This window comes from Alternaria hordeiaustralica (assembly GCF_023758085.1).
Source record: "Alternaria hordeiaustralica strain BMP 2776 chromosome Unknown scaffold_10, whole genome shotgun sequence".
NCBI lineage: Eukaryota > Fungi > Ascomycota > Dothideomycetes > Pleosporales > Pleosporaceae > Alternaria > Alternaria hordeiaustralica.
Window position 1 is genome coordinate 3749 of NW_026056782.1, and position 267568 is coordinate 271316.

General features: G+C 52.2%; 95 protein-coding genes and 2 non-coding genes across 97 annotated transcripts; 44 read left to right on the forward strand and 53 right to left on the reverse strand.

The window, feature by feature from the left end:
• Nucleotides 1–3180: 3180 nt before the first annotated feature.
• On the reverse strand, nucleotides 3181–4244 carry J4E84_005621 (uncharacterized protein; the record flags this gene model as incomplete). The annotated part of the gene is made up of 3 exons (XM_049388217.1): nucleotides 3181–3621; nucleotides 3687–3885; nucleotides 3952–4244. The coding sequence occupies 3 exons, from the start codon at nucleotides 4242–4244 to the stop codon at nucleotides 3181–3183; spliced, it is 933 nt and encodes a 310-aa protein (XP_049243762.1).
• Nucleotides 4245–4988: 744 nt separating this feature from the next.
• Nucleotides 4989–6582, forward strand: J4E84_005622 (uncharacterized protein; the record flags this gene model as incomplete). Its single annotated transcript, XM_049388218.1, has 4 exons — nucleotides 4989–5013; nucleotides 5064–5382; nucleotides 5432–6299; nucleotides 6349–6582. The coding sequence occupies 4 exons, from the start codon at nucleotides 4989–4991 to the stop codon at nucleotides 6580–6582; spliced, it is 1446 nt and encodes a 481-aa protein (XP_049243763.1).
• A 141-nt stretch (nucleotides 6583–6723) lies between these two features.
• J4E84_005623 (uncharacterized protein) lies at nucleotides 6724–8442 on the reverse strand (the record flags this gene model as incomplete). Its single annotated transcript, XM_049388219.1, has 2 exons — nucleotides 6724–7064; nucleotides 7116–8442. 2 exons carry the CDS (start codon nucleotides 8440–8442, stop codon nucleotides 6724–6726), a joined length of 1668 nt encoding a protein of 555 aa, XP_049243764.1.
• A 2133-nt stretch (nucleotides 8443–10575) lies between these two features.
• J4E84_005624 (uncharacterized protein) lies at nucleotides 10576–11537 on the reverse strand (the record flags this gene model as incomplete). Its single annotated transcript, XM_049388220.1, has 2 exons — nucleotides 10576–11448; nucleotides 11502–11537. 2 exons carry the CDS (start codon nucleotides 11535–11537, stop codon nucleotides 10576–10578), a joined length of 909 nt encoding a protein of 302 aa, XP_049243765.1.
• Nucleotides 11538–12262: 725 nt separating this feature from the next.
• J4E84_005625 (uncharacterized protein) lies at nucleotides 12263–14022 on the forward strand (the record flags this gene model as incomplete). The annotated part of the gene is made up of 2 exons (XM_049388221.1): nucleotides 12263–12267; nucleotides 12315–14022. The coding sequence occupies 2 exons, from the start codon at nucleotides 12263–12265 to the stop codon at nucleotides 14020–14022; spliced, it is 1713 nt and encodes a 570-aa protein (XP_049243766.1).
• A 274-nt stretch (nucleotides 14023–14296) lies between these two features.
• Nucleotides 14297–15101, reverse strand: J4E84_005626 (uncharacterized protein; the record flags this gene model as incomplete). Its single annotated transcript, XM_049388222.1, has 2 exons — nucleotides 14297–14879; nucleotides 14938–15101. 2 exons carry the CDS (start codon nucleotides 15099–15101, stop codon nucleotides 14297–14299), a joined length of 747 nt encoding a protein of 248 aa, XP_049243767.1.
• An 816-nt stretch (nucleotides 15102–15917) lies between these two features.
• On the forward strand, nucleotides 15918–17722 carry J4E84_005627 (uncharacterized protein; the record flags this gene model as incomplete). Its single annotated transcript, XM_049388223.1, has 5 exons — nucleotides 15918–16236; nucleotides 16290–16433; nucleotides 16481–17223; nucleotides 17286–17416; nucleotides 17467–17722. The coding sequence occupies 5 exons, from the start codon at nucleotides 15918–15920 to the stop codon at nucleotides 17720–17722; spliced, it is 1593 nt and encodes a 530-aa protein (XP_049243768.1).
• A 538-nt stretch (nucleotides 17723–18260) lies between these two features.
• Nucleotides 18261–19850, reverse strand: J4E84_005628 (uncharacterized protein; the record flags this gene model as incomplete). Its single annotated transcript, XM_049388224.1, has 5 exons — nucleotides 18261–18368; nucleotides 18418–19157; nucleotides 19204–19699; nucleotides 19747–19760; nucleotides 19814–19850. The coding sequence occupies 5 exons, from the start codon at nucleotides 19848–19850 to the stop codon at nucleotides 18261–18263; spliced, it is 1395 nt and encodes a 464-aa protein (XP_049243769.1).
• A 1562-nt stretch (nucleotides 19851–21412) lies between these two features.
• Nucleotides 21413–23374, reverse strand: J4E84_005629 (uncharacterized protein; the record flags this gene model as incomplete). Its single annotated transcript, XM_049388225.1, has 2 exons — nucleotides 21413–23172; nucleotides 23236–23374. 2 exons carry the CDS (start codon nucleotides 23372–23374, stop codon nucleotides 21413–21415), a joined length of 1899 nt encoding a protein of 632 aa, XP_049243770.1.
• A 577-nt stretch (nucleotides 23375–23951) lies between these two features.
• Nucleotides 23952–25403, reverse strand: J4E84_005630 (uncharacterized protein; the record flags this gene model as incomplete). Its single annotated transcript, XM_049388226.1, has 3 exons — nucleotides 23952–24136; nucleotides 24186–25269; nucleotides 25320–25403. 3 exons carry the CDS (start codon nucleotides 25401–25403, stop codon nucleotides 23952–23954), a joined length of 1353 nt encoding a protein of 450 aa, XP_049243771.1.
• A 615-nt stretch (nucleotides 25404–26018) lies between these two features.
• J4E84_005631 (uncharacterized protein) lies at nucleotides 26019–26698 on the forward strand (the record flags this gene model as incomplete). The annotated part of the gene is made up of 3 exons (XM_049388227.1): nucleotides 26019–26120; nucleotides 26170–26275; nucleotides 26322–26698. 3 exons carry the CDS (start codon nucleotides 26019–26021, stop codon nucleotides 26696–26698), a joined length of 585 nt encoding a protein of 194 aa, XP_049243772.1.
• A 126-nt stretch (nucleotides 26699–26824) lies between these two features.
• Nucleotides 26825–27248, reverse strand: J4E84_005632 (uncharacterized protein; the record flags this gene model as incomplete). The annotated part of the gene is made up of 3 exons (XM_049388228.1): nucleotides 26825–26853; nucleotides 26907–27159; nucleotides 27210–27248. The coding sequence occupies 3 exons, from the start codon at nucleotides 27246–27248 to the stop codon at nucleotides 26825–26827; spliced, it is 321 nt and encodes a 106-aa protein (XP_049243773.1).
• A 157-nt stretch (nucleotides 27249–27405) lies between these two features.
• On the forward strand, nucleotides 27406–28740 carry J4E84_005633 (uncharacterized protein; the record flags this gene model as incomplete). Its single annotated transcript, XM_049388229.1, has 1 exon — nucleotides 27406–28740. The coding sequence occupies one exon, from the start codon at nucleotides 27406–27408 to the stop codon at nucleotides 28738–28740; it is 1335 nt and encodes a 444-aa protein (XP_049243774.1).
• A 511-nt stretch (nucleotides 28741–29251) lies between these two features.
• J4E84_005634 (uncharacterized protein) lies at nucleotides 29252–30603 on the reverse strand (the record flags this gene model as incomplete). Its single annotated transcript, XM_049388230.1, has 2 exons — nucleotides 29252–29448; nucleotides 29505–30603. The coding sequence occupies 2 exons, from the start codon at nucleotides 30601–30603 to the stop codon at nucleotides 29252–29254; spliced, it is 1296 nt and encodes a 431-aa protein (XP_049243775.1).
• An 894-nt stretch (nucleotides 30604–31497) lies between these two features.
• On the reverse strand, nucleotides 31498–32280 carry J4E84_005635 (uncharacterized protein; the record flags this gene model as incomplete). The annotated part of the gene is made up of 1 exon (XM_049388231.1): nucleotides 31498–32280. One exon carries the CDS (start codon nucleotides 32278–32280, stop codon nucleotides 31498–31500), a length of 783 nt encoding a protein of 260 aa, XP_049243776.1.
• Nucleotides 32281–32596: 316 nt separating this feature from the next.
• Nucleotides 32597–35614, forward strand: J4E84_005636 (uncharacterized protein; the record flags this gene model as incomplete). The annotated part of the gene is made up of 1 exon (XM_049388232.1): nucleotides 32597–35614. One exon carries the CDS (start codon nucleotides 32597–32599, stop codon nucleotides 35612–35614), a length of 3018 nt encoding a protein of 1005 aa, XP_049243777.1.
• Nucleotides 35615–35937: 323 nt separating this feature from the next.
• J4E84_005637 (uncharacterized protein) lies at nucleotides 35938–37353 on the forward strand (the record flags this gene model as incomplete). The annotated part of the gene is made up of 2 exons (XM_049388233.1): nucleotides 35938–36306; nucleotides 36802–37353. 2 exons carry the CDS (start codon nucleotides 35938–35940, stop codon nucleotides 37351–37353), a joined length of 921 nt encoding a protein of 306 aa, XP_049243778.1.
• A 6813-nt stretch (nucleotides 37354–44166) lies between these two features.
• Nucleotides 44167–45990, forward strand: J4E84_005638 (uncharacterized protein; the record flags this gene model as incomplete). Its single annotated transcript, XM_049388234.1, has 3 exons — nucleotides 44167–44611; nucleotides 44662–45586; nucleotides 45636–45990. The coding sequence occupies 3 exons, from the start codon at nucleotides 44167–44169 to the stop codon at nucleotides 45988–45990; spliced, it is 1725 nt and encodes a 574-aa protein (XP_049243779.1).
• Nucleotides 45991–47384: 1394 nt separating this feature from the next.
• On the reverse strand, nucleotides 47385–49997 carry J4E84_005639 (uncharacterized protein; the record flags this gene model as incomplete). The annotated part of the gene is made up of 3 exons (XM_049388235.1): nucleotides 47385–47797; nucleotides 47848–47947; nucleotides 47997–49997. 3 exons carry the CDS (start codon nucleotides 49995–49997, stop codon nucleotides 47385–47387), a joined length of 2514 nt encoding a protein of 837 aa, XP_049243780.1.
• A 1442-nt stretch (nucleotides 49998–51439) lies between these two features.
• On the reverse strand, nucleotides 51440–53247 carry J4E84_005640 (uncharacterized protein; the record flags this gene model as incomplete). The annotated part of the gene is made up of 2 exons (XM_049388236.1): nucleotides 51440–52923; nucleotides 52986–53247. 2 exons carry the CDS (start codon nucleotides 53245–53247, stop codon nucleotides 51440–51442), a joined length of 1746 nt encoding a protein of 581 aa, XP_049243781.1.
• A 426-nt stretch (nucleotides 53248–53673) lies between these two features.
• Nucleotides 53674–55830, forward strand: J4E84_005641 (uncharacterized protein; the record flags this gene model as incomplete). The annotated part of the gene is made up of 5 exons (XM_049388237.1): nucleotides 53674–53729; nucleotides 53788–53854; nucleotides 53917–54269; nucleotides 54316–55555; nucleotides 55621–55830. The coding sequence occupies 5 exons, from the start codon at nucleotides 53674–53676 to the stop codon at nucleotides 55828–55830; spliced, it is 1926 nt and encodes a 641-aa protein (XP_049243782.1).
• Nucleotides 55831–57658: 1828 nt separating this feature from the next.
• Nucleotides 57659–58948, forward strand: J4E84_005642 (uncharacterized protein; the record flags this gene model as incomplete). Its single annotated transcript, XM_049388238.1, has 1 exon — nucleotides 57659–58948. One exon carries the CDS (start codon nucleotides 57659–57661, stop codon nucleotides 58946–58948), a length of 1290 nt encoding a protein of 429 aa, XP_049243783.1.
• Nucleotides 58949–59814: 866 nt separating this feature from the next.
• On the forward strand, nucleotides 59815–61590 carry J4E84_005643 (uncharacterized protein; the record flags this gene model as incomplete). The annotated part of the gene is made up of 4 exons (XM_049388239.1): nucleotides 59815–59912; nucleotides 59968–60686; nucleotides 60736–61047; nucleotides 61214–61590. The coding sequence occupies 4 exons, from the start codon at nucleotides 59815–59817 to the stop codon at nucleotides 61588–61590; spliced, it is 1506 nt and encodes a 501-aa protein (XP_049243784.1).
• Nucleotides 61591–62669: 1079 nt separating this feature from the next.
• On the forward strand, nucleotides 62670–64048 carry J4E84_005644 (uncharacterized protein; the record flags this gene model as incomplete). Its single annotated transcript, XM_049388240.1, has 4 exons — nucleotides 62670–62784; nucleotides 62872–63582; nucleotides 63633–63946; nucleotides 63998–64048. 4 exons carry the CDS (start codon nucleotides 62670–62672, stop codon nucleotides 64046–64048), a joined length of 1191 nt encoding a protein of 396 aa, XP_049243785.1.
• A 972-nt stretch (nucleotides 64049–65020) lies between these two features.
• Nucleotides 65021–65625, forward strand: J4E84_005645 (uncharacterized protein; the record flags this gene model as incomplete). The annotated part of the gene is made up of 2 exons (XM_049388241.1): nucleotides 65021–65206; nucleotides 65278–65625. The coding sequence occupies 2 exons, from the start codon at nucleotides 65021–65023 to the stop codon at nucleotides 65623–65625; spliced, it is 534 nt and encodes a 177-aa protein (XP_049243786.1).
• Nucleotides 65626–65809: 184 nt separating this feature from the next.
• J4E84_005646 (uncharacterized protein) lies at nucleotides 65810–66622 on the reverse strand (the record flags this gene model as incomplete). Its single annotated transcript, XM_049388242.1, has 4 exons — nucleotides 65810–65946; nucleotides 66029–66210; nucleotides 66306–66379; nucleotides 66440–66622. 4 exons carry the CDS (start codon nucleotides 66620–66622, stop codon nucleotides 65810–65812), a joined length of 576 nt encoding a protein of 191 aa, XP_049243787.1.
• Nucleotides 66623–67622: 1000 nt separating this feature from the next.
• On the forward strand, nucleotides 67623–69382 carry J4E84_005647 (uncharacterized protein; the record flags this gene model as incomplete). The annotated part of the gene is made up of 3 exons (XM_049388243.1): nucleotides 67623–67636; nucleotides 67684–67722; nucleotides 67768–69382. The coding sequence occupies 3 exons, from the start codon at nucleotides 67623–67625 to the stop codon at nucleotides 69380–69382; spliced, it is 1668 nt and encodes a 555-aa protein (XP_049243788.1).
• Nucleotides 69383–70457: 1075 nt separating this feature from the next.
• J4E84_005648 lies at nucleotides 70458–70578 on the forward strand. Its single transcript has one exon. It is a non-coding gene; the product is annotated as a tRNA-Thr (tRNA).
• Nucleotides 70579–71544: 966 nt separating this feature from the next.
• RPS1 (ribosomal 40S subunit protein S1B) lies at nucleotides 71545–72417 on the reverse strand (the record flags this gene model as incomplete). The annotated part of the gene is made up of 3 exons (XM_049388244.1): nucleotides 71545–71688; nucleotides 71737–72238; nucleotides 72296–72417. 3 exons carry the CDS (start codon nucleotides 72415–72417, stop codon nucleotides 71545–71547), a joined length of 768 nt encoding a protein of 255 aa, XP_049243789.1.
• A 1048-nt stretch (nucleotides 72418–73465) lies between these two features.
• On the reverse strand, nucleotides 73466–73967 carry J4E84_005650 (uncharacterized protein; the record flags this gene model as incomplete). Its single annotated transcript, XM_049388245.1, has 2 exons — nucleotides 73466–73554; nucleotides 73607–73967. 2 exons carry the CDS (start codon nucleotides 73965–73967, stop codon nucleotides 73466–73468), a joined length of 450 nt encoding a protein of 149 aa, XP_049243790.1.
• A 3669-nt stretch (nucleotides 73968–77636) lies between these two features.
• URG1 (Uracil-regulated protein 1) lies at nucleotides 77637–79312 on the reverse strand (the record flags this gene model as incomplete). The annotated part of the gene is made up of 3 exons (XM_049388246.1): nucleotides 77637–78361; nucleotides 78413–78823; nucleotides 78871–79312. 3 exons carry the CDS (start codon nucleotides 79310–79312, stop codon nucleotides 77637–77639), a joined length of 1578 nt encoding a protein of 525 aa, XP_049243791.1.
• Nucleotides 79313–79891: 579 nt separating this feature from the next.
• Nucleotides 79892–80388, forward strand: J4E84_005652 (uncharacterized protein; the record flags this gene model as incomplete). The annotated part of the gene is made up of 3 exons (XM_049388247.1): nucleotides 79892–79894; nucleotides 79949–79990; nucleotides 80041–80388. The coding sequence occupies 3 exons, from the start codon at nucleotides 79892–79894 to the stop codon at nucleotides 80386–80388; spliced, it is 393 nt and encodes a 130-aa protein (XP_049243792.1).
• Nucleotides 80389–80748: 360 nt separating this feature from the next.
• FUR1 (Uracil phosphoribosyltransferase, synthesizes UMP from uracil) lies at nucleotides 80749–81643 on the reverse strand (the record flags this gene model as incomplete). The annotated part of the gene is made up of 4 exons (XM_049388248.1): nucleotides 80749–80800; nucleotides 80850–81021; nucleotides 81068–81426; nucleotides 81495–81643. The coding sequence occupies 4 exons, from the start codon at nucleotides 81641–81643 to the stop codon at nucleotides 80749–80751; spliced, it is 732 nt and encodes a 243-aa protein (XP_049243793.1).
• A 652-nt stretch (nucleotides 81644–82295) lies between these two features.
• Nucleotides 82296–85640, forward strand: J4E84_005654 (uncharacterized protein; the record flags this gene model as incomplete). The annotated part of the gene is made up of 2 exons (XM_049388249.1): nucleotides 82296–85304; nucleotides 85356–85640. 2 exons carry the CDS (start codon nucleotides 82296–82298, stop codon nucleotides 85638–85640), a joined length of 3294 nt encoding a protein of 1097 aa, XP_049243794.1.
• Nucleotides 85641–86995: 1355 nt separating this feature from the next.
• RHB1 (GTP-binding protein) lies at nucleotides 86996–88003 on the forward strand (the record flags this gene model as incomplete). Its single annotated transcript, XM_049388250.1, has 5 exons — nucleotides 86996–87050; nucleotides 87127–87266; nucleotides 87418–87546; nucleotides 87602–87827; nucleotides 87879–88003. The coding sequence occupies 5 exons, from the start codon at nucleotides 86996–86998 to the stop codon at nucleotides 88001–88003; spliced, it is 675 nt and encodes a 224-aa protein (XP_049243795.1).
• An 871-nt stretch (nucleotides 88004–88874) lies between these two features.
• On the forward strand, nucleotides 88875–90665 carry J4E84_005656 (uncharacterized protein; the record flags this gene model as incomplete). Its single annotated transcript, XM_049388251.1, has 6 exons — nucleotides 88875–88885; nucleotides 89058–89094; nucleotides 89155–89227; nucleotides 89286–89740; nucleotides 89799–90426; nucleotides 90496–90665. The coding sequence occupies 6 exons, from the start codon at nucleotides 88875–88877 to the stop codon at nucleotides 90663–90665; spliced, it is 1374 nt and encodes a 457-aa protein (XP_049243796.1).
• Nucleotides 90666–90931: 266 nt separating this feature from the next.
• J4E84_005657 (uncharacterized protein) lies at nucleotides 90932–92237 on the reverse strand (the record flags this gene model as incomplete). Its single annotated transcript, XM_049388252.1, has 2 exons — nucleotides 90932–91942; nucleotides 92175–92237. 2 exons carry the CDS (start codon nucleotides 92235–92237, stop codon nucleotides 90932–90934), a joined length of 1074 nt encoding a protein of 357 aa, XP_049243797.1.
• A 729-nt stretch (nucleotides 92238–92966) lies between these two features.
• Nucleotides 92967–94431, reverse strand: SU2 (Eukaryotic peptide chain release factor subunit 1; the record flags this gene model as incomplete). Its single annotated transcript, XM_049388253.1, has 4 exons — nucleotides 92967–93759; nucleotides 93811–94154; nucleotides 94201–94250; nucleotides 94302–94431. The coding sequence occupies 4 exons, from the start codon at nucleotides 94429–94431 to the stop codon at nucleotides 92967–92969; spliced, it is 1317 nt and encodes a 438-aa protein (XP_049243798.1).
• A 699-nt stretch (nucleotides 94432–95130) lies between these two features.
• Nucleotides 95131–97200, forward strand: J4E84_005659 (uncharacterized protein; the record flags this gene model as incomplete). Its single annotated transcript, XM_049388254.1, has 3 exons — nucleotides 95131–95303; nucleotides 95352–96379; nucleotides 96428–97200. The coding sequence occupies 3 exons, from the start codon at nucleotides 95131–95133 to the stop codon at nucleotides 97198–97200; spliced, it is 1974 nt and encodes a 657-aa protein (XP_049243799.1).
• A 360-nt stretch (nucleotides 97201–97560) lies between these two features.
• On the forward strand, nucleotides 97561–99547 carry J4E84_005660 (uncharacterized protein; the record flags this gene model as incomplete). The annotated part of the gene is made up of 3 exons (XM_049388255.1): nucleotides 97561–98674; nucleotides 98975–99211; nucleotides 99381–99547. 3 exons carry the CDS (start codon nucleotides 97561–97563, stop codon nucleotides 99545–99547), a joined length of 1518 nt encoding a protein of 505 aa, XP_049243800.1.
• Nucleotides 99548–100002: 455 nt separating this feature from the next.
• Nucleotides 100003–100763, reverse strand: 60S (60s acidic ribosomal protein P2; the record flags this gene model as incomplete). The annotated part of the gene is made up of 4 exons (XM_049388256.1): nucleotides 100003–100333; nucleotides 100383–100432; nucleotides 100526–100581; nucleotides 100739–100763. 4 exons carry the CDS (start codon nucleotides 100761–100763, stop codon nucleotides 100003–100005), a joined length of 462 nt encoding a protein of 153 aa, XP_049243801.1.
• Nucleotides 100764–100956: 193 nt separating this feature from the next.
• J4E84_005662 (uncharacterized protein) lies at nucleotides 100957–101829 on the forward strand (the record flags this gene model as incomplete). Its single annotated transcript, XM_049388257.1, has 1 exon — nucleotides 100957–101829. One exon carries the CDS (start codon nucleotides 100957–100959, stop codon nucleotides 101827–101829), a length of 873 nt encoding a protein of 290 aa, XP_049243802.1.
• A 1459-nt stretch (nucleotides 101830–103288) lies between these two features.
• Nucleotides 103289–104534, forward strand: J4E84_005663 (uncharacterized protein; the record flags this gene model as incomplete). Its single annotated transcript, XM_049388258.1, has 2 exons — nucleotides 103289–104085; nucleotides 104141–104534. The coding sequence occupies 2 exons, from the start codon at nucleotides 103289–103291 to the stop codon at nucleotides 104532–104534; spliced, it is 1191 nt and encodes a 396-aa protein (XP_049243803.1).
• Nucleotides 104535–105304: 770 nt separating this feature from the next.
• J4E84_005664 (uncharacterized protein) lies at nucleotides 105305–108207 on the reverse strand (the record flags this gene model as incomplete). The annotated part of the gene is made up of 3 exons (XM_049388259.1): nucleotides 105305–105354; nucleotides 105407–108096; nucleotides 108185–108207. The coding sequence occupies 3 exons, from the start codon at nucleotides 108205–108207 to the stop codon at nucleotides 105305–105307; spliced, it is 2763 nt and encodes a 920-aa protein (XP_049243804.1).
• A 1343-nt stretch (nucleotides 108208–109550) lies between these two features.
• Nucleotides 109551–110048, reverse strand: J4E84_005665 (uncharacterized protein; the record flags this gene model as incomplete). The annotated part of the gene is made up of 1 exon (XM_049388260.1): nucleotides 109551–110048. One exon carries the CDS (start codon nucleotides 110046–110048, stop codon nucleotides 109551–109553), a length of 498 nt encoding a protein of 165 aa, XP_049243805.1.
• A 1176-nt stretch (nucleotides 110049–111224) lies between these two features.
• J4E84_005666 (uncharacterized protein) lies at nucleotides 111225–111902 on the reverse strand (the record flags this gene model as incomplete). The annotated part of the gene is made up of 1 exon (XM_049388261.1): nucleotides 111225–111902. One exon carries the CDS (start codon nucleotides 111900–111902, stop codon nucleotides 111225–111227), a length of 678 nt encoding a protein of 225 aa, XP_049243806.1.
• Nucleotides 111903–112510: 608 nt separating this feature from the next.
• On the reverse strand, nucleotides 112511–113236 carry J4E84_005667 (uncharacterized protein; the record flags this gene model as incomplete). The annotated part of the gene is made up of 1 exon (XM_049388262.1): nucleotides 112511–113236. The coding sequence occupies one exon, from the start codon at nucleotides 113234–113236 to the stop codon at nucleotides 112511–112513; it is 726 nt and encodes a 241-aa protein (XP_049243807.1).
• A 1700-nt stretch (nucleotides 113237–114936) lies between these two features.
• On the forward strand, nucleotides 114937–116020 carry SDH2 (succinate dehydrogenase complex, subunit B; the record flags this gene model as incomplete). The annotated part of the gene is made up of 4 exons (XM_049388263.1): nucleotides 114937–114982; nucleotides 115041–115439; nucleotides 115493–115644; nucleotides 115697–116020. The coding sequence occupies 4 exons, from the start codon at nucleotides 114937–114939 to the stop codon at nucleotides 116018–116020; spliced, it is 921 nt and encodes a 306-aa protein (XP_049243808.1).
• Nucleotides 116021–116421: 401 nt separating this feature from the next.
• On the reverse strand, nucleotides 116422–117618 carry J4E84_005669 (uncharacterized protein; the record flags this gene model as incomplete). The annotated part of the gene is made up of 1 exon (XM_049388264.1): nucleotides 116422–117618. One exon carries the CDS (start codon nucleotides 117616–117618, stop codon nucleotides 116422–116424), a length of 1197 nt encoding a protein of 398 aa, XP_049243809.1.
• A 3455-nt stretch (nucleotides 117619–121073) lies between these two features.
• J4E84_005670 (uncharacterized protein) lies at nucleotides 121074–121333 on the reverse strand (the record flags this gene model as incomplete). The annotated part of the gene is made up of 2 exons (XM_049388265.1): nucleotides 121074–121100; nucleotides 121169–121333. 2 exons carry the CDS (start codon nucleotides 121331–121333, stop codon nucleotides 121074–121076), a joined length of 192 nt encoding a protein of 63 aa, XP_049243810.1.
• Nucleotides 121334–123068: 1735 nt separating this feature from the next.
• On the reverse strand, nucleotides 123069–124131 carry ATG5 (autophagy protein 5; the record flags this gene model as incomplete). The annotated part of the gene is made up of 3 exons (XM_049388266.1): nucleotides 123069–123262; nucleotides 123310–123946; nucleotides 124012–124131. 3 exons carry the CDS (start codon nucleotides 124129–124131, stop codon nucleotides 123069–123071), a joined length of 951 nt encoding a protein of 316 aa, XP_049243811.1.
• A 316-nt stretch (nucleotides 124132–124447) lies between these two features.
• Nucleotides 124448–125180, forward strand: J4E84_005672 (uncharacterized protein; the record flags this gene model as incomplete). The annotated part of the gene is made up of 2 exons (XM_049388267.1): nucleotides 124448–124782; nucleotides 124829–125180. 2 exons carry the CDS (start codon nucleotides 124448–124450, stop codon nucleotides 125178–125180), a joined length of 687 nt encoding a protein of 228 aa, XP_049243812.1.
• A 175-nt stretch (nucleotides 125181–125355) lies between these two features.
• J4E84_005673 (uncharacterized protein) lies at nucleotides 125356–125957 on the reverse strand (the record flags this gene model as incomplete). The annotated part of the gene is made up of 2 exons (XM_049388268.1): nucleotides 125356–125871; nucleotides 125922–125957. 2 exons carry the CDS (start codon nucleotides 125955–125957, stop codon nucleotides 125356–125358), a joined length of 552 nt encoding a protein of 183 aa, XP_049243813.1.
• A 718-nt stretch (nucleotides 125958–126675) lies between these two features.
• On the reverse strand, nucleotides 126676–128664 carry J4E84_005674 (uncharacterized protein; the record flags this gene model as incomplete). The annotated part of the gene is made up of 3 exons (XM_049388269.1): nucleotides 126676–128211; nucleotides 128303–128432; nucleotides 128483–128664. 3 exons carry the CDS (start codon nucleotides 128662–128664, stop codon nucleotides 126676–126678), a joined length of 1848 nt encoding a protein of 615 aa, XP_049243814.1.
• A 620-nt stretch (nucleotides 128665–129284) lies between these two features.
• Nucleotides 129285–130671, forward strand: J4E84_005675 (uncharacterized protein; the record flags this gene model as incomplete). Its single annotated transcript, XM_049388270.1, has 2 exons — nucleotides 129285–129614; nucleotides 129994–130671. The coding sequence occupies 2 exons, from the start codon at nucleotides 129285–129287 to the stop codon at nucleotides 130669–130671; spliced, it is 1008 nt and encodes a 335-aa protein (XP_049243815.1).
• A 776-nt stretch (nucleotides 130672–131447) lies between these two features.
• Nucleotides 131448–132426, forward strand: J4E84_005676 (uncharacterized protein; the record flags this gene model as incomplete). The annotated part of the gene is made up of 2 exons (XM_049388271.1): nucleotides 131448–131776; nucleotides 132048–132426. The coding sequence occupies 2 exons, from the start codon at nucleotides 131448–131450 to the stop codon at nucleotides 132424–132426; spliced, it is 708 nt and encodes a 235-aa protein (XP_049243816.1).
• Nucleotides 132427–134439: 2013 nt separating this feature from the next.
• On the reverse strand, nucleotides 134440–136385 carry J4E84_005677 (uncharacterized protein; the record flags this gene model as incomplete). Its single annotated transcript, XM_049388272.1, has 5 exons — nucleotides 134440–134820; nucleotides 134870–135266; nucleotides 135317–135538; nucleotides 135591–136037; nucleotides 136201–136385. The coding sequence occupies 5 exons, from the start codon at nucleotides 136383–136385 to the stop codon at nucleotides 134440–134442; spliced, it is 1632 nt and encodes a 543-aa protein (XP_049243817.1).
• A 765-nt stretch (nucleotides 136386–137150) lies between these two features.
• Nucleotides 137151–138091, reverse strand: J4E84_005678 (uncharacterized protein; the record flags this gene model as incomplete). Its single annotated transcript, XM_049388273.1, has 2 exons — nucleotides 137151–137742; nucleotides 137862–138091. 2 exons carry the CDS (start codon nucleotides 138089–138091, stop codon nucleotides 137151–137153), a joined length of 822 nt encoding a protein of 273 aa, XP_049243818.1.
• A 2745-nt stretch (nucleotides 138092–140836) lies between these two features.
• J4E84_005679 lies at nucleotides 140837–140923 on the reverse strand. The gene has a single exon. It is a non-coding gene; the product is annotated as a tRNA-Asp (tRNA).
• Nucleotides 140924–141845: 922 nt separating this feature from the next.
• On the reverse strand, nucleotides 141846–142564 carry J4E84_005680 (uncharacterized protein; the record flags this gene model as incomplete). Its single annotated transcript, XM_049388274.1, has 5 exons — nucleotides 141846–142017; nucleotides 142100–142224; nucleotides 142305–142328; nucleotides 142378–142466; nucleotides 142522–142564. 5 exons carry the CDS (start codon nucleotides 142562–142564, stop codon nucleotides 141846–141848), a joined length of 453 nt encoding a protein of 150 aa, XP_049243819.1.
• A 441-nt stretch (nucleotides 142565–143005) lies between these two features.
• Nucleotides 143006–143425, forward strand: J4E84_005681 (uncharacterized protein; the record flags this gene model as incomplete). The annotated part of the gene is made up of 2 exons (XM_049388275.1): nucleotides 143006–143057; nucleotides 143106–143425. The coding sequence occupies 2 exons, from the start codon at nucleotides 143006–143008 to the stop codon at nucleotides 143423–143425; spliced, it is 372 nt and encodes a 123-aa protein (XP_049243820.1).
• Nucleotides 143426–143921: 496 nt separating this feature from the next.
• J4E84_005682 (uncharacterized protein) lies at nucleotides 143922–144988 on the reverse strand (the record flags this gene model as incomplete). The annotated part of the gene is made up of 2 exons (XM_049388276.1): nucleotides 143922–144903; nucleotides 144963–144988. The coding sequence occupies 2 exons, from the start codon at nucleotides 144986–144988 to the stop codon at nucleotides 143922–143924; spliced, it is 1008 nt and encodes a 335-aa protein (XP_049243821.1).
• Nucleotides 144989–146636: 1648 nt separating this feature from the next.
• Nucleotides 146637–149013, forward strand: J4E84_005683 (uncharacterized protein; the record flags this gene model as incomplete). Its single annotated transcript, XM_049388277.1, has 5 exons — nucleotides 146637–147055; nucleotides 147154–147260; nucleotides 147701–147748; nucleotides 148054–148419; nucleotides 148475–149013. The coding sequence occupies 5 exons, from the start codon at nucleotides 146637–146639 to the stop codon at nucleotides 149011–149013; spliced, it is 1479 nt and encodes a 492-aa protein (XP_049243822.1).
• A 187-nt stretch (nucleotides 149014–149200) lies between these two features.
• Nucleotides 149201–150124, reverse strand: J4E84_005684 (uncharacterized protein; the record flags this gene model as incomplete). Its single annotated transcript, XM_049388278.1, has 1 exon — nucleotides 149201–150124. The coding sequence occupies one exon, from the start codon at nucleotides 150122–150124 to the stop codon at nucleotides 149201–149203; it is 924 nt and encodes a 307-aa protein (XP_049243823.1).
• Nucleotides 150125–150624: 500 nt separating this feature from the next.
• J4E84_005685 (uncharacterized protein) lies at nucleotides 150625–152202 on the reverse strand (the record flags this gene model as incomplete). Its single annotated transcript, XM_049388279.1, has 2 exons — nucleotides 150625–151920; nucleotides 151993–152202. 2 exons carry the CDS (start codon nucleotides 152200–152202, stop codon nucleotides 150625–150627), a joined length of 1506 nt encoding a protein of 501 aa, XP_049243824.1.
• Nucleotides 152203–153698: 1496 nt separating this feature from the next.
• On the reverse strand, nucleotides 153699–158725 carry J4E84_005686 (uncharacterized protein; the record flags this gene model as incomplete). The annotated part of the gene is made up of 5 exons (XM_049388280.1): nucleotides 153699–153901; nucleotides 153962–158091; nucleotides 158151–158340; nucleotides 158393–158525; nucleotides 158591–158725. The coding sequence occupies 5 exons, from the start codon at nucleotides 158723–158725 to the stop codon at nucleotides 153699–153701; spliced, it is 4791 nt and encodes a 1596-aa protein (XP_049243825.1).
• Nucleotides 158726–163387: 4662 nt separating this feature from the next.
• On the reverse strand, nucleotides 163388–164904 carry SER33 (D-3-phosphoglycerate dehydrogenase 2; the record flags this gene model as incomplete). The annotated part of the gene is made up of 2 exons (XM_049388281.1): nucleotides 163388–163416; nucleotides 163485–164904. The coding sequence occupies 2 exons, from the start codon at nucleotides 164902–164904 to the stop codon at nucleotides 163388–163390; spliced, it is 1449 nt and encodes a 482-aa protein (XP_049243826.1).
• Nucleotides 164905–165547: 643 nt separating this feature from the next.
• Nucleotides 165548–167574, reverse strand: J4E84_005688 (uncharacterized protein; the record flags this gene model as incomplete). The annotated part of the gene is made up of 8 exons (XM_049388282.1): nucleotides 165548–165582; nucleotides 165635–165703; nucleotides 165752–166408; nucleotides 166456–166738; nucleotides 166794–167138; nucleotides 167190–167210; nucleotides 167262–167334; nucleotides 167528–167574. The coding sequence occupies 8 exons, from the start codon at nucleotides 167572–167574 to the stop codon at nucleotides 165548–165550; spliced, it is 1530 nt and encodes a 509-aa protein (XP_049243827.1).
• Nucleotides 167575–169192: 1618 nt separating this feature from the next.
• On the forward strand, nucleotides 169193–169714 carry RPL33B (60S ribosomal protein L33B; the record flags this gene model as incomplete). Its single annotated transcript, XM_049388283.1, has 4 exons — nucleotides 169193–169261; nucleotides 169318–169387; nucleotides 169455–169528; nucleotides 169595–169714. 4 exons carry the CDS (start codon nucleotides 169193–169195, stop codon nucleotides 169712–169714), a joined length of 333 nt encoding a protein of 110 aa, XP_049243828.1.
• Nucleotides 169715–170526: 812 nt separating this feature from the next.
• On the reverse strand, nucleotides 170527–174459 carry J4E84_005690 (uncharacterized protein; the record flags this gene model as incomplete). The annotated part of the gene is made up of 1 exon (XM_049388284.1): nucleotides 170527–174459. One exon carries the CDS (start codon nucleotides 174457–174459, stop codon nucleotides 170527–170529), a length of 3933 nt encoding a protein of 1310 aa, XP_049243829.1.
• Nucleotides 174460–175154: 695 nt separating this feature from the next.
• On the reverse strand, nucleotides 175155–180725 carry J4E84_005691 (uncharacterized protein; the record flags this gene model as incomplete). The annotated part of the gene is made up of 5 exons (XM_049388285.1): nucleotides 175155–177362; nucleotides 178088–178332; nucleotides 178380–180227; nucleotides 180282–180566; nucleotides 180632–180725. The coding sequence occupies 5 exons, from the start codon at nucleotides 180723–180725 to the stop codon at nucleotides 175155–175157; spliced, it is 4680 nt and encodes a 1559-aa protein (XP_049243830.1).
• A 1496-nt stretch (nucleotides 180726–182221) lies between these two features.
• On the forward strand, nucleotides 182222–182811 carry HTZ1 (histone H2A.Z; the record flags this gene model as incomplete). The annotated part of the gene is made up of 3 exons (XM_049388286.1): nucleotides 182222–182240; nucleotides 182299–182381; nucleotides 182482–182811. 3 exons carry the CDS (start codon nucleotides 182222–182224, stop codon nucleotides 182809–182811), a joined length of 432 nt encoding a protein of 143 aa, XP_049243831.1.
• A 1912-nt stretch (nucleotides 182812–184723) lies between these two features.
• VRG4 (GDP-mannose transporter into the lumen of the Golgi) lies at nucleotides 184724–186027 on the reverse strand (the record flags this gene model as incomplete). Its single annotated transcript, XM_049388287.1, has 4 exons — nucleotides 184724–185163; nucleotides 185216–185599; nucleotides 185649–185736; nucleotides 185785–186027. The coding sequence occupies 4 exons, from the start codon at nucleotides 186025–186027 to the stop codon at nucleotides 184724–184726; spliced, it is 1155 nt and encodes a 384-aa protein (XP_049243832.1).
• Nucleotides 186028–186571: 544 nt separating this feature from the next.
• Nucleotides 186572–187245, forward strand: J4E84_005694 (uncharacterized protein; the record flags this gene model as incomplete). The annotated part of the gene is made up of 2 exons (XM_049388288.1): nucleotides 186572–186883; nucleotides 186931–187245. 2 exons carry the CDS (start codon nucleotides 186572–186574, stop codon nucleotides 187243–187245), a joined length of 627 nt encoding a protein of 208 aa, XP_049243833.1.
• Nucleotides 187246–201535: 14290 nt separating this feature from the next.
• Nucleotides 201536–202185, forward strand: ADI1 (1,2-dihydroxy-3-keto-5-methylthiopentene dioxygenase; the record flags this gene model as incomplete). The annotated part of the gene is made up of 3 exons (XM_049388289.1): nucleotides 201536–201565; nucleotides 201616–201987; nucleotides 202048–202185. 3 exons carry the CDS (start codon nucleotides 201536–201538, stop codon nucleotides 202183–202185), a joined length of 540 nt encoding a protein of 179 aa, XP_049243834.1.
• A 659-nt stretch (nucleotides 202186–202844) lies between these two features.
• On the forward strand, nucleotides 202845–204464 carry J4E84_005696 (uncharacterized protein; the record flags this gene model as incomplete). The annotated part of the gene is made up of 1 exon (XM_049388290.1): nucleotides 202845–204464. One exon carries the CDS (start codon nucleotides 202845–202847, stop codon nucleotides 204462–204464), a length of 1620 nt encoding a protein of 539 aa, XP_049243835.1.
• Nucleotides 204465–204960: 496 nt separating this feature from the next.
• On the reverse strand, nucleotides 204961–207376 carry J4E84_005697 (uncharacterized protein; the record flags this gene model as incomplete). Its single annotated transcript, XM_049388291.1, has 3 exons — nucleotides 204961–206370; nucleotides 206427–206842; nucleotides 206947–207376. The coding sequence occupies 3 exons, from the start codon at nucleotides 207374–207376 to the stop codon at nucleotides 204961–204963; spliced, it is 2256 nt and encodes a 751-aa protein (XP_049243836.1).
• A 2543-nt stretch (nucleotides 207377–209919) lies between these two features.
• Nucleotides 209920–211090, reverse strand: J4E84_005698 (uncharacterized protein; the record flags this gene model as incomplete). The annotated part of the gene is made up of 3 exons (XM_049388292.1): nucleotides 209920–210742; nucleotides 210793–210988; nucleotides 211087–211090. 3 exons carry the CDS (start codon nucleotides 211088–211090, stop codon nucleotides 209920–209922), a joined length of 1023 nt encoding a protein of 340 aa, XP_049243837.1.
• A 1333-nt stretch (nucleotides 211091–212423) lies between these two features.
• Nucleotides 212424–217024, reverse strand: INO80 (putative DNA helicase ino80; the record flags this gene model as incomplete). Its single annotated transcript, XM_049388293.1, has 3 exons — nucleotides 212424–212581; nucleotides 212631–216864; nucleotides 216914–217024. The coding sequence occupies 3 exons, from the start codon at nucleotides 217022–217024 to the stop codon at nucleotides 212424–212426; spliced, it is 4503 nt and encodes a 1500-aa protein (XP_049243838.1).
• A 1714-nt stretch (nucleotides 217025–218738) lies between these two features.
• Nucleotides 218739–219764, forward strand: J4E84_005700 (uncharacterized protein; the record flags this gene model as incomplete). Its single annotated transcript, XM_049388294.1, has 3 exons — nucleotides 218739–218828; nucleotides 218879–218937; nucleotides 218987–219764. The coding sequence occupies 3 exons, from the start codon at nucleotides 218739–218741 to the stop codon at nucleotides 219762–219764; spliced, it is 927 nt and encodes a 308-aa protein (XP_049243839.1).
• Nucleotides 219765–221428: 1664 nt separating this feature from the next.
• J4E84_005701 (uncharacterized protein) lies at nucleotides 221429–222499 on the forward strand (the record flags this gene model as incomplete). Its single annotated transcript, XM_049388295.1, has 1 exon — nucleotides 221429–222499. One exon carries the CDS (start codon nucleotides 221429–221431, stop codon nucleotides 222497–222499), a length of 1071 nt encoding a protein of 356 aa, XP_049243840.1.
• Nucleotides 222500–222698: 199 nt separating this feature from the next.
• On the reverse strand, nucleotides 222699–230543 carry J4E84_005702 (uncharacterized protein; the record flags this gene model as incomplete). Its single annotated transcript, XM_049388296.1, has 3 exons — nucleotides 222699–228778; nucleotides 228851–230402; nucleotides 230469–230543. The coding sequence occupies 3 exons, from the start codon at nucleotides 230541–230543 to the stop codon at nucleotides 222699–222701; spliced, it is 7707 nt and encodes a 2568-aa protein (XP_049243841.1).
• A 72-nt stretch (nucleotides 230544–230615) lies between these two features.
• On the reverse strand, nucleotides 230616–231344 carry J4E84_005703 (uncharacterized protein; the record flags this gene model as incomplete). The annotated part of the gene is made up of 1 exon (XM_049388297.1): nucleotides 230616–231344. The coding sequence occupies one exon, from the start codon at nucleotides 231342–231344 to the stop codon at nucleotides 230616–230618; it is 729 nt and encodes a 242-aa protein (XP_049243842.1).
• A 526-nt stretch (nucleotides 231345–231870) lies between these two features.
• Nucleotides 231871–233656, forward strand: J4E84_005704 (uncharacterized protein; the record flags this gene model as incomplete). The annotated part of the gene is made up of 2 exons (XM_049388298.1): nucleotides 231871–231928; nucleotides 231987–233656. 2 exons carry the CDS (start codon nucleotides 231871–231873, stop codon nucleotides 233654–233656), a joined length of 1728 nt encoding a protein of 575 aa, XP_049243843.1.
• Nucleotides 233657–235582: 1926 nt separating this feature from the next.
• Nucleotides 235583–237298, forward strand: J4E84_005705 (uncharacterized protein; the record flags this gene model as incomplete). Its single annotated transcript, XM_049388299.1, has 2 exons — nucleotides 235583–235593; nucleotides 235666–237298. The coding sequence occupies 2 exons, from the start codon at nucleotides 235583–235585 to the stop codon at nucleotides 237296–237298; spliced, it is 1644 nt and encodes a 547-aa protein (XP_049243844.1).
• A 3140-nt stretch (nucleotides 237299–240438) lies between these two features.
• J4E84_005706 (uncharacterized protein) lies at nucleotides 240439–241189 on the reverse strand (the record flags this gene model as incomplete). The annotated part of the gene is made up of 2 exons (XM_049388300.1): nucleotides 240439–240789; nucleotides 240848–241189. 2 exons carry the CDS (start codon nucleotides 241187–241189, stop codon nucleotides 240439–240441), a joined length of 693 nt encoding a protein of 230 aa, XP_049243845.1.
• An 829-nt stretch (nucleotides 241190–242018) lies between these two features.
• On the forward strand, nucleotides 242019–242999 carry J4E84_005707 (uncharacterized protein; the record flags this gene model as incomplete). The annotated part of the gene is made up of 2 exons (XM_049388301.1): nucleotides 242019–242748; nucleotides 242797–242999. 2 exons carry the CDS (start codon nucleotides 242019–242021, stop codon nucleotides 242997–242999), a joined length of 933 nt encoding a protein of 310 aa, XP_049243846.1.
• Nucleotides 243000–243568: 569 nt separating this feature from the next.
• J4E84_005708 (uncharacterized protein) lies at nucleotides 243569–244048 on the reverse strand (the record flags this gene model as incomplete). The annotated part of the gene is made up of 1 exon (XM_049388302.1): nucleotides 243569–244048. The coding sequence occupies one exon, from the start codon at nucleotides 244046–244048 to the stop codon at nucleotides 243569–243571; it is 480 nt and encodes a 159-aa protein (XP_049243847.1).
• Nucleotides 244049–244755: 707 nt separating this feature from the next.
• On the reverse strand, nucleotides 244756–246466 carry J4E84_005709 (uncharacterized protein; the record flags this gene model as incomplete). The annotated part of the gene is made up of 3 exons (XM_049388303.1): nucleotides 244756–246006; nucleotides 246058–246135; nucleotides 246353–246466. 3 exons carry the CDS (start codon nucleotides 246464–246466, stop codon nucleotides 244756–244758), a joined length of 1443 nt encoding a protein of 480 aa, XP_049243848.1.
• A 1094-nt stretch (nucleotides 246467–247560) lies between these two features.
• On the forward strand, nucleotides 247561–247980 carry J4E84_005710 (uncharacterized protein; the record flags this gene model as incomplete). The annotated part of the gene is made up of 1 exon (XM_049388304.1): nucleotides 247561–247980. One exon carries the CDS (start codon nucleotides 247561–247563, stop codon nucleotides 247978–247980), a length of 420 nt encoding a protein of 139 aa, XP_049243849.1.
• Nucleotides 247981–248114: 134 nt separating this feature from the next.
• On the reverse strand, nucleotides 248115–250093 carry J4E84_005711 (uncharacterized protein; the record flags this gene model as incomplete). Its single annotated transcript, XM_049388305.1, has 2 exons — nucleotides 248115–249995; nucleotides 250043–250093. The coding sequence occupies 2 exons, from the start codon at nucleotides 250091–250093 to the stop codon at nucleotides 248115–248117; spliced, it is 1932 nt and encodes a 643-aa protein (XP_049243850.1).
• A 1408-nt stretch (nucleotides 250094–251501) lies between these two features.
• Nucleotides 251502–253229, forward strand: J4E84_005712 (uncharacterized protein; the record flags this gene model as incomplete). Its single annotated transcript, XM_049388306.1, has 1 exon — nucleotides 251502–253229. The coding sequence occupies one exon, from the start codon at nucleotides 251502–251504 to the stop codon at nucleotides 253227–253229; it is 1728 nt and encodes a 575-aa protein (XP_049243851.1).
• A 3173-nt stretch (nucleotides 253230–256402) lies between these two features.
• J4E84_005713 (uncharacterized protein) lies at nucleotides 256403–257762 on the reverse strand (the record flags this gene model as incomplete). The annotated part of the gene is made up of 4 exons (XM_049388307.1): nucleotides 256403–256573; nucleotides 256623–256840; nucleotides 257123–257302; nucleotides 257597–257762. 4 exons carry the CDS (start codon nucleotides 257760–257762, stop codon nucleotides 256403–256405), a joined length of 735 nt encoding a protein of 244 aa, XP_049243852.1.
• Nucleotides 257763–259308: 1546 nt separating this feature from the next.
• J4E84_005714 (uncharacterized protein) lies at nucleotides 259309–260636 on the reverse strand (the record flags this gene model as incomplete). Its single annotated transcript, XM_049388308.1, has 2 exons — nucleotides 259309–260370; nucleotides 260631–260636. The coding sequence occupies 2 exons, from the start codon at nucleotides 260634–260636 to the stop codon at nucleotides 259309–259311; spliced, it is 1068 nt and encodes a 355-aa protein (XP_049243853.1).
• A 1964-nt stretch (nucleotides 260637–262600) lies between these two features.
• On the forward strand, nucleotides 262601–263365 carry J4E84_005715 (uncharacterized protein; the record flags this gene model as incomplete). Its single annotated transcript, XM_049388309.1, has 4 exons — nucleotides 262601–262606; nucleotides 262685–262730; nucleotides 262787–263061; nucleotides 263120–263365. 4 exons carry the CDS (start codon nucleotides 262601–262603, stop codon nucleotides 263363–263365), a joined length of 573 nt encoding a protein of 190 aa, XP_049243854.1.
• A 467-nt stretch (nucleotides 263366–263832) lies between these two features.
• J4E84_005716 (uncharacterized protein) lies at nucleotides 263833–264686 on the forward strand (the record flags this gene model as incomplete). The annotated part of the gene is made up of 3 exons (XM_049388310.1): nucleotides 263833–263839; nucleotides 263898–264020; nucleotides 264100–264686. 3 exons carry the CDS (start codon nucleotides 263833–263835, stop codon nucleotides 264684–264686), a joined length of 717 nt encoding a protein of 238 aa, XP_049243855.1.
• A 595-nt stretch (nucleotides 264687–265281) lies between these two features.
• On the forward strand, nucleotides 265282–266012 carry J4E84_005717 (uncharacterized protein; the record flags this gene model as incomplete). The annotated part of the gene is made up of 3 exons (XM_049388311.1): nucleotides 265282–265317; nucleotides 265384–265474; nucleotides 265594–266012. The coding sequence occupies 3 exons, from the start codon at nucleotides 265282–265284 to the stop codon at nucleotides 266010–266012; spliced, it is 546 nt and encodes a 181-aa protein (XP_049243856.1).
• Nucleotides 266013–267568: the final 1556 nt, after the last annotated feature.

The window sequence follows — 267568 nt, forward strand, 5'->3', positions numbered from 1 at the left end:
AGAAGTCATCTTGCTGCAAACCACCTGAGACACATATAGCCGTCGATTCTCGAGTAACAGAAAGCTCAATGACTGATCAAAGCGTAGCCTCGTCCCGCAGCGTCGCAGACGATGATGATTGTCCTAACACTGCGAGTTGTTTTTGTCCACCCACATCTGCGCCTCAAGCGAAGTCGCTCGACAATGGTTTGCTGATATCATGCGAGACCGCTGCCACCATTATATCAGAGATGCGTGGCGACGGTGATAGACATCGGATACGGGCGAGTCTGGGCTGTCAGGGAGACCAGGAGTGTAGTGTCAAGAATACGCTTGTTCTAGAGCTCATGGATGAGAGATAGCTTGAAACGATACCAAAAATCGTAGTCTTGGTCCTCCTCTTGTGTAACGTCTGCTCATACGCGCAAGCAACTTCCTTTTGAGGCTGACAAATGACGTCACGCCGCGTGGCAGCCCGTCTCAACATCGTTACCCCATAATCTTTCAACACTCGCAGCCTCGACAGCCTCCACTTACTGAAACTCTTGACAATGGCGCACAAGAATGTCAATGCGAAAGTGCTTTACTCCTATCCCGTCGCGTCATCAGGTGCTGACAGCCCTCCAAGTCTACAAACGCCGAGCGGGTGCGCAACAATCAGCGTCGCAGTCGCGCTCGGCGCAAAGCATACGTTGCCGAACTTGAAACGAAGCTCCGCGAATCTGAAAACGGATGTAGTCAAGACCCTACGACAGCAGAGCTCGCGAGAGCTACCCAGGAGGTTCAATCGCTCAAAAAGCTGTTGTATACGTTAGGGCTTGACGAAGCATTCCTCGAGGCTTTCTCGAGAGCCCAGCATCTCGCGGCACAGTTCTCAAGCAACCTAGAAAGCATCACCCACATCGGAAGTACGCCTGAAACATCTTTTCAACATATTAAATCTCTATCGATCAGCGAGGTAGGCTCATACATCGCAAATGTCACCATAATTTGACGAGGCTAGTTGGACACAAGCTCTATTGTCCCCTGCCAAAAGCAAGCACATGAGCTTTATTCACCATTCGGCGCGGAGATAGACATACAGAATGCGAATATGCAACTGAACCTAGTAGATTCGTATGCGATCGACGCGTCGCCACCATGGGGATCGCATGATATGCCTGCTATCATGACTCCTCTAGCACACACCAATGGAGGTCTAAGTTTATTGAGCCCGATTCAGGAAAACTCGACTGACTTTTCGCCAGCATCGAACGGACTACCAGCGCAACTTTCAGGTTCGACGACGCTTTGTACAACCGCTTTCTCCCTCGTGCTTGCACAAAATCCCAACGGCCACAGCCCAGAATATCTGGACAAGAAGCTAAGAGCGGGTTACCGACTCAGCACGTCTCCCTTGGAAGGTTGTTGCATTCAGAATCATATCTTGTTGGAGGTTCTTGCAGAAATTGCGTGATCGTTATCCAAGCATGCATGCTATCCGTTGAGGGCATTTTGGCGACGTTTCACCCTCCGTAGCTGAAACATGAATCCACTAGCCACTACATATGAAAGACCTGCAAAGACCTGAGTATAAAGATACTCACGCGAAGATGAAGGCCGTCTGAGCTTGAGTGCGAGTCCCTCGGAAACTGCTTTAGTTAGCTAATGCTCCTCTCGACCTTAAGAACGAGGCGTATACCTGTTGCTGGAATAATGACTGCCGCCCAGGATAAAGAGAGCAACGACTGCAAGTTCTTGATGCCCGCGACTTCGACGCACAGCGGGCCAATGGTCTGGTTGATGTAACTGGTCAGTGGAGCTGTCTGGAGTCCATCTCGGTTGCGAGCTTCACTTACCATCCAGAATACACCAACGATCGCGCCGCAGAGGATAGCAAAGAATACCGTTAGTGCGTAGGATGTAGCAGGCAGCCAGAACGCAAAGCATGAAACACCGCACAGCAAGGTCAACGCTCCTGCCGTATCTATCCTGCTCCATCGATCACTCAGGATACCGATGATTGGACGCCCGATCGCTGTCCCGACGTTCAAGAGGCCGATGATATCTGTAGCTTGGGATCGCGAGAGGCCTATCGATAGTGCAAAATCGGAGAGTGAAAAGAGGAGGACGATGTATCCCAGCATGCTGATGAAGACCCATGCAAGCAGCAATACCACTTCGTAGCGCCGCAGAAGTTTGGTATCGAAGCCTAGTTGGGATGGCCGAATGGCCTTGTTCCTGTCGCGTATGAAGACCGTTGCAGTAAGATTGGCCACGAAAGCGATGATGCCCGTGATGCGCAACGCCCAACCAATGCTGAATCTTTGGATGATGGCCTCGGTGCCCCAAGTGAAAGCTGCGCCGCCGACCCCAGACCCTGCTGCACTAATCCCGTTGGCCAGGCTTCTTTTTCGATCAAACCATTGCGACAGGACTGGAAGGCAGGGGATGTATAAGAAGCCAATCCCGCTGCCGATTAAGACTCCCTGCGAGAGGTGAAGCTGCCAGATTTGAGTTGCAAATGAGGCAGCAATGAAGCCACCGAGCTGCAAGACCAGGCCGCAGCACATGACAACATGGGTTCCGAATCTGCGACAGAAGACTGTCACGAAGGGTGCCACGAGCATAGCAATGGCAAAGTTGAAGCCACCGGTGAACGCATAGTCCCAGGTAGAGGCTTCGGGGAAGATGTCGTCGGCTAGGTAGTGCGATAGATAAATGCCATAGGCCTGAAGGTTGTCAATATGATGCACAGTGGAAAGAATGTCTCTTCCAATAAGCGACCTTGACTCACAGATACGGTACCCCATGTGAAGCAGTTTATCGTAAAGCACGCTGCTACACAAACCCAGCCGTAGCCGCCATCGGGGGGCGTATGCTCTGCATTGGTAGTGTGCTCTCCTACGATTACCTCATCGAGCGTCAGTGGCGGTGACACCTCGCTGTGCTGTCGGGGAATGCTGTCTTGTTTCGTCATCTTTGCGGCATGCATCCAGAAGCATGGTGCCTTCTGCTCCAGCCGGCGCCACTATATATGCGCGTAGGAGATATGTCACTTGCATTTGCGGGGTGTCACCACTCACGGATGATCGACAGCACTAGTCCAGAACCGGTCGAGGGCTGTTGATACATTCAGAACCTGCGCTTTACTACCACACTGTATGCCAGACTCCTACTTTTTTGAGGCAATGCTGTTCTTGCATTCAAATGAGGTTCGGATCAATTCGAAGGCCCCGCGTTGGTGGACAAAGCCGCATGCTGCGTGTCTGGGGCAGGCTTATTAGCTTCCTTTGCTTGTTTCGCCCGCTTCTCTTCCCTCTCACTGAACCTGTCGCCGAAGAGATCGAAATGAGGGCGCATCACAATGGTGTATTTGACGAACTCCTCCATGCAGTCGACAAGTCGGTCTCTATTACCGCTGGGCATTAGCCTGCTGCCAGCGTCCTCCTCGGTGAACTGCTTGTATGCCATGGGTATCGAGCTTTGGTTCGGTATGACGAACATGCGCATCCATCGACCGAGTATTCGCAGGGCATTGACTGTATTGAAGGACTGTGATCCGCCGTTTACTTGTGCGATTCCGAGGGTGCGGCCCTGGGTCGGACGAACAGAGCCGGTGGACAGTGGTATCCAGTCGATCTGGTTCTTGAACACGGCCGTCTATAAGAGGACAGCCATTAGCATGACGTTCAGAAAGTATACTGAGTTTTAGGGCACCAGCTTACGAGAGTCCCATGCTGCTCAGGACATATCCATATATGCCCATCGCTCCATTTACTCAGTTCGCGTAACTCTTGCACTTTGGGGTGTGTGTGTTGTACATCGTCCTTGACTGGTAGGCCAGTGGGGTCGTACATGCGAACGTCGCAGCCAAGGCGGAAAAGTATTCGGCTCGCCTCGTACGATAGCAAGCGCGAGTAAGATCTGCCTGGAGTCAGTATATGCCATTGAACGCACCCATGGGGGCACTTGGCTGGAAGTAGTCTGTACCTTGATCGCATGCTTCCGTGCAAGACCACCACCCTGAGCCTGTCGTCTCCACGCTGGAGCAACTGTGTATCGACCATCTTCAGTGCAGTGCTGAGTTCTAATTCAGCCACCCAATCGTCCTCAGCATCTTTCCCCTCAAGTATGAATGGCCGGTAAGCCTTTCGAACTTCCACATCGTCTTCAGAAGGTGGTATCGCCAATGAGCGACCTTGATACGCGGGATCAATGTCGAGTTCAGTTCGTGCACGTTCGGCCGAGGTATTGTTCAGATCTCCGTTCGGTATCGTTGCCATTGTACGTGCGAATTGAAAGGAGGTGCGCAGAGGTCTGGAGGTGATGGTGCTGCGAACACCGATACTGAGGATTGAGCGGTAGATTTTCATGAGCTAGCGCATGTGGATGCGTACGAAGTGCGTCGAGATCTGAAAGTGAAATTGTATCGAGCTGCTAGCAAACTGGCATTACGTTCCTACAAAGGTGACTTCGGAATACCGTTTATAGACGCGCAGGTAGCGGCGACACGAGAGTGCCTGGGAAAACACGTCATGGTTAACAGGCATGTCACTCCACATGTCCGATTCGTCGAGATTTCACGGACCCTGCGTCCCGACCCCGGAGCCTCACTTGGAATGCGATGGCTTCCAAATACTGTCCAAACTTCATAGCTAGGGCTGGGACATGTACCTTAGCCAAGCCATGGTTTAGGTCCGCCCTGCCTGCTCGCATCAGCGTCCATACTCTCCACTTGGCCGTCAGGAGTCTTAGTATGTGAGGTACTCGGTGTCAGTAGATGCGGGATGTGAAGCATCGCATGCAGTATGTGATGACCTTTGCGAATAAAATTATAGAACACGAGGCATTTGGTAGTGTCGTACTTGCACTTGGTGGAAGGTGCTGTAGTGGGGATAACGGTCGAGCACGTGGAGGGGTAGCTGGAATGCTTGGCGACGTTTTCGCTCCTAGACCCCTGCAAACGTCGTCATGCTGAAAGTTGTAACTGAGAGTATCTTACCCCCACACCACAACTGAGCAGCAACATGGAGTACGACACTTTCACAGCACGTGAGTATACGCGCGCCTATACCAGCGGATCCATGACTAATCAGCACCAGCGCAGTACAGCACCAACGACGCGACGTCGTTTGCCCACACTTCGGCGCGCTCGCGATGGCCCATCATCATCACCCAAGGCATTGACGACGTGCACCGCTCCCTGCACGACACCAAAGACGAGACGGCCATCACAGAAGGCAAACAGGTCGTCGCAGAAATCGCCAAGCTGAAGTACGAGCTCCAGCACGACCGCGAGCTGACTCCGATCCCCGATGATGGCGAGCGCGATATCGAAGCATACAACAAGGAGCTGGCAGCAAGAGGCAACCCCAAGTGGCACAACGTGTCTTGGCTTTACGCCGAGTGCTATCTGTACAGGTATGTAGACCTGAGTCGCTCAATGGCGCGTGCTAATGGCCATAGGCAGACGCATCGCAAGCATCTTTAAGCAGACCACCAAATGGCGCTCGTACGACATCTTCGCTCGCCAGAAGATGGAAACCTTCAAATCCTCCCGCCCCGCCGTCGTCGAACTCGCCGCGCGCTACAAAGACATTGTCACCGAGCTGGAGCAGAAGAAGACGATCAAGGGAGCAGAGTCGCAGGAGCAGCTCGAGGCCGCCGAGAAGGTCCTGTTCACCGAGATGTGCGAGATCTGTCTCTGGGGCAATGCGACGGATCTGTCCTTGTTGACAAACCTGTCATACGAAGACATCCAGAAGTTGCAGGGCTCTGAGGCGCGCAAGAACTCCGAGAAGAACATCCTGGTCAACGACCTAGACAAGGCGTTCGAGGTCCTCACGCGGGCTCAGAAGGAGGGCAAGAAGGAACGTCGCGTTGACATTGTGCTTGACAATGCTGGCTTCGAGCTCTTCGTCGACCTGATTCTCGCTGGATATCTCATCGCATCCGGTCTGGCGACAAACGTGGTGTTCCACCCCAAGAACATTCCATGGTTCGTTTCAGACGTTCTGCCAGCCGATTTCGGTGCACTCCTCATGGCACTAGCCGACCCACAGAGCTTCTACAGCGCGCTATCGGAAGACGAGAAGCACGCTGGCAAGCAGTCCGTACCGCTCTCTGAGACAGAGAGCGCGAATCTGCAATTCCTCTTCCAGCATTGGAGTGGTCTCCACGCAGAAGGCCAATTGATGATGCGACCAAACGACTTCTGGACTGCAGGCGGCAGCTACTGGCGACTTCCCAAGAGCGAGCCGGACTTGTACGAGGATCTCAAGGAGAGCGAACTCGTCATCTTCAAGGGCGATCTCAACTATCGCAAGTTGACCGCTGATGTAAGTGCCCTCTTCTACATTCGTCCCTCGCATTACTGACCATCACTAGGCTGCTTGGTCTCCTACCACACCATTCACCGAAGCCATTGGACCAATGGGCCCTGGCTCAGGTCTACGAGTCCTCGCGCTCCGCACGTGCAAAGCCGACGTCGTCGTCGGATTAAAGGACGGAGAAGACGAGCGCATAAAAGCATCAGAGGGGGGCGGCGGAGACAGTGGGGCGAGAAAGTGGGCTTGGAGTGGCAAGTGGGCTGTTGTCCAATTTTCGGACGGAAAGGCCTAGTCGACCAAGGACATCTGAAGTTATGGACATGTTTGAGTGTGGATAGACTATAGACATTAAACTTAGATATGACAGAAGAAAAGTAAGTACATGACATGATTGAGCGCCAGGCTCTGTCAGCCCCAGGCCGCGATGGAATTTTTAGTAGACGCCTCTCCTGATGTCTGAGGCGATCTGTTGAAGCTCCTCAACCGTCGGTGGTTGCTTGTTGCCCTTCAACAGTTTGATCTTGGAAAGGCTCTCCATCTCTTTGATCTTCCTTGCGACGAGGCCATTTTTAGCAGGCCGTGTTTTCGGAATACCTCGTTGCTGAAGGTGCCCCTCTAAGCTGGGTCTGCCGCTGGTTGGTTGCTGGGCAGGGCGTGCCCTATCTCTATGGAGTACATCTGCACGTGCAGTAGGCTGGTCGTGCGTCTGTCTGAGCTGTCCACGAGGTTGCGAGACTTCTGCTTTCGCCGCTGAATGTCCTAGAGCCCTCAGATCTGTTACAAGTCAGTGTTGGGTCGAGGTGATGGGAGTAGACTGCGACATACCATGCAGGAGTTTGTGACCATCTGGCTCACTTCCTCGCCATTGTCCATTGTCACGCTTAGCCCACAGCCTCCTCATCGCGTCAAGCTCAAGATGATACTCTAGAGCTCCGGAGACTGGAATGCTACTGCATATTGCTACCATGTCCAGCGTTTGGCTGTGCACTTCGGCGTCTGCATTAGCCTTCACGAGTACAACCTCTAGCGTGCTTAGAGGTTCTCTCGGTTGGGGTGGAGGGGAGTCTCCGCGGCATACAAACTCCAATGAGTCAGGACGCTTTGCAGATCGGAAGCTGAGCTTGCGACGGAGGATCTTCGGCCCCGCTGGACTTGCTGAGCGACTCCGTTCTGCTGGTTGGGCTGGGGCACTGTCCTGACCGGTGATGAGGGTGGTCACTGTGCGTAGAGACTCGATCACGATGGAAGTGTCTTCCTGTGCATCCTTCTTCCTCTTAGTTGCGCTGCGTACAACTGTAGCTTCTGCGCTAGGAACTGGGAGCTGGATACGGATGTTCGCAGCACGGGAGAGTGCCGACTTGACCATGTGAGGTGGCGTACTGCTCGTCCAGCATCCCCAGTACTTGCCAATGTCCTTCTCGGCACCGACGTTGGCACCACCGATGTCAGACAGATCAATGAGAAAGAGGCTGTCCCGATAGAGGATGTCTAGTCCGAGCTCGCGGGCCTGCTTAGACACCATCAGTGCCGGATGCATCATGAAAGATCGGATGTCGATGGTGCTCGGGCCATGGCGGTGCCGGCGTCGTGGCTGGGGTGTGATACGCGACTGGTATGGTGTGATGGAGACCGCGCGTTCTTCAGCGAAAACGTATGACAATATGTGATTGACTATTGCCTGGGGAAGTTGAAGAAAGGAACGCGTCGACTCTGGGGGACCGCTGATAGCTTTTGTTGTAGGCGCTGTGCTACTCAAAGCGCTGGCGGAAGTAACGTTGGTGGCGTAAGACTCTGCTGTCGATTTCGACGAGGCTGAAGATCGATCCGATTCGTCGACGAGTGATTCGTCAAGCATTATCATACACTCTATGGTGTGCGCATCCCACTTGTCGTCAAGACTTTGTGATGCCGCTGAGGAAGGTATCGGCTCTTTTGCCATGACGCGTCGAGGCTTTGGGTTCACATTGCCATGACGCGATGATGCAGCCTTTGGTGGTGGTAACGGCTTGTTCTGACCGGGGAACAAGTCCTGCATGTACTTTTTGGTTGTAGCATATGCTTTGGGGTCGAGTGCGTAGTTCGCAAAGTCAACGCTGAATCGAGGGTCTGGAAGCTGAAGTGCGAGTATCGAGCGGGGCGTAACCTGCGCCATAATGGTGAAAGCCTCCTGCCTGTTGTCGTTGGGGGGCTGTCAATTGCGAAATGAGTGACGATAATGGTGAGAACTAGAGAAGGACAAGAAGAACAACGACGAGTGGACGAAAGCCTGCGCCACTAGATATGAAGGTAACGACAGAGTCAGAGTCCGGCTCTCAATGGTGAACGATCGACGTGATCATCAACGAAGCTGGAGAAGACGATAACTCCATTCTTAACCCACATTAGATGACGATCACACCTTCTACCCTGTCTGCTTCCCATGTACAGACAGACCCATGGCTAGCAGATTCAAAAGCCGTTACGAAAACGGGCCGGGCACAGATGTGATGTAACCGTATGTCCTTAATCTTTGGAGGCGACGTGAGGCTTGATCGTTTACCTTGATCCCATTCGCTCGATGTCAATTCTACCCACAAACATTTCTAATGGCGCTACTAGGGTATCTTGATCAATTGATAATTGCCGTTGATAAGGCTCCGTCGCGTGGTCGAGATCAAGGTACATTACTCAATTACGAGCAGAGGTAAAGGAGCGGGAAGGGCCTGAGGCTTCATCCGAGACTCAGAACGTTCGAGCGTCAATGCAGAACGAAAACCTGAAACCTGACGTGCCCGATTCGGCAGATCGACATGGCTGGGAACTCATCGCGAAGTGGAGACGATGCGCGAACGCGACCGTGTGCAGGCAAGCGTTTGCTGCCTCAGTGGGTGGGGATGAGGCTGTCCAGAACGCACAAGCGACGTGCAATGTTTCATGCCTTGGGCATTGACGAGACCCATGGCGATGGGCGGCTGAAGAGGTAGCCGAGATGTACCGACCACATATAGAGATGAGATATACTGGAATTGCCGAAGCCTACTATGAAGCTAGTCGCGTAAAAGAGCTCGCCCGCGCTCCTCTGCTGCAGGTACTGTTAAGATCGTGCAGGATGAAGGAAACTTGGAAGCTGCCCATGGCGAGTTGAGCTAGCGCCTGGCACGCCAAGCCCCCGTTGTTTTCGAGGCCTGAGGCCTTCCGTCCGGCCCCACATGCGCGTCACGGCCATGCACCTCGCCTCGTCGGATTTGCCTTCGAAGTCGCGTCTTCTCCTTGACACATCACTACAACATGCGCCCGATGCCAGGGCATGCTCGAGAGGGATTCGCCATCGTGTGGGCTGCCTTTACATCCGTGTCTGCGGCGAATTGAGGATCTGCACCAGGGCGATTGGCCCCTACCCATTGCATAGTTTCTTAATGTCCCATCCAGTATTGGAAACAGTCGACAAAACCCCCAGCCACTGTCCGGATAAGCCCGGGAAGGCTTTCGCATATCAAGCCAAATCAGCACGCATCGCACGACCATACGCATCGACAAAACATCGTCGAATCCGAGGCCCTGGTCCACGTCCAAGAAGGCCACCCTACGGCGCCAGCGTCATCAATATTATAGCCACTCAACATGTGTAAAGGTGTTTGTATATCTCAATGGGTCACTCGATGGGCTTACAAGTCAGTGCCCCAGCCTCCCCGTTCATGCAAAGCGTTGTAATGGGCCATGATTGCCATGGTCAAATCAAAACACATTACATGCAGGACCATCAAGCTTCTATAGATCACTACTTGTTAAGACACCGATGTCCATATAACGACTCCATCAGGATACATGATCCGGATTTCCGAATCATGAAGACTTTTGCGCTCTTTCCAGCGCTTGAGCAACCCGCATGCACGAGGAGTCCTGTCAGGAAACGCGGTAATCGCCGTGAACCCGCTCATCCAGGCTAATGATGGTCAGTTTCACGTACCAGTGACTCTGAGGAATCACCCGATATCGGATGGGTTCTTGACTTCGCGAGATTGTGATTATGCATTTGCTGTCAAAACAGAGCATGATTGTCTTAGGCGTGCGAAACGATCCTGTTCGAGTTCGTCTTCAATGGGATGATCGTCATTGGCGATACCTTGGTCATGGCATCTGCGCTCGGCGCTGGGATGCATGTTACTTATCATCAAAGTTCTGCACACATACTGCAGCGCGAACTTTATCAGAAATGTACGTATGAAGCGTTCGCTCGTGATCATGCATTTTACAAGTCTACAGGTCGATCACTAATCTCCATATTCCCCGGCACCGGCTTAGACGACTACTGACTTTCCGAGGCGATGTCTCGAATGAGCCTGCGTACTTGATCGTCGTCCATTCGTTCCACTCCTAACAGCTTGTTGTCATCCAACCGCTCCCAGCGTAGCGCAGGGACTGTTCCTGCAGACCATCGAATCATATCACCGATGACCTCCATGTCGATCTTTCCCGCCATCATGGCCTCAGTCGCGGCCTTGAGCTTTTGATCCATGTCTTGGCTCGACTCCTCCCAGCCATCGCTGCCCAGGGTCTCCTTCGCCAATGCCACCATCTGCTTCTGGCTCTTGATTACGCTCGAGATGTAAAAGGAGCGGTTCTCAGTTTGTTCAGCCTTCTTTAGCACGTTGGCGACGGCTGTACTGATCGAAGAAAGCATCGTCCAAGCCATCGGAATCATTCCATCGTTCATGTATTGAACCTTTTTGCTGCGAATGTCGATGTTGATGAATCCAGTCCGCAGGTTCCAATCAAGGAAAGCTCCATTGGATATGGTGGTGTACGTGATCTTGCCTTTCGCGGCCAGATCCTTGATGTGCTGGTAAGCCTGATTCTTCCCGTGGTGGAAGAGCGGCGATCTCGCTACGGGGTCCTCAGGGTCAACGCTGAACTCGCCCATCACTATACGATACACTCCCGCGGAAACAGCAGCTTCGATGATTCGTCCCTGGAGAGTCGGATCGGGACCAGATGTCGTATCCACGATAGCATCGTGGCCGCGAAGGGCTTCGGCAATTGCCGCGACTGAGTCAGTGTCAACGACCTTGACTGACGCGCCAGCAGGAAACTTCTGCCCTTCCTTCCGAGCAATAACGGTAACAGTTAATTTGGCTTCAAGAAGACCCTTCAAGACTTCAGATCCAAGACTGCCGGTCGCCTGTCTCATGTCAGTAGACCATCTTCTCCTCGTGCTCGTAGCTATGAACTTACGCCTGCAATTGCGACATTCGTGATCTTGCTGGACATGACTGGTGTGCTTTGTGTCGATCTCATGGAGGGTATGGTTTGATAGCGTGGTGGTGGTGTAGGCGATTCTGTTATCCTGGTGGCTCGATGAGGTCTTTTCTGGTTCTGAGAAGCAGGTTGTGGCGATACCTATATACATCATCTCGACATCGGAAACTAAGTGAAGTCAACCAAACGTGCGCAGATACCTAATCATCCTAGATTCGTCCGGATTGCAAAGCATGGCATCAGCAGCTTCGCGTTTTCGGTCGTAACTCAGTCAGCCTCAAGTTAAGAGTGCCACAATAAGTCCGGTACGCTAGTCGTGCGACGGGACGGCAGGTGCCATACTTCCGTTCCGTCGCATCTCTCGCGGTCCCGTCTGGATGACACCTGGAAATCGCCTACGTCATTAATTCCAGCCACGAAATCAAGGTGCTATCTCGGGCGGAAGACGTACCGCAGTAGGGCGGGGTTTGAGTCCCCGAGATGTCCACGGGCCTGTTAGGTAAACGCCGACTAAAGCAAGCTAGACCTCGGCACAAGCGCCAACATCGGCGAAGGCCAACGATGATACAGTTTATATCAAGGTGTGGTTTTTCTTTTGCGCGACAGACACAAAACGCTAACCAGAGCTGACTCGCACCAAGAAAGTGATAGCTATCGACCGGCAACTGATCAAAAGCGACATCAATCCCAGACTTTCGGATACGACCCTACTACAACTTCTACTACTACATCAAGCAATGAAGTAAGCCTCTCTTTTCCATATTTAGCTGCCATTGCTAACCAGAACAGGAATAACCATGCCTCAAACGGTGGAGCCCCATATTACGACCTAGGGGAATACAGACGAGATGCTCAAACGACATCTCACGAAGCGCAAGCTTGGTTCGCCCGTGGTCTTGTATGGTGCTACTCATTCAACCATGAAGCAGCCATGCAGTGTTTTGAGGCGGCGACAGTCCATGATGCGAGTTGCGCATTAGCCTACTGGGGTATTGCTTACGCTGTTGGCCCGAACTACAACAAGTCATGGCGCATGTTCACACCGGAAGATCGCACAAAGTCCATCGAAAAGATACTGCGCGCCTTGTCGCAAGCCAACAACGCCGCGGCCACTGCCTCGCCTGTGGAGAAAGCACTCATCATGGCCCTCAACGCTCGCTTCCCAGGGAGTATCACAGATGTTCCAGACGACCTATCGGCGTTCAATTATGCCTATGCAAAAGCTATGCGCTCGATCTACGAAGAGTACGGGGAAGATCTCGACGTGGTCGCACTATTCGCCGATGCCGTCATGTGCACCCGTCCGCGTCAGCTCTGGGACCTCAACACCGGAAAGACTACAGGCACAGATGTGGATGAGGCAAGAGCCGCACTAGAGAGGGGCCTGGCACGTTCTGATGGTCTCAAACACCCAGGTCTGTGTCATCTGTACATCCACATGATGGAGATGTCGCCTTTCCCCGAAGTGGCTTTGCCTGCGGCTGACAGTCTGCGACGACTTGTACCTGATGGCTCTCACATGCAACATATGGCCACCCACATCGACACAGCCTGTGGCGACTACCGTCGCTCTGTCGATTCGAACTTTGACGCCATACGTGCGGATGACAAATACTTCGGGAGTGGGGCCAAAGCAGCTCTCATCTACAACGCATATCGATCGCATAACATCCACGCTATGGCCTACTCTGCCATGATGACTGGTCGGTCTCGGGACGCTCTCTATGCTGCGACACGGATGTCTGAAGTATTGACTCTGGAGTTCATGTCGATCAAAACGCCACGAATGGTAGACTGGACCGAGTGGCAACTTGTAACGCTGCCTCACGTGTTGATTAGATTTGGTCGCTGGGAGGAGATTCTCGAGCTCCCGGAGCCGGTAGATCCGGTTTTACTCTGCGTCTACAAAGCGACAATCCATTATGCCAAAGGGATTGCTTTCGCAGTACTTGGGAGGATCGAAGAGGCACACCAGGCAAGAGACGCTTTCGAAAAGACCCGTCAGTCCGTACCGCAGGACCGTATGTACAGTCCCTCCTCCGCAGCGGAACCAATTCTAGCTGTAGCGTCGGCCATGCTGGAGGGCGAGTTGGAGTATCGCAAGGGCAATCACTCTCAGGCATTCTCCATTTTGCGACACGGCATTGAGTTGGAGGATAACCTTGCCTACGCTGACCCGCCACTTTGGATGCAGCCCGTTCGCCACGCTCTCAGTGCACTCCTTCTCGAGCAAGGCCAGTCTGAGGAAGCCGAACTGCTCTATCTGGAAGACTTGGGATATAGTGATAGCCAGCCTCGTCGGAAAGCGCGCATCAACAACGTTTGGGGACTACATGGTCTTTATGAATGTTTCATGCAGAATGGGAAGCAAGAAAAAGCCAAGAGCATACGCCTCCAGCGTGACGTTGCCGTGGCCTCCGCTGATGTTTCCATCAAGTCCTCATGTTTCTGTCGGCTGTCAGCGTCAAGCAGTAAGCAAAACTGTCATTCTACCTAGATAGCAACTTGCCGGATCCGATGAGTAGAACGCTGATGCTTTCACTGTACCTTTTGTCGATAAGTCCATGGCGGGACGCTGTCAACATCAAAGTTCGGTTCTCAATTACTTGGCTGGCATGGAACAAATGTCAATAATGCTCTATCACGTTTATCATCACGACGTGAGACTTCATGCATAATTGATGGCACAGATGAACAACACATGGTAGCATTCCAATGAACTTTCTTTACAGGGATTGATTGAATCCAACACCGTCGTCTGTCTTCGAAAATCACTTTCCATCCAAGAACTGCAGCTCCTCGGATGTAGAAGTGCGACCCAACACCTCGTTCCGCTGCGGGAAGCGCCCAAACCGACGAAGTGCGTCCAGCTTGCTTTCACAGATGCTAGTAATAACACCCTTCAGCTTCCCAAAATCGCTCCTTCGTTTGAGAAGCACGTCGCGGTACTGGGCGAATTTACCGTCCCATCCCTCGACATCCCTCTCTAGCAGCCTCTCATAGTCACGGAACATGTCAAAGTGTGCTTTGTGTAACGATTCTGCTACTGCCAGGCTCTCGCAATGTTCCATCGGCATGTAAAACCAGAATCTGTATGCCAGTCGGAAGCGAACTTCTGAATCCATGGGGGCACCGGAGTCAATCGCTTTGGAAGCCACTTCCAAAGCCAGACTATCGAAAATGGTGAAGGCTACACGAGCTTGAGCACCTCGGAAGCAGTTTCTTGGGAGTTGGTCAAGCAATATGATCAGACTGATCCAGTGCATAGGCTTGCATGGCTTTGCTGCTGCTATGATTTCCGCTCCGTTTGGTTCTACGACCTGGATGAGTTCGAGCAATGCGCCAAATCTATCCCTGTGGTTAAGTAAGCTTTTGTTCGCGGGAAAGTATCTAGGATAAGCTGAGTACTTACATGCATTCCTGGTCGTAAGCATCATTCTGTGAGAACCATGGCGCCGAGTCCTCGATGCTAGGGCTGATGATGTGGTCGTGGTCTTGGAGATGACGAAACCAAAAGGCTGAGATCTCATCCAGTTTAGCGTGCGACAGGTCGTTTTCGAGAGATAGCTGCGACATGGTTTCAGGGTGATGGCTGCAAGAGTTGTGAAGTAGCTTGGTCGTATGAAGATGTGTGGGGTGGGAAGGCAATCCGGGTATTCTCAACACAGACACGTACTTTACTCAGTCCATGACCTATTGCACGACGCGTGATGCCAAGCTGATATGTCAACACAGTTCGACTACATTCGTCCGCTGCCGTAGAACTCGTCCGAAATTGCAAGAGGTCGTCTTGGCTTCTATCGGTGTTCGCTGCGGACTTAACCATCTTTCAAAGTCATGTTTAGATCTAGTCGGCCCGTTTACCGGCACCGCTAAGACGAACGTACTTCCGTTCCGTACTGCTAATTGGGTACGCTACATTACCGTTTCTGGAGTCTGTCGACAGATTTGGTAACACTAGACTTGCGACTACGGGTGTTGCCGTCCCCGACTTCGTAAGCAGACTGTCCCAAAGTCGACTTGTTGACTTTCAAACTCTACTCCACGACCAGAGACCCCGGATTTACCACCAGAGTACGAAATACTACATCACGCGCGGTTCATCGAATGAGCCACGCTCGTATCATAAGTAATCGCGATCCACTGCGTTTGCTGGGCATTAGTCAAGGCCTGCGCGAACGAGGAGAAGGTTCGTCCGCTTCATCGACGCGAGACGCGAGACGAAGAGTAGCATAAAAGTCTGTTAGAGAAATGAACTATGCGTAGGAGCGCAGGCTCAGTATATAGATCGTTGCAATGACATCCTTTGTGTCCATCACATCTCTTCTCAATCTTCTGCTTGTACTACGTACCAACCTCGATCGGCTTTCTCTTTCAATCAGCTCGAACAAAATGCTATCAACCCGAGCATTCTCAGCTCTGGTGGTGGGCTTCCTGTCATCCAGCTCGTTGGCTTTACGAACACGTCAGTCCGAGGTACCTACAGACCTTGTACAGCGTGGTCTCGCAGCCATTGGCATCAACTCCAACACGTCCGATGTACGCAATGTGAGGATCAGTGGCTCTCAATTCCGCACCAAGTCTATAGTCACAACGATAGCCCTAGATGGTATGGACCAAACAGTCGTCCCATATGGTAGCCAGACGATCACGTATTCGTACGAGACAGGCAGTCTGAAGCAGCGCATTGACAAGGTTTCTGGCTTAGGGAGTAGGTCTTCTCTCTTGATACCGTTTGATGGGAAGCTGACTTTGAGATCCTAGCTCTTTGGATGTTTGCCCGACCTGAACTCGAACCTATGGACTACTCTGTAGTAGTACAAGGTGGTGATGACTCGTTTGCTGCTGTGGTCAGGGGAAGCTATGCGCTTTTTGACCCGACGGCTGCTCCAGAAGGCTACTTGGATGGTACTACGTCCACTGAGATATTTGTATCAAAGTCTGACGATCAACAGGATATCTCGCGGCGTATATGATCTCCGATGGTCAAAAGTGGGATCCGTTGCTGCTCAGCAAGATATCTGCAAATGATTCCACCCTCCGTTTCGAGCCGGTGGAAGGAGACTTACTACTTCCAGCAGGTTGGTCATCACCTACTTTGCTTTTCACAACCTTTCTAACTCGGCCGTTAGTGTTTGACCAAGCACTGAACATGTCAATCATCTTCAACCCCGACACTTACCTACCCTTCGCTATCCGCACATACGAAGACCATCCCTTTTTCGGTCCTTCGACGAACGATCTCCGAGTATACGACTTTATCTCGGTTAACGGCCTCATGATACCCCGTCATTACAAGACCATATACAACAACCAGCGCTTATGCATCGACTTCCTTGCAGACGACATATCGGTCAACACTGAAGTCGAGCCATCGCTCTTCGATGTCCCAGCCGAACGCGGCGAACTGAGCATTCCCGTCGTTGACCCCGCCCTGACTGCTGAGATCGGTGAGAAGTACACGAATTACATCTGGTTCGGTCGGAACAACTTCACAGTCGAGTCGCTCAGTGGATCGCAACCGTACGCAGATCTACCCGGCGTTTGGGTCGTCCGACCACCTGGTGTATCCGCGTACCGCCAGATCCTGCTTGAAACTGACACCTATGTTGCTGTTCTGGATGCTCCTGCTGAGATCGTGGCGGTCTTGCTCGAATGGGTCAGGATCAACATTGGAAAGCCAGTGTCGCAGGTGTGGGTAAGTCAGCGATCTTAATCCGCCTAATTACTACTCTGATGAGCTTTGCTAACATTGCATAGCCTACGCATCATCATCACGACCACGCTTTCGGTGTCAAGGGCTACGTCCAGAACGGAGCGGAAATCGTCTGTCCTAAGATGGCTGAGTCGTACTACGCCGATATCCCCGGCGCCAAGTTCGAAACCTTTGAGTACGTTATCGTCTATGCCCACCACCAGGCCAAGCGCTAATTTGCTCTAGACGCGGAGCGCCGCACATCATGGAGACCAACGGTTTCAGGGCCACGTTCATCCACATTGAAGGCAGCATTCATGCCCAAGACCATAGTGTCGCCGTTATTATGCCTGCTTGTCCTACCGAGGACAGCACAGTCGTTGTCTTTGATGCCGATCATGTCACCCAAGCGCAGTTGATGGCAACACACAACGACCATAACGAGATTGCTCAACTGGTCAACGCTATGGTGAAGCACCGGGTAGCGAAGTCAGCGGTGTAAGTTACCAAAATACGCTCCCGAAACGTGGTCACTAATTCTCGGTACGCAGTCTAGTCTCTGTTCACGGTGACTTGGCCAACATGACTGATGTCTATGACGGGATTGGTTACTTGTTTCCCGACTATACGCCATTTGACTTTGAGTACCGCGGCGACAATTGTACCGTTTGATGAGGAAAGCGAGGAAGGCGACTGCGACTACCTTGCAACGTCGCCTTCTTTGCCTGTGCAATCAGCTGTGCGAGTAGCTACGTCGTCCAATGCAGCAATGGAAGGTCATGTCGAGAAGGTGTCGCCTTTGAGCAGACAGGGTGGTTGTATTGATTGAATCTGGGCCATTACTACCGAGAGGGATAGGCTCTGAGACTAAGTGAGAGGACGCCTTGATACTTAGAATCTGTCGCGGTGAGGTATCCGCATGGAAGCATGAGCGATGGAGGAATGACATGCCAGGTGTTCGGTCGCTACTCAAGCAAGCTTTTAAACTCCACTGCGTGGCACTTCGCATGTAGTTCGGTGCTCTCGTGATATGTCTTATCTCAATCTTCCAGTCTTGGATCCTTTCTATTCCTCTCGCTCATTCTTTCACTCATCTGTGTGATCTCCTCGGACGCGTTACTCTCAATCTTCTGAGATCTTTGATCCAACTACAGATATGTCAGTAAATGACTGCGATAGGATTACCGTAATACTCACCCAATGAACAGCCGCAGTCACGCCAAAGAACGCAAAGACGACCACGATCATCGCGATATACCCTTTCTTCCAGTACGGCGCATCGCTTGCTGGATAGAGTGCAATACCCCAGAAAGTGTACAATATCGACTGCACCATACTCATGATGTACAGCGTGACCGATCGAGAAGCGTCATCACCACTGCGTTGAGAGATCACGCTAGCCCATCCGTAGAGAATGGGGTTGACGATGTACGAGGTACCGGCCAAGTAGAATGCGAAGAAAGTTCCAGCGGTCGGAAGATTGGGTATCAACAACAGGATTGAGACTAGAAGCTGCAGAGCGCCAGCTAGTATAACCATCGGTATGCGGCGATTAGTCATGTCGATAACGTAGCCGGCCCCAACGTTGGAGACAATAGAAACGGCCTGTATGCCTAACGGGTAGGTCGTAGTCGCATACGAGGAGAATTTCTCGCTGTTTGCTTTCATCCAGAGCAAGAATAGACCTTGCAGAACGATGGCTTCCAATGCGCAGGCTACTACTGAGTAGAGAGTAAAGATGTAAATATCCGGTTTGGCTAACAGTCTCTTAACAAGGGATTTGAGACTGATGTCATGGCTCCAATCTTTCTTCGGTGGCAGGCGACCTATTGCTAGCTGAATTTCCTCTTTGCTGAGATAGGGGGCATCTGTAGACTCCGGCAAGTTGGGGAAGAACATGAGTCCGAAGATGCCGAAGGGGATTCCCATTGCACCGTCTGAAAGCGATTAGTGGCGATGGTCTACCTCAAGAGGTGGACGTACTGATAATAAACACCCATTGCCATCCTTGAAGCGAAGTCTGTCCATGTAGACTCTCGTTCATCGCGGTCATCATCACACCAGCGAACATATTGCCAATTTGCCCGATGGCCGTGAAGATGGCTGTTCGCTTGGCAATTTCCAAGGGCTTATACCAGCTACCAAGGATATAGATAGTGCCGCTATAAAGACTTGATTCGAAGAAGCCCTGGAAGAACCGAACTACGCATAGCTGGGCGTAGGTCTTGCATGCCGCAGAGCACATCGTTAGGCCGGACCACACTAGCAGTGTGAAGGGCAGCCAGAACCGGGGCGCGACTTTCTGAAGGATGAGGGCATGGGGTATTTGACCAACACAGCTGCCCGCAGTAAACATAGCAAGGAGAATGCTGTATTGGTCGCCCTCGAGTCCGAGAGACTCCTTCAATCCGGACACGTAGGCATTGGCAAAAGCGCTGCGATCAAGGTAGTTGAAAAAGTATGCAGCGCAGCAATACACCTAGAACACCATTAACTGCCGTCATGTCAAAGGCATTTTCTCCCCACCAGTATAAAGCAATCTGCGGTTGGTTAGATGCGCAACGTTGGGAACTGACGGGTGGTTCCGACGTACCGAGCTTGCGAACCAGTCGCCTTTCGAGATCTACCATGTTGTCTAAGCGTGTGTAACCAGACCGATCATGATGAAAGCGAAGCATAGCTATTGCATTCATCTGAACTCATGCAGGGACGGCGCGATGTGGAGGTCATGGTGACGGTACCTTGCTGGCCACAAACGAGCCAATCACATGCCCGATTTTGCTAAGCATGAGCAAGTTTCCGTTATCGTAAAAAAGGGTCCTACGGCAGCCAAGTCGCAAAATCTCGGGGGCGACTATCGTGACCCGTCGACCACGCTTGCCTGGAATAGACACAGAGTCACTAGCTTGGGTGTGGCGCCGCTACGGGGGGATCTCACGATGGCTGCCTTCACGTGCGCGATAATCAGGCACCACAACCACGACAATGCGCACAGACTCCACGGCCCGATATGAGGCTACGGGAGAATCGCACTCACCAGATCTCACTAGATCTCACTGAGCGACCAAGATCTCTATCAACTCTCCGCATCACCAGCCCAAACCATAACCAAGCCTCAGTCTGAGTCAAGGACGTGCTTTACTCTACGTCGATACAACCCACCACCCAGGTAGCTACATACCACCTTCAATATGGCCTTCAAGATGGCGACCACTCCACACATCGTCGCCCCCACAGCCCCCCACACCCACACCATCATCTTCCTCCACGGCCGCGGCAGCGACGCCGCGACCTTCTGCTCGGAGCTCTTCGAAAGCGAAGACACTTCCGTGCGCAAGTTCACCGACATCTTCCCCAGTATAAAATGGGTCTTCCCCAACGCCCCATCATCCTGCGCAGTTACCGAGCGAGAAGTAATACCGCAATGGTTCGACATGACATCCGTACAACGGCCCGATCAAGACGCCGAGTCGCAGAAAGAAGAGCTATGGCAGAGTGTCGCGCAGATTCTAGAAGTCCTTGAAGAAGAGATGAAGCCTGTGGGATTGCGCAATGTGATTATAGCGGGGATGAGTCAGGGGTGCGCTACTGGTATTTTTACTTTGGTCACTTCTGGTATCCGTGTTGGAGGGTTCATGGGGCTGTGTGGGTGGTTGCCGTTGGCGGAGGAGCTATCGACTCTCATGGGGGTGCCTGGACGAGAGCGGGGTGTGTTTGAGATGCCGTTGCTTTTGCAGCATTGCAAGGACGACGAGGTTGTACCTGTTCGGAATGGGGAGAAGCTTAGGAAGAAACTTGAAGCGTGGGGCGGGGTTGTGGATTGGAAGTGCTTTGAAGAGGGTGGACATTGGCTTAATGAGCCGGAAGGTATGGATGGGTTGGTGAGGTTCATTCAGGCGGTTATGAGGGCTTCGCCTTTCCCTATACCTGTTAAAGAGGAAAAGAAAACAGAGAAACCGAAGAGCAGAGATTGGTAGAGCGGTGTAGACTTCTAGGAGGCAAGTGTTTGGATGTTTCCCTCTGTGGGGTGCACGGCTAAGGGAGGATTTCCGTGTTAATATTGTTTGATATCCATATATGGCTTGAATAGACCTTGGAATGGAGATTGCGCTCCTACAACCTCTCCTCGGGGCCTTGCCCTCCATCGTATTCGTCATCATGCATCTCCCCTCCACACACCCAGAAAATCTGTCTACAACAAAGTCTTCCCACTTCTCAAAGCCTCCAAATCACCCATAGTAAACCTGACATACCGATCCTCACCCGGCTTCATCCACATAACCACATCATCACCGCCACCCACAACCTTAGTGCCAAACTTATCAATCTCCATGCCCTCCGCCCGCAGCGGCGCCTTGTTCTGTTTCTGGTTATCCGTATTACTCGCTTCCTTGACCAAGCGCAAGAAGACCGGTACTGCGTATCTCGGTAGTTTACTCCTCGAGTACTCCAACAACGCTTTCCAGTCGAACGTCTCGGCGCTGACGCCATCGGCAAGTCGAAGAGCTACGCAGCCCGCGCGACCATCGTGCCCAGGCACAAGTGTACCGTATACAATGGCCTCACCCACACCGGGGTACTGTCCGAGGACCTCTGCTACCTCAGCTGTAGACACGTTCTCGCTCTTCCAACGGAAAGTGTCGCCTAGTCGGTCCAGGAAGAACCAGCGCCCATCATCATCCCGTCTGAGCGCATCACCAGATCGGTAGAACAGATCGCCCTTCTTGAACACGTTCCTCTCGAACTTCTTTGCCGTAGCCTTGGGATTGTTGTGATACCCAGCGAATGCTTCTTCACTCGGTACAGCGACCAAGATCTCGCCACCCTCGTTATACGAATTGCGCCTCACGAACCCAGTCTTGGGGTCCCGGAGTAGCTCTCCAGTTTCCGGGTCGATGGGAACAGGTATGTATACGTCGTGAAGAAGTCGTCTGATAATAGCACCGTGCTGCGCTACTGTCGTCGCTGTAAAGGGCCCTTTGCTGTGAACCACCATACCCAGAACGCCTTCTGTCGAGTTGAAGAATTCTATTACTTCAGGGACGTTGAAGCGCTCTTTGAACCGGTTCCAGACATCAGGTCGCATGCCGTTGCCGTACATGGCGCGTAATCGGTGGTCTCGCTCCCGTGGATGTGGTGGTGCCATAAGCAGATATCGCGCTGCTTCGCCGACGTAAACGAAAAGGGTAGACTGAGAGTCGTGGATATCGTCCCAGAATGTGCTGACGGAGAACTTTCGTCCTATCGCCACGCTCACTCCACCCGAAAGCGCTGATAGCACAGATAAGCCACCTGTACCGTGGAACAGCGGCATGCAGCAATACCATCGATCTCCATTTGGCCCGGCTTTCTGGTCAAAAGCAAGGGTTTGCGGATTTCCTCGTTCGTGGAAACGGTTTACCATGAACTTTCCTCCTTTTGGTAGACCCGTCGTTCCTGATGTGTACAAGAGACATGTCGGATCGGAACCCTTAACGTTCTCTCTGTACTGATCGCCGGGTACTTGAGTGCTGTGCTGCTGAACCTTGCTTATTAGGTCTTGATCGACCCTGAAAGCTGTGACACCCATCTCTTCCACGGTCGTCCTCACACCCTCAAACCGTTCTTGACATCCCTCTTCGTCGTCAACAAGTACGACTTTCACATCCGCGACTTTAAGACAATGCACCAGTCCTTCTCCTTTGAGATTGTAGTTGAGGTGGGCAGGCGCGGCACCGATGGAAAATAGACCCAACCAGATAACCATGAAGTCTGCGCTGTTCATCATGTAAGTAGCGACCATATCGCCCGGCTTTACGCCTTGAGCGAGAAAGAAGTGTCCCCATTGGACGGCGCCATCGTGAACTTGTTGCCATGTGTACGTTTTCTCCCGCGACCAGATGGCTAGGTTGTTGCTGTAAAGTGGAACGTGAGTCGCGAAAGCGTACCAAGGGGATAGCCTCTTGGTTTTCTCTATGTTGACTTAGCTCCGAACTGCGTCTCGAAGTGAATAAAGGTATCGCTGAGGCTACATACCGAGTTGCTCATAGTAGCTAGCTGCGTTCTTCTTGAACCTCAGTCCCCTCAGGTCTTGTGCAATGTGGTATTTCGCGTTGACGTAGGCTGCTAGCCCGGAAATAGCTGCTACAGATGCAGCAGCCGCTGTTGCATCCATCTTGACTGATCTCGGTCTCTGATTCCTCTTTCGGGTAAATGTTGGACGTGGGTGTGAGAGAGGCACTGGGAGTGAAAAGCTTCAATTCAAGGAGGAAACGCAATGGCCCGGTGTGATCGTCTTCCACAGTTGCCGTTTGTCGGTCCTACTGCTAGCTGAGTCGGAGCTAATAAGATACCGAGGTCGAGTCAGTTTAGTGGGTCTTGCGAGACGCGTAGTGAGTGCGGGGGTGACCTAGCGCGTCGGACATTTGTACAGCGATTGCTTGTCTTTCGGGGAAAGCTTTGCGAGGCGTGGAGCGAGGTTTGACTTATGACGGTGTGTTTGCTGTGGCAGAAGCTTGTGGCTGAGATGGCTACAGATTACGGTAAATGTACCGACGATAACCACGACTATATCAGAATGCGGCCACCCTTGCATACGGATGACAGCTATATTTCCTTTCTTATCTGAGAAATGTATATGCTGACCTATGGGTGTCATTCGACGCAGCTATACAACGGCTCGAAATCTCTCGATCGCAAAACGCGTCTTCCCAATGTCTTGAACATAAACTTGGCACAACACGGCCATTGTCTTATTTGACTGCCTTCTTCTCCTTCTTGCCAATGTTCTCCGTGCCCGGTGGCACCTTGAGTCCTCCAAACACCAATGCGCCGACTCCGACCATGCCGGCAGCTCCGGTCGCATATGCCGTCTCGCGGCCCGCCCACCAGTAGAGGGTGCAGAAGATGAGGGGTCCGAGGGAACGTCCGATTTGACCTGATATACGTTAGTAGATGTTCCGATGGAGATGGGAGTCTTGGCTTACCGAAGCTCCGATGGTTGCCCAGCTTGTTGCCTCGCTCATCAGCGCTCGCCTCGAACGACGAGAGACTGTTGAGGCCGGTAACGACCGTCGCGCTTGTTACGGCAAGAAGGGCAGCGGCCCCGTATAGTGCGCCCTGCGTCTGGACCCTTCCGAGCATGAGGAAGGCGATGGTGCAGCTTACCACTCCCATTTGGACCACCTTGAGAGGGTGCATCCGCCGCACCACAGATCCTTGGAGGAGGGACGCGACCAGTCCAATGAAACCGAGCAGTCGGCCAGAGTCCTTAGCCTGGTAAGAGAAGAGGTCGTATGTCATGAAGGGAAGCGAGAACTCCATGCCGCTGAAGAATAGGATGAAAGTGAAGTGCGTAGCGTTGAGTAGGAAGTGCGAGTTCGTTCGGCCGCGAGGTTTCGGTGCTTCGCTGCCTTTCGCATGCCCGTTCGTGGTGCCGTTCCCAGCCTTGCTCGCCGAGGGCAGCGTCTCTGGGAGGCTGATGTAGAGGTAGATGGTCTCCGAGACGATCAGGAACAGAGAGAAGCCCGCTGCCATAGCGAACGGGTTCTTGTCCATGACCTGTAGTGTGGACAGGTATGCGCCCAGCGCCGGCCCGAAGGTGAAAGCGATGCTGAAGCACACGCCCACAAGCGCCATTGTCGAGCCTCTCTGGCTGTCGTCGCTGATGTCGGTCGCGATGGCCATAGCAAGCTGCACGTTGCCCTCGCTCAGCCCACCCACCACGCGACTGGCAAGGAAGGTGCGGAAGTCGGTCGCTGCGACCCAGAGCGCAACGCTGAAGATGTTGCCCACCATGGACCACAGAAGAGCTGTGCGCCTGCCATATTTGTCTGAAAGTGTTCCGATAAAAGGAGACGCAACTGCCTGGCACAGCGAGAAGAGCGATCCGAGTGCGCCGCCGAGCAGGACTATGTCGTAGCGGGAGTTGATGGGTTTCGCGAACGAGTTCTTGTACGCATTGAGGCCGGCGAGAATCTTGGAGAGGATCGTGTTCGGGTCTCCAGTTTCATGGTTGCGGTAGAACTCGATGAGTTTGGGGAACAGCGGGAGGATGAATGTAAAGGATATCTGTCAGGGTCAGCCCACGCGAGCGGTTACACGCGACGGGGATGACGTACCAAGTCTAGCAGCAGCGAGATGAACAGCACCTTCAACACCCTTTTCCGCAGTGCCGGCGGTACCGGAGTCGTTTCTGAGCCCATGTCGAAGATGTGCGATGGTTATCCAGCCCAGTCGCAAGAACCCCGAAGCAGCGAATGGAGATGTGGACACAAGTAATCGGCGGCAGCTGTCTGGTTAAAAGCAGCGCAGCGAACGAATAGAGGGGAAGGGTCTAGTTCAGCTTGGACTGCAGACCCTCATCTAATGATACACTAGAAATAGAACAAGTCGCGAATTGTGGTCATTGGTGGCAAGCGCCGAAGTGTATTCGGGTCATGACGAAGTTTGGCCGTACGCGGGTGGCTCTGTTCGTGAAACAGGTGGAACAGGTGGGCACGAACCACGTACTTGAAACACCACAAGAAAGTATCTGAGGCAGCCACGGCACCGACGCCCACATGGGCAGAGTCATTGTACTGGCATGCTGCGAAAAGGAGATGTGGCTTCTGTGAGCGCGCCATGGCTTGAGCAAGTATCGCAGGCGCGGATGCGACGCTCGAGCAGAGAAGCCGAGGCAATGTGGAGCTCCACGCCGATCATCCATCCCCAGCATCACCCGACTAAGCCGATAGCGTACGTGTAGACGGCGAGCATGCCGACATTCCAAATGGTCTACCAAAGATACTCGTAACATTCTACATTGTTCCAGGCTCACGATGGGCAATCCGGAGGCAGATCGGCTAAAGGCAATGGCAGCCGTACAGGCCATGTTCGAGAAGTACAAGCTACTTGCAGCTCGTAGGCCAAAGCACCACGTGGTATGGAAACATCAACACCATTCAAGAAGCTACTATTAACCATGGCCAGGACTTTGACCGCGAAGTCATGCTGAATCTGGAGCTTGTGGATGCCACTCTCGATGGCACCGTTACCTACGAGTTCTTCATTGCGCCCAACCTATCCAACTTGAACAGTATGTAACTAGGTGTTGATCACTATCTGTAGCTGATATGCGGCAGACGTCATGCATGGAGGTGCTGCTGGAGTCATATTCGACATGTCAACAACGACAGCACTTTGTCCCCTAGCTCGGCCTGGCTTCTGGGAATTCATGGGCGGTGTTACACGAACCCTCAACATCTCCTATCTCAAAGCTGTGCCAATCAACACCAGAGTGCGGCTCAACAGCAAGGTAGTGAGTATCGGAAAGCAGATGGCCATGATCCGAGGCGACATGACCAGTCTGGACGGAAAGATCACATATTGTACCGTGGAGCACCACAAAGTGAACGCGCCCGTGATCAAAGAGCATCTAGACGTAAAGACAGCATGGGATGAGGAGTTTGCCAGGGAGTGGAAAGCGAAGGGACTAGAAGACGTGAAGAGTAAAATATGATGAACTTGCTCAGGCCAAACGCCGAGACATGGATTTTGTACACTTGCTTCGTAGCATGCTGTGACATCATTAAGAGTCTTTGCTCCATCGTGAATGTCGGCAAAACTGGTATCATATGACCTCCGTCTATTTCCTCTTGTTGAACTTCTTGGATTCTGTAATGGGTCAGTATCGTCCATACAGCCCGTCTTAGATGCATGGTGCTTACCAGCAGCAGTCCTCTTCTTCTTGGGCGCGCCCTTTCCTCTTGACTTTGCAACATTGAGGTGCTCTAGCCAGTCTTCCTCTTCTTCATCGATGATCTGGTGTTCGGGGTAGAGGCTTCGCAATTGACTAATTGTTCCTATCCGCGGCGGGTAGTAGGAAGCGACGGCGGGACCCTTGAGGCGCTGGTGCAGGATGCGCGATCCGAGACGGATGCGTTCGGGGTTGTACGTGGTGTTGAAGACTTTGCATTGGACCTGCACGTGTCAGTGAGATGAACGAAGACTTTGTCAGTAATCATACACACCCTCATCAGGTCCAAGACCCTCTGCCGTGGGACCGCCATTGTGCCTGCGATGCGGGTCTGCGGCGTTGCGGCGATATCTGAAATGTCACGGAGGTGCCCTTGGCGCTCCCGACTAGCGCGACTGAGCCTCTCACCAACTTGCGAGGCACCAAGCCGTCACCAAGCACTCCCCGAAGACTAACCACAGTTCCTAGCTATGGCGTCGCAAAAACGTGGCGGAGGCTTCAATCACTATGGCCGCGACCAACAGCACAAGAGGCATCAGCCTCAGCCTCAGCATCGCAATGGCGCGAATCACAATTCCCATCCACCCCAGCCTGAGCTCTCGTCCATGGACATGCAGACTGGACTAACAGCTCTGCTGGACAGATTTGTCGCAGAAGAGGCGACTGTCGGGGCAGACAAGGATATCCTCCATCACGCGCACGAGCTCCGTCGCCTACTTTGCGCCCGGAACAACCCAATCTCTGCCAGAGCGAGGCGCGAGCTCGACGAGAAACGGCCTGACAAAGCAGTCAAAGTCGCCATACCCGATTACGTCGAGCGCAAAGTACGCGCCGCCCAAGATCTACCTCCCCTGCCGCCTATCAAAGAACCCCACCTCCACGAAGCCGTCTTTACGCATCGATCCGCCATCTTCGACCCTAGTATCCCTGGTTCCACGCTGGGCGGTGACCTCAGTCTAGACTACGAGCGACTCGAACTCCTCGGCGACGCCTACATCGAACTCATTGCCTCCCGCGCCCTCTACAACCGCTTCCCACATGTCGATGTCCCAGACCTCTGCACCTGGCGCGAACGACTAGTTGAGAACTCGGCTCTGAGCAAGTTCTCCAACGCCTATGGGTTCCCAGACCGACTGAAGCATCGCTCTCAGTGGGACAAGAACTCCAAGCAATACCAGAAAGTCGTCGCCGACATCGTCGAAGCCTATGTCGCAGCAATCGTGCTATCCGACCCAGAGAACGGATTCGAGACGGCAGAGACATGGCTGACTGAGCTCTGGGCACCACAACTTCTTGGCTTCAAGGAGAAGATCATTGAGAACCCTCAAGCCAGAGACCAGCTCAACAAGCTTGTTCTCGGCAAAGGCGTCAAGCTCAGCGCCAAAGAGGAGAAACCCATGACCTACGACTCGAACAGCGTACAGTGCTACCACATTGGCATCTACCTCACCGGCTGGGGCTACGAGAACGAATGGCTCGGCAGCGGCGATGGACAGAACAAGGTACAGGCGGGTGTCGCCGCGGCCGCAGACGCCCTTAAGCGGAATAGCCCAGTACTGCAAGACGCTGTACGGCAGAAAGACGAGCTGCGAGCGGCGCGCTTGAAGGAACAAGAAGAGAAGACTGTAGGAGGTACTGAACCGCAGAACACCCTCAACACTGAAGCGTCGAATGGTAAAGTGTCAGACGATCAGGACGCTACGCAGAAGAAGCGGAAAAAGGAAGATGACGATGCATCGCATGAAAAGAAGAAGCACAAGAAAGAGAAGAAACACAAGGCTACGGCTGACAATGGCAGCTCCTGACCGCGTCGTGTCACGACGACTGTCAACACCCCTTGCTCTCTGAGTGTGACTTAATGAGGGCCACCAATTCTCGTAGCTAATACACGATCTTATCATGCAGGCGATGGCTAGGTAGGTAGGTAGGTAGGTAGCCATCAAGACGTATTCTCTTCGCTCGATGCTCTCATTGTAGTCTCGGGCATCCCAGGCCTGTCCTCCATCACAATGGTTGAAAACTCGACGCAAATAAGTAATTTGACCTGCTAAACTCCCGTCCCGTCACAATAATCTATACGGAAGAACACAGCACATCAGCGCAATGCATGCCTGATTCCTCTATAGCAAATCCAGACTATGCATAAGTGGACGAAGAGATTTGGATGTTCAGTAGCACACATCGAATGCAAACATCCAGTTCCTAACACTCATGATATCCAAGTCTGATGTAACGCATTTCGCGCCTCCAGCTTTTACTTCCTACGAAGTCTTTGGTATGCCTGCCCTTAACGCCATGTTTTCCCAAAATCCTCCTCTACTTCTTCAGCGCTCGCCCAGCGATGTCCTTGCGATACTGCATCCCCTCAAAGTGTATGCACTCGACGCCCTTGTAAGCCTTCGCAACAGCTTCTTCCAGCGTAGGCGCCGTAGCCGTAGAAGCGATGACCCGGCCACCAGCAGTCTTGAGCGTGTTATCAGCGAAAGAGGTTCCGGCGTGGAAGAGGACAACATCTATGTCACATTAGCACCATCGCAACCTCCACAGATAAGAAAAAAAAAAGACTCACCCTCAGGAACAGCATCCAGCCTCATAACCGTCCCCTTCTCATAACCCCCCGGATACCCCCCCGCAGCCACAACAACCGTCGCCGCACTCCTACCCGAAACCTTAACATCCACCCCCTCCAGTCTCCCCTCCGCACACGCCGCCATAACCTCCGCTAAATCCCCCTCCATAAGCGCCAACAGACTCTGCGTCTCTGGGTCTCCAAACCGGACGTTGTATTCCAGCACCTTCGCCCCGTTCTTCGTCATCATCAGCCCCGTGAAGAGCACGCCTTTGAACTCGAAGCCCTCGGCGCGCATGCCGTCGACGGTGGGTTGCAGGATCTCTTTGTCGACTTGCGAGAGCACGTCTTTCGGTGCGATAAGTGTGGGCGCGTATGTGCCCATGCCGCCTGTGTTGGGGCCTTGGTCGTTATCGTAGATACGCTTGTGGTCCTGTGCGGGCGGGAGGGATTTGATTGTGCGGCCGTCGCTGAAGGTTAGGATGGATAACTCGTCGCCTTCGAGGAACTCTTCGATTACGACTTCATCGCCTGCGGTGCCGAATTCGCGGGTTAGCATTATGTCTTTGAGCGCGGCGTGGGCTTCTCCTTTGGTTTGGGGGATTATGACGCCTTTGCCTGCTGCGAGACCCGAGGCTTTGATTACGACGTTGTGGGAGATGGAGTCGAGATACGCTTTCGCGTCGTCGTATTTGCTGAAGTTTTCGTAGGCGGCGGTGGGGATGTTGTGCCGTTTCATGAAGTCTTTGCTGAAGGTCTTGCTGCCTTCCATGCGCGCGGCAGCTGCGCTGGGGCCAAAGGCTTTGATGCTCGAGAGGCCATTGTCGCGGAAGTAGTCGACGATGCCGGCGACGAGGGGGGCTTCGGGGCCGGGTATTAAGAGGTTGATGTTTTTTTCTTTGGAGAAGGTGACGAGGCCGGCGAAGTCGCTGTCTTTTACGGTGGTTACGTTGGTGACTTTGTCGGAGAGGGTTGCGGTGCCGCCGTTACCGGGGCAGACGTAGATGTGCTCGATCGAGGGCGATTGGAGCAGTTTCCAGGCGATGGCGTGTTCGCGGCCGCCGTTGCCGACTAGGAGAACGCGGAGAGATTCAGACATGATGTGCGGGATGTGTACAATGGCTTGTTACGTCGTGAGGGTGTCTGCGCCTGGAAATTTTTGGGAGCGCATGCCCCGCCGTGGGGTAGCATGCAGGGATCTGCGGGAGTGAGGTCACTCAGCCCTACCAGGACCCTGAGCTGTCCCGTGTCTTCCAGTCGTGACACTGGACTAGATTTATATTCAGAGCAATAACATAGTAGACACCCCAGTTCACATTTTACTGTCGCATGGTCCAAGTGCTGAAGTATCAGAGTCTTCAAAGATGTTGAGCAGGGAAAGGTCACGACCGATGGTCAGATAAAGCTGGCATTGAGTCGAATGATCTAAACCATATTATTATGGATGAAGACTTGAAATAGGGTATCGATGTAGTAAGAGTGTACATACGTTGAAACGTGCACTGAAAAGCAAGCTGACCCCAGTTTACACGACAATAGACCTGCCCTCATATCGTCGTCCACAAGACTGCCGACACCTGCAATTGCACCTGCAACCTTTCTTGAGAGATCCATACCAATAGTCCTTCAAGCTTGCATCAAGCTGCAGTATCTGGATGGAGACAAGAATGTAGATGATCTGCCGATCTTTGCGTTCTTCGTGCGTAGCAAGCCAATAGAGTATGAAGATGGAGATGGATCTCATCAACATCCACATGATGTCGTAGAGGAGGTGCCCAATGATAAATGACTATCCATCATTCTCGCGCTCAATGCTGCGCTCGTGTTCTATGACGGAATGACTTGAAGCGCTCATGGGTGGCTCCGGAGCTGATTTGACTTGAGCGTCGAGCTCCGAAGAGGGCACAAGCGTGTCGTCTGACTGCGGCTCTGCGGGCGAGCATTCGCGTTTGCCGAATAATTCCCGTCGCACAGCACCTGGAGTAAAGTCACATCAGCCAAGGCCATTGTGATTTTGCTTAGCCTTCATGAAGAGCTGACCTAGCACGTCAGGCTGTGCTATGCCAGGATTCTGCATGTATGGTTGTTGCTGATGCATGCCCGGCATATGTTGGGTGTTGTGGTTGTGTATGCTGATGCCGGCGTCTTGTTCGCGTTGTTGGCCGAACAGCTCTCGTAGAGACAGTTGGCGGCCCATCGGGGCAGAGGAGGCGGCCTCGGCAGGCTCGTTCGCTTGTACGGCAGGCTCGAGGGCTTCGCGGCTTGCTCTTGCCCTGTCGGCGATGTCCATCATCTTGGCGGCGGTCTCGACACGGCAGTTGGCGGTTGAGGCAGGCGGCGGGTCGGCGAAGATCCAGATGCCGTAGACCTGCTCGCCCTGGATGATAACATAGGGATCGGATATCTCCATCTCTTCACTGCTAGTGAGCTCCTGGTAGAAGTTGTCTAGGCCGCGACGGTTGAGGATGATGGCGCAGTATCGCTCGGCCCCGATGGGCGAGGGAGTCAGCTGGCAGATGAAGAGAGTACCCTCAATGCCCATCTTCTCCCACGACTGCGTCTCGAGGTTGAAGGTATACAGCGCGGCGTATGGCGTGACGTGCTCTATGGCGACAAGGTCGGCGTACTCGCGACGGAGGACGGAGAAGTTGAGCTCCTCATTTGACCGCGGCGGTGGGAGGGGCACGTCGACAGCAGGCGGCGCGTCCGTCTCGTAGTCTGACGGCTGGGGAGGCGGCTGGTTCTGGTTTGCGCGGCCTTTCCGGTGTGGCGCCATAATTGATATGGATGTTTGTTGTGGTGGAGGTGAAGGAGAGGGAGTGTGGACGGGATTGGTGTAGTCAGGCACCGAGCCTGGAAGCTCCTGCCCTGCAGCGTGGGATGTCGCGGGGAGCTAAGCACAGCCATGCCAGCCCGGCTCTTCACCATCGTCATTGCTAGGAGCGGACTGTGGCTCAACTGCCTGGTGCCCGCTTAATCACACAGAGTAATCGCCATGGGATGACTGCCCGACTTTCACGCAGACCCTGCATCGCCTCCCTGCAAACCTTCGCCGCGCACCCTCGCCCGCCGCCATCCTCCTTCACCCCGCCATGGCGCCCGACGCCTCTTCCGTGCGCTCCACTGAGCGTCTCGATGCCACCATCCCCGGCGCATTCGATCCGCGCACGCCGAGCATAGCTTCCATCACCACCCACCAGACATCGCTCTCGCAGGCGTTATACGAGCGCCGCGCCGAGTACACGCGACCGCGCAACGTGCGCATCAAAGTCGGCACCTGGAACACGGGCGCGCAAAAAGGCACCGAGCAGGATGTCGGCAAGTGGTTCGTCCAGGGTAAGGGCATTGAAGAGTCGCTCGCTGGACTCGGCGTGTCCGACCCTGGAGAGCACGGCAAGGGCAGCAGAGAGAGCATTCCCGCCCAGGAAGCACGGCATAGCACATCAGAGCCTACTGTCCCCCACCGCGAATCAGGAGAGGTCCCAGGCAGAGAAGAGGTCGATGTCTACGTGCTGGGTCTCCAGGAGATTGTCGACATCACCTCTGCCGCAGAGGCTCTGAGACCCTTCACCGACCCCTCCACGGCGAATAAATGGAAAGCCTCGCTGGAAGCTGTGCTGCCCAAGGGCTATCAGCTGGTGTCAGAGCAGCAGCTGATTGGCCTGTGGCTTGTCATCTATGCCTCCCCAGCCGTCCTACCGCAGATCAAGAATGTCAGTACCACAAGCGTCGGCACTGGCTTGATGGGATACATGGGCAACAAGGGCGCTGTCACGACCCGCATCGTTCTGGGAGAGACAACCCGACTCGTCTTCATAAATTCCCATCTGGCGGCTGGAGCAGACAAGTCATCTTTGGAGAGAAGAAACTGGGACGCAGCTCAGATCAACTCCCGAACACGCTTCGATCCTGTAATAGATTCCCTAGGCTCTTCACAGAACACCGGTGAAGGTTTAGGTGACGAGGACTTTGCCTTTTGGTTTGGTGACCTGAACTATCGTCTCCATGGCATGCCAGGCGACGACGTGCGCCGCCTGCTCACTATACATACAAAAGACTTGGATCAGGAAGAGAAGGATGGTCGTTTGTCAACATCTGGCGACTCCGGGTATGGCTCAAAGCAATCATCTGAAGAAGCGCGCGACGCCGTTCCTATGCCGCCAGAACTCGATCCAGCCTCACTACAAACCACCATCTCATCCCTACTACCACACGATGAGTTGCACCAAATGATGAAGAGCGACAAGGCTTTTCATGATGGGTGGGAAGAAGGCCCTATTCGGTTCTTGCCGTCCTACAAGTACGACGTCGGCAAAGTTGGCGTTTTCGACTCAAGCGAGAAACGCCGCTGTCCTAGTTGGTGCGATCGCATCCTTTACCGTACGCGAGCATCTAAACAGCAGTATGATGTCCGAGTCAGGGAACAAGAGGCGGCACGTAAACATGCTGAAGAGATGAAGGGGATTGACCTGCCAGGCGACTACGATGTCAACAGTGTCGAGAATGTCTTGTACGCGTACGACGAAGACAACGATGGTGACGAGGACTATGATGAGAACGAAGACCCAGAGCCTGAGCCGATCAAGACCAAAGACGATCTTGAGGCTGAGATACTGCTCGAGTATTACACCACCCACATGCGTGTTCTCAGCTCCGATCACAAACCCTTGGACGCTGTCTTCAAACTGCAATACGACGCCGTGATCCCTGAGCTGAAGACTGCCATTCATGCCGAAGTCGCTCGTGAGATAGACCGCCAGGAGAACGAGGGCCGACCATCGGTTGCAGTAGTGGTAGAACGTGCGACCGGCTCCCCATCCGACGGGCGAGACAAAACAGACAGCACCTTCGAAGGTGTCGACTTCGGTGACGTCAAGTTTGCAAAGTCTACAAGACGTAACATCACCATTGCAAACACTGGTCGGGTACCAGCCACCTTCGGATTCGCTGATCGTCCGGTCGACAAAGACCAGCCTGCCGGCCCGTTCCCGCCATGGCTCTCTGTTACCTTTGACAAGGCCCATGACAAGCTTGATAAGCCAAGTCCAGATGACATCCATCAGTACTTCACACTTGCGCCTGCCGAGGTACTCAACGTCGAACTGAAACTCAAGATTGAGAGTACAAGTTCAGTTCGCGATCTCAACGAAGGAGATGCCGTGCTTGACGAAATCCTCGTCCTCCGCGTTGAAAACGGACGTGATCACTTCCTCCCAATACGCGCCCACTGGCAACCGTCGGCACTTGCACGGTCCATTGACAAGCTGATCAAGATCCCCGAAGGCGGTATCAGAAAGCTGCAAAACCAGATACCAGCCCGTGGCGAGGTAAAATGGAGCGTGCCTAGGGAAGTATTTCGGCTGACCGAGGCGATAGAAGACCTGACGGAGCGAACCCTGGCCGAATGGGACATGACCAAGAGCGAAGGGGAGAGGGCGCCTTGGCAGGACAACGCAGGGTGGCCTTTTGTTGAGGGTCGAAGCAACAATGGGCATGACCGAGAGGACGAGCTTGCAGGGATTTATGAGGCGCTAGACTGTGATACCCCATTCGTCGACGCATTCTACCCGGAGACTCGCAGCACCGAGCGCGTCGAGATGTTAGCTGAAGCCCTCATCACTTTTCTGTCCAGCCTCACAGACGGTGTGATCACCAAGAGTCTGTGGGAAAAGTTAGAAGAGGCGTTAGCCCGTCAGGAGAAGGCATCAAAGAGTGCCTCTTCCCCGTTCTTCACATCTGACGATGAGAAGATGACCATCTTGGAGATACTAGCAACAGCACCCAACCACAACGCTACCTTCCTCCTCATTCTCTCCTTTCTCCAAAACATCGCGAACCAGATTACTGAGGTGTCGAAACCGCGCCCGGAAGATAGCAACAAGAGAGCAAGCATGGATATGAGCCTTCCGTCCAGTCCGCAAGCTAAGGTCAGAAGGAAGACGTTGAGTCGGGTGCCTGAACAGGCTATCCGCCAGCTTATCGTGAGGAACTACGCTGTTGTTTTTGCAGATTGTCTGGTCAAGTGGAAGGATGGTGGTAGAGAGAAGGAGAGGGCAGCTAGGAAAGAGAAGATGGTTGGAGTGCTTGAGTTGTTTCTGAAGCAGGACTAGTCATTGGAAGATGTAGTGATACCCGATCAGTACCTGGTAATATCAAACGAATTTTCCTGTAATGCGCTCGATATTATCTTGTATAATGTCAACGCTTGACATATTTTCGAAGTTCGGTGGTCGATCTCTGTCGGTCAGGACAGTCAGTGGTTCTAGAAGCCGTCGACGCACGCTATACCCCACGCAGCATAGCGCCACCATGCATGACCCCCGGTAAGAACATTAGCGCATCCGAGATATCAAAAGTCGCGCTTCTTTAAACCGCACTTCAGCCCCCTCTACAAAACAACAATACCAATCCAGCACCATCCCCGTCCCCAAAAATGTCTTCCACAGCCCCTGCCTCACAGATCCACCTCCGCACACCCCCGGAGCCGGGAAAGAAACCCGCATCCCGCACCTACCTCATCTACTTCGTAACCGGCAACCCAGGCCTCGTAGAATACTACCGCACCTTCCTCACCCACCTCTACGGGCTACTAACCCACAACACGGCCTCAGACCGGTCCACAGAATTCCAAGTCTACGGCCGCAGTCTCTCTGGCTTCGAAATGAACGACGCTGAGATCAAGACGATGAAGTGGCGGAAACAGCCGCCGTATGGGTTGCAAGACCAGATTAGGCATTCGGAAGATGAGCTTGCGGAGCTGGTGGAGGAGGTTAAGGAGAGTGGTGGTGCGAGGGATGTTAGGGTGGTTTTGGTGGGGCATAGTGTGGGGAGTTATATTTGTCTGGAGATTATTAGGAGGTTGAGGGCGCATGGGATGGTGGGGGAGGATTTTGAGACGAGGGTTGTTGGGGCGGTGGGGCTGTTTCCTACGGTGGTGGATATTGCGAGGAGTGAGAGTGGGATGAAGGCTTCTGTGAGTACTTTTTTCTTGTTTTTCCTTGATCCAATCAGGTCCTCTCTACGAAAGAGCAGTATCGTCAACACAAGAGCTTCTTCTTTCGCCTGAGATTCGAGCGTTTCTTGGGACGCATCCCCTACGATGGCCTGGAGATGGCGGGCTAGGCACAACTTCCGCATTTCATACGACCCATGCGCGAGGAGGTGCTCTCTGATGAGAGGTACCTCAAATCCAAGAGCCTTGGGATGCATCTCGCGTTCCATTAAGACATGGGCCGACTGTTTTGTTGGACGCGTCCTTATACATGTCTTTCTGGCATATGCTAACAGTATCGTGTAGCCCTTCCTGAAGAACTCCAATTTTGCGACCTTCGCAGCCCTCTTCGTCAACTTTCTTACCATGTTCTTACCCATCTCAATTCTTACAACCCTAATCGCAAAATTCATGGACTTCCCCACGGACGCCGCGCAAACCACCGCCGCCTTTGTCAAATCCCCCCACGGCATCCACGAAGCACTCCACATGGCCCGCGATGAGATGTTCCAAATCGACACCGACATCTGGGACGAGGAGATCTGGGGCGCCGCCGCTTCAGAGCCCGCAACCAAGCATCCGCACCCGCGGCCCATCTTGCGCTTCTTGTTCGCGCGAAAAGATCACTGGGTTGCGGATGCGACGAGGGATGCGCTTATCCATACCCGTGGAAGGTTCAGCCGTGGAGATGGCGTAGAGGAGGTGGAGGGCCAGGGCGAGAACTGGAAACCCGTTATGGAGATTGATGAGAGGGAAGGGTGGCCGCATGGGTTTTGTATTCGCCACGGGGTGCCGGTGGCGGAGAAGGTGGCGGGGTATGTTCGGGCGATTGTGGCGCAGGATATGGCGAGGAAGTAGCGACTCTTATTGGTGGGTTTCACGAAGCATCTCACAGCATGGGGTATATGTACAGGGGCACATCAGATGGTCGCGAGACCAAAGAAAAACAGAATCTCTATGTTCTAGTAGATCTGACTGACATTCCATGCAAGACAGTTGGGATTGATGGGGATGCTGGTGTCATTTTGGATACGTTTTTCTTATCAAGACATGGTGTTGTGTATGCAGCAATGCGGCACAGCCCCTGCCATCATGGGTAGCAATGCATGGTTGCAAATATCATGCACGAGATCAGAAGTCATCTTCCCCGCTTTCAGCCTGTTCATTCTCAATCTCTTCCCACTCCCCAGCCTCACCGTTCACACCCTTCGTTCGCTCTTCATTTCCTCAATCGACGTCTCGCTCCGATACTCAAGATCACTTCAACGCTCTTTACCTCCCGCATTTTATACGACTCATACGCGAGGAGATACTCTACGAAAGAGAGAAGTATCGCATCTCCAAGAACCCCCTGGCCACGCGAGCGAAGCATTCACAATGCCACGCAAACCCCACAAAACCCCGCCAGCTCAGCCATACCAATATAACGAGCTGCCTCGTGATGGGTCTTTCCGCTACATCGTTCTACACCGAGGCACCGGAAACGACCCTCTCAAATGCAGTCTACAGACAGCGCCCTTGGCCAAGACAACATTCGAGGCTATATCCTATGTCTGGGGCAAAAGCAAGAAGAACAAGAAGATCATGTGCGACGGCCGCGTGATCAGAATCACCAAGAGTCTTTCCAATGTGCTGCGGCGACTTCGGCTCCCTCATAAACGGCGTAAGCTGTGGGCTGATGGCATTTGCATTAATCAAGATGATTTGGAAGAGAAGGGGCACCAGGTAGCCATTATGGGGGATATATACCGGTCGGCGAAGTGTGTCTTGATCTACATTGGATCTGAGGACAATGGCCATGGACCACTGGCGTGCTCTTTAGTGGATGACGTCAATCGGATGATCGACGAGACTTGCAGACACATCGATACGTCGCAGGGTGCCTTTCCTCACCTCAAAGATGATGATACCCTCCATTCCGACTCTCGCTGGCATTCTATGCTCAACCTGTTCCGTCAAAGCTGGTTCAGGCGTGGTTGGGTTGTCAGAGAAGCGGCATCTGCGCATTACGGTCTAGTCCTCTGGCACAACAGCGAATTTAGCTGGGAAAAGCTGATGCGATTATACATTTGGTTGTTGATGCGTGGGAGCGGAATATACGGGAAATTCAAATTATGGGAAGGGACTGTGTGGTCCCATGCGCAGGCTTTCAGAGAGAAAGAGAAGGCCATTGCTGAAACTATATGTACGGCGTACGAATGGCCCACGAGTTCTTTGTTATCACAGCTCAGCACTGGGAAAACGCTGCAGCTATCGGACGCTCGCGATAGAGTATACGCTTTCATGGAGCTCTATAATAACTTCAAGCGTGTGTTTGTTATGAACCCCGACTACCACCTAGCACCTCTAGAGGTGTATCATCAATTCGCAGTGAAATATATTCAAGAGAGAAACGACATTGCCATACTGGATCATGTTTGTCACGATTACGAATGGAACAGGAAAATCGATGACATACCGTTCGTTGACATACCGTCATGGGTACCACGCTGGGATGTTCGTAGGTGGTCACTTTCGGCAAAAGGAATCCCACGCTGGCAGCGTGCCATCGCTCGTGACGGGTCCATTAATCATCCCAAAATCATAGATTCTTGTACCCTTTCCGCAAGAGGTGTTATCCTCGATAGCGTTTGGTATGCTTCAGACGTCTTCCATGGAGACGAAGAGGAGAAGTGGCAAATATTGGATGAAATCTGGGGCATGGTCTCTCAGACGCTCAACACTTCGCCTTACGGAACTTCTCACATTCTAGAAGCCTTCTTAGATTGTCTGTGCTTCGGTAGAATGGGTGGAAATGCGGAATATTGGCTTCGGGCTAGGGATGCATTCATTACACGTCGCAACGCCGACTGTCTTGACGGATCGGTAGGCCATGAAAACGCCATCGACGATGATCTATTATCTAGTGCTAAGATCGTTTGGGATTACATCCAGGGCTACGTACAAGGAAGGCGATTCATCATTACCAGGCGCGGATACATGGGTCTGGCTCCTGATGTTACCGAGTACGACGATTCATGCGCAATCATCTTTGGTTGTCGCTTGCCCTGCATCTTGCGACAGACTTGTCCAAAGCAACAATACAAATATATCGGGTCGACTATGTTATTGGGCTCACATTCGTACAAGGGTGATGGCGAGCCCATCTTTTGGTATCCATTAGGTCACGACTACAGCAAGGAATGGGTGAATTGGGACGTCGAGGAACAAGACATCCAGCTAGTGTAAAGTAGAAGACTTCATTCTACCAGCTTGTAAGACTTTGAGATGCACAAATCCTCGCCTAACCACTAAATTGAATACACGTCTCGAGCTACATGTTAACATTATCGGTATCGGCGATAACGACACCAATCCTCCTGTCCATACGCCTTCGCCTTCCACCCTGTGATATGTTGTCATCTGAAAGCTTTCTCTGGTGAACCAACAATGTGATCCACTATGTTCCGAGGAGTAACATCTCTGGTCTGCCTCGAAGGCGAACGTTCCAAAGTGAATGAACTAAGTGTCTCGATCGACAACTTGTGGAAAGAAACAAAGAAAACGTTGAATGCCAGTGAGCTAAGGGATGGTAATTAGCTCAGCAGCTTCATTACCAGTGGGTGATGGGAGGGATGGTCTGCCAAGACGCTAGACTCGGTTGGTGCAAATGTGTTTGCGTCGACGATTTGGGATGGAGCAGGTTCATCATCTCCATTTGTCATCTCCGGAGATGTGGAGTAAAACAAAGTTCTCGAGCATGTGTACTGTACTCACGTCTCAGAATAAGCTCCTTACATCGCGAGAGGCATATGCGTACTTGCTTAGTCCGAGTTAGCTGAATGTTCATCTATTGAATGAGCCTGCTCAATGCACTTCGAGAGAAGGGGCATCTTCAAAGTGACCAGCAGAAGGTCGTTCGTCTATCATAAGGCTCTTTTGTCCGCTGAGCGCTCTGCGATAGCCCTTGTTGAAGTTTTGATCGAGCAAGTCACCGATTATGGACTAACTCGTATACTCGTTGTATACCGACCAGAGGGCCAGATCCTGTGCCCGGACTAGCAGCCACAGGAACATGAGAATGGTGCAAGAGAGACGAAACGTTTCGAAATATACCGATACCCAGTGCGGAACCAGAGTTACTTGGATCGACGTCGACTGACAGTAATGAAGGGCTGGTAATCGAAGTAAACGCGCAATGCCGAAAGAAGGTATCAACTGTTACATAGCGACAGTTCTGGGCTTTCCTATGAGCAGAATGCAGGCTTTCGAAGTAGACAATACTCGGGAACATGTTTTTGCACAATATTATATGGTTTAGAGCAGTACATACCAATGGCCATTTATCACGTCTCCAGATCCGGAGCACAGCGTGCGCAATGGCGACAACATGATGATCTATCCCGTAGGCCCAGCAGCCAGCGCGGCAATTTTTCAAAAGCAGTAAGTGCTGTGGAAATGTTGGAATAGCGAAGTGAAGAGACGGGATAAGATTCGAGGAGTAAGGAGATCTCATGGAAGCTGCAACCGGCGTGGTGATCTGATAGAAGGGCTGGCTCGTCCTGATCCTTGCACGAGGAGCAGGCTTGCGAAGATCGCAAAGACCGCTCCCGACTTCTGTCTGCGTCGATAGCACCAATGCAGAAGTGATAGCTGTTGTTCGAAGGATCGCTGCGCCTGGGAGGCCTGAGGTTGAGGACGGAGACAAGGCGAAGTGGGGAGGTTGGCCTGTGCGTAATTGGCCAGCTCCTCCAACAATGGCGTTCGCCGTTGTAGATCTCTTCGCTTCAGCCTGCACCCTTTTGTTTCGTTGCTATTCTGATAATTCATTTCAACCAGTCAAGCCGATGGGAGAATCCTGACGTTTGACCAATCACGTTGTTTCCGCATGTTTGAAGGCCTGTAAGCGGTAGCCTCCCGCTGCGCCTGCGCCAGTCATGTTCGCTTGAACTACGGTGGCTATGTATCAGCCGCAGGCACACGCCAAAGCTCACAACAGTGATGCGCAAACCACTTGCGAGATCGGCGGAAGCTAATACAGTGCACCGAACGGATGGAGTGAGATCACGGTGTCGCTGAGGGCTTAGTTGTGAACGAGCACAACCTTGAAGACATGCCTTCAGTTGGCAAATGTCCAGAGTCCTGGCAAGTCATCGAATATCGACCAACATTGGGGGAAAAGTAGCCTACATGCTCTGTTGCTTGACACGGTTCGGTGGACAGCTGTGGTATGGCATCCGAAACAAGACCTGGTCGTTCACGGGTACCATGTGCGCTGACGTCCTCGGAGAGGCAGTGGGATATGTTGACCGCATAATGCTCAACCTGGACCCTTTCAGCATGAACGTCTTCTTTGTGTATGTTACCCCGTCCGTGTATGACGTCCATGTCTAACAGGAGTCAGTGACTGCATTGCGCCTACCATGTCACTTGCTCTCGTGACCGCCAGCATCTATTGCTCTTTCGGACGCAACATCGTAGTCAACGGGGCCGATTATCCGAGGCTAGAACCCAATTTTTGCAGGTAGGTCTTCGTCGCACGCGATACGCTCGCTCTTGTCCTACAGGTTCTTGGTGGTGGCATGGCCGCAACTGCAGGAGACAAGCACAGCTCAAGTACGGGAGTCAATATCGTAATGGCTGGTCTGATGTCCCAAATCATACCCTGACTCTTTTCCTGACTCTTTGGGGGCGAATTCCCTCTCCGTCTGCGGCATGCGAAGATCTCAAGCAGCTTGCCATGCACCCAGCCACCATTGTACATCCAGCTTCGTTGACAAAGAACATCATCTGTTTCCAGTGGAGCCTTCTTCTTGCAACTGTGCTCATCTGTGTGCGCTGCATATACCGTGTCGCTGAGCTCAGAACCGGTTTCGGCGGAGATCTGGCTGACCACGAAGCTACATTCATGGTCTTAGGAGGGCCAATGATAGTCCTTGCAGTTGTAGCATTGACAGTGTTTCATCCCGATCGAGTGTTTTCAGACCTCTGGACACCTGCTGGTAAGGGCTTTAGGTTGATGGGAAAGCTTACTCATGATAATGCTAGCACAGACCATCTTGCTGAACAAGAGTGGAACAATACGGCGTACCAGCGTGTCGAACAACCCGAAAATGTCGCTTGAAGCGGACCAAATACCTAGTAGACTATGGGGATGTGGCTTTGCGTCGAGAAGCTGAAGACGGAATGACAGTCACGTCCTGTGGCAGCCCTTGTGGCGCTGTAGTAGGACTTTGCGTATCATCAGTTTCCGTCAAATTCCATGCTTTTCTCAACGAATGCACTGTTCATCGAAGTCACTTTTCCTTATACAGTTTCGGTTTAGCGTTTCACGATTGACTCGGCCCCTGCGCAGATATACCTATTAGATGTATAAGAGTTGCCTGGACCTTGAGATCCCTGGGGCCGCAGCTGGAAATGCCTGTAACTAAATCGTGGCTGTGTTGTCTTGATCCTGTGACAAGTGCATCTAGCGGTCAACCTGGTGAAAGGACTTCGATGTCGGTCGTCGTCTTGAGAGCTAGCAAAGGTATCCATGAACCTTAAGCGGATCACACCTGCCTCATAATGATCGACAAGTTCGCGATCGTTGTAAAGGCAGGAAGCGGACAGACGGGTTGGTATCAAGCCAGCTACGTAAGAACGAGAGGTCGATGCTTGCCGCTCAGACCCACGAGGAGCGGATGCCCCCGACAGGCCGTTCTTCGGCATCCGAGGCTCTGCGCATGTACTTTGAGTCGGAGAGCGATTGCCTCGCTCGGGCCCTGAGGAGGATGTCGGTGGTGCGGAGAGCAGTGTGCACCGACGTTGCAGAAGCGGCGCGCCGATGGCATGGTCTTTGGGTGAAATCCCGATTGAAGGGAAACTCAAGCTGGGGATGTGGCTGAGTGATCCTCACCGTCGTCGCTAAAGTATGCACCTTTCCTCTTTCGGCTGGCTCGCCGGCTTTCACCCTTTCTTTCAAGCTCGCCCTTCCTGTACCTCGCCAACAACAATGACCGAGACTCGCCAACCGTAGCCGTTCCCGGCGAGAGACGACTCAAGTCCATAAACGTTCTTCTCGCTATCGCGAACAATTCCTTGTCGACATGCGCCGTGCCATGTGCTCCATGCGTCTCCAAGCGCTGTGCCGCACGTCTGCGCTGAATAGCCCCATCCTTCCAGCCTTACGGGTACTACGCCCAGGTGGTGGCGCGCCTTCTCCTGTCAGCGTTTGGGAAACTGGAAGTCAACATGTTGTTTCATGACCACATCCGTTCCATCTCGCCAAATTCGCGCTAGCTAACGTTGTGGTGACCTAAATCGGGGACTTACACGGCCTCATCTGCAGCCCAGCCTGCATGAAGTCAGCCTCTTGATGTGCATTCTCATCATGGCGAGCAAGGCGGAGCCTCACCTGCGTGCACCGTATGCTTGCAGAGTTTCAGACGCGATGCTGGACAAGGTACCGTGCCTCTGGCGCTTCTGTCTCTTGTTTATGCTTCACCTCCCCTTGTCCATTTACTTCGATGTAGGCCCATTGTTCAGTACATATTTTCTCTCTGGGTCAAACGCGATATAACAATCCTCGGTGGAGCCCAGCCCGCAACATCCGTCTGGTACGGTTGTAATTCTCTTTCCAGAGTCACGGCACACATATTTAACACATTCTACGTACTGTTACCGACGCGATCGGCCGTGCAGCGCATCACTATGGACGCAGACAGACGGCTCGCCAAAGCTCTCGAGGCCGCCAACGACGCTCTCCAACATCTTTCAATAACCGCGGACTTCGGAAGTCTAGACTGCACACATATCGACCGACTCCTTGGGCGGGTAGTCGACCTACCAACCGAGGGAAATCAAAGGAACAGCAGGCGGAATTTGCTTGTCATCCGACAGTGGATGATTAGTGAAGGCCCCGGCGTTGTGCTTCTCGAAGTCCTGGGTCAGTTATATTGGCGGCTGGGCGAGCTCAATAGCAACCAGTTCGAAAAGTTCAAAGCAGCACTTCAGCAACGACAGCCATACGTTACTTTGGTGAAAGACGCGAACGCAGTAGCGCTGGTGATTCAGCGCATTCGATACATTCAGAGATCAAAGGCGGACGCTTGTCAAGACTTTCTGTCCGAGTTGTCGGATCTTATCGGCGCTAAAGGTATGCGTTTCACCATGAGAGTATCAAACGTAGCTTGCTAATCTGGGCAGTCGATTCACCAATGCTAACTGTAGAAGCTTTACAGATATGCTCACGTAGTCCGACGCGATCTGTCCGTTCTCGTGACAGCATATCTTCACAGGAGACAGGACCCGCAAGTCTCATCAAGTATTTCCCACTTAGCACGGTCCCCGCTGCCGCAGATATGGAAAACTTCCTCATCGACTTCTATGTCAGGGGCATCTGCCCGGGTCGCACCGTTGCATCGCAGACGAATGTGTACACGTCGTTATTACAGGTTGCGGATACTTGCTTAAGCACACGCTACGCTATCCTCAGTCTCTCAGCATCATACCTCTGCGAACAGATGCCGAAAGACAAGGATACCTATCACCAAGCGGAACTGTATTACTCGACGCAAGCACTTCAAGCTCTAGCATCACAAATCAGCGATGGTCATCACTATAACGGTGCCCTGGCTACTAGCATGCTACTGATGCACCACGGCCTGATCAATCAAGACGACTCCCTAATGTGCTGGTCATGTCACGCTAATGTGCTCGATGCGATTCCCCCGGAAGCAATCACCCACAACTCTGACACCGTCATGTTCTTGCACGCTCAGCTCATCTTGGCACGTACCGCACGAACTTCTCACCAGTTAAGCAACACTCGGCAGCATGCGTTCGAGACCACAAACTGGTTGGATAGTATATCGCCAAGCGAATCTTCCAGGACTTCGACTACTCTGGGAGTCTCACCTCAGTTGCTCTTCCTCATTTCATCCATAACATCACTTCCGACGGGCCCATACAGACTAAACAAACTCATGTACGCCCAAGCACAAGAGAAACAGCTTCAAGATCTAAAGCAGTGGAGTTCAGAGCCAGATGGGCCAGAGAAAGAAATCCTGCTCGCCACAGCAGAAGCCTTTCGCCTCGCCGCGCTCATCTACCTGCGCTGTCGCGTCTACGGGTAAGCATCTTATATAGCCTAAAGCTTTCACATTTTGACATGTCTCCAGGTTCACAAGATTTCACTCCTCCATCCTCGAGCTCTCCGACGCACTCCATACTCTCCTCCTTTCGCTACCAGTGAAAGGTCCACTATACACCGCCATCTACCCCGTCTGGCCCTTCTTTATCGCTGCAGTCACTGCGAACTCAGACAAGCGCGACCGCCTATACCAGCGCGTCGTACCAATACGAGAAGGCGACAAGAACACGCTCCCACCCGTGCTCAGGCGTATCAGCGGTATGCGTACCTGGCTTGCAAATCAGGACGCGGCATGCCAGCGCGACGACGGATGGTGGGACGAAATGCTTAGTCCCAAGTCTAGCACCGTCGCATTGAGCCCGCATCTGTTGTGCTTGGGTTGAGCAGCTGCCAAACCCGCCGCGACCAGTCCCTCGCACTTTCCCAAGTCCCTCAAGCTACCCTTTCTTCCATTCTAGAAGTCGCAGTCAAGATCCCATCTCTTTCTGATCTCTTACGTCATATATCCTAATTGGATGCATCTTAGCGAGTCATCATCCTCCTGTCATTTCGGCACATCTCAGGCATTTCTGCAAGCATACCATCATCGATCACTCAACGTCGAGTCACCCTACCGCGTCTAGATCTCAATTCAATCAGTATTCGCAGAAGCAGTCTCTTCTTTTTCCCACAACCTGCAGTTTCTATTCCCCGGTTGCCCACACAGCGCTCTGGCACCATAGAAGGAAGAGCGTGAATCCCATTCTTTCCGCGTCCCGTCTCTGTCACCCATTCTCTCTACTATTGCAGATCCATATTCGCCATCGTATCCTTAGACCAAACCAGCACCATGAGTTCTAGCTGCGCGGATGCAGCAACACATCCATATCAGGAGAAGATAGACGCGACCAAACGCAGTCGTAGACCCAAACTGTAACTCTGCTCACTTTGTCTTGACTGGTGTGGGTATAGAGAGCCACCCTGGATATGCATTACCGGTTGTCAGATGTTCCCAAGTCTGTTGTAACCTGCAAGAGCAATTCAATTTCGCTACTAAGGGACATTAGGTGGAGACGTTGATGAGGTGGGATCAGGTGTAGTGTTCATGGCACGTGACGAATGGTCAGTCATGTTGCGACATTGGTGGCCAGCCAAGCACGAAAGAAGAAGAGCTCGCATTGAAGTTTTATGACATTGCCATTGAATCTATCGGTATCCACATGTACTCCCAAAGGATTTAATTACGAAGAGCCTTAAATATTGCGCCTGGATGCTTAAGATTGCCAGACCGTGCGATATCGCTACGCTGTGGAACATTGAAAAAGACAAACATGACAAGTTACCTGGCGCGCACGCATATCGGGCCCGAAGGGAAGGACTTGGTACTGTAGTTGAGCAATGGACCTCACTCCTCCAAATTCCATAATATTTGAGCACCGTTTGTAGACTTTGGAGGCAGATGTATCACTCGTAGGGTGCTTGATTTAGCGCTCTGAAAGACGGACGAGAAGGCGAATAGCGGATGGAGTAGTTACATGGGATGTATAGAGGCAAATTCCGTAGCGACCAGAGGGTACAGATGACCAGACTGATATTGCCCAAGCGAATGACGCCTTCCTAGGTTTCGTGGTATGTCGTCGATCGTTCGGTAAGGACGGAAGCCGAGAAGTTTGGGTATAGCTGGGAAAATGTACATGAAAAGGGTATCGAAGTCCAGAAGCATGAAACAGCTCGCCATTACTCTTGTGGCTCTAACCGGAAGAACTCTTCATGCTGTAGTGGTGTGCCCAGTAGGGGTTTAGTGGCCGCCGTTCTTCCTGAAGTTAAGCAACTGAGATAGGCTCGCTAGGCTGCATCCGCTCTTGAGGAAGTCGTGGCTGATCAGCTCTCCGGCACTCGCTCGGGACTTTACGTCGACGCAAAGGCAGACCGACAAGAAAGCCTTGAGCTCCTTCGAGAGCTTGTCTGGCTTCTTGAGACGAGGAGTGCCATTGGTGGCAATGAGATACAAAGCCTTGAGCGGTTCCTCATTCAGGTACGGTGGTTCAGACTCGATCATCTCAATGGCCATGATACCCAAAGACCAGATATCGACCTTGTTGCCATACTCTTTTTGCTTGACGACTTCAGGGGCCATCCAGTATGGAGTTCCAACCATAGTCGCACGCTTGCTGCGCTGCTCGGTGAGCTTCGCACTGAAACCAAAGTCGGCTGTTAAAGGTTAGCAAGCTGTCGATGGAGGTTACGTGGCGGGTACATACTGATCTTGACATTGCCACGGCCATCGAGCAAGACATTGTCACTCTTGATGTCTCGGTGGATGATGTTCAAGTTATGAAGGTACTCAAGTCCCTTGCAGGTCTGATGATTGTCAGTGTAGATTCCCGAAAGTCCATGCTACATAGCTTACCTCGAAGCAAATCGTCGCGATCTGGTCTTCGCTAATGGAAGGGTTGTTGTCAATGATGTCGGTCAAAGCACCTCCCTCCATGAACTCCATGACGACCCAGAGCTCGGACTGCTCCTCTTGCAAGAACGCGTCCAAGAAGTTGACGATGTTGGGGTGTTTGCTGTCCTTCATGACGATAATCTCGTTTACGATAAGTTCTTTGCGTGGCTGGTTGCGGAGATCCATTTGCTTGATAGCGACCTGTGCACGTGGGCCATTTTCTTGCATAACCCTTCGGGCCATGGGCGAAGTGGCACCTTCACGGATGCGAGCAACATACACGGAACCACTAGCACCTTGACCAATCTTCTTTTGCTTGTTGTACGAGTCCAGTGGCCGTTCTTTGGATACGACCTCCCGGAGCTTCGCCATGACCTCGCCTTCGGACATGCTGGACATGCGCACATCCTTCCGTGCTGGCTCCTCCTTGGGCTTAGCAGTAAGGGCCTGCTCGGCCTTCTTCACTGCATCACTGACAGGAGCATTCTGAGGCTTAGCAACGTTCAACGGCTTGGGTGCAGCACCTGGCTGGTATTGCTTTTGCTGTTGGTTTTGACCATTAGCAACCCTGGGAACCTGGCCACTCGAATTCTTCGAGGCCATGGGTGGTCGTTGCTGAGTTGACTGCGCTTTGGAAGGAGATGTGCTGTAGCCACCATTCTGTTGCTGAGGTGCAGAAGGTGCTGGACGCTGTGCGACTGGCTGCCGCGGGGGCTGCTGCTGTGGGCCTCTTGCACCGGGAGTGGATGGCGCAGGGCGGCTGGGGTTGTACCTCTGGCCTGACGGGCTCTGATCTCGCGAATAGCCGCCTCCGCCAATTTCTTGTTTCGCCGCTGGAGTAACCTTCTTTGGAATATCGTTCTCCCAATCAGCTTCAGCTTCAGCCTGCAGCCTTTGTTGGTGCTCGTACTCCTGCCTCTGCCGCTGGAGTTCGCGTTCGCGCTGTGCCCTGACCTGGTCCTCTTGCCTCCTCCTGTCCTGTTCGTAGCGATCTTGTTCGTAGCGATCCTGTTCGTAGCGGTTTTGTTGCTGCGAAGCCGAGTTTTGTTGACCGCCATAGCCTTGACTGTAGCTGTCTTTTCGCTGATAATTGCCAGGCGGTGCAGGGCGCGGAGGCGCAACAGAATTGCCGCTGCCACCGTATCCAAGCTGTTTCTCCATTCCAGCATTTGTTGGCGGGGTCGGAGTGAGACTCGGGTATTGCTGAGGGTCCTCGGAGCGCTTGACAAGCTTTTCGGTGTAGAACTCCAAAACTTCCAAAACAGCCTTGGGGTTCTTCGCGTAGTCGTCTTTAGTTAAAGCAGATGCGGTGAGAAGCTTCTCCCATTCTACCGGCAGACCGACGAACGCTCCGCTGTTAGGGTCGAAGCCTACGTGCACTCTGTGGGTGAAGTTGGTGGGGTTGCTGACACCGCCCATGCTGGGACAGCGCTGGTAGATGCTGTCGATCCACGAGTAGACGTCATCGTCAGTCTCGACCTTGCATGTAATGATCTTTGTAGGGCCATCGCGGGGCGGGGACGAGCCCTTGCTGGCGTTGGCAGCCTTGGTGATTTCAAAGGACAAAGGCTGCGTGTCTGATCGCTCCACGCCGAGGATGTCTCGTAGTTGAATCGTGGTTGATGCTTTGGAGGCATTAGGGCTCTTGAAAAAGTTCAGCTCGAATTCGCGCAGTACCAGCCACCGCTCGGCCCAAATCATACTTCTGAACACGTTTGCATCCTTGACCTTGACCATGCCCTCTTTGACTGTGGCCGTTGTCGAGACGCTTCTCTCGGACTGTGTGCGTACAAGCGACATTTGCGAGCCGTTGTTGAAAGCAGACGACTGCATACTCCGGCCGACCATGTTGCCCGGCATGTTGGGGTTGGTGTCGGGGAAAAGGTTGCGCTCGGTGGTGGGTTTGGGTGGGGGTGGTTTTGGTGCTGCACGGGTGTTCTCGAAATGTCCATTGGGATACATGCTGGAGCAATGTGGTCAGCGGCCGGTCTCGCGAGTGGCAGTCTGATTGAAACGGGGCAGGTGACGCTGCTGCCGTTTGGGGTTGAAAAGCGGTGTTTGGAGCAGCCAGACGACAGCTGAGGAAGGAGCGCCAGGGGACTCACATGGGCAGACTATCGTTGTAGCAACAACAGTCGAATTATACAATAGCTACAATAGCTTCGTGAGTCGTTCACTGCCTCTGGTGCGGCCAGGCAGTCGAGGGTGAGTGTGGTGAATAGCGGGGGACCCGTGCTCAATGGGGTGAGCAAGTAAGTGGCGGGGCGATGTTGAGCGAGGTCTGGGTCAACTCTCACTGAGACAGAGGGCGCTGGGGTGGTGTCGAGGACGCAGCGTCCGGAGATGGGGGTCGCGTCGAGTAAGCAGCAATGCGAGGGTCGGGCTGCAGCAGAGCGGGATACCAGTCCTGATCCTGAAAGCGAGCGGGCGCTGCTGCCAATCCAAATCGCAAAGCGTCGCGCCGAGTCGTCTTCAGCGAGGATGCCACATTCGAGAACTGCACAAGCAGGGTAAATAGGAGAAGCTGACAGGCTGCGGGCGAGAGCGCAGTCGTGTCTGGTGCACGCAGTCGTGGTAGGGCCTGGAGTGGAACCCTTTCTCCTGGCACCATTGGCTTTGGGCACTGGCGCGCTAGCATCCGGCACGGAACTTTCTCTCACGTGCGCTCGACTCCTCTTCGGACGTCGAGCCTGAAAGGAACGCGATTTGCACTCATTGGCTGTTTCTACTCAAGCAGCGGAGGACTACCAGCGGCATGAGTCTACTACAGACGTTTCATCAGCAGACAGGCGCGACAACGGCAGAGGGTCCGGCTTGATCGCCCGGCGGTTGCAAGTACACCATCTTGTTCAGCGTTTCAGAAGAAGGCAAATTGACGTCTGAAACCCTTCTGGCTGGCCGCCAAAACCTTCCACAGCCTCCACCGGTGCATATTTAGAAACCGTGCCGCTCGCGACGTCGGTGGCTGCTTGCCTGCTTGTGCAAAAGAAGGGTTCTCTACCAAACTACGGGATTTCACGTTGTGTCAAATGTCAGTGATGTTCGTCTACATTTTTACAGTTCGCACTATGCATCCATTGCAGCTGCGCACATGGTCGACATGTATATATGGGAAGGTATCGCGACGGCAACCACTATATATCATGTCCTATCGTTTCACGTCCCACGGCGCTCGATACACCGAGTACAAATCAGCATGTTTCAACCGTCTGTTGGACGATGCCCGCCTCCGACCCCACCATTACAGCCGCTATCCCTGTCGCGACACCCGGCGATGCACGTCATGACAACAGGGGCACATGTGCACAAAGTGAACAGTTTGCAGCAAAAACTCGAGCGCACTGAACCTGCCCGGGCATGTTGCGACCGCATTTCGATAGCTTTGGTTTACTCCGGAGATTAGTCTATCCTACACCCCAAACGCCCAAAACGTCCCTGCCCGCGCCCTCCTGTTCCTTGTTCTTGCGCGCTTGGAGTGCTTTTACCCTGCGAACGGATAGTCCAACAGCCAGAGGACCCAGGATAGTGCACAGAACGATGGCCCAAGTCACGACAAGAAACATGTCGGTTGGCTCGCCTGAACTCTCTCCAAAGACTCCCTGGGACTCGGCGACACCGGAAATTAGGAAGCCAATCTCTCCACGAGCGCACATTGCAAAGGCGAGGATCAGTGGCGGGTGCAGCGAAAAGGGCTTTGGTGGATTGGGCGAAGATCGGGCCTCGCTTTCGGTACTACTTGGTGAAGTTATCGGGCGGGTTCGCGATGGGGTAGCTCTTGCCTGCGTTGAAGTGACTCCTTCTTGCGCGGGAGGTGCGCCGCCGCTCTTTCCCCACAGGTGAGGCACCGAAGGCAGGCGCACCTTGGACAAAAATCTGCCGGGTGCTTTCTTGCCTGGAAATATGGAGACCCGGACGAGCCAGAGACCACACACAAGCTTTGCGAAGGTCATGAGAACAGCGTAGACGATGCCTCGCCAGACTATCGCGCCTCTGAACATTCGTGTGATGGGTATCGAGAAGCCGATTGACGCGAAGAAGAACGGCTGTAGGATCTTCGACACTGCGGGATGGTAGTACTGCTCGTAGATGGCTGCACCACCGGTCGCAACCACATGCTCTTCACTCTCCATGTCGGTGGGTCGAGACGGAATTGCTCCTTGATGTTGGTCTGCTGTGGTCTTTGACGCATCGGGAGACGAGCCTTCTGAGCTCTCAAGCATTGGACCGACAGTTGCCTGTCTTTTCTCATCTACAGCATTCGTAGCTGAAGTGCTTGTAGGATGGGGCACGTCAGAGTCCCACCAACTAATGCTAGCTCCCGCGATATACGCAGCGAACAAATTCGACGTACCCGCGTATGTGGCTCCCGCGACAAGAGCAATGAGAACCAGCGTGTGGATCACGAAGGCTGTTTGTGTTCGCTGTAGCAAGGCGCTCAGATGTGCGCCCGGGTGAGCTTCGCGGTACGCGTTCAGCCATGCGGTCAAAGGCTTCGCGACGAAGAGACAGACAAGAGGTGCGATAACCGCAAAAGCAACCGAAACGAGGACTGGGCGAACGACCGTTACCCAGCTGAAGTTGTCGCCACCTAAGTTGGAGATGACTTGCACCATGACTAGCCCCACGACGTCGTCCATCATAGCGGCGCTTGTGAGAACAACGCCTAGGCGGGTGGTAGCCAAGCCACTCGACCCGAGAACCGTGAAGGTTGTGCCCAGGCTGGTGGAGCATAGAGCAGCGCCAGCGGCGAAAGCTTGTACTGGGCTAGCATCCAGTAAGCCTTGCAGAGTGTACGAGAGCCCGATAGGAACTAGAATTCCCGTGAGTGCGACGCCAGAAGATAGAAGCAGATTCGCCTTGAGAGATTGGAACGAAGTAGAAAGCCCGCCTAGTGAGCGTTAGTCAAGACCACAGATATGGGTAGGGTTGGGCGGTGCAGCGCATGCGGACCCTCATAGACAAGCAGTATCAATCCCAGATAGCCTAGTTGCACGACCGTCTCTTCTAAGCTCTCGGATAGCCACTTCGCACCTGGCGTGCCCCATGCAATGCCAACCAAAACCTGGCCCAGCAGACCGCAGTACAGCACCCTGTCGAGAGCAGCATTGACGACGTTAAGGAGGAGGAGGAAAGACGTGAGCACGAGAATGACAACGATGCCCGGCTCGTGATATGGCAGCGACGCGGCATCTTGAGACGCGTCTACAGCCATGATGCAGGCAAGAGCGATGAAGGACCACTATGGCGTGTGGCGCCTGCTGTACCCGGCGGGGTGCAGCCACGAGGCAAGTGAATAGACAGGTTGAATACACGCGCTACTCCAAGAGTATCTTGGACATTGTCTCTCGGTCTCAGCAAGCATTGGACGAAGAGACTGTCAACCAGATATCGCGTGTCGTCGCAGCCAGCCAACCAGAGGCGACTCGGGCGCCCAAGGCCGTGTGGATCCAGGGGCCCCGCTACTGGGACAGGGGTGCAGCGACAGCCGAAGCCGCGCCCGCAGTCAGCCATTCATTGTTTTGGGCCAGGACTCTGGAAAACACGCCCGAGTAGTCGCCAGCTAGCATCCCGTATCCACCCAAATATATTCCTACCTGCATGCGCCCAGTCCGAGTGAGAGGCCTGATGCACACTGATCATGGCGCCGCTTGAACAGCAATGGGTCAAGGTCCAGCAGAAGACATTCACCAAGTGGTACGCTGCAACCCCCGCCGCCGCCCCGGCCCCGACACTACTACTCACACCGCTGCAGGCTGAACAGCAAGCTCAAGATCCGCGAAGTCGAGATCAAGGACCTCATCATCGACCTCTCGGACGGTGTACGTGCCCCGCTTGGCCCCCAACATGGCCTCTCCCCGCATCACGTCCTAACGCCCCCTAGATCATACTCATACACCTCCTCGAGATCCTCAGCAACGAATCCCTCGGCCGCTATGCCTCCCGACCCAAGCTGCGCGTGCAGAAGTTTGAGAACGTCAACAAGTCGCTCGACTTCATCCGGAGTCGGAGGATCCAGCTTACCAATACCGGTGCCGAAGATGTCGTCGACGGCAACAGCAAGATCATCCTGGGTCTGATATGGACCCTCATTCTGCGCTTCACCATCAGTGACATCAACGAAGAGGGTCTCAGTGCCAAGGAGGGTCTGCTGCTGTGGTGTCAGCGGAAGACGGCCTGCTACGATGAGGTCGAAGTGCGTGACTTCTCTACGAGCTGGAACGACGGACTGGCATTGTAGGTGGAGCATTCTTTGGTGGGAGACTGGGCTAACAACAGACAGCTGCGCCCTGCTCGACATCCACCGTCCCGATCTCATCGATTACGACAGCCTAGACAAGAGCGACCACCGCGGCAACATGCAGCTTGCATTCGATATCGCCTCCAAAGAGATTGGTATCCCCGACCTGCTGGATGTGGAGGACGTGTGCGACGTCGCGAAGCCCGACGAGCGTTCACTCATGACATACATTGCCTACTGGTTCCACGCCTTCTCGCAGATGGAGCGCGTGGAGAATGCTGGGCGGCGAGTCGAGAAGTTCGTCGCAAATATGCAGGGAGCCTGGCAGATGCAGAACGACTTCGAGCGACGCATGCGCGAGCTGCTGGACCAGATCGCCAAGCAGCGCACACAATGGGAGGAGGCCAAGTTCGACGGGACATACGCAGACGCTAGGAACCAGTCGACCGAGTTCACCGCCTGGAAGCGCAAGAGCAAGCGAACATGGGTAGCCGAGAAGTCAGACCTGGTGGGACTACTAGGGAATATAAGGACGAAGTTGGCAACATACCGGTTGCGACCGTACGATCCGCCCGCGGAGCTCAGCCTCGAAGCACTGGACAGCGCCTGGACGGGATTGATGAAGGCCGAGAGACAACGCTCCCAGGTCATCAACGAGACAATCAGAGACATCAAGAACGCTCTGCGGAAATCCTTCGCCGACAAAGCAAACGACTTCGCCCTGGCCCTCAACACACTCTCTACATCGATATCAGCGTTGGAAGGCGATGTTGAGGACCAGCTAGAGCACACAAAGGAGATCAGCAAGTCGCTTGCACCCCTGGACGAATACCTGAACCTCATAGCGTCCATCGACGAGCAATGCGCCGAAGCGAACATCGAGGAGAACGACTTCACAACATACACATACGACGAGCTAGAATACGAGCTGGGCTTGGTCCGCAGTTCGGTATCGAAGAAGCTTGCCTTTTTGGAAAACCAGATGGTGGCACGTAACATGACCAACCTCACCCCAATACAGCTTGAGGAGTTTGAATCAGTATTCAGGCATTTTGACCGCGACGTATCGAATTCGTTAGCAGAGTTGGAGTTCTCTGCCGCATTGGCTAGTTTGGGCTTGGTATACGACGAAGAAGAAATGCACGAGAGATTCCGCGAAACTAGTGGTGGCAAAGACTATGTTACATTCGAGCAGTTTATCCGATTCATGGTGGACGAAACCGAGGATCAAAATACCGCGGAGCAAGTCTTTGAGTCTTTCAAAGAGGTCGCCGACGGCAAGGTCAGTCTATACCTACCTCTTTCCCTCATTTCTCCATGTATCACCAGCTACTAACATCCCACCAGCCATACGTCACCGAACTCGACCTCCGCCATTCGCTCGTCCCAGACGAAGTCATCGACGACCTCCTCTCCACTATGCCCGAGCACAAAGGCCCAGATATGGCAGAAGACCGCGACATTCCCAAATTCGACTACATCACATACATGCAGCGGTACATGGGCGCCGACCGCGCCAACGGCACTGCTCCCGAGCCGGAGGTCAACGGCGAGTAGAACACGACCGATCTCGAGCATAGGGTTCTTCTTACCCCGGCGTTTGTATAGCCAGCCGTCCGGGAAACCAACACAAGAGTTTGGATAGGATAATAGCATGGATTGGATATTGAGATCGCTCAGCGGTGTATCGTTTGGTAGATTTCTTTTTCTTATGGTTCTTTTGCATAGTCAGTGGCTGGTTTTGGAGTCATGAGTCCCGCTGTTAAGTTGGTTATTGAGGTGGTATACACGGCTAGGATGGAGGATATGGATGAATTGGAATTCGAATGGATTGGTTAGGCTCTTTGGAGTAAGGCGCGCGACTTGTTGCATGTTTGACCACGTTGGATACCACGCAGATAGCTGAAGAATTATTGAAATTAGTCGTAATCATGGAGTTGGCTGCTGATGATGTTTGAGGTGTTGAATGAAGGGTGGGGTTGTTGTGTGCTGGGGCGCTACTGCCATTTGTGTTGGGTCAGCAACATCGTCATCGCTCTTTGACTTCCGCGTGATGCACATCGCCCAGCCTTCTCATACTCCATTTACTTCATGTTTTCATGTACAGGCTCGCCATTTTCTAGTCACCTTATTCCTCTATCTGCATGATTTTATGATTTCATTGCTGCCTTTAACGCCACAATCAACCTGCCCATCGCTCTTGCCTCCCATTAACTTTCGGTGGAATCAGGTTCTATCTCTCATGCAATTACTTCGGCTTCAGGACAACATGCATAGCATCTTGTAGGACGCACACTTGATCGCGCCGTCATCGAGAGGGGCTTGCACCAGCGACAAAAACGACCAACGCCCGCCAGACCAACGCCAGTACTCTCACCATCTCTCTCGCTTATACCACCTTCACCTCGCCTCCGCCCACGTATCCTGCCACCCAGCCTCTGATCTCCAAAATCCCTTCATCCCCCTCCACCTACGCCCTCTCTCACTACAATACCCACAAAATCCCCCATTATACCACATACGACTATACGCCATACCACTGTTCTATCCCTCAATGTCACAAGCATTGGTTAGCTCAGTGGAAGGTTTGGCGGTTACCACTGGTGGACTAATCACCCTCTTTGGTATGTGGATGAGTAGGGTGACATGTGGACAGGGGAAGCTCACACCATAGATTGCTATAACTAGGTAGAGGTACGCAGAGAGCTAAAGCTAGAGGGTTATTACGCTACTCTGTTCTTATTAGTAGAATTTGTAAAGTGACTAGGACAAATAGCTAAGGCTATCTGTTATACACAAGACTCTCTACTACAAGCCCGAAGCTGTGCATTTCTGACTACATACATCAATTACACATATGTTAGATATGCAAGAAGACGGCCCTGACAGGGCTAGGTATCTTGTCCACGGAAGGCGATTCATTTTCACAAGGCGCGGATATTGTAATCTAGCTCATAACTTGCAGCGCGAACTGCAGTTAGTCCGTAATACTCTCATAACTGTCTCTGTGTTACGTTGTGTACTCTACTTCACAGCCCAAGCTTGTATATTATGTAGTGAACGGTGTAAAGAATAACCGAGCACAGAAGTGCAAAGTTCCATCCTACATTCCCTCCTCTAGGCACCGAAAGCACATGACTGTACTTATCTCTGGCTGAGAATTTTAATTTTGCCTGCGAACCATGGTTGCGATACATCGGAGCCAAGGCTTACAATCGGCACGTGATAGTGAATGATATTACGTCATCCATGTATATATTAAGAGCGCACACGAACCCTGTCTACTCACCCACACAACTTTGTTCCCTCACCTTGAATTTCTCGCTTCGGAAGAACTATCAACACAACCGCAGCTGTACCTACTCCTCGAACTGTACCGCTCACTATGGCAACCCCGGATCAAGCTCAGAAGCAGAAGAGCAAGAAGATTGCGAGGAAGATCGCCAAACAGTACCAGAGCAAGGATTTCAAGTACCCAGAGACTTGGGATCCCAGCGACGCGAAGGATTTTCGGGCCATCCGAGAGAGGATGTTCGCGAAGAGAGAGAAGCTCCGATGGAAGGAAATCGACATCACCGCCTCTACCGACCCTAAGAACAATACCGGTGACAAAGGCAAGGCGCCCGTTGCTAAGGAACCAGTACATCCTGACGACAAGTTTACCGATGAAGGCGACCTTCTAGAAGACGCCCTGCAGGACGCTGTGAAGCAAGAGCAGTTTTGGTTATGGGTACACGCAGAGGATGAGAAAATTCGGATGGCACCTGAAGTCGGAACGGCCGAGGACTACATCCGCGCTCTCTCCGAAACCAATTACGCGGACGACGCATCATTCAAAAAACTGCGTCAACGACAGAGCGCATACTTCTGCCCGTCTATCCCCATTGGGACTCACGAGGATTACCGCTACGCTGTGAGTCCATGCTTGGCAGTAATGGAACCTGACGATGCGATCGTCTTCTATGACGACCCACGCAAGTTCGCCAGGGAGGGAGTCATTGGAATCAACATACCATCTGGAAACAGAATCAAGTACACGGATCTAAAACAAGAGACCTGGATCAGGCGTGGGGGCTCGGATGGTTCAAATGGGTCTTCCTTCAGTGACTCCAGTATCGAAAGTATGGTGGTACAAGGCAACAGCCTCACTGGATTCGTATGCCTTCAAATTGGGCAGGTGCACGCAGTCGCCGCGAAGCACTGGTCTGACAGTGACGACGTACCCTGGAAAGAGACGGACTGGGTCATGGTCGTTGTTATAAACGACGATGGCAACCCTGGTTCTGTCTGGCTGCTACAGGACTTCGAGCCCATGATCAAAGATACGAACGACACCTACATCATCGAGCAGTCAGATACCAGTGAGTGGGGCTACTTCCAGCACCAGCTCGACATGCGTCCGCATCCGCAGCAACGTGCAGGTGTAAAAATCGCGCACCACGTTAGTGACCTGTCCGAGAACTTTCAGTGGACCATGGACGAATACTTTACGACGAAGTACGAAATCGTGCGGGCAGTGATCGCGGTGCGTGAACTGGATCGGTCGTCAGTCATTGTTAGACAGCTCGGAAAGCCTAAGGAAAACCGCTCAATGGGCTGGAGTTTGACCAGTGGTAGCACCGTAGACCGCTCAACGCCGGACATTTCGAGCCTGAACATTTGGGACACCAACTAGGGGATGGAAGATGCGAGATACTCTTCGAAGAGTGAGCAGGCGGGGTTTCCATGTGTGTTTTGGTCTTAGATTGGAGTCTTGTAGGAGGCGGTGGTTTTCTTTATTTCCTTTTGTTCGAGATTTCCTTTAGGTTACGAGTTTGTTCCTTGATTTCTTGCAATGCATGTCATAGAAAAGTCAATCAGTATGTTGCGAAACCCTGGATATTGTTGCGCCGTGAGAGGAGCTAGCTTGGAAGGACCCCGCTCCCAGTAATCATCATTCTGACGCACATGCCGAATACACTGAATGAAGACACCGTTACAGCGAGCAAACGTACATGAAGATGCCAACATGCGAAGTACGAGCAACAGCCCCACGACCATCTCGGTCCTAACTGCGCCGAACTAGATGTTCGGGGGTGCGCCACACGGCCCGCTCGGTCTAACAGTCTAGCTCCATCCAGCCGCCGTTTGGCCCTTTCCACGATCCCGACATCCGTAATCATCTCGACAAGCGACACGGCCAAGCCATGGAGCTGACGACGTCTCTCCTCCTTTGCACGCCTTACTCCCCCCTCTTCAGACTAGACTCCTAGACACGAGACAAATACCAACTTCCATTCACTCCCTTGGAACTCTCTTATTGCTTTTCTCACCCTATTGTCATCTCATACGTGGATGCATTAAGCGCGTTTCTCTAATCGATACCTGGCCCGACCGAGTCCCTGCATAACGCGAACGTAATACGAAATCCTACCACACAATCCGGCTACCCAATGCGCCCTTCCACGTTTCCCTAAATACGCGAAGACCCCCGAGAGCAGCGCACGCGACTGCGCCCACGTTGCTGCCACGGTGCAAGGACGAGGAGAGTACTAGGGGAAGATGCCGTCTGCTGCGCAATGGCAGGGCACACCCTCAGTCAAGGGCTCGACTGAGAGCATGCGCATGGCGTTGCTCACAGCCTCCCTCATCGGCTTGCAGTAAATCCCCGCTTCCCATGAGTTCTGCCTGCGCCCTGTACTAAGCACCATGCAGGTTCACGTGGAATGTCGAAATGACATACTGCACACCCTACCTCCTCGAGCTCGGTCTCACGAAGTCGAAGATATCCCTCGTATGGGTCGCCGGCCCGCTCTCAGGTCTCATAATGCAGCCTATCGTCGGTGTCGTCGCGGATCGATCTACCTCTCGCTGGGGCCGCCGGAGGCCGTTCATGTTCTTTGGTACGATCCTGGTGGCCATGTTCTTGTTGCTGCTGGGCTGGACGAAAGAGGTGGTTCGGTACTTTATAAAAGACGAGGCTGCGGCTAAGAGCGCAACAATATACGTGGCGGTGTTCAGTATATACGGTATTGATTTCGCTATCAATGCCGTGCAGGGGAGTTGCAGAGGCCTGGTCGTCGACACATTGCCGATTGCGAAACAGCAAATGGGCAGTAGTTGGGCGAGTAGAATGGTGGCGGTCGGAAGTCTGATTGGGTACGGGGCAGGAGCGATTGATCTGAAGAATGTTTTTGGGCCTATGTTGGGGGATACACAGTTCAAGCAGTTGACGGGTGTTGCGGCGTTGACGCTCTGCTTAGCCATTGGGACAACGAGTTGGGCTGTTACGGAAAGGGTGCTCATTAATGATGGGGCGGAGGAGGGCAAGGAGCTGGATCTGAAGCAAGTTCTCGGTACTATCGTGCATACTGCTTTGAATCTGCCTAGAAGTATCCAGGCTATCTGCACAGTCCAGTTCTGGGCTTGGATTGGTATGTCATTATCATATTGTTTCTGTGATCAAGAACTGACAGTGGCTAGGCTGGTTTCCTTTCCTCTTCTACAGCACCACGTGGGTTGGTGAAGTATACCTACGATACGACGCCCCAGCAGAAGTCAAAGCTGCGGGTGACCTCACAGGCAAGGTCGGCCGCATTGGTTCCATGGCCCTCATCGCCTTTTCCATCATCACATTCGTCATGTCTGTTCTCCTGCCTTTCTTCGTACAGAGCCCAGAAGAAGACGAAAAGGGTCCTGGCTTCTCTCGCCCATCTAAGCAGTCAACGGGACTGGCGAAATACAAACCAAGCCTGCTTACCGCGTGGACAACTGCGCATTGTATCTTTGCAGGAAGTATGGTCATGGCACCTTTTGTGAGAAGTTTGAGGCACGCAACCATCATCATTGCTTGCTGTGGCGTGTGAGTAACAACCATCACCACATCACTCATTGAACCCAAGCTGACAACACAGATCATGGTCCGTGGCCTGCTGGGCCCCCTTCGCCTTCCTCGGTGTAGAAATCAACCGCCTCAACACTTCCTCCTCGCACTCCGCCCACCCAAAGCGCACCTCTATCGACCTTCCCGAAGCGCAATCCAACCTCGAAAAGGGCAGCGCGCCTTCCTCCAGCGGCGGAGCAAGCTCAGGGCAATACCTCGGCATCATGAATCTGTATACCACGCTACCTCAGTTCATGGGCACAGGGATCTCGTGGGTAGTGTTTTCCATCCTGGAGCCCGGGAAAAGCCCGGAGTTGAGCGAGGCGCCGCCAGAGGAACACCACAAGACGGATGGCCCGAATGCGATTGCGGTTTGTCTGTTCATTGGGGCTTGTTCGGCGTGTATGGCCGTTGTGGCTACGAGGAGGTTGGGGAGGATACAGGGAAGACTGTAGAAGCATCATTGCCATGTCCATGCCGAAAGGTTCAATTCTTGCTTCACGATTGCAACTGCCGGAAATAGTGTGCTTGCACAGGCCGCTAGTCGCCAGTAGAGAACATGACTCTTGGGGACATCCACCCCCAACATGCTGCCATCCGTGGTTGCCCAGGGGCGCTTTCCGCTTTTGAGTTTAGGCAAGTGCGATGGAGCCAGAGAGATTTTGCTAAGGGTTTGCTAAGGATTTTCCAGAGACCCGCTTTGTTCTAGAAGGCAGGTGTGGCTACTAATCGAAGCTGACGCTGATCGGACGTGTGTAGAGATCGTATTCGCTCCAGGGCGGCCGTGGCGGTATACAGCACCTCAGTGTAAGTACGGTGTGCGCTGCAGTCGCCCACGACCGCGATAGTTCAATCGGGGCATTTTCCGGCCGGCTTTGGGCAGGTCGGGGAAAAGGCTCGTCAACCAATGCAATGAAAAATATGCGCTCCCCATGTCCCCATGTCCCCTCTCCCAGTACCGGCGGGCAAGGTCGGCCGTAGCCACGGTGCAGGGCAGTCGACGTGGTAGACTACTGCGCGCACAAGCAAGTGAGGTATCGCCGCCAGATAAACTTGAATCGCCCGTCTACAGTGTCGGAGAGATGCAAGGCAGGGCACACGTGCCACGCCTCTGCCCAAAAGACGGTCAAGGTACAAATAGACACGCCGCCCGCCTCTGCCTCGCGCACTGCATCTCCCCCCGTCCACGGCAGCGTCGATAGTCTTGGTGGTCGCAAAGGCTTTGTTTGTTGCCGTCTCGCAGTGTCCGGTTGGAATTCGCACTAGGCGTGACTAGTGCCGTAGAGGGGCGACCTTGCCTTGCCCAGCGCCTGTTCTTCTCGCTCAGCCCGCCGAACAATTCTGCGGCTCACCCACAACATCCACCTTTTGCACCCCAACTCGCCACTCGCAGTCCGACATCACTCATTTGCCAAGATGTCTGAGCCGATCCGCAATAAGAAGATGGACTCCATCTCCGCCCCGTAAGTCGCTTCCCTCCCCTCCGCCACACAATTTTGGCCTCGCCCAAACACCACCATCACACACCCCCAACATGGACGTACCACATTCTAACGTGCGCCCTGCCAGCACCCCCCAGAACACACCCGCCAATGCTGCGCCTATATCGTCGCGCGCCCAGCAGCCCGGCGTCAGCAGCATCAAGGAAGGTACGTCGCACTCTGCCACGCTCCTGCCCCTCCAACCCCGCCTTGTATTCTCGTGAAGGCCTTGACCGCTAACTCGCTTTTTCGCAGAGGAACTAGAGCGCACTGCCGCCGGTCTCTTCGCTGCCAACCCCGCCCTCGTCGCCATGATGCAGAACAAGCTCGGCTCGCTCGTCGGCCGCTCCAGCGGCTACATTGAGTCGCTGCCTGCCTCGGTCCGTCGCCGTGTTGCCGGCCTCAAGGGCGTCCAGAAGGAGCACTCCAAGCTCGAGGCCGAGTTCCAAGAGGAGGTCCTGCAGCTCGAGAAGAAGTACTTCGCCAAGTTCACACCGCTATACCAGACCCGTGCCAAGATCGTCAACGGCGCCGAGGAGCCCTCAGAAGACCGCGTCAAGGTCGGCGAGCAGGTAGACGAGGACGACGAGGACGAGGACCAGCCCGAGGCTGAGCTCAACAAGGACGAGGGCAAGGACGTCAAGGGTATCCCAGAGTTCTGGCTCAGCGCCATGAAGAACCAGATCTCGCTCGCCGAGATGATCACAGACCGCGACGAGGCTGCTCTGAAGCACCTGACCGACATCCGCATGGAGTACCTCGACCGCCCCGGTTTCCGCCTCATCTTCGAATTCGAGGAGAACGAGTTCTTCACCAACAAGACCATCACCAAGACCTACTTCTACCAGGAGGAGAACGGCTACGGCGGCGACTTCATCTACGACCACGCCGAGGGTGACAAGGTCGACTGGAAGGCCGGCAAGGACCTGACCGTCCGCATCGAGAGCAAGAAGCAGAGGAACAAGAGTGAGCATCTTGACATCTGTCGGTATTTGACTAGCAACTAACTTTCTCAGACACCAAGCAGACCCGCGTCGTTAAGAAGACCGTGCCTACAGAGTCGTTCTTCAACTTCTTCGACCCACCCAAGCCCCCACAAGACGACGACGACGCCACCTCCGATATCGAGGAGCGTCTCGAACTCGACTACCAGCTCGGTGAGGACATCAAGGAGAAGCTCATCCCCCGCGCCATTGACTGGTTCACCGGCGAGGCTCTTCAGTACGAGAACATTGAGGACTTCGACGAGGGCGAGTTTGAAGACGAGGACGATGAGGACGAGGACGAGCTCAGCGATGACCGCGACGAGGAGGAGGAGTCAGACGACGAGGTAAGCAGTCCAAGTCACTCTACAGAACACAGCCATCTAACGCAGTATCAGAACGACGGCACAAAACCAAAGCAGGAGGCTGCTGAGTGCAAGCAGAGCTAAATGCTGCACCAAAATACTCTCGCATTCCCCAGATCACAATATCCCCAGTCGTTTTGAGCGGCATGTTCGGTCCAGGCTAGCCTCCCAGTCGCCTTCCATCACACTGAGATGTCTTTCAAACGACTCTCTGCGTCCGATATTTCACTTCACGATTTCTTACTCGGCGTAATACTGCATCAAAAGAGTTCAGGGGTGTTCGTTCGGCAATGGTTGGTTGAGCTCTCTCTGGACTAGATATCTTAAGAACTACTCAGTTCTCCCCTCCCCCCACCACTTCTTCCCGCCCCTCCAGACATCTGCTCGAATAGGTTACTGGATTCTTGCCACCAACGATCACTAGCATCTAAGGCGTTGTCTAGGTGGGGTTTTGCAGCATGTTTCCTTGGGTCAGGCATGTCATGTTTACGAGGTTTTTTAGACGGCGTAAATAGTCTTGAGCGCATGTCACGGGTCAATGAAAGAAAAGTTTGAAGCCTCACTTTTGGGTAGTAGTCAGCGTGACCTGTATGATTTAGATGCAACGATGCTCAACCTCGGTAGGATTCTGCGATAACGGTCGCCTCACCTCGCTATCTAGCCTACCACGTCTCGCTTTGAAAAGCTAACGTATATGCTTTGCTTGTCTACATATCCTTGCAACCAGCGTCATACCTGAGATGTCGTGCGTGTGCTTGCCTTGGGGGTCCATGTCAAGATGCGTAGTGCGGGGTGGTGGGGGTTGTGCCGGGTGAAGTTCGGGCGTCGAAAAATAATTCTGGAATGCGACATCATCGGACGCGCCAGAGCACTTTACGCTACACCACACTATACCTCTCTGACGCCTCAAACGCCTCTCCAATTACCGCCTAAATTGTATCCGCTACCTTGGGATTGAACATACTCGGATTTTCTACACATCGCAACCCGCGCAACCCACGACACCCTACGCGATCTCTCCACGCGACCTACTCTGCGACGAGCCTCCACAACACCATGGCGCGCCAAAACCCCAACATCGTTATTACGGGCACACCTGGAGTGGGAAAGACAACACACGCGGAGCAATTAGCGCAAGCAACAGGATTCCAGCACATCTCGGTGAACCAAATAGTAAAAGACGAAGGATACCACGAGGGCAAAGACGAAGAAACAGGAAGTTGGATTGTAGACGAAGACAAAGTACGCATAGCCACCGGCCACCCCATCCCAGTCAAACTCCACGAAACCCATCACTAACCCCATCCGTTTAGCTGCTCGACCACCTAGAATCCCTCTCCCTCGCCGACAAAGGCGGCTACATCCTCGATTGGCACGCGTGCGACCTCTTCCCCGAGCGCTGGATCGACCTCGTCATCGTGCTGCGCTGCGACTCGACGTTACTGTACGACCGCCTTACCGCGCGCGGCTACAAGGGGAAGAAGCTGGAGGAGAATATGGATAGTGAGATTATGCAGGTGTTGCTTGATGAGGCGAGGGAGAGCTACAAGGAGGAGATTGTGGTGGAGTTGAAGAGCGAGAGTAATGAGGATGTGGAGGGGAATTTGGAGAGGGTGGAAAAGTGGGTTGAGCAGTGGAGGAGGGATAGGCGGGAGGAGTAGGGATTGGGCGGAAGATGGGTGGGTGGGGGACTAAGAATGGACGGATGGGTGGGATATTTGTGATGCGCTATGTGTTATGATACCAATACGGCATTTATGGGATGATGATAGTGGGTGTGGTGGCTTCATGCCCCGCCCGATACTCTCCATTGAGAAGTATGAGCACAATAATGATTGTTGAGCTCTACGCCCCAGTCTTCTGACTCGCCAGCCATTCCTTCAACTTATCCAGCGCCTTCGCTCGATGGCTAATCTTGTTCTTCTCGCTCTTGTCCATTTCAGCGTATGTCTGACCTTCGTACTCAAAGCATGAGTCCCAACCTATACACCGGTTAGCCTCTTCCCATTTCCATTACACAACCCTCCAATACACTAGAAGGCAAAGGGGCATTTGCTGACTTACCGAAGACGGTAGATCCCCGACTTTCCACCAACTTCCCGTCGGTACGGCCTTGGAAGAGGATGGCTTCGTGGCCGGGGCCTTCGCAGTACCCGAATGTGCATACCGCTTGGGCGGATTTGTCGTCGAAGCCTGAGAGCATTTTGTGGAGGTTGGGGGCGCCGAGGGAGAGCATGAACCATTTGCTAAGGGTGGGGGAGGTTAGACGGATGAATTTTGGAGGAGAGAAAGAAGATGGGAAAGATTAGGTGACATGAGATAAGGGAAGATATGGGCGTACATGTAAGGGCCAGGCAGGTCATTCATGGCTTTGAAGCAGAGACATGTGTCTTCTACTAGGACGGGACCTTGTACCTATAATCAATCACATTGTCAGTACTTGTAGAAGACTTTCTCTTTGGCATCACGACTTACGGCCTCGGCTGCTCTCCGTGCTTTGTCTTTTGTGACTTCCTCAACTGTGCCTTGGATTTCGACTAGGTCGACATTTTGGTTGCGGAGCTCGATGACACCGGATAAGATAGCTTGAACTTCTGCAAGCTTGTTTTTGTTGCCCGTTATGAAGTTTAGGGTGGTGGGGATGCGGGAGGATGCCATCTTGTGAGTTTGGAAGTGGAGAGTGGGAGGGCTTGAGTTTGATGAACTTTAGCAGACTTTGTCAGCTAAGACTTATCTCGCAACTATACACAAAGTTCTGTATATACCTATTGAAGTTCAACGCTGGTTTGAATGACTGGAGCAGAATTAGTCATTTTGCAAATGGAAAGGGCGCTGATGGAAAGAGCGGTATCGTCTCGGCCGACAAAGGGCGTGCAATGCCACACTTCAGACCAGCTAGAGGGCTGAGCAACTTACATTGTCAGTGCTGATAACTAAGCACTCGTCTTACACCGCGATGTTGCAAAATCTCTGTCTAACGGCATCGTGATAGGGCTGAGGGGTCTCCAGGGCTATGTTTAGGCCCTTCAATAAGCGAGCTAAGCAGGGATCAACGGTCTAGTGCCTGCATTGAATGTTACCGTGGCCTACAGAACATCACGTTCAGCCGCATCGAATCACACCCTGCAAGGTTCCCGAGTCCCTCAAAACGGTTATCGCCGTCTTTATCGACTATTTGCGACTTCAAAGCCCTGAGCTCGCCGAGCAAGAGCCTCATGGCGTGAGGCTGGGGACATCATTCGATTTTTATTCACGACTTCACCGCGCCCGACACTCCCTCTGCAGTTGTCCGCACGACCTCACCGGACTCTGGACATTTTCCGTTTTCGTCATTCGGGGTAGAGTCATCGCCGAGCACGGCCCTGGACTGTTGGTTTCGTCACCGCCAGTATGGGTTCCCTCAGGACTCTGTTCCTGAGCGTGTATGCCTCGAACAGCGTTATAAGGACGTTGTTTCTGCCGTTATGCTACACCACACTATTCAGCCCGTTCATACTCGCTCTAGCCTGGTACTTTGGATTCGGTCAAACGTTGCAGAACTCTATACCCGAAGACTTTTCCTGGTTCGATCTATTACCTGCATTTGCAATTTCAGCAGTCTTTGTGTTGCTACCGACTAGGTTACTTTCAAGTCCAGGAACAGTTACCAAAAGCCAAGATGGGAAGAGACGGGTACAATCGCTGCCATACTGGATACCCGGGGTACGCCACCTCTCGAGCATCGCATTTGGAGGCGAGGAGTGGTTAGCCAGCATTCGGTATGTGTGCTCGTAGCGTACGTGGACTTATCTGACCGAAGACAGCGACTCTGCAACCGCAAGCATAGTGGCGTACAAAGCTGCTGGAACGAAGCACAACGTCTTATTATCGGAACCCCTACTTGACCAGCTCTACAACAACTGGAACAACCTGGAGCTGACAGACAACAACCAACCAGCTATCCTCCGAAACGCCTTCGGCCTACCGAAAGCCATGGAAAGTCATTATCTCGAGCTGCAAAATGAGATCAACCAGGTTGTCAAAACGGAACTATACGACGAAGCAGCCAGAGACAACTTGATCAAAGCATCGCTGCGCATCTTGACCGAATCGCTTCCGGATCTCGTCACATTCAACTCATCAATCGTCGATCAAATGCAATGGGAGCGTGTCTCAAACGTGGAACTTACGGACGGAACCTCGGAAGCCGAATGCGATCTCTTCACACTCCTCAATGAGTTCTGCTGTAATGCTATCCTACCCCCGATTGTCGGAGCACAGTTTACAGAGTCCTATCAACTCCTTGCCACCGATCTGGCGAGCTGCAACGAACGATTTTGGGCTCTCGCGCTTGGGTTGCCGCGACTAGCACCTATTCAGGGCTTACCGGGAGCAGCTCTAGCACGAAAGAGATTGCTTAGGAACTTTGCAAAGCAATTTGAAGACTTGTCGAATCCACCAGTGAGGAGGGTGCCAGACGACGATGAGAGCGTGAGCGGGGAAGAAGACACAGACGCCGATGTAGTTACCCCTCTTATGAAGTTGAACGAACTCTTCACCAAGCATGAACTACCAGCCGAACTACGAGCTTCGATCGGGCTTCACGTGGTTCACGATATCTACTCAGAGGTCATGCCAATCGTATTCTGGACGGTCGTACACATCTACTCGTCATCCAAGGCGGAAGGTGCGAAGGCTCCACAAGATTCGCCTCTTGAGAGGATCAAAGCAGAATCCAAAACCTGGGCTCAAGCCATACAACCTCCATCGATACACCCATCCTTCCCAGCACCACCAGAGATACGCTACGGGTCAGTGAAGGAAGTGCTTACACCGACCTCGCTACCTTATCTTCGCTCATGTATCAACGAAGCTCGGCGACTATACAACTGCTCTATCAGCACATATAGAGTCCAGAAATCACTTCATTTGAAAGATGACACGGAGCAATGGGAGCTGGAAGCAGGCTCGTACGTCGACGTGGGCCTCTCTCGATCTCTCATAAACTCATCACCAACACGTCACATTTCACCACGAACCTTCAAGCCCGACCGTTTCGTGGATACTCCAGCATCATCATCCATCGTTTCGGCCACCGATATCTCCCAATCCTACAAAACCAACCTCATCATCTCTATCGTGTCCGGCATCACCCAACTCTGGGAAATTTCACCTGCGCCAAAGAAGAGCTTCTTCGACCACATCCAAGAAGCAGGGAACGAAGCGTCATTCGGTGCCGAGGCGCCTACTGCAGAGCAAAAAGCCGCTAAAGAGGAAGCGAGCAGGGAGAAAGAAGATGCCAAGCGGAAGGACGCCAAGTGGGTGCTTCCCAAAGCGGTTGATGGAGCGGGAATAAAGGTTCCTAAGGGAGACATCCGGGTCAGGATACGGAGAAGGGAAGGGTTGCCTGCTAGCAAGGTTGTGCGGAGGATTGGTTAGCGTTGATACTGGGGCTCTCACCGGAGCCAACGTGCGTGCATGACCAGCATCGGGGTGTAGATACTAGCCGCGTAATACACACATCGGTATCCAGAGAACTCTATGGTATGGAAGGCTTTGCGGAGCCGCGATAGTATATGCCCGTAAGTATTGACCGTGGCACGGGCCGGTCAGACAACAACGACATGTATCGGACCGTGAAGTGCGTACAGTCAGAGCCGACAAGTAAGCAGGCAAGCATCCAGGTAGCAACCACGACCCACGATCATCATCGACGATGAGAACCACTCTATCCCACCCATGCAGCGCCTATGCAATCCACCTAGTCTGACACTCTCACCCCAGCCCAACCCAACATCTCCACCCACTACTCCACATCCCTCCCCAAACTCTCCACCCTCCCTAGCCAGCTATCCACGATCGATCCCGATGCCCATACTCCCGTACCTGCACGCGTTCGCTGTCGCGAAGTAACGCTCGCTGACGTCTCCCCACCTCTCGTCAAAGTAGCGGTGAAGGCACATTTCTACGATTGAACCAACCTCGGAAACCTGAATCAGCAACCACAAACTTGTCCTCTTACCCGCTTCCGCGCAAACTACGCGAAGGAGAAGACGGCGCAAGGCCACATCATCTCATAACGATCAGCGCGGCCTTGGAAGTCGAGACGCTTCGATTTTGCGTCGTATGTAGGTCATTTGTATTGATTGTCGCATTGGCATTGGTGTTTTGCACACCGCAGCTTGAGGTTCGGAAAGGTCCGCTTCGGCGTGACACTGTTTATCAGAGTTTGGATTGCAGATCGAAGTTTATGGCATGGGGATTGTGAGATGTAGGGGGTACATCGGAGGTTGTGGTTAGTCGGATGCTGATGTGCATGGTGGTCGGACGTGCAGGGTTCGCTGGCGAGTCGTCATCAGAACTCGCTTATTCGTTGTGACGTGCGAAGGCCCCACCCCACACAGGTGGAATCATTCTGATCGATTGCGAACCGCTGTATTTAGCCCTTCATCTGTGTACGGATATTTATTGTTTAGTTTTGCTACCCTTCATCAATCAGCACAAGATGCTCACAGCCTTCCTAGCTCAGTGGTAGAGCGCGTCACTAGTAACGCTAAATTCGGTTCGAGTCGAGCTAGTCCCGAAAGGGACGTCACGTGATGACGAGGTCGTCAGTTCAATTCTGGCGGAAGGCAATTCCTTCTTTTTGCCAAAAAGATTTTTAGGCTGAAATGCATGCGGAGAGCGCGTAGAAGTGGCTGTAAAAGCGCGGAAAAGTGTGTGCGTACCCAGCGTGCGTGGCGTCGCTCTTTCCAGACCTAGGCGTATGCTCCCACAACACCACCCACTCGCATTGCGCGTGAACACCCTCACTCGAAGCTACATCTCTTTTTGCTTATGCCGACAGCAGAGTTGCGATCGTATACCCAAACAAAAGTAAAGTGTATGCAGATCATAGTCGCACGAAAGCCCCTTCTACGTCGCTCTTTCCAGATACCTCTGCACCCCCACAACACTACTATCCTACACCAATACACTTGCATTGCGCATGAGCATGCTCTCTTAACGCTACATTCCTTTTTGCTCATGCCAACAGCAGGGTTTCGATCGTGTACTCAAACGAAAGTGTTGGGCACAGGCTATTGTTGTGCGAAAGTCACTTCTGGGTCGCTCTTTCTAAACCTTGGAAATCTACACCCCTTTCCAACCTTACAATCGCACTAATCGACCTACTGCTACATGCTTGTACTACTCACAACGTACGTTCACTTGGACTCGCTACCTTCACGACGGCCCTTGCCTAGCAATACCCCATTCCAAGAGGGCAACAGCGCACGCACCATCGACATGAACACGATCGTCATGAGTCCCCCTCTCTTCGACAATCTAATCTTACATCATCGCACCATGTCACAACAATGCTCAGTCACATCATTGCACAGTACTGAATTGGAACTCATCAATGTCATTTCCATGATACTTTTCCCGCATGACCTGTTAACACCAGATGCGGATCGTACCCCATGCACGCCATCACTGCCGCGGGATCGCATCAAGGGCATGTTTATCTTTCATTGTAAACACAAACACCTTTGGAATGCCGATATCATGCCGCGGTAAGTTGAAAAGACCCAAGAACCCCTTGCCTATCCAACAAGACCTTATACCTCTTCAAGGACGGTCTCCTTGAACTCGCGCTCAACCTTCTGGCCAGAGTCGTCCTGGCTTGACTCGCCGTGGAGACCGAGGAGGGCACCAAGGTCGAACTTGGGCGCCTTGAGGAGCTTGACCTTTCGGACGTGGACCTGTGCCATGTTAGCCTGTCATCCTCCATTGTCCATGCAGCCACATACGTTCTGGAGGGGGTAGATGCCCTGGGTGGCCTTCTCGATCTCGCGACCGATGACCTCGGGGATGAGCTTCTGGGTGAGCTGGGCGAGGGTGCACGAGCTGGCGTCGCGGGCCATGATCTCAACCATCTTCTTGCGGATGGCCCTGATCTGGGACGACTGGGCGTATGTGGTCTTCTTGACCTGGTTCGGTCGGCGCTTGGTGAAGGCGATGCAGAAGAGGCGGAGGAGGTAGTCGTCGGTGGTCTTGACAACGACGTTGGCCTCGATGAGGGTTTGCCACTTGCGGACGAGGGAGCGGAGCTTGTCGGAGGTGAAGTCGAGACCGTGGAAGTTGGTCAGGCAGTTCTTGCCCTGGACCTCGTCGACGCGGAGCTTGACCTTGCGGAACGCGTGGTCCTCATCCTTCTGGAGATCGGCGAGCGAGACCTCGAATATCCGGCCCTTCAGAGCGTCGTTGGCGTTCTTGAGACCGGTGGTGCGGTTGACGAGGGTCTTTCCGACACTGCAGAGAGCGAAGAGTAAGCATAGAGTCCCCGTGTGGAGCAGCGGGAATTCTTACTCTCGGACGGCGAAAGTTCCTGGCGCCTTGATGTTGTACCAGTCCTTCTTCGCGAAGGTGTCGGTCTTCTTCTTGAGACCCTTCTTTCCCTTTGAAAGACGCTTGTTCTTGCCGACAGCCATGATTGCGAGTCTTGTTGTCGGTCGTGGAAGGGTGGTTGTCGCTGTCGATGTCGGAGACTGAGAACTCGCAAATTGGTGGTGTTCGAAATCGCTTAAGCGAGCCCAGTAGCGCCGCGCATCACGTGTGCCAAGCCCAAAATCGAGTGCGGCAATCAACTGCAGCAACACTCCAGTGCACATCACGGGAAGATCAGCAGTGAATGGATACAGGAGTACGGGATGCTGATCGCGTTCGGATGCATTGCGGGCAGCATAGTAGCGGTGATGCTGCACTTTGGGATCTCTGGAGTCGCCATCTGTGGCGCGTGCGATACTTGCCTTTGCTGCACCATAATGGCTGTATAACAGCAGGAAGGCGCGGCAACTGCGAGATGCGCATGATGTGACATGGTCGTCGCAATAGTTGGGTAGAAGATGGTGTTGAAGCGACTCCATGACCACGCAACTCCAGTCTCGCGTCTCTACCTTGGTACGTCTGCGAAACCAACATCACCTGCATCACTTTGTTCACACACCAACAATCTGCGCTGCTAAGTAATGTACACATGTTACATTGCTGCGGTTCTATCTACGCAGTTCATTCAGCTGTGGCGGACAGACTAACTACCCATCGCACACGCTAGCACCCCCATCCAAATTCCAGTTACATCTTCGCGTCTTCTCCAGCCACCGTCAGCAAACGTCATCAATGCGATCATCATCGCAGACGAGTTACTGCGTCCAGCATCACGAAAAATATGGATATACATCCTGTAACGATTTCCTTCCTCCTCTTTACATCTCGACATTTATTGTCGCGACGTAGATCCGTTGGTCCGACCCATACCCATTACCGTTCCCCGTGACAATAGAGACGACGGCCAGATGTATGCCTTCCAACAGCGCAGTTTCCAGATTGGAGACCATCAGCTTGCGGCGACTTGATACAGATTGCTGTACAGTTGCTCATAGAAGAGAACGTGAGTCTGGTAGGTGTAGCGGTGGTATGGCTGGTGTTGTTGATAGAGACGTCTTTGTTGCATGACATCAAAGACTGATGCATGTCCAATCATGTTTTGACGTCAGATCGGTCTTGCTGACCATATGGGTTCTGGTTCTGGCAGAACTTCTCAAAGTCAGGAAAGCTGATGTAGCCGTCTGGAAGAATGTTAGTATTATGCTGCTTCAATCCGACATACTCAGTGCTTACCCTGCTGCCTGTATTGGCGGACGTAGCGGTCACTCTCGGTTCTTGACATGGAAGGCCTCTCAGAAGTGTAGGCCGGTTCCGACTGCAGCCTCGATCGTGGAGTGAGCATCGGGCTCCCAGGTGGCGTCTCGCCTCGAGGTGTAGTAGGCGATGAAGCAACCTTGGCCAGGAGGATGGAGGCTTTGGTCGGGCTACCGGATGTTGATGTTCCAGAGTCCCGTCGAGAGGTTACAGGCACAAGTGTGGTGAGGCATGGCGAAGAAACCGTTGATGGTGTTAGAGGTGGCCGCCGGCTTGCTGAGCGAGATCGTGCAGGCGCCTCAGTAGGCAGCGAGAAGTAGTATCGTGGATGGCTAGACATGGCGAAGATGTGCGTCGATCGACAGAGAGCGAGTGTTAAAGTCGGAGAATTACTGCGGTATGGAATTGAAGAATGACGGAGGGCGGGAACGGGTAGTATGTATAATGGCGTCCAAATCGCCTAGACGCTATTCACCCCATACTACCGAATGCATGTATGTATAGTGACGCCTCTGCTCGTTCCAGGCACCCTGGTCGACGCCAGGTGCATCAGCAGCCCGGAGCTCCCCACTCGACATCGCTGGCCTTTCGGGCTAGTTATGCATGCCGAAGTGGGTACCGCCAGAAAACGTGGACGTTCTGAATTAGTCTGCTTGCAAGGGAGGTGTGCTGTCACGCTTTGACTCGCCCTGACTCGCCCCTGATGCACACAAGACCACCTCACCTCCATTTCTCTAGTCTGGTAGTCTGCTGCGAGCTGCTGCAGGTGTGAGTTGGCCACCGCCGACGATGCGGATGACAATCATGAAACACTTTGTCGCGATCTAGTCGACAATGGCAGCGTACCTCGAGGGCCAAATCGGAAAGGTCGATTTCGCCTTGGATGCGCTTGCGGTGTGGCAGGTCATTCGCGTCGGCCGTTCCTGATTGGTATCGCGCTCCTCGATCCCAGGCCTCGCCGGAAGAGCGGGTGCACAGCCATAGCGGCGCCGTCGCATCCTCAAACCATGGCATCGGCGGATGCAAGCCGCACTCCCAATGAACATCCGTCATGGCTGCGCGGTGATGACACAGCCAGCGCTGCCCTGTTCTCCGCCCAGTTCCCGGCGAGCCTTCCTTGTTGTGTATCAGGAACGTTCGAGAGGGGCACACGTATGCTTATCCACAGCCTAATCTGTTATCGAGTCCAGACGTCGCTGCAGACCACCGTGCGGTTTGTGCGACGAGACAGGTACCGGACTGCAATGAGCCTCATTCATATCGGCCACTTTGTCGGTGACGACATTGTCTCAGCTGAGGGTTTCTATTTCTGCCGTGTCATGCAATGCGGATGACATCCCTTGTCATCGAAAGTCGAGAACGTCGTACTTGCAAGGGCATCCTTCCCCTACTTTCGTGCGATCCGGTTGGAGCATAAAGACACGCGAGAAGACCAACACTTTCGACACCGGTCGCTATTACATAGCCTTTCATAACTACCGATCGCGTGTTTCGATTTCGCATGTCACGTCGGTAGTGTCTTTCCGTGGCATCGCGGTTGAGGGGAAGCCACGTACTCGGCATTCTATCGCTTAAAGACTGCTACGATGCAGGTCATCAATCACCGCTTGCGATGACCAAAAGCCGATTGTTCTTTCTGGAATTACTAATAAGGCAGTCCAGAAATGCAAGAGCTGTTGTTAAAGGCAATAACTGCGAGCATCCCGAGATATTCTCGGGACATTGTGAGATGCCCTCAGGGTTTGGTGGGATACATCCCTGGATAGGAACACATCCGCCCCTCCATCTCGTAACTCTGCAACCAGGCGAATACTATAACCCGTATCTCTATCCGGCAATACTTGGGTTGACTTGTTCTGGAACGATGATTACCTCGCCTCGCTCCACCTCCGCGTCAGCTGCTCTCACATGTTGCCATGCCTTCCGTAAGGAGCGGGCAACGCTCCGATTTGACAGTCCTACTCTCAACGCTGCATTCTCAGCTGGGCGCCTGATCCTGAAGGTTCAACAAAATATTGGTAAAGGACCATGTAAACTGTCTTTGGAAACACGATTACGGCCCTTCTTCTATATCTACGGGTCATCCGATAGGCAGGCCAAAGTTTCGCCCGTTCATCTCGAGAGGCTGATGCAAGAGCCGAAAGTTATCTAGCATCATGCCGTGCTGCCCAGTCCGTCATTGTGTACATACAATGTGGTTAGCCATACCGACGTGCATGCTAGACCCGGGAAGCGGGAACCCCTCCACGCCGTCATAGCCGCGGCCGTTGACCAGCAAGTTTGCAATTCCGCATCCTCATCGACGATACATTCCCATGTACTCTTTTCGGACCGGAGACATCCAGCACTGGGACCCAAAGTTCGCATGCCCCAGCGGCTAGCCATAACACCAAAGGCAACTTTGATGCGTTGGTGTTTCGTGACGGTGCTGAGGCCCTCCTCAACATACCCCTCACTCAAGACACCCTCAGCTCAGACGCCTCTGCCCCAAGTAAATTCTCCGCAAATCCAGACACGCTCCTACGGCAGATCTCGCCGCCGATCCTGTCCGAAAACTAACATACATACCCGCTCAACACCATACCGAGTCTTATGCTGCGTCTCGTTCTTGAGCAAGCGAGTTGGAAAGCGCCTGTCACTGCGGCAACGCAGAAACGGTCGCCGACAGTATGACGAGTTTACCGCCACTATCGTAACCACACTGCACTCCACTCTGCAACTCTACCGATAATCAGCCAACTAAAGCTTACATCTGACCCTCTACGTGCGAACAAATAAAAACACATTCTTTTTGATCCACCCCGTACTCTACCTCACCGAACAACGGCGAAAGCGAAAAGAACCACCACACTAGATCACGATGTCCCAAAACCTGAAACACATCTGAGTGGAGTCGTACGCAGTTCCCAACCACCCACAACCACGCACGCACAAAGAAGCGGTAAGCAGAAAAGGCACCAAAACAGCAAGCAAAGAAAAAAAATCAACGTGTACCAACACCAGCGGTCAACCCAATAAGCGGGCCGCTCCCGGCAATCAATCGGTGTCCTTTGCTCCGTTCACACCAACAGCCCGTCCGTCTCATCCCCCCCACTTCCGCTACACACCAAATCCCAACACGTGCACACTTCCACCACAACACCCACATAACAATCCGCATTCTAGACCCTTGATTCCCACATTTCTCGCCTGCCTAACACGTGCAACACACCGGTAGATCGTTATCTCCAAACGAAACGGCGCATCTGCAGCTGTCAGGCCAGGTCATGCGCGGTAGGTGCGGGTAAGGCGACGCGCGGGTGTACCAGGGTGAAAGGAAAACACAGTGACAGGGGCGATGAGGGGCATAGGGGACCGGGTATGCTGGTATAGGGACAGCGATCATAGTAGATGGGAGGAGGTCAAGCGGGAGGTTTTGTGCTGTTGCGGTTTAGTGGCCTTGCAGATGTATGCATGAAGTGACAGGGCTTGGGGCGTTTTCTTTCACGTGTGTTATGCGAGTATGACTGGAATTATGAGGTGGGTTTGCGTGGTGGGGGATGTGTATGGTAGCCGGTGGGTGTTTTGGCGATGGGAACGCGGTATGCGGAGGGAGGCGTGTGGACTGTGGATACGTGTGTTGAGGGGACTTGATGGTAAGCGATTGGTTGGGGGTGGTGTTGTTGGATTGGACGGTGGCTTGGCTGTTGCTATCTGCACGTGAAGATGGTGGTAGAAGTATCAAATCAATCATCATATAGAGGTGATACAGTAAATATGTAAGCACGATCAACAATGAAGTAGTTCGAAGTGGCACGATGTGTTGCGTTTTGACGATGCAGTTCTTTGTATGTGCTATCATCACATGTCGACATAGGCAACTCGCACTGTACCACTAATGGTGGCTTACTCCTACAACATGTCACCTCTTTCATGTCATCCGAGTTCTTCAATGCTAGATTGAGGTCAGCATGGGTTCATGAGGAGTCACCAGTTGCACTTACGTCGACGTCGTCCCAACCACGACCCTTTACGTTTGCCAACTCGTCCATCGACATAACATGGCCGGTTGTGACTGCGACATCCTGTTAGTAGTTGCCCAAAGCATCAGAGGGAGTGGAAGCTTACAGTAGCCAGCTTGAATCTTGGCATCAATCTCGACACGACTGTCCGCGGGGATCATGTCGTCGGGAATGGGTACACGCTCATGGATAGGAATGCCTTGATCGACAATAGCATCGTGCTTCATGTTGGACATGCTGAGCATCCTGTCGATCTTGGTGATACCCAGCCAGTGCAGTATATCTGGCATCAGAGCCTGGAAGCGCATGTCCTTGACACCGGCAATGTTCTCAGTGCGCTTGAAGTACTCGCTGGCACGATCTTCGCCTCGCTTTCTGGCGTTGTAGACGAGGTATTTGGTGACCTCGCCAAGAGCACGGCCTTCCTTACGGAAGTAGATGACAACACCGCTGCCACCCTTCTGGGCCTCTTTGACTGCTTCTTCGATACCGAAAGTGAGGTAGGGACGGCATGTGCAGATGTCAGATCCGAATACGTCACTTCCGTTGCATTCGTCGTGGATACGGAGGGCGAGCTTCGCACTTGGGTCGGACATCTTTGCTGGGTCACCGAAGATGTAGACTGTTAGACCGCCAATAGGAGGGAGGAAGAGCTTGATGTCGTGACGGGTGATGAGCTCTGGGTAAGAACCACCAGTTTCTTCGAACAATGTCCGGCGTAAAGTTCCCTCGTCTTTCGAACACATTAGTGAATGTAGTCAGAAATGCACGTCGACCCACTTACCAATGTTGAAACGCTCAGCAACACCAGGCAGGTACCATACAGGCTCGACTGCGACCTTGGTGACCGCAACCTCACCAGTCTCGTTGACGCAAATCTTGCCATCGGGAACGAGCCTGCCTTTCCTTACACTCTCCTCAAGCTCTGGCACTTTCATGTGTGCTCTGGTGATGGCGATGGTAGGTCTGATCTCAACATCATCCTTGTCCATGGTTTCCTTGTACAGCCAGGGTGCGAGATGGCCGTATGGGTCCATGGCCACAATCTTCTTTGGGTCGCTCCATTGCGGGAAAGGACCGATCTTCGCGGCAGGCTCAGTGTTAGTGAAGTCTGGCTTGTGTGTGATGTCGAGGTTCTTGCTGGCAACGGCCAAAGCATTGTAGATGGAGTATGAGCCACCATGAGCACCGATAGCTACAAAATGTTAGAAAGCAAATGTATAGTCGTTCAGATGTACGTACCGTTGCGTCTTCGGATAGTGTTCGCATGTCTTGACACAACGACAGGGCCACGAACAGCAGGGTCCTTGGCACCCCACTGCATTGGCAACGGGTCGACACCGGCTTGGCCGGGATACGAAGTCAAGATGATCTTTGAAATCTTGGATACACTCGTGCGACGTGGTTGGGCATCAGCATTTGAAGGTGGCTGCTCATACTGCTCGCTGACAGCTTCTACGGACTTCTCTGGCTCAACTTCCTTCGCCTTCTCGCCGTCCAGCTTGCCATTGGCAGCTTCACTTGCTGCCTCGTCCTTGATTTGCTTGATGCCTGCCAGCATGTTCACACGGCCGTTGATCTTGTCGACTGAAGCTGCCAGTACGGAGTTCTCCGAGCGCAGCGCCTTGAGCCCATCGAGAATCTCCTTGAGGACAGCATCGCTGGTGGTGCTTTCAGTAGACATGTTTGGTAGTGGAAAACCTCATACAAAGTAGTACAGGATCTCTGATCTTAAAGGCAAATAGCAATCGCGATTGCTGCGTTGGTATCGAGTCGTGAAACAAAGACCGGTGAGCTCCGGTGGTAGGACGAACACGCAAGATGATGTAGAAGTGGGGAGCGGACAGAGTCACAAACACAACTTTGAACAAACGTCAAAGGGGACCAGGAGAATCCAGAGAAGGAGGAGAAAGAGGGAAGAGGAGGATCAACGTGGTCAGATATTAGGAGCTCGCCGGCGGTGGCAGCAGCGAACAGCTGACTACACACGTGCATGATGGTCGCGGCGAGCGCTGATAGGAGCGGGGGCGCTTATCGGCTATCGACGTATGCGGCAGCTGCAAGGGAGCGACAGGGATCTTGGCGGTCGGAACCACGCGAGACTCGAGACGCATTCAAGCCAAACTCGCGATTTCGCGTCACTGCACACGACACCGGCGCGACAAGCACCAAACACGGCTCTGGATATCCCCACCACAATCGCTACTTAATAATTACGTGTACACACACCTTCCCCATCTGGCGACTCTAGCCAACGCGAAAAATGGTGCGTTCCTCCCGGCTTCACGGTCTCGCAGGCGCAAACTAACAGCAATGACAGGGCAAGCGCAAATCCTCCAGCAAGCCTCAAGGCCCCAAGAAGGCAGGCTCTACCCTATCCTCCTGATGCCCCGCCGACTAACACCCCTGTAGAAGGAGAAACTCCCGACCACCTTCCAATGTCTCTTCTGCAACCACGAAAAGTCCGTCAGCGTCTCCATCGAGAAGAAGTCGGGTGTTGGCAACCTGCAATGTAAAGTCTGCGGCCAGACCTTCCAGACCAACATCAACTACCTCAGCGCGCCCGTCGACGTGTACGCCGACTGGATCGATGCGTGTGACGCCGTCGCGAAGGAGGCAGCCAAGGGCAGCGTCGAGACGGCGCGGAGTACAAATCGCATGGGCAGGATGCCGACGGCGCACAATCAAGAAGACGACGACGGCGATGGCGGCTTCATCGAACACGACGAGCCTGACGCTGAGGGCGAGTACGCGGACTGAGTCGCCCGGGGGCCATCGCGCGAGAGCGACCAGGCGTGAAGGCTTCAGGCCTTGTATAATACATGGGAACATGGGGAGCGGAGCATGGCTTGCACGGCGTTTAGGATACCAAAAAGGGTCCGCAGATTCACGGTGGCGTTTCATTATCGTCGTCAGCGTCAGGCTGAGTGTGTTCACGGTTAGCTGAGTGCAGCCTGTAGAAGTGTACACAGTAATCAAGCGTGTACATCAATGACCCTGACACGCCTGTAATCATGTGGTTTTCTCTAAACGAAACCATGCTACTACATGCCCAACTAAACCTAAGCCGCCTTGCGCCCAGCAAATGCTATCGATGAACCGGAGATGCTGTTGATTTCTTTACATGGTGTAGAAACGGTCACCAAAGTCACCCAGTCCAGGGACAATGTAGCTACACTTCATATTAGTATGGAGCGGTCAGGAGGTCGGAGTAAACATACTTCTTCTCGTCCAGACCCGCATCAACAAAGGCAGTGACCACCCTCACCTTGGGGAACTTATCCGCAAGGTTCTGGGCGCCTTCTGGGCTGGCGATTAGGTTGAGAAAGAGGATATGCTCCTCTGGCACGCCCCGTGACTTGAGCACGTCGATCGCCATGAGTGCCGAACCACCTATCCCCATTAGCAGTGATCACACAAACACGCCTTGTTCACTTACCAGTAGCCAGCATAGGATCCAGCAACAAGACCCATCTGTCGGCAATGTCCTCGGGCAACTTGTCGTAGTACAATTTCGGCTTACTAGTCTCCTCGTCCCGCTGAATCAAGATCTTTCCAATGCGTACGCTCCTACAGCAGTCCCTCAAACCCTGCTCCATGGACTCTCCCGCACGCATAATCGAGACACCACAGATCTTGCCCTCGAACTTGACACCGGAGTAGGTGCGACCTACTGGGGTGGTGATCTCCTGGGACTCTGTTGGCAGGTGGTTGAGACCTTCTTCGACAAGCAAACGGATTATGCGGTTGCTGTAGAAGATGAAATCTGCGCGGCCGGTGTTGCGATCACGTATCATGCTTTGATGTCGTTAGTACAGGTCTTTGTGCTTGACCATTGTCTTAGTCATGGTTCACGGGGCTCTTACGTGAGCAATGCTATCAGCTGAGGGGATTGAGGTAGGATGTGGACATTGGCCTGCTTGAGGGGAGTTGAGACGGTAGCTGTTGGTTTCAGATTTGAGGGACGGTATTCGGGGCCCAGGGATTGGGAAGGTGGATGCGAGTCGGAAGACATGGTTAGGGAGAGGCTGAGGATGGTCAGTCAAGGTCACGTAGCAGAAATCTGGTAGTATGGAAATGTTTCAGAGCCAAAATACAGCATCTTAGGAGAAGCGTTTGGGAACATGCAGACGTAGTTACAGTCTAAAATAAGCTTACCGGCGCGTGAATGTGTGAGCAGAGCTTGTGCTGTTGGAACACAATTTGATATTGTGGGGTGGTAAGAATGAGATCGAGGTGAGAGCAAGACCAAACGATAGAGCAGACTTTTATCAATGGATACGATGTCCAGATAAGAGGCAGGAAAGAGGAGCTGGAGCGTAGGTGGGCTAACAGTCTAGGCTCGTGACCGTCGGCGAAGTCCTTCACTCTGTTTGGGAAGGAGCAACCCATGCCCCGCTGTTTAGCGTGCCTGTCGTTCGGGACCCTGCTTGGATCACCAGCCACCATGCAAACAGCCGCTTTGAGCATTTCACCGTGACTGTCATGAAGTCGCGACAATGAGAGAATAGGTTTGCGGTGAGCGAACGCGTGGACCGACGCTATCAAGCTGAAGGAGAGCGGGTGCCGAGACAAGCCATCCACGGTCCCTGGTGCCACCCGCCTGCTGCGAGATGCGCGTCTGAGCCAACTTTGGGAGCGTCACCACAACACGCCTACGCACCGACATGGCCACGACCATGTTCGCCAATTTCACGTCCGGCGACCGTCGCAAGAAAGTCTACGGCAAATCCGCGCGTCGCTCCACCCTGCCGCCGCCCCTTCCTGATTCCAACGATGATGCGCCGCCATCCCCAGACCGACCGCGGAAACATCCCGCAGCCTTGAACGGCTCGCTGAAGAAGGCCGGAGACACATTGAAGGCCAGCACGGGTCTGGAGAATGCGCGCGCAAGGACCGACGATGTCGACGTCTTCGATGTGCCCTCCGACGACGACTTCCTGTCGCGCCCGAAGCCCGCGAAGAAGATCGTAGCGAAACGTCGGGCACCTGAAGCAGGCTTGGAAACCTCAACTTCTTCTAGAGGGGAGGCCGTAGTGGCATCCAAGAAGCCAGCAAAGGCTTCACAGCCATTGCGCAAGCCTGACGATGCGAATACTGCCACCGTAAAGAAGACGCTGCCGACGCCCGCGCAAGTTGCAAAGCCCGTACAGGCACCGCCACCGCCATCCTCGGATACGATCGCACCTCGGACACTACGCGGGAAGACGCCTCAGCCCGTGGAAGCACAGAAACAGGCGGCAAGGGACCCGAAGTCGTCACAGAGGCCGGTGGCCAAGGCGAAGGCGTCTTCCGAGACGACGGCCGTTGCGCCGACAGCTACTAAGGCTCAGAAAAATGCGAAGATAACCTCAGCACTACCTGCAAACAAGACGGCACGAAAAGCTCTTGCCAAACCGAACGATGACCTCGCTGTGTTCGATATACCGATGTCAGACGAAGAGGCTCCGCCAACAGTCAAAAAGATCTCACGTCAAGCTCCGCAGAAAGCACATAAAAAGCCTCTTGGGAAGTCCAAGACAACATCGGAAGAGTCTCACAAGGACACTACCGAGTCGGACGAGTCGAATGCATCGAACAAGCGAAAGCGCAAAGGGTCCATGTCGTCGACTGCCACAGTGGCTACGTCAGTGGTACAACAGACGACTGAACAGTCGGCGCAGCAGCGGAGCCGGAAGGTTCAGAAGAACGAAGAAAGTGCTTCACCGGGGCATGCATCACTATTGCAGCCCGTCGCAGGCGCAACACGGACAACGCAACCGCCAGCGCTGGCACTCAACAAACCGACAAGGACGAGGCAACGTACCGTACCTGTTATGGCACCGCGAAAGATGACCAAGGGCCAGTCCTCTCCCGCTACTCTGAGCGGCATGATACCGAATCGCCAGGCTCCCAGGCCATCTCCTGTCAAGAAAATCCCAGACGTGCCTGAGATGGAAGACGAGACTATGTATGACATACCAGATCCGTTGACCACCCCTGTTCGGAAATCCAGACCTGTCGTACCTGGCTCCGTGACACCGCGACAGAGGGATCTCTTCAGCGGCTTGCTAAGCGATTCATCGTCCTCTGCTACACCAATGCCAAGCCTGGCGAACTTACAGCTGACGGATCGCAAACCGAGATCACTCATCGGTAACCTGGCAAGATCAAAGTCTGATGTCGCTCACAGTGCCAAGGCTCGTAAGACCAGACTCATTGACACTCTTAAACCAACCGAGACCAGCTCGGACGATGACGAAGGAGACAGCAGCAGCGATGGTGGAGAAGAGTCGGAGGCAAGCTCAAAGCATCCTACGTCTACAAGAAGATCTGTACAAGAAGTCGGAAAAGATCAAGCTTCGACGACGTCCTCTGACGACATGGATTTGGACAAGCAAGCAAACGCGGACTCACAAACATCGCAGACAACGTCGGGTTTCGGCATGCGACCAAGGCTCACCTACGCAATGGCGCGGTCGTACCTAAAGGAAGACAACCCAGAAGATGATCTACTGATCTCGATGGATCTAGACGATGGCTTTGGGTCTCAGTCCCAGATGGATACCAGATCTGTATCCGAGGATGACCCCGAGCAGAACAGTCAAGCACAGGCTCAACAAATTCACGAGCTCAAGACACGGGGGCGTAACATGATCATCGGATATGAAATCGAAATGATGATAGGAGACATATCCGTTACCAACAGTAAGAGTATGAGGCGTAGCGCAATGATCGATCTGTGCACCAAGATGGCCGATGAGACGTTCTGTCATCAGCTTGTCGACTCGGCTCTGGCCCATCAGTTCTTCCAGAACATCGCTGGCGGTCGCGAGATTATCTTCGACTTTGTCGCGGCTGTCGCCACAGTATTTATCCTCCGTACCAACCCTACCCACTCTGTCCTAGACGAGCTACAGGAGACTGGCAGTTTCGCTCACTTGATCGAGCTAGCCAACAACGATGCAGATATCAAGGAGATCGCCAAAGATCGCAAGTCGAACATGTCAAAGATTGCTAAGGAATCTGTATCCACGTTCCGCACCCTAGTCCAGCAAAGTTCTATCTGGCCATCCAGTATAGTACAGAAGGTATCTCCCCAGCTTGTCGCGCTGAAAGCTATCGAGCTGCTCATCATTGGTATGCGGAAGGCTGGCAATGCTGATAAGCTACTTGATCAAACGATGATCTCCCAGCTCGTTGACATTGCTTCGAAATCGAACGATCGGTTGCAATCGGGCAAGGAGACAAGCGCGGACAATGTTTGCCTGGAAACAGTACTTTCCATACTGGAATCAATTTCTGCCACAAGGCAGATCCAAGCCTCCTGGCCGACTGGTGTGCTTCAGCGTATTGCGGGCTTTATGCCTCGGTTCTTCCAGCCTGACAGCGCTGCATCAACTATGCTCGCTGTCAAGCTATGCATGAACCTGACGAACAACAAGCCAAAGGCTTGCCAGCCGTTCTCAGCAATGGCTTTTGTGCAGCCGTTGACGCAATCCATTATTGGGAAGTTTGAGTCGAACAGTACGGGGCTAGCAACGGAAAAGCGAACAGAGGTTTTGGATAGTCTCATCTTGAGCTTGGGTGCTGCCATCAATCTTGCGGAGCTGAGCGACGAGATGAGGCTTAACATCGCTGCTCAGATTGACGCTCTGGTCGCCATCTTCCTGGAGGGATCAAAGCGTGCTTCACAGGTACGTACGCGTTCAGCAGTCATGCTTTCAATAATGCTAACCCTGCTTTAGGCTGCTTCTGTGGAAGAATCGCATTCTGGTGTAGCCATTGGATATCTTGCCGTGCTCCTTGGGAATCTGAGTCTCAACGACCAGATAAGGGCAAAGGTCCGCACACTGCTACCGAACAAGCGACTTGACACCCTTGTCGATAGCATCAAGGAATTTGTCCGTGTGCACCAACACGTTGACCAGAAGGCAGGAAATCTTGAGGGGGCAGAGGGTCAAGAGGCTTTGCAGTCCTATACGGCGCGCCTCATGCTTGTCGTGGAACGGTTGCAGAATGCGAGCACTTGATGGCGCAGAGACGCAGAGGCTTGACTCCGGTATGCCGCCTGGGCATTGATTCATTACTGATCAGACGCATTTTGTCTTTACTTGATTAACCCTCGGGTTGTTCACCATTGGGCAGCAAGACGGTTTCCTCTTGACAGGTAGCTTCTTATTGGTTGGGCCTTTAATGGCTATGGCATGATACCCCGAATTACGCGTATGCGGTCATTGCTGGGAAGGGATCGCTTGTATTGTATATAAAGATTTCGATACCCCAGCATCTTGGACAGAGATGTGGATAGTAACGGTCGTGCAGCGAGGCTCTTCAGGCTAGCAAATGACCCGTAGCAGTTATATGAGAAACCTGCAAGCTTATACTGATTGAGCGACATGTCGTCTATTCGTCGCCGCTATCCGCTCGTATTACCATCGCGTAGGCCGTAAAGGCTAAATGAGGGCTTGTAACCTCGCACGTACCCGTCCGTAAGGCTGCACCCGACCCAGAAGGCCGGCTCAAGTGACGCAACAGCCGGCATGTGGAGTGGCTCTGCCGTCGGGACAATTTGCGAGATGCCTTCTACAGAACTTCCATGCAGCGGGCGTGTAATATCCGGGCGAGCAACTTTTTTCACTTTTGCAACGACTTGCATGTGATGGTTTCGCCTTGAGTCAAGAACGCCCGACATCATTTCGGCTAAGTTGTATGCTCGGGGCGTCGGGAAGGGCAGCGATAGTTTCTGACATTTCGGAGGTTCTTGTGGCGCTGAGTGGTTGTAGGTGAATGGAGTATCTGCAGGTAGTGTGCTGGACAGGTTTGCGCTAGGCTCGAGACGATTGGCAATACGTAAATGAATGCTTCGAGAAGCTCTGGATTCGTCGGCTACGGGGTGCACTGTTCGGCTTGGATGGCCAGAACTGCGGAACCCAATACCAGCTGCTCGGTGCCAAACCCAAAGCGATATATCATGGTTGCCCAACTTTCATATGCGGACGCGAGTCGTTGCTGCTATATCGAGATGGGAGCCGGCAGACATGACGGCATCAGCACCCGGTCGGGGACTTTTTTTCGTGAGCGACGGCTGCTCTTCACCTACAACTCTGGCACGACGCTCGCCGAAGTTTACCTCGATCGCATCCTCACGACAGCAGCTACAGCGCTCGGGCCAGTGAACCAGCTTGTTCGTGCCACACGCACCCATCACCTGCAGCTAGACGGCGTCATTCCGGGCTGGAAGCTAGCTCCTACAGGCAATTGGCAGGTCCGAAGCACCAAACGCAACCTAGGCAGCTACATCGCAGCGGTGGACTGAGACAGCCAAACCTCAAACCTGGCGAGTCGTTCAGCTTCCTCACGACCTCCTCCCAAACCCAGCAGCAAGATGGCGCCCCCTCCCAAGCAGAGAAAGGTGGCCATTGTCGGCAGCAGAGCCGTCGGTACGTGGTTGCCCGAAGCTCGCGCAGCTTCACATGCAAGTACCAACAAACAGCATACTGACGCGAGGGTGCACAGGCAAGTCGAGTCTGACGGTGCAATTCGTCGACGGGCACTTTGTCGACAGCTACTACCCGACCATTGAGAATACTTTCAGCAAGATGATCAAGTACAAGAACCAGGACTATGCGACTGAGATCATCGATACGGCTGGCCAGGTACATGAGGTTTTCTTTTCCCCCGCGTCGCGAAGCTCAGCCCAGGTCGACGCCCCACCTGCGATGCTTCACACGCGTCTCTGCTGAGCATGCCATGCCGTGCACCTCAAGCTGTTTGTGAGCACCCGCTGACTCGGGTACCGCCTCCCAGGATGAATACAGCATTCTCAACTCCAAGCACTTTATCGGCATTCATGGCTACATGATTGTCTACTCGGTTGCCAACAAGCAGAGCTTTGAGATGGCGCGCATCATTCGCGATAAGATCCTGAACCACCTTGTGAGTCTGACATGTGACACGCTCCGCGCCACTGCCTAACCACCCCTCACACTAGGCCGTCGAATGGGTTCCTCTCGTCATCGTGGGCAATAAGTCTGACCTGCGTCCCGAACAACGCCAAGTCACGCCTGAAGACGGCAAAGCCCTCGCCGCCGAGTTCAAGTGCGCCCACACCGAAGCCAGCGCGCGCTACAACGAGAACGTACAAAAGGCTTTTGAGCTTATGATTGCGGAGGTGGAGCGGTCCCAGAACCCTGGTGAGCCCGCTGGCGGCAGCAAATGTACAGTCATGTAATTCCAAGATTCTTGACTGACATGAGCGCGTGTACCAGTCGGCGTGGACAAATACCCGGCTCTCCAGAAGGAGCGCGAGGACAAGGCGGAGAAGCGGCGGAACAGTGCGCACATGCTCAAGCACCCGTTTGACCATCTCACGAACGCGCTCAAGAAGAAGTAAGAGGAGGTATACTTTTGTTTGGTTGTTGTAGATGGCATAGACGGTGGCTGACTTGTCGCGATGATTCTTTTACGCGTTCTGGGTTTTCACTATCCTCATGGAAGGCAATAGTGTGTAATGGCGTAATGGTGTGAGCGGCGGTGTAATAGGCGTTATTATCTGGTATTCTGGGGTTCAAGCTGTTTGTCAATGACGATATTTCACGGCTGTAGTACTACGTATCACTTTACGTTACTTTCAACAATAGACGGTATACGTTCATGTCAGCTTGAAGTTGTGTACATGAATGTTCGTGTGGAGTTCTGAAGGTCACGCCGGGCCCTGCATTTCGACTCGACAGGCTTGCGATGCACCGACCACCACCCACCATTTCTACCCACAGACCTTACAGTATTAGGAAGCTCGAAGCTTTGACGGAAAAGCTACTGCTTTCAACGGCATTTCTGTCCAGCCTACTCGATTCGGCAGTTTGAGCTTTGATGCTCTGCAAGACGTGTTTTGTGTGCGATGCTTTCTGTAAACTTAGGTTTAGGAGGTGTAATCCATGTACAACATGCACAAATGTAGTCACAACACCACTGCATACGTCATTGATTCTACCTTCCCAATAAGGCAGTTTCGCATCCCGCCCATCGAGTGCAGCACTTTCAATCCGCGTGGTATCCCAGCCAAAGCAGAAAACGCCAAGCGTTCTGAACAGACTCGTCCTGATTCGCTCTAGTGCGGGTCGCTCAATCTAATCCCTGTCGCTGTTTGAGTAAGGTGCGGGACACTGATGAGTCCCGCGTTTTGTACATCTCTCGATACGAGCCTACTCACACCACACACGACGGAATTCTGCTTGTGATACGCAAGCTGAGAGACGGAAAGGATGCTCGATATGTACGTTGCCTCTTTTTTTTTGCGCGAGGAGAAGGTGGGGGTTGCTGGAATGCGCACGCGCTGAAGTTGGGCTTGGAGGGGCTGGAATTGGGGGAGTAGACATGGAGAGGGCGAGATTGGAGGTTGCGTTGGGGATATGAAGAGATATGGGCTGACATTCGCGTCCATACAGAAATGACTTCATCAAGGAGCGCGGCGGCGAGCCCGACGTATGTATTCCCCAACTTGCGCGACATGGAATGTTATTGCCATGCTAATGCTGCGACCAGAAAATCCGCGAGTCCCAGAAGAAGCGATGCGCGCCCGTAGAGATCGTCGACGAGATCATCGCAGACTTTGAAGGCAAGAGCGACTCCAAAAGTCTTGCCGGGAGGGTCACTAGAACTTACACTGGCTACAGACCACCGTCGCACACAATACGATGCCACCCAATTCGGCTCCAAAATAAACGCGGTCCAGAAGAACATTGGCGCCAAGAAGAAGGCGAAGGAAGACGCCTCCGAGCTGCTCGAGGAAAAGAAGAAGTTGGAGGCTGAGAAGAAGGAGAAGGAGGCTGAAGCTGCGGAGAAACTGGCCAAGCTGCTCACAAAGACGAAGACGGTCGGAAACTACGTGTACAAGGATGTTCCAGTTAGCGATAGCGAGGACAACAACGCGGTTCAGAAGACATGGGCTCCTGCGGACCGGAAAGCAGAGTTCAAGGCAGATGGCATCCCACATCACGGTGTACTTGCGCGGTTGAACGGATACGACCCGGAGAGAGGCACCAAGATTGTTGGGCACAGAGGATACTGCCTGACTGGATACGGTGTCTTCCTCAACCAAGCGCTCATCAACTACGGCCTTGAGTTCCTTGTAAGCGCGCAAAGCACCGAGTTCTACAGAACGCTATACTGACATGATGATTCCCCAGTTCAGCAAAGGCTTCACACCCAACCAACCGCCCTTCTTCATGCTGCGCGACCAGATGGCCAAGACCGCACAACTCTCCGATTTCGACGAGGAACTCTACAAGGTCACCGAGAGCAAGGACAAGCCAGAGACCGACAAGTACCTCATCGCCACCTCAGAACAACCCATCTCCGCCCTTCACTCCGAGGAATGGCTACACGACAAGGAGCTGCCCATAAAGTACGCCGGATACTCCACAAACTTCCGGAAAGAAGCTGGTTCGCACGGCAAAGACGCATGGGGAATCTTCCGGATACACCAGTTCGAAAAGGTTGAGCAGTTCCTCCTCACAAACCCCGAGAAGTCATGGGAAGCTTTCGACGAGATGCTAGCCAACTCTGAGGAGTTCTACCAGAGCCTAGGTCTGCCGTACCAGGTTGTTGCCATCGTTTCTGGTGCGCTGAACAACGCGGCTTCGATGAAGCGCGATCTTGAGGCCTGGTTCCCTGTCACAGGTGGTGGAGAGTACAAGGAGCTTGTTTCCATTTCCAACTGCACCGACTACCAAACTCGCGAGCTGGAGATTAGACATGGAATCAAGAAGTTGAACGCCACGAGGAAGGAGTATGTTCACGCGCTCAACGGTACTCGTAAGTTACTCCCGGCACCCCATCTTCTCGCTTGAGAAGGGATACAGGAAACTAATTTGTGTGTTGCAGTGTGCGCGACTGAGCGAACTCTTTGCTGTATCCTTGAGAACTACCAGACACCCGAGGGCTTCGTCGTTCCGGAGGTGCTAAGGAAATACATTCCGGGTCAGCCTGACTTCTTGCCTTTTGTCAAGGAGTGGAGGGCGCCCAAGGAACCTATTCCTGACAGGACGAAGTAGGTGGTTGTCGCGCTATGTGGTGACTGCGAGGATGCATTGGCGAACGGCACTACGCTGTGGGTTTCAAAAGGAAGAACTATACGAACGCTGAGTAATAGCCTTGGCGCGTAGTGAAGTAGTTCACGAACGAGATTACGAGAGCGCAACCCCACGTATCTTAGAGTGTTGAGGTGTCAATGTGATCTAAATGATACTCTACATCTCCAAAACGTCGCTTCTTAGACCCACATCCCTCCCCCCGCCACTCTCTACCCTCTATCACCGCCTCACTCCCCTTCCCCATCCCCCTCATCCACAAGCCTATTCTCCCAACTCCCCAACCACCTCCACCCCCGACACACCTTATCCAGCTCTCCCAGCGCTTTATCCACATCCCCATCCCCATCCCCGTCTTCCCCACCACCATCCGTCTTCCTTCCCTTAAACTCAACAAAGAAAACATAATGCCAATTCCGCACTCCACTCGGCCTCGTATTTATACTCGTCAGATTAATCCCATGACGTGAAAACACCGTCAGACAATTCGCCAACGCACCAGGATTGGAATGCTCGATGGTGAAGGTAACGAGTGATTTCCAGGTGTTTGCATTATTAGAGCTGGTTGATGGCGGTGGAGTTGGAGTTGTGGGTGTGGGTGTGGACGTAGATGGCATGGCATCATCATTTTTCCGGCGTATAACGAAGAATCTTGTGCTGTTACCCTTCTTATCGTTGATTTCCTTGGCAAGGACGTCCAGTCCGAATAGCTCTGCAGCGATCTCACTAGATAGTGCGGCGGACTCGCCGGTCTTGTCTTGACTCGCGATTTCCGCGGCTTTGCTCGTGGAACTCACGTCGTGCCTCTCAGCCGTCTTGAGGTACTTGGCCAGAAACTTCTTACACTGGCCCCAGGCCTGTGGGTGCGAGTAAAGTTTCTTGATGTGCGAGAAGTCGGTTCCATCTCTTCCATCTCTTCCATCTCCATCTCTTCCATCTCCATCTCTTCCATCTCCATCTCTTTCGCCAGTACTAGAAGCATTTGAATACCCCAACAAACAGTGCTTAACAGCCACATAAGCCTCTCCCGCAACAAGAATGTCAGGATACTTATTGTTTAGGTCGGCGAAGAGGTCGAGGGTAAAGACTACGCTGCCGTTTGAGCTGTTTTCAAAGGGCACGACGCCGCGGTATGCGGTGCCGGATTGGACGGCGGAGAAGACGTCTTCGATTGTTATGGAGGGGGTGAGGGTTACGGGTGGGGTTGTTGGTGAGGTTGGCGGGAAGGCGGAGAGGGCGGCCTGTCGGGGGTGGTGTTAGGATGGGGATGTGGGGGGTGGATGGTGAGAGGTTGATATTGATGGGGGATGAGGGAGAAAAGGGTGGCATGTTTTGTTTGTGACGAATGGAAGGATATATGGGAAAGTGGTTGTGACAAAAGACTGAACCAGTGACATTGTCTGTTCAAGCAGATGGCTAGATTAGAGTGGGGGAACCCAATCATGGCTATCATGCTCTTATAATTTGACTCACCTGATGTGTGTAGCTGCCCTCAGGACCTAGGAAGGCCACGATCGGTCTCTTCTCATCTGCCATGTTTGTGCGTGGTCCCTGAGATGTAGCGTATGAACACAGATAAATCACTGGATCTCGGAATGACGTCGGAACCCGGTATCGGCGCTAGTAAAAGCAAAGACTAACTTGTCATCCCCATGGGCGTGTTGCGCCCTAATGTTGGTCTTGAAATTGATCGAAAGGGTGGGGCCTTGTATACAGCACAAAACGTCACGCGCATCGTTATGAACATGGAATCTCATTTTCAAATCAATTTTATATTCAGCTGGAGTAGAGCGAGCGACAAGCTGACGCATATTGGGCGAGCAATCTGCCTGTCCTTCTTCCGTAAAGGACTACTTTTCAAGAGGTTCGCAATCGACAATTGACGGTAGCCATCCTTCTGGATCCCTATGCTTTCTAGTCCTTATTGTAGCTAAGTTAGAGCTTCTCAGACCGAGGTTTGAAGAGGTCGAGCCTAAATGAGGCTGCTGCCTCTCCATGCAAGCGAGAGCGGGTCGTGGTAAGACTGGTGCTGGTCGACCTTGTAAAAATTAGTCAATGGTTGCTGGGGGACGGATACTACTCGTACATTGCAAACCCTCCATAGGCACTCCCATCTTACAATCTGGAAAGGCGAAGTGTCGTTGCTTCGACTACTCCGGCCTTGATCTCGGACACGTCTTTTTGACTTTTCGCGCAGGTAGCGGACGTTCCGTCACTCGAAGCGAGTGGGGACGCTACCTCGCAGTCAGCGAGGGCGCACAACCGTCAATCATCGTAGAATTCATCTTCATCTTCGTCGAAGTCTTGCAGTTGCTCAAAGTTGAGCGCATAACGGAGGATGGCGCCGATACCACCAAAGCCCTTGACGAACTGGTTGCCCTCGGAAGAACGGTCGGAAACAAACTCCAGGTTGGCACCAAAGTCGCGGTACTTTTCGGCGAGCCACTCAAGCATAGAGCCTTGATCGATGACTTCCATCTCTTGGCCGGTTTCCTTGTCCATGAATATGCTTCGGTCCTCTTCTTGCTGCTTGGTGGTGTGGAGGATGATTTCCGCGCCCGCAGAGCTCTTGAGAACCCAGCGAGTGATCTCCAGGTTCTCAAAGACAATCAGAGTCTCAGCAGCACCAGCCTCCAGAGCCTTCAGGGTGTCGTCGATACCGTAACAGACCTTGCCGGAGTCCTTGGAGATGTGGTCAAAGTACTCGTTGATGAGCTTCTTCTCCTGAATGAACTTGACGTTGCTGAGGGTCTCGCCAGCCAACTCGATGGCCTGGTTGAAACCGTTCTCGCCTCCGTAGGACACGTCGACGACCTTGATGACCTTGGACTGCAGACGGTTATCGAAGAGATCGGACTGGTTGAGGTCGTTCTTGAAGTCGGCGGAACCAGCGAGAATAATACCGGCTACGTTGACCTTGTCGGCGGTGATGAAGTTCTGTACAGCCAGTTCGGCGACCTTGCGGACGTAGTTGTGGCGCTTCTCTTCACGGAGACGGGCGAAACGCAGAGCGGATTGACCACCACGGCCGTGCTTCTTGGGGAGATCGACGGAGAACCTGCACCGATTAGTGACCTGTATGCTAAAAGGTATTATTGGTCGCACTCACTTGTGGACAATCTCACGCGTGTTTCCTGACAGAGTGCCAAAGAGCGCACCGTTTCCGTCCATGATGATGAAGCCAAACTTCTGATCCGACTCGAGCAGCTCGCTCAGGGCCTCGGTATGGAATTTGTTGTCGCAAAGGTATAGCGACGTGTTGATGGGCTTGAAGGGCTCGAAGTCGATGTTGATCTTGCGCTCCTTGCCTTCTGCGGTGATAATTTCACCGCAGTAGACAACAAGGCCATTGGGCGGGACCTTTGAGTAGAGCTTGAGGCGCTGCTGGGTCGAGGTAATGGCCGACAGGACGGAGAGACGGTTGACGCGCGACTTGATGTTGGAGGCGGTACCCTGGAAAATTAGTAACCGCGCCGTCGCAGGGTGTCCTGGTACTCACGAATTCTTCAGCCAACATCTTCGCGGCACGTGAAACCTGATCCTTGGGCGCTACACATGGTCAGTCTGCGGCATTTTGCTAGGTCGTCAGGTGTCACATACGGATGATGAGGGAAATCATGGATGTGCCATTTCCGCGGGCTGCTTCGAGACGCTTGATTAGCTTCTTGACCTTCCAGATCTCAATATTCTTTTCAGCCTCATTGGGCTGCTCATTCTTCCCGGACGACATGGTCGCGGCGGTGGTGTCGAGGTGAGGTAGTGGTGTTGGTGGGGTCGAGAGATTTTCTTGTTCGGCGAGGGGCAAGAACAAGCGACGTAGCTGCCGACTGGCGGCGGGAGGAGGGTGGAGAGCGCGGCCTGTGACTACTGCGCGCCTTGGCTACGTGAATGCGAAAGTCTTCAGGAGAGGCAAACGGCAGCCCACTCGGCTTATGTGAATTTATTTGTCCCTGACTGTGCCCATAAGGCAGCACAGTCACGGTAGGGCAGTCGACTGGGCGCTGACAGAGGCTCGCTTGCACGGCCACTCAGCGGGCGGCGGGCATGGAGAGCAGCAGCAGCGCATGTGCAGTAACCCGTTATCAGCGCGTGCCTTGGGTAGCTCCGGCTGGGGGCAGCTATGACGGCAGACCGGCGGGGCCGCATGAATCCCTCGTGATAGCCATCTTGACGTTCTGCGTCTTTCTATGGCAAAAGTGCCTCGCTCGGCGCTTCTTTATATAATCAGGACGGTCATGGATAGCGGCTATCACCCGCAATCCACCAGGCGCAATCTCATCCCGACGATAGCCAGCTATCGACTCAAGTAGCTCCCGCCTCCCTGCAGGGTTTGAATCAACAGTTTTAGACGATATATCGCCTGGCCTGCCCCATACGTTCTTCTTGGTCGCGCCTGCTCCATCTGTCGTGACGCCCTGACGTACTCACCATGGATAACAGAGGGAAGCAGCCATCCGCCTGGAGCGCCTACGACTCCAACCGCCCATCCATCGACTCGGACACGGAGAGCCATGTGCAGTGGGACGAGCTCTCGAGGCGGCCCAGCGGAGAGAGCAATGCCGGGAGGTGGACTGGCACCGCGGGAGAGCTGCGCAGGCGGAGGTGAGCATATCGCGCCGCTCGCGTGACACGGCAGCTAACAGAAAGCAGGTCTTCCGTAGGACAGCAGATTAGCGCACTGGGCGAAGTTGGAGGCGTTAACAGTATCAACAACTTTGCGCGATCGTGGCAGCGTGCGGCAGGCTTCTTCGAGATCACCCCCGTGCGCCCTTCCTTCCGCGTCGAGACAGACGACGAAGACGGCGACGACACAGAGGAGTCCGACTTCTCGCGCAGCGGACTGCCCACGCCAGTACCCGACCAGCGATCCGCCCTGCGACAGGCCTTCCAGAATGAGGGCAGACGCGCATCCGACAATGCCATCACAGACGAAGAGAATGGCGCGACCGAGCGGAGCCAGCTGCTGCCCAACGGCGTCGAACAGCGCCTGAGAGGGAGAGGGTCGAGCATTTTCCAGATCGAACCTTCGCTATCGTCACCCTTCGGCGCGAGCTATGGCACGGGATACGGCAGTCTGAGTTCGCGCGTCAACGAGTCGTCCATGCGCCATGCCGGCCGACTCTTCACAGAGCAACAGATGAAGGGCGTTGGGGAGCCAGAACAGGAACGAGAGCCACTTCTGGTCAAGCAAGTCGAAGAGGACGGACACATCATAAACGTGGTCGTTGGCCAATCCACACTTCCCCAGACAATCTTCAACTCCGTCAACGTTCTGGTCGGCGTTGGACTGCTCACATTGCCACTTGCGCTCAAGTACTCTGGATGGCTGATAGGCATGGTTTTCCTAGCGTGGTCTGCCATAGTAACCGGCTACACTGCAAAGCTACTTGCTAAGTGCCTTGATGTCGATGGTTCCCTTATCACCTTTGCTGATCTTGCGTACGTCTCTTTTGGAACAAAAGCGCGGGTAGCCACCAGTATTCTATTCTCTTTGGAGTTGCTAGCAGCATGCGTAGCACTGGTCGTGCTTTTCGCTGACAGCATGGACGCTCTCATCCCCGGTTGGGACGTTTTCCAGTGGAAGATTGTCTGTGGGCTGATCTTGATACCATTGAGCTTCTTACCCCTCCGCTTTTTGTCATTCACATCTATCTTGGGTGTAATGTCTTGCTTCGGAAGTGAGTTAACAACTATCTGCATCATATATGTCAACTAACATATAATAGTCACCCTCGCTATCTGGGTCGATGGACTTGCCAAACCCGACGCTCCCGGCTCCATCCGCCAGCCCATGACTCAATACCTGTTCCCCGACAACTGGATGACCGTGCCACTCTCGATTGGTCTACTCATGTCTCCTTGGGGTGGCCACTCTGTTTTCCCAAACATCTACCGCGACATGCGACACCCATACAAGTACAGGAAGGCCGTCAATGTCACCTACATCTTCACCTACTTGATCGATGTCGGTATGGCTTGCGCTGGTATCCTCATGTTCGGAGACGGTGTCAAAGAAGAAGTGACGAGCAACATCTTCCTCACCAAAGGCTTTCCTCAAGGCATATCCGTTTTCATCGCCATCTGCATTGCCATCATTCCGTTGACCAAGATCCCGCTCAACGCACGCCCCATCGTCAGCACCTTGGAAGTCCTCTTCGGTCTGGACACGCGCTCTCTGGCCATGTCCTCGTCCATTGACGGCATGAGCGGACTCACTCGAGGAGCGCTCAAGATCACCCTTCGTATCGTTACCATCGTCATATTCGTCATCATCGCAATCGTATTTCCTTCATTCGACCGCATCATGACACTCCTCGGCAGTGTCGCCTGCTTTAGCATTTGCATCATCCTACCCTTGGCGTTCCACTTGGAATTGTTTGGAAAAGAGATATCCAGTGGGGAGAAGACGATGAACTGGGTGTTGATCGTCGTCAGCACTATTATGGCTATCATCAGCACTGTTTTTGCATGCCTGCCCAAAGAGATGATTGGGGCTTAGGAACGAAAGTATGGAGATCATGACGATGTCGGAATGATTATAGTTGTCTGGTAATGTGTTTGTTTAGTAAAAGTTTGATATCCGGGTGGTAATAGGCATGGCGTTCTTGTGCATTTGGAGGGTTGTTCTCGATATGAAATATTATTTTGCATAGCATCAAGTGAGTTTGAGGTCTGCATTCTCCCAATGTGCTTCTTGAGTGGTGGCCCAAATCGAGGCTAGATTGCACTCCACTTTGCTCTTTCTCCTTTCACTGATGGTCTTTGCCGCTTAGACTAACTTGACTTTATCGCCTAGTTCTGTCTCTCAACATACACTCTTGATTAGCCGAGGGCATTCGTTCATCGCAAGTTCCGCTCCATGAGGTTTCCACTGTTGTCGGCGGCTTCTACCCTGGCCATTGTTATCACATTCGCCCATTGCGATACTACCTTCACCTCCAAGACCAACGTCACCTTTACCAACGAAAATCACTTCGATGTCCGAGCCGACGACGACCCATGGACACTGTCTGTCGCCCGCGGTGCCAAACTCCTCCAAGGCATGAAGGCCAGCGACGCCGAAGCTGCCACTCTCTACAATCTAGGCACCACTGCCGAAAGCCCATTCGACGGCGATCTAATCGACAAACTACGCGAATGGGGCTACAACGATGCGACCGACGCTCTCGCCAAACAAGCAGACCCGGAATGCAATTTCGACAGCCAGAACGGGCATATGCTGAAGAAAGCCTTTGGCGATCTAGGCATTGGGACAAAGAGCAAGAGCCAAGGCGGCCGAAACCAATGTTTCCTCATCGAGCATTTCGACAGTCCGGCTGTGAAGAAGGGTGACGATGGCAAGATGCCCGCCAAAGCCGACCAACGGTACGACGTCTGCGAAAAAGAATACCGCGTCACGAATGCGGAGCACACTCTTGGCGTCAACGCAGGAGCCGGCGCTGTATACGCCATCCAACTTTCTTCCGCCGCAAAAGCTGCACGCCGTCTATGGAAACGCGCTCCCCTTGCCGAGGAACTCCCAGCTATACGCAGCGTCTCCGACATCGCATGGGCGTTCTGGAATCGCGTGCATACCGATGCGGAGAGTCTGCAAAATATCAAGTACCTGTTTGTCACAATGATCATCAACAAAGAAACAAACCAGCATGTCAAGCGTGCGCTGGGCACCCTGTCACCGCCGAAAGAGGATGCGGAAGGCTGGCCAGGACATGACTTCAGCCTGGAGACGGACGCGGGAAAAGCGCTGCTAGGAAGTCCTGTTGGAAGGTGGGCTGGTTACTTCCTTATGCAGCATAAGAGACAGTTGGGTGGTAACAAATACATCTCAAAGGTAAGAGTGTTCAAGTCGGAGAAAGAGGGTAGTTGGCCGTACTTTTTATTCTATGTTGATGGCGCCACAGCGTCTGCTGCGAGCGACGAGGGGATTATGGATCTGGCTGGGAAACCCAGCGAGCCTCGAGTAGTACGAAAGAGTGAGGATGGAAGGCGTATTGTTCGCGAGCATGTTGTGAGAATGAAGCTGTGAAAGCCATGAAGGTGGGCGTCAAGCGTTGCTTTCAGCCATATTCATCGAACCTTTTGTCAGTACAGCACTCGTAAATACATACCGACTCAAACCAACGCATGAACAAACGTGGAGAATCCAATGTCGTCTTCAAAGGAAACTCAGTGTAACAACAGCGATGGTGGAATACCCCAAGGCTGACTAACGCGCATCGGCCCCATCCGCGGCTGAACCTCCGATGCGCAAAGCTTCAAGTACGTCAATCCAGACAAAAACTACAGCCCGCACTTGCAACCAGCCACACCGTCTTCGTCCTCCACCCGAATAACCTCCCGATACATACCGGCGCAGTCTCGCGACCACACATACACACAAGAGAACAAGATGGACTCCCTAGGTGGTGGCGGTTTCGGCAATGCCGACTTGAGCAAGCTGTCCGACCGCGACAAGCAGGAACTGCAGCAATTCGCTATGAATGAGGGACAGAAGGCTAGGATCCAATCTTGTATGTTTTCGCATTCTCTTAGAAGCTTTCTTGGGGTGCATTGGCTCCGTGTGTCATGGCTTCACATCCTCCCTCTGTGGATACAACAGCCCACAATACCGTGCACCCAAGCACCTCCCAATTCCCACTCCCATAAGTACCCATTCGCTAACTCAACTCCTCCAAATAGCGATACACTCCCTCACCGACACATGTTTCCGCAAATGCATCCCCGCGGGCACCGTCAAGGCGGGCAAATTGGACAAGTACGAGGAGCCGTGCATGAGGCAGTGTGTGGATCGGTTCTTGGATGCGAATATGGTTGTGCTGAGGGAGTTGGAGAGGTTGAGGGGATAGATGGGGTACAAGAGAAGAGAGGGGAGGGGTGAGACGGGAGTGTATGATAATGAGACTTGATGATCTGTACAACACTGCATGGCGGGAAGCGTTGGGTGCATGTCATTGGAAATGGAGATATGAGGTACATCATAGACCTGCGTCCAGCATTGCATTGATCTCTCCTACCCAGCAAACTTTCATGGTTTTTCGAATCTTTCTGTAATCGAAAGATCAAGCTACGTCGCATGTCCAGGAATCACAATTCAAGAAAGAACGGTGTCACAGCACGGAAATGTAAAGGTTGTTGAGGACCAAGTCCAACTTGGCGTCATGTGGAAATCTGATTCATTCGAGTCACCGTGACTACGTTTATCCCATGAACGCCCGCCATGCATATCACATCGCTTTTTCCATTGCCGGGTATAACCAGACCCTATCATGACCATGCCTTCCCTTATACAGAGACCACCTCTTTAAACGATGGCGAGCTTGGTGGCCGCAATGTCGAGAGCGTCGACATCGGCGGTGAGGCGGCAGAAAGCCTTCTTTGAGCCGTCGGGGCGGATCAGGGTGTTGATCTTGACGCAGCTGACGTCGTACTGCTTCTTGAGGGCGGCGGCGATTTGGCGCTTGTTGGCCTTGACGTTGCAGATGAAGACGAGGGTGTTGTTCTCCTCGATCTTCTTCATGGCCGACTCGGTGTTGAGAGGGTGGATGAGAACCTTCTCGGCGTCCATGCGGGGGGCATGGGGGACCGACTTGCGAGGGTACTTGCCGGCGCGGGACAGCTCGAGGGTCTTGGGGCTGCGACACGTTAGCAGGCAACATCTCGCAGTCTTGGGGTCGGGCATACCGGTGGAAGCTGGTGTTCTTCCTGATCGCGCGCTTCTTGTTCGCATACGACTGTCATCTCGTTAATTGTGCCCATCACACGAGAAGTACAGCCCGTCAGAGGTATGTTTCTGACACGACTCAAGAGGATCAAGGGAGGCTTACGCCGCGGAGGGCCGCTTTGGCAGCAGCATTGGCCTGCTTGCCAGTCTTGGTAGGGGCTGTGAAGGATGTTAGCGATGAGCACAATAGGAGGGTCGCTGATCGAGGCGCATTCGCAAAGTTCCCTTTTCCACAGGCTGCCGCCGCGGTCCGGTGCCACTTTGCGACATGTATGCTCCTCCTCGATCTCGCGGTTGCGTGTTTGCGTTGACGTACTCTTGGATACGGCCTTGGGTCCCATTTTGGCGGTTGTGGTGGTCCTGGAGTTAGTGTCGAGAGTCGCAATCGAAAAGTTGTGGTTTTTGCTCCGGCTACAAGTCGAGTGTGGGAAGAAAGCACGCTAACACACTAGCGCCAAATCCTTGCATCTGAGCTCTCGGCTTCGCTCGACCATCACCTTACCTCAGCCATGTGACTGCAACATCAAAATCGTCATGGCCGTCAAAAAGCGCCAAAAGACTCTGTCGCATGGCCGACCACCCGTCAGCAAGCCGAAAGAGCGGATGACCTCGGAGCGCTCCAGGACTATCATTCGCACCCATCACCGACTACAGAAGGAGCATGCAGCAGCCCTGAAGAAAGGGGATGTGAGCTCGGCAGAAGAGATCGCGCGAGCTATCGAGAAAAATGGAGGCATCAAGATGTACCAGGCTGCAAGCAAGCAAGGTCAGGCGAAAGACAGGGGTGGTGATTCTAGCAAGCTGTTAGTCGACTGGCTCCAGCAATCCAAGGTTTTGGACCCCAAAGCACGGGATCGCCGCAGCGCTGGCAACGCCGAACTCAGATGTCTCGAAGTTGGAGCTTTGTCAGCTAAGAACGAGATCTCCAAGTACGCAAGCGTCATCAACATGACGAGGATCGATCTGAACAGTCAAGGGCCGGGCATCGAAAAGCAGGATTTCATGGAGCGGCCACTGCCTACATGCGACGATGAGCGCTTCGATATTATCTCCCTATCTCTCGTACTCAACTATGTTCCGGATGCAGTTGGTCGAGGCGAGATGCTCAAACGCATCACCAAGTTCTTGAGAAAGGGCGTTGCATGGACTGAGACGGCCGATTCTGTGTTGCCAGTTCTATTCTTTGTTCTACCTCTACCGTGCGTCGACAACTCACGCTATCTCGACGAAGATCTGTTTCTCGGAATCATGGGCGATCTAGGTTTTACGATGAAATTCAGCAAAAACAGTTCAAAGCTGTGTTACTACTTGTTTACCTTGACGAATGAGCCTAAGGCTACAACGGCTGAGAAAAGGAAGATCAGAGACGGACCGGGAATGAACAACTTCTGCATCGTTGTGGAATGAACGTCCAGATGACGGCAGCCTGTCATTAGTTGCTAGATTACGCCGTCCACAACTTTACTCGGCGACCAAGCAAGGCGAGAACGCGCTCAAGCGCAATTGGTTCATCATACAGGTCACAGATGACCAGGAAGATACTACTCTCGTATTATTTGGGAAGACCAAGATGTCGCGACATCGCAGCAGTTCTGGTTGGCATGGCCCTGGTCCAAGCGGAGACTCCGACGTGTGTGCTGTCACCGCGACTACGACAATTCTGGCTACACCCGAATGCAAGCGACTTCTCAGCGAACAATCTCTCTGGAAGGAGCCGATATTTAGATTGATGGTAGGAGTATCACCGACGCCATCGCGGGGCTGTTGTTGTATGCTCTAGCCTGTTGTACTTGTATGGGGAAGACTTCGGATCCACATCTACGCATCCTTACATCCGTTTATGGACTCACAGTTCTGATATGGCCAACAGTCTACAGATCGGGTTCCATCTAGGCGCAACGTGGAGAATGCGGGATCATGTAGCAGGTTCGTCGACGATGTTGCGGGCGCCTACCGAGTCAACAATATCCACCGGACCATCACCGGACTACGCTCGGTATTTCGTGTAATATATACACTGGTTCTAGACTCACTAGTAGTTACCACGCGACTGTACTACACGGCCGACAAAGTCCCGAAGTGCCACAAATCGGTTTCCTTGAAACGCTTTGGTTCCCGAATTAGTATCGCATAGCCACACAACACACTCGCGGCGTTACTGCTAAACAACGCATCATGCTACGGCTGCGCAACAGGCAGTTGTAGAACGTCGCTTGCGGTGTTCTACTTTTCAGAATCCGGTTCCCGGCAGCGAATTTTAAAAATACTGCGTGTTCCCGTCTTCTCATCTCACGCATGTTTGATCGCCTTTTAGCGCATCCTACGCCTTAGCGCCACACGACTCACAATGCCCCCAACTCATCATACCAAGCATTGACACAAGCATTTTCTGAAACGGACTCTGACTTGCTCAACCCCAAACGCCCGTCAATCAACGGATGCATATCACTGGGGCTGGACTAGAAAAAGGCGAGAAGCGCGTGGGTACCTGGCCGGCATTTTCCCGCTACGTTCGGTGGGTCGAGACAACGGAATTGGTGATCAAGAGATGAGCTTATTCGCATTCCTCCCGAGCGCAAATTTCCACATGTTAGTTTACTGCGTGGCGCTGCGTTGGGTTAGTCAAGTAAAATGAGATGTAAGCGTTGTTCGAGGCCTTTATGTAGAGCGGGGACGCCCTTTCGTAGAGCTTCAAGCTTCTGGTAACTCTCTCAACACGAAGTCGAACTTCCATCTTTTTTTGCAAGCCGCTGAGCTGCTGCCATTCATTACTTGGACTCGTTGATACGATCCTATACAGTCTTTTCCAACAAGTCGTCGTTCGAATTCCATCTTCCGTCACTCCATCAAACAATCATCAGACACCATGAAGTCCACCTTCTTCTCTCTTCTCCCCGTCGCGGGTCTCGCTGTTGCTGAGTCCGTCTGCTCCCAGCAGACTGTCACCACTACCGCAACCGAAACAGTGTACGAGACTGCAAAGCCCGTGGATGTCGCCGACGCCACCGCTAGCAAGTCTGGCGCTTGCTCCTCCAGGAGCACTGTCTACACCACCACCTACGAGAAGGTCTACGTCACTGTCACCCCCGGTGCTGGCTCTGCTACTCCCGACGCTGTCGAGGATGTCACATCCACCAGCACCAAGGAGATCCTCACCACCGTCACCGTTCACCCAACCGGTGCTCCCTATGGCAACGCCACGACCTCTGCTCTCTTCAAGCCTGCAGGATCTTCCGACTCGCCCTCCTACCCTACCATGAGCGTCCTCCCGACCACCAAGCTAGACTACAGCTCGCTTGCCTACACTCCGATCCCCCAGAGTGAGGCATCAAAGTCCTACGCTGCCGCCCAGTCATCCAGCGCTGCCGCAGTGCCTGCCTCCGAGTCCAAGGCTCCAGCTCCTGCCGCATCTCAAGCCGCGGCTCCCGCTGACAAGGCTGCCGTCTTATCTGCCGCCTCCAAGCGCGGCGAAGCCACTTTCTACGGCGGAAACACTGAGGGCGGAATGTGCTCTTTCGTCGGCTACACCATCCCCGCCGGTCTCTACGGCACCGCGCTCTCCGACTCCAACTGGGACAACGGCAACGCCTGCGGTGTGTGCGTCAGCGTAACCGGCCCCGATGGTAACAAAATCACGGCCATGGTCACCGACCAATGCCCAGGGTAAGCAATCCCACCGTACGAATCTCACAAGAAATAACCACTAACCCCACCACAGCTGCGGCCCCAACCACCTCGACCTCTACCCCGACGGCTTCGCCAAACTCGCCGCCCCCTCCAAGGGCGTCATCAACGTCGACTGGACCCCCGTCCCCTGCGGCATCACCACCCCCATCGTCCTGAAAAACAAATCCGGCACCTCCAAATTCTGGTTCAGCATGCAAGTCATGAACTCCAACGTGGCCGTCTCCAAACTCGAAGTCTCCGTCGACTCTGGCAAGACCTGGCAGCCGACTACACGCAAGCCGTACAACTTCTTCGAGAACCCGGCTGGCTTTGGCGCGGATAGCGTCGATGTTAAGATTACGAGTGAGGGCGGTAAGGAGATTGTGGTCAAGGGCGTTAGTATTGCGGCGGATAGTAAGAAGACTGCTGGTGGCAACTTTGCTTAGAGTGCAGTGAGACTGAGAGAAAGGGAGGAGGAGAGGGGTTTGGTTGATGGGCTTGGGGTTTTTGATGATGGATGATACTTTTGATTTAAGCGATACCCTTCTTGATGCCTTGTTAATTCGCTTCTAAATATCTTTCGTGGTATATATCTTTTTATTTGCAGCGTGGACTGCAGTTGCCATCTCAATGAATAAATTGGTGTCACCCTTTGGCTTTCGAAGTGTTTATGTGCTACATTGTGCTTAAGTCTTGTCCAAGTTCCTGTCTGTCTAAGCTAGAGAACGACATTATATAGCCGCGTCTTTGCAGTTGGAGGCTGTCATACCTTACTATAACTTCGCACTGACGCGACGCCAACGGGATCGCTGTTCATGAATATCAAGAGGCACACCCGAGGTAGCTCGATCTACGGCAGTCCTTCACACAAGCCTCGATGGCCGTTAGTCGTGCACGTATTGATGAAGAAAGATAGACCTCGACACACTCACATCATCGCACAGATCAACAGCAACACCATCATGAAGAAGATTCTAGGTTCCGTATTGAGAGTAGAAAAGATCTATCATAGGAAAAGACCAACCGGACTCCACCCATGCTTGACATTCATTCGTGCGTAACATCCCTTTCGCAATCCCTTCATTCCAAAGTAAGTTCCCCGTGCTTTCGTTACCATTACCAATCATCAGGTCGTAAGGAGGGTATCGAAACGCGCTAGACATATCCCGTGCAGAGAGGTTCATGTTTGCTCGCTTGCCCAAAGTACTCCAATGTTTCAAGGTGTACGAGGGTTCTTCGCGAGTTTGCTCAGGGCGCCGAGAAGACCTGCGGGATGTGTCAGTGGAGTCTTGTTGAAGATTCAAGAATGCGAACTTACCGGTTGCGCCGTTGGGCAATGTCGACATGGCGATTGAGTTGCGATCACCGACGGTGACGGTCTGAACATTGGGAACCTTCCATTCCTCTTTCAGCTGCTCTGCCCAGCGGAACACACCCTCATCACTCCGGTCGTTTCCAGCCGCGAACACAAAGTCAGGTCGGCCCTTCTCAGGGTACTTGCTGAAGATGTATTGCGAAGCAGAGGCCTTGTCGAAGTCGATGGGCTCGATGACAACTGAGTCCTTGGTGGGAACCGCCTTTATGCGCTGCTGCTCGCATGCATCGTTAATGTGATTAGCGCAGTCACCAGCATGTCGGCTTGCGGAGTCATCCTTGTCGTTGGGCGCTCTGTAGTGGAAGATCATGGAGCAGTGGCGCTCTTCAACCCAGCTACCCTCGACACGCTCGAGATAGTACTGCAAGATGGGCTTGACGGAGTCTTTCCACTTCACAGTCTTCTCTTCGTCGGGGAATTGTATCCATTCTTTTGCGCTGGGCTCGCGCAAGAAGCAACCGTTCTCCGCGATGAGACCGAGACCTCGCACGCGGTTAAAGATGAGCTCAGTCTCTCGAACAGTACGTCCAGTCATGACGTAAACATCGTTCTTGTCATCAGCAACAAGGTCGTTCAGCACGACAATGACACGCTCGGTGTTCGCCAGGACGGTGTTGTTAACAGATCCGTAGGATGCGAGGGTGCCTTCGTAGTCGAGTACAAAGAGTCGTCGCTGAGATGCCTGGTAGGTACGCGCAAGATTGCTGGACGAAAGACGGGGAATGGACATGGTGTCGCGCTTGAACTGCTCCTCGTGGACCTTTGAGAGATGGCAGCTGAGGTTGTTAACCCAGAAGTCACCAGTCTGGTGCATAACCGTATCGCGCAACTTGGTATATCTGCGTTCCTTTTCGGAATCAGTCATCTCCAAGGCGACCTTGAACGCTTGTGCGATGCTGTTGTAGTCCCAGGGGTTCACAGCCAAGTCGGCACCTTGGAAGACTGAAGCACTTCCGGTGAACTCACTGAGGATGACAGGACCGTGCTTCTTTGGACTCGCGCGACCATCCTGGCAGATGACGAATTCGTGGCAAGTAAGGTTCATGCCTTCACGAAGACTGGTAATCGCGAGGGCATCGGCAATGGAAAGGAGCGCGAGATATTGCGAAAAGGCGATATCCTGCCTCAGGAAGACGAGAGGGTTATGCGTCAAGGTTGAGTGAACCGCGTCGATGCGAGTGACGATCTCTGAGACGGTTGCAGCGAGTTCAGTGTCTTCGGTGGTAGATGTGGCGACTTGGATCATAACAACCTTGTCTTTCCACTCGGGGTTCTTGTTGAGGAACAACTCGAACGCTAACAGCTTCTGCCTGACACCACGGATGTTGTCGAGCTTGTCGCGAGCAACGATGACCTTCTTGCCCTCGTACCGCTTCTGCATGGTCTGAATCCACTCTAGCACCTCGGGTTCCTCGCGGGCCAGGGCGAGAGCGCGAGGATCAATGCCGATAGGCGATGAGTGTACGTTGACGAAGCGGTTCTCAAGTTGGACACCGTCTTCAGTAGCCTCGACGGAGAGAATTCGACTGCACGTCTGCAGGAAGTGGTGAGAATACTCCGGTGTCTGGAAAGCGACTAGGTTCGCCCCGAGCATGCCGTTGAGCAGCTCCTTCCGCGCGGCCAAGCAGCGGAAGACCTCGGAGGAGGGGAACGCAGTGTGAAGGAAGAAGCCGATCTGTGCATCTGGAAGCTTCTCACGGATCATCTGTGGGACCAGACACAGGTGGTAGTCGTGGATCCAGATGACATCTCCGCGCTTGTAGTTCTTGACGACCTTGTCGGCAAAGGCCTGGTTGACCTTGACGTAGAAGACCCATGAGTGGTCGAGGAAAGCCTTGCTCTTGGGGTGGTCGGGGATGATGTAGTGGAAGACTGGCCACAGGATGGTCTTGCAGTAGTGCGCATAGTGGCCATCGAAGTCCTTATCGCTGACGAAGACGGTGAGGGCGTCCTGCTCCTCCTCGAGCTTCTCGTAGATCTCCGTCTTCTTCTCCTCGTTCAAGCTGTCTGTGGGGAATCCGATCAAGCCGACAGTGATGGTGTCACTAATACATTTGTTGTCCACGGCACAGCGCAGCGCATTGGTCAGGCCGCCGTTGCCCTGGACAGCTGGCACGACGGAGTACTCGGTGGCCCATCGCGGGTCCGTTGTAGGCTTGCCGGCGTGAGAGCCCTTCATGCGCTCCTTCTGGGCCTGCGCCCGCTCCTGCGCCTTTGCGTATTCGAGGATGGTGTCGGGAGGCGCTGGCTCGGCCCTGGACATGGGCTGGTTGAAGAAGAGACCGGTAGTGCCCCATTCGGGGACATGGGCATCGCTACGTACCAGGCCCCGGGGGTCTGCTGGCTTGGGGAAGTGCGTGGCCGCGCTGGGCTGGCCGGGGGTGAAGAAGTCCTCATGCTCCGTCATGCGCATGGGCGTCTTGGGCAGCTGGATGTGTGTCGGCGGCGCCCGCTTAAGGAGGCTCGGAGTCTGCTCTTCAGTTGCATTCTTGCTGACGGGCCGCGATTTGGCTATGCTTGTAGCGGAGGACTCGCGGGCGGACTCGCTCAGCTTCGGGGGAGCGGCGTCTGGCGGGCTTGGGGGGTTGGACTTGGACTCGTGGAAGTCGACGGTATACGGGAGGAAACTAGCGCTGTTAAAGGGCGAACGCGGTGCAGATTGGAATCATAGTGCGCTATCTACAGGGTGATTCAGGCTGACAAGTGAAAAGCGGTACCTACAGGGAGACGACGTGGGTGGTCATGTTGGGCAGCAGTCTGGCGTGGGCGCCCGCTGGTCAGAGATTGAGGTTGTAGAAATGGTGGAGAAATGGCAATCAGATATAGGCGGGAGAAGCGGGTCCTGCGCAATGGCTTGGGGCAGACGAGGTGAAGTTATAGAGGCGGTGGGCGCGCGCAGTGAAATTTCCGGCAGCTTCGATCGATCGTGATGAAGCAGGTAGTAGGGAAGCCACGCCTTTAGTTACGCGTGTCAGTCGGGGCCCAAGCAAGAAAGTGCTGCCGGCGTGCTGGGCTGGGGGTTGGGCAAATTCAGGATATCTGGCTGCTGTTCCTGGATGAGGCGTGCGGCTTACGGCAAGGGGCGTACTTGATACTTTCGTGTCCATGGCCGCAAATTGCAAGATTTCAGCCCCGCGGTATGACGTACGGCCACACCGGCACGCACAGCGCGTTTGGTGGGCCTCTCCACCGTCGCACTGCAATCAGCGAAGGCCTTGACTCGACGACGGTCATCTTTACGCAAGTTGCACGGAAGACCGTCGTCAGACTGTGCCGGCGCCTGCTCTGCTAACCTGACAGCTGCGGGAGCTTCCCCATTTAGTCGCGCATCACTGTGCCCCGCCCACCAATTAGACACACGCCGGCTCGTGCAACCGTTGGGGCCATGAACCATAGCCTGCCTCCGTCCTGCGCGCTGAATCTCCCGAAGCCAGTCGCCGTCTGTGCAGCCCGCGCACTTTGCAACCTTCACGTGAAGGCTCCCATCTCGATGGGGGTTGGTGGGAAAGTGTTGAGAGCGACTCCAAGGCTAGTGCGCCGTCATGGCATTTCAGAGAATCCGATAGTGCGCGCAGAATTCGATGTTGACCTGCAGCGTGGCCCTCCCGCGGCTCACTCCCCCCACATGCTGCTATATTTTCCATGCATGCCGTCTGCAGAGACTTGACGAATCAGCCGTGCTGAACGCGCGCGTGGAATAGACGAGAAGATTGGAGAAACTACGTGTATGCTGCAGGCCTTGAAACTCTGACCGCGTAGAGCGTCTCACGTATATATCGAGATAACATGCTATCTGGGACCGACACAAACCTCGCCTCACCCTGCCACGGCCTGTCTCGGCCGCGGTATATGCGCCAACATGATATTTCCTTGACAACCGAACTTGTCGACTACACGAACACACCGAAGAACGCATCGCTAGCTCTTGGTTCAGAGAAACGAACGCACACGCATCATGTGAGGAACGTGATCAAGCAAGAATCTCGACTTCAGCATGTAGGCTGCGTTGGGCTGACCATGACATACTGCGTACAACCAGATCAGACCGCAATGTATATATATCTCAACAGTAAAATCACATTTCAGATCAAGCCTTCCTCGAAGCCTTCTTCGGAGCCTTCCTGGCCTCAATCTCCTTCCTACTCTCAGCCCCCTCCCCAGGCACACCAAGCCCCACCAAATACGCCGCCCTCACAAGCACCGGCAGCACATTCAGCGAATTAGTAACAACATCCTTCTGGCTCCAGCTCCCCAGATCCAACACCCCCCTCGTCCCCATCTCACACCAAGCCGCATAGCAATGCCCCAAATCACACAATATCAGCCCCAGCACAATCCACCACCACGTCTTCCGATCTTTCACAACGCGCATCAACACGCCCTCTGTGAAGGCGAAGAAGAGGTATGCGGATGCGAGTTGGTCGTACGCGATCTGCGAGTCGGGGTGGTACGCGGATGTGGACGGCATGAAGGTAAAGTATTCGGCGGGCGCCCAGTGGAGGTGGTATGTGCCGCCGAGGGCGAAGATGGGCTCGAGGTAGAGGTGCCAGAGGAGGTAGATGAAAGGCGTGTTTGGGGGCGCCATGGCGGGCTGTGTGGCTGCGGCGTGGGTAGGTGGTTATGCGTGGCGTGGCTCCTGCGAGGCAGGGTTTGTGCAAGGGATGGTCGCGAGTTCCGCTGTGCTGGGTACAGTGAGGGTCTGGGATCTACGTGATGCGACGCGGTATACCGAAGCGCGCGATTTCCGTTTCTTCGCAGGATATGAAGGGACTTATGCGACACCAGCGCGCTCTGGTAAACAATGTTGATGACGTAGCTGAAGAGCCCGCAATGCGAGGGTTCCGGTCACAGGGACAAGGGCATGCCAAGTTGCGGAGCGCATGACCCTGCTACCACGGCAAGTAGCGGGCGGACGAGCAAAATGAGTCCGGAACATGCCAACACTGCAATCTACACTTGTTGGTAAACTGCCTTGTTGGGAAGTGTGGGCATGAAACACACTTCCGGTGAAGATATGGTGATCGTCTCCCTTCGTTTCACTTCTGGTGTGGGTGCGAGTAACTTTTGGGTAACGAGGGATTAGAGGTCGAGAATAGGTACCGGTAGACATGCCAGGCGCGCGACTTACAGGCGGCACTGACAAGTCTACATGACAGCTTGGACAGGTGTAATAAAAAGACGTCAAAGCGGAGAAGCGCGGTATAGACGGTGGACAGTGTTGTAAGGTGATTACAGAATTAATTGACTCGCTCTGGGGCTCTATGGTCCCAGCAATGATGCGCATGGATCATCGAAATAGATTATAATAATACATATCCGCCCAAAAACACGAAACGCTCCAAGAATGTAAAACTCCTTTCCTCCAAGCTGATTTCGCCCTGTGCATGTAGTACCCCAGCATGCGCCGATGAGAGGATGCTACCTGTCTGACTCCTGTTGCCCGACACGTCTTGTGACTGACCGGTGCGTGTTGGCCCTTCATATCTTACGACTTCGCGGTTTGTCGGATTTCTGGTTGACCAGGAACATCGCTGAGCTCTGAAATCGCCCGCGAGTCGTCGATCAGGTTGTGGTGGCGATGCGCATCCCAGATGCGATTGTCCGACATGTTTGATGGACATGACATACCGCCTGACGGGTTGAAAGCACGGGTATGATGCAGGACGGCAGCGGACCCTGCAGGTGACAAAGGGTACCGTGGAACCTGGGGACCAGACCATTGCCCCGGGTCCACGACATCTTGTATTCCCAAATGCGTCCATCATTCCATCCTACCCTCTTGCACATACACGTTGTGAGGTCCCGCACCGCAGTGCAACGCGCCGCTCGCCAGCTGTGTGAACTTCGGGTCAATAACATCGACAAGACAATGTTCGACAAAGTACCGCGCCGCGAGTTCGTTCGCTGCCAGCATGCTTGGGCAAGTCCCTACGACCTTTGTATCCTCGCCCAGGTCGCGGTTCTTGCTGCTGACTACCACATGATACGCTGACCGGCCGTCGTGCGCCCGCGGAATCAGCTTCTGCGAATACAGGGCATCGCGCAGGGCGAGCGGGTATGTGCTGATGTCGCCGGGGACGATGGCGGGTTCGGGGCGGCGATGGACGAGCTGCGGTGCGGCGGCCTGGAGGGGAGGGGGCTGCGACGCCTGGGAATAGGGATGAGGCTGTGGGTATGCCTGAGGAGTTGGCGGCGCTGGGCCGCTGACTACCGACGAGGTAGGAGCCAGCCGCGGTTGCTGCTGCTGATGCCGGAGCAGGAAGTCGCGATGCTCGTCGAGTTGTTTCCGCAGGGCGTCGCTCGTGGTCTGGAAGATGCGCTCCTGGACGCCTGGCCCGAGGTTGCGCGAATAGTGTCGCAGGTCGGCGCTGCAGTCGAGCTGCAAAAGGCTGTGTTGGCGATCGAAGCCATGCGAACGTGCTGGTGCTGTTGCTGTCATTTTCAGAGGGGCGGTTTGCGCGACTGGACACGGTTATAGTAGATGGTGATGAAAATCTGATATGATGTGCATGACGCGGATATTCGCAAATCTTGGAAAGGCCCGGAGCCATTCCCTCCCGTATTCGCGTCTCCACGTGATCTGGCGTGGCAGTATCACGACGCGAGGTGTGTGTTATTGCTTTTGGGCTATTGTATCGAAAATTATTTTTGTTATACGTGTTGGTGCGTAGCTGTGCTACAGTACATCTGGGGCTTCTGCGCCAGAGCCATTCCTTGTACATGGGTCGTTACATGACGTCGTGAGATCGGTGGGCGTGAACATGAATAGAAACTGACGATGCTGCCGGGATACTCCAACAAGATCGCGCCGAGACTCCATCAGTGCCCACCGTGAAACGCCATGAATTCAAAAAGGAATCAACCCACTATTAAAATCTCGTTAGAGAAACATCATACAATACCCCCTGATCGTCATGTAAACATCGCCTAGGCGAAACCACCAACAGACCGCACGCGAATGTTGTTACCGTTGCTAGGCGGCCATAACTCCGAATGTGGGACAATAATCTCACTTCACGAAGGTGTAGCCGACGGGTTTGACAAGCTTCAGAAGCCGCCGCCGAACGCATCGTTGGCCTCTTGCTGGAGGGCGTCGTAGTACTCGCAGAGGTCAGGGAAGGCCACTATGGTCTGCTTGACCGGGAAAGGGATGTCGCAGACGATCTTCTCCCAGTCCTTGGGACGGTTGCGCACGACGCGGATGAGCTCTTCCATGCAGTTCAAAGACATGCTGCACATCTTATGAGCCCATCCCATGTCCACGGAACCGTTGAGATGCGCTAGATCCTGTGTAGCGGGGTTGATCAGGATAGACCAAACGAAGTTCTCGTGAGTGGGAGACGGCTCTACGGGCGATGTAGCAGGCGTTCCTCCGTAGGCTGCACCCATTTGGAAGAAGCGCTCCCAGACCTGGTCGAAGAGGCTTGCGAAGGGGCTTGCTGGGACCCTGCTGCGAGAGTTTCCTGAGTCATACTGACCTTGACGGAAAGCCATCTCCTGTACAGCCAGATACTCGGGGATGTCGGTCATCGTGCGTGGGAATGCTGGCGCAGGGTTGACCATGGTGGATGGATGACGCTTGGACTTGCTGAACGATGCGTGACCGGATGAACGCCAGTTATCGGACCTCTGGCCTGTGTGAGAGATGCCACGTTGAGAACCAATGTCTTTGAGGTGGTTGGTCTTAGCGGACGCCATCTTCTGCGTGTAGTCACCGTACTGCTGAGTACCCTGCGGGAAAGTGAACGATGGAGACGCAAGAGAAGGCGGCATATTTCCGTTGAATGTCATAGGATGAGCTCGCTGTGGAGTTGTTGGCTTCGTGTATGTTAGCCACAGTCCCTCGACATGCTAGGGTGAAGCGAAACCCACAAGCTTTTGCTTTGCGTGTGGCATCTGGCTGTTGACTGGTCCTCGAGAAGCATCCATAGGGCGGCTCATGGCATTGGTGTAGCTGAGCTGCGACGATGATCCTCCCGAAACGGAATGTGAATCAGTGGACGCGCTTCCATTGGATCCGTCTTCTGCCACAGTAGGCAAGGACTGCTCGTCCCGCTCGAAGCGCGGACGGAGTGGACTGCCATAGCCACCAGTCGGGCTACCGCCTATGAACCTACCCTTGGTGGGCGTAAGTGCCTCGAGGACTGTCAACAACAAGATTCCACAGAAGATGCAAGAGCAGACGAAAGAGAAGAGGACTTACCTGAGGTGATGAGAGAGACATGACTTCCACAATCTTAGCAACAATGATGCGATAACAGCGCTATAGCGGGTGCGGATGGTGCGGATTTGGGGGCGACGCAACCGTGTGAGCGTGGTGCGGTGGCGGAGGGAAGAGGATGGACGCGGCGAAGAAAGGCCTCGCCAAGCTGACAGCTTGAGCAAACAGGCTTCTAAGAGATTCAGTCGCGATAAGGTGAAAGTGAGAGCTCAAAGTGGGGCCCCGGACCCCAGATTCTCGTCGTGCCTTCTGCTTTGGTGGTCCGCGTGGTGAAGATGAGTCCACGTCCGGAAGGGGAAAGAGCGAAACCATGACACTAGCTTGCCGTCAAACCAGAGGTTTGTTACAAAGTTCAATTTAAAGTTGGTATAACGCGGAAATCTTCTGGGGCATATCGAAAACTGTTGTTCTTATTATAAAAAATCACGACGTAGTGTGGAACCATAAGGACGAGAGTGCGCACATGCGACCTCAGCACTATAAACATGAAGAGAAAGTGCAATGCGTTTCATACTGAACTTGTGGAAGTAGGGCTTAGAACAGTGGGATTTCGACCTTGCAAGGCAGAGTAATCCCGGAGATACGCGCGGTGATTGAGACAGAGCGACAGATGGAGACTGGACTGCTGGAGAGTTTTGGCAGAACGAGAGAGGAGCATCCGTGAGATTTAAGTAAAAGCACAGTACGTGCAAAGAGAATTAAACCCCCAAGGATGTGTAACATCGGCTATTCCTGAGTGAGTCGGCATTGCAAGAAAATTCTACCTCATCAAGGCCGATCGGCTATATGGCATATGCCTCTAACGTCGGCGTGATATGAGTACAGCAAGCCACTACGATATTACCGACCTTATAGTTAATATGAATACCAACACTGGCTACGCGCAATTGATCACACGAGCACAAAGAAATTGCTTGTAGCCGAAACCATCGTGTGCTGGGACCTTGCTGAGCTTTGCGATCTATCGCAATATGACTTCTTCAAAGACGTGCGTTCTGGAAAGAACCGCACTGGGTGAACGATCTTTATGTGCGAGATGACTGTCACAAGTCTTGACGTTTTCGACGATGATGTAGTGGCGTCGAAGGGCCGAAGAAGCCGGAATCGTCCGACGAACATGCGCGACCAATCACGGGTTGGCAGTTGTCATAACCGAGGAAGCTTGAGTGGCGCCCTGACGCTACAACTTCGATGATAGCAACACTTTGATCTTTAAGCCCCAGCCCGCACTCTCCACTCCACACCACACACAATGGCCTCCACACGCGCTTTCACCCGTCTGGCTACCCGGAGAATTGGTACGTACACCGTCCAGTGTCACCGCGACAGCTGAGCACTGCTAACGCTCTTCGACAGCCGTACGGCCGGCAGTTTTCTCCCGCGGCTTCGCCTCCGTAAACGACGTTCACGCCCGCGAGCCCATCTCCAAGACCGCCGAAAAGATCGTACCCGATGCGTCGCGATCACCCATCCCGGAGAGCAAGACATCGACAATCGAGGACCCCGAGGCCAGCGCAGATGCGAAGACCAAGACCTTCCATATCTACCGATGGAACCCAGACGAGCCGACCTCCAAGCCCAAGATGCAGTCGTACACGCTCGACCTGAACAAGACCGGACCCATGATGCTGGATGCGCTCATCAGGATCAAGAACGAGGTGGACCCCACCCTGACGTTCAGGCGGAGTTGTCGCGAGGGTATTTGCGGAAGTTGTGCCATGAACATTGACGGAGTCAACACCCTGGCATGTCTCTGTATGTGGAATCGCACCGTATGAAGGAATTGGAAGGCTAACCGGATGTGACAGGCCGCATTCCCACCGACACAACCAAGGAATCTCGCATCTACCCGCTCCCCCACATGTACGTTGTCAAGGACCTCGTGCCGGACATGACGCTCTTCTACAAGCAATACCGATCGGTCAAGCCATACCTGCAGCGCGACACCGCCGCACCAGACGTACGTCCACACTTGGAAGTCGGCCAATAGACATCTGCTAACAATGTCCCAGGGTCGTGAGTTCCGCCAATCCAAGGAAGACCGCAAGAAGCTCGACGGACTCTACGAATGCATTCTCTGCGCCTGCTGCTCAACTTCATGCCCGTCTTACTGGTGGAACCAGGAGGAGTACCTCGGCCCCGCTGTCCTTCTTCAGTCCTACCGATGGATCGCCGACTCGCGAGACGAGAAGAAGGCCGAGCGCCAGGACGCTCTCAACAACAGCATGAGCTTGTACCGATGCCACACCATTCTCAACTGCTCAAGGACGTGCCCCAAGGGACTTAACCCTGCGCTGGCTATTGCCGAGATCAAGAAGAGCATGGCTTTCACATAGAGTGTTTTTGGATCGTTGTAGTAGAGGGGAGAACCATCGCATCTTGTTTGCTGGATGAACCTGCGATTTTGCGCAGAAGTTGATACTTTTTGAGCCTGATTTGTACTTTTTGAGATGTATATGCAAACAAATTCAAGCAATTACTTCAATTATGTCTGTGCGATTCATACGAAGAGGGCTGTTTCTTCGAGCCTGTACTTCACGAAACCTGTAACTCTCCTGAGGCTTTCGTTGTGAATATGCTAACACATGTGCACATTGTTAGAGACTACATATATTTAGTACGTCTTGTACGGTACCATAAGAAAAACCCGATAACCTTATTCTTCGCAGACTAGTCCGTCATACTTTTCACATCATGCTCGATGTCATTACCCTTATCCAACACCCTCATATACTGGTTAATCAGAGTCATTCCCTTCCGAGTCATATTCCCAGGGGTTCTTCTTGGGAGCAGGATCGATCTCATACATCATCCACCCACTGAGCGACTGCAGCGAATCCAGCTTTTTCTCCTCTGCCCCGGCATCGGAGTCATTGCTGCTAGTAATCTCGATACCCAGCGATCCAGCGACCATCTTCGTCTTGTACTCTGTACCATTGTCGTTCACCAACACAGGCACAGAAGCAAAGCCGGACGGGATATCATCGGTATCCACCCGATGATACGAAACCCCGTCCAATTCCAACAGCTGCTTGTCGGATTCATCGACGTTCCAATCCTGCGTTCCTGTCTTCAGGTTATACATGCACTTGCCCTCGTCGTTCCAGAAGCAGAATGCCGTTAGCCAGCCTCCCAGGTACGAAGGCCCGCTGCCGCCTCCGGAGCGATGGGCGATCTTCTGCCAGAAGTCGCGGGAGGCAACGGCCTGCTCCGGATCGAAAGTTGCGATGAAATTGCGCAGAACAGGGCGAAGTAGATCGGCGAATGTGCTCGCTTCGGGACCCAATTCAACGAGTTTCTCCAGCCTAGCGAGGATGTCTTCGTAGTCTTCGCGTTCACCCAGTAGAGTGACAGAGGGAATACCACACATTATGCTCATTTTGTACGAGAAATACGCCTGCATAGTGCCCATCATGAGGACCGCAGCTGTTGTGCGATCGCTAACCGTGGTCGTGCTGAACGCAGGCATGATCCAATCGCGCAGATCGGGATCCTTGACATTCTCCTGTATGAGTCCCGTCATCCGTCGAGCTAAGGCACCGATGTCCACGGAGTGAATGCTGCCCACATCTTTGACCTCGAGCTCTTTCTGTCCCTGGTGCGAGACGAAATGGTCGCGCAGGGCTTCAGCATTGGCGTTGATGTAGAAGTTCAACTGTGAGAGGATGGCGAACCAGACGTCTTCCGGGCGGATGGTGAGATGGTGATGATAACTGTACGCATCGAAAGCTGCATGGACGAAGCCATTGTTCGAGCCCACAATGCATGACTTCTGGAGTTCATCAGCGGAGACCGAACTCCGGATTAGCCATTTGCAGGCCTGCGAGTCTCGTGAACTGGTGTGTGCGAGCAGCTTTTCTGGGGTGTCGACGTTGTAGGTTCGGCTGCGTGAGCTTTTGGAGTCGTGGTCTGCGACTGTGAGGGTGGTTGGCATGGTTGCTGGAGTGTGCGATTGATGATCTTGACTTTTGACTTTTGAGATTATTTGAGGCTGAGGAAGATGCGCTGTCTCTCAGGTGGCTTCGCCAGACTTTAATACCCATGCCGTGTGAGCTTCAGGCTGCTGCCGCCTAGGTATGCCTAGATCAGCCGATGTTTGTGGATTGGTGCCTTCCAACATCTCGATGCGCAGACGCGCAGTTGCTCAACGCTTCGCGGGGTAATCGCGTCCCTGATCTTCGACACCTCACTTTACTGCGACAAAGACCAGTCCCGTGCAATGACTTTCAACAACTTCGTCATGTAGTATCTTCATATGAGATTGCGATACACTGATGAGCTCACCACTAGGTTCATCGGCAGCGTGATGCCCCGCCCAGAAAATCGACCAGACGATGCCGTCCTGCAGGTGGCTGCCAGTGGCCAATGATCTCGACTGAGAAGTAGCGACTGCGTATTTGCGCTTAACCCGCCACAATACGACTGACAGCGTGCAAAAAGCAGGAGATCAGGCTGCAGTCTGGTCAGCACAGCCAAGCATGTGGCGTCGGGGTAGGTGGACTTCAACGACACGCTCGATTCGACGTCTACTGCAACAGCATACTCCATTCATCGATCATCGAGGATGTCTATTTCTAGTTCTATTAGTTCGATATTTTTTCCAAAAGTTACCAGAGGTGAGAGATTATTGCCTGGATCTTCGGCGCAGATCACACCAGATCTCTTGTACCACACGCTTCCTACCCCACTCTCTTTTCGCCTAATCAAGATCGTTGCTGTTTCTCTGTATCTCAGTTGCGAGGTTAAAACGGTTTCACCGGATGAATACATACCGCCTTATCAAGCTCTCAGTTACTGTTGGGGTTCCCCAAATCGAAGCGTCACTTTACAATGCAACGGGTTCGAGCTGAAAATATCATCAAACCTGGCAGAAGGGCTAAAGAAGCTACACGCATACCCAGTGGAAAATCTCTGGACAGAATCGGGGTGGCTCTGGGCCGATCAAATCTGTATCAATCAAGAAGACAACGCCGAGCGTACCCAGCAAGTTCGTATCATGCGATCTATCTATGAACGAAGCACGCACACCATAATCTGGCTTCCGATCAAGAACGGTGAGTGTTGTCTGTTAGGGCCTTCAGAATATACCAAGTATATTCGAACGCCCCATCTCTGGGAGATCATCGATATATTTAGGTCTTGATAACAACTACTAACGGTTTGAAGATGTTGCTAAGTCCGCAAAAAGCATTATAGCAGATATATGTCACTACCGCCAATCTAGCAGCACTCAGCTACCGCGGATGGATGACAAAAGATGGTCTGCTTTGACCCAGTTACTGGAATCACCATGGTTTGAACGTTGCTGGATCCTACAAGAGGTGGCAGTGTCTAGAGGATGCCCCGAAATGCGTTGCGGTAATCAACGACTAATCTGGTGGGAAGTTCGGCAAGCTATAGACGTGCTCAACATGTCTGGCAGTAAGCATCGTACGGAACGTATGGAATTTCTCAACAGTATCGACAAAGTTGTCAACAATATCCAGGAAGTTGCCGTTAGACATGACATGTTTTTGGGACCGGAAGAAACCGTTTCTCACCTGCACGTCCTGCTACGTTTCGCAAGCTCGTCCCGCGCTACCGATCCAAGAGACAAAGTTTTTGCGCTTCTCGGGCTCAGCAGCGCAAGTCAAGGTTCGGACGATTGGCCCGAAGAATTAGCACCTAATTACACAAGGCCAGTGCAAGATGTTTACGCGGCTGCCGCGAAGTACTGTATCCGGCAAACCGGTAGTTTGAGTGTTCTGTCGCAATTCGTGGATGACAAGAGAGCAGGAGCTACCTCATCGCACCTACAATTCCCTTCCTGGGTCCCGAGGTGGGATCTTGGGGACACCACACGTCGCATCAGTGCAATTTACTTGCATCGGGGCCCTGATGGCTTCCGCAATCTGACTGAGGAATATAACAAAGCATCCAAAAATACTACGGTCATGATGGATCAAGATGCACCATTGAGCATTCTTCGTGTTCTTGGCGTGCAGACCGACACAGTTAAAGTCTGTCTCTCCACGGTAAGGCCGGATGACTCTAGCTTTCATGCAAAAGTGCCAGAGCGCTGCGGAGATTATCTGTTCAAAGTTATCCCAGAACTCTACAGAACCTGTCAAAAACACGTCACACACATCTCAGAGTCCTTCGACATAACGTTCTCCGTCGTGATAAGCGCTGGCCTTGGTCCTGATAATTTTTGCGCTCGAACGGTACCCTTTTTCGAGCCCCTCACCAACGATATGCAAGAATGGGCGAACAATCTACGACATTTGCTAGATAGCAATGATCAACCCCAGCAACATGGAGCCAAACCGTATCGGTCTCAGGCAGACGCGGCGGCTTCTGAGAAACGCCATTGGCGCTACGTTCGATCCATGGGACGTCTTATCAACAGACGTCTATTCATCACTTCATCGGGTCATCTCGGTCTCGGGCCAGCAAGCATGATGTCTGGAGATACAGTGGCAATCTTGTTCGGCGGAAACGTACCATACATACTGCGACCTCTCGAGAACAAACAATGGCATTTCGTCGGCGAGTGCTACGTGGATGGGTACATGAATGGCGAAGCACTCGACAACGAGGGGGGGAATCCATCGAACCATGAGTGGTTTGAAATGGTGTGAACGACATTCTACCGGCATGAAAAGATGGTAGATTTACGCAGAAAGCCTATCGACAGTCATCGTTAGCTACAGTACAACATGTCTTTCCACGACCAATGTGCATAGCCATAGAAATCAAGGCAGAAACGTTTCTCTATAGTTAAACCTCGATTCAAAGAAGATATTACATGACAGGCGAGAATGGATCGGAAGAAGCAAGAAGCAAGAAGCAAGCGATCGGGTCCGGTGTGTGCTAGCCTATTGTGCAGTAAAGCATGCAGTAAGACTGAACCTGGGTTCGCAGATGCTTTAGCGAGGCGAGCTAGAAGGATGACGGCGGTGACGAGGCAGTCGTCAACGGCCTGCATGGTCGAAGCATGATGATGGAGCGAGGGTTTCTTTGCATGCCGATGAGACGCGCAAGTGTAATTTGATCGATTCCAGATTAGTTGTTAAACGCGCTGTCCACGATGTTAGTGCAGCTCCGAGCCATCTCCTACGTTAGCAATTCGATCCAAATCAAAGTAATACAACGCGACAGCTTCTCAATGGGTATTTGACTTGTTCATTATTACCACGAAGCCCTCTCAAAGAGGCATTCGCACCACAGTGCCTCCCCAGCAGGGTCAGCCCGTGTTATCCTATACGCGAATATTCAAACACATTATACACAAGCTCTTTGCCCGGTCCACATAACAGCTCTTATGACTTTCGTATCGGGGGTCATGTCTTGTCCGCCTTGAAATCGTACTGCTCGGCTTCGCTCCAACTTCGAATCAAAGGGGGTATCTTATGCCATGCCTTTGCCAGCTTGCCTCTGTGGTGGGTGTTAGGAGGCTGTATGGGGGAAAAAGTTGGGTGGCTGGGGAGGTTGGGAGAACGTACCTTCTTGTTGATGAACATGGCAATGACGAGGATGGCGACGAGGAAAACAATGACGAAGACGACAATGACACCGGGCTCACGTTGGGCCCAGTTCTTGTCGCGCTTGGCGAGCTGGTGGAGAGCGTACTCGGCGCGAGCGGCGATGGGCATGCTGATGGCGGCCATTGTGTTTGTTTGTGGGTTTCTGGGGTGGAGATGTTAGAAAGGTTGTTCGTACGAGCAGCTGTGAAGACCTGGAAGGATTCCCGGAGCTGGAGAAGCACAGGCCAGGCGCATTGGGCGCGTGCGATTTACTCCCAAGAGAGGTCTCGAGCGTAACGATCTTCGGCCAAGGCTTGTCGCGAGACTGGTCCCGATGGCGGTGATGCGATGCGATGCGACACGACGCGACGGGATGCGACAACGTGACGCGATCTCTCCCCGGCAGCTCCAGAGCAAGGCGGCATTGAGCTTACATTTACGAATTGAATCGGTCCACTGTTTGAATATCGAGCTGAAGGGAGCTTTGTTTTGGCTGTTGATGGCAACGGAAGCTGGTCAGCGCGATCGGATCAAACCCACGGAAACGGTCGCTAGGCAGAGGGACTCGGCGATGTTTAATTGAAAGGCGCAGGTCGACAGCGATGCAGCATCAAAGAGTGAGAACGAAAAAGCTCTTAATAGCAAGAGGGTGAATGTCCGCTTTTAAATGCGCCGGCTCGCCGAAAATTTCTGCACAGTTGATGAGGCATTTTGTTTGGCCCCGGGTCCTAGCGGGTTGTCCGGGAGGCTCCAAGCTTGCAAGGGTGGGTGCAGCGTCGCTTCGGCCGGGGAATGGGCGCGGGCCTGGAGGGAGGGAGTAGGGAGCGGTACTTACGTCTGAGGCTCGTCCGAGTGGGTAATGGATAGTGGGCGCTGGGGGATGTTGGAGACTCGGGGCGAGGAGCAGCGTGAAGAGTAGATGAAGGTTGGGTCGGGCCTAGCAACCACCCGCGAGGGTTGAGGGAGCTAGGAGGGAGCTACCCAGTGCAGCCAATGGCGCGACATGCCATCATTTCGTCGTAGATGAGCCGACGATCGCAGCCTCACGTCGGAGATACTCACGTTCTGATGTGTAGTCACTATCTGCTAGTTGCCTGTCACGAGAAGAGCCGCTTTAGAGCTTCACCGGTCGTTGATATCTAGCCATCCACCGTAGCACTCGCAGCACCCCCCATGAACCTCTCGCTCGCGCCTCCACACAGTTGCCCAGGTGCGTCTGGCGCTGCAAGCCGCTGACGCTACTCGTCGGCTCCACTCAGCCAGCACCCCTGCCACCTCTAAACCGTTCTTGTGCGGCAGAAGCAGCAACGATGTCATCGCCCATTGCTTATCGTCCATGACTGATGAAGGCGGCGCGAACCCACCTGCACCCTCGGATATCTCGCCAGGGCCGTTTGACACCAGCCGAACCGTGGGCAGCATCAACCGGGCAACAGCAGGCCTAGCGCACCGGAGCCAAAAACAACGCACGTCAATAATGCCTCATTTCCAGACGCTGGCTTCGCGTCGACAGGGCGACGCGCTACGCCGATAGCGCCCAGGCAGACTGGAGACGCGTGGGGTGGCCTTGGTAGCTCAGTGCCGGGATCCTCACTAAGCTTCTGCTGTGCCTGTGCCCCCGCATCTTGGCGAAGCATGGCACACGAGCCCTACACGGCCTTTGAAACGCTGCAGAGCATCACCGTGTCACAGGCACCATCAGCAGAAGCAAGTGTCGCGAGCTGCACGCGCGCCTTGGAACGTCTGAGTTGTGTTGCCGCGTCCGCTATCGCGACGCTGCCCGTACTGCCAATATTGCTGCTATCCAGGATCGTGGAATAGCGTCGCCACATGACTCGGCGCCCATGTGACCGCCGTCGCTGTTGGCATAAATCCTTATTCAGCCCATCATAACCACCGCAATGTGCAGCCAGCCATCGAGATATGCCGTCGCGCGCACCAGCTCCTCCACACTCGCGCTCAGCGGCAGCACCGCTCCGTGCAACACGGCCTGCGCCAGCAGCGGACTGCGTCTGCTCGGAAATAGTGTCGGCAATATCGCGTTCAGTGCTGTCCCGATGGTCTGTGGTTGCCCTGTCTGCCGTCAGCGCCTTCCACACCTACACCGCAATTACACGTACTAGACGACAGGTTCGGCGTCACCAGCCTCTGCACTACTCTCAAACTCCCGGGTGCCGTCTCTTCTTGCACCCCTTCCGACGACGCGTGTGGGAGATAGAGCCGCACTGGTAGGTGTCTCAGGTTGACTCCTTGCGGGTTCAGCAGCTTCTGGTTGATGGGGTTGTACACCGCAAAGTCGTGGTTCTTCACTCCGCTCCAGAGCTGCGTGCTGTCTTCTTTGCTTAGAAACATGACCGTCTTTCCTGTTCCTGTCCTGAGGTAGTCGGCCTCCTTCACGCTGTGGATGAATAGGTCATGCATATGCTTATCGTCATTGTCGAGCTGAACCAGCTGTTCTGAAGGGAAGTCGGAGAAGTGTACTGTGAGTCGCCATGGTAAATGTTGACGCTCTTCCTCTGTACTCTCGATCTTGTGGCCTTGCTCAGCCTCTGTATCTGTGTCTGAGGGATACGCCGGCTCAGCGCCAGAGTAGAGGTCGTAGAGGAGACCCAGTGGATAATGCCATTTCAGCGGCACGTCTTCGTAGGATAGCCATGCGTCTTTCGGCGTGACATCCGGGTAGATGAGGCTGCGTGCGAAGAAGGCATGCAGTTTGTGTATGAGCAGCCCGAGATACGATATCCGTGGAAATTGTATCTACCTCTCGTCAGCCATAGCACATCTGATGTATCATCACCAGACTATGTCGACACTGCACGTACTAAGTAAGGATCCGACTCGTCGTACGTCCGACAGTCGCCCTTGTGCAGGCGTATCTCGAGTGGAATGCTCCCATTCCAAGTGCTCTGGCGCAGTCTACTCGCAACGTCTCTCTCAGCCATGGGCGCGAAGCATCCGAGATGGCAGATTCGCCAGCCGCCGTTCTGGTAGCCTAGGCGCAGCTGAGCTGATGGATAGTGGGGTAGGTCGCTGCGCAGGCAAGGCGGAAGGCGCGTTGATGGCGGGGTATGCAGGGGGAGCTTGGGCCTGACGTGCAGGAAACCCTGGGTCTTTTCGCTCGTGCGTGCGTCTCTGCGACAACCCCAGACCCGACTGTCGTAGGAAGATGGGCGCTGGTCGTGTCTTCTTCTCCACCCACAACGCATGTATGACGTGACGCCGTAGATGGGTGACTTACTTACGCACGACAGCTGGACCATGGATGTGGCTCTTAGCCGCAAACGCTCGCGCCTGACTGTTGACGAGGACGAGGACGAGGTCCAGCGGAGGAGGGAGCCCTCGCCTGCTCTGCCGCCATTGGGCGATGCGCTGAAGAGGTCGAAGACGCAGTGCGAATTGGAAGAGCTAGATGTTATAAGTCCGGAGGAGGCATGGAGCGTGGATGTGGATGCGATACTGGGTAGCAGTACGCTCGCGACTTCTGTAGGCAGTATGCTGGAAGCGCATAATAATTGGGCAAGGTATAAGAGGCAGGCGTCAATAGTTGTTTTATGTGTGCAAGGGAATGTTCAGGTCCATTACGACCTGCTTTGGTAAGATCATCCTGAACCATTTCAAACCACTACTAACAACCTGAAGCTCCGCTCTACCAGATCTCTACGCGCTCTCGCCCTCCCTTCAGCCCTTCGTCCTCTGTCACGACCCATCAACACATAGACTCCCCTCCTCCGCGCCCTTCTCGCTACCCCTGATACAAGCCGCGACTCCCTCGAACAATCACTTCGTCCGCCTAGGCCTTCTACATCCCCTCGGCGGAGGCAAGTTCCCGTTAGATGCGCTCGTTGTGCTGGATAAGAAGGGTAGGAGGAGATTGGTGCTGCCGTTTGGCTGGGGTGCTGGTAAACATGCGGATACGCCTGCGGGACGGAGCATACAGCTACGGTTGATGGCGTTGCTGAGGACTTGTGTTGCGATGCTAGAACACGAATAAATAACGATATTATGAGTATGCTGATTGCATACGCCTACCGTGAGAGGACTCTAGGGATCATGATGGAGCAGCGTGATGAGTTTCAAGATGTTTCATTGGATGTGTAGAACTACATGAACGCCTTACTCCTGCTATTCTCCTGAGTATCATCGCGATACATACTACCTGTGAAGGCCTACGCCTCGAAGGTCTCCGCGTCATCGAACCCCTTGATTTCCTCTATGACAGATCTAACTTTGCTATGTATGATGTTGAGGTAACTCGGCAGATATCCCTCGGTAGTAACCATCAGAGTTCCATATACAGGATTCCCATCGAAGTCTTCTCGATGCGCAACAATATGAGTAGCGAAGGCGCACATGACCTTCTGATACTGTGGCACCGACAGTGCCTTGTTGCAGAAATCCAGGGTGAAGATCTTGTGATGCTCGACCAAGTTCTTGAGCTGTTGCACTGTGAGTCCTTCTCTGGCAAGGGCTGCTCTCATGAACTTGAAAGCAAAGCTTTGGAGGACGTCCATGCCCATCTCAGTCGCACAGAGATAGACTTGCAAGTGGAATTCGAGTGTAATTGGACCGTCAAGATTGTCTTGCGGGGCGTCTTTTATCGGTTCGGTGACAGAACTGGCAATGATCATGACAACCGTGGGACTGTAGTTCTTGGTCGGGAGCTCCGCGAGATTGGTTTCGTACTACATTTCAGTTAGTCAAATGGCCTGTGAAGATTTTGCCAACAACTCACATTGTTCTGAAGCCAGGAAGACACTGCGATCGCCATTTCCGTGGGTACCGTGAAGGTGGTCACACCGTCAGAGCAAGGGAGAGGCAACATGTGCTTCACTGCACTGAGTCGCTGGTTGCGGAGCCTGTGGAAGGGTAGGCAACAGACATCATAGGTGGCCAGGAAGTACGATCTCACTTCTTGTGTAGCTCACAGCTGTGTATGTCCATCTCGGCGACGGACAGATCACCGAACGCATAATGCAGATATTCCACATCGACGTCAATGTGTCCTGTACCAAGCCCTTCGTCTCGGGCGGTCATGGACTGCGAGTTCTGTGTTCCAGACATCCTGTTCGGTAGAGCGCCTACTTCCTGTGGCTGTGAAGGTTCGTCGGTAAGAATTGTCGGGAAAGGAAGCAAGTACTCACGTTAGATATCACCGTGTGGTGGTTGCCTGGCTAGCGCCAAAACGCCGTTTGCTTGAAGGTCATAGACTGCGATGACGTAGCCGATATGTCTCGCGAAGATATTAGTTGAGGAGTTTCATTTCATGTATACCTTTGCTTGTTATCCAAAGTACCGCCCATAGACGCCTACGCCAGGAGTAACTCAGCTAGCAGCACAGTCACAAAACAAGAGGTATAACGAGCGTTGACTGATACATCCTCGTTGTATTCATCTTTCACCTAAGCACGTATGAACTACAAAAGACTCCATAGACGCGTGAGCTGAGACTCCATCGCCTAGAAACGTCGTTGTCGCTGCCAAGCCCCCTATGCCTCCATGCGATCCTCGGCCTTGACGCCATCGTCTCCATCCCCAGACACGTCAGTCATGCTGGTATCTTCCTTCTTCTTCTGACCACCAGTCTCATCTGATGTGCTACGGGTAGCGACAGTGGGTGCGAGGACGGGAACCTGGGGAACCTGGTTGATGGTGTTGCCCTCGTCGAAGCTGAACTCGATACGTGGGACCTCTAGCTCCATGGGGTCGCCCTTGCCGTCGTCAGATGAACTGATGAGGGGGATGAAGGTAGAGTCGTCGACGTTGTCACCCACGGGGATGTTGTTCGACGACGACGGATCGAGTTGCTGACGAGTAGCAGTGAAGCCCGTGATGGTAGTGTCATCATCATCCTCGCCAATAACGTTCTCACTAGCATCTTGACGGTGGACTTTGGTCTGGTCCGTAGTCGGCTGATCACCTCCTTGGTTGCGCGCAGTTCGCGGAGCAACGGGACTAGGACCTTGTGGACTATGAGAGGCGAACGGGGGATTGAAGTCATCGTAGAGACTCGGTCCATCGACATCTTCAGAGCCATCGGTCTCACCGCGGACTGTCTGGCTCCGTCGTAGGCTCGAGCCTGGACGAGGGGTACGTAGGAGACCTGATGCCGGCTTCATGGGGGTCGAGGCTGCCTTCTCACCTTGAGACGCCTTGGATCCGCCCATGGACTGCCAAGACCTGTCCAGCTCAGATGGTGTGGGTGTAGGCGGCAGGGCTTTGTTGGTACGAGTGGCCGAGCTTCCATGGTCACGACGACGGGGGGTAGGCGAATCGCTGTGGTCCTCCACATATGGTTGGTAGGTATTGCTCGAGCCAGGACGCTGGAGAAGAGGACTGCTGATATGTCCACGCTGAACTGGTCCCGAACCGACGGTACGCGACTTGGGCGAGCGCGTGTCAGGAGTAGAATCAGTCAACAGTCGCTTCTTGCTCGCTTGGTGTCGGCTTGTGGGGTCGGGGGCGATCATGCGCTCTGGGATATCATGTTCGAGCTTGTATCCTTCCAAGTCTCGCTCGGCCCTTGCCTCGTATACCGCATATCGTGGTGTCGCGAGAAGGTCAAGGTACTTGGTATCGTCTTCTTGCAGCCACACAGAACGACGCATTGCTCCATAAGTCGCGATCGCTTGTAGGATCTCTTCTTTGGTGTTCTCCGACGGGTCGTACAGCTTATGCTTCTCCACCATGTTCACCAACCCCTCGGCGGTAGGACGGTCCTTGAGGAGAGCGGTCCAAAACTTTCTAGCAGCCGGGGCTTGAAGCTGCGATATCTCCATCCTCTTCGCGCAAAGATAGACCTTGAGGTGAAGTTCTGTTGATGTCTCGTCTACCCGTACGGTGATACTGTCATCTTCGGTACCGGGCTGAGCTTTCTTGAGGTGCGTCAACTTGTGGTTTGCTAGCTCTTGGGTGTCGTCTAGATGGTAGTCGGCGTCGAGGATGTATTGTACTATCATCTCAACCACGATGTACTCGTAGCCATCCATAGTGACAACGGAGTCGGTGTTCTGTGGATCTTCGACCTGTTGAAGGATTAGTCCAGACTTCTAAGGCGGTGCGAGTCCATTGTGCATAAAGTCGTGGTAGTGAGCGATTTGCAGGGTTGGAACTAACCTGTGTTCTGAACTTCCTTGACAAGACTCCGGCGGACTCCCTTGGTAGAGTACAAGCAGCGCTCTCCTCACCCAGCTTAGCAACAAGTGTTACGGTACTGAGTGGGTTTGCTACGAATTCGCGACGATACCTGCTTTTGTCAGTAATATACTCGTGCAGTCGACATGCGCTTTACAGTACAAGTTGTAACACTCAAAAGGCATCGGGGAGGCCTTCGAAGCCGGCAGGTGTCCAAACTCAATAGCCAGCATCTCCATGTGAGCACCGCGGACGCGGTTTGTCGACACCAGTGACTGAGCCTCGTCGCGTTTAGGCTCCGCGGTGTACGCACTGTCGCTCTGCTTGAGTTCTTGGCTAGCCATGTCGTCTCTTGAGCCTGCCGAAGATGTCCGTAGAGGCTGCGTCGTAGTACGTAGGGTTTAGACGCGTAGCAGGACTGAGTAAAAAGACAACCAGCACCTCTACTAGCGCTAGTGTCGGTGCGGTCACCTGCGTAGGCTCCAGCAAGCGGGAGTGGGGTGTGGTGGAGTCATAAGTGGTTTGCGCCTTTCACTTTCTGTGTGTTTGCAGTGCGTGAGCACTCATGTCTACAGCTGATGTCTGCTGAACATGTACAAATACCTATCAATTGTCGAAAACTTTGACTCCTTTCTCTGAATTACTTTCCACCTGAAGATAAGCCCCTGGATGGTAGAAGTACGCAAGTCGCTGACTGCGATGTATGACTTAAGTCTGCCAAACTGAGTCAATGTAAGTATTTTTTGCGCACACTCAAGGTCAAGGGTTCGGTTCTGTGCTTGACTATATCTTTTTGCTTTTAACGTGCTTTGTGGCGAAAGTGAAAGGACAAACGTGGTGACTTTGCGGCCTACTAAAGTGGGGCTTGTCCGGATGTTGCTAACGCTGCTTTGATACCGTCCTGCTAGCGCTTCCACATCAACGTCTCTATGCTTTCGCTCAAGGATAGAGCTCAATCGTTACTATGGCGAATCGATCTCCGCAGCCAGGGCCTAAAGGCGAGACCTCGAAACCGGATCCTGCGAAAGCACTAGTCAATGAGGCATCGCTACCCATCACGTCTTCAAGCCTGAGTGTACAGCCAGAGCATGAGGGCCACGCGGCTGCCAAACCCGAAACAAGCATGGACCAGAAGATTTCGGATACGGAGCTGCGTTCTCAGGAAGCGCAACCGCGCACGACGGACCCGACAGATCCAGTCAGAGATCTAGCTCGCGTTGCGAATTCCAACTCAGACAAACGCGACGGGGAGGAGGCTCTGGGAGCAGGTGGGATATTCGACACCATTCAGAAAGTGCCGAGGCTGACTTGATAGACGGCGGCTCTCACACCCGGACAGACGCTGTTCAAATAAAGTTAGTGACTTTGGAGGCCCTCCTGGGCCACGTCTTCGAGGGCAAAAGCGCCAGACTACCACAAGCGCAACTAATCTGTGCTCAGTAAGGTCTGATCACGTCTTGGTCGTATATGCGCTGATAAATTGTAGTCATAATCAAATGCTCCTTGCTAAGCGACTTGGTTGCGACTTCGCATTCGTTGTAGATGGTGTGTCGTTCGATGTCCATTCGGGCTTCTTGGCTACTGGCTCGGAGGTATTAGAGGAGTATGCTTTTCCTGCCGATGTAAGTTCAGGACTGGCTCAAATGAACGGAACGAGTACTCACGGTAATTAGGGTACACAAAGTCGCCCTACCTGGAAGTACGAGTTCGACGCACGAGTACACAGTCCTATGATGGTCGACCGCCTCCTGGAGTTTATGTATACCGGGACCTATCAACTCGACAAGGGCGGACGAGCGACGCTTTTACATCATCCGACTAGCCTACCCATCGGTAAGACTAAGGCCAGCTATCCCATGGAATTGGAGGGACCGGTAGCCTTCCATATGAAGATGTACAAAATGGGCAAGTCCTTACGGTATCAATCCTTGGTAGCAGTCGCGCATACAAAGATGGCAGAGCATATGCTCTTGAAGATGCAGATCGACGTGGGAATGGCTAAGATCCTCGTTAACTGGATATATGGCTCAACTGAGATGGCACAAGATATAGCTGAGCAGCCAAATGATACTTTCGGGGATGACAACCTGAAAGAACTGGTCGTAGCGTGTATCCTGCGACACGTCCATCAGAAGATCTGGGAAGAGGAGGAAGTGGAAGGGCTCAAACACCATGCTCGAGCATATCCTGCTTTGGAAGTGGATTGGGAGCTTGCCGAAGATGAGTACAAAGACGTGCTGAAGACGCGACCCGAAACTAAGAGGGCGGCGAAGAGGACGAGACGAGGACAGCAACATCAGCAGGAGGTTGCGAAGTTGCTCCAGCTCTCAGAAGGGCCTCACCATGTGTAGACATGATTGTGGCATCGGAAGCTGCGAACTCCCGCATCTTGTCCTACAGTTCCGATACTTCCGGCTGAGGAAGCCACGAGGTGACGATGCGTAGAGAGTGGGGTGGCGGTAGCCGGAAGACAGGTTGCAGGGCTATTGCAGGGCGTTGGAGCGTGTATTCGATCTATTCCGTAGCATAGCCGTAAAAGAGTTCCTCAATAGCCATGTTGCTGATGTGAAGCGTGTGAAGCGTGGTCGCAGGAAGTGTGAAGGCACGTCTCCGTGAGGGTGGCTGGCGACTAGCGTGCTTCCCCACCCTGTCGCGATGACATTGGTTGGCGCGCCGTTAAACGTTCGATCACCTCTTCTTCAAACATACGGATCTCGACACTCCATCAGCTGAAATGCGGATTGACAACGATGGCTTCCTTCTGTGAACTGAAGTTCCAGAAATTACGCGTGCAGATGCCATTCGTTCCGCAGCAACAAGCCTGAGCAGCCTTCTCATTGCACGAAGACGCGTCTATTGCTCGTGTGTTCGCGATTTCGTCTCGCGATGATCCGATCGCGGATACTTTGGGCCCAGCCTGGGGTCAGCTACTTGTTTGATAGCGCCGATTTGCTGGCGCGTCTGGCGTGATATCAAATGTCCACGGTTGGGTTGGTTCGATTTCTTCGGTTTGGTTCTGGCGTGATACCTAGGCAGCGTATCCAGGGCCCGTGCATCTTGTCTACACAGGGTCTCATCTCCTTGCACATCCTCTATCACCTTTCGCCACTACACACAAACTCCCCTTATGCCACCCATTCGCACAGAGAAGAAGAAAGGTTCAGCGAAGGCTACTCCTTCCGGTGGTCTTGCAGCCTTTGGCTTTAGACCAGCCCCGAAAGAGGAGGTCGTAGCCGCAGCGGCCCGGGCAAAACCTCCAGTTGTATCACGATCCGCTGCAGACCTAGTAGCGCAAGAAGCGCCGAAGCCAAAACCTCGTCTTCCCAAGCCTCTCGTTAAAGGAGTAAAACACGCCTCCTTCTATGACTCCAGATGCGACTGGGACGACAAGTACCACAAGATTATTGGGACATCGACACGGAAGATCACTTTTGGAGGGGCCTTTGAGCTGACAGAGTAAGCCTCATACTTTACTTCCTCTCCACTGGGCATACCGTGCAATACTAAACTGCGTTTCCTAGCAAACATATCGACGACATCCTCTTCTTGGGTCCTAAAGTATGCGACACACTAACGGAAATCCATCTCACATACGTGAATGTTGACTACGGCGCTCACAACGGTACGAATATATGACGATGCAATTATTTGTATACGTATTTCTGACTATGACGCTAGAATGTCTTGTGACGGACGAGAGTATCAAGCTTCTTGCTAAGGCTTGCAGAAACCTAAAGAAGATCTCTCTACCCGGGTCTAGGAGTTCTGAACTTGGTGATCAAGGCTTGATCCATCTCATTTCGTTCTGTCAGAACCTTACCCATCTGGAGTTTTCCGGTTCTGGCGTTACAGAAGTCACTTTCGAGCAATGGATTGCTCACCCGGATTGGGCGCCGAACCTGAAGAAACTACGCCTCAACGACCTTTCTTACAATAGAAGACCCATGCGTGCGTTGCGAGAGTTTGGAAGGACGCGGCCGACACTACCTATCGAGCTGGTTACCCGTTCAGAATTCAAGAAGTGGGATACGTGGTATCTGCAGACCAGTCACGATACGTACAAGAACGGGAGAAAGGTGTCTTCTAGTCTCCCTACTGTTACTTGAGCTACATTTAGGCGCGCTCGGCCACACATATTTGTTTCAGTTTACCTTGTCTTGCTTTGGGTGAGCAGCTTCTTGTACCTAACAAATTATCTAAGATACACAAATGTTTATAAGTTTACAGGACTAGGAACGGTTTGCTTACCTCGAGGTTGCAGTGGGTTGAGCGAGTTGCATTAATATCGTAGATGATGATTGGCTGTTCTGACAACTCCCGCGGAGAAATCCAAGGGCTCAAATTGCTGCACCCAGTTCTTTCCTCAGAGGTTGTCAGCTCGTCGGTGTGCCACACTAGCTGCCTAGGCGTTCGGAGGACATGCGCTGCACAATAGGCTTACGGCTTGGAACCCAGGTGGCTCGAAGTCTTACACGATGAGCTCCCTACAACAAAGTCTCACTACTTCCAAGAAGAGCAAATCCAATAAAGTCTTACAAAATAGCGCATCACTACATGTGTCAGAGAATTGGGAGGTTGGTGAGTCTCACCGAGTGTCAGCCGTAGGAACAAGACGGCGCGATGCGGAGCGCGCTAGAGACGCGTCGACACGAACACAATATAAAAGGTGAGATATCCGAAACCTTCCTTCCTGTGCTCGATATTGTCAGTCTTTACTTTCCTTCTAGCAGTTATGCCGCCAACTCGCACGCAGAATACGAACGTAACTCCAAAACGCAACTTCGCCAAACTAGGCTTCCCCGTCGTCTCACGAGACGAAGCTTTAGCAGCCGCTACGAAGGCAGTGATAGCGACAACTCCAAAGCCGCCCCTTCGCAAGAAAACATCTAAACGATCCTGTCGCGTGAAGACGCAGTCATGCCCAACACGGACTCGCGATTCACCGCCGTCTCCTCCTGCCAGTCTACCAATAGCGTCAACTGTACTTGAAGAAAGCAAAGGCGAGACTTCTGGCTCTGGTTTTGATAGGAAACCCTTTGGAAGAGACTATGATCTCCGTGGATGTCCATGCGGGCGCGATTGTGCCGCCACACGTCTAACTGATGTCCAAACATGGCGGAAACCAAGTCATCTTCCACTCGTGGATCACATAGCTACGGAACCAGAATGTCATAATGAATTCGACGATTGGAACATAAGATGCGATCGGTGTGGGCCGGAACGACAGCTCGATGTAGGCTTGTAAGTCAAAAGGATTCGACCTGTCTTGCTTGGTAAAAATTCCGCTAACACCTTGAAGTATGGACGACGAGGCTCTCATCGCAGTGGAAATGAACGGAAGGATAAAGCATATCTACTCTGGAGGTACGTAAGTCGAAAATTTTACCTGATATTCCACAAGAAGCAGCTGTGCTGATAGCGTACCCAGTAACACCACCATTCTATAACTATACTAAAGAAGAAGAAGAAGAGAAAAGACGTAAGGATGCTGAACGACACACAGAGCAAAGTCTGATTCATCTCATCCACCACTGTCCCGGTTTACAGTCCGCTCACTTAGACCATTGCCGCAGTCTTAGCGTCCTGTTCGCACTGATGTCTTCGTGTCCTTCACTCCTTAGCATAAAGTTATCCGGAAATCTACGAAACCCCTGGCCAGTCGATTTCGAGGCCCTCGCTGAGCATCCAGAATGGGTACCTCATCTGCGGGAACTGAGTTTATCGTGGACTGGGCTGTCGAACTATACTTACGGACGAATAGACGAGGGAATGGGGCCAGCCCTGCGCAAACTTGCGAATGCGAGACCGAATCTCATCTTCAGCATTACTTCGGGTGTGAAAGTAATTTGGGCCAGAGTCCCAAGCTGGATAGAATTGAAGTGGTATAGAAAGCATAGGAATACGATGGGTTCGACGGTGTTCGAATCCAGGCGACACGAAGAGGCTTCGTCCTGGATTTCAAGATATAGCTGAGTTAAAGCAGTCATGTCCTGTTTCGTCCAGAACAAGAGATATAGCAGTCGTATGATTTTCTATTGAGAATACTAGCAGGTCATAAAGCAAGAGCATCGGCCAAATCACTTGGCTCGCAGCCATCCTATCTCCGCCGGTTTCCACACCTACGCATTCTCTCGATGAACCCTCTGCTCCTTCTCCCCCAGCGGCCCCTCCACACCTGGATGAACACTTTTCCTCCTCTTCTCATCTCTCTGCTGCCGACTTTGATCGAGGCTCTGCGCAAACTTCGAATTGGCCCTGATCTGCGGACCTTTCCAGTACACGATGTAGATGGGCAGGGTGACCAGGAAAGCAAGGCAGGCTAGAATAGTGGAAGCGTATTGCAACGGTCGACCAGGGATATTCGAGTAAAGCGGTGTTGAGTATAGAGAAGCGATACCGGCGAGGGCATCACGAGCGAGATCGTTGCCGCCGGTTGCGGAGGAAGCGTAGGGGCCGTATGCGGCGGTTTGGTAGTCGATTGAAGACTGGTAGATTGCATACTGGGAACCGTTAGCCAACGAATATTGCGTGTTCAGCTTGAGAGCTTACATTAGCCATGCCAACCATTGCCGAGAAGATCATCGGCGCGATCCAAGGAATGCCATAATCTGGGCCAAGTGACGTCCAAGCAAACCCCAACAAGCCGATAGTCTCCAGCGGAGCGAGGAACAGCAACCACCAAAGTCGGGCTTCCGGTTCGACAGACCCCGGATTCTGTCGTCGTTTCTTCCGGAAACTGATGATCGACGGCATATATGAAGCATAGGCCAAGAAGTAACTGATCAAGATGGGAAGGAAGGCTAGACCTGCGCCAACGACGCCAAAGCCCCATTGTTCGTAGACGGGACCGAAAGACTCCAAGAATGTGAAGATCAGGGCGTCGCTGAAACCACTGAGGAGTGAGAGCCATAGAACGATTGGTTCGGTGAAGAACATGTAGAATGGTCTATGTCATTGTTAGCATCGAAGTCACCATGGTCTGAAGTTGTTGCGTACCTCCAGAAGATGGTGCCGACCTCTTTAAAGCTCATCTTATGGCCACCTCGGATCTCATTTGGGCCATAGATGTTTGGGTCTTCGCCTGTCTTACGTCGTCTCTTCGCCTCACGGTCTAATAGGATTGTCGAGCGAGTCTCGGGGTTGCAGACAAAGTGAACGAGCTGGACGAAGCCTCCGATGATGAGCTGAACCCAGAAGATCCACTCGACCGACTTGTACCTAGAGATTTAAGTCAATAACTTTCAACAAAACTTGTTAATGATGTACTCACCTTTCTACGAACGCTCCGATGATCGCACCAACGACGGACCCGCCCACGGATGATAGCACTAGGAAAGCGACAGCAAACTCTTGTTCATCCGGCTCCCACATGTCGGCGAGTACACCAAGCGTGACCGAGCCGCCAGCCGTTGATAAGCCTCCAAGCGTCCGGACCACCACATATGTCGCATAGTTCTTCGACAAAGCGGCTGGTATTTGCCAGAGGTTGACAAGGAACAGGCTGAGTTGCTGGATGGGCCATCGTCCATACTCTTCTGACCAGGGAGCCCAAAGTTCGCAGCCGATACCGTAGGCGATCAAGAAAGCAGCCTGGGGGACGCGAGCTGCTTGTTCGCTAACACCATGGTGTTCGGATACTGCGCTGACGGCATGCGAGTACATGGACGCATTCGTGTTGATGCTGATTTGGATGAAGAAGACGACGATGAGGATCTGCCTATCGTGGAATCATTATCAGCGCCGTACATTGAACATCGCAACATGGAGAGAGCGATCGAGAGGAGATTGTGAGCCCATGGTAGGCTTTCGAGATGCGCCGCCACAATGGTCGGGTGTCACGGCAAAGCGGCATCCAGACAAGAGACACAAGCTCAACTCACCATTTGCGCCAAGTTGGGAACGAGTAACCAAGCTTGTCCCAAGCATCACTGTCTTGTAGTTCGACCTTATCGCCTGTGATGATTCGGTCCGTCTTCTCTTGCTCAAGTTCTGTGCCTTCGCCATAGTTGGGGTCGCGCTCGGTGTCAGGCACAGCTGTCGGCTTGCCATCGTCTACGGTAGTCATATTGGAGTCCGCACGCACGTAGGAGGATGATCGAGAGAAAGGGGTGTTAAAGGTGGAAAACGAAGAGATGTACGAGATATACTTCACACCATCTCGTACGCAGTGCATACGCCTCTTCGCCTTTCGCTCACCCTCTACGCGACATCAGGCTGCCCGTTACTCCGTGCCTCTGATGTCAAGAGGCGGCTGGTTACATCTTCGGTAAGCTTACTCCGCCAATGTGAGGCTTGTCATTCTGAGCCAAGGCATACACAGCCGTGGCAGCCAAGAGTAATCAACTGATCGCGGGGTAAATAAGGGTGCATCGACCGATGATGGGGAATGCGATGTGCGTGATGTTTCCCATGTTTGGTCGATGCGGGTGTTGGGCCAAGAGAAGGAATGAGGCATGGCGTCATAGGCGTTCTATACGCTGCGGTTACGCGGCGTCGACCAGGAAGTCGGATCCTGCTCATACAGTCGATACATGCAGAGTGCCTGGCGCGGAGTTTGACGCCGGGTATTGTGATGTCATGCACCCAAGCAGTTGTTCAGGAGATGGGTGTGAAAGGACGTCGACACGTGGTGGACGGGCCCATGGGTGGACGGCAGGCGCGCTAGGCGGGGGCACACGCGACCTGACAACGCGACGTAACAGTTTGAACCCGCGGCATAGACTGGGTGAACCCCAACATGTACCTGATGGGGATTGAATTAATATTAGAAGCTCTTGCGCGACCGACAATCGTCCACCAGCTGTGCCATATTTACCGTTGCCATCTCTTACTACCTCCCCTGCGGGCTCAGTAGCAGCGCCGTTATCGCATCAACACACGCATAGAACCTCTGTCCAACCTCTGGCTGGGCGAGGTATGCCGAAGTCTTCTCCTTAATCAGATCTTCGTGACTCCACTCCTCCAGTGGCACATCCTCCAACCCCGTCACATCAAACCGAAAGTACTTCATCCAATTGCGCTCCATCAACGCAGCATGTTCGGCCTCGAATCTATCACCCCACGATCTTGCTTCAGCCTTCCTATCCTCAACGCTATTCGCCATCTCGGGAATCTCGTTTTTGCGATTCAGGCCGACGCCCGTACCGACTGAGACAATGATCATCATGTCGTTCGCATATCGGAACAGCTTCCTGCATTCATACAGGATGTCGCGGACTGGATTGTTCTTTGTAGTCCCATGGTCGACGAGACCCTTTTCAATCACGAAGCGTTGCGGAACGCCTGGCTCGGATTGCACATATCGTGGGGCTGCTGAGGTCGCCTTCATCGCTTGCCATATGGGCATGTTGGGTTCCAAATCCGGTCCAGTTATGCGCCGTGTTTGGTAAGATCGGATAAGGGCAGCTTTGTTCGTGCCTTCACTTCGTTAGTGAATCTCACCACGCTTCTCACTTCAGTACGTACCGATATCCATTTGTGTCGTAATTGCGAAACTTTATCGAGTCAGTATGTACGTCGCGGATGAATAGGGTTTACTCACACGTCGCCCGAGTCGGGCCGTCCATCTAGGAGTACTTCGTCCGGGCTGCCTAGCTCCTGCTGAATCACGCTCTTGATTTCGTTCTCTAACGCGCTGTCGTCAGGCTTCTGTATCTGTGCATGAGGGTCGAGATATCTGAAGTAGGCCCTTTTATTGTCGAACACTTGCTTCGCGATCTGTTTGTAAGCTTCTCTTGCTCTGTGGGCTTGCATGCGCAGTCGACATAGCATGATGGCTATTATACCGCCAAGAGAACTACCACCTGTCAAGTCAAAAATCTGGTGGCTGTCTAAGCGCTGCCCAACTTTGACGCAGATCGCGTTGACCAGCGATTCAACTAAAAGGAGAGCAGATAAGCCCCGGATACCGTCTCCGTCAATGGAAAGCAGAATCTTCGTCTCTCTCGTTCTCGAAAGGATGGCTGGTAGAGGTGCTGCTTGGTTTGGTGTCGGATCATGTAAGGCGGGATCGATGTACTGCGAAGATGGGCGCATATTGTTTTCAGGAGCTGCTTGAACAGTGGGAGTCGATTCTGGCGGTATTTGGGTGGCGCCAGTTGGCGCCGCAGCTTGAAATGCGTACGGGGAAGCATACACGGTTGCTGTCGTTGCTGACGAAGGCGTACTATGATCGCGTGGCGAGCCGGGGAGAGCATTCTCAACCACCGTTGACGGTGAAGGTGTCATGAGACCTGCTACCGTAGTATGGGTGACAATCGGTTGTGATGGAGCATGGCCGTATATGGGAGCTAGTGATGGAGGCCCTGTAGCAGAGGGAGGTGGAGACGGCCATGGAATGTATCCAGAGTAAGGATCCCGGATAAGTCGCAACTCTGCTTCTTCTGCAACGCGTCGGACATCCGGATCTTGAGCTTTGCTTCGTTACGTTAGTCTCACTACGGGTGATATCTGGAGAAGACGCGCGACGTACTACTTCACGTAGCTGACGTCCCAAGGCTCCCAGCGACCGGACAGCAAGAACTGTATCGAGGAAGGAAAGGCGGAGTCATGAAAGTAGTGTGTGCCCTCTACCGCCGAGTAGCGGACACAGCTGAAGTCCACCGGAGTCCACGACATGCTGTTGTATGGTGGTTATAGCGCGTACCAGTGGCCAAACCGGTAGACGGAGAGCTGGAATTGAGGCAGCACTCAGCCTTGTACTGGCAATCTAGTGAGAGCAGCGGTGGATCAGACGGCAGTCCTAGGAAACATGCGGTAAGCCACTAGCTGCCGCTGGGAGCTAGACCGTTAATCAGGATGAAGTCGCTTCTGAGAAGGGCTATTGTATAGCCAATCGCTACGCGACAAACGGCCCGCCTGCAAGGTATGCTCTGCGCCAGCTCGTCAAAATATGCTGCCATGCGTAGCGCTTCAGCGAGAATGCGGCCGCGTTTGACCGGCCAGGCGAGGCCCTGTACGGGCAACGTGTATGGACGAGGCCGCTCGGCAATTGGGCAGTTTGATGGATCTGTGAGACAAGGGCTTTGTGATACCCGGCCCATCCCTGCGTGTGCGTTCGTCGCGAAAAACTCCCATCGCAGAGGCGATCGGATCGATCGCCAGGCTCAAAGTATACTGATAAGGGAAGATCTCGGGTCAAGGGTGTATGCAACTGCTGAACATCGCGACTGCCTAGGTGAAGACGGGCGATTCGCTAGCGGCTAGTGCATGACCATCGCTGGATTGGTCCACGCCCGCGGCCCGCAGCGTTCCGCTTGCTCGGCTCTCCCCCTCAACAGCTTTTCACTCTTCAGCCACACATAGCCCTTTCGCGACACGAGTGGATTTGGACAGCATCTTGCGGCGTTGAGCTTAAACTTGAACTTTCCCGAAAGAGTTGGTGTGAACGACTGCACGGTGACGGCGTAATCGAGCAAAGAACCTGGTCCCACCTGAGCAACGTTGGGGAAACCACTACAAACACCATTCGTCCAGAATAGACATGGAGTCAGGACAGAATCCACTCGGAACACTTTCGATTCTAGCAGTGGAACTGCGCGAGGCCATCTGGTCATATGCACTCACCGACACCACGATCGTGTACCATGCAATTACCGAAACGGTGCCAATCCCACTACTCGGCTGTTCCAAAGCGATTCGTGAGGAAGCCATATCCACAATACTCCGAGAGCGAAGCGTCACGTTCCAGACGCATGCTGCACTATCGGGCTTGCTCACGAATCACAAGAGCCAGCAAACACCAGACACGGTCAAGGATGCGATAGCCCCACAGAGTCCAGCTAGATTGCCGAAGAAGATCAGGTTGAAACTGTTCTCCGAGAACCAGAAACTGTTCAAATGTACCGAGAGCAATTGGCTGGAGTATACAGAGGAGGAGCCGAAACTTGCAAGAGAACTTGATGGTTGGCGGGAAGCGCTGCTTCAATATCCCATTACACATCTCACAACAATAGTCATGGACTGCAATTCCAGTCCCACATACCATGGCGGACCGGGTTATGCACTTCCGTGCATGAGTACGTTCGTAAAGCGTGTAGCTACGCGCATTCGCATGGTGTCAAAGGGAAGATGCCAAATCTTACTAGTCGCACCGCCAGGCACCGTGAAACAGCTTATCTGGCATGCTGGTTCAGCCTCCTTTCTGAGGAGCTGGACGCCAACCGATGACGGGTGGTCTGCAAGGAAGATTCAAGAAGCGCTCGACAAATCGGTCGTTGCTAATCCGTCATCACCCACACAGAGGAGCAGAAAGCGACGACGGCCCACGGCAGCGATGGAGTAGATTTCTGTCAAGATAGAGTAGACTTTTGTACATATTGTGAAAATCTTCACGTTCCTCCTTATGAATTGTTATTCACATGCGAAGTTACTGGCACCATTGCAGGCTTATGAAGTTTGGTATTGTGCATTACTAGGGGCAAAAAACATCGTCACGAGTTTCCCCCCGAAGTGACCTTTATGGCCAACTTGCAAAGGCCCACCCGAAGCAAAAACAAAAAAAGAATGCATGAGATGCTCTCCAGCGGGGAATTGAACCCCGGTCTCCCGCGAGTTGTCTGTGAAGATGACAAGCGGAAATACTGACCACTATACTACTGAAGATTGAGCAACCGAGATGGTTGAGTAGGTGATTCGATGGGAAGCGTGCGGGCTGCAAATATTATAGACCATATTGCATGCACAGCGTAGCGAGCGCTGCGGCGCCGACTTGCTACGTCAATAGGCAAAAGTTCTGCGTGCTGCATGCCCAGGTGTGGGCGGCTAGCCAGCTCTGGAGGGGCTATTTTAGCTACGGCACATGGCATGCGAATAGACCAATGCAGCTTACATAAGCCGCTGCAATTATCTAGGACCCATTCATACTCTTTTCGAATTGGTATACTTGAATACAAAAGCTTGGCCCAAGACCATGGTACGCACTAGTTGGCACTATGCTCAGATGCAAAGCCCCGCTAGAATCAAACTTGGCTGTATTATGTGTACGGACCAAGTGAGTTGTGTTCTGCCGCGCCCTGCTGTCACTCTCCTTTTTGATTGAGACCTTCCGCCCGAGCTCATCCTAAAAAGGCCATGTACGCATAGCTCACGTTGCATACCCAGATATACTGCCTCACTGAAGATATGTCATGTTTACGTATCTATACAGTAAGTCACAGTTAGTCTCCACAGGCATGGAACTGCGACTGTTTGTTGTGTTGAAAGTACACCCAGAAGGCTTTGTGCATGTAAGCGATCTGCCGTCACGAACATGCAACATGTGGATGAGACCAGGGAAACACCCATAAAACCACACCCATCACTGGGACAACGTGCACACCGGCATTGACACGGCACCTGGATTTGGTTTTCGAAGCATATTCATTTCTCGCCGAGTCGATTCGTCGTGAAGACTCTAGCTTTATTCGTTCATGCAACCCATGCTCATTTTCTTTCATGAGCTCCGAATCCCACAGAAGATGATGAACCGAATGAAGTAAAACTCCGAACCAATTCACATGCACCACGCTCTTCAGTATTTCATGATCTATGCCTCGGTGGCAGCGGCCTGGGCCTTGGCACCCCTGGCCTTGGTGGGCTTGGACTCCTTGACGGGCTTCTGGCTCTTGCGGATGGCGGAGGCCTTAGCGACGGCGTCCTGGCGGAGGTCGGGGCGGTAGTTGCGCTTGGTGGTGGAGTTGACGATGGCGGAGTATGTCCTACGTTGGTCAGCGAGCAGCCCTTTGATATGCGGTATCGGCGCAGTCGAGCGAGAAAAGCCGTGGCTTGGAGAAGACGTACTTGCGGGTGGACCTGCTGGGGCCGAAGGTGGTGGTCTGGATGGCAGATGCGGGCTGGTGGTGCTTGTCGGCCTTCTTGATGAGAAGAGTGACACCACCCTCGGGGCCGGGGATAACACCGATAGCCTATTCCAACGTTGTCAATACCGTATCCTGTGTTGGTTCGCACGTGCGCGCGGCGCATTCGTGGTTCGTGGTAGTCGTACCTTGTTGGCAATGGAGCCCTCGTTCTGAGCAGAATTAGTCAACTGTCCCCAAGAATACAACATCCACACATACCTTGCGGCTGTACACGTTCCTCAGGTTAAGAGGATCGCGCGAGAACTGGATACCGTTCGCCCTCTTGACGAGCGTGGAGCTGCGTCCCTCTGCCATATGTCAACCCCAGTCCCTCCCCAATGCGCGTCCCAGTCTTTCACTCACTGGTAACCTCCCAGGCAAGATCGTGCGAGATAGTGGTGGCCATTGTGTCTGTATGGAATGTGGATACGGACGATGTCGATTGCTTGACGTTGGGAAAGTTCGCCAATATTGAATCGAGGGCCCTCGTCTGCATTACCGCATGCGCTTAGTGCGTGTTTCGGGGATGGATCAACGTGCGTGCCGACGCCAAGAGCGGAGCGGAAGTGACGATGCATGAACGCGACGTGAGGCGGTGCAGCCGAGCGTTCTTGTCCGCGACTCCGTGGTTACAAACCATCGTTGTCTTGCATCAACCTCCCCTAATGCCTTGGCTTCAGAGGCGCTCATCTACACACTACCGCTGAATTTACTTCACATCCGTTTCTTTTGTATTCTTCACCAACTCCTTTGTCGCGCCTAGCAGCTCCCTCCCGCACTCCCGAAGACCTCCGCTCTGTCGCATACGCTTTAGACCTCTCGTGCAGCCTCGGAAGCAACCCTCATCATGGCCTACATCCTCTACTCCGTCTCGCTCTTCGTTCTGGTGATTGCGACAGGTATGTTGCCTTAGTGAACACCTCCTGCGCCACACTAACACTGCGCAGCTGCCTATTTCACCCGGCACCGCTGGATACACCTTCTGCCTATCCCCGGACCCATCTACACGCGCCTCCCATCCTCGTTCCGCGACGACATCGAAGCCGGCCTTTCGTCCTCAGCGTTTGACCTGAGTGGGAACGTGGAAGCCGGCGACTCGCGCCAAGGCTTGGACGACGCGGGGAAGAAGGAGGTTATGCGCATTATGAAGAGACGCGGCTGCGACTTCGACGAGGCACGCAGAATATACATGCAGGAGAGATTCAAGAAGAACAACATTGGAGCAGATGGGATACCCCGCGACCCCAAGTTTGTCAGCTTCTCATAATCGCAACGACTGGGTTCAATGGCGGATTTTATTCACAGGGCGGCTCTTGCGTAATTCTTTCTTTTGTATGGGGTTTGGACACATTACTACATTTCCTTTGTTGCCTTCAGTGGCCTATCTCTGTCTGACATGCTCTTGGCGGGTATCTTTCTGCGAGTACGGATCTGGACGCCAGATATCCTGCGTCTTCTGTTCTTCCGAGTTCTGCGTCTTTCTCTCGCTGACCTTTCAGTGCCTTTTCGAATACACTTTTGATGTTGTCCCTTATTCAACTCGAAGCCTGGTGAACATCATGCCTCCCAATCGTGACCCTATCGTCTCATGCTGCTTCATGTCGATCAAAGGCCATGACTTCCGCAATTTCGGCGGACGGCCATTATACCGACGGGCCTGGTCCCCTGAGTCAGAAGTACCGGTTCTAGCATCTTGGAGACTGCTCAAGTTACAACGCCCATATTCAACGTGATTGTGATTGATCCTTCCGCGTCTCTTCTCTCTACCTAGGTGCCTGAGCGTAGCCGGGAGGCCCTCCGAAACCTGGGGGACCGCCGAAGGCTGGCGGTGGGCCGTTGAAGCCGGGCGGAGGAGGGAAGAAGTTCGTCGGAGCGCCGCTTGGTGGGCGAGCAGGCAAGCCAGATGGGGGTGGTGGAAGACCTGGATGGCCAACCGGAGCTGCGGAAGGAGGTCGGCCATAGCCTCCAGGGCCGTTGGGAGCGTAACCAGGAGGTCCGCCGGGAGGTCCGCCAGGGGGTCCATATCCTGCTCCAGGTCCGCTTGGTGCGCCGGGCATGCCACGTCCATCCATGCCCATGGCTGGTCCACTCGGTGCAGCACCTGGTGGAAGTTGGAAAAGATGTGCGGGCAGAGGTTGCACAGCAGGCGCAACTCCGTGGGCCTTGGCCTGTTTCGCGAGCATACGCTCCGCTTCGTCTCCGTGCCGCTCACCCTTTCCGTCTTTCTTGTATGCGTATTGAACCGTGATCTGCTTGCTCATGATGTACTGGTTGTGCATGCTCGCGATAGCCGCATCTGAGGATTCGAAGTCGCCGTAGGAGATGAAACCGTATCCCTTGGATGCTTGCGTAATATCGTCGCGCGCGACCTTTGGCGCATTCACCAACGGTCCGAAGCGGCCAAATGTGTCGTACAGTGTCTTTTCGTCCACTCCAGGATCAAGGTTACCAATGAACAGTTCTGCGCCAATCTCAACATTCTTCTGCTTATCTGCGGACGCCTTGTTAACACGTATCCGGCTTCCGTATAGCGCGACGTTGTTCATGATCTTGGGCGCGTAATCTGCTTCTGCTTCTGTGTGGAACTCTACGAAACCGAACCCTTGATGTTGGCCGTTGACACGATCGACGGGCATGTTGACATTTCGTACTCGGCCGGCGTTGAGCATCAGCTCGTGAAGGATGCGGGGCGTGATGCGCTCATGGAGGTTTCCGACGTAGACTGTGGCTTCTTTGTTCTGTTCCCTGCGCATTTGTGAGTTCATGTTCGCTACTTGTCCGCTACTCGGAATGCTGCAACTTACCAGTGACGCGCACTCGGGGCCGACATGTTGAAAGACCGGTGTCTATAGTTTCGGAACTCTGGATCCTGGGTCGCAATAGAAATCCGGACGGTTTAGTTGGGGTCGTGAGGCGTCGTGAATGGGAATTGGTGTTCAGGAACGAAGTGAAGGCATCTCGAAGATATTGGAGCTCCAATCCGAGCTTGCGCTAACACGCATGCGGCTAATCCCAAAACTTTGAGCTTTACGCATCATCGCAACTTCGTTCGCTGGGCCCGCCTTCACCCATTACCGCATACAACTCGACCACCTCAACCCCAGGCCGACTACATACCCAATATGTACCAGTTGTCAGAAGAGTCCAAGGTACGTCAATACTCCAAGTACATATGCATCGGGCTTCCGTTGACACCATACAGGAGCGCATCGCGCGCATCATCGATGTCTCCCGCGTCGCTATTCACTACGGCTACCTGCCTTTGATCCTATACCTCGGATACTCCCGAAGCGAGCCTAAGCCTTCTCTCATCCGGTGAGTACACCGCCTATTCCCGCCGCTCCTATACCAGCACGAGGTCGCTCTTCACAATGGGGAAGAACTTCGCCGGCTGTGGAATTTAGCCTGGCGACTTCTGAAGTCTGGAAGCAGACTATGAGAAAGAGACTGTGATCTTGTTCCTACAAGATTACACCAAAGCCATAACGGGCCAGCCTAGCAGTGTCAGTGGAAGACCAAGGCACCTATGGGAATTATGGTCTTTCTGCTCTTCCAGTCGCTTGCTTCTGTCGTGAACCTCCTCCTTAAAATACCGCTTCATCGTGGCTGATGTACATTTGGGAACTTCGCTGACCCCTCTAGTCTTTTCTCTCCCCTCGCATAAGCACCAGACGACGATATGACAACAACGATTTGCGATTCATTGTACAATACTACACACTCTAGGCGCATGGATTCTCGGGTATGATTTGGACCGTGACGGTCGGGAAGATGGGCTATATAAGTACCATGGGTTCGAAAATTCCTCTACTCTATCAGGTCGCACGGAAGTCGGCAAAACGTATCCCACAGGAGGCGGGATTTGTACATGTATACCAAAGTCTTAATACGAATTGACGGTACCCTGCAGGACGGCCGGTGCCATGGCTGCCCGGTCCGAGTGGTAGCCCGCTTTTTGCACCAAACACATTCGTCTTGCGCATGCGTGTCACAATTGCTGGAACTGGCGGAGTCTAAGCTTGCGCGCGCGTCGGTCCTCATTGAGCCCAGCGCCGGTTGGCAGGTATTGACAGCTACGCGGGGCAAATGCCGGTTGTGCGGTTGACGCCAATGGCGAGACGCTACCTGACCCACGTGGTATCCCGGTCGAGCATCGCGACCCATGCTCCTCCATTCTCAACCTCTGCGAACTGGAACACCCGGCCACCGGTCCCCACAGTACACGCGGGCAGTCGTTATGGAGTCTTATATCCCAGGCGCACGGCGCTGGGCCTGCTCTAGTTTGTGCTGCGAATCCTCATCGCATAGCCCCCACGCCTCCCGTGTCCACAGTATATCGAGAGTTCCCCCGGATGTTCTCTGCCTATTCTCTAGACCTTATGGACACTTCGAATTGCTATCAACAACCCCATACGTGCGCTGTCTTACTACCTGGCTGATTGCTCAACTTTGTGCATGACCCGTCATCGTCCGCCACCATGACCGTCCCCAACATTGGGGACATCTTGGTGCTGTCGCAGAAGGCTTGGAAGATCGGACGCACTTTTTCTGCTTGTCAAAAGAATGCACCAATGGAGCTTCAATATATTGAGACGGAAATCGGCAGCCTCGCAAAATCACTGACATCGTTGGCAGAGACGCTGCACGCGGAGTCCGTGCGGCAGTTGTTACAGGACGCTGACCAGGAAATAAAAGACGGCGTTGGCACCATCCTAAGGTCTTGTCAACTGACAGTAGATGATCTTGACTCGCTGATCGACCAATACCAAGTCATCAAGAAGCACCGCACAGTTGGAGGGTTCGCAATCGAGCGCTCGTGGAGCGATCTGGTATTAGCCTCATACAGGACGATGATCTGGACTCCCGATGGTGGAAACCTCGCAGATCTGAAAGAGATGTTACAGACACATACGAACTCTATCGATGAGTTGACGGAAGCATTGCAAAGGCTAGTGCTGTCAAATCCATGTCACACATCTACTGACCATGGTGCAGCAAGTCTATGGCTCGTATGGACAGCACCGTCATACCAATGGCAGAGCGAATCGATAACATGAACCACTTGGCTGGAAGCATCGATCAGCAGCTTGACGAAGTACATCGTATGGTAGAGGACCTAATGATTACACCACAAACTTCACATGTGCCACCCGTACCAGCAAAGAACCCTGCGCGTTCACCGACCACCGAAAACTCCGACCCATTGAGCCAAACGTATCATGCTTTATCTCCCCCAGAATCTCCACTCAGGTCACAAAATGTCAAAATATCTCTACCACGGATCCCGCAGCGCCCAGAGTCCCACGAACAGTCCTCTGTAGTCAGATTCAACGACGATGCTCCTGTTCCGACATCTCCGGCGGATGTCGTATCCGCCTCAAGAACATCATCACCCGCTCAAAAACGTGTGTCGGAATTTAGCTTTGGTGGCTCATCTCTGCGATACTCCAGCAGTAGTTATGCATCGTCTGACGCTGGTACAAGCTCAGTCGGTTGGCAAAGTCCATCTTCGTTACTACCTGACTCTGGACTGAGCGGACAGTTTTTGACATCGACCAAGAAAACATCACCTCTACCAAGGACACCGGAAGTATGCAAGCCGGGCCGAAAGGCTGACAATCGGCATCACACGCTACTTCCACCTCCGGCTATGAAGCTCGGCTCACTCTATGAACTCGAAAGAACACCTACTCAGACATCGCATGCCATGTTAAGCCCTTACCCTTCGTTGCAACCAGAGATTACGAAACTTCACCGAAGTTCAACCACTACCAGTCAAAAAGCCGCCTTCGAGAAAGAAGCCTTTCGCAACTCCGCCATTCTATGTGATGTGTAAGCCGACTTTGCTCTTAGTCCGTTCTTCTCAGTTTACGTGTTTAGCAATGCTGACCACAGATAGTCGCGGTTCGCTCGTCGAATACTCGCACCGGATAAACCAGGACGACCCCAGAGACGTCGAAATGGTCCAGGCTTCTGAAGAGTGCAGAATTGCCGTAGTACGGAAACGCGTAACCGACCCTGAGACGAAGGCAGTGCGCGTCGTGACATCCGTATGGGCGTTTAGCGACGACAACACCACCCGCGTGGAGCTACGTATGGAAGACGACCAGATGTACATACCGTACTCCAGCTACTTCAACCCAGCCAAAGCCTCCATCACAGTTCTCTGCGAGCTCATATTTCACGACGTCAAGCACGGCAATCGGCCAGTGCGTGTAGAAAAGACTAGCTGGGTCAACTACGTCTTCGACTCACCACAAGGTAGACTACTAGAATAGCACCTAAGAAAGAAGACGATGACTGACTGCATACTCAGCGGCTGCACTCTTCCAAAACGAACTAATGGGCCGCACTCTGCTCGCGACATTTCGCACAGAAAAGACAATGCGCATCCACGAAGGCCTCTCCAAGTCCTTCTCCTACGCCGAGCAAATGTGCGGCCTGGAAAACCTCCGCGTCTGGGAAGACAACGACACAAGCGCCATCATCGCTCTGATCCATTTCTCCGCCGACTTCCGAAACGGCTACCTAGCCTTCTACCTAAACTCCTCCGTCAACCCCATCAAAGTGAAAGACGGCGGGGACAGAGAGGTCAAGATCAAAGGGCTGAGAGTGCCGATTGATCGGGGCGATCGCGCGATGAGGAAGGATAGTTTTGCGGAAGCTGCCACTGCTTCTGTTGCAGGAAAAGGTAAAGAGAAAGTGGGGGTTGGGAAGAGTGTGGACAAGGGGAAGGTCATCAGCGGGGCGAAGATTGAGTTTGCGACGGAGATGGAGAAGAGTGAGTTTTTGGAGATGTGTAGCGAGATGCAGAGGGAGTTGATTGAGTTGCCGGATTTGTTGGGGGTTAATTGATGAGGTGGGTGGCGTCGAAATTTCTCGCTGTACTAAGTTCTTGAATGAATGGCTAAAGCGTGCGCCCTTTCGAATCCGTGTCCTTGGGCTTGCTCATCCGATTCCCGAACACCTAGACAGAGCACAGCCTATATAGACATCGGACTTCTTCTACACCACCTCCCCACCTAGTCATCTGTACATCCCTTCAAAGTTCCCATTCTCCTTCCCTCCAAAACTTGTCGTAGACTTCTCCATAGTCTTCGTCCAGGTTGGAGGAACCAAACACAAGCGCTGCTTCCTCAGGAACGTTCTTCCTCTTTCCAGACCACCGCTGAGCGTCAATAACCCGACGACGCCCCCACTCTCTACCCAGGATATACCGGCAGATAGCTTGCCAATGTGCCCTTGGTACATTTGCGAGTGTGGAGATTCTGACATAGTTACCCCCCGTCTGTTTGGATGTCCGGGGCCCTATCATTTTATAGAATTCCTCTACTGCAAGCCTCTTATCTCTCTCGGTATCGCCACCCGCAGTCAACGCAACATGAAGCGCATGCGACCTGTTATCCAGCACCAAGGTCGTTCGGCGGCGAGTTCGAAACACGAGTCCGGATTTGCAGATGAAGTTGACGAGGTGACGGACTGATTCTCCCAGCGTACCTCCCTCCATTATGTATCTGTGACTGGTGAGGAAGTCATATGCGTCGTATGTGTATCTCGGGAGAGAAGCGTCGAAATCATCGTAGTCCTCTGTCCGGAGGGTGGAAAACCAGTCGAACATCGCTCTGATAGGCCCTTTCTCGTCTCCGATTATTCGCAGACTTGAAGCGTCGGTTTCGATCCGCGGTGTGACGCCAGTGATAAAGGGAGCTATCTCCATGGCGTTTTGGCCCGGTAGAAGCTGTTGTGTTGTCTTGAGGATAATATCTGTGGCTTCGTTGTTGATGGTCTTGCATGTAGCGAGGATGGCTGTGGGCGCTGTGTACGTGATAAGAGTGAAGCTGTTCGTGGTCATTCTGTCTTCGCTGAAGTTGACGTATCGGACACGAATGGTGTGGTTTGGCATGAGGCTGTATACCATGAGTCGTAATTCGACAGGCAAGTCGAGGAATCGGAATGGCCGTAGCATTGTTTTCGTCAGGACTATAACTGCCAGCGCCTGACGAATGTGGAATGATTTGTTAGATACGCTGCAATTTTATTAGACCGCGATTGTGGTGGGTTGACGAGAGTACGAATTGGAAAGTGATGCGCGGTATGACAGGGAGTATTTCAGGCAAGGTCAAAGCGCAAAAGCCATAAGTCGTTCTCGCACAGCTATACGTAGTAGCCAGTAGATAGAGGACTATGACGAAGAGTCATTAGGAAAACACAGATCAGCTCCGTGAGCCCGCGCCTTGGCGGTTTTGTCTTCACCTTCACTTTATCTCCCACTCCACCCACACCTACACAACCCACGCAAAAAGAGACTAGAACAACACCACCTCAGCGCTCTATCCCAGCCTCGAACCAATACCAACACCCGACCTCCAAAAGAAACATACATGCAACAGTAGACCTCCAAGTGACCCCGAAGGTTGTGTTCATCCAAAGGTATACCATGTGTCGCCTTTACCGATGCATCTTCTACTAGAATGCCATGGTACTCTTCTTCTTCTTAAGCTTATGCGGTAAGCCTTGTGACTTTTCCTTGGGCTGAGTGGAACTGGCCATCTGTTGCTGATCAAACTGACGGCATTGAACTGCTGTCAGTCCCTCAGCGCACTGGTGGTACCACGAACACCTCCTTCCCCAATTGTATTCGCGCAGGTGTTCCAGGGCAGCTTTGTCGTTCGCTTTCATGTGGTCGCTCAGTACACTGTACTGGTAGTTACACTGACAACGGTAGCAGCAGAAAGTCGGTTCTAGCGTCTTGCTGATTGCCAGGCCGCGGCAGCTGACTTGAGCGACGTGAGCTTTGTGGGTGTCATCTTTAGTCAGTTCACCCAAGACCTGTTTTCGAACAGATACGATTTCTGCTCCAGGATGGTCGTTTAGCAGCTCTGTCTCGCGGTCAAATTGGGCGTCGTTGGCTGCTTTCACTTTTGCAACCCAATCTTTTCCGAGCCCTTGCTCCCTGATGGATTTGTACACGTCATGTGCCCAGGGCCACTTCATTGTTTTGTTGGAACCGATTAGCGGCGTGGTGCCTCCGACTATCCATTTTGTGGTCGGCTTCAGTCCCGCCTTCGGTGCGTATGCGTGTTGGCATATGAAAAACATGGCGGGTTCAGCGGCGCTGGGAGCGTCAAGCTTTTGAGAGAAATCGTTGATCCAGAGACGGGTGTCTCCAAACCGGCCTAGGTGTATGTCGAGAGCTTTCTTTACGTCCGCCTCTGACTTCCAGGCTGCCATTCGCTTTTCGGTCTGTGTATTTGGGGGGCTCCTGAAGATGACTGGAAGGGCAAGCTCTATGAGCAGCTCCTGGTTGGATCGCGTCGGGATAGCTTTCTGCTGTCTCATGTCCTCCATAGTATCTAAAGCCCAGTCTGCAGGGGCGCTCTCCTCGCTCTCCTCGCTCTTCTCGCTCTTCTTGATCTTCTCGATCTTCTCGATGAATCGATGGTGGCGGCTGACCTCCATATAGGCGGCATCGTAGATCCGAAGCGTAGATCTGATTGCGTCACGCCAGGTGAATGCTTGTTCGTCTCCAGTGGCTTTGAAGTAGTCGACATACTCACCCCGGTTTTCCATGATGGCCTTTTGCCGATCTAGACTGTACTCCTCGCTCTTGAAGAACGACTCTTCCGCATCCTTGTTCTTCTGCTCTTTATCTTCGGCTGACGGTGAAGGATCCGCGCGAGAGTGGGGTGCGGTGGGGGATGCGATGGGGGATTCGACTCCTCTGACCTTTCGAGGCAGCATCCAGTTCTCATCTTGGAACTCCTGTACCGAAATTAGCTTTTGACTGCGCTCAGGTGCTACATAATAGCGATTCAGAACTTATTGGCAACATACCTCTTCAAGAACCTCAGACCATTTCTCTTGGATATTCTCACGGATCGCCATCAGTGGCTCGTGACAAATCATTTCCAACTGCAGGAGGTTCGACTCCAAGAACTGTAGCGCAGCCGGAGTCTGCTTCTTCGGCCAGAATTGTGGCTTCATCTGTGATGCGGTCCACCGAATCTGATCGGCTATGGCAGCGATCGCTCGGATGGTCTTCATGTGGCGGACGATCGTTGTTTCCTTTGAAGAATTGATATCTATTTCAAAGTTCGGCCAGTTCTTTTCGGCGTATGCTCTTGGTTCTGGGTATGGCGATGCGCGAGGTAGATTCTTCTTTAGCCGGTCAGGTGTCCATGGCTTAGCTGAAGACATCTTGGAAGTTCAAGCACCGACAGATGTACGAGAATGGTGTTGAAGCTGAGGAAGATTGGTCGGTGCGAAAATTTTCAGGTGTTTGCTCAAATTCACTGTTTACGCGTGCGTTGAGTAAATAGTCCTGATTGGCTCTAGCGAGAGCACGCCGGGGTGACGTACGTAGGTGCAAACGCGACTCGGAGGACCTTTAGCTTGGGTTCTCCGCCTCCAGTGTGCGTGATCAGCACGTCAATAAGCCATAAGGATCATTCGGTAACGAAGAAGAGGAGTAGGTTTGAACAAACGTTGCACTGCTCGATGATTCTCGGATACCCCATATGTTCCAGAAAAGATGCAAGACAACAGTGCGGAGGTTTGAACGAACGCTGCACTGCTCGATGATTCTCGAATACCCCTTACCTTCCCGCAAAGCCGCAAGACAACAGCGCGGAGGTCTTCACCAAGATCCTGCCTATCAAGCCGTCTCCGAATCTGTCTACGTATCCCCCAAACGTACCCACGTTCCTCCGTATCTTGCATGATTTCCCGCATCGAAGTAGGCTACACGAAGGACATTGTCATACGGAGGTTTTGGCAGCGAATTGTAGAAGTAACCGTCCAGCAGCTCCTACTGCTGCATACCGTGAAACAAGGGTGTTTAGGAAATAACACCTGCATTACAATCATATACTGTGTTACTCAACTGCGTTGTGCCCTGCATTTCGGCACCAGCACGTTCAACAAAGGATCCCTCAGCAGCTCTACTGCTGCATACTGTGAAACAAGGGTGTTTAGGAAATAACACCTGGCATTGCAATCATGTACTGTGTCACTCAACCGCGTTGTGCTTGCATTCCAGCACCAGCACGTTCACCAAAGCAAATCCGTCAGCAGCTCAATCACTGTGTGCCTGAAAGTATTGAAGTCGGTCCTCTCAATCACCTCAGCTCATCAACACCGCACACACAAAGCCACACATAACACACGCATCAAATAGAGTTAAAAAAGATATATCATTCGCGCAAAAGAACCCCAGCATTAAATACCCAACATCATCATGCGTCATACGCGCCCACTGAATCCTCCCCACGAAAAGTAAGTAAGTAGTAATTCCGAAGCAACACCCCCCCGCTTTCCATCCCTCCCAGAAGTTCCAGCAACTAGACCAGAAGACAGAAAGAAGAAGAAGACACAGCTTTGCTTCCTAACAACTTTACAAACATCGGGAGTACCCCATCATCATCATCATCATCTGCGGCGCTTACTTCCCTCGCGTTGTCGTCTTTCTCGTGCGCGCGCGTGTCGTTTCATGTGTCTAATACCAAATTTTCGCTCGCTGTGCTGACAAAAGATGCTAAAGTTCATGCTTCAATTCCCTCTTCAATCGTACCGTGGCCGTTCATTCCGTTGCCGTTCATGCCCATGCCGCCGGTGAGAGCCTGCATGGCGTCGCCGTTGCTCTGGCCGTTGGGCATGTCGTCGTCGAACTCGAGCTTCTCTTGCTGCGCAATGGCTTGTTGAGAGACGATCTCGGCGAGGCGCTTGAGGCGGGGGGTTTGCAGCCCTGTCGATCGTATTAGACGTGTTCCGATGGTGCGGTAGATGGTTGAAAGAAAATACTTACAGGAAGGCGTGTATGTCTCGAGTGCTGTTATCACTCTTGGCTCCGCGATTTCGTACGGGCCACTGTCCTCCATGTCGACTGCGGTGAGGAGAAGAACGTCGCTCTTCTCCGTCACACGCGACGCGACGGCCTTCATGATCTCGCCGTTGATGGGCTGCTCGTAGTCGGCTACCAGGTACTGGTTCAGCAGCTTTTGGATCTGGTTCGGACTCAGCATCCAGCAGATGTCCTGAATAATCTCAATGTCGTTCAAAGTAGCCTTCTTCAGCTGGAGCAACTTGGTTGCTTGCATCAGATGCTCGAGTTGCAGTGTGCCCTCTGGCATGTCATGCGACTTGCACCACTCTTCGATACGGGTGATGTTGTAGTTGATCTGCAGACCTCGCTTCCATGAAAGGAAGTTGCGGCGCATGAGCAAGTCGTTGAAGGCAGTGACACCCACTAACCTCAGCAACTCGGTAACACACTGTGTGATGATGGAGTCTTCCAAGTAGTAAGCCTTCATGGCCTTGTAGACGCTGTTGAGTAGGGTGAGTAGGTTGTCCATGCTGTAGGCAGGGGTGTTGCTGCCCTGGAGGAGCTTTCCAAGGAAACGGTTGCTCTCGTTGGTAACGAAGCCGGGCAGTGATTGCGACTCGATGATAGCAGGGATGATCATCTTGTGCAGCTTCTTCTTGAGCACCTTCATCCAGGTGTGGTAGATGTTGAACTCGAGACTCTCAAGATCGTGCTTGACAATCTCCAGCAGTCTGTCGTACTCGTAGTTGTCGGTCTTCTGTTGCTCGTACCAGTCTTCAGCCAGGAAGACGAACGAGAGCATCTCGTGGACGTTCGACAACCAGAAGGCACCTGGGTTGATCGCGTCTTCGGCATCGTGCTGCATGACCTCTTGTTGGATCGACTGCATAACGTTTGCGAGGAAGCGCTCTGATTCCTTGACGAAACCGTTGTTCCACATCTCGGAGGTGACAAGGTTGATGAGGTAAGCTGGGAAGAGAACCTCCTTATCGGTAGGTGGGGGTGTTGTGGTGGGCGATGGGATCTTCAGGTTCTTGATCAGGCCAAGAGTGACCTCATCGTTCAGCATGTCCTCCTCAGCAAGGATGTTCTCAAGCTCAAGCTCGACGTTATCGAGCTGAGCAAACGTTGAGCCGGAGAGGTTTTGCCTGTGAATGGTGGAACCAGGAGCCATGGAGACAGGTCGCGGGTTGTATTGTTCGCTGAATCGGTTGATGTCGCGAGTGTCTGGTCCAGCACTGCGCCTCTTTGGCTTCTTCGACGAGACAAGCTTGATCAAGCTGCTGGGGGCTATGGCCGTGGAGTGACCGTTTGTCAGCTCACCAGGCATTGGGCCGGATCGCTTCATCAGTTCAACCTGCTCTTGCAGCTCGGCGAGTTGCTGGCGGAGGGACATTTTTTCGGTCTCGGTGACATTGCTCCTCCTCTTGGATTGCTCCAGGTCGTCTGTGGTCCTCTTAAGCGACGCACGGAGTTCCTTCTCCTCTTCTTGAAGATGGCGCATCTTTGCGGTGCTCTCTTCGTAGCTTGTCTGCAGCTTCTTGTACTCGTCTTCCATCTGGCTGAGCTTGGCAGCGGTGATACCAGCTTGGTTGGCTTCGGCTTGTAGCTCCTTCTGGCGGTTCTCGAGTGTACGGCTGCGCTCCTTGTACGATTTGATCTGGCTCTCGTAGTTCTCCACTTGAGACTTGAGCGACTTGTTCTGCTCCCTCATCGTACCCAAGTTCTGGGTAAGCTCGACAACCTTGTTTTCGAGCTTGTAAGAGATGTTCTTGAGATCGCGAGATTCGGCGCGGAGGACCTTGTATTCCCTGCGGGCCTTCCTTCCCCTCCAGAGCTTCTGGACAGTGATGATGTCGTTGATCTCCTTCTTGTAGGCGCGGATGTATCTTTGTTTGCGCCAGTTGCGTTGGATCATGCGAGCAGCATCTCCAAGCCTCTTGTCCAGGATGTTCTTACGGAGCAAGAATCCCTTTGCGGCTGCCTCAAACTTGATAAGCGAGTTTCGGACAACAAGGAAGCGCTTGCGGTCCTTGCTACCACGCCAGACTCTCTGGATGGTGGTTGCAGCCTTGACCTGCCTAGCCTCCTCGGCTCGTTCCCTGGTCATGTAGCCCCTAGCCAATGATTGCACGTGGATGACAGCCTCGCGCATCTCGAGGTAGATACGGCGGTAGTATTTGGCTCGGAGGTTCTTCTGAATCATGACGGCGGCGTCGTTGAGTCTGGCTGTACGCAAGTTCTCGAGGAACGCAAGCATACCAGCGCGGAAGAAGATCTTTGTCAAACCCATCTGGTACTTGTCGGTGCCATCGTTCTTGCCGGCACCTAGCGCCTTCTTCAAGATTGCCGTGGCCATGTTTCGGATTTCGGGCGTCCAGTCAGCGGATCTGACCAACATGTAGTAACGCAGGGCGAATTCCTCATAAGTCCATCGTGTGGGGTAACCGGCGCAACTGATCCTGACAGTTTCGAGAACACCACAAGCGCGCAATTGGCTGAGAACCATGGGTCCATCGAATTGCCAAGCAGCCTTGGCCTCGTTGGGCTTGATACATCGGATATAGTGGACGTCGGTTGAGTTGATGGTCTGCATGAGTTCGATGAGAGACGATTTGAAGATACCACCGAGTGTTGGCTTGCGGTTGGTCGCCATCCTTCGGCCAGCCGACATGGCAGTACCCGGCTTGGACGAAGCGCTAGTAGCATTCTCCTTCTCTCGGATCGACGCAGCAACGTCCAAGACTTGGGTCAAGAACTTATTGCTTGCAGCCTTGAGGACCTCCATGTGTTCGTCGGGCACAGTATCTCTGTTCTTCTCGATGAAGCCATCAGATTCGTACGTGACATCGATGGCGTAATGGCAGACGGTGAAAGACGACTTGCCGAACCGGGGCTTCTTGTAGAATTTGTGCTTGTCTCCGGAGTAGTTGTGGTGTAGCTTAGTAACGAATTGCTCATCCGAACCCATGGGCAAACGCGACTCTTCGTCTAGTAGAGACAAGATACCTAGCTTGCCTTCAATAAGATCGATACAAGGCTGGTTGTCGGCGAAGTCGATGAAAGTCCAGTCGATCTGTTCGCGCATGTACTCCTCCTGCTCCAGCTTGAAGACGTGTGCGTTAAACTCTTGTTGCAATTTTTCATTAGCGTAGTTGATACAGAACTGCTCGAAAGAGTTCTTTGCGAAGTGCTCGAAACCGTAGATATCGAGGACACCAATGAAGGTGTGGGCTTGCGCAATAACCTCTTCGGTGGCCAGACTCTCGTTTGTGCGCTCGACCAGCCAGTCGAACAAGCTCGAATAGATAAACTTGGCAACGGAGTCTCGGACCACGATAGCCTGCTGCTGCGTCAAGTTGGAGACAATCTTCTCTCCTCTGGTAATGAGCTGCTTCTTTACGATCCACTTGGCGAAAGTGTTGGCGTCAATTCCTAGCAGCGAACAAGCCTTGACGAGAGAAGGTTCAGCTGGGTCAAGATTTGAGTCTGTCCGAGTTGCTGTGATCTTGATGTCACCCATGTGCAACAGCGCCGCGAGCAGGCGCCAGATGCCAGCTTGGGTTTCTGGCGGCACACCGATTTTGGTCAAGGATTGTCTTGTGGCCTTGAACTCAGCCACGTCGTCCATACCCTCAATCACAGGCGCACTGCCCTGGTTGAGGTAGCTGAACTCCTCGACCGACTTCAGGGAGAGCTCTTCGCGCTCCTCATCCGACGCACCGGCTACCAGCTGGTAGAAGACGTGGTAATTCCGCTCCTTAAGCGGCTGAAATACCAGTCTCGACCGTTCCAGCAGATATGTCCTGATCTTCGCACCAATAATATCCGTCTGCTTGTTGAACATGATCTCGATGTATTTACCGAAACGCGAGGAGTTGTCGTTACGGGTGGTTTTGGCGTTACCGAAGGCTTCCATGATGGGGTTGGTAGCCAGAATCTGCTCTTCGGTCTCGCTCATCGAGTCGGACTTGCCTCTCCGCTTGCCTGGGTTATCCGGGGACTCTCGTGTGGCAAAGTATCGCATGATGTATTTGGCGCTGACCGTCTTTCCGGCTCCGGACTCTCCAGAGACGACAATGGTCTGGTTCTTCTGGTCTCGCAACATGTCGCTGGAGAAGATTAGTCACTGCCATGACGGGTGGTTGGGAGATGGGCGCGGGGAACTCACGCAAAGGCTTCTTCAGCAATGGCAAACAAATGCGGAGCGCCATAGGATCTCTGCTTGCCAGCGTAGACCTGTACCATGCCGGGTACGTATAGGGAGTCGACTCGCGCAAAGGGATTTGTCGCGATCAGGACGATACCCGAGTATGTGTAGATCTCCTTCTGCAGGTAGCGCAGCTTGATGGCCTGGAGCACTGCACGACCGTCAGTATGCCATGTCTTCTGTGTGGGGTCGGTCGACTGTACCAGCCGGCTCGTTCAGATGTGACAGGTTCGTAAGGTCATCGCTGGCCTCGAGCATGGCCGGGTTCATCAGCGGGGGGAGATTGGGGTCATTGCCGGTCTGGATGGCCAGTATCGTCGTCTCGACGGATTTGGTCTGCGCAGTGAAGCATCGTCAGCTGCCGTGTCCTGCATCAATATCATGCCCGTGGGTGTGCGTACCTCGCCATTCTCCAGCGTGAACACCAGCTTCACCTTGTCTCCCGCGATCTGCTTGTCCGTCACCTCGGAGGCGACCCAGCCCTCGGTGGTATCGGGCTGCCATGCCCGGGTGCCGAGGTCGTAGATGTGAGCCATGGTGGGTGGTTGTGTATGGGTTGTCCCCCTCCAAATGGCGGTGCGGGTTCAGGGTCCAGAGGCGGCTCCCTGGTGGTGGGATATGCTCAGCTCGCTAAGTCGGTGCGGTCGCTGGCTGCGTGGGTGCGGTCGTGGACGTCGTCAGCGTGGGATGTCGCTGCAGTCACAGGGCTCGATGCATCCCTGGAGGAGAGAAGGGCAATCGTGTGGGCGAAGTTATGCGAACTGCTGCCCGCCGTGTTGTCGACTTTCTCTGGTCACGCTAATCGCCTCTCACCGCCAACATCCCGCCAACCCGCACAGACCACCTCCAGGGGGCCGAGCCAACCACCACCGCTCTGCCACCTGGAACCGCGCAGACAGGCGTCTCACCATATGCACCTCCTCACTTCTGCATCCCAAGTAGCCTCACCAGCTTGCATCCGATCTGCAGCCTCACTTGGCGTACCTGGAGCAGCCTGTGACGCTGTCCGGCCTTCCAACGTGCTGCGTACCACACCCACATGCAGGCCAGCATTCTTACTCGCACTGTCACATTCCCCACCTGTCATCTAAAGCGACAGTCCTTCCCCAGAGTTTATGCAGGTAAACTCCCTGGATGTTTCGCCTCTCGGATCTCTTTCTTCGCGCATCCGACCTTGCTGAACCCGGCCAACTGAAACATGCCGCCTCAGCATGATACGTGGGCGTCACGACTTCATTGTACTTCAAAGACCAGGAATTCGGGGCTTCAGTAATCATCGAATCGACTAACTGTAAAGGGGCTGCATGGCCATGGCTCGGTCATACCCACCATAGCGTGAGTGACTCCTTGGATATCTCCACACCTGGCTGTCGTCGTTCTCCACGAGCTCGCGACTCGCTACCAGTCAAAGTGTCCTTGTGTAATCATCAGGCTGGTAGAATCTAGTCAAGCGACTGGATGAACGTTGCCGAACATATTAAATTATATCCCACTAATCACGGCCTACACGCGCTTGAAGTGTTCATACCGTGCTTGACCCGAAATAACACATTGTATACCGAGACCAACACGTCACATGAACGATCACGTGCGATAGCGCTTATCGCCCGCGCCATCTGGACTGGCAGTCGCGGCTGCCTACAAACCAAACAATCTTTCTCACGATCGTACCGGCACGACAAAGCATCCTAGACGCATGCACCGTAGATCTACGATGGGTTTGCCAACATGGGAGTTGTTGTGTTTCTTTAGGGTACGTTTTGCCTGTTAGGCACAATTGCAACCCAGGAACAGCAACCTTTTTTGTCACCTGACTGTTCATTGGATCAGCATCTTCCCGGGAAGGTACCACCTACCAGGACTATCGATTGGTACTACCCTGATGTCATTCTTCCTACACTGTCTTTCTCTTTCCTCCGCACCTACTTGGCTCTACAGCACTACCGCCTAGCACATGACATCGACCTCAGGTTGAGTCGCTACCGAAGAGGTGGTACCAGAATCAAAAAAGTCGGCTCAGTCAACACTTGGAAAGTGCGTGATTGTTTATCCTAACTACTACGAGCAGCATGGACAAAACGGTCGATGAGCGGAAGCAATCCTACCCGGAAGCAAGCCATACGTGCGATCGATGCTTACTTGTGTGGCCAAAGGTACCTTATCAAGAAGATGGTACAGATATCTTTAGAATCGAAGAAAACGCGGAAGAGCTATTGACCTCGGCTTGTGAGGTATGCCAAGTACTCGGTATGGCGCTGAGTGCACATCAAGAGGAGGATCCCAGTCTGAAGAGACCATTGTTGCGGTGGGAACGTTGGTTAGGCTACTCAGGCGTGGCCGCCTTCTATGACTCTGAAGGCACCAGAGAGAGGAAACATGGCCAAGCCGGAGTGGTCAAGATATGGTATCCTGATCCATCCATTGCTGATGATTGGAAGCGCGCGGAAACGAAGGATCGACGCGTTGACTTCGATGCAATCAGGGGCTGGCTCGAGGAGTGTGACAAGTCTCATAATCGTTGCAAATTCAGCATACAAGGGGCACCCTGGGGTCTGAAAGTCATTGATTGCATGGAGAGGACTATCATTGCTGCGCGAGCAGGATGCCGCTACGTGGCGTTGTCGTACGTGTGGGGTGGATTCATCTTCAAGACAGACATGAAGTCCAGAGTTCTGCCTTCCGAGCTCCCTCGTACTATTGAGGACAGCATGAAAGCTACATTGCTTCTCGGATATCGGTATCTCTGGGTTGAGTGAGTTCTTTCGCAATAGTTTTGGACGGCAATTGGGCTAACGTGTTATTGTACGTACAGCGCCTTTGTAAGTACACAAATCATAGCTGAACAGTGCTAACTGAGAGACCAGTGCATACAACAGGATGACGCAGTGGACAAGCTTTTTCAGATTCGACAGATGGATTCGATATACACCGCAGCAGAGCTTACTTTAATCGCTGCAGCCGGCCATGATCCCTCATCGGGTCTACCGGGCGTAGGAAGCTCACGAAGAGTGAGATATCGAGACGCTACTGTTGGTGAAATACGCGTGTCTTATGTCCCGCCCACCGTCCACAGGACCATCGCCAGATCTCGCTGGTTCACACGAGGATGGACATTTCAGGAAGGCTACCTTCCGCGCAGGCGACTATATTTCACGGAGAGTGCAGTTCTGTTCATATGCAATCATCTACAGGAATATGAAGGCTTTCAGCGTTGCGCATCCGAATCCGAAGTCTATCTACTGGAGGGTACACTGAATCCACACGCATTAGGAGGCAGCATCGACGCTTGGAATGGGCCCGGCGAGATCATGCAATTACTTCAGCAATATTCAGCTCGCGGACTCAGTCACGACAGTGATGCCATGAACGCCGTTCTGGGCGTTCTGGCCTACCATGCCAAGAATGATTGTCTTATTTGGACTTTTTGGGGGATACCATACCAACCACCGCTAATCAGGCAAGGTAACATCTGTATAAACTGGAAGCACTACAGGCCCGCCATGAGACGACCGCACATTCCCAGCTGGACACCACTTGGCTGGGCCGGTAGTGTCAAGTTCGCAGATGTTCTCCACCAGTGTGATGTGTCGATGAAGGATGCTGTTAACCTACGCGATCCGTTTCAACCTGGATTTGAGGTTCCGCATCACATAAGCAGCCGCCAATACTTATCAATCACGGTCAAAGTCCACCGATTTCCGGTGGCCAACATAACGCGTTCAAGACTCATCCAGACGTGGGATTGGGGTTCTTCCGAGCGGGAAAGATCATTCCTGGTACTTGCTATCGGCACCGCTTTGGGGAATGGCGGTGACGTCAAGCTTTACATGCACATACACTGGGACGTCGACCTCGGCGAAAACTACGACAGCAGTCAGATAACATGTGCGGTCACTCACGACCAGAATCTCAGATACCTATCGATAATGGTACTGCGAGACCTCGGAACTCACTACGAACGTATAGGAATCGCGTTGGCCAACCCCGAGCCTGGGGACACGGGCATCATCCAGGCAGTAGGATTAGACGAGCTGATCGCCCCTGCTACCGGATTTCAGACCTTGAGTGCTGGTGACACCCCAAATGTCTACTGGCGAGAGTTGAAGGGTACCTTTGAAGAAGAATTGGCTTGGGTACGTGATATAGAACCGGTGACTATCACCTTGGGCTGAACACACTTTGGAGGGCACAGCCCACCCACTATCACGGTGTTTTTGGCCTGGAACGTATCACAGTCTGTGGGCCCCGTCAGCAACAGCCCACAGGCTTCGAGCTACCGAATTTCATCCCACCAGGCACCACGATTACTCGATTGACATCACGTCGCATGCTATCGTCGCTGTAGGATGGAGGCGATACTATCCGCTGAGTTCGCGACTACGACGACAGCACGTCCCATCTATCACAGATTTCTCCGATCAAGAAAGCCTCTTCTCACCACAACGTCCCACGAAATCGACAAAGAAGAGCCATAACGGACTTGCCTGCGGCAGAAGCCTTCAACAACGCCATCCCTCACACCAACTTCCCCATCAAACCATTCCTACCGGCTTTGCAGGTCGACTTCACCACCATAATACAAGCGAATGTGCCAGACAGACGGCACAATAAGTACCGGTATCGACTGAGTCGCAACCTTATCAATGTTCATATCTAAGAAGATGTAAGATAGATCAGTCTGACTGGAGTAGAGAAGAACATTCAGCAGAGAATGTCGCAGCAAGCTCGCCTGAAGAGATGATTGAGACAAGTACGGGTGTTCAGCGCGATGAAAGTATTAAGGAGTCCCCCATCAAGATCGCAACAGGCGAAGAAAGGGCTGGGTCAGCTTTGGGTACGGTTTCATACCATGAACAAAGCCATGCGTGTGCGCTGTAGTTCACGGGGTTCACAGGACATTCATAGCAGACATTTCCACAAGGTACCTCTTTTATCAATTCATCTCTTGTCTGATTCATCTCAGTAGTAATAATAAACCCAGTGTTGAACTCTACTTTTCTAGCCAATGTATGCACGACCCCAAATCAGACGCCATGCGAAAGCCTTCTACCCATACTTTTAAGGTCCCTAATATGCGGCAGCGAACCCAACATATCATCCCTCGTATCGTTCTTGTGTTGTTCAACGAGGTCAGTCTCCTCCGTCTGCTCCGCCGGCTCCATCCGCTCTTCTACGCGACCGTGAAAGGGGCTGTCCGCCTAGTACAGGACCCTGGTACGGATACACGCTGCGTTATGTTAGCTCTTCATTCCACCAACAAGCAGGGAATGTAGGGAGTGTAGGGGATAGACATACAAGAAAGCTCCTCCAAACTCGTGAACAAATCCCTAATCTCACCCTCCTTAACCTCACTGATATCCGCCATGAGATACGCAACCTCGCCTCTTGAATCACTCATCTGCTTCTCGATATTGTGGTGAAGCAAGATACCGTTGACCTGTCTCAGCACACCAGGCACGTTCTTATGGATGTAAATAACACGCATGCAATCGGGCTGATCGAGCGTCAAGCTGCGCAGGTTGACTTCAGGCAGGTTGACGGCGCCGAGAGTGGTGCCCTCGTTGACGTAGCGGACGAGTGCTGTGCTGACTTCGACACCGATGGCGGATTGCGCTTCTTCTGTGCTGCCGCCAATGTGAGGGGTCAGGATGATGTTCTTTAGGCCGACGAGGTCTTTGGTCCACGCGTTGAGGTCGGAGCTGAAGTAGTCGCCGTTGCCGGCGGGTTCGTTGGGGAAGACGTCGATGGCGGCGCCGGCCAGTTTGCCAGAGCGGCTGGCTTCGATCATGGCGGGGATGTCGACGACGGTGCCGCGCGCGTTGTTGATGAGGTAGCTGCCGTCCTTCATCTTTGCGAACTGCTCGGCGCCGATCAGGTTCTTGGTCTCAGAGGTCGCGGGGACGTGGAGGGAGACGAAGTCGGCTTGGGCGAGGAGGTCGTCCAAGGATGCTACTTGTCGCGCGGTTCCCAGACCCATGGTGGTCAGGACGTCGTAGTAGATTACGCTCATGCCCATGGATTCGGCCAGCACACTCAGCTGGCTACCAATGTGTCCGTATCCGACTATGCCCAGCGTCTTGCCGCGGATCTCCCAGCAGCCCTTGCTGACCTTGTTCCACGTGCCATTGTGTAGTTCCATAGAGCGGTCGGCGAGCTGGCGGGCGAGGGCGATGATCTCTGAGATGACGAGTTCGGCGACGGAGCGGGAATTGCTGAAGGGCGAGTTGAAGACGGCGATACCCTGGCTGGCAGCAGTCTGGAGGTCGACCTGGTTCGTTCCGATGCAGAAGCAGCCGATGACGATCAGGTTCTTTGCCTCCTCGAGCACCTTCTTGGTGAGCTTCGTCTTTGAGCGGATGCCAATGACGTGCACATCGCGGATCTTCTCAATCAGCTGGTCTTCTGCCAGACTGGCCTTGATCGCCTCGACCTGGTAGCCCTGGCCGCGGAGGATATCGACACCGGCCTCGTTGACATTCTCGAGCAGCAGGACCTTGATGTCCTTGGTATCAAACGGTTTGAGTTGCTTGGCGAGTTGTTGCGCGTGCGCGCTGTTGTTGGCCTGATTGCTGAAGCTGCCGGTGGGCGGCTGGCGGAATGTGGAGGGCGGGCTGTGGAAGGAGAGGTTTGGGCTGGTGCTGAGGTTGAGGCTGTTGGACACTTGGCGTGCGAGTTGGCTGATGCCGCTGCCGGCAATGTCCTGTGCGGGAGTCATGGTGGGTGCGCGGAGGTTGTTGCGGAGGTGGCTCGGAGGAGGGATGCGACAACTCAATCTGGCTGTCTGATCCGGACGATGCTGGAGGAATCTAGACTATTAATACGCAGTGACTCTTGACTACAGCTACCAAACTGTGAAATGCTCAACGAATCACAGGGTAATCGCAAGGCAGGTTTTAGGATGTTGCGGCAAAGTATGACTGGCGGCTGCAATAGACAGCAACAACACACGCACAGGAGATGCTCCCCACTTTTTGCGAGTACTTGATGACTGGTTGCGTCTAATTTTGCCTACAGTGACACCTACAATTGACTCAATCGATGTCGTCTGACGCGACGCCTCTCAAAAATTTCTCATAACGCCGATGATGCCATCCCGCTCTGGCCCTGGACCCCACCAAGCATACCTAGCTTACCAGCCTCCGCTTTCGGAAGTCTAACGTGCTGCCCGGAACAAAGTGATCAACAGCGGCCGATTCACCATCACACATGCATAATTAAGAGTTGTACGACATGCAAATGCCGTTGTATTCATTATCTATTGGCTTGAGTGCACCTAAGCTGCTCAACCCTCCCAAAAATGTATTCTTCGTCACCCCGAGCAGACCTCACCCAAGGCGCTTTCTAAGTGTAGTCACCATCTACAACTTCTGCTCGTTCATGGGCCACTGGTATCCTAGAGTCGTGTTAGTCTTTGTGCTCAATGTTCTGCAGAGGTGAGGTCCTACCTGCTGCGTCGCTGAACTTGTATCCGTAAGAAGAAGTGAAGTCATCCAATACGGCAGGACCGCGGGAGCCTGATAAAAGTTAGCCAGTGTTCGCATATGTTCTCGGCCTCTACGAACCATATGGGTACTCCATAGGAATGATCTCCTTGTTGTCGTCAAGGTAGTGGAGAAGAGGTGTGAAGATCCTCCAGCTAGCGTCGAGCTCGTCGTCACGAACGAAGTTGGAGTGGTCGCCCTTCAGCGCATCGAGAATGAGCGACTCGTATGCCTCGGGGATCTTCAGGTCGGAGAATCGCCGTCTGTAGGTAAGGTCGAGTTCTGTGACGACAGTCTGCATGCTGAGACCGGGCAGCTTGGAGTTCATCTTAATGTAAACACTCTCGTTGGGCTGCACACGGATGACGAGCTCGTTTCGCGGGATGTCCTTGAAGATGCCAGAGGTGACATCCTTGAACTGGATGCGGACCTCCGTCTTCTGCTCGTTCAGGGCCTTTCCTGCCTTCAGGATGAAGGGCACGCCGTCCCATCGCTCGTTCTTGATGTAGGCAACCATGGACGCGAAAGTGGGGCATCGCGAGTCCTTGGGGACTGTGTCGTCCTCCTTGTAGCCTGGCTTTTGGCCGTCCAGTGACTTTCCGTACTGTCCGATTATAACGTTCTTGGGCTCGATCGAGGCCATACCACGGAGGACACGGACCTTTTCGTCGCGGATGTCTTCGGCCGAGAAGGAGATGGGGCGCTCCATAGCGAGGAGGGTAAGAACTTGGAGCAAATCTGCAATCGTTAGTCAATCCTCATTCCAACCACCAGTCTTCGCTTACGGTTCTGCATAACATCACGGATGATGCCAAACTCGTCAAAGTAACCTCCACGGCCTTCGGTTCCGAAAGGCTCCTTGAAGGTGATCTGAACGTTGTCGATGTGGTTCCTGTTCCATGTAGCGCCGAAGAACTCGTTACCGAATCGGAGAATGAGGATGTTCTTGACCATCTCCTTACCCAGGTAGTGGTCAATTCGGTAAAGCTCATCTTCGGTCCAGTCGGGAGCCAACGCCTTCTGCAGCTCTCTTGAACTTGGGAGGTCCTTGCCGAATGGCTTCTCGACCTGTGCGACAGCGGTTAGCTGCATGTATCCGGAAAGCTGCACAAGAGCGACTTACGATGACGCGAGAAATGCCGTTCTTGGGGTAGCAGTTGCGCTTCAGGTGCTGGGAGACTGTGATGAAGACGCTGGGAGGGAGAGCCATGTAGAATATCCTGTTGTTCTCCTTGCGGCCCTTCTCGATCTCCTGCATGTGCTTCTCAAGTCCGACGAAGGATTCGTCCTGGTCGTATTGGCCAGAGACGTACGAGCAGAACTCGCAGAATTCGTCCAACTGCTTCTCCAGTTCTTTTGTGGGGGTCTTGATGTACGACTTGACGCGCTTGAGGTACTCCTCGCGGTCCATCTTTGTGCGTGCATATCCGACGATGTGGATGTTCTTTGGGAGGAAGTTGTTTCGGTGCTGTGCTGGTGGTCAGAGAATGCGCATGTCGATATGTATCGTGCAACCTACGAGGCCGAAGAGGGCTGGGAACTGGTATGATGTTAGTCTGATGTTTGCTCGCATGCTTGCTTCTTTACGTACGGTCTTTTTCTTCGCTAGGTCACCGGAGGCGCCCAAAACAACGATGATGGTGTTGTCCTTGAGCTCCATGTTTCTATCGCGAGATCTGGTTAGCTGGGGTGCTCAAAATGCTAAAAGGCTCGATCGGTTTCGCGCATCGACCAACCCCTCCGCCGAAGAGCGCGAGGCGCTTGAGCAGAAAACAACGGCCGGATAAATTGATGACATATTCAGACGGCTCGTAAAAGGCTGTATAAGATCGATCAGGGGCGGTGAGGGCGACCTACCCGGCATTGACCTCCTCATGCTTGGGCTGGATAACTGTGTCCGCCATTGTGTTGATGTGTGATGTAAACGCTTTGGGGGAGGAGCGGGCGCAAGGTTACAGCTCAATTAAGGGCTGCAGTGGGTGAGGGCAATAGGGTAACACAAGAGATCTCGAAGTAAGGGCGGAAGCTACGGATAGGACGTGGATGTGTGAGGAAAAGTCCTATGTAGTGGGGTTATCGGAGCTGCTCTAGCGGTTTCGCGTGGTGGTGACGTTGGTTAGCTTTAATTTGCCGCTCGAACGCCGGTGATAGGGTCTCAGACAGGAATGCTTCACAGAAACACACGGCGCGGACTGACGTCTTTAAAAAGGCATCGATAAACAACTAGGTCATTTCTCAAGCATCACTAAGCGGCCGCACGTCTTGCAAAGCTTCTCCGGCACCAGTCAAAACCCTTGAAGCCCGCCGGAGGAGACCTTGCTAAAGCCGTACCTAGGGATTCGCGGACAACCCCACCATCGCCATGCATTGCGCGTGGAACGGCTTCGTCCACGCTCGGCTGGGAAGGGATAGACTTTGAGGCTCTTAAACTTTGTTTCTCATTCTATAAGTGTGTCCCAAGACTGTGGTCGCGTCTCACAACCGTCACAGCGCGCGAGGCACGCCCAGCTCGTGGACGGCTACCCCGCTGCGAGGTTGCCCGAGTCCGGACGATGTGTAAATTCTATTAGAGTGTACACAAGCATTGGCCGTCTCAGTGTCGCGGGCTGGTACTTGGGTCTGTCAAATCCTCCGGCCCCTCTTTGAGTATACCGAGCGGCCAGCACTGGTAAGCTAGCAGCCTGGTGGGGCGCGTCGCAATGGAAGACTTGCAGCCATGTTGGCGTGCTGGCTTCCCAACAATGGACTGTACGTGACGTGTGAGCGCGGGAGACGTGATGGCGACGTGAGAATTTTGCCGTTGGCTATTTGGGTTCTCCCAGGCCGTGACATGATGAGTGAACCACACCTGGCCTGGCCGGACCGATGACGCATGGTCCTCAGGGCGACGTGCGACACGCGAAGGCTGGTCAGTCAGACGATGGAACATGCCCAGGCGGATTGCTAGACTGATAGTGAACCGCCATGCTTACACATCCGCTGCAAGAGAAAGCCCGAACGAGCAAGAGGGGGCTGGGACGAGCATAAGCGTTGCCGCGGAACGTCGGGAGGAGTTGTGCCTTCATCAATGACCCTACATACTGAAAACGTGAATTCGAGCGCGTCTGTTCCAAAGGTATTGCCAGTCGTCTGACTACCTCTATTGTCAAGGAATGGTGATGCGAGTGCGGAAGTGCAGACACATCCATACTCGGACCTGCGTGCACCGCAGTGTCTTTGCTATCAATATCTCAATGTGCATCTAAGACACCCAATTGATACTTTCAGAAGACTCATTAATCCCAAAACCTACATTCCAAGATTGTAGTGTTGGTGTTCTTCGCGACTGCCTGCGGCGAGGCAACGGCAGCGTTACGCCACACAAGGTGTGGCTGGTGTGGCGCTAGTAAGCGAGAACGCCCCACTGGACATGAAGCAATTCGTCTTTCTCTTTGGCAACGACGACTTCTCTGTACTAACGACAGCATCAACCCCGACCCAGACGTCCCCTTCACCCCCCCGAGGCCGCCCAAAAAATTCGCCATGTCTGCCGACAACAAGTCCCACCGCCTTTACGTCAAGGGCAAGCACATCAGCTACCAGCGCGGCAAGGTTTGTGCGCACCGAATTCGCGTATTGACGCTCCCCCTTCTGACGATGAACCGCAGAGGAACACCAACCCCGGAACCTCTCTGCTCAAGCTTGAGGGCGTCGACGATGTCAAGGCAGCTCAGTGGTGTACGTCTCCGCGCTCCGCGTGTCCCCCCCGACGCTCGAATTTTGATAGCTAACGTACCGACGACAGACGCTGGCAAGAGGGTAGCCTACGTCTACCGCGCACAACGGGCGATCCAAGGCTCCAAGATCCGTGTCATCTGGGTACGAATTCCCATCCCACCGCCCGTATTCCACCAAAAAAGACAAAAAAGCTAACCCAAACAACAGGGCAAGGTCACCCGCCCCCACGGCAACTCCGGCGTCGTCCGCGCCAAGTTCAAGAACAACCTGCCCCCCAAGTCCTTCGGTGCCTCCGTCCGCGTCATGCTGTACCCTTCTTCGATATAAGCTTCTCCGACACACGCATTTTTTGGCGAGAACGGGAATGAAAGCGGTCGAAAAATAAGGCAATGGTAGTTGATGGATCACCTCAGGCGCAATATTATACCGGGCACGGAAGTCAGATTCGAGAACAATTCAGTTATCTTTTGGGGAGACACACATGCACAGTCTTTCCCATACACAACGGCAACTTGTTCGGGCTGGGTGCGACGGTGTGAATGTTGATGTCCTGAAAGTCCATATAACAATGGCACTTTTCAATCAAGATTCCTGACAAGATCAATCATACATGTTCAAAGTCATTGGGTGCATTGGCGTGATGTCGTGGAGATGGGGTTGTCGCGACAGCTCGGAACGTACAACGATGTGCTGCTAACTGTGTAGGCTATCTTCCGTAACGCTGCTACAAGCACTACCCACCCATCGCGCGATCGCTATACCATTCGTCAACAACACCCTTAGTCGCATGACTACAGACGATGACGAAAGATACAACACCGCACAAGGCCAATCGATACCTGACTAGTCAGGGTCTACATAATCAAGCTCTCGAACACCACCTATTCTGGCATGTCAAGAGCAGCGACACGTCACGATAGCATAAGAAGAAGGCTTGGGTTTTATCCTATTGCACTACACCCTGGGTATCTACCATCATTCCTTCGTAACTTCGTAAGGCCAATTGACATGTATCGAGTCACCGCTCGAACACATGATGCTACTATGACCTCTATATCCTACATGTAATCGCTATCCTCTTGCCGTGAACTTGTGTACCCATGTCCTCCTTCTGCTGTCCGGTTGTCACTCTATCGTTTCTATGGTGGAGGGTAGAACGACGAGTAGGGACTCCGACCATCCCACCCTACTGGCGGCTGGCTCCATGGATCATCGCCCTGATCGGCATGCTGTGCTACGTTACTGGACTGACCTCCTGGTTGGGTGTCTGGTAGTGCATGCGGAACGACCAATTCTCCTGGCTGTGCGTCTTGTAGAGCGTCGTACTGGCCGGAATTATCTCGTCCTGGTTGCGTGGCTGGCAGATCTTCGTCTTGATTAACGTGAACTCCTAGTCCCGTGGCTGGCGGCTCATCCTGACTAGAAGGCTCTCCCGGTTGCGTGCCTGGTGAATCACCCTGACTAAGCCGCTCGCCTGGTTGAAAGTCTTTCAGATCTCCATCTTCTTCCTCTTCTTCCTCACTGTCCTTGCATTCTCCTGTCATCCTCCAGTTCGGACCAGAAACGTTAGATGCAAACGAATCATCAACACGCTGTGGCTGGGCTGACGGCGGCGGCGATTGCTGAGAACCCATCACACCCATTGCCGGTGGTGGAGGATCTGAGCGCGCAGGATCAATCCGAAAGCTCACGTTGGCGAGATCCGAGATGGAGATATCGTTGCGACGGTGAGCTCCAGACTCAGCACGGAGGGTAGCCAGGAAAGCTGGTCGAGCGAAAGGAGGACTGCTCTGCTTGGGCGTCGATTGGAACATGGGAAAAGACTGCGATACTGCCTGTGCATTGCTCATACCTCGCATCGACGCCATCGCATTCAAGCCGGCTGCAAACGCGCTCTTGTCTTTGAGCTTGGGTGCCGGCGAGTCCTTCTGTTTCGCCTTGTCACTAGCAACCGGCGTCGCTCCACCACCATCTTCATCATCTGACTCGTCTCCTTCAGCATCCAGTCCATCACCCTGCTCGCGGAAGGTGTGGTGGAAATTGAGACCGAAGATACCGGAATCTCGAGGCGCATCGTCTTCCTCCATGTGCTTCAGCCACTCCTCTGCTTGCTTGTAGTCGTCGTCGAGGTTGACTTCGTCGTCGGATACGACAGTGAACGTTCCCTGTTCAATAGCTGAGATAGCAGGTGGACTGACAAGGACGTTGGTGTTTACTCCGTTGTTTCGTGTGAAGAACGACGTGTCTGGTGCATGCGAGGTTTGAGGGAGCGGTTCACGAGATGAAAATTGGCGTTCCAGGTTTGCAATCGTTTTGTCTAGATCACTGTCCATCAACGAGCTAGTAGGTCGGGGCTCCTCCGCTGGTGGTGTACTGTGCTGATCTGAGTCGTGAATACTGGAAGGAAGATGTGGACGCTTTGCGGCCGGCATGGATGTGCCCGATACTTCATTGTCTGCATCGCGTTTACCTAGAGGTCGAGCCCTAGCACGAGCACGCTTGCGAGTCTCCAGCGTCTGAGAGAGGCGAGCACGATCAACATGCGGCGACAAAACCTGAAGCGACTTGATCGATTGCGAGGCCGACTTGTTCAACTGACCCTTCGCAGGCAGAATGGGTCGCTTGTCCACTTCCATTGCCTCATCGATTTCCTTTCCAGTTTTGAAGTTTGACCAGTGACCAGAGCGCTCATAGGACTCACTACCGTGTGGCATCGTGGGCAACATCTTCATACCGCCAAAATAAGTAGATAGAAACGCCCCAGCACTCTCGTAGTCGTGGGCAATCGCGGGTGCATGGAAGTTGAACTGGGCGCCCTTGCGAGTGACAGATGCCCAGGGAAGGAGGCCAGTGTGAGCAAGGACGACGCGCTGTATGACCCGGCTGAAGTCTGCTGGATCATATGGAGGGAAGTTTTGCGTATCAGAATAGGCCTCCGCTGTCAGACCTAGTTGCTTTGCAAAGTCCGACAACAAGGACAGGGTAATGTAATGACCCTCTAGCTTGGGCTCTCCGCGTACCTCCACCCAGTCATGACAATCTGTATCGCCCTCATCGATGCAGGCGACAAGGCGACCAGGAGTTGCCAGGCGATGTAGTTGGGTAAGGTTGAACATTCGTGAGGGCAGGTGATACCAAACCTTGTGCATCTCTTCGATGTTTGGAGTAGGCTGGGTCTTGATCTCCTCACTCGTCAAACGCGCGAATGTGGCGTTTAGGGCACCCGGCATGGTACCTAGACCCGCAAGAGCACCTCGAAGCTTCTTGATATCTGCGAACACAATGACTCCGTGCTGGGGTGCGACGAGGCGCTCGTACTCCTCAACAATCGCGTGACGCCACTCTGGGTAGGCTTCGCAACAGCTCGCTAGCCAGTGCAGGAAGCAACGCTCTTCGAAGCCACCCTCGACCTGTGTCAATGGCACTGTTCGCTTGACTGCGAAGGTCTGCCAGGATTCTTCCACCTCGCCGGCAAGTTGTTGGATTTTGGTGCACACGTCCCGCGGCGGCAGGTCCCATTGATTGTGGTAGAGTTTCGTTGCCAGGCCGTCTAGGTATGGATGTCCCAGAGTCAATATCACATGCTGCTCTTCGCCGATCTTTGGAAATGGATGCAGGAGCGACCAGTCATGCTCCATCTTTTTGATCATATCAGAGCGGCATAGCCCTACCTCACGGCGGGTCGCATTGTGGATCTGAGCGTTTCGAGCAGAATGCCAGTCGTCTCGCTTCTTTTGCACCAAGTTGAGCATCTTCTTGCCCTTCTCAGACTCCCGCGATTTGCCTTTCGGTCCGAAGAAGTCGGCGACGACGCGCTCCATGAGAGCGGATTCTTGGCGAGCAACCTCGGTCTTCTTCGCCATGAAGGCTTCGCCGAAGGCATCTCTCGGTGGTGCCTTCCGCAGTTGCCAGATATCGCAGCAGCTCTCGACAATCTCCATCGCGGCGCGACCGTCCTCGATCATCTTCTCCAGAGGTTCAGGCATGCCAGCAGGAAACGACGTTGCCCTTGTATAGTCGACTAAGAGCACTGCTTCGGGCTTGTAGTCCCCTAGGCGAAGTAAGACACCCTCTTTGGTGACGTTTCCGTGAACGATCTTGTGGAAATGCAAGAAGGCGAGGGCTGAGAACAGTCGTCGCAGGAGCTTCGAGGCGACTGTGAAGCGCACGCGCGGATGTTGCTTCTTGATGTCCTCTTCGAGAGTCGCGTATGTCTTGAAGCCCTCATGCGTCTCGGTAATGACGGCGGGGATGTGGTTGATGTCGAGTGACTGCAAGTAACGAACGACAGATACATCGACTTTCGCCTTGCCGAACTTGAGAAACTCAGCATCCCGAAGTTCGCGGCGGTTTCCCGCACGGCGGAAGAATTTCGCTGTCTCGATCTTGCCTGTGAAGCGCTCGAGAACCCGGCAGGTGTTCGCGGAAACTTGTTCAGGGAGCGGCAGATAGCGATTCCGTGCCCAAGCTTCGGGGCGATTAGTGACATCTTGTAGCTGGGGATGCAGCTCTGAAGGCAAGAATGCATCCATCGCGTAGAGTTCTCGTACCGCCTTTAACATGAAGATGTCGACTCGCAAGCCGTTGACGAAGACGTGGTTGACTAAGTTCTGCCGCAGATAGATGGCTTGTGGAAACTGGTTTTGTGCATGCGGATCGCTGAATTGAATGGGCGCACCGTTCACCTCCGTGATAGTCTCAGAAGCGGACTGCAATCGCCAGCTGCCGTTCTTCCAGACTGGTACGATTCCGAACAGAAGCAGGCTGGCCCCATCGTCAGGGAGGTACACATCGCAAGCCGGAGGCTGCGGGCTCTCGAGTTTGGACAGGCCTATGGTGTAGCAGGGTTGACCTTGGACGAGATGAAGAAAGACATGGCAGCCGTCTAAGGACCACTCGCCGCCGGCTCGTGGAGACCTCAAACGCGACTTCCTATAGGCTGTGTTGTGGTTTGCGTGGAAAGCTTTGGGGTCGTGAACTGTGATGATTCCGACGACGCTATCTGGAGAGAGCCCGTCCGGGATAGGAGGATGGCGCGCGTCAATAGGCTCGTCTTCTTGCATTTCTGACATGTTCGCAATTGGTGTATATAGCCAGAAAGGGCGCCAGGTGTGTGTGGCGGGGGACGGTTGGCGCACGGCTTATAAGGCACAGTGGTTGTCGTGTACGGTGTAGTGAAGCGCCAGAACTGAGGGCTGTAGCTCGTCGAGAGTCCGTTCAGTATTGCCCCTGTGTGCGGGGTCAGCACGAACGGCTACGCCCTCGTGGGAGTCTTTTGGTCACTAGATAAAGCCTGCGTCAGGTTTGTTCGACTATACCACTCTGTGCATGCACCAGCGACAGTGACTCACGTCGAGAGTCCGCGGGATATTGCCTAAGTGAGCGGGGTCGGCACGACAACTCAACCCTCGAGTGAGCCTGCTGATCAACAGGCAGGCGTAGGTCGGACTTGTTATCCTATACCACTCTGTACGTGCACCGGCGACAGTGACCCTTACCGACAGCGGATAGATCAACAGGTCTATTCCCTCACGTATGGTTGCGAACGGACCTCAGCCATGACCAGGTGTCTGGAAGTCCAGAACGCCGACGTAATTCACCTCTGGAACTTAGTCCCAGCTGCAGTGAAATGATCAAACCAGTCTCTCCTTTCCGGGAAGCCGTACAGGCCTAGCAGACTGGGTTTGCCTGGCTGGGCTTTGTTGTTGATTGTGATGATGTATCTAGTGATCAGTCAGCTCAGCAACGTCATGGGTAGACACCAGACTTACACGACTGAGCCCCTTGCTATCTGGTCGAGCATGGTAGCCTTCTGAAACTGGTATGCGTCTGTGGGAAGGGACAGATCCATGTCGGCGACCGCGATAGGTGGGTCCGTTATGAGAACCTCATCCCCTTTGCTCTTCTTAGCTTTACCCCATATGAAGTAGTTGTCGAGCAACATGGCGTGTACTGGAACCCAAGGTCCCTGGCTCTTGAACTTCATTGCCATACCGCCTTGGTGAATGACGCGACGGGCCGGCTCGTGCAGACGCAGTTGCGCAAATGTAAGCGCATCTGTTCGGATACGCCTCTGAAGATTCTGCACATCTTCACGAGCCTGAGCTTCATCTAGTAAGGTTGTGATGGATGTTTTCAGCCAAGTGACGGCCTGTAGAGCACGTCGTAAACGCATAGCCTCCTGGTTTGCTGTCGGGTCATTGAGGGAGTCCGCGATGCTGACAAGCCTCTGCAGACTGTCGATGTAACTCTGCATCTGTACCTGGGGAAGCTCCAGATAGTCTTGCCAGCTCTTGCCGAAGTAAGCGATACTCAGACCAAGTGTGTTGACAAAAGGTGTAAACTTCGGGTCCAAGTTCTGTGTCGTTCGTAGTGAGGAGGCCGCATGCGGCATCTTGCGGCAGTATTCTCGATACAGTTGTTGACTCTTGTCTGCCCAAATATCAATCATGTATGGATTGCAGAGGGCGTTAGTACTGCCAGCGAGATCACGGTCCATCGCCTGGAGCAGATACTGCTGATGAAGTGTCGCAAGTTGCTCGCCGATAAGGATAGCATCCATATGCTTCTCAAGGACTGGCCATTGCTTTATGATGTTATCGTAGAACATTCGCTTCAGTCTCATTATGCGGTCAATAAACTTCCTCTCGGCTTCGGCCAGCGACATCCAGATACTGTGCATTTCGACATTGTACAAGGGCAACGATGCCCCAGCTGCTGCAACTTCGTCCATACCACGCGTGGTGTTACCTTGAGCGTTGTAAGATGGCTTATGCATTAAGGGCAGGGGCTTTCGCGAAGGTATGCCGGTCGAATTGGGGCTTAACGGTGGAGTTTCGTACACGGTGTAAGACGATCCCGTGGACGCTTTTGATAAAATCGATGGTGCGATGGAGGAAAACATGCTATCATCAGAAGATACTGAGCGCATCTGGGGCGTTGCGACATGCTGCTCACTTGGGCGGCGAGGAGGCAACGGAGGCGCAGCTTCTGGAACTCCCGTTCCGCTGTCTCCACTAAACGATCGCAGTGGCGCCGGAGTCAATGAGCCATAAGGATCATTCGGTAGCGAAGAGGGGCTCTTAGGCCCTGTGTGGTTGGGAGTCAAGCAAAGTGTCGTGGATGAGGTTTGCGGCATAAAGGAGAGTATGTCGCGCTCAAGGGTATCGAACAAATCTGCGTGTTCATTTGTCGTTGTGGCCTGAGGGGATGGTCCTCTCTCTGTTTCCGACTTCAGTACACTGGGAGGCGTCGTCTCGAGAGCGATCGAACTGTCTTCTGGTACCCCAGTTCCTGTTTCCTCAGACGCATCGATCTCGTGGCGTGAAGTAGACATGGCCATTGCCATAGCCCTACGATACGCTTTCGAGTTGACGACCTCATCATCGAACGTGAACTCCGTAGCTTTCGCGATGGACTCTACATCGGCCTCGCTGTCGTTCAGACTCTTCTGATCAAACAACGACTCCGGTACCTTCAGTCTCGGGTGCGACTGCCTTAGAGTCCTCGACCGCTTTACAACCTGATCGAGTGTCACACTGTTATCCTCAACCAGCTTCTTGATATCCGCAATTGACTCCATCTGCAATCCTTGTATCAGCAAACTGAGCGCTGACTGCTGGCCACGGATCTGGGTGAGCAGCTCTTTGAAGGTCTCTTCCTTGAACACAAACTTCGCTTTGTCTTTGAACTTCAGGTTGTCGTTCTCCGCCTTCACTCTCAAGTCCCGTACCTCCTCTTCTAGGCACCCGTATACGACTCGACATCCCGTAAGCGCACGATCGAAGGTCTCGAGCAGCTGGGGCTTCTCCCGTAGCGCGTCATGTTGGAGGAGGCTTTGGACTTGCGACAGAGACGCCGCAATGACCATGGACTCGGAGTATATCGCGGTAATGAGAACCGAGGCATCTTTGTACTTGAGGCGCAAGTCGTAAAGTTCTTTTGCAGACTGGATGCTCTGGGGCAGCGCGACGAGCTATGGGGGTAGTAGGTGCATTAGCTTGGTACCATAAACCTGGGAAGTTTCCCGGAGCCTGTTGACGCGCTTAGAAATGGCAGGAACATACAGCACCGATTATACCAGACATGTCCACGCGTGTCTAATGACACCAGGGTAAACAATCAACGCGCGCGAAAGAGAGGACGCAGCATTCCAAGCGATCGCAAATGGTGGGGGTCGAAAGAAGCGTGCTCCAGCTCAGAGCTCAGCTTAGGCATCCATGTTCGCGCCTGCCCAGAATACGGGGGCCCTCTGTGCACAGATCCCCCGCGGCCAGGACATCAATACGTCACGGCTACATTACAGTGTCTACTAGGTAGGCATTGGACTCAGGTCATGCGTTCAGGCAGAGCGCACATGATCACGCCGCCAGATTTTAGAGAAAGTCGGATTACTGACTTGCTGGCTCTTGCGTGTCTCCCGCTGAGCTCGATCATCCCAATAGTATAATACAAGGCAGCGGAGTCAACATAACACACGGCGCCAGCGAATGCCTGTCTACCAAAGGCGCGTTGAGAAGTAACAAAAAATTACCATCCCACCATCAGAATACCCATCAATCATGCTTTCCCTTTCCCATTTCGATCAAAATCCAGGGGTATGTCCAGCTAAAAATGCCAATAGTTCATGCGAAACGGAGGCTCAGAAATGCGAGGAGAAGTCGTAGTTGGTGGCTCTGCAGGATACTACCTTGCAAATACCTTCACTATGCCGTCGCCACCTGCTGAGACGACAAGGCGACCGTCCTGACTCCAAACTACGCTGCACACACCTTCGCCACGCATGATACGATGCGCGGTGATCTCCTGTGTGCAGATGCGCTTGTCAAGGGACCAAAAACGAATGGAAGCGTCGTGGCCAGCGGAGACGGCTTCCCGGCCGTCTTTGCTGAGCGACAACGAAGAAATAGCTGCAGGGTGTGCAAGCATACTGTATGTACATTGTCCTGTTCTTGATTAGCGAGGATGTATTTCCTGATATTGCAAAACGTACCTGAGTTGGCATCGAAGAACCTGATGAGATGGTCTTCGTGCCCACTGATTACAACCCCTTCGAGACCGCCATTGGCAGATCCCGTCGGGCCGTGTATACCTTCCTCGTCAGGACCACCGCGACCCGCCTCTTGTGACGAGCCTTCAAGGTATTGGGAACTTGTCACGACTGATGTAATACCAGTCGCTGGAGTGCCGTCATATGACTCATTGCTAGCCATACCAATCAATTCCTCACCGGTCCTCGTGTCGTACACCAATATAGATGCGTCGGAGAATGAGACAACAAAGTTCTCTCCAGTGGGTGACAGCGGGCTGATACAAGTAGGTGAAGGATGCGTGTCGCGCTCGATAGTATGTATCAACGTGTGATGGAATGGTGTCGTAGTAGCAATGCTGGGCTGCGGTGAGGATGGGTGATGCGAGCCAGATGTGACGGAATGTCTTCGGCTACCACCAACACCACGTCGAGATCCCGTCTGCGGTGAGACCAGCTGAGGCGGTGCACTTACAGCCCAGATTTTTATAGTGCCGTCAGCAGACCCAGAAGCAAGTATGACGCGGTCCGGTCCTCCATACTTGCTACTATCCGCGCCAAAGAGATTAGCACAGTTGGTCGGAAGAACGCATACAGTCCAGACAGCATCTGTGTGCCCTTCCAGGGTGGCCTTGGGATCGACTCGGCCTCGTTCCCATACGCGGATCGTAGCGTCTTGACCACCAGAGAATATCCAGCCATCGCCAGAGACTCTTCCGCCCGTAGCGAAATGAGCAGAAGCGGGGCAGGCTGCCAATGATGTCACAGTGCCTTCATGTCCTCGATGTGACCAGAACGGCTGGATGTCGAGATCATTGTTCATGCTGTGCTGGTTTGCGTAACTTGCGGGGATCATCCATCTCTTGATCATGCCATCGTCTCCTGCGGTACAGATCTCGGGTTCACTAGGACTGCCGCCCCCGGTGAAAATGACGGACCGCACTACATCAAGGTGACCGCGGAGTGCGAATCGAACTTTGAAACTTTGCGGGTCGTTCTTTGCTGCTGACTGAGCTACGGCTTGCTGTGCTTTCTGGTCGTTGCTCAATCGCCTAACATGGTCTTTGCTGGCCCTCTTGACTGGTCGTGGTGGTGATTTTGCTGGGATGCTATCCGCTGATGGAAACTCCTCGGTGTCAGGCCGCCTTGGTGGGCCATCCTGAGCTGTTTCCGATGCCGGGTCGAAGATCCAGTCATCTGTATCCTTGTCTTGGTTGGCAGCCTGGCTTGCATCCGAGGCGTCATCTCCACGTATCGGTATTTGACGGCCTTCGTTGTCGAAAGCATGAGTGACCTTTTCAACCTGCTCTTCGGGCACCGAGGAGAAGTGCTGCTGGTTCTGGACCTGGCGTTGATGTCCAGCGAGAAGCTCCTGAGCCATGGCAGCGTTGGACGGAAGTGGTTGTTGCTGTGAAGGCTCTCGTGCCATCTGCGGTGCGTGGTGGATTTGGTGCTGGTTGGCCAAGCTCTGTAGTTCGGAGGGGACTGGTACGTTGGGAGGCTGGTGGGTAGGCATCGATGTGCCTGGCATGGTTGGGAGTTGCGACTGCAGCCTCTGGCGATGTTGTTGGAGGTAGATATCTTCCATCGAGGCCTCGCCATGGTTCATGTAGCCGTTGCCGTTTGCGAGCGGCTGCATGTTCTGCTGTTGTTGCGGGGCTTGCGGGGGTGGTGTAAGGAGGTACGTGATCTCTTCGACGCATTTCGTGAGGTAGAGCTTCGACTTCTCTCGTAGATTCTCGCGGTCGGCCTCTGCACGGTCGAGGAACTCCGAGTCAACGTCGAGGAAGGAGTTGTGTTTCTTGTTTTGAGCTTCACCAGGTTAGTAAGCGCCCGAAATGTAATCTAGCAGTAACGTATACGCACGCTTCGTCGAGTTCCTGCCACTCTTCTTGCCCTTGGGGTCATTCTTGTCGTCTGTTGTGGCCTCGGCGTCACCTCCTGCTGCCTCGCTCTTCTTCTTCCTCTCGTTGGTGAGGGCCTGTTCCAGCATGCGAATGTGCTTGTTCAGCTGGTCGTTGAGCTTCTTCGCACTCCGCACCTCGCCCTCCTGTTTTGCAATCTTGGCCTTCATCTCGGCGCGCTCGATGTCCCAGGCATTCCGTGCACGCTCGTGGTTGTGCCATTCCAGCTGTAGAAATCGCATCACACCTGTGAGGGGGTCAGCCTGCCAGTCTCCCCGCCAGCTCTACGGCATGTCCAGGGGAAGCGCATACCCTGCAATGTGTACTCTGTGCCGGCGGGCGCATTGCCGTCACCCCCTCCGTTGGCACCGCCGCCGTTCATGGCCGAGGGCGACTGCCAGGCCATGACAGAGGTATGCTAGAGCGTCGTCGCGGCGATCGTTGGTGCGTAGAGAGCGTCCAGTGCGGGTTGGCATGCGGCGTCGGGGGTCGGCAACAGCGCGGTCGACGTGTCGGAATCTGGCTCCAGAGCTCGGACCCTGGGGCACCGGACACAGGCAGAGACGCGGATAGTGATTGAGGCTGTAAAAAGACGGGCAGTGGGGATTATGCGCACGCGCAGTAGCTGGTCTCGTCACGGCTGCGGCAGCATCTACACATGTTGTCGCACAGGGGAGGGAGCCATGCAGACGTAGCGCTAGGGCGGGACCTTGACGCACGGGCCATCACGACTGGATGCGGGAGCAGTGAGCAACTGTCCATCACTTTGCTACTCCAACCACTTTTGCGGTGCACACTTGAAACTATCTCAAGCTTACCCGTAGCGACCACGGTATCTTGGGATCAGACTTAGACCTACAGCCTTCGCGCGGAGGTGGGCTGAGATTTCATATCGCTTCACACCTTGGAAGCCATACGTACAAGCGATGAGCTCATATTCCTGTCAAACTCACCATCAGTACTGACGAGCAGCCACTGGGTAGGGACCTGGCCTATGATACCTTCACTGTAAGTAATTCCTCCGTCTTGTCTTCTCAACCGTCATCTTCTCCGTCTTCACTCTTGCTACGTCACTGCCTCCCAATCTTGTCGGCAATACCACTTGCTGCCAGTCGACCGAGCCCGTGTCGCCTGACAGATCGTCCTTTTCAAACATTCAAGCGAATCGTGTACACTCTGGTCAGGTCGTTGGATGGTTATCTCAAAGCCGTAATAGATCACTGCCGCCCCTCATGGCGCCGTGCTTCCTGATCACACTTCGGATTCTGCGACATTTTACTGATGTTTATCACAGATTTAATATCTCCTAAGCATTCTCCACATCCTGTATTATCGTACATACTTTCACTTCCAGATCTTGTAGTCGAAAAGCCGCCGCTTTGCCTGAGCGCACGACCATTGACTAGGCGGCCAAGAACGGTAGTATGTTCAATTTCCATCATGTCTTACTCTTAGGTTCAAGCATCAGTCACTCAGACATCATACTCGGCAACTATTCCTCGGCACCCTCGTTGAGTGGCAACGACACAGCTACGTCTGGTGCACCCGCCCCCACCACCTTACCGTCCAGCATTCCATGAGGCATCGAAAATGCGACAAAAACATTAGATCAGAGTAACTAGTATCTCACAGTATTACTGAAGATCTTCATGCACGCCGTCGCACGGTCGGGGACTGGACTGGTGCCTTACCTTGTACATGCCAAGTGGAGCCTTCCCGATTGGTACAAGAACGTAACCTTGTCACAACAGTAGAACCTCTTCCCAGCAAGACCTGACCACATTCACCCCACCTCTCGCCAAACACCACCACCTCGAATCCGCTTCGAAACCCCGGCATCACGGTCGCGCATCTTTATTGATTCTATCGACACCGACATTAAGCCCGAATAAATCACCCGAGATGGCTGGCGGTGGTAAAGGTACGCGCTGACTTTGCGTCGCGCTCCGAAGGGCCTCGAGAGCTAACAGGATGCGCAGGAAAGACAGGTGGCAAGACAGGAGGAAAGGGCGATGCGCAAGTCAAGACTCCCAAGTCGCACTCCGCCAAAGCCGGTCTTCAGGTGAGTAGCTGCCCAATACGCGTCATCACCATTGCACCCCGCGCAATGCTTCGCGTGCAGCACAAAGAAACCACGCGCTAACGTGCCGTCTTCACCACAGTTCCCTTGCGGTCGCATAAAGCGCCATCTCCGAAACCTCACGCGACAGAAGACGCGCATCGGCGCCAAAGCCAGCATCTACCTTACCGCCGTTCTCGAATACTTGACCGCCGAAGTTCTCGAACTCGCAGGCAACGCTGCCAAGGATCTGAAGGTCAAGCGCATCACGCCACGCCATCTCCAGCTCGCCATTAGAGGTGACGAGGAACTCGACACACTCATCCGCGCTACCATTGCTTTCGGAGGTGTTCTGCCGCACATCAACCGCGCATTGCTACTCAAGGTGGAGCAAAAGAAGAAGGGCGGTGCCGCAAAGGCTGGCGAGGTATAGGTGGCTGGTTCTCTGGGCAGTACGCGCACGCGCCATCATCGTCGCAAGCCGGACCATTTCGCAAGCCAACTATGGCCTAACAAGCGGTCAAACGTCTGTCACATGTATGGATAAGCACGCTCTTTGTTTGGCTTTACTACACATTCTGCCGTCCTCTTGACGGGGACAGCTCATCTTTCTGCTGAAGTACAGGATGTTAGGATATGGTGTTAACTCTCTTTAGTCAGGCGCGAGAGGATCGGTGTTGAGGTCATGGATTTCATTTGTCCTTTGCGGTATGTAGCAACACTCAATTGATGCCAGTGAGCGACAAGAAAAGCCCATCGCATTCTCCGATCGAACGGTACACGATTTGCACCCAAGACGCGTTCGCGCATATCGCATAGCTACGTCCTCTGGTTCAACAGAAACGAAGCGCAATGCTCAAACGCGCATAGCACGTGTGCATGTGTGTTGAATTGATGATCAGACACGCGCTGTGGTGTTTGCGGATTCGGCTTGCGCGACAATCACGAGTATCTCGATTCCGAGTTTGGTCACACAAATGTATACTCCCGTCTCTCAAACCACACATGACGCGGAGGAAGCTGTATGCTTGTAAGGCAACTACAGGGTATACCAATGTCAGCATAACATTTATCCCATTAAACATTCAATCTTTCTTCATCTCCAAACTATCACAATCTATCATTACCATCCCTCCACAACTACCCATCGTCAACATGTTTGGATCTCCCTTCAGCCGCGACTACTCTCGCCGCACCCCCATGCCCTCTGCATACGTCTACCCAAGCTATTCAGCCCCAAACCAGTCTGCTTACCACCCTCAACATACATACGACGCACCTCGCCAGCACCGCCATACACCGCGTCAACATCCCCAACCACAGTACCGCTCCCCTCACCCCCAACAAGGCCGTTTTTCTAGACGCCCCTCACACTACTCCGACATCTCTCCCAGCCCCTCCGAACATGGCACCCGAGATGAAATACGCCCATACTACATGATGCCATCCGGCGACCCCCACGCAAACATTCCACCTCAGTTTCGCCGCCAGAGAAACCATAGCCAACCTCCTCCTTCCCCCTCCCCGCCACCCCCCTCAACAAACACAACCTCACTATTCCACCCTTTCCACGCCAGAGTCACGCCCAGGGCGGCGCAGAAATTGGGTAAAGATGAGATACTCATCTTACCGCCCTTGCTTACGCGTCTGCGCGTGCAGATGAGAAGTAGTCATGGGACTGAAACCTTGCGTGTGAATGTAGCAGGAGATATGCCGTTTCGCGATGTTGTTAAGCAGCTTTTGCCGGAGTCGAATTGGAGTGACGGGACTATGGTGTATGTCAAGATGAGGGGCGCGTGGCTGGAACCCGGGTGCGCTCGCGTGAGTCACATCATGGAGCAAGGAAGGTTTGTGTTGAATGAGAGGGGAGAGGTGGATGTTAAAATTGAGATTGGGGGTGGTGGAAGGGGGGGAATACGAGATGTGTAAAAAGAAGTTTGTTTGCGCTTCAAATGGCTTTGGGCGTAGAGAGAACAACAGGCAATGATTAAGGACAAGTCGAAATTATGAAAGGTAGTTGAACAAAATGCTAGTACATCCATTCGCTCCACATACTCCACCACCCCAGCCGGACCGCAGGATCCGCACTGCTTCGATCCGAAAACGCCAAACATCGTTCTAAGATTCTGAATAGTATTGGTAAGATGCTCTAAGGCATGAGAGGAACAAAAAAGTTGACCTTGAGAAAGAGAACCTCCCTAGGGACCCAAAGGCGAAGTGAAAGAAAAAGGACATTCGTTCGTATACAATACAATGCGACAATGCCATGAGAAAACACAGGAACGAGAGTCATTTGCCTTCATGCCCGTTGTTGTCGTTGAAAAATTTGGCCTACGACTACTCTCCTATGACTTCAGGCTGTCCTGCATGCTGCGGCTGCTAGCACTGAGCGGGATGTTGGTTGTAGGGAGGACGGTCTTGGGCTTGCTGTTTTGGCGGACCTTGGCGAGGGCGTAGACGAGACCACTGACGAAGCCGACGAAGATGGCGGAGCAGCTGCCGAAGGTGACGGGCGCATCGAAGAATACGAGGCCGCTGAGCGCGATGGGCAGCTTGTTCAGAGCACCGACCATGGAGTAGGTTGTCGAAGAGGTGACACGGACGGCCCAGGCGGATGTGTAGGAGATGAAGACGGTGGAAAGACCAGAGATGATCATGACCATGATGACGGTGTTGCGCTGTTCGACGGGGAAGTTCTTTGCGACGTTGGCGGAGGACCAGTCTTCGACGAGGATGGAGGCGACGAGCAGGATTGGGATGGTGAGGAGGTTGTTGTAGTACATGGCTGGTTGAAATTAGCAATTGCTCCATTTGGTTCCGGCGTTGGATAAACTTACTGTCAAAGTCCTTGAAGTTGGTGAGCTTGATGCGCTTGCGCATGCACAGAACGTAGGTTGCCGAGCAAAAGCAGTTGAACATCATCCAGAGGTATCCGGCGTGCAGAGTCGACATGGCCTCGGTGGTCTTCTCTGCAGCGTGACCCATGCTCGACAAGGCGTGCTGGATGTCTGCCCAGGCCGCAATGACGGAACTGAGGACCATCAGTCCGAAAGAGAAGAGCGCCATTGGTGTAACAGCACCACCGAACCAGAGCACCTCTCCGTATGCGATCAGGATGATGGTCAAGTTCTTGAAGATGGTGTAGACGGGAATCGAAAGGTACTTGAGCGCCCAGGTACTGGTGTAGATCATGCCGATGAGGAGGACGGAGATGGGGAACCCTGGCGATGTTAGCATTTTTCCGTATTGTCGATGGTAGATTGGACCTACACTTCTTCGCCTCATCGCTGTTGAAGTCGCGGTAGTTGATAATACCAAGGGCTTTACATATCGAAATGGCTGCTACACAGACGACAGACTGCGATGCGTTAGAATGGCGGTCTGCAGCATTCGCGGACGATCATACCTGTACGCAGAGTAGGAAAAAGTTGAGGTTGAAGTCGACGCCGGAAAGGACGTATTTGTTCGTAACGGTCATCATAATGGAAGATCCACAGTATGCCAGAACCGCAGCAATTGGGTTCTCTGTGATGGCTACACCTCCCGCGCGGTTTGAGCCCGCTGATCGAGTAGGCGGCGACGCCGCGCGGAACTCTTTGCCGGAGGGCATATCGACCCTGTAGTCGTCGCTCTTCTTGTCGTCGGACATGGTGGTGGAGAGGGGGGTCTATACGCTCGCGTGTGGAGAGTTGTGGTATGCGGCAGCGAGACGGGGATGTCCGGGGAGAGGACAGGTGTGTGGCGGCGGGTGTGCGACGTGGAAGGAGGGGCGGTCGAGTGAAGAAGAAAAGACAGGAGTGTGGGACCAGAAGGAAGGAGACGGGCGTCGCAAGAGAGATGCGCAGGGACGCGAAGTGGGTGGGTCTCAGCGCTGCCTCTCCCCTGGCCTGGAGTTGCTCTGCTGTTGGTAGTGGTAATTTCACACGCCGCTAGGCCGCCTTTGAATACGAGCAACTTCCTGTCAGCACCACCCTGCCGCCTTTACGAGCTGTGTTCTATTTTTCACTGCTAGCCCTCACTGCAGCGCGTAGCGTAAGCTCTAGACGGTCAGGCCAATTCACGCACGCTACCGAGCAGCGTATGTAAACGCGCGTTGTTCGTTCCGGCAGCCTATCGCCACGTGACTTTCCTTATCGAGTCCTGTACTCTTTCCCCTGATCCTTCGACAAGCGACCCCAGACAAAACCAGAAAAATGTCCGCCTTAGATCCCAAAGTCGCCTCCCTCGTTGATCGTGCTGCGCGCGACGACGACTCAGACGAAGATGCGCTCATTGCGTCTCTGGAAGACGACGAGGAATTAGATGCTTTCCGCGAGCAACGACTCCAGCAATTACATCACGAATATGACAAGGCACGGCGGCTGAAAGAGAACGAGCATGGCAGATACACGGAGATTAAGGATGAGAAGGCGTTGATGGATATCACCACAAGCACGCAATTGTGTGTTGTTCACTTTTTCAAGCCCGACTTCAACCGGTGTCGTATTATGGACACACATCTCGAGGTAAGAACGAACACTGCTACAAAAGGCATTGTCTAACAACGATCCAGTCACTTGCATTGTCTCACTACGAGGCCCGCTTCCTCAAGATCAATGTGGAGAACTGCCCTTTCCTAGTCACACGTCTAGGAGTCCAAGTTCTGCCCTGTGTCATAGCCTTCATCGATGGTATCGGAGCTGACCGCATCATTGGATTTGAGGGACTCGGCCACACTGAGCAAAGCTTCACCACTCGCGATCTGGAGGCGCGTTTGATTCGTGCAAACGTTCTTGCGAGAAACAAGGTGAACGAAGAGGATGAGAGGCGGAGACTGCAGAACGCTAGGGCTCAGCAGCAAGAAGACGAGGATCTGGACTGGGACTGATAATCTCCACATGTCAGCTCGGCTGAAGTGTAAGCGACGCCGAATGCCTGGAAGAGGCATTGAGCTGAGACGACGGGGAGGCGCGTGGAAGAACGAAGACTGTATATATGCTTGCAAAGCTGCAATAATCTGGAAGTGCAGCAGGCGCGTCGTCAATTGCTTGGAATGCTCAACATGTAAACAAACTACTTAGAAGAGAAGGATTGCGTTCAAACGAACTGCACATGTCCAGCTAGCACAAGAATCAAAACGCTGTGAGACCTTTTCTGCTCAATCAATCAGACGAGCAGCGCAAGGAGCATCTGTTCACTTTCTGGTGCGATGTATTGTTGATCTGTTGCGAAAAGGCGTGCTGTACTATGCCTCTGTTCTCTTTCCGACAAGGGTTGCAGCAATTATGAAAGACGAGTGCACATGTACAAACAACACTACGAGTAAAATAGTCCGTCAGTTTGTGAACAGCACCGAAGAAGTACAGCTTTAGCTGCTTTGTTCTAGGCTCTAGTTGCTAAGAGGCCTACAGCGCGAAGGTAAAGGTCTAGTAGTTTAATAGAAGTAAATGTTTATTGTCTACTTATAAGTCTACATAACTAGTTAATGTAAATATTAATAAGTAGAAGCCTGCTTAAGCATCTAATAATATTCTTCTTTATAGTTTTCTCTTTTATAGTATTCTTCTTTATGTTGCTATTCTTTATAGTATTCTCTAATTACATTGTATTCTTGCATAAGTTATAGAACGTATTCTTAACTAAGTCTATCTCTAACTTTGCTATATTATAACCTTAGCTATTTATACACTATATCTAGTGTTATAAGTTATCTATAGTAAGCCTATAGTTACACTAGATGTATATATTAATGCTAGAGAAGGCTTAATAGGTAATAGGTATAGAGTTGCAGTTATAGAAGAGAGTAGAAGTAATACACTTAAACTAGCTTATACTATTATTGCTCTAGCTTACTTATACTTTATTAAAGTTATTATACTAGGCTAAGTTGCGTAGCAAAAGCCTATTAATATAATAAGGTAGTAGTAGTCTAGGTAGAGGCGTAGTAACGTTAGAAAGAACAATAGAACTAGTAGCTCTAGAAGGCACTATAATTATAGAGCGTAACTCTCTAGAAGAAATAATAGAATTAGATAGTAATAGCAAGATTAATATTTAGCTTGCATAACTATATTAAGAGCTAGAGAATACTAGTAAGTTATTATCTTTTCTGTCTTTACTATGTTAGAGAGGCAGAGAAATCTTCTAACTCTTATAAATAGCAAGATTGCGTACTTATATAATAGTAGTGTCTATAGTCTTAAACTTAAGTTACTTTAGGTTAAATAGCTTCTTAAATAGAAGACTATTTAGAGTTCTAACACGTAAGACAGCAACGTAGGTAAGACTAGGTAAGAAGTCTTACTTCTTTTCTAGGTTAAGTATAGTAGTAGTAATAAAGAGACCTTAGCTCTTATAGATAGTAATAGCGTATACAATAGTAATAGAAAACTACGTTTATGTATAGGTAATAGTTAACTTTACCTAGTTACGCTTTACGTAGAAGATTAGAACTAATAATTAATTAGTCTTAGAGTTCTTTAAGACGTAGAGAGCGTTCTAATTATACTTATTAAAGTTAACTAAGAGCGCAAAGAGTAGGTTAATATTGTAATTAGTACTAATAGGCTAGACTATGTCTTAGATAGTATCTATAGAGCTATTAAATAACTAATAGTTAATCTAAAGGTTATTCTGTAGTATAATATAAGCGTTAATAGACATAGGTATTAGAGTATAGAGATTTCTAGCTTTATTAGTGCTAGTAGTCTCTACTAGAACTCTACTAGTATAAGACGCCTTAATAAGTAATACAGCGCGCCTTAGTTAGGCTATATAGTAGTAGTTATACGCCTTAATATTATTCTTGTATATAAAGATTTGTATTATATTCTTAAAATAAGTAAGGTCTTTACTACTCTAGAGCTTAACACGTACATAACCTATAAGTAGTGTCTAATTCTAGTAACTAACTTTATTAATACAAAGGTTATTAAGAGCAAGCTAAAAGGCTTATAACTTAGTATTATTACTAGTCTAGCGCTTAATAACATCTAGCGTAATTATATAGTTAAACTTCTTATAGAGAGACTTACTAAGAGTAACATTACTTAATTTAGAGGGTAGTTTACTAGTGTTATAGATAGCCTTCTCTGTAATAGAAGGAAGCTAGAAGAAGTTACTAGCGAGAATAATAGAGACGCTAGAGAAATACTGTATAGTACTTCTAGAAAAGATCTCTTCTAGACGTAGATAAATCTAAGTTAGTATATAGATACTAACTATAGACTTCTTATTAATAATAAGGTACTCTATACCTCTAAACTTATCTTAAAGCGCCTATAGGTGTGTAGAGAATAGCTTCTAATAAAACTTACTCTTAACGTTAAAGTAAAATAGTAAATATAAAGTACTACTACTAAAGTTATAAGTAGCTATACTAGTAGGCGCTGCTTAAAGAATAGAAGACAGACGTAAATAGTCTTAAGTAACGTTGTTAATAGCATTGCACAGAGTCTAAATAATAGTTATCTTACTAGTGCTAGCCTTACTATCTAAATATAAAAGTAACTAGGCTAGTTTTGCGCCTATAGTAGAGCTTTTATAGTAATTAAGAATAGTGTTATATAGTAGCCTCTGCTTAAGTTTAAGGTTTTTATACAACGTTATAGGCAATACTAAAGGCAGAGCTAGGTAGTCTACCTTTATGCCTGTCTACTAATTAGTTAAGAGGTTAGAATACTTGCCTACTTAGTTACTCTAATCTACATAATTCTTAGAGTAGTATCTAAGTTAATTCTATATATTACTATTAGCACTAGTCTAGTTTAGAAGCTGTTGTGTAAGCTTACTCTAGTTAGTATCTATATTGTTTAATACTACGTTATCTAGGTTTTTCTAAGTAGGTTTATAGACAGACTCTTCTAGATCTAGTAGTGTATTATTAAAGCTATTAGCCTTGTAATTGCAACGCTTATAGCATACTTTATAGACTTTAAAGAAGTTACTATAAGGCTTATTATAGGTGCCTTTAATAAACAGAAGATCTTTAATAGCCTTAAAAGAGTAATATAATATAAGCTTTAATTACCTATAATTCTTAACGTCTATTAGAGAATACTAAGAAAAGTAGTTAATAATATAAGCTTTACCTTGTAGTTAAACGTTGTATAGCGCCTAATGTTTGTGCATGCGTAGAAACGTAAGAAGATTAATATTATTAAGAGAGTTAGAGCGTTGTATATAATACTCTAGAATAGTAAGACCTTAATACACTTTACTATCTTTAATTTAAGTTATTCTAGACTATTAGTTTAATAGGCGTATATCTACATATATAGAGGTCTAAGATGCCTACTTAAGAGAAAGACTAAGAAGCTAATAATACACCTTTTAAGTAGAGTAATTACACTTACTAAGTAGCTTATTTATAAGCTTTGTTACTAGAGACTAGAAAGGTCTTAACTTATTTATAAAAGGAATAATTGCCTATATAAGCTTATAGTAAAAAAGCAAGGCCTACTCTAGTTTAGAAGTATACTTAATAACGTACTCTATAATAGTAGTAACACTAGTACAGAGTAATACATTAGTATTTGCCTACTAGCTTATTATAAATAGTTAGTTATACTTATTTATAAGAGAATTGTTGCGCGCTAGAAAGAAGTATTAATAGAAGTAATTTAGGTGCTTAGTAACGTAAGCTTTATTACACTTATTATGCAGAAACCTAAATTAATACTCTATTAAATCTATACTCTTATTCTTGCGTTAATAGTAAGGCGTGTTGTAAGCGTAGCCTTAGACTTAATTTACTATATTAGATAATGTATTGCTACTATTAATAAGCTTAAGCCTAGAGGTTTAAATTATAGAATCTAAAGTAGTAGGCTAGGCGCTAGAGTTAGGCTGTAAGTTAAATGTAGTAACGTAAATGCTCTAGAACTTAGTAAATACATTACAGGCTAGCTTACTAATAGCAAGAGTCTTAACTAAAGGTAAACTATCTATCTAAAAGAGACTATAATTGTGTATACTACTATAAGACTACTATTTAAAGCGATACTAGAAATTCTTAATATTAAACTTAATATTAAGTACCTTATTCTAAAAGATTTGCAGACAGCGATAGAAGTAATATACTATAATATAGAGGTTGTCTTAGAGATTATTGTAGGCTAAATAAACTTACTAAGTTTAATTAGCTAAAAGCTAGGCCTTATAATTAGAGAATAGCTTTATTAGACTATTCTAGTGTATGTCTACAGCTAACAGCGTAAGAAAGAAACTAGAGTAACCTAGCTGTTAAATTATAGACTTAAGCACTTTTATCTACCTACTCTAATAAGGCTAAGTACTAACTAGGCTAGCAGAATAGCAAGTAATAGAGTTAAGAATCTAACGTAATTTATTACTATTATTGTTAAAGGCGTTGCGTAGCTACTCTATAGTTAACTTCTTATTCTAAGAATAAAAAGTATTAATAAAGAAGCTAGCTTAAGTGTTAATTTATATACGCATAATAGTATTAAAGACTACATAGTAAAACTAAGAATGCTAAGTAAATTATATATTCTTGTAGAGAAGTATATAGTGTATATACTTAGAGTAGATAATATTGTAAAGCTTTGCTAATACGTACTCTGCCTAGCTACAAGAATATAATCTAGAAAAGGCTTAACTTAATAGCGTATATGTCTTATTAAACTTAGATAATAAAGTAGCCTAAGGCGTTAGTATACTTATCTTAGGTAGTTAACGTAGTTAATACCTAATTATCTATTACCTTATTACTTCTTAAGAATATAGTTGCTGCTAGATCTATTTAATCTTGTTGCAGTTAGTATAAAGATTAGGTACTACTATAACTTCTAGGTCTTTATCTATGTAGCTATTAGAGTTAATAGCTATAGCGTTAAACTAGGCATTAGCCTCTACTTTATACATAATAAGTTTATTATCTATAAAGAAGTTGTTGCCTAATGCGTTAAGGTTATTATAAGTAATCTTAATATTATAGTAACTAGAATAATACTGCTACAGAAACTTAAGCTACTTTCTAATAACTAGCTTCTATACATAAGTGTTGCATTAAGACTAGCGCTGTATATAAGAATCTTTGTTATAGTTAGAGGGCTACACTAGAATTATATTAAGATCTAAAGAGAGAAGAGAAAGGTAATTGTACACCTTTACTATGTTAGTAAGAAAGTTAATAACATAGCTTTTGTACTTATACTATACTTCTTAAACTTAGTAGACTTTAATAAAGTAATATACTCTAGTAATAAGTATCTTCTTAATCTGCGTAAGAGGCTCTAGGTCTTTCTTGTAAGAGCTAGAGTCTAGATTGTTAATAGCGCTATATAGATATAGTTTATTCTCTTTAAGACTAGTGTTAGCTTTAATATAGAATTTATATACGCTATTATTATTAAGACCTATATAAAACTACCTCTTATAACACTAAGTATAGGTTTCTAGCTTTTTAGAATCTAACTTAGTATAGAAGTCTTAAAGTAGCTTAAAGTCTTAATTAGTAAGTGCTAGATTATCTTGCTACTTATTAGAACTTAAGTCTAAGAGAGAGTTAGAGACCTGTAGAGCTGCCTCGCTAGTAAGATAATATTGCTTAGTTAGTCTAGAATTAGGTACTTCTTAAGTAGCATAGCTGCGACTTACACGCTAACTACTCTTAATAGAATTAGTAGTAAGGTACTAACTAGACGCTAGACTATATAAAGGCAAAGTTAAGAAAGCATCTTTGCGAGATAAAGAGACGTTAGGTATTATATCTATTATACCTTGCGCATAATACTTTTTATATATAGGTTATTTACGTATATAGTTATTATTAAATATATCTATATACTAGACATAATAGTAATAACTACAATAACACACTATGTTAATACTCTACTTCTACTATAGTTTAATCTAAGACAGATTATAGAATAAGCAAAGCCTATTATCTTTATATATATCTATAGGTTAGTATATCTTATAATCTATGCATTAGAAGTAATAGCTAAAAGAACGCAAGAGAGAAGAACTGTAAGACCTAGCGCGGGAATAGTTGCGTAACTAACCTACACTAGTAACTAAATTACTATAGCTATAACTATAGAGAGAGCTAGCTCTCTATAATAATAGAGGTAGTAATATAAAAGACTTATTATCTAGATTCTAATTATAGAGTATAAAGGCTAAGCTATAAACATCTAGAAGAGTCTAAAGCTAAGATAAAGGGGGAAGGTTACTTAGAGAGCTGCTAGTGCTGCTAGTAGACTTGCCTTCTATAGCCTGTCTCTACTTAACTTTATCTAAAGAGAGAGTAAAAGAAGGTTCTTTACTAGCTTAAGCTGTAGCGTAGTAGTCTCTTCTAATAGTATTCTACTCTCTTCTAGCTACTGCTATCTTAGGTGTATTACTACTGTTTAAGCCTTATTAAAGGTATGCAGTGCTACCTATTCTAGTGTTAGAACTAGTATTAGAGAATAGGTAAGAAGCGTTTAAAGAAGTTGCTAGTCTAAAAGCTATATAAGCTAGAGTAGAGGCTAGAAGAGAAGAGGTTAATATAGAAGTAGAAGTAATAGGTTAATAGAGAGCTACGTTAATATTAGATAGAGTTAAACTAGAAGATAATGTACTACGTAGAGAAGTAAAAGTATTAGAGAAGCCTATAATAAGAGCACGTTAAGATAGAGGCTTAAACAGACTATAAGTAGAAGACCTAGAGAAACTAGTAGTAAGGTTGCTACGCTAAAATATTAGCTAAACGCTGCGTCTCTAAGAGCTACTACAAAGATTAAGCAGTGTTAGGCTAGGTACTTCTAGGTTAATAGAAAATCTAGAAGTAATATTGCTAGTAGCGCTAGCGCTAGTCTTAAGACGCTTCTATATTATGTTAGCAAAGCTTTGTATATACAAATAGAACCTAGGCATACTTAAGCTACTACTATACTAGAGTAAAGGCTTACGCAACACTTAGAGCAGCAACTATAACCTTTAGTAATATTATTAGTAGATAGCTTCTAGTTTAAGTGTTAGATATATGTTCTCTTTAATAGAAGTGCTCTAGTTAGACCTAGAGAACTACTGTCTAGAGAACTACTACCTAGTAGAGGACCTAGAGGTAGTTGCGCGCCTGCGATAGAGGCTATCGCGATATAGTAGAAAATATAAGTAGATAAGTAAGTGTTTAGAGAGTTGTCTTATAGTAATTAAATTAATAGTAATATAACTTAGTTATAGGTAATAGAGAGAGTAGTTGCAATATTAAATAGTGTTATAGGTAAGTGTTTACTACCTGCACGCTATAACGCGCTATTATAGAATTATATATTTACTATATTTACGTAGTTATAATATAAGTAATTACGTAGTTATAATATAAATAGCAAAGTAATTACGTAGTTGCGACTTAAAGAATAAAGTAGTTAGTATAGTAATAGTGTTCTTTATTAGCCTAGCAAAGTGTAGAGTCTAATAATAGATACCTCTAGGTTAAAAACTTTCTAGAACGTAAGAATAAATTCTACACTCTTCTCTGCTAATACTATAAAACGCATGTAGAATACCTTAGTTCTAAATAGCAGCTAAATAGTAGCACTAGTAGAGGTCTAAGAATAATTGTTAGTTAGACACATTTTCTAAAACGTAGCGCTTACCTATTATTAGTATAAAGCAAGATACTAGAGAATTTATAGAAGTATAACACTTATAGAAGTAGAGCTAGGTAACTACTAACTATCTATTAAAGATAACTATTAATCTTAAAGTAACACCTATTAAAAGATGTGCGCTACTAACTCTTCTAAGTAAGTAGGCTAGTATAACTAAAGTAAGTAGGTAGTAAAAAGATACTCTGTAGAGTATTAAATCTCTTAGTAATACACTACACTCTATAGAGTGTTAAATCTCTTAGTATAAGCCTACACTATCTCTAAAGAGATAGTTTGTTAATACTTCTAGAAGAATACTTATTAATAGTTATTACTGTAAGATAGGTAATTAAGTCTACTTAAGATCTAGTATAGCTTAGTTAATAAAAGGCTTTAGTTAGCTTAGTTAAAGAGAGGCTTTAATATTAGCTTAGTTAATAAGAGGCTTTAAAGGGCTTATTAAGGTAAGCAAAAGATACTAAAGGTAGAAAGAGTGTAAGCTAAAAGGTAATACACAACTACACCTAAGACTATACCTAATAGTAATATAATACTATAACTCTTAAGTACTAATAGTTAAGCTAGTCTACTATATAGAAGTAACTCTCTAAGTTACTATACTCTAATAGAGACGCAGCTTTATAGATAAAGTATTATTAATACTAAGGTAGTAGATTGCTAGGTAAGAAAGGCAGAGACAGTACACCTATATTAAATACCTTCTTATACTAAACTCTTAGAAAATTAGAGATAAGAAGGTAGAGTTAAATGTTCTTAATAGAGAGCTAGAGCTTAGTATCTAGGCTTAATAGCACTCTAAATCGCTAAGACTAGAGCTGCTAAGGTAGTTAAGGTTAAGTAAAGTATTATAAGTTAAGTAAAAGTATTAAGAAAGGTAGAGAGAGAGAGTAGAAGAGATAGAGGTAGATAGGCTATTTATATAGTCTGCTAGCGCTTTAAAAAGTCTGCAGTAATAAGTAATAAGAATAGTAATAAGAATAGTAAGAAGAGTAGTAAATTACCTAAATAGAAAGTATTTAACTTATTCTATAGGTAGTAATAGTAAATTGCAGCAATAATATAACGCAAAGGCTTTATAGGCTAGATTATTACTAACACTATACTATAGCATATAATTAATAGCTAGGTAGCTAGGTAGCTAGGTAGTTAACTAGAATAACTTAGTAATATATAACGTTAGTACGCTATAATATATATTAATATAGCATAAAGAAGATAGTATATAGAAGATAGTATATAGAAGATAGTATAAAGAAGATAGTATAAAGAAGATAGTATGTAGAAGACAGCGTATATTAGCTATAGTAATTACTATTCTCTTAACTTAAGTCTCTTTTAGTTACTATAATATTTAACTAACATTCTATTAAGAAGCTTACTAAGTAACACTAGAAGTCTATTAAGCTACGTAAGTAGGTGTTAACTTAAAAAGACGTAGTTGCTTAAGAGCGTAACTACTAATATTAAGTTCTATAAAGCTAACTAGTAGCAGAAAATTAAGTAACTCTATAGTAATAACTAGTGCAACTAGTAGTAGAAGGTAATAACCTTAGTAATAGCTATAATCTTAAGTAGTAGTTTATTTAGAAGATAGTTAGCATAGCTAGAAGAAAATAAGATATCTTCTTCTTCTTAGTAGCAAGGCGCACTTATAGGTCTTAGTAGGTTAAAAGATAAGCCTTTTCTTTCTCTTATAGTAGATACTTAGAAAAGAGGTGCCTAGCTCTTTACTACTATAAGAGTAGGTAGTAAGAGTTATAGAAACTAGAGTAATACAGCTCTCTGCTACTGTAAGAGTAGATAGTAAGAGTTGTAGAAAAGAGGTGCCTAGCTCTCTGCTACTACAAGAGTAGGTAGTAAGAGTTATAGAAACTAGAGTAACACTAGGCCTAGCTTATTAGTAATAGTAGTAGGTAGGTAAGTTCTTATAGGCTCTTAGGTATAGGTACCTATATATTAGAGTTAGATAATAGTTAACACTACCTTGCTAGCGTAGTCTTAAGTAGTAGTTTGTTTAGAGGATAGTTAGCATAACTAGAAGAGAATAGAATGTTCTCTTTCTCTTAGTGTTAACTTATTGCTAGTATAATCTTAAGCAGTAGTTTGTTTAGAAGATAGTTAGTATAACTAGAAGAGAATAAGATGTCTCTCTCTTTCTCTTAGAGTCTAACTTATTACTAGTATAATCTTAAGCAGTAGTTTGTTTAGAAGATAGTTAGTATAACTAGAAGAGAATAGAATATCCTCCTCTTTGCTAGTAGAAGCTTTCTTCTTAGTATTAGACTTATTAGCTATAGCTAGAATACTATTAGAAACGTTTAGAAATATGTAAATAGTGTTAAAGCAGAGACGTAAGGTAATAGCTAGTAGTGTAGTATCTTCTTAGTAATCTTAGGTATAGAGAGTAGAACTATAAGAGTATAGTAGTAAGAGTATAGTAGTAAGAGCATAGCAGTAATAGAGCTTAGAAAGGCTATAGCTAGCAGCTTAGTTTTCTTATCTAGAAAACTAGAGAGCAGAGGCTTATAGTAGTAGAGCTTAGAAAGGCTATAGCTAGTAGCTTAGTTTTCTTGCCTAAGAAACTAGAGAATCTCTTAGAAAGCATCTTAATAATATAGGTATAAATAGGTTTAATTAAGAAGAGAGAGAAGAAGAGAGCTTCTAAAGTAGTTGTGTTCTCTTTCTTAGTCTACGTTATAGTATTAAGAAACTCTATATTATTAAATTTATTACTATACTTATTACTATTATCTATTATACTAGTATTTACAAGCTAGTCTATAGTAGCTTCTCTTCTATATAGGTGCTCTAGGTAAGAGAATAAGAACGTTAGCAATAATCTTAATAGCTAGCATACGTAGTATAGGTAGAGCAGCTAGTATAGGTAGTATTAGAAACTTTAGTAAATACTACGCCTATAGTAGTAGTAAGAGGCAGTGTAGTGTAGGTAGAGCAGCTAGTATAGGCAGTGTTAGAAACTTTAGTAAATGCTACGCCTGTAGTAGTAGTAAGAGGCAGTGTAGTATAGATAGAGCAGCTAGTATAGGTAGTATTAGAAACTTTAGTAAATACTACGCCTGTAGTTACAGCAAGAAGTAGTGTAGTAAGAGCAGAGTAGCTAGCATAGGTAGTATTAGAAACTTTAGTAGATGCTACGCCTGTAGTAGTAGTAAGAGGCAAGAGGCAGAGTAGCTAGTATAGGTAGTGTTAGAAACTTTAGTAAATGCTACGCCTGTAGTAGTAGTAAGAGGTAAGAGGTAGAGCAGCTAGCATAAGTAGTGTTATAGAAACTATAGTGTATTAAACCTAGTTCTTTAGAGTAGCGTAGTAGAGTATACTATTATATTCTAGCTATTATACTACTAGTTGTTAGTTTGTATAGAGTTAGTTTAGATAATATAGTAGAATTATATTACTATTACTTATATATAGTAGCTCTCTAGCGCGCTATACAAAAGAAGTTAGTAGGTGTATTAGTAGACAGCCTCTACTATTTAGTATAGTGCTGTATATAGAGCCCTTATTAGTAATATAGACTTCTAGAAGGCTGCTATTAAGCCTAAAGAGAGAGTTAGTATACTATAAGATAGTAATATAAGTATAAACTTACCTCTAGCTTAAAAGCTATTAAGCCTAAGTTAGGTTATTTAGTGTGTGTCTAAATATTAGAGAGATGTTAATAGAAGTATCTAGTCTTGTAGAATACAAAGAGAAGGTAGTAGTAGCTTAGAGGTAAGAGCTGCTTAGAGGTAAGAGCTGCTTAGAGGTAGTAGCAGCAACTTTAGAGGTAGAAACTACCTATAAGTAGAAGGCTTAGCTTAGTATTGCGTGTTAGAGTTCTTAGCTTATTTATATATGTATTAGAGAATAACTGCTGTGCTAGCCTTAGTGTGTTTTAGAAAAAAGTAGCCTCTGCTAGAGCTGTACTCTTATATTAATAGAAGTTTCTAATAGTAGCTAGGCAGCAGTAGTAGGCTTAGAGGTAGCACTATCTATAGCTTCTAGCGCGTAGAAGGCTTAGCTTAGTGCTACTACCTATAGAAGGCTTAGCTTAGTATGTTTTAGAAAAGAGTAGACTGCTCTGCTAGAGCTGTACTCTTATATTAATAGAAGTTTCTAATAGTAGCTAGAGAAAGAGAAGAGTAAGCAGTAGCAGGCTTAGAGGTAGAAACTATCTACTAGTTCTAGCGCGTAGAAGGCTTAGCTTAGTGTATTTTAGAAAAGAGTAGACTACTCTACTAGAGTTGTACTCTTACATTAACAGAAGTTTCTAATAGTAACTAGGCAGTAGTAGGCTTAGAGGCAACAGCAGGCTTAAGAGTAATAGTAGACTTAGAGGTAGTAGTAACAGCACTAAGGCAGAAACTATCTACTAGTTCTAGCGCGTAGAAGGCTTAACTTAGTGCTACTACTACTACCTATAGAAGGCTTAGCTTAGTGTGTTTTAGAAAAGAGTACTCTCTGCTAGAGCTTATAGAAGGCTTCTTTAAGAGAGGTTTATTAGGTATTTAGTAGTTTATATTAGAAACGTACTCTTACATTAATAGAAGTTTCTAATTACTAACTAGAGAAGAGAAAGCTACAAACTACTTATAATACGCCTCTCTAGCAAAGACTCTTACTATCTTCTCTAGTAGTAGAGACTCTTACTGTCTTCTCTAGTAGCAGAGACTCTTACTACTCTCTCTAGTAGTAAAGACTCTTACTATCTCTCTAATAGCATAAGCTTTTTCTACCTCTAGTAGAGAATATAATAACTACGCTGCCTCTATTAAGTAGGTAGGTAATTACTTTTTCTTATTTAAGCTAGAAGCTATTTAGTCTAAAGCATTCTAGAAGAGCTATAGTAGTAGAGTATTAGAGGCTAAGTGTAGAGAGAAGATATTAGCTTTAAAGTTAGGCGTTAAAGTATTTTAGTAGAACTTCTAGGTAAGTTTAAGGTAGAGAACTGCGGTATTAGAGGTTAAACTAGCCTCTAACCTAGTTAAAGTTAGGTAGTTAGCTAAGTAGTAGAGAACTTAGAGAAGAGCTGCAGCGATCTTAGAGAAGAGAGTAGTAGTAGTCTTAAAGGTAGAGAGTAGCTCTAGCTCTAGAGGGGGGGAGAGTAGCTCTAACTCTTAGAGAGAAGGAAGGTAACTCTAGTTCTAGTTTGTCTCTCTTCTACTAAGACTAAGTTTATCTTCTTTCTATTTAGGCTTAGTTTGTCTCCTCTATTTAGGCTTAATTTGTCTCTTTCTTGTAGCTAGTTACTACCTAGAGAGAGAGAGAAAGAGCTACTGCTACTAAGAGAAGAGACGCTGCTGCTGCTAAGAGAAGAAGACACCTATTAGTTCTCTACTTAGGCTAAAGTTATCTATTTTCTTTAACGTGTATTCTAGAAAGTACTTCTTAACTAGGCCTCTAAGATCTTCTAATAGTACTTAAACTCTTTAACACTAGATTCTTAGTTATCTTTAAAGATATACTAGCCTGCTAGCTAGGCCTCTCTAGTAGCTCTACTAAGGGCTTCTCTAGAGGCTCTGCAAGGCTTTTTATAGAATAGAGAGAGTTTAGAGCCTATAGCTTTAGTATTCTATTTATAGAGAAGGTTAATTAGTCTTAGCTTAAGTCTATAGTAGTAATAAGCGTAGTAACGTTATTAGTAGAGAAGCTAAGCTAGATGTGTCTTATAAGGTAGAAAGGTAGAGATACGTTATTACTAGAGAAGAAAGAGAAGATTTCTACTACTAGAATGCTAAGAAGACTTACAGCTTTAGAGAAGAGGCTATTATTATATTAGAGCGTGTATAGTAGAAGAAAGAGGCTCTCTTATACTAATATATTTCTTCTCTTATTTAATGTTATTATTATTATTATAGTAGACTTTCTAACGCTTTTTGTTATTAATAGATCTATACCTACTACGTAGAGGCTTATAGCTTTGCTAGTCTTCTATAGAGAGCCTATTATTAATAATTCTATACCTACTGCGTAGAGGCTTATAGCTTTACTAGTCTTCTATAAAGGGCTTTCTATAAAGAGCATTTACCTCTAGTAGCTTATACTAAGAGCTCTTTTTCTTTTGTAGCTGCGCTAGGCTATTAGAGTAGTATACATAATATATTATTATTTAGAATAGTAGCGGCGTATTATAGTTAGAATAGTTTAATATTCTACTAAAGTATTTATGCGTGTAGTTATTACGTAATGTCTATAAACTTCTATCTAATAAGGTTTAAGGTTCTTGCGGCTAATTAGAGTAACTGCTTTTTAACTATATATAGCTCTATATACACAAAGCAAAGGTAGATATTAAATATAGCTAAAGCTGTAATAATTTTATAGCTAGCAGCTAGCTCTACAGTCTCTATAGTTTGGGCGGTTGTGGTGAATGTCGCGCTTAGGCGGTTGACTAGCTTACCCCCGCTAGGTAATCCCGATGACGCTATTCGCCACGTGCTTTTAGGCATCTCAAATAATTTCCTCCATACCCAACGGCAAAGTCAACCTCCACAACACGTTGCTGTGATACCTTACTCGCGATACCTACAACGAAAAGATACTATATACTGCAAAATGAAGGCATATTGGTTCGACAACCTCCCTGTAAGTGTTCGATTTGCAGTCTCCACATCCACATGACCTAACCTCCACAGGGCGACCAACGCCAGCCCCATGACTCCGGCCGCTCAGTCGACCCAGACTACCTAGAAAAGCTCGGTGTCATCTACCACAGCGTACCAGAAGTCTCGGGCGTGGAACCCATTGCTACATCGCGCAACTACAAGAACCAGGATGAGATCATCGTCAGTCCAGAGAAGATGGGTGACATCTACGAAGAAAAAGTGAAATCATTCTTCTCCGAGCACCTACACGAAGATGAGGAGATCCGGTACATTCTCGACGGTGCGGGCTACTTCGATGTCAGGAGCGAGGGCGATGACTGGGTGCGGATTTGGCTTGAGAAGGGTGATTTGATTATTCTGCCGCCGGGCATTTACCATCGGTTTACTACTGATGAGCAGAACGTGAGTGAATGAGAAAATTGGGAAAACTTGGGAGTCAAGAGTGCTAACATGTCTTGCTAGTACATCAAGGCTATGCGACTATTCAAGGAAGACCCGAAGTGGACGCCGCTAAACAGGGGAAAGGAGACGGATGAGAACCAGTACCGGAAGCAGTACTTGACAGAGTACTTGAAGGCTAAGCAGGGAGTTGCAGCTTAGACTTCAGCTGCTCGCGAACCTAATATCCATCCTCCAGTATTGACAACATGATATCTAGACATTCTTTTCTAGCCTGTTTGGCCACGCCCTGGTGAGCGCTTACTTTTGCCTCAAGTCTATTGAGCCCCCATAGTCTCTCTCACCTCGATTTTGATCAATTACGCCATCGTGGGCCCCGGTAGTTTCTCTCACCTCGATTTTGTTCAGCTACGCCGTCGGGAGCATTTGAATCGCTCTCAAGTCTATTGAACCCCGCGAGTTCTCTCTCACTTCAGTTCTGCCGCTGCGTCTCTGTCCAACCATCGCGACAGCTTCCCGATCGATGACAATAGCATTGTTTCACCAACTGCTACCAATTGTTACAGCGATGCGCGACCACCGGAAGTGAAGGTGAAAGCGAGTCACGCCCGACAATACAACTTGACTCTACAATAGTATTGTCTCAATGCGCCGGGCCCCTTGCTCGTGTTCACAGATTCACTTTTACGCCTCTTCACCTTCTTATTGTTGTGCGCTCCGCCGCTTCAGTCGTTCTTAGCCGCGCCATGTACACCACCTAGCTTAACCTGTACATCATCCAGCTTTCCAACATCGCCCAATCCAACTATCTGACACACCGCGAAATACATACCCGCTACAACACACGTCGTCTCGCCAAAATGCCAAAAACATCTAATGGTCAGCACCTCTACATCACAGGCATGAGGAATCTTCAAGAGCTAGTGCACGAATCTGAGTCTGAGGATGAAGAAACTGTCGTTCGACAGACCCGTTCCAAGACCTCGTTCGGAGATATCATGGCTCAGGCTAAGACCTGTCGCGATGTGGTCACGGAAGATAGGAAGAGGAGAAAAACTGCAGAAGAGAAGAAATCAGAAGGATCAGATGCACGAGCGAATACCTCAAGGTCACAGTTACAGGCCAGTATGTCTGGTGCGATGGGGTTGAGTCGTGCTCAGAAGGCCCCACGAGAGAACGACCAGTACCACCCGGAGGACCCCCTCCTCGAGCGCCATCCATTCGCAGTCAAGAACACCAACCATCTGCAATCCAAACGGGACCAGTACTCTTCAGTGCCATTGTGTAAACACTTGGAGTTATTTCTAGACTGGAACATGGACGACCCCGACAACCGAAAAGGCTCTTGGATTCTGAACATTGAAAAATACGAGGACCCCTCACCTTGGGCAGAGCATCGACATTGCGCTGGCGTAGATGTCACTAAGATGGCTGATGCCTTGGCGATGAGGATAATCAAGAAATTCACTCGACTAGACAATGAGCGAGTGAGCCGAGACTTCGACCGCGGAATATCGTGCCGACGACCTCCGGCGAAGCAGCGCTTGACACGCGAGCTATGCAACATGTACTCTCAGATCCACCGTGGCAAGGAGAGCAAGCTTGTCGATGAGAAAGAAGCGCTTCGCGAGAGCCTCAATGCGGCGGAGCGGCGCAAGGAGCTGGCTGGGGAAGCGCTGCTGCGAGCTCAGAAGTCTCGTCAAACCAGCGGCGCGGCAAAGCCTGTCAACAACGATGTATCGGAAGGTCGCGACAAGTCATCTTCAGCTTCAGTCTCAGGCTCGTCTCCTTCTATCAAGAAGCGTAAGACCCCGAAGCAAATTGCAGAAGAGAAGGTAGCTCGGAACCGGAAGCGCAAGGGTTTGAGCGAGATTGCTAGAATTCCCGCTGAGCCTGTCGACCGTTTCAAGTCGACCACGGTAGATGAACGAGACGCCCGATTGGCCGGTGTTGCTCAGCAGGTTCGACCTGAACGCGCGACGGAGACAAAGAAGAGCCCATCGGTGACCAAGCCCTCGTCGAAGTCGAAGAAGTCCGCGGTCGCCATCGATCCTGATGAAGATGTCGAGACCATCTCTCGTCGCCGCGTGACGAAGAAGACCACACTTCCACCAGCCCCGATTTTCTCTGACTCTGAGAATGAACACAGTGAAGAAGAACTCGTCACGAAGCGCAACGCGACCACGAAATCTCAATCTCAACATATGAGCAAACCAGAGCGCGCTCTCCTCAAAGGCATCGCAAAGGCAGAGCAAGAAGAACGCGAACGGTACGCCCAGGACGGACCCGAACCATTACCCACATCCGAAGAGAAAGAAGCAGCATTCCGGGCTGAAATTGAGGCAATTGGACTCGCACAACTCGCTGCTCAGAAGCGGAAGTTGAGTGAAACGGAGGATGATATACCGTCTCATGTCTTGCCTTCTTCACGACTGATTAAGAAGGCAAAGAAGAACAGCGTTACGAAAGAAGTTGTATAGGCTAAGAAAGGAGAAGACGATGGATTGGATGATCTGTTCGAGGAGTAGGAAGGTACAGGCTGCTGGATATCGGGGGTTTATTCGAACTTGAGGCTACAAGTAGAATGGGATAGTTCGCGACGAACCATCGTGTCGCTTTCAGGGTATCATGCCATTGTACGCCGTAGCTATCTGAGAGTCATATGAGGCAGCAGTTGACTTATCCAGACGCTTTCGTATTCATCTAGCCCGTCTATACCATTTCCTTCTTCAGGACGTGACATCAACATCTGCGTGTTTGGCTCAAGTAGAGCCTTGCTAGTGTCGCTATGTTGCCAATGACGTTTCCTCAGCGTCTTGTGTAAGAACAATGACATAATAGGTCAACGAGATCGCAGTTTGACTCGAGAAGCTTTGCATCTCGGGTGCAGAAATGACACGATAGGCTTAAACATCTCCTGGTTTCATTGATCACATCCACACACAGTGTCACCGCCCGCCTACGCCTTGTCCTATATCAAATAAGCTTAAATACACGAAGCTCGCTCTGTTGGTCCTCGATATCATCCCAGCCAAGATGCATATATCTGCAATCATCATAGCCAAATCCCACTCTCTTGAACGTACCCTCGACCTTGAGAGTGACACCATCAACTTCCCAAGTACTCGGCCCTCCCTCATCTTCTGGGCCAGCTATTTTTTCCAGAAACAAGCCCTGGCAACGCAACATTGGATTGTCGCCGAACACTTGCGGGATGCCTACTAAAGGCGCGAAATGTGTGACGCGGGACAACACGGTTGTGTCCGTCGGGTCGTCTGGTATCATGTCGATGACTGCGGGGCCGATGGCATCAGAGGATGCATAGCGTTCGGGGATGAGGAAAGGGTTATACGAGCCCAACTCCATTTCATCCTCGTGACCCGAAAACGGTAACCGAACCGGGAGGCAAAAACCAAGGAGCGTCAACTCACACTTGCCCGCTCCGAATACCTCTGTCTCAGAGCTATCAGGCTTCTTGTGTTCCCAGTTCACGACTCGTGTGTAAGTTACAACTTCCGGATCAAATATAAACTCATAGTACATGATGTTTCCAATAGTCGTCGTCCAGGACCAAGATGGCGCCATCTTCCTCAGTGTAGCAACTGCCTCTGAGTCGCCAGGTTGCTTCCGATGGGGACGAAGCCACAACAGCCACTTTTCTAGCTGCAATTTCCAGAGCCCGAAGAGGTAATCTTCCTCCGGGAACTTGTCAGGCATGGCTTGCTGCAACGCTCCCACTACGCCTTGTATTGCGGCTAAGCGATCAGTCCATTTGGTCAGTCTTTTTTCCGAGTACCGCTTTACAATCTCGGCCCATAGTTTCGAATGGTTGAAATTGGGTTGGTCGGTCGCGCGGGAGTCTTCTACACAGAGTAGTTGACCAAGAGTACGCACGTTGAAAAAATGGTCGTCTTCGCCGATATATCGAACGGCGTTTTCATTTGCCTCCTTCCGACACTCGCATCTCTCGTGCTGGCTACACTGCCAGGCTAGTTCAGATGGTGTAGCATATAGTATTCTGCGCGCTAGGAAGCTCTCTTGGAACACCCATGCGCGGGTAGCGAGGGGCGTGAGAAGTTCGTCGATGTCGACATCTTCTATATTGGGGCGCGACGAATGATGTGCTGGGTTGCTCCAGTATTGTTCCTCTCGCTCGCGAATGGAGAGTTGAACTGTACGAGACGTGCCGTCTGGCATGTGAAAGGGTACCTCAATACGTTTGAGGGGTGCATTCGTGGCAGGGCTGAGGGACAGAAATCCTTCCTGGACGCTGGATGCACTCTGTGCCGAGATGACCAGCTCGGCTCCTGGGTAGATGGACTTCATGCGTGGAATTTGGTCCGTCCAGTCTTGTATATCATCTTGTACTATGCATAGCGCATCAATCTGTTGTATGAGGTCAGCTTCTGGGATAGATACAGTTCATGTATTGGTTGCTTTACCCATAGGTATCGCAAGCCAAAAGCCTTGCACACGTGGATGGCATCGGCGAGGGTGCGAGGGAGTGTCGAAATATCGATGCCTTGCATATGGGTCTCGAGATTACTTTTCAGCGTCTTGAGGGAGCCGGTCGTGCCCCATGCGTAACTGAGACAAGCATAACCTTCCTGCTGTTGTGCTGAGGCTGATGCAATCGATGCGCTATCCACAAGGCGGATAGGATCAGTTGCGAGATCGAGGACACGACGTGGCCATTCACCCTTGTCTGGTGCACACAGCGAATGATCAGCCTTGCATTGCTCGAACCAGCTGCGCGCTTGACTCAAACGATCTTCGAGATTGCTTAATAGCTCTCGGTACTTGTCGTTTTCACTATTGCGTATACCGAGCCATGGAATAGCAGAGTCTTCTCCAGCATCTGTTAGGCTGTTAGCCTCATTTTCAAACACTCCCTCATTCCTCATTCCTTTAAAGGTGACTTAGGCTGATAGAAAGAAGCCTGACTAGCTGTAAAGAACTTACCAACCGGAGTGTAGATCTGGTAATCATTCGGCCTGTTATCAACATACTTCCGGCCAAACAGCACCCCACCGCCATATGATTCACCCTCCTGCTTGCAGGCCACATTTAAGACATTCTGGGGGTCAAAAAGGTGCCAATGGTCAACCGCCTCTTTGCGCCTAATATCGATGGTCGTGAATTCCGGCCGTCGAATATCGGTGACGGCATCAAGAGCCTGCAAGATGATTGAACATCCCTGACATTCGCCAGCAGAAACAATAAAGTCTGCCGTTGGCGTGCTGGTTTCCACGCCGTTGGCGAAATGGTGGCATATGATGCATGATGGGGTTTCCTGGTCTCCTCCGTTTGTGGGAGGCTGTTTTGTGTCGTTTGTGTCGGATTCGACGCGGTATTGCTCATCAGGAGAAGCTTGGAGATGATCCGAGATCATACCCGCACGCGCCGGCGATGATGCAGCCCGAGATTCCTCTACCCCTCGGGCAAAAGCGTCTGCCATGCGCTCTACGAGCTCAGACCAGTCTGACGTCATCGTCACTTACCCAAGATGCTAACGAATCGAGTCGCCTGCGATAGCACCTGATCGATGCAGTAGTACCGACCTATTTTACAGAAGTCGGGAAAGATAGAACTCTTGTGTGTTTTAAGGCACGTCGCATTCGTATACGAATGCCTCAGCTGACTTGGCAATCCTTCCAAGGTCCTAAAGCATACTTCAGCCGCACAGAATTAGGCAGGTTCGAACAACTAAGGGCCGAAAGCTCAACATACTTACCGCAAAGATCAGCTGGCTCTAGGCTTCCATCCATACTCAGGTTTGCATCCGCTCCAAAATTCGCGGAGAATGCAGGTGATTCACGAAACCAAAACCAAAGTTCCGAACATCGCATGCGTAAATTGCACACCAAGACATATCCAAAAAGTTCATGATTCATAGGGATCACCTCTAAAGCCATCGAAACCCAACAATACACCCGCCTAAAACCTTCAAATGGTATACCCAAAACGCCAATCCCTATCCCCTACACCCCCTAGCAACCTCCACCACCACCACCACCACCGCCTCCATCACCTCCTCCACCTCCACCACCGCCGCCATCTCCACCGCTGCAACCTCCACCATCTCCTCCACTAAAGAAGCCACCGCCGCCTCCGTATCCTGCTGTGTATGCGTATGCGCCTCCCGTGTCGCTACCGCCGCCGTAATGCCGCTTGTTGCGCTTCGAGACCTTTGTCTGCCGCATCGGGGGCGGGTATTCGGAGGGTGATTTGGACATTCCACAGCCCATTTTGGCGGGTGTTGGCTTGTGTTGGTTTGTGTTGGTTTGTGTTGTCGGTGGGAAGGTTTGTAGATTGCGGGATGTGAATGTGTGATCGTATGACTTTGTCAAGTTTGGTCTTGGGTGATGTTGATATCCAAAGATATGTGGGTTTGAGATGAGTGAAGTACGAAGATGCGTATGGGTTCTCTGTTAGAGAAGATAGCGTGGATATGTCGAAAGTTGGTTCGTGATGATGATATGCCCTCGTCCTCCCACGGAACCCTCGACCCTATATACTCACCCACAATACTCATCATGCTCACCTCACTACACTACCAGCCACAGAATCTGCCTTACCCGTACACAGCACTGTCATCAGGCCCCCCGAACACAGCAACAACAGCACCGACTACCGTCACAACACCTACCCCAATCCAGTCCCACCTACACTCGACATCCAGTCGCATCCCCCACTAATCCCACAAACGTGACCGCCCCAGCCTCAACCCATCAGCAACCAGGCGTCCAGCGTCCGACCACTACCCAATCCAGTTCGTTCAGTTCGTTTACTCGGATAAGGCATCCCCCACCTTTGGATCAACAAAACGACCAACACAGATTAGGAAGTAATCAAGCGCATACATACTGCGCACAGGGTCTCGCAATGCCACAAATGTTGCACATCATTTACCGCATGGGCTTCGCAGGGCTGAGTCCACAAACCAATGTCTACGGTAGGCGGAGGGAAGGACGCTAGAAGCGAGGCTGTGCCCCCGTTCTGCCGATCACGTGGGACTTGCAACCTTCGATGCAAAGCCTACGTCGGCCCGAAACCAGCAGTTCGGTGTCCTTTATCGGGTTTAGACCAATCTCTGATGGAAGCAGCGAAGAACATTACTATGGAGTTAGCATGCGCATCTGGCAACCTGTCAGACAGAGTTAGATAGTGAGCTGTGGCTGTGTATCATTGCCGATCGATCGCCTGGTTCGAGGAATGAATTTGGTAAACTTGTGATGTAGTACATACGTATACTGTGGGGTCCAATGAAGGGGGACCTGCGTAGTGATGTACATACAATGCGATGCTGTCATGTCTGCTATAGAGAAAGTCACCTCGCCTGCGATGCGTGTGTTGCGCCGAAATCAGGGTAAGGCGCCCCCGGTTTGCCTTAAGTCTTCACTTCAATCGGAATGGCTAATAGGTACCACCTCACAGCCTCCCATCTCACCTACGACGAAAGCCCGCATGTTGAACTTTCAGAATTATGTCATTGGAGTATATAGCGCCGTGTCGATCGATAACATTCACAGAGACCCGAATATATAGAAGGAAAAAGAGGTGGAAGGGAAAAAAAGATGCTAGAAGCATACACACAAGAAAGATGGGGTCTCCAAACTCCCGGCCGAACCGCCCCTAGAAAGAAAGGTCTCAAGAAAGCGTCCGTGGTTTCCGAACCGTTCAGCCAATCTAGTCGTCGTAAAGTTTTCTTTTTCGCGGGGGTAGAAAAGGCGTTAAAAAGTCTTGATCAAAGAAGAGGCTGCAACTCCCCCATTCTAACACGTCTGCCGTGAAATCTCAATCCAGAAATGCGAAAAAGCGTGGAAGTAGCCAAAGAAGGGAAACTTCTCGTATCCGCCCAAGACGCTCGTTGTACGACGTAACCAAGTCTGCCCCAAGCACGCGCGTGTGACTCCAATGATGTCGTTTCGCGTCTCACTTTCCACCCTGCTTCTTTGCTTTGAGCGCAAGATGCGAGTACACCCATCCACCGCCAAGCGCGAGGAGTACACCGAACCATTCTCTTCCGCTCAATATCTTGCCCTCGCTGTACCACCCTATACTCAGGATCATGATGGTCTTGAGGTGGCTGACAATGTTGAAGGTGAGTGCGCTGGTGCGACCGATGATCAAGAACTGACTCAGGTTGTACATCGAGGCCATGATGCCGGAGGCGCATACGCTCCAGAGGATGTCGGTGGGTACGGTTGATAGGTTCGGGATGGTGTCGAAGAAGGGCACGAAGGGGATGAGGAGGCAGACGGAGATTGGCGCTTGGTTGAGGAGAAGTTGGGGTGGCGAGACGGCGAAGTCTTCGATCTTCTTGCCGATCCAGATCTGGTACAGAGCGGTACTGCAGAATGCCAGGGTCGCGACGATGACACCGAATAGCTGGGTCTTGGCCGCCTCGTTGATGGTGAAGGAGACGCCAATGCATGTTGCGAGAATGGCAGCCAGCATGTATCGTGTAACCTGCTTTCGGAAGAGGACGAAGTTGATGAGGACGACGGTCGGCGTAGTCATGACCTTGGAGAGCTGGTAGAAACCGATCGAGTTGAAGGTCAAGCTAAGGTTGCCAAGCACAACGTAGCCGGCGAAGAAGCCGCAGACGGGCAGCATGTTCCAGACATTCAGCCGTACGGCCTTGAAGGCATGAAAGGGTCGGAGTGTCGAGATGAAGAGGACGAGACCGGTGGCTGTGAAATGCCACATGACGACCATGAGCTGGCATCCTTTGAGCTGCTTGTCGCTGAACACTCTATCCGACTGTCAGCGGGTCCCCCACTAGCTCTACTGCATGTTGCATACCGCTTGCTCAGGAAGATCAAGCCCAGTGTTGATAGCGTATTCAAGGCGATCCAAAAACACGTTATCAGCTTCTCCTTGAGCGGTACTGGCGTAGGCTCGGCTACGGGCTTCTCGAAAGTGGGCAGCTCTTCGAGCTCGTGAGACTCTCGGGGGTCAACATTGTCGACGAGACCCTCGATTGAAGGGCGCTTCTCAACTGCGTGTTCAGTTAGTCCCTGGTGTGTCTTATTTCTGAAAGGTGGTATGCCGACGCCCATGTGTCAAGGTCTAGGCGGTGTCCGGGGTTCGACGTACCCATGGTATGTGATATTGAGTTGAGAATGTAGCGAGCGACGGTGGAGGGCTCGTATGGGCTATGCCTTCATGCCAGTGCCAGAGGGAAGGCGCGAGCTGGCAATGCGAGGGAAGGCGTAGGACGAGGCAGGCGCGGGCTGACTTGGTTGTCGCACGGTAGCGGGTGGGCCGGGGAGGGTTGCGGCGGTGCAGCAGATCGTCCGGTGTGGCTTCAGACGCGGACGATGCAGTTGCAGCGACCAGAGACAGCAACAGAGAGGCAAAAGAGGATGAGGCGGTTCGGGGAGGGCTGCCGGAGAAAAGAGACAAGGCGAGGCGGGGAGGGCCAAGGGGGTACACGACAAAAGGCCCAAGTAAGATGCTATCCGAAAGGGATCCTCAGACGCCAAGGCGACTGCTGAAGGGGGCGAAGACGATGCAGGGTTCGTTGTTCAGGCACGTGCCCGTAAGCCACAAGCCTCATCTCCACGGCCAATCAGTCCTACCTTAGCGCCACCGTGTCCAGCCAAATCTACGAGGTTAATTTTAGGCCTCGATGCGGTAGCGCTACTGCTTTTGGTTCCGTCCACTGTCTATACGGGCTTGCAGCATCGTGAAGAGCTTCAATCGCCTCGAACTCGCAGTGTGATATACAGTGGTGATCAGCTTGGCACTCTCCCTTACCCACTTCCCAAGACACATTGGTCGTTTGGGCGTTGCTTCTGGAGTGCCGACACATCCGGCTCCGCTCCGCCCATCTCGGGCAGAATATCTCCCTCGTAGCACCTGTGTTGCTCCGATTACGAATCTTGGTGCCCTAACACGGCGGACGCAGCATTTGGTGTCCCTTCCGGATCCGCTGGGTGGTGCCACCTACGACTACCCGTACCGGTAATCTGCATGTTTGCGCGTCCTGATGCATAGTCGCAACTCTGCAACTTGTTGGCATTGTGAAGGTTTTGGGGGTATGCTTGTACGGTTGCCAGCGGAGATTTCGTCGCGGACTCCAAGATTTAGTTGCACCGAGCGCCGAATCTTATGTCAGTTTGGTCTTCTCATAGACTCAATTCAGATAAGAAAGGTACGATCATGATACAGTCCACCAATCCTGTGCGACATGGAAGTAACGTGTTCTCTTGAATTTTTAACTCCTAGTTCTATGCAGAAGGCGTAATTAACAGCCTTCAAGTGATCGACCCTAGCGCATAGAGAAAGACGGATAATGTACACTCGCAAGAACCCACACCGTACAAAGAAAATCAACATGATCAGTATCCCATCGGCAGCTCCATTGACTACCGCATCCGCATCGAATTATAGACATGTAATGTGTTATGTCGTCGTGGTGTTACAGAAAATTATACCTCGCCATCGGCCACAGCAAGACGCTGCTTGGCTGTCTTTGCCTTCTTGCTCAGCCCACCCTTCTTGCGCTTGCCGCCGGCGGGGGCTTCAGTGGGTGGGATAGGTGTGGCTGCACCACTTGCCTTTGCGCTCTCGTCAAAGTGTCCTTCGCCTGGGAATGGTCAGTACAAACATTATTCAGCATGAAGCGATCCACTCACCCTCGTGGTACATGTCGTCGAGGTTGGCCTCCGCCCGTTGCTTCTTCTTGCCACGCTTCTTGCCTGGTGGAGCATTCTTCTCTTGCTCCGCCAGCTCCGCCTCCTTCTTCTCGATCTCCGCGGCCTGGTCATCATCGACAAGCCACATTGCCATGTCTTTGGTCCTGTTCTCCCTGGAGCGGGTGTTGAAGTCGACTCCAGCGCCGCCACCTCCGGAAATGACGACACGCTGCACTTCTTCCTTCTGAAGCGCACGCTTGCGAATACGTTCTTCGATGGTACCGCGCGTGATGAGTCTGTAAACAGTGACCTGTCGTGTTTGTCCGAGACGATGGGCACGGTCCATAGCTTGCGAGTCGATGGTGGGGTTCCAATCGGAATCGTAGAAGATGACTGTGTCCGCGGATGTAAGGTTGATACCAAGACCACCGGCACGAGTTGACAGCAGGAAGACGAAGATGGACCGGTCGCTCTGGAAGTCGGCGACTGTATCACGACGATCTTCGAGTTTGGTCGAACCATCAAGACGGCAGTACTTGTAGTTCCTGTAAGTGAGGTATTCTTCCATCAGGTCCATCATCCTCGTCATCTGGAAGTACAGCAACACGCGATGATCGTTTGCCTTCAGTTCCTTCAGGAGTGCATCCAACTGAGCCAGCTTGCCGGAATCAGTAACGAAGCGCGACATTGACGGTGCCTCAATGTGAGTGAATCGTGTGCGCTCGTTGGTGGGCGGCGGGAGCCTGTTGCTGACAGTCAAAGCAGTCGACTCCTTCTTGGCTTCTAGAAGAGCTTGCTCAGTAGCCTCTGATACACCATAGAGCGCGGAACGGATCGGAGCGTTGAAGAAGAGGTTCTGTGTCTCTGCAATGACACCCTGACTAGCGCAGTAGAGCTCAACTGGAGGCGCAGATGCTTTTGGCTTTGCACAGGGTTCGATCACGTTCAAGCCTGTCTTTTCGAAAGCTGTTCGGGCAACATTGAACAGGTTGCGCATGTGTCCATCGGCAGTGATCTCGGCCAAAGGTGCACGGTCCTGGCGATCAACAATGTTGAACATGGAGTGCTTCGGCTCCCATTCGCCGTTGTCGTTGTCGTAGAACACATTGAACCGGCCAAGCTTATTTGGCTTTTGCTCTGCAGCGAGAGCTCGCTGGAACAGACCGCTCTTGGCAATTCGGGAGGCCTCGGTGGCCGACAGATCAGAGAAGCGGAGCCATGAAAATGCGCCGGCCTCTCTGGCCGACTGCGCAATGTTGTCTGGGCTCCACACATTCATCAGGTTGTCGAGATAGCGTCCCTTGAAGCCAGCCTTCTGGTTGTCCGGACCAGCAAGCTCCAGTCGACCACCCTCACGACCTACGAGTCTTGGTAGAGGATACTCGATCAAGTTGCGTGTAGAGTATCCGACCCTGACATTCTGGCCTTCGCGTAGGAATGAGGCGGTCTCAGCGAAGGAGGCGAAAGAGAATGGCGACCAAGTGTCGGCTCGCTCGAAGAGATCAGGGTGGTTGCAGACCTTCCTGAACTGCATAACCAAGTTCATAAGGGTTGCGCTGTCCTGCTCGTCACCAACAGCCTTTTCGACCAAATCCATAATGTTGATCTTCGCTCGGAGGTTGGCGTAGTAAGCCCGTTGTCGGTATGTCAAGTCGCAATAGACGTCCAGCTCGATCTTGTCTCCAAGCTCCTTCTGGACATGCTTCTTCACGCGACGCAACATGAACGGCTTCAAAATCATATGTAGTCGTCGCAGTTGGTCTTCGTTGAGCTTCGTGTTACTCTGTGCGTGACTCTCGATATCCTTGGAGAACCATTCGCTGAACTCGTCGTGAGAGTCAAACAAGCTAGGCATGATGAAATGGAGCAGAGCCCAAAGTTCCTGCATGTTGTTTTGAATGGGTGTACCCGTGAGGAGTAGCCGGTTACGAGAGTGGAAGCCGAGAAGACTCTTCCATCGAGAACTCTGAGACGACTTGATGGCTTGCGCTTCGTCGAGAATCATGTACTGCCAACGCATTTTCTGGAAGTATTGGGCATCCTGAACGACCAGTTGGTACGAAGAGACCACAACGTGGAAGGGCGAATCGCGGGTGTACGTAACGTGCTTCCTATCCCAGAGCTTACGGAGGATCTTTCGGTCCTTGGCCGTACCCCAGTATGGAATGACGTTAAGATCCGGGACGAACCTGGTGATTTCCTGTTGCCAGTTGTGCAGTGTTGATGCGGGGGCAATGACAAGGAAAGGTCCCCAGATGTTGTACCTCTCGGCCAGGTAAGCCATGACCGATATCGATTGGACCGTTTTACCGAGACCCATCTCATCAGCAAGAATACCGTTGATACCCTGCTCGTACAAGTTGACCAACCAGTTGAGACCCTTCAGTTGGTACTCCTTGAGCGTACAGTTGAGAAGGCCAGGTTGAGGAATCCAGTCTTCTTTGTTCTGCAGACCAGAGGGGTTCTGGAAGTTCATCTCGCCATCCTCTTCGTCATCACCAGACTTGTTGAAGGCACGGGCACGGTCTTGAGCCTGCTGGATAGCATGCTGGGCGTTCGCCATGGCGGCCGCGTTGAGCGCACTTTCGTCTTCGTTGTCGAAGTCAAGATCCTCGAAGTTGGTGACCTTGGCGCCTCCTTCCGCCGACATCTCCCCAACGTCGATACTAGGCTTAGCTGCTGCCTGAGGGTCAGCTGCGGCGGCGTCGGCGTCGTCGGTGGAACGCTCGATCTCATCTGTCCTAGCCTTCTTGCCGATGAAATGCGAGTAGAGCTCAGTCTGGGAAATAAGGAAGTTGAGCTTCCGCTTCTGTCGGTTTGCTTCCCGATCAGCTTCAGCTTTCTTCGCATTTTCCAACTCCTGACGCTCAGCGTTCTTTCGGGACTCGCGCTCATCGCGTTCGTTCCTCTTCCAGAATGCAAGCATCTCACGCATACCACGCTTGGCCCTAGCTTGTGTGTCCTTCTGGTTCTTGTTGGTGCGCATCTGCCATCGACGGGCCTCCTTGGCAGCCAGTTGGGCGGTCTTGCGAAGGTTGGACTGCTTTGTCGAGAGCGAGTTCTCCTTGATGCGGACGACTTTGGGAACATCCTTGCGAGCGAGATCCTTGACAATCTGCTGGTACAGGTTTCGGTATACGGAGGAGTCGTAGGAAGTCAGGACTACGGGGCCCAAATCCTCTGTGTAGCTGCGGCCGCGTAGGGAGTCAAGGCGTGCCTCCTCGCGCGGCGCGATCATGGGGAGATCGTCTCCGCGGTCGATAGCAGCCTGACCGGCGGCGGCAGCGTCCTTCTCAGCCTGCTTTTGCTCCTTGCTCTTCTTAAGACGCCCGGTGCCGCGGTTGCCCTTCCGCTTTCCGCCAGCGAGGTCGTCGGAGGCCTGGAAGGAGCTCATAGTACCTCCTTCCATATTTGGTCCGTGGGGAGTGACTTCGCGGATGTCCTTGCTAGGGGCGTTGCCTTGCAGAAGCTGAGTAGTAGTCTTCGCTTTCCGCTCGGCTTTCTGTGCAGCCAGCAAATGACGCTCCTTTTCTTCCTCGTTCTCGGCTTGACCTGCCTTTGCGAGGGCCTCGGCGCGTTTAGCTTCCTCGTTCTGGATAGTCTTTTCACGCCTTCGCTTGCGCTGCATGTCCTTCTTGCGCTCCTTCTCTTCGGCGATCTCCTGGCTCTGGACCTGCTGCCATGCGTCGCCCTCGTGCTCAACGTTGTATGAGTGCTTTGCGTAGTCGCGGTTGGCAGCGGACACGTCCTGGTAACGTGTAAGGAAAGCAGTCCGCCGCTTCTTGCGCTTGTTCGCCTCGGCGGCCCCAACTTCTAGGACGCGCTTCTGGCTCCTTTGCTTATAGTCTTCGAGATCATGCGGGATGGCCGACTCGTCAATGTCGCTCATCTGCTTGGTTTCAATGTGTGCGAGAGCAGCCTCGATCTCTGCTTCGTCTGGCGCAGGCAACTCGCGAGTCGCAGACTGTGAAGGGGCCTGGAGGCTGCCGACCGGCGGCATAGCATCGTACACGCGGGGGGCATAGCCATTTTCCTGATGGGGAAGGTCAGCGGGCGCCGGAGACGCCATTGCTTCTTGCTTCACGAAGTGAGAATTGTGCAGAGGTTTTGAGGTTTGGTAAGGTTCGGCGGCGAGGTTCGGCAGTGGCTGAGGCTTTGGCGGAGGCTCGTTGTCGGCTCCGGAGGACATTATACTGGAGAGCGACATGGGATCGGCACGCGTTGGTGGCGGCGCCTGTTGCAGTGGTGAGCAGAGTGAGGGTGGAAGTCGCGAGTTCACTTACCTCTTCCTTGTAGGATGGCCTCCTAGGGTAGTCGATGGGCGGCTGCACGGCGCCTCGGTTCATCGACTGATAAACCGATGGCGACACGGGCGAGTGAGACATGGCCTCCATCGTGCCGGTGTGCTGGTGCTGCGAATGGGGGCGCTGCAGCGGCGAGTGATGCGCGTACGAGGTCGTGACGGGTGATTGATAGACCTTGTCGTAGGGGCTGTGTGCCGCCCGAGTCTGCGTCTGGGGTGTGGGTTAGCCGCGTGTCCCTGAATGTTGAGGATGGCGATGGCGTGAAGTGTGATGTCTGAGGCATGAGGTAGATGAAACATATGATGGAAGACGCACCTGTGCAGGAGGATACTGGGTATTGATGTCGTAACGCGCCGGGTCCCGTGCTACGCCGCGGTCTCCATTGTCTGAAGTCGGGTCGTAGTATCTGGACGTGTCGCGCGAATAGAGGGCCGTGCTGATGGGCGGCAGCTCGGTGGTGCTGGGCGACGGCGGAGGGCGAGGGTGTTGATGGGATGGGGGGTGGTGAAGGCTGGCGTGGTGGAGAGGCAAGGGCGCTGGAGTGTTTGGCGAATGGTGTTGGTATGGTTGGCCTGCCTGTGTCGGCGATCTGTGGTAAGCTGCTGGCACTGGCGTAGGTTCCCCTTGGTGCCCTGGCGGCTTTCTTTCTCCTCGCGAATGCTCCTCCCCATCATCGACGGACCGCCGCAGGACCGGATCGCGAAACATGACGGCAGCGCGTGAGGGCTTGTTAACGGCGGAGAGGCTGCTCCATGGGCCGCACGCAGCAGGCACTGGCGGTGGGGCGCGCAGGGAGCGCGGCGACGACAGCAGAGGGAATGCGCCGTGGGCGAGGGCTGCCGGCGATGGTCGTCGGGCAGTTGGCGATGTGGATGCGACGACGACGAGATGGAAGAGGGAAGATGGGATGGGGGCTGGTGTGGAGCTGCTTGAGCGCTGTCTAGATCACACACGAACGGTTGGCAAGTCAGCTTCTGCTTAGTGCGGCTGCGGCAACTCTGTCCTGGAGCAGCTCCGGGCGTGATGCAGAGCCGCGATGAGGTTTGATGGAGAGCCTGCGACGCCCTACAGACACGCAATATGTGACACGGCGGGCTGCGGACCGCGTCGAGCATGTCTGGCATGGCCGCATTACGCGTGGGGACCTTCATTGCGACGCTGCTGCGCTGCTGGGCGTGCCTCTTAACAAAGCACCTGAACCCCATCTCTCGTAGGAGCATACACGCCCAGATGGGTGCATCGACCAATAATTGCGTGCATGCAAACGGCGCCATGCAGCGTGCAGCCGCTTCTCGTCTGTGCCGGTCTGCCTGAGTGTCCTCGATTCCGGCACTCTGCTGCTACTCGCTGCCGCCGCCTGAGCATTTCTTATTTCCCTTCTCAGCACCTACAGCTCGTCGCTGCTCCGCGTGCCGGGTTGAGGCGTTGCCAGCTTCGGCTAATCTACCACGAGCCTCTGGACCACGGCGGACGTGCGCATCTCATTTCCTCGCCATCCGATGGCTGACTCTGTATATACTGCCATCTCCATTGAGTCTCTCGTGCACGCGACAATGACAACACGCAGGCACAAAAGCGAACAGGGCAGAATGTTGGGGCTGCAAACGCCCATTGGATGAAGCCTCACCACGACGGTGACGGAAGGCGCGACCATGCCGCGAAGACTCCATCCGCTCTAGCTCCTTCAGTCGTAGCGCGGCCCGAGCGTAGATCGCGCTAAAACTCTGGGCGGCATCAATTCTCGAACTTTTTTGCAGAGGCGCATCCACCCCGACGAGCGCAGCAACAACCGCCTGAAATCACCATGGCTTCCGTATACAAGACCCTGTCCGGCGCGGAGAAAGAGGAGAAGGAAACGGGCGTGCAGAGAAACAAGCAGCGTGTCCTTATTCTGGTACGAATCCACGCGCGGCGCAAACCAAGACCCATGCTGATGATTGCTAGAGTTCAAGAGGTGTTACTTTCCGTCACCGACATTTGCTACAGGACTTGTACTCGTTGATGTGAGTGGTTTCCGCGATCAGAGAACTTCATTTACTGATCTTTTCAAAGGCCCCATAGCCGGAAAGAAGCCAAACTTGACACCAAGACGAAGCTTTACCAACTCAACGAACTAGCAGAACTCTACAACTGCAACAATGTCCTCTTCTTCGAAGCTCGCAAGGGCAAGGACCTTTACTGCTGGATGTCCAAGCCACCAAACGGTCCTACTGTAAAGATGCACCTGCAAAACTTGCACACCATGGAAGAGCTCAACTTCATTGGCAACTGCCTGAAAGGATCGCGACCAGTTCTCTCCTTCGACGCCGCCTTCGACAAGCAGGCTCATCTTCGCGTGATCAAGGAGCTCTTCACCCAGATTTTCGGCGTCCCCAAGACGAGCCGAAAGGTCAAGCCTTTCGTAGACCACGTGATGGGTTTCACAGTCGCAGACGGCAAGATCTGGATCCGCGTGTTCCAAATCAACGAGAGCGAGACCAGCAAGAAGAAGCCTGCCGATGGCGAGGAGATGGACGTTGACGAGGCACCCAAGAAGAAGAAGGGAAGCGAATTCGATGTCAACCTAGTCGAGATCGGTCCCCGTTTCGTCCTCACTCCCATCGTTATCCAGGAGTCTAGCTTTGGAGGTCCAATCATCTACGAAAACAAGGAGTTCGTCTCGCCCAACCAGATCCGTTCCGACTTGAGGAAATCAAAGGCCGGCAGGTTCAACAAGAGGACCGACGCCCAGAGGGATACCCTGCTCAAGCACCAGGATCTGGGATTGACATCGCACGGTGGAGTCAGGAAAGAGAAGGACCCGCTCAGCGACAATGTGCTGTTCGCGTAAAATTGTTTGCCATGTTTCGAGGGAAGGAAAAATGGCGTTTATGGAATGCATCGTCTTATTTAGATTGGCGTCGATTCTGGGCTGGGCATAGGCCCGTATGTATGTATAGCGATATACCCAAAAGCTATCGTTTAATGGGTAGCTCATTGCGAGCGACCGTTAACCCAAGTACTCCTTATCCTTTGGCGATATCAGTGTGTCCTGTCAGCAGTCATGCTCTTCTCCAAGACTTCTTTATACTCATCATCAACACCACTAACAACCGCCTGTCTGACTCCATATACAGCCCTAAAAGGATCAAGCACTAGCTGTGTCTGCGCATAGTTACTCTCGTCCTGCACACGATGTACCCGTCCACTAGGAAACCTCACGCGACTAATCGCGCCATCTATAAGATGCACCTGCAGCCGATATAACTGCGGCGCCACAGCCAACAGATCAACCAGCTCCCGTACTTTACTCTTTATGCCAGCCGGCAAGCCTCTGCCCCCGCAATTATACTTTATCATCCCCGTGTAATCATCCACAGACTCAACATTAACAACATAATTCCTAATCCGCAGCAGATTCCTCTGCGAGAAGTGATCCAAGAACGGATACGTCCGGTTCGGCGTAAGATTATTCGCCGTGCGCCATCGATACCGAAAGTTGATCGCGTCGAACGTCACGTCAATCACAAAGGTATTGTCTCCGTATAGCATGTCTGCAGCTTCTTCGTGGACGTGTCGCGACACGGCGAGGAGACTTGTGTGCCCGCGCCGCCAGACTGTGTCGTTGCCTGTCTCGCGCTCTGTGCGTGGTAGTGTGCGTTGCATGCGCCAGCCCCCGTCGCCGTTCTTCTGCCGCACAAAGGTCAGATTGTATTCGGACTTTGGGGGTGGGTCGGGAGGGTGCTGGAAACGCACGTCGAAGGTGGTGGTGTGGGGGAGGACGTGGCTGTAGATTAGGCGGCGGAGCTCGATTGGGAGGCGGAGGAGCGGGGACAGCTGGGAGGGTGTGGTTTCTGTGGAGTGCTGCATTGTGCGCTCTTTATCTTGTGGCATTGGACGTGCAATGGCATGTTGTGAAGATATGCGCGTCTTCGTGTGGCATGCCTGGCGCTGCTCGTTGACGCCATCGGTGCTGTCCCGTCTCCACGCCGATTGGCCCCCACAATCTGGGTTAGCCCCCCTTGGCGGCATCCATCACGTCCACGGTCGTCACGACTGATGACTCCTTTCCCTTTCCTCAACCACTAACGATGACCTTCCATTCCAGAGACAGCTCGCCAGAGCTTGCATTGACTTGCACCATGTCTTTTCAGAATGTCGTCGCGTTTTCTACCTATAGCCCCAACGGAGGGGTCCGATTTGTTTGAACCACGCGATACGTGTCGGTGTAGAGGCGAGATAGCTACGCACCGATTAGATCGATAGATCGATAGATCGATATACGAAACTGAGGTCGAAGAATAGTGAAAGGAGGACGAGATTGAATCGAATTTCGCATCACTATCACGAAAGACAGTTCAGCATCTAACGCGGACTGAAGACACGCGTAAACTTGAAAGATCACAGGTGAGTTCCATCATACATATCGTGCTGTATGTCTTCTATCATATCAATTCATTACTGACTGGAGATCTAGCCACCAAATCGCCCCCCTACCCTACAACCACCTTCAAGATGCTGTTCGAAGATCTCGCAACGGAGCTTGTTGTGCAGGTGTACCTATCATGCCGTTCAGTCAATGACGTGACAGCGCTATCTGCCACCTGTCGTCGTTTCCGCAACATCTATTCTTCCTCCCAGAAACTACCCATACTCGAGAAAGCCGCCGAGACGCAGTTCGGTCCGCTAGAAGACCTCACTCAACTCCTGACCCACAACAAAAGCCAGCCTGCGCACATCGTTCGTTCCGTTCCGTTCTCCCTCGCATTACTCAAGCAGATCGTACAGCACGGGCGCACGGCTGAGAAATGGTGCGACATCTATCCGTTCAAGAAATGGAAGCACAACTTCGAAAGCCGGCGTCTCTTGACAACAGACGAGCGTTACCTCGTGAGACGAGCCATCTATAGAATCTGGCTCTACTCCCGGGCCTTCCACAACAGCGACCACCCACGCGAAGCCCGCGCGTCCCGCCTCGTCCTACTCAAGCGCGCAGCCCTCCTCCACAACTGGAGCACCTGGGAACTCGCCGAGATCGCCGACGTGCACGCCGTCATCCGCGAAGTCGTCCAAAGCAACGTCTGCCCCTCCAACGGCACCATCGCCCGAAAGTTCAAGAAACGACACCCGGGCAACGAGCACTCGCTCCTCTTCAACATCCACCTCAACTACCCACCCACCGCGCCCCAAGCCTTCAACCCTTTCACGCCAAACCCCCTCTCCACCCACTTCAACAACACACCCACATACACCTCCCGCTACGCCGCATCCAAATACTCGCTCCACCCCTCCCACGAAGTCGGCGCTGAAGGCTGGGGCGACGATATCCCGCATTACTACGTTATCGAGGACTACATGAAGCTTGATCCTGCTCAGATACTTTACTTGAAGGAACATGCGCCGCTCAAGGGCATGGTGGAGGGGTACGTGAGGAGCTTGTGTCCCGAGTATGATTGGTTCACGAATAATGGAGAAACGTGGGTTGCGACGTTGGAGTTTGTACTTGGGGAGAGAGGGGAGGATGTGGGGGATTTCATGGGGGCTATTGCGGAGGGGGAGGCGGGTGTTGCTGTTTGTGAGGAGTGATGCTGAGGATAGACGGGTATGGTTGGTGGACATGCTGCGTTGGTTGAGGGAGTTGTCACATCAGTACTACGTTTGGAATGCTTCAGTCCTACTGCGCATTGATGTGGAATGGAATGATGTCATTATCCAGAGTAACTTGATCGCGCCCCCTTGCTGTACCTCACTCCTACAAGTAACACCGCGTTTTCGCCTCCAGCATCTAGTGTGGAGCCTCATTGTCCACAAAGTCCTCCTCTTGTCCATCGTAGTCCTCCAGTTCGTCGTCGATATCGTTCTTTTTTGCCTTGCTCGGTTCTTTGTGTCTCCTTTCCCTTGCACTCTTCATTCGTCTCAACCTACTCGCTGTGCCTGGTTCCGTGTCTTCTCGGATGTCATCTGCTAGTGATTTGCTGGACTTGGTTCGTTCCCTCTCTTTTGCGCCCCTGCCGTCTCTCCAACTGGAAGCTCGGTTTGTAGTAGGAGATTTTGGTGTGAACTCTTTTGGCTCTTCAGAGTGGTAGTGGCCAGACGACCGGTGCTCACGGATGTCCTGTGATGATGGGTCGCGGACCTCGACAGCGTAGTGCTCCGCAGCCAGGCGCTTCTCTGCTGCTGCCTCCTCCTCGTAGAGCAACCCGCGCTTGGAGTTCAGGGTTTTGCGATCATTCCCTCCCTTCTCGAGTGAAGCAACGTTGAGATCGAGAATGTTGGCATCGGAATTGCTATCTTCTGCCTCGACGTTTTGGCTTTGGCTGTGACTCTTGCTGCGCTTGACATGGATTGAGCCCGGTAAGTTCTTCTTCTTCTTTTGCGAAAAGTTCATGACCATTGCATCATCTGTATCCGTATCTTCTTCGGTTTCCCAGTCACTCAATCCTGCGTGTCTTTCTGCCCTGGCCCTGCTCTCAACGCTCTCTACAAACTCATCACGATCTGACCGTCCCATCTGTGAGTCTTCGCCTGAGTCGCTGCCTCGTTCGGCGAACAGGGATTGAGTCTCCCCTGGAAACACGAAACGACTCTCCTCTGGAGGTTTCTGCAGGACCTGGGAGTCCTTTGCCTGTAACTCTTCCGCTCGCTTGACCCAGTCCTCAATTGTAAGGACGCTTTCGTCGACCGGACTCGAATTTCCGCTAGTAACTGCAGCGTCCATGATCGAAGACCCTAAACCGGTCGGCTGAATGTGGGTTTTTGAAGTGCTATCATCATGTGTGGCGCTCTCCGTGCTCGTATCTTCCCGTTTCTGAGCTTGAACGCAATGAGCGCACATCTGATCCTTTCTGTCAACAAAGTCGTAGACTGAGGGGTGGCCTTGCTTTTGCCAGTTCGGGCATGGATAAATGTTGTAGCCACCACCACCACCAGAACGCGGCAAGACACCTGACTTTGCAATTCGAGAATGGGGCGCGGGATTCGCGCGAGTCGATTGTGGACGAAAATGACGAGTTGAGATTGCCGCAGCCCAAGTCGAATTATCCCCCGTATTATGCACCAACCCATCAGATCTCAACTGTTTGAGTACTGGTTGAAGCTCAGCGACCGGAGTATCAAATGCAGTCGCGAGATCTGATATGTTTTCGCTCACTCCAGACAGGCTTCTCAGGTAAGATAAAGCACGGTCGGCTAAGGTGTTTGATGTGTCCTCATCCTGGTTGGAAGCTTTCTCTGGCTGAGCTTTGGAATCATCGCGCTCTTCAGCAGTAGCGTTGCCCTCATCTGAGGCGGGCTGTTCCATGGACTCGAGCGACTCCGTAGCAAGTTGTTGAGAAGCGAGAGCGTTTCGAGCATCTGTCTCTTTTGCTGACTGCTCCAATTCCGGGTTTCCAATTTCCACAAGATGTAGGTAGTTGTTCTTGAGCATAGTAGGTGTTTTTGTAACCATGTGATTCGCCATTGCTGTCCAGTCCGTGCCAAAGCGTGCAACATTGATTTCGAAATCCTGTAATTCGGAGATAGACCAGTAGCTAGATGGGCTAGGTGTCGCACCCGGGGTCGATCCAGTAACTTGCGCGATGTCGTTTCCTGCTTCTGCTGATTTCGCCTGTAACTCACGTACTCTTGTTCTACCCTTGTCGGTCAAAATCCAGATCTGATCGCGAGCCTGACTAGAGATGAATTCGCTGGTTTTTAGGTACCTAATCGCAGGCCATAATGCGTCAGTAGAAGTTTGAAACTTCTTGACCATGGAAACGAGCAGTGTTCTACCGCCTACACGATTCATGTAAATCAAGACTTGATCAGCGAGAGCATCTGTACCAGTCTCGCTTGGTTTCTCTGGTTGGTCCTCTTGATCTGATGTACGAAGCTTGGTGTATGGTTTCGAGATAACCCATGTCTCATCATCAACAGTGTTATGAACTATTCTTTTTGCAGCTAGCCTTCGCAAAGCCCGAGCGATGGACGTAGCGTGCCGGTTTTCGAATGCAGAAGCGATCTCCTTGAAGTTCTGACCTATGTACGAGGTGTACAAGCCAGATCGGGTATTGAGATCATTGTCGAGGTAAGCAAGGATACGTGCGTCTAGACTAGGTTGTCCTGACTCTGGCTCCGAATCTGCTGACGCACTGCCCGAGTTGGATGTACTATCTCCTGGCGCGTCGTATGCTGGAACGGTTTCTTCTCTGGTGCGGTGTTTGTCATCGGCTTGATCTTTGATGTCGCGTAATCTTTGGTTCCATTCGGGATAAGATGATGCATCGAAAGCATCCCCAGTTTCCTCGCGCTGTGCAATCGGCGCAGTTGTTGGCCCCGGGTTTGTCGTTTCTTCCACCTCAGTAGACGCCGTTTTCTGCTCCACTTTCATATTGCGATCGACGGCTTCCTGAAGGACATTGAACATTGCGTCTGTATCAGACTCTCCGTGGCTGCGAAAGTACCATGTACTTTCCCAGCCTCCCTCTTCCCAGTCTCCCCTGCTTGTCACCCGTAGACACGCCGTATCCACATGGCCGATTCCAGGATCCCCACGTCGGCGGCCCAGATGTGGAATACCACTCGTGAGGTCTATTGTCGTATATGGTCGGTCTGGGCCATCGTTATTCTCAAGTTCCACAACAATCTTGCCCTCATAGACGTATAGAATGGCGTTCGGCCAATCGGAAGCTCCGCGCGACTTCGCGAGAGTCTCGACACGGATCACAGCACGTGGCCCCGCATCTGGTACGACAGCATCCGCATCTTCGGCTTCCGAAAAGTAGGCCGCCTTGTCGTCTTTCTGGACTTGGTCGTCGAGCTTCGCAGTACTGGGCTTGTTAATCCCAGCAGATGGATCTTCAAGAACATCTCGTTCGCTTTCCGAGGAAACCGTCGCTTCCGGGCCCGTTGTCTCCTCAACCTCCGCTGTTATCTTCTTCTCCCGCTCCTGGCGACCACGATTGATGGCCCGTTTGAAAAGTTCCAAAAGCGCGATCGAATCAGCAACTTCAGAGCTACGGAAATGCCATGTTTCTCCTTGATCTGGTCCTCGCGGTACAGTCCACAAAGACACAATGTTGCCTTTGCCGCCGTCCACGTTTGTGGTGGTATCGGTAAAATCTATGGACGCATACGGCATATGTCCAGTAGATTCTCCGTATGGATCAGGATCATAATCCCCAGAGTACATCTCGATGTTGCTCTTGAAGACTCGAACCCATGAGTAGAACCAGTCTCCACTATCGGTACGCGGGGATAAGACTTCCACTCGGACTACCGCTGGTTGTTCTGTAGCCTGAGCAATATTGTCCGGGTCATTTGGTACCGTAGAGTGCTCCGACAAAAGCGCATCAGAGTCCGTCGTGTCAGACTTTGTGACTTGAGTGGATGTATCCTCGAAGACATAACGTCCGCCTTTTGCAACGGTAGAGAGTAACAGCATCGAGCTGGGCAATCGTTCCACTGGTATCTCCAGCTGTTCTCTTTCACCCTGCTCGTCCGCTTTGCTATACACAAGCGCATCTTCAGACATCTCTGTTCGCTGCAGGACAGCTTGGGCGAAGTGGAAGCCGGGCTCGCAGAGCCTTTGGGTCCTCTCATAGAGACCGGTTTCGCACACTTTGCAAGTTCCGACATGTAGTTCGAAGTCCATCAAAGTTTTGGCTTCATCGTCATTCCAGGCCCGTGACTTTACTGGCTGCTTGCCGGATCTGACCTCGGTGTTGGCCGCGGCTTGACCCATAGGTTCCGTCATTGCGAAGTTGAGGGCAGAGGCCACCTTGGGGGAGGCCTCCGTTCCAGCAACCGGCAGAGAGGGCGGATCCGTGGGAACCGGTAATGACGAAGAAGAGCTTCCCTCGACCTGCGCAGGCTGTTTCGCCACGATAGTAGGCGATGTGTTACCCTTCGTTGGCGGAAAGTAGACCGGCAAAAGGCTCTTGTAGACGAACTCGTCATTGGAAGAGAAGACAACGAATATGATCTTATCAAGCCCATTACCCGGTTCAGCGGATTCCAGAAAGCGTTTCACTTCCTCCATCGCCAACGACGCGCAGTCGCGCCGCGGGTAATTCCGCATGCCGGTTCCGATACTCGGTATCGCAATGGAAGTTGCCCTCATGAGTACGGCATCATGCAAGACTGCTCGGTAGATGTTCCTCAAAATGTTCTTGGTATCGCTTCTAAACACTCCAGGCGGAACGACATGGAGGATATGTTTGGCTGGGAGAAGGTATCCGGCAGTTGCTTTGACGTCGCCTTCTTCACATTTGCCGAAGGTTGAGACTTCCGAGCGCAACTCATCACCTCCTTTCTTGAAGATGCTGCGATCTAGAGTGCCCATGCCGGAGAAGCTTGGGTCGGTTGAGTTTACCACGATGTCGACTTCCAGTCTTGTGATGTCCTCTCTCAGTAGGCAGACAGTGTGGTTGAATAGCGTGGACGGTTTCGCCATGGTGGGCTTCGCTTCCAGTTGGCCCAGTATGTAGAGCCTCGCTACGGGGGGTATTTGATGAATTTGGATGAGTCCGCGAATTTTGGGGGTAGGCCGTTCAGCCTCACGCACGTACAGCACCTCATCCAGGTGGTCGCGGATACCTTCGGCATCTTGGCCCTTCTGCTTGACACCATAGGTCTCCAAGATCTGACGCGCTCTTCCCATCGCATCTGGTTCTGCTTTGCCAAGTATTAGGACCTCTTCTAAGCTGTTGGCGAAGATCCAGCTGTAGTCAAAGACACTCGTAAGCTCAAATCCATGCTTGGCTCGTATATCGGTGTTGGCTTCGGTCCAGATAGACTGCGGATTCCCAGCAGGCCCCTGTTTACGTGCTCGCTCGGCCATATCCATGATGTCAGCACATGCCGTAAGAATGACGGAACATAGTAAGTTGAGATCGCCCAGACTGCGCTTGAGCTCTTTAGACCCTAAGAGATATTTGCGGATCGAACTCAGCATAGAGTCGATCCTGCGCATGTCGTGAGCACAGACCGTACTTTGCGTGCCAAAGTCGTAGGTGACAGTGATTGCAGTCAATGCATTTTGAAGTTGCGTACGTGCCTCTAGTACCTGAGCTGCCAGCGCAGCACGATTCGCGGACCAGTCTGAAGTTCTTGCTCTGTCCAAGTCTCCATGTGTGGGTGGGAAGAATACCGGTAAGAAGTCGGTATACGCCTTCTCATCGACTGCTGCCCGTACGCAGAAGATGATGCGCTCGGGTCGATGTGTAGGATGCGAATCCAGGTATTCCCTTATCTCTTGTAGCGCTATGCGTGCAGCGACACGTGCAGGGAACATGCAACCCCCAGTACCCAGGCAAGGAAAGGCAATTGTCTTGAACTCGTAGGTAGCCGCCATTCTCATGGCACTCCGATAGCACTCGGAAAGAACGTTGAATTGGCCAACTCCTTTGCGGCCTGTATATCCTGGTGCAGCTGCATGAATTACCCATGAGCTTGGAAGATTGTGGCCGTGTGTGAGCTCGACCTGGCCCACTTTGACCTTGGCTTTCGATCTCGCCTCTTCTCTGAGACCTGAACCGCCGGCTTTATAGATAGAGTGATGCAGAGAATCTGGATCAGGATTGGCTTGGAAGTTACCTGAAGCATTGCTGACGATGGCATCCACCTTCAATCTCGTTAGGTCGTAATGACAGAACGAGATCATCTGATTGTAAGCATCGTTTGGCGCAAAGCTTTGATCGCGCTGCAACAGCCGCCTGGACTGATAAAGCGAGCGTAGCGTAGGGATCTCGGCAGTCGTGATGATTGGTTGTTTGCTTGATTCTTCGTCTTCTTCGTCATACGTGTCGGACCCGGATGGAAGAATCTCGGCTTCTTCAGTGGTCTGTGTATCCACCGTTGGCTGGCGGACGAAGGAACCGTCCTTCTCTACAGCGAAATTTCGTCAGTATGCCGTTTATATTGCAAGCCTTCGTGAATCTCATCTAGACATTGACTTACTGCTTGTGCCAGCGATTCTGGTAAATGTCCACTTGCTTTTGTTCTTTTTACTCTTGAACACAACGTTGGGGAATCGTTGAGCGTCAAACAGCGCAGTTGCTTGTCCGCCCACCAGATCATCGGCGAACGTGATAAGGCCAGTCCATGAGCCGTAGCCGCGATAGAATCGTACCGATAGAACTCCTGGTAACGATGAGACGTGTTGTCTAAACGCCTCCCGTTCTTCCAGATGTTTCTGGTGCTCGGGCAATATGTTCTCATCAGTCTGTTCATTTTCGGGTAGCTCGTCTTCCGAGTCGTCCAGGTCGTCCACTTGATTTGAAAACATTGCCAATCGATTTTGACTTTCGTCTGGAAGTTGCTGTAGCATCTCTGCGGACAGCAAATCTGGGCTGGTCCCCACTGACTGGAGTGACTGCTTCCTCGGCCCCTTGTATAGTCGCTCAATTCGAGACTGGAATCTGGGTGTTATGTACTCTTTGCCAAAGGCTTTCTGGAAGCGCGCTGCGATATCCTCCCAAGACACGTTCTCTGTGTCCCCTAGCTGTAGTAGTAGGAGATCTTCCTCATTAATCACAGACTCAAGATCTCGCTTGAACCTCTCGTCTCTCAGTTGCTTACGACGCTTCTGCATCGCTGGTATTTCGTACTGCCTGCCAAAGGTCTCGTGGAAGCGCGCTGCGACCTCCTTCCATGGCAATTGCTCCTCTTCCTTGAGTTGTAGCAGCAGGCGGTCTTCCTCATTGAGCTCCGTCTCAACTGGCTGTTCAGTTTCCAGATCTCGGTTAAGCGCGACCATCTCATTGCTTGAACCGGTACTTATCGACTCGGGCAAAGACTGAGAATTGGAGCTCCCACGGCTTGCCACACTGCTTGCACCGTCTTCGTCGTCTTCTCTACCATGAGGCAGTGCAAAGGTAGCAAGGCGCTCCAAATGATTAGCAATGTGGCTCTGCAGGTCGCCCAAACCTTCAGTAGCCGTGGAAACGAAACAAATCGGGCACTTCTCCCGCGAGTCCACAGCTATGGTCTCTCCAATCTTAGCCATGATAGCTATCTGATCTTCGGGAAAGCTGCCGATATGTTCCTGCCGAAGGTGATTCTCAAGACCAGCTTGGGTGTTGTATAGGGCGTTCACGTGCTCAGGGCAGCGCCATAGTTTGCGATGAGTCGCTTCGTGTTCCGCCCACTCCCGACGACTACGGAAGAGCAGTTCGGAACTCTCGCAGTCTCGGTGTGTACAAATGTACGGCTGGAGGTCTTGTAGCAGATGTGTTTTCCATGCTCGGCCTTTGCCATATCGTGCAGGGCAGACGATCCAACAGTATGGGCACTCGAAGTCTTTGTCGCAGGTAGCAGCTTTTGGAGGAGGCGGTAGATCGATGCCTTTTCCGTCCAAGTCTTTTACGGTGACTGCGTAGCTCGTCACGGATTTGGTGTCTACGATATCATCTAGAGATTGATGATGATGCGTCGCCTCCGTACCAGATAGCAAGGTCTTCCCAGTCTTTTGACTCGGCGTCGGCTTTGGGGCATTTATCGTTGGCATCGGCTAAGACCGAAGTTAGATCACGTTCGAAATAGTGCGTTAGGAAACAACTGATGGAACAGTACGTACCGGGTGAGCTTCAAGAGTGTCATACCGCATCGGAGCTGGGGCTTCATCCGCTGTAGGTTTGCCAGCATTTGCCATGTCTTCGGAATCTGCGGAAGCGCCCAACTTATCACGATCTATCATAGTCAGACTGTGCAAGGTGCAGCAATATTACTTGTCGAACTTACGACGCTTCCAATACTTGAAATGCCGCCTACGCAATGTGATAGAAGAGCTCAACCGCTCAGTCAAGAAGTCCTGATCTTCCTCATTCTGTGCAGGGTGTGTCTTCCGTAGCTGCGAGAGTAGCTCTCGAACATGCTTTCGATCCAGTTCAGCGTACACACCGAGGATATCCACACCAGTTTCTGGATCCACTGGCGTGTAGGCAGAGGCTTTGAGCGATCTTGAGCGTACTGTCGGTGTCCTGATGCGGACGCTGAGCTTGTAGAGGTTGTCGATGATGTCCACGATTTCTTCATATCTCATCCGCAACTCGCTCCTAGGCTCGTCGCTGTCAGAGTCGTCGGCCTCTTCCTCACTGGACGAGCCACGGTCGCTATCATCGTCAGAACCCTCCGATGGCGTTTGCTGTTCATAAGGCAGGCGCGCCTCAGATACGATAGCATATGTTTCATTCAGATTCTGCTCAAGCTCATTCAGTAGTCTGAGGGCGCTACTGAATAAAACGGGGGATCCGCGCAGTCTGTAGTCGAGCGAGCTGTGGCCTTTCTGCAACGCTCCCAGATTGCCAGCCCACACTCTGAATCTTCCGACCTCATCGTCGAGTGTTTCGCTTTCAATCCATTGTGACCACTTCCCGTTGCTTGCGTCGAGAGCTTCGGTCAGTATCTGGAAAGCGCGTACGTTGGAAGCTGTCGCAAGCCTAAGAGTCGACATTATGGGCGCTCGGCATGTCGGAGCAGGCGCAAGCGAGGGGAGCCTTGAAGTGCGGCGGCGATCGCACGACCCCAACGCTGGAGTGGTTGTTGATGCGCTGAGCTACTGGTAGCCCAGACCAACTGAGTCGTTGATGCCGACGAAAGGACGGCAGGCAGATGCTCTTGTTACTACAACGTCGACTGCAATGGGATGGTAGATGGCAGGCGGTTAGTCAGCACTTGTGTTGTCAGCGTGCAGCCTGAAGGCTGCGATGCTAGGATCTTTCAGGATAGTGGGGGCGCAGTTCAGGCGCCTCGCGGGCAGTGTTACCTTCTGCTGTCGTAAACTCCTGTTGCTCGCGAAATGAGACACTCATGTCTCCTCTGCCTTATCGCTCGCGACGCAGCCATTATGCTTTAGCTGGGAGTCGTGTTCTTCGCGTGATTGCCTGACAGCCCTGTACCCCGCTCGGCCCTCGCTCCTTCCCTCGCCAACCAATGACGCGCGACATCGCCATTGATTCGAAGACCAGGCCATCGCAACAATGAGCGGCATTGAGGTCGCCGGCCTCGTACTTGGCGCCCTGCCATTGATTATACAGGGTAAATTGCGTCCTGATAGCGGGTGATATATAGCAAAAACGGGCTAACCGCGAGCTAGCAATAACGTCCTACAAGGAAGGACTCGATCCCATCAAGGGCTTCTTGAAATGGGACAAGGAACTGCCCAAACTTATCAGAAAACTGGGAGCTCAGCATGACCAATTCAATCAAACCATCCAGATTCTCTTCGGATCCATCACGACAGATGCCGAATGGCTGAAGATGTCAACTGATCCTAGGGCTTCACTAGAGCTATGGAAGAGCAAGGAGACAGCGCTTCAGGAGAAGCTGCAAAACACCTACAAGTCCTATCAGAACACGATGACGGAGATAGCGAGGATAATGACCAAAATCGCAAGCAAATTGGATCTGGAAAAAGCGGCTGAGCTTACACGAAACGATCTCGAGGCAATCCTCGCCGCACATCCTAAGAAGGCTGACGACACATTCGAATTTGGCAAGCGCGTAAAGTTCGCCATGAACAAAAAGAGCGTCAAAGGGCTTCTCGATGAACTTGACGAGTGCAATCGACAGCTGGAAAGATTCACGGAAAAGAGCGAAAAGATAGAAACATTCCACAAGGCTACGAAGCCGTCATACGCTACGCGCTTACAGAAGCTACAACGATACGCCAAGATTCTACACGAGTCGCTCAACTTGTGCTGGTCTTGCGCCTGCAAGTCTTCTCATACAGCGAGCCTGCAGCTTGAGCCCCGCGAGAGCGTATTCGCGTCAAAACACCACAAGATGTACAATTCGGCGAAAACAAGTTTTAACGTTTCTTTTTCAACCATCTCGTCCGATAGCCATGGAGCGCCCTGGTTGTTCCAGGCTGCTGAATTCCATGTAGACGACGAAGAAGAGGAAGGCTGTCTCACACCGATGCCCTCTCCCAAACCCAGGGTAACAAAGAGCGTCAGCTTCGGATCGCTTCCTCCATACGCAGTCTTAGATCCCGGAACAAGTTCCTTACCTTCTTATGAAGAAGTCAGCGACTTGTGTGCATCGATCCAGCAACTACACAAGACGTCTTCGACTATCGGCTTCTCATTGAACAGCAAGAGCAAACTACGAGGCGCCTACTCAGTTGACAGCGCAGACGCGTACATTCCCAGTACAGAACTGATATCGCTCGAGACCTTATTAGAACGTCCGCCAATGATCAACGGAAAGAAATCCAAGCTGAGTAAGAAAGAGAGGTACAGCCTAGCTTTGACCTTGGCGTCCAGCATACTCTACCTGAACTCAACTCCATGGCTCGCTAGCAAATGGACTGCGCGGGACATCTTCTTCCATCGGACGTCAGATCCTACTCGTCCAATCGACATCACCCGCCCATATCTCGCTCCAAGCCTTTTCGATATTCCAAAAGACGGAGAGAAGAAACCGAAGCCAGTGACTTTCGAGAACAACATACTCCTCGCGCTGGCCGTAGCACTACTTGAGCTCTACTTCGGCACAACAGCCGAGAAATACCGGAAATCTGAGATTGAAGACGAAGTTGCAAACGCACAAGTGCCAGAACAGTGGAAAATGCTTACCTTAGTGCATACTTGGTCACGCAATGAGGCTGAAGAGATGTCTGCTGCGTTTCAAAGTGCAATCGGATACTGCAGCAGTCCCATGGCTAGCTTACAAAATGCCGACTGCCTCCAAGCTGCAGTTGAGAATATTGTGCTACCGCTGCAGGAGGAGCTCAATCAGTTTTTGGGCAAGACATTAGGTTAGCGCAGCGCTCTAGCTATACGAGCAGAGCGGTTCCACACAGCATCAACCTCAAGGAATTCATCTATGATACTGACTCACCCAAATATCAACATAAAGCATCCCAAGAATTAAGCCCGGCGTCAGGAAAAAGCGTCAGAAGCAGACGGAGCCGCGCCTCCCAACTACATGCCGGGTCGGGACGAAGGCCGCTTACCCAACGCGCATCAGCTCGTATCCGACCCACGCGGCGGGCAATACGACTCTGGGGTAGATCAGGCCAACTAGTGCGGCAAATCCCCGAAGCCAAACTGAACGTCGCAGATCGAGCGGCGAGGTCAGAGGTTGCGATGGAGGAAGAACAATGTATCCACAATAGCCACATCGGTTACCATGCGATGTGGCGAGAGATGGCGGGGCCTAAAAATAGGAGTATGAGCAAACAGCCTCACAGGACCCCCGCACCCCGCTGCTGCTCACGGCGAATTTCGCACAAACGCATGTTCCCGGTTGCGCGGCAAGAATGTGATTCGAAGGGGTGTCGTACGAAGCTTTACTAGTGGAGGAGATGGTACTTGGCGGGGTACAAAGTTCAAGGACGGGCTCTGGTAGCACATGACGGATGCTAAGGCTGCGTCGCAATCAGGGCTACATATCACAGTGTAGCGGAATTCGCCGGCATGTTAATCTGAAACGCAATCCAAGGCTACACTTGATCACTCGCATTCGCTCGACACAGTGCATGGCCGTCAATCTTACATGTGCAATACGTGCTTGCCGACTATCGGTCTACGTCATGAACGCTGCTGACCGCATCATGGACCGACATTAGCTGGACCCTTTGGGAGATTATGGCGGAAATTGGGGATCTTAGCGGGGGGAGCGCATTATCTGCGTCGAAGGATGCGGTAGCTGGTGAGTGAAGACGCAATAGCAAGGCGCGCATCAAGCCACGCCGGTCAGCCTTATCTACAGCTTTGGAACTTGCTAGAAATTGCTTGTTGTACGTGGCCGAAGCGTTTGACCGAGCTGGCGCGTTTGAGCATAGGTGCGGCAGAAGTGTCGGACATGTGGATTGTTTTTCCCAAGACACGGCGAGAGCATAAAAGTGGCTCTGTTTCGTTTTACACCGCCTGGACGACGCCAGAGATGCAGCTGCACCTCCTAACGGGGAAGGGAGCGATAACAAGCTAAGCAAGCGAAGCCACCCGGCAAAGCCTCTAGTTGGCGCGCACGACGCCGCCCAAGTCTGAAACAGGCCCACGGTTGGACGAACGGCGCCGACGTGAGGCGGCCAAAATGGGCCGCATGGGGGTTAGGGGAGGGAGTGAATTGGCCACGGCAAGCTGTTGGTTGTGTAAAAGGAAGTGATGTCTGGTGGTGGTGATACTGGGTGGCAACGGCGATACCTAGGGGTGTTAAGCGCTATTAATAACTTAATGACTGCAAAGCCGGGGGTAATTCAAGTTGGCTACGGAGAGGGGAGGGTGGAGAGGGTGAGGAGAGGAGGAGCGGCGGCGTTGAGTGGTTGCAGGGCTTTGTTATGCAGGCGACGAACCATAACAACAACACAACCAGCGTCCTCACGACCGCACCACGACACTACTGTTGTAGACTTGTAATCATTCACCCTACTGTCTGGCGTGCTCCGATACCTGTCCTGAAGCAGTGGGCCAGCAGTGCGCATTCAACGCTCGTCAATCGGTCCAGGGCCATCCCGGTCGAGCTTTGTCTTGGCGTGTCGGCACCCCTTAACGTCACCTGCAATCCGTTTTCTCGATTCCAATTCAAGCTCCTGCCACGCCGACGCAGCTCAAGTTACTTCAATCCCCCCAGCGCTCCAAGCCGCCCGACACTCGCTGAGCCCCGGAACACTCACAGCCCGCCAGCGCAGAGCGCACCCTCACGCTCTTTTCGCTGTTCCGCGCTCCCTCGCTCACCACCACCGCCATGGCACAACAGTACGAGCCCCCGGACTTACTGGCGCCGCTCCCCCGCGCAGCACCTGGACATGATGGCTAACAGCAGCGCAGAATTACCGCGTCCTTGAAGGACTTCTGGCACACGATGACGTCGTACGACCGCCACGCCTCGCACGACTCGCCCTACCGCACCGGCCGGCACATCCCCATCCCCCAGAGCCGCCACGCCGCCCTCACCTCCATCACGGCCAGCGGCGCCGAGTCCCGCACCGACCTGCACTCGCCCTACCAGCACGACGAGCTCGCGACGAGCAATGGCTTCATCGGCTCCCCCAAGGGCCCCATGTCCCCCAGCTCCCCCTACTCGCCCGGCATGCGCGGCTCCCTCAGCCGCCAGGCTACCATGGACTCGGACACGTTCCCCCAGGGCGCCAACGGCCAGATCCCCATGCAGGACTTCAACGAGGGCCTGCCCCCGCCGCCGCCTGTCAGCCACTCGTGGCGGCGCATCGACCGCTGGGTCGAGGACCACTACCAAGAGCTCTTCGACAACATGTGCGAGGGCTGCACATCCAACGACGTCAACGAGCTGGAGCACGAGCTCGACGCGACTCTGCCCATGGACATTCGCGAGTCGCTGCAGGTCCACGACGGCCAGGAGCGTGGCGGACTCCCGACCGGTGTCCTCTTCGGTCTCATGCTGCTCGACTGCGAGGAGATTGTCATGGAGTGGAAGAACTGGCGGAAGGTCGCCGAGGAGTACCTCACCACAAAGGTCGACTACCGCACACCGCAGATTCCAGTAAAGGCCTTTGCTGGCTCCTCAACCGCTCCCCCCGTTGCCACAGTACAGAGCACAGGCAACCCGCTCTGGCGACAGGACCTCCTCGCGCGCCAGGACTCACAGCCCCAGGGCGCCGTACAAAAGGCATATGCCCACCCCGCATGGATCCCTCTCGCTCGCGACTGGGGAGGCAACTACCTTGCCGTTGATCTCGCTCCCGGTCCCAACGGCCAATGGGGCCAGATCATCATTTTCGGCCGCGACTACGACACCAAATACGTTGTCGCGCGCTCATGGGGCGCTCTATTGGCCATGGTCGCAGACGACTTTGCCTCGAAAGACGTATCCATGGACGAGGAGACGGGCGAGCTGAAGCTGCTAGCTTTCAAGCGCCAGAACGTAGAGCCGCCTTACCTAGAAGTCCTCCGCTGGCGGTGTGACCAGAAGCACGGCCGCCGGCCACCCAAGAGACGCCCGAACAGCGGTCTGCGCGTCAACCCCAATGCGCCGGGTATGGTCGTCCCCAGTAGCACTGCGAGCAGCCCCTACCACAGTCCCGTAATGGGCCCCGAAGACCGCGGCCGAAGCCCCCACCGCCTATCCAAACCGCCCAAGGGCGTCAGCCCACGAGGCAAGCTCTCCAGCCCGCTAGCCCGGGTCGCAGAAGAGAACCCAGCGCCCATCCGCGTGCACACCAACCTCGACTCCAAGACCGCGACTCCCCAGGAGAACCTCATCTCCATGGACACCCCGCGACCAAGCGACGAGTTCCCTGCCGCCCGCCTGCCCACACCGCGTGATAGTCTCAGCAGCGACAAGGAGAACAAGGAGGTCAAAGATGACAAGGAGAACAAGGACACGAAACCAGCTGCCCCTGCCGCGGCCGCTCCCGCGCGCTCGTCGCTCAAGAGCCCCGTCACTGCCACCGAGGCGGAAGACCTCAAGACCGTCGAGATATAGGAATCGAGGCGTAATCATTTGCCCTTCTACCACCACCACCATCACAATAACAACCCTTCCCACCATTGATGAATCTACTACTTTTTTTTAGAAAGAGAGCGAGCGAGACAGAAAGAAACGGCTGGATACCTAAGGGACAGAACCAATATACACGTTTACGGAGTAAGCAACGGCGTAGCAGGGAAACTTGGGTCGCGGGAATCAGTGGGGCGCGGATTGGGGATTAAAGCATGTGCAAACATTAATTCTTTCTACGGTCTTGACTGAAGTGTGTGTGTATTGATGCGAGCATTTTCTCTCCCTACGTCCCCATTTTCAAGGTTTCTTTGCGAAAGGACAAGCCTGAGGAGAGGCCGATTCTGTGCAAATAGGCGTTTGTCTTCTTCTTCGATTCTTCGATTCTGGCTGATTGATTGAATGCAACTGTTTACTACTTGTTCTTCTTCTTTTCTTGCTTCACATGTAACAACTTCAGCGGATGCTTCATCTAGTACGCACGTTATTATGTGGAAATGTAACAACACAGTACAATGTCAATCTGATTTCCTCATATGCTACGAAGATCATCGACTGTCGTTCGTTACCTGTACGACACCGCGTACCAAAGTTATCGTATGTTTACCATGATTACCATGACTACCATACTTGCTTTCTTTTTCCTCACACCTGGGCACCTTTCCATGCTTCTTTCGGTGTTTTACGCTTGGCCCCCCGACAACCCACTTGGGGCATATTTGCTTCCTCCCGTCTGCATACCATGACTCGGCTATCCCATATCCACGTATCCACTTAGAATGTGGTTGCTTTTTCCCGCGCCCCCCTCCCCTCTTTCCGCTTCGACCTTCCGGGAGAGTTCTGTGCTGAACCCATTTGTTTCCGATATTACTATTCTGGGTGGAAGTTTTGGATGCGCGTTTGGGATCATGTTTCTTCCGAGGAGGAGGGTCAGTGAAAACGTGTTCTCACGATGATGGAAAGGAGAGAGGATTGGTGGTATGCAGGTGTTGTTGCAAGATAGACATGGCATGGGATTCGGTGGTCATGTCCGCGGATACTGGTCATGTGCGTACTTGGGACTTGGGACTTGGCTGTGCTGGTGGATTATGCAGCGGCGTGTATGGACATTAGGTTTGTACCGAACTTGGTTCCTTGGTCCCATAGCATGTCGACTTCCGCTGCTGGCATAGGTATGGGAATGAAAACTCCGTTTGCTGACGTGCAAAAGGGCGGGGTTTACTGTGCCTCGTGACACGGCCTCTCTCTGCTTTGTTCGCATGGCGAATACCAAGATTGTGAGTCAACGAAACGGGCGTGAATTAGATTCTGCGTTTGACAGCAGTCGCCTCGCTCCTTCCCTTCCCCTACAAAAAAACACTTTTTTCTAACTAGTGACCGCGTAGTCTCCTTGCGCTCCCTATTTTCCCCTCCCGCCAAGATGTCCGCATCCCTTGACAGGACGGAAGCCGAGCAATCTAAGCTAGAAGGTGTCCTAAGAAAATCCACGAGACTCGAAGATTGTGCGTTAGTCGTTTTCGTTACCACAGTCGTTACACAGTCATTACACAGCCATTACACAGTCATTACCTAGCTTGCGTGCTTTGAGGCATTTCTAATAGCAGTTATAACGCAGTTACTTTACTCTAACCCGGCAACTCAGTTCTTGCCCTTGGCCCAAACACGATAATTACGAAAATTACTCCTCACGGAACTAGTCACTGGACAACTTGTTTCCGCGTCGACACCGTTTTTACACCCCTTCGACCAAGTACCGTTCCTCGCACCGTAAGGGGATTAACAGGACTAGGATACATACGCGGCAATGGCACCCGGGATGACAATGCTCCGTCTCAGCATGAGAGTAGTGGAAATCCAAATGAGAAGAATGAGAAAAGATTTGAAGATGAACAAGACGCAGAAAGACCAGGAAAGAGTTACTTCGTCAAGATAGCGCAGGGCGGGAATGGTAAGAGTATGTTGGAGGGAGAATTTCGATCCGCCGCTGATATGCAAAATGTGTCACCGCGATTCTGTACTAGATGGGTTGCCCAGGGCCATTTCTCAAAAGCACAAGAAGAAGCTCTCGACGACGAGTACAAATATGGGGATCAGAACACAAGAGAAGACAAGGCGCACCATTACTACGTCTCAGACTTCGTAGCCATGCGCCCGCCAACCCCCTCCGACATGCAACTCCTCGCCCACCAACTCGCCCTCTTCCACGCCAAAAGCGCGGAAAAATGGGACGTTCTCAATTACCGCGGTCGGCCGCAAGGAAAGTTCTTCGGGTACCACACCACGACGCACAACGGCAAACTCGCACAGGATAATACGTGGACGTCTACCTGGGAATCATACTTCACGCGCAACATGAGACGGATGCTGGATTACGATGAGAAAGAAGGCGGTAAGCGCTCGGTAGAAGCAGAATATCTACTCGACGCTTTATTCGACAAGGTCATGCCTAGGCTTTTACGTCCTATGGAGATGGACGGAAGGAAGATTAGTCCGTCACTGTGTCATGGAGATGTGTGGGAGGGGAATGTAGGCGTTGGAGAGGGAGGCGAGGTGGTGGTGTTTGATCCGGGCTGTTTTTGGGGGCATGCGGAATGTAAGGTGTTCGTTCTAGGGCGGTATACTAGGGGAAGAGCTGATCTTCGAATTACAGATGATCTCAGGACTCTCAACAAGGAACAGCGGGACGAGTATCTACGGCATGTACCTGCTACCTACCCGGAAGAGGATTTTGAGGCGAGGATTATGTTGTACCATTTGTGCGTTCTTCACACCCTTTCTTTCTTCACGGTTCGCGTATGCTGGTGGCTTTGGTGCTGATGTATGTAGGAGGAGTTGTCTGCATGATTGTGCGCTTTTTCCCAAGGAGCCTGGGAATAGACGGAGGTTAGTTGATAGACTTGGTGGGTTGAGTTGATGGAGTACGGAGAGACTGACGGAAGAACAGGTTCATGGAAGAGACTGTGGTGTTGGTGCGGATGTTTCCGGAAGGATTGGAGGGGTGGGTAGAGGAAAGGAAGCGTGATGAGGATGTGATGATGATGGAGTGAGGATTGAAGAAGATTTTGCGAGCCGCCTGAGTGGGCATGACAGTATTTCTTTGATTTAGCTAGCTGTCTATGCTACTATTACTCTTCCTTGATATGAACGCCAACTCCCTCTCCATCTTCCCAGAACTTCACAGTCCTCTCAGCGATCGTCTTGGGGTTCAGCACCCTATTCTCCGGCGCTACAACTCCCTCGACATAAACCAGCCCAATGTGCACACCACTATTACTGAACGCACGATTAAAGCTCTCCACCATATTCTTCTGCGAAGCCTTCACCAGACTCAGCGAAAGGAGTTGCGGCACAGGATCCCACGGCAGGCGGCTGTTCGTAACAAGAAGAACGGGCTTGAGCGACGAGTTTGTCTTGGCCAGGCTCTGGAGTCTGGGGATGTAGTGCTGTGCTATGACGTAGAGGGCTAGGTTCGTGGTCTACATATCTCCGTTAGCGTCTATTCCCATATAATGTTGTCGAAGAGGGAGTTGTTACCTTAAAGTCTTCCTCAATCTCCTCCACGCTGACACCCAGGACATCGCTTGGCTTTACGCGAGCAGCGTTGAAGAAGACGACTTCTACGTCCTCGCCTTCGGTCATGCTGTCTAGCTGCTTTAGTACATCCGGGATAGCCTTTGTATCCGCAAGATCGATGCGCAGGGTGTCGACTCTGACGGAGGAGTTGCTTTTGCTGACAAAAGGCGCATCTTCCTTCTCGAGACGTTCTGTGTTGCGCGACAGAAGGATGACATGCTCAATGCCTTTAGACGCGAATTCAGAAGCCACGTGGTTGCCGATTCCAGGTCCGGCGCCAAAGATGATAAGGGTGCGTGTCATGTTGAAGTACTCAGGGTGTGATGCCGTCGACGTGGTATGCGGGAAGTGATCTTGCCGATGGGGCTGGCGCCTCATAATTTATACCCCGAAGCTCCTAAGAACTACATTTCAAATCATAATGTCGTCAAAGGTCTCGCTCGCGTATCTTACAATTGCCTAGCTGCATCCGAATAATGCTTACGGATGGCTTTCGTCCCGAGGTCGTCCACAGGGCGTACTTGGGCTTATAAATTGAAGCTTGCTGCTGCAGAACATACTGGTACATGATGTTCCCGGAGCTTGCAGAGTGGTGGGATGGAGTGTTGGGGGTCAAGTCTGCTCGAAAGAGGAGTATCCATCGTGGTTCCAGACGCGTCAAGGGCTGGGCCCACATGCCCATCGCGCTAGGTACATTAGCGCCTCGCGTCATATGCCCATCTACGCTTTCGAAGGCGTCACCGACGTTGTTAGTGATTCCGGAGGCTGAATTACTAACAGCATCGTGTTGTCAGGGTGAGAGTGCGCGTTACTCAGGTATTGCCAAGCTTTGGGAAGCTTCTTGTGCTGAGTAAGATGCGATGTCGGCGGGGTCGCTGCCAGATCTACGACCGTACCAAGATCTCATCTCATGTCACGCGGATTCCCGGTTCGCTACTTCATCGCCAGCTTGATGCATAACGTGAACGCGAGAAACAATGAAGATAGGCAAAGGCTGGAATGTATCGCGTCGGCTCAGAATGACTCATTTTGACCAACCCTCTTTGGGCCAGATAAGGCGCACCTTTATATCGAGAACGAGCCGCGAACACCTTCCACGATGTCTTTTCCTTGATCCGCTTAGAATAACACCATGTCGCAACGGACAAGGGATACCACGCTCGCCAGCGGCTTCACAAAGACTATACATAAGAAACCGACCGCCGCCTTAGACCCAGCTTCCAACAAATTACCAAAGCCGCTCAACGTCCTCATAATCGGTGCATCTCGCGGCATTGGAGCCGGAATTGCATACGCATATGCACAAGCGGGTGCCGCGTCTCTCATCTTAGCAGCAAGGTCATCTTCAGCCCAAGAGCTAGCAGCAGTCGCAAAACAAGCTCAAACCCTTAACTCTTCGACATCGGTCAAGAGCCTGGAAGTCGATATAACATCCAATGAAAGCGTTGCGCAACTTGCGAGGAACGTGAAAGAAGAAGTGGAAAGGCTGGACGTTGTGATCGTCAATTCGGGGTACTCAGGACCGGTAGTGTTGAAAGTCGACCAAGGCAATCCGCAAGATTTCCAAGATGTATTCGACGTAAATGTACAAGGCACATATCTTGTTGCGCATCATTTTGTTCCGCTGCTAAAGGAGAGTGATGGCGCGAAGACGTTTATCGCCATCAACTCCTTTGCAGCATGCATCACCAACGGACACATTGCGAACACTGCGTATTGCATCTCAAAATTTGCGCAGGCACGTCTTGTCGAATTCTTGTCGGAACAGTACGGTGCGGATGGCATACTAGCGGTTGCTGTGCATCCTGGAGCTGTAAATACTGAGATGGCGGATAAGACTACGCCTGACAGCTTCCGTTCTTGTGAGTGCATCGCTGCATGATTGTGGTATTCTTTTGCTGACTTTGTAGATCTCACAGATGATGTTGGTCTTGGTGGCGCGTTTTGCGTGTGGTTGAGCAGTGAGAAGCGGATGTGGTTGAATGGCCGGTTGCTGGGTGCGACGTGGGATGTTGAGGAGTTACTTGAGAAGAAAGCCCAGATTGAAGAGCAGGACTTGCTAAAATTTGGCTATAGGGTTGGCGATGCTGCGGCTGTCGGAAAGCGAATATGAAACTGGTCGTACGACAGGCTATATCGTGTCTTCGGGCGTTGCCTCCCAGTCTCTTTCCTAATCTACCGATTCAAAAACGTTGCCTCGATTATACATACACGATCTCCTGTATGCAGCAGAAAGCACGTCTCGCAAGTGCTGAGAACTGTAGTTACCCAAGTCTGGGCCGAGCGAAGCCTTCCGTAGACTGGTGCCGACAAGACATAGATCCCGCGTGAGATTGGGGTAGTTGACAGAGAATTGTGTTTACAGAATCAGTGGAAGAATGTGGCGCAGAGGAACGTGTATATGAATACAAGATTCTCACATCTTTGATCAGACGACTCCCAGGAGCGGTTTTGGAGTTTTCATCGCGTAAGCTTCAGATATTTTCTGTGGGTATATAATACTATCAGAGGGATTATACACTACCAGCATGAGTACCGAAATGGACATCCTCCGGAGTTCTTGCGGATATGTCGCGACTGATAAGAATAATCGCATGAAGATGCGCTTCTCCGCGAGAAAGGCGTGTCTAAATAAGCTCCTCCGTCCCATCATTCACCTACAAAAGGCCACACCCTCTTCCTCTACGTAAAGCCAGTCGACGCAGCCCCTTCCTTCGCACACCTCCCCGTCCACTCCTTCGCATGTTTCTCAAACTTCCCCCTCTCATTCGCATACTCGTTCGCAATCTTCACCTCGACCGCGCTCTCCAACTCAGGATGATCCAACAGCGTCCTTAAACTCATCAGCACCTTCTCCATCGTATTATTGTGATGCCAATCTTCTCCCAACATCTTCCAACTCACAACACCGGTCCTACCATCAACGTTGGGATGGTAGATCTTGGTCGTGAAGTTGACTTTAGGTGGTGCCTCTGGGTATTCGTCGGTGAATTGGATGTGGAAGGCGAAGGTGCCGCCTTCGTAGGGGGAGTTATCGAGACCGTGGAGGGTGCCTGTCCATTCGAAGATGTCGCCGTGTCTTAGTTCGACGTGGTAGCCGTCCGCGGGGGTTTTGCGCAGGCCGTGGTACTCTTTTTCGAGGCGTTTTTTAGTTGGCGTCATGTTGTGGGGTAATGTTACTCGAACGCTTTTTGATGATAGAGATTGGATCAACAGGCAACAAAACCAATGCCAATGTTATCGTGCGGTTGAAGAAGGAAGATGTTGAGGATGGTCGCTTGGGTTGGCATACGTCATAGCGCGACTACTGTGGTGCGCGTTGGTCCGACGCGACTTCCTGGTTCTTTTTATTGACGCGCCTCACACATTGCACTATTGGAACGCATGTTCGTGGGACTAGACTGTATTGAATCTCATCGCAATTACTCAAGTCATGTCTCCTCATAGCGGTATGTGCGAACGCCTGCGCTTGGCAGACTGTCATACGGCTTCTCTACTTCGGTTGTTCTGCATAGCCTCATCAATTGTCTGGATATGTTTTCTTACAAATCGTTTCTGGTACTTCTGCGCACCACGCGCTTTAAGTCCCGCCATCTCGAACATGCATACTCTCCTTCTCGCCAATCTCGTCGTCGCGTCGTAATTTCGCCAAACCCCACTCTTGCATCGAACCCGAGGGCTCCACCATTCACTTGTTGAATGGTTTTCTTCTCGCTATGGCTAGCAATGTACAACTCGATCCATTCCTCTCCTCCTCGCGCCATCCTACCCCTCCGCCTGGGTAACAGGTCTGCCTTAGAGTTTGCGGCGCTGACGCTACCTCAGTAGCGTGCCGCGCATCCGAGGAAGAGACTCTGCACCCTCAGACCCTATACCTCCATCGGATCGAGAATCTTCGCAGCCAAAGCTGCGAACTCCCTCAGGCCCATTGCATCGGTTCTCGGACCATACCTCGCCGTTAGTCGGATGTACTCGTTTTCGTGAGAAACCTCGAGCTTCTTACTCCGTACGCCCATCAGCAGACGGCCCAGAACTTCGTCTTCGATTTGCTTCGCTAGCCTGAACAGCTCCTGGGTCTCAAGCGGCATGAAGTCATTCCAGAACGGTGCTGTGCCCATAACTTGGTAGGCTTCAACGAGCGCATGCTGGAGGTCTTCGTCGTGCTTGAGGTGGGAAATCAAGGTGTTGGCCTCCACGAGCTTGTCGTAAAACCCGACGAGAGTGTGGCCGCGAAGTTCGTTGGCGAGCTTGATGTTGTATGGCTTGGCCGACGTGGGTTCTTTGAGAAGTGCCAAATCAGCGTCCATAAGCATATCGCTATACGCCACGAGCGAACCAGGTGCCATCGAGGAGGAAATCCGTGTAGGAGCGCTCGGGAAAGAGAAGTCACTGTTACTTGCCGCCTGGTGCATGTCCTGATCCAAACCAGTCACTGGTGCCTGACCGCCATAATCCGCGCTCGCAGACCTCGACGCGGATCGATAGCGGTATCCAGCCCGGCCACGAGGAACGGTGACGAAAGCTCCTATCTGCTGAGGAGACTGCGACCGAGTGACTCGTCTACTCTGCCTCAGAATATCACGCACGGACCGCTGATATCTATGGATCAGCGCGGAGAAGTTGCTGCTATATATGAAGCTGCTCCACATCATCTGCCGACCAGTTGAGTACTCATTGAGTATAAGAGATGGGACCGAGGCCAATTGCCTCCTTATGAGCCTTCGATCTATGGCTCGAAGAATGTCGAATTCTGCATAGCGCGCCATGCTGATCAGCTGGCTCTCGGGGAGGCGGGTCCGGGATGACGATTGAGCTGGGTTCCTCGACTTGAGAGCGTAGTATAAGCCGACTAGAGTCTTAAAGCGAAAGTCTTCATTGATGCAGAGAAGACGTGTCGATTGTTGACGAAGCGGTCGAAGTGCCCTCAACTCCTCATCCGATAGTGTGTCTTCTTCAGCTTGAGCAACGGAACGGGCGGAGATCGTCTCTTCGTTCAGCGTAGGCGCGCTCGGCTCTTCTGGCGTTGATGACAGCACAGCTGTGGTCGAGGCGGTATCGATAGCTGTTGCTTGGGTTGGCAGTTCGCTAACGGATGTAGTGGCGGGAGGCTGGTGAGGAAGCTGAAGTTGTTACTAACGTACGAGTCAGAAAGACTACGGAGCCTAACTAACCGGTACATCTTGCCCTTCCGACACGGTGGCAAAATACTTTACGTAGGCCTCTTGCACAACTCTTGGAGGTTTAACAGACTAGATCTGGTTAGCAACGAGCTCTATAAGTCAGGACGACGGAGTGCTCTACGTCAGTCTGCGTTTCAGCTCGAACTTTGGGTGAAGAATCTTCGCCGACTTCTATACCATTTGGAGCCGTTTGAGTTTCCTGATATGATGCAGCAGGGTGCGTAGGTGCTCGATCTTGCAGCGCTTGGGTAAGCAAGGACTCTATCCTTGACAGCCTAGTGTTGACCTCGTCAATGTCAGCCTTGGTCGCAAGCCCTGTGACACCGCGCGCGACTGTGTCTCCGATTCTCTGTAGAAGCACAGCGGAACTGATTGTCTGGCGGCTGGACAAAGAAGACATTGTAAAGCTCTTGATGTCTTGTGGTGGTGTGTGCTGGTGGTTGTGGAATTGAAGTGAAAGATCGTGCCGAGCGCGCTCCGCTGGAAAGGACTTTGATGAGAAGGTTGAAAGTTACAAGAGTCTGATTGAAGTGGTTGAGCAGGTCGGTGGGCGTTAAGGTCTTTCATCAGGCGGCTGGCCTGCGTTTATAACCTCCCAGGGAGTCGCTGGATCCATCATGTGATGATTCCCTTCGCTTGGTGAATGACTGTGGCGCTGCCCGTTCATGGTCCGTGGAGAGGCAGCTATGGCATCTGTTGCAGCTGAAGTGAATGCTATATAGGCGGAAGGTCTTGTGCGTTCAGGTGTGTATTGGGATGATGTGGAAAGGTTGCTATATCCTCTCATGGTGTATACGTGTATCATGCGAAAATATACGAAGAGTAATGTTACTACGATAAATTCTCACTGCTGTATCGTTGTCGATGTGTAGAGCAAAGTATTGGTTGCGAGCTTTAAGTAATTTCTGTGGTGTATGGATTGAGGCGTCGGCCTCTCTACTGGAGGCATAGACCTGCGTAAGGTCAAACGGTTTGCGATAGGGGAACTCAGGAAAAGCCACGTTTGCCTACCAGTATGAGCAGTGGAGGATTTAATGTCGCATGCAGGATACCATCTAGCAAGCGCTAGGCGACTATGAGGAAGTACGCGTTGATGATGAAAGAATACCATGACATTAGTAAGAAAGCTACATTACATCATATACCCACGGCTGCTTTGCCATATCATCAGCGGCCTCCACCCAACTTTCATTGCCTTCTTGTCACAGCACAGAGCTAATAGCTTTCATTCGGATACATTACCACGTTGTCACAATGGTGGAGCAGAAAGCGCCGATGACTACCACTGAGTAGCGGCAACATAGTGACTGAACAATGCATATACCTGTAGTCATTCCACAGCAACAAAGTACCACCGTTCATAAAGCGAGGAAACCTGGTTCCAGTAATCACCCCACCAATTCACCTCTTCCCCTCTTCACCTCGGAAGAAAAGTAAGCACAAGAGTTTGCCTTGACTCAAACTTGCCTTCACACCCCATCAAATCCGCTCACCATGGACCAAACCCGCGCAGAGACAATCACCGATTTCTTCCAAACCCTCATGGACCTCAACGTCAAGATCCCCAAACTAGCTCGTGGCATGGAAGTAAAGCTACTAGCCGCATGCATGGATGCGGGTGTGGCTCCCTTTTGGGATGACTTCACTGAGCTTTCTCTACCGCAACTCCTCACTCTGGCGAGGAAGATGGAGCACGAGGCGGCGGATATGGTTAACGCTAAAATGCAGGGAGATAATTGGGATGATGAGGATATGAGGGAGCAGAAGATGGAGTACCTAAAGGCTGTGGCAAAAGTTGGGCCGAATGCGACACCGAAGGGGTTGGAGGATTTTGCGGGAAGGGCGAAGGTGATGGTGGAGATGGGGAAGATGGAGAGGGATATTGAGAAGGGTATGTCGGGATTGAAGGTGTGAGGTGAAGGGATGCTGATGGTGTAGGAAGTGGACGAGGTGATGAGCTGCCGGTTTTGCGATTTAGTATAGGTTCATCATAGAAACGCAAGATCGACGGGTTTTCCATCGTAATTGCACCGTTACTAAACATCCCCTCAAGATGTCAACTGACGATACTCCCTGACCGTCTCACCAAAGCAATGAGTAGTCTGTATCCACTGTAGAAAGTGGTTCGCAGCTTGAGCATATCGAGTCTCTTGCTCCTGATATGTCAAAGGCGTGCCGATGTACTTTTGTCCAAGATCGCTCGCCATGCGAGCTTCCAGTCTAGATACGAGATCGGCTACCTCGGCTGGCTGGAGAAGGAGTTGGTCAAAATTGTGTGTGGCACTCACACTGGAGTTCATGGCTTTGATGGCATCTGTAAGGGCGGAGATGAATGAGCCCTTGATGTCTTGGACTGGTGGAGGAGGGGAAGAAGGGTGCTGTGCATCAGCAGTATGAGCTGCGCCGCTGTTGTCACGCAATCCGAAAGCGTCGACGACATGGCCCTTCGCAGCCGAGACAAAGTTCCTCAGACGCCGATGGTAGCCCTTCACTTTGTTTACGAATGAGTTGAGTCTGCCGCAATCACGGAGTTCAGACTCAGATTGGCTATCGTACGCTCTTTCGATTGCCGCATCATCTCGCTTGAAGATTGAGCCCTGCATTGCGGAGTCGATGCGGTCAAGGACTGCGAGTTCGTCTTGATGCACCATATCCATCATTTCTGAACGTTGTAACCGCTCTTTCTGCGCTGATCTTGCTTTGTCGTTCATGCGCTTCGCTTTGCGTAGCATACGGCAGAGAAAGTGTCGGCGCTTGTCGACTGATAAGGCTTGAAGCGAAGGCGGGGCTTTGAGAGGATTGAGGGCGTCGAATTCTTCTTGGTTGAGCGTTGGATCGGCCCAGCTATCGTGAGCTGATATGTCGGCCATCTCGACGTCTCTGGAGTACAAGACCTCTTTTGCTCTTGCTAGGAAGTGGCTTGCTTCGCCCAGAGCGATGAGCTCTGTCTGTACACCGTCTTTGTATTTCTCATCAAGCCACGTGTCTGACGGCGGAGTAGAACGAGATGATACTTCCATGTGTATGTCATGGAGGACCTTGGCATCCAGACTATGCATCAGCTCGTAAAGCCCGTCCTGATCGAGCAGCATGCCCTGGAAGGGGCTTAATTCGCAGTGCATCCTTTCCACCTCGTTATGGAGGAACTCCAGCCCTTTTAGGCGGAGCTCGTAAGAGATTCCGTCGAGGTAGCCGTGATCCCCTTGCCTTGGCGCTAACTTCGTGTGTGCAGGCGAAGTCGACTCCGGGGATGCATTACCAGGCTGGAATGTGAAGACAGCGCCAAGGAAAGGAGAGTTTGCGGATCCTGGAGCGTGATCGGTCTGGACATCTGGAGCACCATCGAAGTCGTAGTCCATGTCGTCCGATTCAGCTGCAGTGGCTGTATTGCCCTCATGGCTGTCATCCCGGTTTAAGCCAGTTTTCATCGGAAGCGTGGTGCTCTGCATGTGCCCAGCGACCGAGCCCGAAATCGCATTCCGCTTGGCAGCGAGGATGGCTGCGGGCACAGGCACCCCCGAGCAATCACTGACCTTGGAGACGAAACGGCTGATTAAAGCGAAAAAGTCCTGCTTGTCTGATATATGTTCAAGCTCGAACTTGATAGCAGCGGTTAACTCCTTGTACCGATCGTCGGTGATCGCGATGTCCGTGGCGGTGATGTGGTAGTCGATGGCTTTGCTTAGTATGCCCTCAAGCGAGTCCAAAGCCTCGTTGTCGTTGTAGAAAATCCTCTCCATGCGGAAGATGCTGTTCAGGGATGAACCAATGTCTTTGACGCCTTGCTTGCGGACTTGCTTGGGAAGAGTAGAGCCAACGACGTATATGACGGTGGTGCGCTCAATGTTCTTGTCGATGGCGAGGTCGGTGAAGCCGCTGAGCGCTGCTTTGACGTGCGCGAGATCATGGCTCGCTGGGGGTTGTGCAGGCTATGAGATGTTAATCACGAGTCTAGCGGTCAGGACACGATACCAACCATAGACGAGCCATACGATGCGCCGGTGGCGAACATGGTAGCAGAGTCCATGGCCTTTGTGATGTTAGTCTTGACCCATTGAGTTAATGTCAGAGCCCTTACAAGACTGCGGTGGACTAGTCTGTGCTCGAGGGTGATGTTAGTGGACTGTATACGCGTCTATAATAAGGGGTGGCGACAGAGGACCAGTGGGGAGCGATTTGTCTAGCGAAGACTGTGAAGTGCACAGCGGATGAAAGTCTGTGATGGAGGAAATCAACCGATGGAAGTGCTGACGGTTCAGGGAGCGTGGGTGCAAGAAGTGTGTCTGTGCCAGTGGTGTTGAGCTGGGTAGCAGAGGGGCGATGGTAGTTCACAGCGTCAGAGGCGGCGCGGGTTAAAGCATTGTTCGAGTCGCCAAGACTGTCAGCAAAGCGCGTTGCGGGTCAGCTGCTATTGTAGCTATTGTGGCAGGTCTTCGTGGTAGTGAAAGTGCAAAACTGCTTGGCACCGGCGCAACGTGAGCTGCAGCCGAAGTAGATCTTACAATGTTTTGCTGAACCGTCTGCATATGCTCATCTTAGGGTCACCAGTATGAGCACTTATTCATGACAGTGGTACGATTGGCATGATCTTCTTGGAGTTCGAATTTCTTGGCGCTCTCTGCGCGAGATATCACAGCCCTCCGTCTAGGTGTTTGCGTCCTGCATCATCCGTAGTATGTACAATCGCTGTGCCCGGTATCGACCCCATTGCTTGTCATGTCATCCACACCCCTCTGGATGCTCATCAAATGCTCAGTGATCCCAAGGGTGCTTCCAGCCGAGAAGCGCGGGTCCGTCCTTCTTCGCGCGGTACATCAACTGCCATTGTTAGCGCTATGCCACCTTCAACCTGGTCGCTTCACGTACGAAGAACCACATCGATGCGCCGAGGCCGGTAGCCATGAATCGGTATAGCGGTCGGACCGGGTGGATGTGGATGGGGTGGTTCGGGTGCGGCGCATATTTGGGCGGACCCATGCGGGCTCGTGTGGGTTGCATGATGACTGGGAGCCTGAAGAAGTATCAGTATCGTGAGACGTCTTCCGATGGTAGTAAAGGATCGTACCTGGTTGCTATGGGGTGCAATGGCCTGTTGACGTCTTTCGTGATGGACGTGTGGTTAAGGTCGATCGGAGGCTACGCTAGCGTGCGGCGCCAAGCCAGTGCCATCAACCGTGGATCGCGTTCTTTGCTCCTTCACCTACGATAATGTCTTCGCCTCTCATCATGCCCACACAATAGCTTCTGCCTCCTAACTCCCATCCATGGCAGCGCATGCCACCGCGACCACGTAAACCTCGCTACACCACGCCACCGGCATCGAGAAATAGCCCGACTCTCCTGCGGACATCTGCGCCGAGGACCACTAGCAGCCGGTACAAAGCGTAGCCGCGAACATTCCATCGCGAACCCAAGCCACCACCACCGCCGCCGACATGGCGAACTCGGCAGGCGCGACGCCATCGCAGACCCTGCAGCGACGCTTCAAAGGATGCAGCAAGATCGGCGAATACGAAATGATGAAGAAGCTTGGAGAGGGCACTTTTGGTGAAGTCCACATGGCGCGACAAAAGGCTACTGGCAGCATCTTTGCGCTGAAGAAGATCTTGATGCATAACGAAAAGGATGGCTTCCCTATTACGGCGCTACGAGAAATCAAGCTGCTCAAGATGCTATCGCACGACAACGTCCTCAAGTTGGAAGAGATGGCCGTGGAACGACCAAAGACCGAGGGCAGGAAACGCGCCATCCTGTACATGGTCACCCCCTACGCCGATCACGATCTATCAGGTCTTCTCGACAACCCCGAAGTCCAGTTCAAGGAGGCGCAGATCAAGTGCTACATGCTGCAGCTGTTCAAGGGCCTGCGATACCTCCACGATAACCACATCCTACATCGAGATATGAAGGCCGCCAATCTTCTTATCAACAACCGCGGACGGCTACAAATAGCCGATTTCGGTCTCGCACGACACTACGACGAGGCGGTACCACAACGAGGCAGGGGCAACGGCGAAGCCAAGCGCGAATACACTACATTGGTTGTGACTAGATGGTATCGGCCTCCGGAGCTTCTTCTGCAGCTCAGGAAATACACGCCGGCTATCGACATGTGGGGTGCGGGTTGTGTGTTTGGAGAGATGTTCAAGCGCAAGCCCATCCTCGCAGGACAGAGCGACATTCACCAAGCACAGATCATCTTCGAGCTGGTCGGGTCACCAAATGACGACAGCATGCCGGGGTGGCGCGATCTCCCTGGCGCCGAACCCATACGCGCATTCCCCGTTCACACCGGTACCATCGCTCAACGGTTCCGCGAGCTCTCGCCCGTCGGACTATCGCTCATCAAAGACCTCATGAGACTCGACTGGCGGAAACGAATCAACGCCATCGACGCCATCGACCACCCATACTTCCGAGAACAGCCACTTCCCATGCGCGAGGAGGACATTCCCACCTTCGCAGACTCACACGAGCTAGATCGACGGAACGCGCGAGGCCAAAAGCAAGCACTACCACCAGCACCACAAGGCGGCACAGTAGGCGGCGGACCAAACGGCGAATGGACCGGCCAAGGACCACCACCACAATCATGGCAGAACGGCGACCGAAGATACGGCGGCCCACAAGACCGCGGCCCACCAGGCGTCGACAGAGGCCAAAGAGGAGGCTACGACCGCCGCTACGAACACCGACCTCCACCCCCACCACCAGGTGGAGACCGCCGACCGAACTGGGGCAACGGCGCAGACAGAGGCCACAGCGGTCTCCCACCACCTCCCGCAGACGGCCGTCACCCCCTCCCACCCGTCCCCCGCTACGGCCCCGATGGCGCAGACCGCCGAAGACAACCGCCAGCTACCGCCGGCGGCGACACCTATATACCCAGCTACGGCGCAGAAGGCCCACGCCGCTCCCGCGAACCAGACGATCGACCCCGCCGCGGCTCGCGCGACTCCGGCAACTCGAGAGAAGGCTACACAGATGACCGCTCAGACCGCAACCGCGCGTACAGAGATCGACCCGATCGGAATGACGCGAGAGGTTTCGCGAGGGAACGAAGAGACGGACGCACACGATCGCGCAGTCCAGACCGCAGAGACCAAAGACGCGACAACAGGGATAACAGAGAAAGAGACGCGGATATCTACCGTAGACGATAGGTCTGCTACGGTTGTAATAACCGAAAAGCGCACGACGGGATTTACGCCATTGGTACATGTACTGGCACACGGTTTCAACAAACACTCGATGAGCGGGACAATACGTGGCAGTTCGAGAGCTTCGCTGTCAAGATGCGTGTGCGTGAGAGGTGGGGTGCTGCGGCTGAACCTGTGGCTTATGGGGATGAAGACAGGGTGGCTGCCGAGATGGGCATGGGCGTTTCTGGTTGATTGGGGGGTTTGAGCATTTCTCTGGCGTATTATGATTATTTGGGGGGATGGTTGAGAGACAGGGGAGGAATGGAATTCTTGGCATCGATACCAGTGGTACTGTACGATATGGCATATCAGATTAGTGAGTAGTAAGAGACATATATTACTATCTTCATGGCTTTGTCCGCTTGTAGGTGTGTGTACGTCAGTGTGATTGAGATTGGACAGCCAGAAAAAGGGACGACATCTACAAGATGTACGATGTTCAGATCGATCGCGCTAGCTCGCCACCTCGTCTTCCAATCTGTGCTATGTCATGTCAATGCTTGGCAGGTGCTGCGGCCAAACAAGCGTCAGCGAGGCAGCCGCGCCTTGGATCCTGTCCTCGTTCACCGACACCACTACCACCACCCCCTCGCAAGAGCTGGTAACCCGCAGCGAGTCAATACCGAATCGCACTTTCTTCGATACGACTGCATTTGATGGCGGCAATCTCAGATGTAATTGGATGTCATGAACCGCGTTTAGGCAGGTTTGGCGCGTTCTGCATGATGGTGGCACAGCAGGTGTACCCCGCAGACAAGTGAGGATGGGTGTCCTCATCGCCTTCCATCACTGTCGCTGGCGCGCTGTTCATTACTCACATCTTTGTCGACTTCGACTTTGGGGATCGTTACGCCGTCTTTGCGGATCGTTACGTCGTCTTTGCGGCAACAGCCTTCTACGTTGACCTCTTCGCCGTCGAATCCTGAAGTAATCCATCACAATCCGCTCGCGACCTTGTCGGTGCTTTCCTTGTGTCCCGGGACTGCGTGCCTCTGGTCTTCAGTCTTCTCACGACGCTTATGGTTCCTAGCTCTGTCGAATCTCAATCTTTCAGGAGCGTTCACGATGCCTCGGTGTGCTGAGTGCAGTAAAATTGTAGTCCCGAACTGCGACGGGCAAAGAATCCTCCAAGAACTTCGAAAATGGATTTCTGGACCCGAACTGATTGAAAGCGCTGAAACTGGTTGCGATGTGTGTTGCTTCTTCCGAAAATACCTAGGAAAGGCCTCTATGGCCCATATGAGAGGCACGTTCGTGCTTCAGGAACACCACAACAAGATATCTCTGATTTGCAACCACTGGCCCCACAAGTCTATAGAGACACAACTCTCGTTACGTTTGCACCCTGACATCAACACCATCCAATTTTACATCAGCCCCGGCGCTGCCGTTGACCCATTCTCGTCTTTCGCATCCGATGATGACCCAGTCTTGCGCGCTTGTCAGCTTTTCCAAGATTGTGCGCTCAGCGAAAACGAGACACATGTTGGCTGTAAGCCAGTGAACTTGGATCCATCTCGCAAGGCATCTTCACTACCACGTCGCTTACTGGACCTTAGTCATGAGAATGAAATCGTCACAATTGACGTCCAATTATGGATTGCTGCGGCATACGCCACGATCGACGAGCTTTCTAACTACTGTACGTTAAGCTATCGCTGGGGCAAAGGGCCACCGGACTGCATGCTGCGAGAGGAATTTACCGGGAACCGAGTATTGTCTTTTGCCAGCATGCCTCAGACCTTTCAAGATGCGGTTATCGTTGCACGAGGCCTAGGAGTGCGTTTCATCTGGATTGACGCCTTGTGCATAGTTCAACCAAGCGCACATGGGAATCATGCTGACTGGAACGTAGAAGGACCGCGTATGTGGCTTGTTTATCAAAACGCTATGTGCACTATTTCTGCTACCTGCTCTAGGGATCCCAACGACGGTTTTCTACACAAAGTTGGTATTGACTGCATGAAACCGTGTGACCTCCTTCAACAACTCGGAGATGGAACCAGAGTTTCTTCGTACCTTCATCCCCAGAACTCGGCGTTTCGCTTCTCAGTCATTCGTTCCACTTTGAACAGACGAGGCTGGGTCGCACAGGAACGCCTCCTCTCGCGAAGATTACTACATTTCACTAAGGAAGGTGTTTTCCGGGAGTGTATGGAATCCGACTTGGATATAACTCCATTCCTCGATAGCCTCCCTGAAGGACGACATCATGCTTCCCACATGACCTTCGGAAATTGGCTCTCTTTCATCGAATTCTATTCAAAGTCATTATTCACGAATCACACAGACCGCCTGATCGCGCTATCATCTATCGCGAAGTCTGTACCACGAGAGCAATTCGGGGAGCGATATTTTGCGGGCATTTGGGAGGCACACCTGTTGCAATGCCTCTCCTGGCGCTCTCGAGAAGAGCCGTGTTCTGTCACTTCAAGAGCATCGTACCTCGCTGATGCGCCCTCTTGGAGCTGGGCATCGGTCCCCGGTCGAGTTGAATACGATTTTTATGCCTCTCGAGAGCCATTACAGAATCTTGCCGAATTAGAAGATGTGTCATTGTTGCTAGCTCAGGCCGGCAACCCCTACGGCAATCTGAAGAGGGGGGCCCTGAAGCTCCGCGCTCGACCCCATAGTATGTCTCAGTTTGGAAAATCTCATAGGGTGGACGTAACGATAACCTGGGACGAACAGCAAGACTACTCAACAACGGTGAACAGGATGTATACGGTGGTTCCGCTTCGGGCGGAGCATAACAGCGAACAGCTCGTTTGCGACTTCAACGCTCTGATCGTCGCACCTGTACCGGCAGTAGATGATGAAGGCTTTTGCGGTTCCTCTACTGTGTATAGTTGTATTGGATACATGGCTGGGACTCACTATTCTGTGCTCAAGGACGGAGATACTCCTGTGCCGTGGATGTTTGTCCGGCCTACTGGTCCCCACCTATGGTATGAGAAGCTATTCCCCGATGATGCAGCTCTGGAAACTATAGTCATCGTGTAATACAATTGGACGATTAGCCCGTTATCTTCTATGCACAAGCCAAAAGTCCAGCAACGATATTAGATGGGCAAGAGTCTAAGTTGTCACTTTGCGGACTGGACTTCTAGTTTCCACTCTGCCTCTTACCCAAATCACTTGCCATTGACATGCGACAGTGTAGCGTTTCTCAGATCATGCAGCGAACTGCTCGACTCAAGGATCTTCAACAGCAGAGTCGGATAGTCCCATCCCAAACCAGCAGCAGCCAGTGCCGTCAGGCTAGCTTGGTTCTCTCTACCAGGCCTACCAGGACCTGTCATGTTCTGTCTCCAGTTTAGCCATGTTATCAACGGCAGGTCTCAATGAACCTACCGGTTTCATGTTGACATCAAAAAGAGCGAACGGTGACGATCTATCCTCCGTGAACCGACGAGCGTCAACTCGAATAGGAGCAGTACATTGAAGCAGCTTCGCCACCTCAACACACTGTCGCTGTACCTCACCATACTCTGGATCGGATGCGTGTTCCTTCTCCGAAAGACATCGAGAGTTCTGGGAAACAGCGACTGTGCCGTTGTACGGTGCAACACCTGTGAGCAGTCAGTGGCCATTACAGACGCTCTTCCAAGTCCACGCGGCGAACCCACCTTCAGCGTGATTGAACCGTTCCACAACCGGCATCGCCCAATACCCCTCCCGTCCCGTCGCAGGCGCAGGCGGCATAACAGTAACAGTGACTTCCTGACCCGCAAGAAAGTCTTCGACGATCACGTACGCATCCTCTCCCAGTAAATCGCGGCAATGTTCGATCAGTTCATCTTCGGAAAGACATACTCTCACTCCGTGGCTTCCTCGTCCTCTAACCGGCTTACCGACAACAGGATAGCGAAGATCCGTCCGGAGCACTGCCGCAAGACTTTCGTGGTCGTGAACGTCGTGTGAAGACGGCAGCGTAAACCCACTCCGAGCACGGAGGAGATTGTTGACAAACGCTTTGTCATCGCACAGCTCGACTAGCTTCGGAGGCTGTCCTACAACCTTCAACGTCTCAGCTACACTTGTTAGACTATCTGCCATCTGTAAGGGATGCTTCGCGAAGAGTATAGTGTTAGCCCACAAGTGCGTCGCCCCCTTCTCCAGCGCACGCGTAATCCCAGTCTCTGTATCTCCAAAACACCAGTCTGCATCCGAGCGCGGGTCTGTGGGAGAGACGGGCGTGACCACGGTGATGGGGCTGTGGTGTTGGTGGGTTAGTGCGTGTGCGATGTCGGCGCTGGAGTCGATGTATCCTTGGTAAGGTCGTTAACGGTGCGGGATGGGTTTGTGTATGGAGCAAGACTGAGTACCTCCGGGCTTCTTGGGCTTGCGCACCCCGTTGATCAAGGGCGGATCGAGTTCTTGGTATAGGACTGCTACGCGTGGCGCCGTGGTGCTCATGTATCGGGAAGCAGTGGCAATACGCACACGACGTCCAAGAGCTGACTTCGCACTGCGCTTCGTCGCGCTGATCATGATAGTTACACAAGATATGAATGCGAAGAAATGGTTGGAAAGCCGATGTTGAAGTACACGGTCACGCTCGGAAAGGTTCGACAGGCGTTCGGAAACGTTTCCGAGCATGCCGTGCACCAGAAGATATCACGACTTCTGCACAAAGTGGAATCGCATCAACAACTGTATCCCCTTTGCAAAACCAGTGAGCGCTCTTAATCTTAGTACACACGTGGTCGAGAGACCTCGTCCAGGCTAGAGATTGCAGTGCATGTCTGTAAAGACGCATTGCCCGGCCATTTGCATACCCGCTGTTACAGGAACCTTCCTGTCGGTACCTTCCCGCAGGTTGCTCCCGAATCCAACCCGCATAGCTCGTTACATTGCACGACGAGGCTGTGGAAAAGTCACGCATTACTGGCTACTTCTTTGTTGTTCTGGTTACATCTTTCCACGGTTGGCTTTCATGCCTGCTCCTCCGCGCTAAAGATTGCAGTGCAGCGGTATCGGGACAAGGATAGAGTGCCCCTTTGAGCCAGACTGCGGTCTGCTTCTTGTTCGGGCTGGTCGTTGTTGTGCTTTGGTATAGGTAATCACTACGTCGCGGATACGAAAGAATAGAGTGCGCCTTTGACTCGGACTGCGGTCTGGTTCTAGGTTGGGCTACGAACATTGATTTGTAAAGAGCCGGATGGCACCAGAAATCCTAACATCTTGCGATGCCTCCAGAGCCATCTCGGGCTTAGCACGCGATGAGAGGGCCTTTTCCACGCTAGAGATCGCAGTGCAGTTACCTCTAGCTGCATATGCAGCCAATGCGGCCCGGGACGACGTCTTCCACGCTAGAGATCGCAGTGCAGGTCGTCTCAAAGAACCACATGTAGCAGTTCAGAGCCGCATCCATAACGAACAATGAGAGGTCCAGCTTCACCGGTGGGCCGCAGCGTATGGTCCTCCAGCCACCATTTCTGCGCATCCATCCATACCAATGATTCTCGGAACCGATGTGGGTTGGATCCGTGTGGCTTGTAGTGATGCGTAACAGGGCTGTGCAAAAGCCGTGGATTATTGGCTATATCGTCCGCATACGCTCTCGTTGCCGCTAAAGATTGCAGTGCAGTCGTCGAAATCGTGTCCCGAGTTCCTGTGCACCGATGCTGACCGGGCGCGGACCTATGTTTCCGAAGCATGCGTATGGCTTGTTGTAACAACCAATTACGGTGCTTTGCATAAGCCTTTTGACAGCCATCGAATCCTTAGAGAGCTGTGTGGTTGCCTGCCTCCCTCACATAGCTTTTCTTCCACGCTAAAAATTGCAGTGCAGAGTGATCTTCCGTGCATGAGATTTTACAATGATACCGGGATGCGTAACAAAGCTGTGCAAAAGTCTTGTATGATTGGCTACTTCTCTTACATACTTGCTCCTCCGCGCTAGAAATTGCAGTGCAAAGGTGTGGGTGGTGCTTGCGCCCATCAGCAGGGTAATGTTGGCTGCTCGTAGCTGCAAGATTGGGGTGATTGAATTGCTAGAGACGATTTCAGATACCCATCCTCTAACCCCGTCAACCTACAGTCCCTCCCACTCCGGCCGACACCGACACCCCCTCCGCCTCACATGCAACACCCCCCTCTCCGCCGCCCTCACCATCCACTCCACCCACTCAATCTCATGTTCCACCACGCCCCTCCACTCCCCCGTCTCAATCCTCTCGCCCTTACTCTTCACCAACCAATCCCTCAACCTCCTCACACACGCTTGCAGACTCTCCGCTACGCTATCTTCCGTTGCACCCGGCTTTTGCTGCTCCAGATACATCATGCGCTCCATGCGTGTTAGCAAAGCGAGCTGGATAGAAGCCGACTCTGTGTACTTGGAGATGAGCAAAGTGGCGGAGGCGCGGAGGGCAAGCGCGTCTTCGCGAGTTGCGGTTGTGCAGGGGAGGTGGCGTTGTGGGCGGGCGAGGTGGAAGGAACCTGGGGGGCGGAGAACAACGAGGTCGTCGAAGGAGGTGGTTGGGGTTGGTATTGTTGCTGTGGAGTCTCGTGATGTTGGCCTTGTTGAGGACTGTGATTGTTGGGATAGGTGAGTCTGTTGCATGCGTTGCGGGTGTGATTGTTGTGATCCCATGTTTCCGTCCCAGTGTAGATACGGATTGCTGTCCAGTGACCTCGTGGTGTGTAGTTCAGACGAATGGTCATCAGCGTCCCCGCACTCGGTGTCGGGGTAGTCGTCTGAATCGTACATGAACGTCTCCGAGTAGCTGAATCCATAGCCTTCTCTTTTCTTGCCCGGTTTGATCAAGACCGGAGGTTGGTGGTAGATGGACGTTTGTGGTTGGATTGGTTGGACCGGAGATGCCTTGGTGGTAGATTGTGAACTCGACGAAGAGAAGCTGGCACTGGGGGTCATGGTCAGCCCCGAGAAACTTTGGTTGAAGTTGTTCTCGGAGTGGACTTGTCGCTCGACATCATCGATGAAGGATTCGGAGAAGGAGAAGCGGAGTTGGATGTTTGATGATGGTGGTGGCTGGCTCTCTTGACTGCTCTTGAGATCACGTGCTGGTATCGATTCCCGTTGCGATGGCATGGTCGGCGCTGGCCTATGGGATAAGGGATTGTTGTTTTGCTGCTGCGGCGATATGAGCCTGGTTGACTTTGCGCCATGGATATATAGTACTTACAGGCCCTCGCCACCTAGGCGGCCGCTTGCTCTTTCCCTCGATTGCTCGACGCTCTTGTAACTTTGTCTGTTCTACAGATACTGGAAGAGCAAGTACATCGATACTTCTACTTCTGCGCAGACTGACTTGCCGCTGCTTTGTTGGGCCTTCTCTTCTCTGTTTGATGTCAGCCTTTGATCGTTCGTCGCGCAAGTTGACTTACCTTTACAGGCATGATCGGAGTATGCATGCGCGTCGCGCGTATTCGGTTGTTCGGTATACCAAGGTGGTCGCACGTGTTTTGTATAGGAAGCGGGGACGGTGATATCGTCAACTTTGGGGAACGCGACTAAGATAACCGTGTTGATTGTTGATGCGTTGTGTATATATCCCGGGGTACGTCAATCGGAAGGCGCGTCCGAGTCGCGTGAGTGTTGACTAGCGTGGTTAGCGCAAAACACGACTCTCGTCCTATCACCACGGTGATCTTGAGTATCCTGAGACATATTGCCCCACTTTCTTGTAGTGTATCATCACGGCTGCGATCTTTGGGTGGTGCGGATGTAGTCTTGTCGCATTGCTTTTGCGCATTCCAATGGTATCATTTCTAGCAATTCGCTCTTGTCCTCCTTCCACAACTATTGTCGCGAACGTGCTACTTCTTTCCGGTCTCCAATAGTTCAACACCTGTCCTCACAACGCCGATCGCTGCGCCCGTCTGTATGGCTTCGTTACCACCTCCACTCAACCTGTACTCGATGTCTGCCAGACCTGCCATCCAAGTCACCATGACCTGCGGCGGCACGTCGTTGCTGACTAGCTCCTCGCTGATCGCCGTCAGGATATCTGCCAGCGCGAGTCCCTTCATGATCTTCAGGTTATTGACCGTGCGCAAGCACTCTGTCATGTCGTTCTTCGATAGTAACGTCTCGATGATGTACTTGATGTCTGACGGGTGTGGTGCTGCTATGCAGTCGTAGATGGTAGTCTGCGTGATCTCGTCGCGCACGATCGTGGATGGGTCGGGCGCGGGCTTGCCGGGCGTCTGAAGCGGCGTGCTTGATGCGTGACAGGCCTGTAGAACGTTAAGTGCTCGCCTCATGTCTCCTTTGCTGAGCGTGACGAGCGAGTCGGTTGCATCTTGCGTGATGTTGACCTTTTCCTCCTCTATGACCTTGTCGACCAAATTCCTGATGTCTTGATCCTTCAGCGGGGAGAATCGGAACCTCGTGCATCGTGACAATAACGCTGGCGAGAGCTTGTGTGTGTAGTTGGCGATGATACAAAAGCGAGTGTTCGCGGTGTACTTCTCCATGATTCGTCGCAGGGCCATCTGTGCGGTCGCAGTCATGGCATCGGCTTCGTCGAGGATAATGAGCTTGAACGTTGCAAGCGAAGAGTCTCCCGCCTTAGGTGCCGCAGAGAAGATCTGCTTTGTGCTACTGAATGTCTTGATCTGCTCCCGCACAACGTCGATACCTCTGTCGTCTGATGCGTTCAGCTCCAAGACCATCTGTCGCATGTTCTTGTTTCCGTATATGCGGCGTGCGAGTGCGAGGACGGTCGACGTCTTTCCAGTACCTGGAGGGCCGTAGAGGAGGAGATGGGGTAGTCGCTGGTAATTTTAGCTAAGCTTCTTGGAGGTAAGTGTAGACCATACATTTGAGTCTACAAACTTGTTGATGGTCGCTATTATGTCCTTGTGGCCTTCGACGTCATCGAGCGAGTTTGGTCGGTACTTCTCTACCCTGTCTAATGTTTAGCAGGGATACAGAAGACAGCATAATCCGAGGCTCACCATGGTAGAGAGTCTTCAGCTTCAACGGGTAGATTTGCAGCGCTCCTCTTGCCCTTCTTCTGGTCTCCACCGAAAGTGATTGAGTTGTCTACCGCGGGCGCATCCACGTCCATCTCATCTTCGTAGTCGGACATTGTGACAGCTGTACTGACAATGCAGAAGTTTTCTGTATGTGTTGAGGTCGAATTGAGGTAGCCAGAACGTTGATCTGGTGGTATTGAGGCTGTTAGCAGAAAATCGAGGGAGACGCGCCGCGCGCAGGGACGCGTTGATGGGGCGGCTTAGTCACCCCCCGCCGCTCAGCCCTACCAGCACACCTCACCGAGCGGAGCTGCGCCGTCACCTCCGCCGAGCTCCCAGAACACCGCCAGACACCAACAATCTAGGCGACAACACCCAAGATGCCGGTGAGTTATAGCATCGTTTCTTCAGATTGATGCCTCAAGGCATGTTCAAACATCTAGAGCAGCAGCTGACACACCTAGGCCTACCACTCCGTCTTCCTCGATGAGCCCAATCAGCAATTGATTGGTACAGCTACACCCTCCAGCTCCGGCATAGGCAAAAGTGACTGACGGGCGCATCAGGCAACTTCGCTCTCCTCCCACTCCGCACACGCACCCGCGGCCCTGCCATCCAGCTGCCAGCTCTACCCGCCGATGTCACAGAGCTCACCATCGATGCCTCACACGAGTCGTACGATCCGCTAGACGAGATCCTTGCCCTCTTCCGCGCCAACACATTCTTCCGCAACTTCGAGATCAAGGGCCCTGCCGACCGTGTCCTCATCTATGGCATCCTATACGTTAGCGAGGTACTGGGAAAGATCAAGCCGGGCATGAGTCGGAGAGAAGCCGAGAAGGTATGCTGTCGCGAATTCGGGTGAAGAAGGCGGGCATTGGAAGCTGACTATGTGGCAGGCTGTCATGAACATTGCGCTGGACACGAACTTTGCGATTCCGGGCGACGCAGGCTTCCCGCTCAACCAGGCCTTCGAGGCGCCAGCTGACAGGAACGGAGCTGAAGTGCTGCGACAGTACATCATGCAGATGCGACAAGAGCTAGCGACACGGTTACTGAACAGGGTATACGCGGACGAGACAAACACACCCAGCAAGTGGTGGCTCAGCTACACCAAGAGGAAGTTCATGGGCAAAGCGTTGTAGATGAGCATGGACTTGGTTATAGCATGGTTGAGGTTGTGTGACAGATGTCGCAATCAATGAACTAACAAGACATCCTTCGGTTTGCGGCAATGGTGTAGTACTACCTTCTCATCATGTTCATGTGTCTCTTACGTCAAAACGTCCTGGCCCAATCTTGACATCCCGTGATTTTGTATAATTTCCAGGGTCTAGTCACGCGCTGACGTCATGAGCTCTTGCCCTGCACTACCTGCGTTTGGGCAGCAGGCGCGGACGCTGGCGTTTTATTTGCTTGATCGCCGAAGCCTGCACTCCCGCTGCAACATCAACGCGCAACACCCATCTTCTAATTTCTAATTCCTTATTGTGCGCGCAATCGATTCAGCGCGGTCATCTTCAGCTGCCTTTATCATCGCTCGCTACACATGCCCCGGCTGCCCTTTGGACCTAGCCACATGTCAGCTCCACCGACAGGCCAAACAACAGAGATGCAGGGTATGCCAAGAGTTCTGGAAGGCTTACGCCTGATGTCCAGCGCTAACACATGTCGAAGAAGAAGATGAATGGACCGATGTGTCCGACGACATTGCTGGACTTGGTTTAGACGGTCATGGCAAGCCTGACGATGAGAGCAACAAACCACTTTCTGAGGAAGAGCTTGCGCTACTACCCAATAGTAGGTCTCTCATGTTCTCGAACATGATTCCAGTGATAGCAAGCCCCGACGGAGTTAAGGTGGTTAGCTGACCGCGCAGTGCCCATTCTCTTCAGCAACGATCTGCCACCATGCGGTCTACTGCCGCAACTTGCATACGAAAACACCGTCCACCGGCTGCGCAAACTCTGGCTCGAGCGCGCCCACCAAGAATCCGCGGACATCCCCCTCCCCAGTCTCTGCCGCCTAGTCCTGGACGACCTCAAAGCCGAAGAAGAAGAGCTCCCAGCCGGCAGTCAAGCCGGAAACAAGAACCGCACTCCCTGGCGCCGCGAAACTGTCTTCCAGTATGAACTCCGCTGGGCCAAGTACTTTGTCCGGGAAGCCGAGACCGCGGAGAAGAGAGTCACGATGACGGAGAAGCAGCTCGATAAGCAGGACTTTATGGATAAAATGTACCCGATACCTAAGGAGTTGAAGATTTATGTCAACAACAAGAAGAATCAGAAGATGGTGTCGGATATGTGGAAAGAGTGGCATCACAAGAAGAGAGGGACTGTGGAGCAGGAGAGTGCGGGGCTGGGTGTTGGGGGTGCGAAGGATGAGGATGCTGAAGCTGCTGGGGATGATGGAGAGGATGGAGACGGGCAGGATGGGCAGAGACAGTTTGTTGACCCGACGGCTTAGGAGCTGAGTCGGCAGGAACTTCATGAATGGCTGCTGGGTTTGGGATTGTGATGTGTCTTGTAACAGTATCTTGCTTTTGAGAGTATTCGGTACATTCAAGTCTTAATTCTGCGCATGCAATTGCTATAAGTGTGCCAATGCTATGTTCCCCATGTCGTCCTCGTTTCTCGATTGCATTATTGAACAGACTGCAATTTCCTAATATCTCGTCACAACGTCTCGTGACCCATGTTTTCGCCTTTTGCCTAGACCACTTCGCCTGCGTCGAAGGGACTGGTGAGGGTGAGAGCAGGACGCTTATCTCCTCTTTGGGTGGTGAACTCACCTTCACCTAGGCAACACCACCCTGCTCTCGTCCTCCCCGCTCCCTGGCCTAGGTATAAAGTTAGGCTCTCCCCATAACCTCTTAACCTTTCCTCTTACTCCCCAACAACTACCAGCAATCGCCCAACCGCGTCTTTGATCAGCCTTTCTCTTGCCTTGCCTCGCGCATCTCAGTTCACTTTACCAAAGCAACAAGCAACGGTAAGTCGAGCGCCTTCGCTTCATCACATACATGCTGACAATCTTGCAGATCCGCTACCTCATCTTCACCATGGTCATCAAGTGGACTGCCGAGCTTGACTCGATTGTAAGTGCATCTCCGCCGCCACCATCGTCGCATCTTTGTCGTCGCACTCGCTGACCTGAATCACAGCTCCTTCACGGCGTCTTCGAAGAGTGCAACATCTCCTTCAACAAGACGCTTTGCAACAAGATCGCTGAGCGCGTCACGGCCGCTGGTTTGGGTATGTGCCTCCGTCACTCGAACTGCCTTGCATCATCCCCGATCAGCATGCCGTCTCACTAGTCCACATCCCTTCATCGCATCCCCCATCTACCGCACACCCACTAACATCCCTCCCAGAATGCACCGCCAAAGCCGTAGAAAACCGCCTCTACTCCTGGAAAAAGAAGAACGTCTCCGGCAACACCAACCTCAACTCCGCCACCAACACGCCCTCCAAGTCCGGCGCTTCTACGCCCAAGACCCCCCGTTCCAAGGCCAAGGTCGCCCCGCGCAAGAAGAAGAACGTCTCCGAAGAGGTCGACAGCGATGGTCCCCAGGGTCTTATGGACGACGACGAGGTCCTTTCCCCGACTGCGGCGCGTGGCAAGCGTGGTCGTAACGGCGGTCAGAAGGTCAAGTATGATGAGTCGAGTGAGAAGGAGGAGGAGGATCTGGAGGCTGAGGATATGTATGTTCCGATGGCTAAGCGGGTTAAGGAGGAGCCGGTTGATGATGAGGGTGTCGTCGTTGAGGAGCTCGTTGAGGAGGAGGTATAGTCGGTTTTCTGAGTGCCTTGGTTAGTGGCGCGGGTTCTGCGACGCTGCGAGCTCGGGTCATTGGAGAGTGCGAGGAAGGGTAATATGGTTTGCGTTTCGGCGTTCGGTGGTTGGAATGACGGGTCTATGAACTGGTGAACATCTTCGGGCATCGGCGTCGGGAGTTTGAGCTGGCGTTATCTGCATGGGAGAAGTCGTGAGCCTGAGTGGGGGCCAGATGGCTACCTCAACCGTTTACATAGTTACTGCGCATCATGAATGATCAAATCTTTACTACCATGAACTATAGTCTTTCTGAATTCATTCCTTGTATCCGCGAATGCTAATCACGGCATTTTTGGTGAGAACAGTGCGATTCCTGGTGACGTGCAGCGATGACGCGCATTTGGGGTAGTTTGGCGATAGCTTGCGAAGACCAAAGTGCGCAACTTGGAAATCGACAGCCACTTTGTAGCCCCCAAGTGCACTGCAATATCTAGCGCAGACGAATTGGTCCATGGGTAGAAGCGGCAACGTGCTAACCAATCATCACCTGGAGGCAGCAGGGTCGGGAAACCTCGGTTTTTGAAGGGTAGCCCGGTGTGCACTGCAATCCCTAGCGCTAATGAGAGTGTGGGCGAAGATTGCAGCTCCGGGCAACCTTGCACTGCAATCTCTAGCGTGGACGAGGGCTCAGGTCACGCCTCTTGTGGTTAGCCTCTTGAGGGCAGTGATGGACGACCTTTTGTGCCATTGAACTCTGTATACGCGCAAAAAATGGGACGCGCTCAATCAACTAGTAGGACGCACTACTGGTGGGCATCGTGAAGAGATTTATCTTTTCTAATTGCAACACGGAAGTCGTGAATCGTCGAGAGTGTCCAACACTACATTTTTGGGTGCATGCAGGTGGAGTGGTCACCCGTCTAGAAGGCTGCGTGCACTGCAATCTTTAGCGCGGACGGGCCTCTGATCGGAGAAAGTCGATAGCCAATCCGATGTCAGACACCCGCCAACTCGAAGCTGCACTGCAATGTCTGACGTGGAAGACGTCGTAGCACGCTGTACCTGTCACCCGAACGTCGAACGCCATGACCTGCATTGCAACCTTGAGCCTGAAAGAGTACGTCGAAAGTGGACCTCTTGTGATGAGCCTCGATCTAGGACCAGGGACTTTCCTGCTCCAATATGTCGCGAACGCGCAACGAGAGGGTCACGCTGTAAGAGTTGCGGGGCTGTACCTTTGGTGAACGTCGTGTGGAAGTTGAGTTACTGCGACCTTCAGGGCGGGTGTCGCAAACCTCACGACAGCTCTCCAAGGTTATTCCGCAGTTTGAGAGCATGCGGCGCCAGAAAACGTTTCAGTGCCATAGACGAACACCACCCGGGTTGCGTTGCAGCCTGCTGGACTGTAATCATTAGCGCAGAAGAACGGGTATCTGGAAGGCGTGGCCAATCAGCTCCTGACATGGCCGATTCGCAACTCAACTGGTGTGCACTGCAATTTCTAGCGCGCACGAGTGCCCGTATGAGAAAGTGGCCCATCAGCCACAGCTGGAACGCCTTCAATCGTGCAC